Source organism: Macaca thibetana, chromosome 1 (assembly GCF_024542745.1).
Source record: "Macaca thibetana thibetana isolate TM-01 chromosome 1, ASM2454274v1, whole genome shotgun sequence".
NCBI lineage: Eukaryota > Metazoa > Chordata > Mammalia > Primates > Cercopithecidae > Macaca > Macaca thibetana.
Genome location: NC_065578.1, coordinates 133,222,041 through 133,465,833, shown reverse-complemented (window position 1 = coordinate 133,465,833; position 243,793 = coordinate 133,222,041). Strand labels below are relative to the sequence as shown.

Sequence of the window (243,793 nt, the reverse complement as noted above, 5' to 3'; positions counted from 1 at the left end):
TCTCTCAGCTACTCCTCCTCTCCTTCAACACTGTTAGCCGCTGTATCCAGGGTCCTATTTCTCAGCCCACTCCTTCTCCAGCCCCTCTCCACTCCACCTCCACAAAGTCTGTTGGAAAGGAACAGCCAAGGATACTGGCTGTTTGGCCCCCATGTGGGTCTCTCCACATAGGCTTCAGAGAATTGGAACATTTCTTGGGCTGAAGCAGAGAAAGGGATGCAGTTTTGAAACTGGCTTTGTGAGTCACTGTGAACTTCAAGCGCCCTCCCACTTGAGGTAAGCTTCACCAGCTTGGCTTGTGGGAACTGTCAGACCAGCTCCAGGCGCTGGGGCTTTCTCAGTGGCCTTGTCAGCTCACAACAGGTGTTAACAGCCTCTAATTGAGGAAACTGTGGCTGGACAGGCTGCAAGGCAGTTCTGCTCCGCATCGTCCTCTTGCTGACTGGAGACTGCTGAGCCAGTGCGCCGCACAGCGTCTGGTGGGGGTGGAGGGGCTGGCTTGGCCCCTCTGTTCTGTGGAAATGTTGGAGCAAGTGGTCACCTTCACACTCCTCCTACTCCTCAAGGGGTATCAGGGCAAAGGTAAGGAGGTCCTACCTGGCATGGGGCGGGGGACTCACATGATGGACTAGGAGCTGTGCCCCTCAGGGAGATCAGAGCCATATCTCCCTATTGTGCCACATACACATTCATCTGGAACTTGACTCCGAGCAGCTCCTGACAGGTCTGACAGTCTAAATCAGACAGGACAGGCTGGCAGTGCACCGGGGGGTCTGTGAGAGGGGCATCTGGCTCTGCTGCCAGCAATCCAGGAAGTCTTGGGTGAGGAGATTCCTTCCCACTGGCTTCAATTTATCTTTCCATGTCGTGGAGAGAGAAGCCTCCTTCCAGCTGCCTGTAAAGATGAAGAAAATTGCATCCTCCAATTGTGGCATGAGAGAAGAGAAGCAGTCCCAAGGAAGTGGTTGGTTCTGGAGCTCAGAGACAGACGGATGGACCCCTGAGGCAGGAAAACTGAGCCCGAGGAGGGGAGGGCAAGGCCAGCAGCCAGGAAGAGCCTGGATGGCATGGTTCTTCATCTCCCTGGCTTCTTCAGCCACCCAGATGCCACAGGAGCCTGGAAATTATTAGGGACATGTTGGGCTGGGGCAGAAGAAGGAGACAATATGAGGAAGCTCCACAGCAAACCTAAAGCTATCAGCTAGGCATGGAGCCATCTAACATTTACTCCCGGGGATCCCGGTTGAGGGCTGCTCCCCTCTTTCTCCAGTCCTGGGGTCCAGGATGCTCTGAAACCTGGATCCCACATATAATTTAATTAAATTAATTTATTTCATTTATTATTTTTATTTATTTATTTATTTTTTAAGACAGAGTTTCCTTCTGTCACCCAGGCTGGAGTGCAGTGGTGTGATCTCGGCTCACTGCAACCTCTGCGTCCTGGGTCCAAGCGATTCTCATGCCTCAGCCTCCCGAATAGCTGAAATTACAGACGCGTGCCACCACACTTGGCTAATTTTTGTATTTTTATTAGAGACCAGGTTTCACCATGTTGGCCAGGCTGGTCTTGAACTTCTGACCTCAGGTGACCTGCCCACCTTGGTCTCACCCAACCAAAGTGCTGGGATTACAGGTGTGAACCACTGTGCCTCGCCAGGGTTCTGCATTTTAGATCAGTGACTCTGCAGGGGCTTCACAGGGGTGGAGAGCGTGGAGTTAGAGGAGGGTACACTCTGGGCACAAAGAGGGGAAACGGAGGCATAGTGTTGCGTGGGTTCAGGGCCGGGTAGAAGCCCCATATGCAATAAAGTCCCATGCCCAGGTACTCAATTCAGTTACTGAGTCCCTGAGCATTCTTGTGTCCTTCAGGAAGACACAGTCAAAGCTCAGGTGGACTCAACATTTGTAAGGATGCAGGCAGCCTAGGGCAGAGTATGATGAGGAACAGGGAGCAGGGAGGGAGGTGTGGAGCCTGCGGCTCTTGTGGGTGGGTTGGGAGGCCCAGTGACCCAGGATTCTGGTCAGGAGAGCTAGGCTGGAACCTGGTCTAAGGCGCCTTGAAAGCAGCTCAGACAGCTGAAGGAGGACTGATGGGATTGGTGCCTGGCTATGGGGATGAGAGTAACAGAGAAGCTGAGGTTATGACCCTGAGGTCATGAGCCTGTGTGACAGAGGGTGATGCTCCCTCCACTCCCATTCCCAGGGTTTCAGCGCCATAGCTGGGCTTGGCTATGCTGGCCCTTGCAGGGTGAAGCTGGTGAGTGACTCGTTAGGCACAGGGAGGGATGGACTTGGGTCTTCCTGAGCTGCTTCCTTCTCCAACCTGGGTCTGTGGGGCTGGCCTGGCGTAAGTTGACTGAAGCTGCTCTGTTTATGTAATTTTTAAACTTTTTAGTTTGAAATAATTGTGAAGTTCCAGGGAAGTTGCAAGAATAGTTCAAAGGATTCTTGAATTTCTTTCATCTAGATTCACCAGTTAATATTTTATCGTATTTACTTTATTTCTCTTTCTCTAGCTGTATGTATATGTGTGTATAAATGTATAATAATTTTTGCTGAACCACTTGAGAACAAGCTGTGACATTATGTCCCTTTACTCCTAAATATTTTAGCACTTATATCCTATGAACAAAGACATTCTCATGTTAGTACAGCACAATTATCAAATTTAGTAAATTTCACATTAATACCATCAAATATGCTGTCCATATTCACATATTACCAATTGTCCCAAGAATATGCTTTAGTTGTTTATTTTTTGCTGACCCAAGATGCAATCAAGATCATGTATTACATTCAGTTTTTATGTTTCTCATGTTCAGTTTATGACCATACTTTAGCCTTTCTTCATCGTTCATGATATTGCATTCTTGAAGAGGACAAGCCAGTTGTTTTGTGGAGGGTTCCTTAATCTGGGTTTGTCTGATGTTCCCTCATATGATTCAGGTTATCATATGCATTTTTATTTATTTTATATCATCATTATTATTATTTTTTAGAGATGAAGTCTCGCTCTGTTGCCCAGGCTGGAGTACAGTGGTCCTCGCCGTATGTATATGTGTGCATAAATGTATAATAATTTTTGCTGAACCACTGCAACCACTCGGCTCACTGCAACTTCTGCCTCCCCAGGTTCAAGTGATTCTCCTGCCTCAGCCTCCTGAGTAGCTGGGACTACAGGTCCATGCCACCATGCCTGGCTAATTTTTGTATTTTTAGTGGAGACAGTGTTTCACCATGTTGGCCAGGCTGGTCTTAAACTCCTGACCTCAAGTGATCTGTCTACCTCCGCCTCTCAAAGTGCTGGGATTCCAGGTGTGTGCCACTGTGTCCAGCCTATTATTATTTTTTAAGAGAAGATCTTGTTCTGTCGCCCAGACTGGAATGCAGTGGCATGCTCACGGCTCACTGTAGCCTCAACCTCTCAGGCTCAAGCCATCCTCCCACCTCAGCCTCCCTAGTAGCTGGAACTACAGGTTTGAGCCACCATGCCTGGCTATTTTTTTTTTTTTTTTGTAGAGACAGGGTTTCCCCATGTTGCCCAGGGTGGTCTTGAACCTGATTCTCCCAGCCAACTGCTGCCTGCTGCCTCCTTGAGGCTGGAGCCAACCCCAACCAGTCAGACCAGGCAGGGTGCACACCCCTTCATGCTGCTCTGGCTGCTGATGTTCGGGAGGTCTGCCAGGTTAGCACACACTGAGGTTCCTACAGGGAATGGGGCGAGCTTACAAGTAAATGTCCATTCCTCAGAATGGACAACTGAAACCTGAATTTAGGGCCCAAAATGAACTTTAGGGCCCAGGCCTATTCTGCCCCTCTTTCAGACAGAGGGGCAGAATCATGGGGTATGTGTACGTAACTCTAGCAGATGCTGTCAAACTGTTTTCCAAAGTGGTTGGACGAAATAGTGCATGAGAGTTCCATGCTGCTTCAGGGCCACTGGCTTTTGGTTCTGAAGGTCTGCAGATGGAAAATGAAATTGCGGGAATGTGGAGCTTGGCAAGAGGCCAAAGGCAAGGGAATTACAGCTCTGTGATTTCTCTGGTATCCTGCGTGAAATTCTGACAATGGAGTCATTTTTAGGAGTTATGTGAGATGCATTGTTGAATTAACTAATTTAAATGAATTCATGAAGCCCTTGCTTGGGTTGTTCATTTTGCCGTTGTGATGTTTGAATTTCTTGTCTATTCTGGATATTAGTTGCCTGTAGGATTCATAGTTTGCAATTTTTTTTTTCTATTCTATAGGTTGCTTTTTCACTCTGTGGATTGTTTCCTTTACTGTACACGATTTTTTTTAGTTTGCTATAATACCATTTGATTATTTTGCTTTTGTTACCTGTGCTTTTGAGGTCTTATTCATATACTTTTTCCCCAGCCCTTATTATGGTCCAAGAACTATGCAAGGTTTTGTGGGGGAAACAAAGATGAAACAGATGTCTATGCTACCCTTAAGAATCTTTCAGACAGAGGAAAATAGGTATGTATAATTACAACTATAAGGGAAGATGGAAATGCTACATGTCATTAACAGGCAAGATACCTTTAGAATAAAAAAGGAGCTAAGAAGATGAAGATTCCTTCTAGGTAGGAACACTGGGGAACTGGCCTTGAAGAATAAATAAGAGTTTAGGAGGTAGGTACAAAGTAGGAGGACAATTGAAGCAGAGGAAAGAGCTCAGAAAAGCCAGGGATGCATGGGGTTTGGATGGGAAACAGGAAAGGCAGATGCACTTGTTATCATGGAGAAAGAGTATGACATATGAGATGATTTGGTTAACTAATGCAGAGTGGGACTTGGGCTAGGTGAGTTTTGACAGAGGTAAGCAGGTTGTATTACCTGACGAGGGGAGTTAATATGGTCAGTATGAAGCTAAATAGAGAGGAAGAAAGAAATGGGATGTGGGCCCTGTAGGATACTTTATCTATCTTATGATTTTGCCCTGACTAAAGCTGGATTGCCCCAGTACTTTTGGAATCTCACTGGGCTCTATTTGCTCAGTCCCTAGCAGGTACATCTTTTGATGCCTTCACCCCAAGCTTGGTAGCACAAGCCCTAGCTGAGAAAACCTTAACATCTATTTGTTGACTGGTGGAAGTTCCGCTTGCTCTGAGACCCTTCCGTGCTCCTTCTCCCAGGTGCTCAGGCCCCACACTTTCCTCCGACTGGCAAGTCCAGGTTGGAGGAAGCTGAGCTGACTCAGAGCTCTGCACATGGGCTCAGGGCTGAACGAGACTCACTGCTGCTGGATCAGATTGTCTCCTTCACCATCCTCCGTACTTCTGTCCTTGACCATCCTCTGTTCTTCCTGAGGCTGCAGTGGAGTTAACCATCTGCCCTCTACCCTCCCTTTCAGAGTTACTAGTTCACCTCATCCGTTCTTAACCACCGGAAAGAGGCCCCCAAAGCCGCCGAGCAGTAGCAACAGCAGTGGCAGGGGCCCGGGGCCTTCCTGGACTGTGGCCTCTTTCCTCTAAACAATTTTCACTTGTAGCGTCCTCCTCTATGCCTCACTAAATGTGTGAGAACTTGTGTTGAAGTTATGTTTTCATACTAGCATTTCGTCTCCCCTGTCTGGTGTGTGTACACCCCTGGGACAGAAACTGAGGTCTTTTTGTATCAGTCACAATACCCTGGACATAATGACTTGTCTACTTGCCTTTTCACCGTATCTGCTCTGCACCCCTGCTCCGGCACCACCCCTTCCAGGCCGTCCATGGAAACTCATTCCAACCGTCTTCCTTCTTCCCACACTGGACTGTTGGGGGCTACAGGAGAAAATTCAGCAACAAAGAGCGGCTACAGATTCATAATCTCCAACCCCAGCTGGACTCTCAGTGTCCTGGGAATCCTCATTTCTGGCCCATAGCTTCTCCTGTTCCCCAAAAGGTGGGAGAATTCCACACCTTCGTCATCTCTTCAAGACCCTGTTCCACTATATCAGCCTCCACAAACCAACAACCTCCTTCTTTAAGAAAACTGAAGCACAAGTTAGGGATTCTGCCAGCCTTGCCAGCAATTCTCCAGTGTCAATGTACTTCATCTACTCCTGTAAATGAGCACATTTGCCTCTGCTGAGGGCAAGAGTGCTCTTGCCCTGTCCTTGAACATACTTTCCTATGTGCTCAGGGCACCAGAGCTTCTTTCAGAAGTCATCTGGGACCTGCTGTCCATGAAGACATCCCTGATCTTTCTTCAGCTGCTCCTTTTCTGCGGGCTTTCTACCTTTAGTAGTTTCCTTCCAGTTAAAAAATCAAACCAACAAATCAAAACAACACCTGGTGTTCTCTCTAGCTCCTTTTTATCTGCAGACAAACCAGTCTTAAGTGTATAAACTAATATAATATTACATAAAAATAAAATATAATGGCATAATTTTTTAAAAAACCCCAAAGGCAGTGTAGCATGAGGACTGTAGATCACACACTTTGTTCTTTAAGTATTTAGAAGTCTATGGCTGGGAGTGGTGGCTCACGCCAGCACTTTGGGAGGCTGAGGAGGGTGGATTACTTGAGGTCAGGAGTTCAACACCAGCCTGGCCAATACAACAAAACCCTGTCTCTACTTAAAAAAAAAAAAAAAAAATTAGTTGGGGCTGGTGGCAGGTACCTGTAGTACCAGTTACTCATGAAGCTGAGACAGGAGGATCACTTGAACGAGGGAGGCAGAGGTTGCATTGAGCCGAGATTGCGCCACTGCACTCCAGTCTGGGTGACAGAGAGAGACTCCGTCTAAAAACAAACAAACAAACAAACAAACAAAGAAACAAAAAAGAAGTCTAGGCAGTAACTTAACCATTTTCCTGTGTGATTCCTATTCAGTTTTATAATAGCAGAGCACAACCTTCTTCTACGTAGTACTCTACATTCTGATCTACTGGTGGATTATATGGGAGTTTACGTTTTTATTCATTATACAGTACCTTTATATTTAAGTACCTTTTAATATTTGTGCTACCTCTCACAATTTTATAAAAGATACAAATAAAATAAAACCACCACAAAACACCTAAAAATTAAACTCATGTTCCATCACCTCACTCTCCAAACCTGCTCTGTCTTTACCAGACCCATAAGCTACACATGGATTGTGTGTTCCCCTAAACATGCTACTGCTGTGTCCACAATAACCCCCTTCCCTGTTCCTTTCTGCATCCACCAGGCAGGCTTTGGCTTTTTCTTTCAATGGCAGCTCCCACCCACCTCCTCCGGGCAGCCATTCCTAATTCTGCCGGACAGCGGAAAACATGCTTTTCTTATGCTTGCCTTACATCCTGGGCACACATCCATAGCACATTCCATATTGCATTTCAGTTGGCTGTTTTAGGTCCATCTTTCTTTTTCATTGTTTTTTTTTTTTTTTTTTTTTTTTTCGAGACAGGGTCTTTCTCTGTCACCCAGGCTGGAGTGCAGTGGTGTAGTCATGGCTCACTGCAACCCCTGCCTCCCAGGCTTTTCTGATATTTAGCTAAGAGTTGGGTTTAGCTGAGATGAGTGAGGAAACCTACAAATTCACTTGCTATGGTAATGTTTCCACAATGGCAGGTCATACTTTGCTTTTATCAAAGTACATCTTAGTTTAATGGTCAGAACAGTGCAGTGAGAGGTAGTCATTACTCCTTTTCTGTTTTTTTTAATCGAGGTATAACTCACAGCTGTCTGCACAAAGTTTAAATCAACAACCTCATGAACTTTTATATGCTTAAGTACATATTCACACTACCCACATCAAGATGTAACACATTTCTAGCACCCAGTTGTTCCTTTTTGCTCCTTCAAGTTGATAACCGCCCTCCCGCAAGGGTAACCACATTCTAACCTCCCTCACCATAGATTAGTTTTTCCTGATTTTAAACTTTACATCAATGAAATAATTCACTATGTACTCTTTGGAGTCTGGCTTCCTTAATACTCATCATTGTGGTGAGATCCATCCACATTATTGCCAGGAAAATAGCTTTTCTTTTTCGTTGCTGTGTAATATTCCATAAGACTATAACATGATTTATTTGCTCATCCAATTGTGATAGACATTTGGATTTTTTCTCATTTTGAATTATTTGACTGAAGCCATTATTAACACTCTTGTACATATTTTTAGTGGATATAAACATCAGATTTTCTTTTTTTTTTTTTTTTTTTGAGACAGAGTTTCACTCTTGTTGCCTAGGCTGGGGTTCTATGGTGTGATCTTGGCTCACTGCAACCTCCACCTCTCAGATTTAAGTGATTCTTTTGCCTCAGCCTCCCAAGTAGCTGGGATTACAGGTGTGCACTGCCATGCCCAGCTAATTTTTTTTTTTTTTGAGATGGGGTTTCACCATGTTGGCCAGGCTGGCCTCCAACTTCTGGCCTCAAGCGATCCACCCGCCTCGGCCTCTCAAAGTGCTGGGATTACAGGCTTGAGCTGCTTCGCCCAACCTTCAGACCTTTAAATGTTAGCTATTTTGGTGGGAATGCGTAATCTCATTGTTCTCTGGTAACTAATGATGTTGGGCACCCTTTTGCATGCTTATTGGATATTGGATATTCTCTTTCGTAAAATGCCTGCCCAAGTCTGTTGCTTTTTTTGTGGTTATTGTCATCAGTGTATTATTGATTTGCAGTCTATTATTGATTATTGTCATCAGTCTATTATGGATGGAATTCTTTATATATTCTGGATATGAGCCCTTTTTCAGATCTATGTGTTGCAAACATTTTCTCCCAGTCTGTGGCTTGCTTTTTCACTCTCTCAATGTTGTCTTTCACCAAACAGAAGTTCTAAGTTTTAGTGAAGTCCAATTTATCAATATTCTTTCATGGTTAGTGATTTTTTTTTTTTTTTTGTCCTGTTAAAGAAACATTTGTTGGCTGGCTGCAGTGGCTCATGCCTGTAATCTCAGTGCTTTGAGAGACCAAGGTGGGTGGATCACTTGAGCCCAGGAGTTCAAGACAAGCCTTGGCAACATGGTGAAACCCCATCTCTACCAAAAATGCAAAAATTAGCCAGTCTTGTAATCTGGTCTCAAAATAAACACAAAAATAGATTAAAATGTAAAAATAAAAAAGGAAATATTTGTCTATCTCATGATGTAGAAGATATTCTCTTGTGCTTTTTTCTAGAAGCTTTATAGGTTTAGCTTTCATATTTAAATTTATGATTTATTTAAAATTAATTTTTGTATATGATATGAGGGAGATATCAAGGTTTTTTTTTCTTATAGGTATCAATTGGACCCAGCACCATTTGTTGAAAACATCAAATATGTGTTGGTTTGTGTGATATTGTGAAATATATATTTGTTTTTCAACCTCCTTTCCTGACATACAACTCCTAAAACTTTTAGAAATTCCGAAGTGATGTGTTTTTGTAGGCTAATGAAGTGACTGATGGCTGGCAGCCTGTAGGTAGCTTCGGGATAGGGGCCGGTCACCAGAAAGACCAAGGCAGGTTTGGAATAGTGGACTCTGAGCCCATCCCCAACCTCTAGGAAAAAGAGAGGGACTGAAGGTTAAGCTGATCACTGATGGCCAGTGGTCAATCATTCCCACTTATTGAGGCCCCCATAAAAACCCAAAGAATGAGGTTCAGAGAGCTAAACATGTGGAGGTTCCTGGAGGGTGGCACACCCTGGGAGGGCACAGAAACTTTGTATCCCTTCCCCTACACCATGCCCTATGCATCTCTTCATATGTACCCTTTGTAATAATCCGGTAAATGTAAGTGTTTCCCTGAGTTCTGTGAGCCATCTAACAAATTAATTGAACCCAAGGAGGGAGTAATGGGAAACCCAATTTATAACCAGTTGGTCAGAAGCGTGGGTAAAACAATTCTGGAGCTTGCAATTGGCATCTGGTAGATATCTACAGGTAGATAGTGTCAGAACTGAACTGAGTTAGAGGACATCCAGTTGGTGTCCACTGAAGAACTGATTGCTTGCTTGGTGCGTGGGAAAACTCCCCACACATTGGTCACTTCTGTGTTGATTGTTGTGGTGTGAAACCAGAGGAAAAACAGTTAGTGTCTTTTCCCACATACAGGGTCTATTTCTAGACTATTATATTCCATCAACTACTTTTCAATCCTTGCAATACTGAATGCTATCTTAATTTCTGAAGTTTTACAATACATGTCGATATTAGGTAATGAAAACCTAGCTTTGTTCTTCTTCAAGATTGCTTTGGCTATTCTATGTCTTTTACATTTTCACATAAGTTTTAGAATCAACTTGTTAATTTCTATAAAAATAATCTGCAATAATTTTTATTGGAATTCTATTGAATCCATACATTAATTTAGGAAGAATTGACATCTTAGCAATATTAAGTCTTACCATAAAAACCATGCTATATTCTTCCGCTTATTTAGCTCTTTAATTTTTTCTCAGAAATCTTTTGTTGCAATAGGTGTATAGGTCTTAAATATTGCTTGTTGAAATTATTTCTATATATTTTAATTTTTTTGTGCTGCTGTAATTAGTATTGTTTTCAAAATTTCATTTTCTATCTGTTTGTACTAACATATAGAAATAAAAATGATTTTTCTATATTGACCTTATACCTAGCAATTTTGCCAAACTGACTTCTACACTCAAATAGTTTTTCATATATTCCTCTGGGTTTCCTATATACACAGGTATATAGTTTGTGAATAATGACAGTTTCACATATTCATTTTTTTCTTTTTTTCTTTTTTTTTTTTTTTTGAGACAGAGTTTTGCTCTTGTTGCCCAGGCTGGAGTGCAGTGGTGCCATCTTGGCTCACTGCAATCTCTGCTTCCCAGATTCAAGCAATTCTCCTGCATCAGCCTCCTGAGTAGCTGGGATTTCAGGTGCCTGCCACCCACCCACCTAATTTTTGTGTTTTTAGTAGAGGCGGAGTTTCACTAAGTTGGCCAGACTGGTCTCGAACTCCTGACCTCAGGTGAGCCTCCCAAAGTGCTGGGATTACAGGCGTCAACCACTACACCCAGCCTCACATATACATTTCTAATTTTTATTCCCTTTGGCCATTTTCCTTGTTTTGTTGAACTAGCCATGACCTCCAGTACAATGTCGATTAAAAGAGGTAATTATGGAATCCTTTTTTTTGTTCCTGAGTTTGCAGGGACGTGGATGAAGCTGGAAACCATCATTCTCAGCAAACTAACACAGGAACAGAAAACCAAACACCATGTGTTCCCACTCAAAGTGGGAGTTGAACAATGAGAACACATAGGCACAGGGAGGGGAATATCACACACCAGGTCCTGTTAGTGGGTGAGGACCAAGGGGAGAGAGAGCATTAGGACAAATACCTAATGCACGTGGGGCTTAAAACCTAGATGACGGGTTGATAGGTGCAGCAAACCACCATGGCACCTGTATACCTATGTAACAAACCTGCACGTTTTGCACATGTATCCCAGAACTTAAGTAAAATAAAAAAAAAAAGAGATGGGTACAAATGTGAATGTTTGTTGTTTTGAACAAACCTCTCCAACCACATTTTTCCTCTGCTCCCACATCAAAATAACAACAATCATCAACATAGAAGACTTCCGTGACCAAATGCAGGGAGGTGGATTTCTCCTCACAACAAACTGAATAATGGATTCTACAGTGGACACCAGCTGGGTGTTCTCCAATTCAGTTCACACACTAACTGGAGACAGTGTTGGACCACAGAGTTTGGGGGCTCAGTCCCCAACACCGCCCCTCCACCACACCAGTTGTAAGTCTGGGCCTCCAGAACTTCTGACCAACCAGCTTCCACTTGAGGTTCCCATAACCCACTCCTTTGGGTTCAATTAATTTGCTGGTGTGGCTCACATAAACCAGGGAAACATTTATGTTTGCTGATTTATTATAAGAGATATTACAAAGAATACAGATGAAGAGATGACATAGGGCAAGGTATGGGGGAAGGGACATGGAGCTTCCATGCCTTCCCTGGGCACACCGCCTGCCAGGAATCTCCACGTGTTCAGCTATCTGGAGGCTCTCCAAGCCCAGTCCTCTTGGGTTTTTATGGAGACTTCATTTCATAGGCATGACTGACAACCTTGTAGAAATGTGACTGGACAAAAAGGGTATGATTTCATATTAATAGGCTGAGTGGAGAAACTCAGCAAGGCCTGTCTGTTCAGATTCTTCTTGGTCTCTCTGTGCAGCATTTCTTTCTCTAGAATCTGAGGCAGGAACTTCTCTGGAATGAGGGTCTTTTGATTCATATCAGATTAAAGTTGTCTACACTCAGCAATGGTGATCTTCTTGCTGGCCTTGCCATTCCTGGACCCAAAGGGCTCCATGGTGTCTACAATATTCGTGCCCCCTTTCAATTTGCCAAATACCACACTCTTGCCATCCATCCATTCAGTCTCTGCAATGTAGATGAAAAACTGGGAACTCTTTGTGTTGGGTCCAGTATTTGTCATGTAGAAGATGCCAAGACCTGTATGCTTCAGGATGAAGTTCTCATCATCAAATTTCATCCCATAGATGAACTTGCCACCAGTGCCATTATGGTGTGTGATGTCAACATCCTGGCACATAAATTCTACAATAATCCTGTGAGAGCAGGAGCTCTTATAATCACATCATTTCTCTCCAGCGCTCAGAACACAAACATTTTCTTTTCTTTTTTTTTTTTTTTTGAGACGGAGTCTCGCTCTGTCGCCCAGGCTGGAGTACAGTGGCCGGATCTCAGCTCACTGCAAGCTCCGCCTCCCGGGTTCCCGCCATTCTCCTGCCTCAGCCTCCGGAATAGCTGGGACTACAGGCGCCCGCCACCTCGCCCGGCTAGTTTTTTGTATTTTTTAGTAGAGACGGGGTTTCACCCTGTTAGCCAGGATGGTCTTGATCTCCTGACCTCGTGATCCACCCGTCTCGGCCTCCCAAAGTGCTGGGATTACAGGCTTGAGCCACCGCGCCCGGCCAGAACACAAACATTTTCTGCTACCTTTGGAATTTTTTCTGCAAACAGCTCCAAGGAGACAGTCCAAGGGTTCATAGTCAACGGCTATATTAACGAACACGGTGGGGTTAACTATGGCTGATAGCAAGAGACTCTAGGTGGTGTTGGCACCTCCAAAGCACCAGATATATACATTTTAACACTTTTATTTAATGAACTTACTTTTGACTTTGCTAATTTTCTCTATTGTACATTTGCTTTTTATTTTATTGAGGTTAGCTCTTATCTTTATTTTCTCCTTTCTCCTTTCCTTGGGTTATCATCATCATCATCATTATTTGAATTACTATTTCTTTTTCTTTTTGGTCTCTTGAGATTGAATCTTGCATTATTGACTTGCAAACATTCTTTTTTTTCTAACATACAAATTTAAAGCTATAAATTTCCCTCTAAACAGTGCTTTAGCGATATTGCACATTTGATACTCATTATCACTTAGCTCTAAATTTTTCTCCAAATTTCATTTCATTTATTCTTTGACTCATGGGTTTTTAGAAATATGTAGCTTATGTTTTAAACATTCAGAGATTTTCCACTTATTTTTGTTATTGATTTTTTATTTAATTCTACTCATAATTCATATGATTTCAATACTTTGAACTTTGTTGACACTTGTTTTAATACATAGCACATGATAATACTTTGGTAACTTTGTTCTCATTGGTTTCAAAGAACATCTTTATTTCTGCCTTCATTTCGTTATGTACCCAGTAGTCATTCAGGAGCAGGTTGTTCAGTTTCCATGTAGTTGAGCAGTTTTGATTGAGTTTGAAAAAGGGGAAATCCTCCCTAAGTCATTTTATGAGGCCGACATCATCCTGATACCAAAGTCTGGCAGAAACACAAGAAAAAAAGAGAATTTTAGACCAATATCCCTGATGAACATCAATGCAAAAATCCTCAATAAAATACTGGCAAACCGAATCCAGCAGCACATCAAAAAGCTTATCCACCATGATCAAGTGGGCTTCATCCCTGGGATGCAAAGCTGGTTCAACATACGCAAATCAATAAGCATAATCCAGCATATAAACAGAACCAAAGACAAAAAACCACATGATTATCTCAACAGATGCAGAAAAGACCTTTGACAAAATTCAACAGCCTTTCATGCTAAAAACTCTCAATAAATTTGGTATTGATGGAACGTATCTCAAAATAATAAGAGCTATTTATGTCAAACCCACAGCCAATATCATACTGAATGGGGCAAAAACTGGAAACATTCCCTTTGAAAACTGGCACAAGACAGGGATGCACTCCTCTCATCACTCCTATTCAACATAGTGTTGGAAGTTCTGGCCAGGGCAATCAGGCAAGAGAAAGAAATAAAGGGTATTCAATTAGGAAGAGAGGAAGTCAAATTGTCCCTCTTTACAGATGACATGATTGTATATTTAGAAAACCCCATCATCTCAGCCCCAAATCTCCTTAAGCTGATAAGCAACTTCAGCAAAGTCTCAGGATACAACATCAATCTGCAAAAATCACAAGCATTCCTATACACCAATAACAGACAAACAGAGAGCCAAATCATGAGTGAACTCCCATTCACAATTGCTTCAAAGAGAATAAAATAACTAGGAGTCCAACTTACAAGGGATGTGAAGGACCTCTTCAAGGAGAACTATAAGCCACTGCTCAATGAAATAAAAGAGGACACAAACAAATGGAAGAACATTCCATGCTCATGGATAGGAAGAATCAATATCGTGAAAATGGCCATACTGCCCAAGGTAATTTATAGATTCCATGCCATCCCCATCAAGCTACCTAAGTCAAAAGAACAAAGCTGGAGGCATCATGCTACCTGACTTCAAACTATACTACAAGGCTACAGTACTCAAAACAGCATGGTACTGGTACCAAAACAGAGATATAGAGCAATGGAACAGAACAGAGCCCTCAGAAATAATACCACACATCTACAACCATCTGATCTTTGAGAAACCTGACAAAAACAAGAAATAAGGAAAGGATTCCCTGTTCAATAAATGGTGCTGGGAAAACTGGCTAGCAATAAGTAGAAAGCTGAAACTGGATCCCTTCCTTACTCCTTATACAAAAATTAATTCAATATGGATTAGAGACTTAAATTTTAGACCTAAAACCATAAAAACCCTAGAAGAAAGCCTAGGCAATACCATTCAGGACATAGGCATGGGCAAGGACTTCATGTCTGAAACACCAAAAGCAATGACAACAAAAGCCAAAATTGACAAATGGGATCTAATTAAACTAAAGAGCTTCTGCACAGCAAAAGAAACTACCAACAGAGTGAAGACGCAACCTACAGAATGGGAGAAAACTTTTGCAATATACTCATCTGACAAAGGGCTAATTGCCAGAACCTACAAAGAACTCAAACAAATTTACAAGAGAAAAAATAACGCCATCAAAAAGTGGGCAAAGGATATGAACAGACACTTCTCAAAAGAAAACATTTATGCAGCCAACAGACACATAAAAAATGCTCATCATCACTGGTCATCAGAGAAATGCAAATCAAAACCACAATGAGATACCATCTCACACCAGTTAGAATGGCAATCATTAAAAAGTCAGGAAACAACAGGTGCAGGAGAGGATGTGGAGAAATAGGAACACTTTTACACTGTTGGTGGGACTGTAAACTAGTTCAACCACTGTGGAAAACAGTGTGGCGATTCCTCAAGGATCTAGAACTAGAAATACCATTTGACCCAGCCATCCCATTACTGGGTATATATCCAGAGGATTATAAATCATGCTGCTATAAAGACACATGCACATGTATGTTTATTGCCGCACTATTCACAATAGCAAAGACTTGGAATCAACCCAAAAGTCCATCAATGACAGACTAGATTTAGAAAATGTGGCACATATACACCATGGAATACTATGCAGTCATAAAAAAGGATGAGTTCATGTCCTTTGTAGGGACATGGATGATGCTGGAAACCATCATTCTCAACAAACTATTGCAAGAACAGAAAACCAAACATGGCATGTTCTCACTCATAGGTGGGAATTGAACAATGAGAACACTTGGACACAGGAAGGGGAACATCACACACCGGGGCCTGTTGTGGGGTGGGGGGAGTGGGGAGGGATAGCATTAGGAGATATACCTAATGTAAATGACGAGTTAATGGGTACAGCACACCAACATGGCACAGGTATACATATGTAATAAACCTGCACGTTGTGCACATGTACCCTAGAACATAAAGTATAATAATAAAATAAAATAAAATTACAAAAATACTTTGGTAAATATTGCATGTGCACTTGAAAAGAATGTGTATTCTGCAATTGTTAGGATAATTGTTTTATATATAATTAATATATATTGGTTTAATGATCTTCAAATTCTTATAGCCTTATTGTTTTTTTGTTTTCTTCTTATATCAGTTAGAGAGACAATGTAATAAAACTCTGCAACTATGATTGTGGATTTACGTCTCCTTTTAGTTCTTTCAAATATTATTTTATTTATTTTAAACTTGTTATATGCATGGAAACTGAAGATGATTGTTTACTCCTACTTAATTGGTCCTTTTCTAATGATGACATTTCCTTCTATTTCTGTATATTTTATATACATCTTATGTCTTTTTTATCCCTCATTTTCTCCATTACTGCCTTCTTTTGTATTTAATTGATATTTTGTGCTGCATCATTTTGATTCCCTTCTTATTTCTTTTTCTGTACATTTTGTTATTTTCTCAATGGTTACTACAGGTATTACAATGAATAGCTTCAACAATATCTTTTGAATTAATACCAATTTCTTATCAATAGTATAAAAAACTCCTATACAGCTCTATCTCCCAACTTTTATTGTCACAAATTACATCTATTTCTATTGCTCTTCACTTCTTGTGCCCGAGTTTCCATTTTCTTTATATGTAAAGAACATTCTTTGGTATTTCCTTTACTGCAAGCCTTTTTGTGACAAATTCTTTCAGTTTTTTATTTTTTCTAAAAATGTCTTTATTTCAGCTTCATTTAAAAAGATTATGATTTTTTGAGACAGAGTCTCACTCTTTTGCCCAGGCAGGAGGGGAGTGGCACAAGTCTTGGCCTTGACTTCCCGGGTTCAAGTGATTCTCATGCCTCAGCCTCCTGAGTAGCTAGGATTACAGGTGCGTGCCACCACGCCCAGCTAAGTTTTGCATTTTTAGTCAAGATGAGGTTTTGCCATGTTGGCCAGCCTGGTCTCGAACTCCTGACCTCAAGTGATTCACCTGCTTCAACCTCCCAAAGCGCTGGGATTACAGGCATGAGCCACTGTGTCTGCCTTCGTCTTTGAAGTACTTCTTCACCGGTATAAAATTCTAGATAGGCAGTTATTTTCTTTCAGCACTTTAAATATATCATTCCTTGGAAAACCAAACAACGTATGTTCTCACTGATATGTGGGAGTTAAGCTATGAGGATGCAAAGGCATAAGAATGATACAATGGACTTCGGTGACTTGGGGGGAAAAGTGGGAGGCGGTGAGGGATAAAAGGCTATAAGTAGAGTGCAGTGTATACTGCTCGGGTGATGGGTGCACCAAATCTCAGAAATCACTACTAAAGAACTTTCTCTTGTAACCAGACACCACCTGTACCCCAATAACCTATGGAAAAATAAAAAAAAAGATACCATTCCATCATCTTCTGCTTTTTATTATTTTTGCTGAAATGTCAGCTAAGTTGTTTATTTTGTAAAGGGAATTTAGTTTTCCCCCACTCTGGCTATTTTACGATTTTTCTATTTATCTTTGGTTTCCATGTTTTTTTTTTTTTTTGATGTTTTGAGAAGTTGTCTTTTGTTCATTGGTTTGTTTTTTTTTTTCTTCTTCTTTTTTTTTTGAGACAGAGTTTCACTCTTGTCGCCCAGGTTGGAGTGCAATGGCACGATCTCGGGTCACTGAAACCTCCACTCCTGGATTCAAGTGATTCTCCTGCCTCAGCCTCCCAAGTAGCTGGGATTACAGGCGTGCACCACCATGCCTGGCTAATTTTTGCATTTTTAGCAGAGATGGAGTTTTGTCATATTGGCCAGGCTGGTCTCAAATTCCTGACCTCAGGTGATCCATCTGCCTGGGCCTCCCAAAGTGCTGGGATTACAGGCGTGAGCCATCGCGCCCAGCTTGTTGGTTTGTTTTGATCTTGCTTGGGGTTTGTAACACATTTTACAAGTCTATCTTGATGGCTTTTGTCAGTTTTGGGAAATTGTTATCTGTTATCTCTTTTGCTCAGTTCCTCTTTCCTCTCCCGTCTCCTTGCTTTCCAATTACACTTAGTTTAGGGGTTTTGTTTTGCTATATCTCAAATATCTCTTACACTCCTTCTTGTGTATTTTTATCCTTTTGTTTTTCTTTACTTCACTCTGGATATTTTATAACAGTTTTCTAATTCTCTTTTCAATGGCATCTAAATGACTTTTTAAACCCTTCAATTGAGTTTGTTTTACAGTTATTTTACATTTTATTTCTGTAATTTTCATTTAATTCTTTAAAAATCCAATTTCAGGTAACTATTGCTGCATAATGACCCACTCCAAAATCCAGTAGTTTGAAACAACTACCTATTTAGTTAGTGATTCTGCTAGTTGGCAATTTGGGCTGGGCTTAGCTAGGTGGTTCTTTCGGTTCCCTCTTGCAGCAGTCATGCATGTGTGGTCAGCTGCCAGACCACAGATGGCTGATTCATTTATTTATTTTTTATTGTTTTTTGAGATTAAGTCTTGCTCTGTCACGTTGACTAGAGTGCAGTGGCATGATATCTTGGCTCACTGAAACCTCCATCTCCTGGGTTCAAGAGGTTCTCGTGCCTCAGGCTTCCAAGTAGCTGGAGTTACAAGCGTGTGCCACCACGCCTGGCTAATTTTTGTATTGTTAGTAGAGACAAGGTTTTACCATGTTGGCCAGGGTGGTCTCAAACTCCCAACCTCGAGTGATCTGCCCTTCTTGGTCTCCCAAAGTGCTGGAATTATGGGCATGAGCCACCGCACCAGGCCAGGGGTGGCTGATTTAGAATGGCCTTAGCTGTATTGGTTTATCTCTGTATCATGTGATCTCTTATTCTCCAGCAGGCTATTTTAGGCTTGTTCACATGTCAGCCAGATGAGGTTCCAAGAGAACAAGTAGAAATGTGCAATGCCTTTTCAGATCTAGGCTTAGAACTGGCAGACATAATTTTTGCTGCGTTTCATCATGAAGACCAGCCCAGTTCCAAGAGACAGGGAAATGAACCCCATTTCTTGATGATGGAAGGAGTTGCAAAGTCACATTGCAAGGACATGGTTATTTTTGCATTCGATCATGCTAGTTCTCTGCTGAAATTCTTAAACTTACGTCTTATTTCCTTGAACATATTAGACATGATTACTTTAAAGTTTATGACTGACAACTCTATTATGTAGATGCCCTGTTGGTTGGTTTCTATTGTCTCTATTCTTGTTTTGGTTTTTGGACATGTTTCCTTTTCTTATACTTCATTTCATTTCGGATATTGTGCACGAAAAATTCTAGAAATAATTTAATGCTCTGGTTGATGTTATTTTCCTCTAGTCATAACTTATATTTGCTTCTAGTGGGCAGCTAGCTTAGGGCTACTAGAGATTCCAGATCATTAGTTCAATCCAGGGTTGTGATGATTCAAAACTGAGCTTCAGTTCCTGCGAGGGCTGTTCATTTCTCGTTCACTCTTACTCTTAGTGTATAGCCCTCTGTGGTACCAACCTCAACACCGATGGATTTTAGGTATACCCACTTTCTAACAGGAGGGGCCTGAACTCCATGTTCTCTTAGTTCCTTGAGTTTTATTGTGAGCTCTGCTCAGCTTCTCAGCCTTTTAGCTGCCATTTATGGAATCAGAAGATGCCTCCAGGGAACAACCGTCAGAAATGTTGGTCTCACCTCTCTGAGTTTCCTTCTTCCAGATCTTGGCCCCGTAATTTTTCACTGCTTTGTAAACTCTCTGATAACTTTAACAATGTGCTTTTACATGTTGTTCCTTTTTTTTCGAGTTATTTTTAGTGGGAGGATTTGTTAGCAAGTCTTAACCTGGATTTTCATTACATAATTAGAATTCCTCAGATGATTCTTTATATCAACCGTTAAGGAGATGCTGTAGAATGAAAGTGTTCCATTTCCAGATCACAAACTCTCTGGAGTCAGGAATCACGTCTTATACGTGAAGAGGCCCTGCCTCTTCAGGGGCTGGATTAGAGTGGGACTCAGTAAGGACTGAATGATTGATGAGGACAGTTTATGTCCTTCTTGTAAGTTTAGTAATGATTTTTTCCATTCACCTTTGTTCTCAGGGTCTTTGTGCAATATCTGGTAGGTTGACCTGTTCTCATAAATAGTGCTAGGACTGTGGGAGACAGAGACACAGAGATGCACAGCACAGTCTCTACTTTGGAGAAGCTTTTGGTTTGCTAATGGGCAGAGCCAGTACAAGTCATATAAATATAAATGGGAACCTATGTGTTTTAGTCTTAGGAACATCAAGATCAAAGAAACATATTTCATCAAACAAATAGTATTACAAGTCCTTTAATTATTTACTTAGTCTCTTGAGAAAATGCCAGGGTGAAGCTGTGGCTTGGAGAGAGTGCATTCATAGTGCACTGGACATCTAAAAACCCCTCTCTCTCCATTGCTTACTTCTTAATAGCGTCCATTTTAACAGAGCCACTTGTAAAACTCTCTCCATCTCCTATTCTCTCCTCCAAACCCTCCCTGACCCACTCCAACTCACCCAGAGAGACTTTTTAATTTACTGTACCTACTGGGCCATGCCACATAGCTTCGTTGCTAAAACTGGCTGTAGAAACTTCCAGTTTTGTACACTGCTTGCACTGAATTGCTCCAGGTTGTCACACCCCCATATTCATTAGGTCTCATCTGGATTCATTGACAGGGAAGTGCTGGGATCTACCTGGGAAGTGTAGTTTTATTTTAAAAATTGTTTTCTAGGGAGAAATTTTTGTGGAGATTTTCTGATCACTGAAAAACTGGCAAACATCAATGAGTAATGACCAAAATCCAATGTGCCAAGTGCCACGAGAGAGGATTATGTATTCAGCTCTCTGAGAGGACAGTTGAGGGGTCATGAGTCCAGCTTGGAGGGTCATTCTTCCTGGGCCTGACCCTTCAGAATTTCTGACAGTCACTACTTTCCATTAGTAGTTGCCTCAGCACTGCTTGGAGGGAGTCACATTAGATGTGGTGTTTATAACATCATGGTTAAGAATTTATCCTCTGAAGTCAAACTGCTGTCTTTAGAAAGAGTAAACAAATAAGCTGGGTGCAGTGGCATGCACCTGTAGTCCCAGCTACGAGGGAAGTTGAGGTGGGGGGATCACCTCAAGCCTAGGAGTTCAAGGCTGCAGTGGGCTGTGATTGTGCCACTGCACTTCAGCCTGGGTGACAGAGTGAGACCCTGTCTCTGACAAACAAAACAAAAGAAAACAAAAACAACACCAAACTGACTAGGTTTCAGGCTCATCATTCTCACTGTGTAACTTAAGCCAGTTACTTAAGCTCTTTCTAACTCAGTTTCCTCACCTATAAAATGGGGATAAGGGTCATTGTTAAGTTAAATAGTTAAAATGTATAAAACATTTGTACATTTTCACCATTTTATTCCTTTTAACTTAAACGGTTAAAATGTATAAAGTGCGAAACCTGCCTGTCACATAGTAAGTACTCAAGATTTTAGCTATTGGTCTATGGGATCCTTCAGACTAGGGACAAAGAGCTTGGGGACAAGGGGAGGCAGATGGGGGGATACACTTTAAGGTGCTCCTAGGCTCTGGGCTCCTCATACCCATCCCCAACCTATTGGCTTAAGGGAAATCACATCCAGCTGCCCACATTGCTCACTCTTCCCGCTACTTTCAGCTTGGGTTCTCTTTCCTAGGATGCCAGGGATCAGCTGACCATGTGTTTAGCATCTTGGGAATGCCCCTTCAGTTACAACCAAACAGCATACAGACAAAGATTTACAATGTTCAGTGGAAGATGTGGCTGCCCTCACAAAATACATTTCGTCAGATATTGCAGTGGGAGAATGGCTCTTCGCCTTCCAATACCTTCAACAATAGATTCAGTTTTATAATCAAGAACTCGACTCTTCTCATCAAGGCAGCTCAGCAGCAGGACAGTGGCCTCTACTGCCTGGAGGTCACCAATACGATGGGACAAGTTCAGAGAGCCATGTTCCAGGTTTTTGTATTTGGTAAGTCTCCAGGACTGCTCATACTGCCCTCTCTGATTCCTGTAGGCCTCTAATTTCTGTATTTCCATGCCTTTCTGATCAGCATCTCTGCTTCCAGATAAAGTTGAGAAACCCCGCCTACAGGGGCAGGGCAAGATCCTGGACAGAGGGAGGTGCCAAGTGGCTCTGTCCTGCTTGGTCTCCAGGGATGACGATGTGACCTATGCTTGGTACAGAGGCAGCAAGCTGATCCAGACAGCAGGGAACCTCACCTACCTGGAGGAGGAGGTTGACATTAATGGCACGCACACATATACCTGCAACGTCAGCAATCCTGTTAGCTGGGAAAGCCACACCCTGAATCTCACTCAGGACTGTCAGAATGCCCATCACGGTGAGTGGAACACACTGGGCTATAACAAGGGCTGAAGGTTTGGACCCACAACCAGGCTCATGTGTAAGACAGACGTGGTATGAGATAAAATCCCTTGGCTTCCTCTCCCAGTGCCTTGTAGCCCTTCCCAGGGGAGTCCTGGCCTCCAAGCACATAGTTCCTGTAAAGCTATCCTACTCTGGAAAAAAAGTTATCCCTGTTTCCTTCTGGGAGATGCAAGCTTTTCTTCTGCAGAGGGAGGGCACAGTTTTTTGGTGAGTGACAGTCCTGAAATGGCTCCTGAACATTATTTTCTTCCTGAGAGAGGCTGATGGAGAACTGTTCTCTCCTCTTGAGTGATAACTTTCTCCAGGCCACATAGTTTAAGAGGTAACTATACTGTGCAGCAGTAGCCTGGAGCGGGAGCATGAGAATGATCCCAGGGATACCTAGATGAGTTCTTGGGTTGTTGCTTACGCTCATCCTACGAGTTACCTGAGTTCACTTTCCACAACTTTTTATTATATAAACAGAGACTTCATATGCCAGCAGCATGGGCACTATAGGAAAAAAAAAATACAGTTCTCATTAATAAGGAACTTACAGCCAAGTAAGGGCAACTAAAATAAGTACTTTTGCACAAAAAATAAACAAGACTGAGGCAGGCTGGGAGCAGTGGCTCATGCCTGTAATCCCAGCACTTTGGGAGGCCGAGGAGGGTGGATCACAAGGTCAGGAGTTTGAGACCAGCCTGGCCAACATGGTGAAACCCTGTCTTTATTAAAACTACCAAAAATTAGCTGGGCATGTGGCTGGCACCTGTAATCCCAGCTACTCCGGAGGCTGAGGCAGCAGAATCCCTTGAACCCAGGAGGCGGAGGTTGCAGTGAGCCGAGATCGCGCCACTGAACTGGGACACCAGCTTCATCATTCAGAAGCTCTGTGATCTCTTAGAGGTCAGGTGTGGTGACTCACACCTGTAATCCTAGCACTTTGGGAGGCTGAGGCAGGTGGATCACTTGAGTCCAGGTGTTTGAGACCAGCCTGGACAACATGGTGTAATCCCATCCCTAATAAATAAATTAAAAAAAAAACAAAAAAAGCTCTGTGATCTCTGGCAGATTCATTAACCTCTCTGAGTCTCAATTTTTCCCCCCTTGGGTAAAATGGGGATGATAATAAGTACCTCGGAACCCTTAATTCCTTTCCCTTCCTCTCATTGGCTGGATTATGTATCAGGCTACATGTTTGACACAAATGTTTTAAGTAGAAGCTCAAATGAGGAAGAACCATGAAGGCAGGAATAGTGGAAAAGAGAGATGGAAAACTTGCCTGGACAATGAGTATTTTTTGAGTTAAAAACAAATGAAGGGATAAATGTAACATTTGTTGTGCTAGAGGCTTTACATGTCCCTCAGTATCCATGGGGAATTAGTTCCAGGACCCATGCCATAACCACAGATGCCAAAATCCACGAATATTTAAGTCCTTGGTATAAACAGGTGCAGTATTTGCATATAACCTATGCACATCCTTCTGTATACCTTACTTAAATAATCTCAGATTAATTATAATGTCTGATACAATGTAAGTGCTATTTAAATTGTTGTTATACTGTATTGTTTAGGGAATAATGACAAAGAAAGAAGTGTCTACATATTCAATATGGATGCAATTTTTTTCCTCTGAATATTCTGGATCCACAATTCATTAAATCTACAGTTGTGGAACTCAAAACTTTGGAGGGCCAACTGTATTAGATCATGTAATTAACCCCCATAGGTAGATAACGTTATCCCCTTTCACAGGTGAGAAAATCTGAGAGGCTCTGAGGTATCTTCCAAAAAGAAGATGACTTGAGAGGCCCAGAGAGGTTAAATAAATAGTGCAGAGCTCACAGAGTTAGAATTTGAGCCAGGCCTGTCTGCTATTAATATCCATGCTCTTGGCATCACTCAGAGGAGGTTACCCAAATGAGCAAAGAGAAAACCTTGATGGTGAGTTCACAGAGTGTGATCAACCACACCACAGAAAAGAGTGGGTTTTGAGGCAGCCCCTGCAGTAGGCAGATGGGAAGGAAGAAGAGAGTGAGCTGGCAGCTCAGACCTCATGCCTTCTGTATTCCTCAGAATTCAGATTTTGGCCGTTTTTGGTGATCATCGTGATTCTAAGCACACTGTTCCTTGGCACCCTTGTCTGCTTCTGTGTGTGGAGGAGAAAGAGGAAGGGGAAGCAATCAGGTGAGTGGAAGGTCCTTGGGGTGATGCTTCTGCCTGAGGCCTCGGATCCTGTGACTTGGTCCTGCCTCCAGTGGGATGTGTCTGGGAGCACAGCATCTCCTTTTCCTCAGCGAGCTTTGGTATATGCATATGCGTGGTGGCAGGGGGCATGCAGGCCGCCAGGCTTTCTCTCCTCGTTCATGCTTTCTGATCCCCAATGTGCAGATTTCCCTGCAGACAGCTGGTTTGGGAGGAAGCATGAGAGGGGCAGTTTGGTCGCTGCCTCTGTGCTCTTTGGGGTTCCTGGGAAGAGCACTAACCTGCCTCCTTTCTAGAACCTTCTTTAAGGTTTGGCCATTTGGGGTGGAGGTGGGGCCTGTTAGAAGCAAAAGCCCTTCTGAAAGTTTCTGCAGTTCTGCTCTTTGTTTTCTTCCTCCCTCAGAGACCTGTCCCAAGGAATTTTTGACAATTTATGAAGAGGTCAAGGATCTGAAAACCAGGAGAAATAAAGTATGTTGTCCCAGAGGCTGGGGTCGCTCTCAATTGGCTTGGAAAATGCTCTTTCAATGATGGTTATACAGAGAAGAGGGACAAAAAGGACTGAACAACTGTCTTCTTGATGTGACCCTCAGCCCTTCCCCAACTATCTTTTCTCCACTTGCTTCCTAGTTCTGGCAATGGAGGAAAAGAGGAAACAAAAGGAGCAGAGAAGATGAAAGGGAGGCTGAAGGGGCTTCTTGGTGCAATATTGCACCTGCTGAGAAGGGATGGAGCACAACAGAAATCAATGGCAGAGGCAGAGTGCTGCTGTGGTATTTGTTGTCTGACCACAAATTCTTTTTCCCAATGAGTCAGGGCTTGCATTCATGAGTCCCTTAATGGTGACACAGGCTGGGAAGTGTGACCAGCCAAAGCATAACAGTTTTGTAGCTGGCTCAATGGGCTGCATTCACAGCCTTTTGGGAGAAGAGGCCTGAGTGTGGCTGAGGTATTAGAGTAACCAGCCTGGCACAAAGCCCACCAGCCTGAGTGGGTTCCTCCAGGAGCCTCTCGCCTGCTCTCTGTGGCAGGCAGTGGCCAACTCTGCCCGTCATCCAAGAATTAGAAGAGGAGGAAATTGCAGAGGGCCTGCAGATGCCCCTGCTGCTGTGTCCTGCTCAGGGCTAATGTGGTGACAGGCCCAGGGGAAAGCTCTAATGGGGCCTACCAAACTGCTGGCAGGAAGTTGGGGGGTGAAGTGGGGCGGAAATGTCTTCTTTCCACTGCCCCCTGGCGCTTGGCTGTGGAGACCCAGCACCACGCAGCAAGCACATGTGGTGGGGCTCTTCCGCGCTGGCCACATACGTGAGGCCCTGTGCAGCCTCGCAGAGCAGGCAAGCATCCTCTCCTGGGTCTGGTTTCAGAGGCAGTTAGGGCAGTTCCCCATGCCTGTTTTGTTTTGTTTTGGCCCCAGCGGTGGCTATGGGAATGTGAAAAATAAAGCAGTGGCTATTGGAATGTGAAAAATAAAAGGGAACTTTGTTTGTCTCACTGCTACCAGACTCTGGTGCAAATTCCTGAGTGCATGTGAATCTACCCACAGCCAATGATGCGCGGGTGCTGCTTGCTACAAATAATCTGTTTTTCCAAAAAGAAGATGACTTGAGTTTAGGAGACCACAGGGGGAGAAACAACTTAGTGCAAAGGAAACATCTTGGGGATTCAGTCCTATTAGCTTACTTCTGACTCAAGAGCTCCTCCCTGTCTGGCCTCAGCCCTCTCTGGCCTCTCCCTATTGTCTCAGGGTTCCAATTTGAAGGCCTAAATCTCAAGTTTCATGTGGTCTCACTTTGAGACCCAGCTCTAATCTTTCTAGAAACACTTCAGATGAGTCTGGACAGGAGAGAAAAGCAACAAACTCTTGCAGTATTTTAAAACACAAATGAAGTTATTGACATTGTCAGATGCCCATGACTCTTCCAGCCTCTAAGGACAGCTGACAGTTCTCTGCTCCTCTTAGCTTCTTCTTGCTTCCAGGAATTTAGCTTGCACCTTGCCTAATGAAACCTGCTGGCCTCCACTGGCTCCTATCCAACTGGCAATATGCTTTCAGTGGCCAGCAGCATGAAATACCTCCACCACCGATTTCCTAAGGGGCAAGAACAAGAAAAGGGAAGCAGGTAGCGCTGCTCCCTGCTCCCTGCTCCCTGCTTCGGCCCTTGGGTTCAGGGCTGTACCCAGCACTGTAGCTGCCCAGGGGGCTGGCTTGAGGTCACGGGCAAAGTGACACTGAAGATGATCTAGAGAGGGCTTACCTGTGTGTGGTCTTTGAAATGTTTAAACTTTCTGAATTCCAGTGCTCTGACATAAGGCTCAGATAACAGCCCTACTCAGAGCTTTGCAAGGAAGAGTTTCTAAGTCAGTAAAGGAAAGAAAGTGACAGCATTCTCTTTGGGCAGGGTTGCTGGAATCCCTCACACCTGGGTGGTTCTTTGCTCCTGATACGAATGGCTTCACCGGAACTGCTCTTCTTTCTGTCTTTCCCCATCCTGGGAGGATCAATGACTCTCCTCAGTCCTGCCACCTCCCTCCCAGGCTCCTGAAAGCCCCTCTTCTTTGTGCTGTTTTCCCCTGCTCAGTCTAAATCTGGACTGACCTAGCTGTCTGCTCACGTTACCCCATCCCTATTTCTTGTGCAGGAGCAGGAGCAGGAGCAGACTTTTCCTGGAGGGGGGAGCACCATCTACTCTATGATCCAGTCCCAGGTACCTCTCTAGTTTCTCTAGTCCATTCCATACCTATCTCTGGGGTTTCCTAGTGCCCCCCCCGAAACTCACACCCTTGAATGGCAGAATAAGACCTTAGTGCTCTTGGAATCCAGAAGATAGCTTGACTTCAGTTGCATTAACACATGATTTGAAAAGATCCATGTGATTGTGGAGCATCTTAACACAGCTGGGAAGCCTGATGTGGGCATTCCTTCTTCTTCCGCGTCTGGCAGAAGGTCTGGCCCGGATAAAGTCTATAGGAGCAGAAACCTGGTTAGGGGACTCAACTTCTGCTTTCTTGCCCTGCTGCTGCCTCTAGCACTTGGGGCTCTTGCACTTTTTATCCCTATTCCCTATTATATTCATTTTCAGGAAAGAATGAATCTGCATTGGTCTCTTTTATCTTATTATGACTTAGCAATAATGTCCATTTTCTTTTCTTTTTAAAAATTTTATTGTTTAGAAACAGGGTCTCTTTATTGATTTATTTTTTATTTTCATAGGTTTTTTGGGAACAGGTGGTATTTGGTTTCATGAGTAAGTTCTTTAGTGGTGATTTGTGAGATTTTTGGTACACCCATTATGAGACGGGATCTCATTCTGTCTACCAGGCTGAGTGCAGTGGTAGAATCATAGCTTACTGAAGAAGCCTTGAATTTCCAGCCTCAAGTGATCCTCCCACCTCAGCTTCCTCCTGGGTAGCTAGGACTACAGGTGTGCACCACTGCACCCGGCCATATTTGCTTACTAAGTCTCACATAACAGCCTCATGAAACTAGTTCTAATACTTTAGATGTGGTCTACATTCCATATCACAATGAGGAAACTGAGACTCAGGTCAACTGATAACTCAAGGCTACATAGCTAGGTAGTGGCAGAGCTGAGCCAAAGCGTTTTTGAGTCTCCATTGCACCTCCTCATACTCCACCTCTGATATTCTGGGATTAGAGAAATTCACTCATAAACTGGAGAAGTGTCCTTTAATATTGATGGCTAAAATGACATTGATAACCCAGGCTGGGACGTCTCTCCCAAGGGAAACACTGCCTCCTGGTGGCCAGTAATAAAATACTTTCTGATAAAAATGGCTTAAAAAAAATAGAAAAAAAAAAAAAAAAATTGAGACCTGAAACAGCACCATCTTCAGTTTGGTGGCTGAGTTGTGGGGCAAAGAAAATCTGATTATAAGAGTGCTTGATATCTGCCATTTCTCTAGTTTTAGCCACATGAACTCCAACAAGAGGAACTTGTATCAGTGCAAGAAAGGGCTCCTCTCAAACTATGGTGTTGGGTGAGAATGAGAATCCTCCTCTGGAGCATCTTAAAAGGAGGATGGTTACCTGAGTTAGAGGACACCTGATTCAGGTCTAGGGAAGGAAGGCAAGTTGCCAAAGGGAGGCATTGAGATGTTGAGGAAAGAGCCCTGGAGAGTCTTGGGTTTGGATTCTGCTTCTACTGTGTATGCACTGCCTGACTTGGGCTATTTATCCTTTTGGAGCCTCATTTGTGGCATGGGGCAAATTATGATCATTCTTATTTTATAGGAGTGTTAAAAGAGTTAGAGAGGCCGGGCGCGGTGGCTCAAGCCTGTAATCCCAGCACTTTGGGAGGCCGAGACGGGTGGATCACAAGGTCAGGAGATCGAGACCATCCTGGCTAACACAGTGAAACCCCGTCTCTACTAAAAAATACAAAAAAACTAGCCGGGCGAGCTGGCGGGCGCCTGTGGTCCCAGCTACTCGGGAGGCTGAGGCAGGAGAATGGCGTGAACCCGGGAGGCGGAGCTTGCAGTGAGCTGAGATCAGGCCACTGCACTCCAGCCTGGGCGACAGAGCGAGACTCCGTCTCAAAAAAAAAAAAAAAAAAAAAAAAAGAGTTAGAGAAGGGGCCGGGTGCGGTGGCTCATGCCTGTAATCCCAGCACTTTGGGAGGCTGAGGCAGGCAGACCACGAGGTCAGGAGTTTGAGACCAGCCTGACCAACATGGTGAAACCCTGTCTCTAAAAATACAAAAATTAGCTGGGCATGATGGCGAGCACCTGTAATCCCAGCTACTCAGGAGGCTGAAGCAGGAGAATTGCTTGAACCCAGAAGGTAGAGGTTGCAGTGAGCCGAGATCGAGCCATTGCACTCCAGCCCAGGCAATAGAATGAAACTCTGTCTCAAAAACAAACAAACAAACAGAGGAGAATACACATTTAAAATAAATGCTCGACAAATAGTAGCTTTCATTAATGACAGAGCGAGACTAACACTCAGGTTGTCTGACCTCCTGGCTAGTCCAGGGCTCTTTGCACTAACACTTGAAGCTTCCATCTGGGCAGGGTTGAGGTGGAGGGATGGAAGAGATGACCTTCGTAGGGTTGTGCTGGATCTGTGCTTCTGAAATGATTTTATTTCTCTTCTCATTAGTCTTCCGCTCCTACGTCACAAGAACCTGCATATACATTATATTCATTAATTCAGCCTTCCAAGAAGGTGAGCTTCTTCCTGTGGTGATGGTGGGGTGTTGTTGATGCAGATGTGTATTTTGCATGTGTTTGCAGAGACAGTATGTGTGCACATCCTAGCAAGTTGTTCTTCATTGTGTGTATCTGAGTAGCTTCTGTTAAATGACTGTATTTAAATGTCAACGGGCCAGTGAGAAATGCCTTTCTGGTTCTGTCTGGAGAAAAATAACAGCTTCTAGACTAAGAGAACAGTAGATTAGATGAGTTTTTGGGAGTTTCTGTGGGAGGTAAAGGACAATCAGAGACAGAAAGGAGGTGCTTTGCACAGAGAGACTACGGGGTACTTAGGCCAGCTGAGGCTATGGTGAGAGATACTGGAGGGGTTTGCAAGGCAGGGCATATTGCCTGGAGCGGAGGAGTAGACTGTATCTAGAGAGACACAATCTTGACCCTCAGGGACCAGAGAAAGGTCCTGACCAGTCAGTCACCTGCTGGTGGAGGCCTCCAGACTGAGGCAACCCATCGTCATCCACTGAAATCCTTCTCCAAGCTGAGCTCATAGCTCTCTTGTGTACTTGGAAACAGAGTTGGGTATCCTGGTACCCATGGTCATTATTTTTCTCTTGTGTAGAAGGGGATGGGAAGAGTGGTGTTCCCAAGGCTGGAGCCATAGTATGAAGCCAGAAAACCTTACCATGGTAGCATGGGAAGTTGGGAGTCCACATAACTGTGGAAGTCCATGCAAGTCAGGGACCACAGGTTTGAAGGGGTTTAGGACAGATTTTCAGACTTTTCATTCAACCTCCTTCCAATAAGCCATTCAACCTACTTGGATCCCATCATGAGAGAGATTTATTTTTAATTATATGCTACAATATAAGGCCTTATAGATGTTCATAGGCACCACGTTCACATGCTTTGGTATATGAAAACTCTATGTGCTACTGAATGTGCCTCTGAATTCTAGTGTCCTTGGGTTGGCAATTGCTTATATGCCTGAATTGTTTACATTAAGGGTGTATGTACACCATGTGTTGAAGAGTTATATGGTTTGGGGCAGTATTTGCATTAGGATTGCCTTGCGGATATGTGTGTGTGTGTATGTGTATGTGCTCTGGGAAAGTGTATGTGTGCGTGTGTGTGTGTGCGTGTGTGTGTGTATATACACACATACATATATACATACACACACATATATGTATGGGTTTTAGGTGTATGTGGGTATGGAACAGTAAATTCTGATTTTGGTTCAGAAATATCATATTATAGGCAAATACTGTATATATTGTGTCTTCCCTGGAGACCATAAACACCATTGTTTGCTCCTGGGGTGACAGATTCTATTCATTTTCCGGCTGAGAGTGCCTCAGAATTTTTCTGGGCCCTGAGTCTCTTTTGGGACCTCTCACATCACTTAGGAGTGGGAGAGCACTTATCTCGAAGTTAAGCATTCTTTACCTTCTGAATTTCTAGCCTGGATCCAGAAAGAGGAACCACAGCCCTTCCTTCAATAGCACTATCTATGAAGTGGTAAGATTCTGGAACTCCTCAATGGGTTTAGTGTCTGTGGCATAGCCCTGAAATCTAGCCATGAAAGGGTACACTTAGGAAAAGGTCATCCACATGGTCTCAGAGTTGTAGGGAATTTAGAGATCTTCTAATGCAAGCCTCTGTTTTAGAGATGAAGACACTGAAGGCCAAGGAGAGTGAGGGTCTAACCCAAGATCATGTTGCGTGTTTAGATACGATACTTATCGGGCAGCTTGGGTTCTACATTAGGGCTGTCCCCAAGCTAGTTCCCAGGCTGTGGGCCACAAACTGGACATCTCCCCTTTCCAAGAATGGTTGCGGGAGGGGTCAGAGAGGGAAGATAAAGCACTCTAAATGATTTTCTAAAATTAGCAAGTCTTTGGGAGCCATTGCAGGACATAGGTGATCTTAATTTTCTTCAGGAGTGGACACTATTCAAAGATGACCACTGAGCCTGGTGGCTGAATTCCCATCAGAGCTTTTAGAGACTGGGAAGGAGGGACTCAACATTTCTTGGGAGTTTATTATGGATAAGGTAGCCTGCCAGTGTCTTCACATGAATTATTTTATTTAATCTTCACAGAATGCTACAAGATAGGTATAATTATACTTTCCATTTATACTCAGAGAAACTAAGGCATGGAGAGCATCCCTCATCCTCCCCCCCGACCCAGTAGCCTCACACTACACCTGAGCCTCCCCACCTGTGGTCCAATAAAGATGCTGCCATTGGTCACAAGGGAGGGGGTGGATGGCTGCCTGCCGGTATTCCTGGCACTTCAGCTATCACCCAACATTAAAGCCAACTGGACAACCTAGGGTCATAGAGGGCACTGTGTAGACTCAGATAGCTTGTGAGGTCATGAAAAAGCATATATGGTTAAGAGAGCACTGGAATTGGAGCCAGAAGAACTAGATTCAAGTCCCTCCTGCACTTCACCCTAGTCGTGGACCCTGAGTAATTTGTTTTACCACTCTGAGCTTCATTTTTAAAATCTGTAAAATGGGGATGGCAATTCATACCCCACAGGATTGTTATAAGGACCTCCCAGTGGAAGTGCCTGAAGTTTCTCCTTTTCTTTTGCAGATTGAAAAGAGTCAACCTAAAGCCCAGAACCCTGCTCGACTGAGCCGCAAAGAGCTGAAGAACTTTGATGTTTATTCCTAGTTGCTGCAGCAATTCTCACCTTTCCTGCACATCAGCATCTGCTTTGGGAATTGGCACAGTGGATGATGGCACAGGAGTCTCATAGAACAGCTCCTAGTTTGGAGAGGATATGGAAATTTGTTCTTGTTTTATATTTTGTTTTGAAAATGATGTCTAACAGCCATGGTAAGAGCAAGGCTGTTAAATAATATCTTCCAGTTTACAAATCAGACATGAATGGGTGGAGGGGTTAGGTTGTTCACAAAAGGCCACTTTCCAAGTATTTGTAATCTAGGAAGTGTATGTAAGTGATGTTATCAGCATCGAGATTCTGTCCACCTGATTTTCAAGCTGTCCCTTGTCTCCTTTTCTCCTCAATCTGGGTTGACTGCATTTCTAGACTCTCCCTGGGCCCGGGCCCAGGCCCAGGCCCAGGCCCATCTTCCAAAGCAAGAGGAAGGAACGATAATGGTGACTCAGGGGAAGAGGAAGCAGCCCTCCGCTGAGAGCCTGGACTGTCTGGCTGTGAGCTGCCTGGCAGGTTCTGCACCAGGAGCCAGGGCCTGGGCTTCTCAATTGCAGAGAAAAAAACTTTCCCCCTACATCTCACACCTTTACCTCTGGCCAGTTGGCCACCAGGGGGAGTAAGCTGAAGGGAGAGTAGATGGTGCAAAGCAAGCCCATCTCTGAGTAGAAAAATCACCCGAGCACATGCCAACCTGATAACTGGGGGTTGAGACCAGCTTTGTCCACGGTATGATGTTTGATTTATGAAGACACATTGTTAGAAATCCATTTTGGCTTCTTTTTTTTTTTTTTTTTTTTTTTTTTTTTGAGACGGAGTCTCGCTCTGTCTCCCAGGCTGGAGTGCAGTGGCGCGATCTCGGCTCACTGCAAGCTCCGCCTCCCGGGTTCACGCCATTCTCCTGCCTCAGCCTCCCGAGTAGCTGGGACTACAGGCGCCCACAACCGCGCCCGGCTAATTTTTTTTTGTATTTTTAGTAGAGACGGGGTTTCACCGTGGTCTCGATCTCCTGACCTTGTGATCCGCCCGCCTCGGCCTCCCAAAGTGCTGGGATTACAGGCGTGAGCCACCGCGCCCGGCCCATTTTGGCTTCTTCATAGAAGTGGCTTCCCAGAGGAAGAGGCCTCTCAGAAGCCATGTTCTATTTAAGTTCTGAGTCCTGATGAGTGCTCCCTAGGTGCACTGATGAGGGCTCAGGCAGCTGAGAGCTGAGCACGAGGCAGTTGGAATCTAGACACTATGCTGGGTTCCCTGAGTCGTCAGTCCAGACATTTCAACAAGGCTGTGGGGAGCAGGGCGGAGACTCTGGCTGGGCCCAGGAAAGGGACAAGGGTGAACTGGGAGAGGACTTACTCAGAGATCCCAACAGGTGATACTGCACAAAGCCTGGTTCTTCAATTGTCCTACCCTGTATCTAATACAGGAGTTTCATATAAAACTGTGATATCGTGCAGATGCAGTCTGAATTCCTTACCTGAATTAAATTTATGTATCCTCTCCATATCCTGCATTTTTATTCTCTATAGCAGCCAAAGGACACTTGTGGGCCGTCCATAAACATGTCTGTTTGAATACTGCTGTAGAGGGTCTGGCTTTCTGGTGAGCTGGCAGTGTCCTTCAGCCCTGTTCGCACTGGGACAGCACAGAACCAGGCACCAGGGGCTATTCCATCTTGTGAAGGAGAGCCAAGGCATGCACTTGCTCACACCCTGCAGGATCCCTCCCCCCTGAGACTGTGCTGCTGGCCAGGCTGGCTTCCTCCTGGAGAGAAGTGTGAACAGATGACATCTTAAAGCAAGTGTGAAGCTTAAAAACCAGGGAAATATATTCAGAAGGAGTCTGGTACTGGGAGTTGAGTTGCAGAGTCAAGGAGTTCAGTGAGCAGAGGCAGCAGGAAATAACGGGGGTCAGAAACAGTCCAGATGAACACCAAGGACTCTGACCACTAACTGCTGCTGGCCTTTCACGTGTCCTGCATAGATCTTGAACCGGCCAGATTTATTTAAGGAGCAGAAGAGACCCTATGGGGTCAGGGCTTTTGAGGATGCAGTATTATGGAAAGAAAGATGTACAATATCACCATGTTATATGTCTGATTGTTGAGCTTCCCTGATAATGTCTCACAAAGATAATTATCCATGCAACAAGCCAGTCAATGAACAAGCAGTAATTAAGCTCCTGCTGTGTAGGAAGCACTGCTTGAACCCCTGGGAGTACCCACTGCAGGTAACAGAAGCCATACTGATTCCAGGCCCATGTGCAGGAGAGCATGACAGAGGCAGCACACAATTAAAGGACCTAGATGGGCTGCAAGGTGATGGTAATAGAAATGTACGCTAGAGTATCATGAATATAAGTCAAGCATAGTGCATCTTACAGGCAGAAGAGAGGGCTGTAGCCACAGTCTTGGGGAGAGATACTGTGGGCATTCTGTATCCAGACTGGACAATAAGGAGGGAAGTTCTTTTAGGTAAATATGGGAAGCTCATTTGAAACAGGCATTTTAAGCACCTTTACAAAATAGCAAAAGAGTAATACACACATACGGTTTAAAAAACTCCAGCAGTGCAAAAAATTGTGCAGTAAAAAATGTCTCTTTCCCAGCTTGAGATTCCCAGTTCCTTTCCAGAAGCAGCCACTAATGTTTTTTGTATTTCTTTCCAAAGCTTTTCTATGCCTATGTAAGCATGTAGACTTACATTTTTTTCTTTTCTTTCTTTCTTCTTTTTTTCTTGAGATAAAGTTTTGCTCTGTTGCTAAGGGTAGAATGCAGTGGCGCGAACTCTGCTCACTGCAACTTCCACCTCCCAGATTCGAGTGATTCTCCTGCCTCAGCCTCCCAAGTAGCTAGGATTACAGCCATCAGGCCAAGCTAGTTGTTTTTTGTATTTTTATTAGAGACGGGGTTTCACCATGTTGACCAGGCTGGTCTTGAACTCCTGACCTAGAGTGATCTGCCCACCTTGGCCTCCCAAAGTGCTGGGGTTACAGGCATGAGCCACCGCGCCTGACCAACGTACAGTTTTTTAAAAATCCAACTGGTAGCATACAATACACATGGTCCTGAACTTTGTTTTTTCCACTCCATAATGTATCTTAGAGCCCATTCCATATTAGCACCTATTAGTCCTTGCTTGCTTTCCAAGCGGCAGGGTTTGCCGTTGCATGGGTATATAATCGTATATGTAACTGGATTCTCACCAAATGGACATCTAGGTTATTTCCTGCCTTTTATTTTAAATAACACTGCAGTGAGCATGATTTTACGTACATCTTGTGTCATGTGTGACAATTCTCTTGGGTTCATTTCAGCAGTGTTGAGAAGGTGGTGTAAAGGTCAGCTGGTCCAGGTCCCTCAGCAACATTTGACCAGTCGTGGTAGAATTTCGAGAAGGAAACGCTATGAGTGTGGGAGGTGACAAATGGGGCAAAGACATCTGAAGCCCATAGGCTCCAAGGAGGAGCCTGTGTCTGAACTATTAATGGGCTTGGGAGGCCTTGAGTGTGAGAAGGATGGGGAGGGGCCACATCCAGGCATCTCTGAGGCACTGAGGTGCTTCTGTCTGTGAGCCCCAGGCCCCATGAGGTCCAGCTGACTCTCCAACCCCACGGTCCCGGGAGACGGGCAGCAGCTGCTTTTCCTTTCAGGTGAAATTTTCATAGGTAGGACTTTCAGGAATCTCAAGATCATTCTGTTGTGGTGGCAGCACGACCTGTGAGCCAAAAATCCACAAAGAATATGGTTAATAAAGCCCTGGAAGAGTGAGGCTGTTGAAAGAGGACGGCAAGGCCAGGCTATGACCGGTCCATCCTACAGAAGTAGAATCACATGTGCTGGCCCAGGCATGGCACAATTAACCAGCCTGATGCCAAGCATTTATGGAGGATCCTAATGGGAAAGGCTGTGGGCTGGACGCTCTGCAAGGCCAATGCAAGACAGTTTAGTGCAGCAAATCCAGGGGATAAAAAAATGACAGTGAAGGGCCTTGCCCTCAAGAAGGTACTGTCAAATGATTCCTATCTCTGCCCTAGCTGGAGAAACAAAATAAACATTTATGTGAAGATAATTTAGATGGCAGAGATTAAGTTCCAAAGTAATGGTCCAGACCATTAGTCCCCAAGTTATTCCAAGGGTTCTTAGACTCCCCTGTCTGAGAGTGTTCAGGGAAGGCTCTAAAGGGCAGATGACCTCTGCACTGACCCAGAGGAGTGGGAGGCTGGGTACCAGCAACAGCTTGGGGATAGCATAAACCTTTGAGATGTTGTGCAGAGAGGTATATCAGAAATAAGAACTAAAGTAGGTTTGAGAATTTCCGGATCAAGTAGGCAGTAATGGCCTTCAGCGATCCAGAACCAGAATTCCTGGTCCTGACAATTCTGAAGACAAGGGACATATCTGTTAAGATTTTGGTTCAGGAAATGCACTGATTTCCACTTACACTGTAGGAGAGGTGGTTTTAGGGGTCTTAAGTCTCCACGGTAGTGTGGGTGCCTTACAGTACTGACCAGACATGTGGTGGTCATTCTGAAACTCAGAGCAGGGACTGACATTCATGACTTTAAGTTTGACCAATATTGACCAAAACACAAAGGGCCAGGCCGGAGTAGAAAGCAGCTCTGGGAATGCAGTGAACAGCACATATTTGGCCTCAGGTTCCAAGGCAAAGTCTCTAGCTGGCTAAGCATTAGACTACTGTCTAGAAGTCAGCATGAGATGGATGATGGTTGAATCAAACCACACATGCCAACGAGTGTTTACTGAGCAAATTCTATCCATCTTTTAAGGCCCAACCCAAATTCCTTTTTTAGGAAGTGTTTCCTCTTTACCACAGTGCAGTGATATCCCCCACCTTCAGTGTCTGAAAAACCCTTAGGAACTGAGCATACAATTTGTTAAGTAGTCAAGTAACCTTAACCCATTTATGCAGGAGGTTGCAATTTTTTGAATTTGTGTGTGAGTGAGAAATCAGACCTTGGCGATTATCTCGAGCAGTAGGATATAAATAACTCCTACATGCTTAGCGTTCCAATAATGGAACACTAGGCATAAATGCAACATATGTATGACCTGTGTGGCCACTTATATGCGGAGTTTTTTCAATAAACATTACACTGAGTGTGCCTGCCTCTCCTGTCTCCCCTTTTACCTCCTCTATCTCTTTTACCTCTACCACTCTTGAGAGAGCAAGACCAATCCTTCCTCTTCCTCCTCAGCCTACTCAATGTGAAGGGTGAGGATGAAGACCTTTACAATGATCCAAATTCCACTTAATGAATAGTAAATGTATTTTATCTTCCTTATAATTTTCTTAATAATTTCTTTTCTCTAGCTTACTTTATTGTAAGAATACAGTATATAATACACATGACATGCAAAATATGTGTTAATCGAATGTTTATGTTTTTGGTAAGGCTCTGGTCAACAGTAGCCTATTAGAAGTTAAGTTCTGGAGAGTCAAAGTTACATAATGATTTTTGATTGCATGGAATGGGGTGGGGTTGGCACTCCTAAACCCCTGAATTGTTCAAGGGTCAGCTGCAGTCTTTTCTTTTCTTTTTTTTTTGAGATGGAGTTTCGCTCTTGTTGCCCAGGCTGGAGTGCAATGGTGCTATCTCGGCTCACTGCAACCTCCACCTCCTGAGTTCAAGCAATTCTCCTGCTTCAATCTCCTGAGTAGCTGGGATTACAGGTGCCCGCCACCACACTCAGATAATTTTTATATTTTTAGTAGACATGGGATTTCACCATGTTGGCCAGGCTGGTCTTGAACTCCTGACCTCAGGTGATCCACCTGCCTCAGCCTCCCAAAGTGCTGGGATTACAGGCATGAGCCACCAGGCCTGGCCGAGAGTTTTTTAAAACATATTTTTTTGAATATGTTATAGGGAGGGAATTTGGGGGAGATTTGAAAGCAGAAGTATGAATAGACCGGATGTTTTCAGGAAAGTGAAAATGGAGTGGACAGTCAGATCAAGGTGAATTATTTAAGATTACTCAGGATTATCTTAAAACGCCTCATAGTCTTAATACTGGAACTTCCAACTACTGTCTTTGTGACCTTAGGCAAAATTAACTTCCTTGAATCTCAGCTTCTTCGGCTACAAAACATGGATGACAACACTTTTCTAGAGATATTACAAAGATCAGAGAAGAATGTGTATCAATGTATTGTATCTGTAAAACTTCATATAAAAGCAAGTTAGTTATTATTATCATTATGATTATTTAATGATAAATTCTACCTGTAAGGGATTTTTTTTTTTTTTTTTTTTTTTTTTTTTTTTTTTTTTTTGAGACATGGTCTCACTCTGTCACCCAGGCTGGAGTTCAGTAGCATGATCTTGGCTCACTGCAGCCTTGAACTCCCCGGCTTAAGCAATCCTCCCACCTCAGTGTCCTAAGTAGCCGGGACTACAGGTGTGTACCACCATGGGCCTGGGTAATCTTTTTTGCATTTTTTATAAAGACGGAGTTTCACCATGTTGCCCAGGCTGGGATTTGTGTTTTTTTTTTTTTTTTTTTTTTTTGAGATGGAGTCTCGCTCTGTTGCCGAGGCTGGAGTGCAGTGGCGTGATCTTGGCTCACTGCAAGCTCTGCCTCCCGGGTTCACGCCATTCTCCTGCCTCAGCCTCCGAGTAGTTGGGACTACAGGGGCCCGCCCCCAAGCCTGGCTAATTTTTTTGTATTCTTAGTAGAGATGGAGTTTCACCATGTTAGCCAGGATGGTCTTGATCTCCTGACCTCGTGATCCACCCGCCTTGGCCTCCCAAAGTGCTGGGATTACAGGTGTGAGCCACCGCACCCAGCTGGGATTTTTTTAAACACTAGAATAAAACTAACGTACTGTAGGTAGTGGCATATTTTCCAAAAATTCTTGTTGTTAAATTGTGAGCTAATTTTCAATGATTTTGAGAAGCTGCCATTTAGGTAGATTAGGATTAGGGTTGGAGATAGAGTTAGAAAACTATAAAGACCCTACCTTGTTTGAGTTTATAAGCTGTCATTCAGGTCAGTGTTAAAAATAACCAACATAAGATATTAAATCAATTAGAAATGTTCAGCCTTTGGTCATACAGATATCAGGAATGTTTGTTTACACATTTCTGTTGACCATGGAATGTATCTGAGGGGTGCATAGTAGGTAGAATTTAAGATCCTTAGCCGTGGGAATCTAGGATTTTCAGTTCAAAGGGTCTAAGGAATAGTTCCTCACTCTGTGGGCCTTGGGATACAGAGAAAGTTGTTCTCACCGTCTGAGGTTTCTGTATGGAGCAGTAGATTGTGGCTGAGCTCTCTTCCATCTGAGAAACTGGGGTCTTTCCCTGTAACAGACCAACACCAGATGAGCCCTAGTGACCCCACATGAGAGCTTTTCAGTTTTACCCTCAACCCTTGAGGAGAGGGGATACCCCCCAGCTTCCCATCTCACACAGAGGGTGGGAGCTGCCTTAGTGCAGTGGGGACGGTGCCTCTGCTTCTCCAACACCTCCCTTTTTAGTGGCCTAAGAATGAGAGCTGAGGGAGAAGTCCCTCCTTCCACAGGATCCCAAGGTTGGGTAAACATGGACACAGCCATGAGTCCCTGCCCATGTGCCCCTAGTCCTGTTTCCAGGCCCCAGCCCCCAGTTTGGAGGAACTAGTCAACCAGGATCTCAGATGCTGCTAGATGTGGGAGGAGGAGGAAGGTGTATTGATCAGAAGGGCTCACCTGTAAGTTGAAGAACACTTGTGCATACATGGTGTTCTTTCCAACCACAGACTCAACTTCTGTGACATATGGAGTGACGGGATCATAGTCTGCTTGGCCCTTAGGGGCTGGGTCATGTCCAGCACCCTCCTGAGTGACCTGGTCACACACCTCGTCTCTTCCATTGATGGGCTTGTGCACCTTGGGCCTGTCCGCATCCTCCTCAGTTGTGATGTTGCTGTCAGAGCTGCTGTCTGAGGCGGGCCTAGGCCGTTGCCTGGCAGGCCTGAGGGGAGTGTCCAGCTTCTCACACTTTTGAGAGAGCACAGAGTATAGCATGTGGCCAGCTGTGGGTTCTGGAACACCTTGTGCAGGGCTGATAAAAGTATGCCAACCCCACCTCTCTCTTGCTTTGCTGCAAGGCCCCAGCCTGCTCTGACGCTTGCATTGGATGAGGCCTAGAAAACTGAGGGAGATTGTTTTTTTCCTGTCTTCCCTCAGGGAGTCCATTCCACTCTCCCTTCCTCCTTTCAAGCATTCATTTATTCATTCATTTGATAAATATTAAATATGACATGTGATAGACTTTAGCAACTCTCTGGCCCTGTGGGATACACCATGCCAAGCATCATGACAGGTACTCTGGGGAAACACAAAGGTAAACTGGACCCGGTCCTGGAGGAGCACCCTGTCTAGCTGGGGAGTCGCGTGCATGTGTAAACCAGTAATGTAAGGCCAGCTTTGCCAAGTATTCCATGGAACATATGAGGAAAGTGCAGAGTTGAGAGGAGATGACTCTGGTTAGAGAAGCAGAGAGGAACTCATGAAGGTGGCAGAATTGAGGTGGGTCTTGAATAGGGATTCAATATTTCGATGAGTGGAAGGGTATTCTAGGTGGAGGAGGGAGCAGCATGATTAGAGGCAGGTGTAAAGCCTGGAGCAGTCTCCTTTTCCAAAAGGGTGATATTAAAAATACTTAACAATTGCAATGGTCAGGGCTTAGGCAATCAGCATGGGCACCTGTGAACACTGGCATGGTGGACACGCTGTGAGGGCTGGTGTGGCCCACTGGGTGGATATGCTGTGAATGCTGTCACGGCACACTGGGTGGATGTCAACCCTGCCTGTGGGGCACGTGAAGTAGCCCATTTTGATGTAGGAGTTAAGAAGAAATTACTTAGGCAGATAGTAAGGGTATGGGAGTCCTTGGTAAGGCTTTTCTTTCTATTGAAAAGCAGCCCCAAATCATTTTCCAACAAAGAGCAGCCTGCAAGCTGGGAGCTTGCATGGGTGAATGCCAGCAGGGACTAAGGACTAGACATTTTCAAAATGGTGGCTCCATCTTCCCTTCTCTGCCAGCCACTGGTATTGTAAGGAGCATATAAGATGCATATAAGATGGTGGTGATCAACTGGAAAATCTATTTGCATAAGAAGATTAGGGTGGGGGAAGCAGCCTTCCCCAGGCACTATGTAAACGTCATACCTTATTAAACGAATCTGTGAGCCCTACGTAAATCAGACGCCACCTCCTCAAACTGGACTATAGAACTCAGCACATTCACCAGCAGCCGGTCCCCACCCTGAGACCCCTTCCTCCATAGAGGAAGCTGTTTCTCTTTTTCTTCTCTTCTACTTATTAAACCTCCGCTCCTAAACTCCTCGTGTGTGTCTGTGTCCTAAACTTTCCTGGCAAGTGAGGACAAACCCTGCGTTTATATCTCAGACAACATAGCCCTTTCGATTTGCCCTGATGCTCATATTTTTTAGTAAGTGCCTACTATGTGCGAGGCACTGTTCTAAATGCTTTTCATGAATAAGTTTATTTAGTCTGCATAAAACCCCATGAAGCATAAAGAATAACTATCCGTGTTTATTTTTTGTAGATGAGGAAACTCGAGCACATAAAGATTAAGTATTTGCCTGAGTAAGTGGTAGGGCCAGGATTTGAACACAAGTAGTCTTGTCCCTGATGCTCTTAACCGCTGCTCAATCCTGCCCCCTCCCTGCTGACCCCTCTTTCTCTTTCGCTCAATACTGAGTGAAAATAGGTAGACACCTTCATTTTGGAAGGTAAGAAAACTGAGGCTAAGGGATTCATAAGGAGAAGAGCTAGGGTTTGAGCACAGGATTGCCCTACCTCAGAACCCATACACCTGACCACTTGGTTATATTGCCTTTTGAACAGACAAAGGCTATTAGGAGCTATTGAGGGTTTTAGAGAAGTCAGTTGAGCTTGGCAAAGTGATGAGAGGGAATAGTCTGTAAGGAAACTATTAGCATATTTTAGGAAAGAAGTAACAAGGAATGAGAATGACTGTTAATAAGTACTGGCAAAGTAAATTAGTTAAACAAATGTGTAGAATAGAATAAATGGGAGTCAGTTTTAATCTACAAATGTTAATATTGCTGGGATGTACTGGTAAGATCAAAAAGCAAGGTTTAGAAAAGTGTTATAGATTGCTCCCATGTGTGAAGTTAAAGGAACACCCTTCCCACACAAATATGTATGAAACCTGCAAATGAATTAAAAGTTTCTGAAAGGATTCAGGTCTGTAGAAATCTCAGCAGTGGTTGTCTGTTGGGGGAGAGACTTAGAACCTGGAGATTGGAATTTGGAAAGAGAGCTACTTTTAACTGTATGCCATGTGAATATATGTCTTTTTTTTTTTTTGAGACAAAGTTTCACTCTTTTTGCCCAGGTTGGAGTGCAATGGTTTTCAAGCAAGCATTATTCTAGGCAAGAGGTTATAGCAGTACCTGAGGCAGACAGTCCCTCGGTAGAGAGGTTTATGGCTTGCCCAGTGTCACAGAGTTTCAAGTGTCTGACCTGAGGTTCGAGTGCAGATCCTACAGCGCCCTTAATCGCCACGTTACACTGCCCCTCTGTAAATGATATGAGGAGACTTCCAGATTCCTGTTAAGCTGGACTCTAGATCTGTCTGCCAGACACAATCTGACCCAACATTGTCAGATCCTGGGTAGACCGTACCTTTTTTCTACTTCCTTCTATGGAAGAGCAGAAGATACAGCTTAGGGTTCAAATCCAGTTTTTACGGTGTGACCTTGGGCAAGTCCCTTATCTTTTCTGAGCCTCAGTTTCTTTACCCGTATAATGGGGAAAAATGAGAGTATCTATTCTGTAGGATTGTTGCGAAGATTGTGCAAAAATGCATGAAGGCCTAGAATAGTGCTTGGCATTTAGTAAGGGCCACTGGGGCTCCTTTTCTAGCTCCCACTCACACAGCCTTTGTTCCTGGGTGGTCCACATCCCTTTCCACATCAGCTTCATATCAGATTTTCTCTACAAGCCTCTGACTGTGCTGTTCAATATGGTAGCCACAAGCTATGCATAAGCCCTTGAAATGTGGCTAGGATTACTGAGACACCAAACTGCTTCTTTTGTTTAGTTTTAGTTTTAATTTATAAATGGCTACTCAATTCCTTCTTGAAAAACTGATAAGTGTGCTTGGAATAACTTGGGTGCATACATCTATTTTTTCACCTGTAATTTTACAAAGTCTGAATATAGATTAAACACTTTCAGTGAAAATTTAGCATTGGAATAGAGATGTGCTGTAAGTGTAAAATACATACTGGCTCTCAAAGACGTAGTACAAAATAAAATGTAGTGTCTAATGAGTTTTTTTTTTGTATTGAATACACATTGAAATCATGATATTTTGGATATATTCAGTTAAATGAAATATATTATTAAAATAACTTTATTTCTTCTTGCTTTTTCTAACATGGCTATTAGAACATTAAAATCACATGCTTGGCTCTCATATATCTGTGGAAGCATGCCACTCTAAAGAGCTCTCACCCACAGCCTCCCACTGCACTTCATAAAGAATCAGTCAGGATGCAAACTCTTGGATCTGAGGCCCCGAGGCCCCGTGGCCTGAGTAAATAGAGATGGAGAGAAACCTGAACAGATGTTCTCAGAAAGAAACTGGTGGGAACTGTTGCTGACAGGGTTGCTGGCTGTGCATGTGAGGTTGGGGTGATTTTTACCACTTCTCCATGAGACGTTGAGGTGTGATTCCCCTTGGGACACAACAGCTCCCTTCTGCAGCAGGGTCCATGTGTACATGACGGCATTTCCCCCATCCTTCACGGAGCAGGTGAGGCTGACCCTGCAGATGCCATCCTTGCTGTGCCGGAGGCGCCACGTGATTTTGGGCTTCACCAGCCTCCCTGTGAGGAGAGAGGCAGACTCCGTGTGGAATCAGGCCTGGCCCCTGGGCAGTCATCTGTCTTCATTCGTTAAAAATATATTCATGAAGCCAAGTGTTGATACTGCTGGCAGAGTGCCTCCAGGAGCCACAGGAATTTTGGAGTACACCTGGCATTTTCCTCCCTACTTGTGACATCTCAGACACACCTCTTTACCTCTTGATGCTCAGGTGAGAAAAAAGGGAAATGAGGAAAAGTGAAGAAAGAAAGATACAACCTCATTCTATACAGTTAGTTACAGCTGTGAAAGCAAGCAAACCAATCAACACGGATGAGCGCAACACTTCCATGTGCTGTAAAGACCCTTCAAGGCTTGCCTTTGAGGCTGATTTGCTTACTGATGTGAGACAAGGGATGCAGAGAGGCGAGCGCTGTACCTGACAGAGTAAACGCTCAATAAATGTTAGCAACTTTAAAAGAAACAATAAGATTGACTCTATTTGTTTCCTGTTTATTCTTATTTTTACTTAACCTTGTGGGTTTCTTTATATTTGAGGCACTGTGGGCAATAGGCATGGACTTGGCCGACTTGCTGCATATTTTAACAAAACCATGATGGTGACTCTTCACAGATACCTAGACACTGACAAACTCGGGCAGGGGGTAGGCTGACCATGTCTGAATGGCACAGGTGAAGGAACAGGTAAACATAAACCATGCAAATTGCCAAGCCAAGCTCCCGTGAGGCCCAAGGCTGAGGAGGTAGAATGCAAATTCTGTTCCACACGTCCAGGGGAGCTGAGTGGCCCACCTTCTTGGAGGCCACAGTGTCTTTGGACATCAAGGGCTTCTCCCCAGTCTTCTCTGATTTCACCCCAGCCAACTCTGGCCTTATTAAAAATGATAATAGTTTATACAAATGCAGGTTGGGGCCAGGTGCCATGACTCATGCCTGTAATCCCAGCACTTTGGGAGACTGAGGCAGGTGGATCACCTGAGGTCAGGAGTTCGAGAATTGCCTGGCCAACATGGCAAAAACCCATCTGTACTAAAAGTACAAAAAGTAGCTGGGTGTGGTGGTGTGTGCCTGTACTCCCAGCTACTCAGGAGGCTGAGGCAGGAGAATCCCTTGAACCTGGAAGTCAGAGGTTGGAGTGAGCTGAGATCGTGCCACTGTACTCCAGCCTGGGTGACTGACTTTATTTTTGAGATGGAGCATGACTCCATCTCAAAAATAAAAAAATGCAGGTTGGTGAGTTCCCAGCCCCCCCCCTCCTTTTTTTTTTCTTTTTAGACAGAGTCTCGATCTTTCTCCCAGGCTGGAGTGAAGTGGCATGATCTCAGCTCACTGCAACCTCCGCCCCTTGGGGTTCGAGTGATTTTCTTGCCTCAGCCTCCGGAGTAGCTGGGATTACAGGCGCCCACCACCGCACCCTGCTAATTTTTGTATTTTTAGTAGAGACGGGGTTTCACCATGTTGGCCAGGCTAATCTCAAATTCCTGACATCAGGTGATCCACTTGCTTCAGCCTCCCAAAGTACTGGGATTACAGGTGTGAGCTACCGCACCTGGCCTCCTAGTCCCTTCTGAGACTCAATGCAGAAGGACCAGGGCAAGCACCTCAAGTTGGGTGGTAGAGGCCTAACTGGCAGCCTAGAACCAGGGGCACTTTGGCAGGTAGACTTGTCCAGCAGCTAGTCATGAGTTTTCCTCCTGTGAATCAACTGGTGTGAACTGAACAGCTGTCCTAGTGGTCTGAGGCATTTCAGTCTGAGGGAAGACCCTTGGAGAAGGGGGAGGTGGAGAAGGCAGCAGAGGAGAAAGCTTTCAGAGAAGGAATCTAATGATGGGTGCCCTGCCCAGAGACTCACGGTAGATAAGCAGGGTGACATGTGTCATGCTGGTGACTCTGGAGGCCTCTGAGCACACGTAGGCACGGTAGGGGCCGGCGTCCTCTATCTTCAGCTGACTGATCTTCAGGGAGCAGTCCTGACTGGAGACCCACACCCTGTTCTTGTAAGGATCCCTGGATTTAATGAGTGGATCTGCCGTTGCTGCTTCATCCCTCTCTTTGCTGATGACGGATGTGTTAAACAACCAGACAACCTTCTCTGTGTGCCGGCAGGCTGGGAGTGCCAGTGGCAGGGTGACTGGCTCTCCCAGGACCCCTACCACAGTCTCCCCTGTTTTTCCTCCTCTGGAGGCTCCTGGATCTGGGGTCAGAGATGAGACATTGCAGCTTCAGTCACTGTCCCTACTCGCTTGGCCTCCAGGCATTCTAAAGGGGACTGAGGGGACTGAAGTCCCTCCTCCCCCTCCTCTTCCTCCTGGCCTCCTCCTCTGAGGGGCATGCCTGCTACTTCCTCATGACCACCTGTTCCACTGGGCTCTGCCCACTGAATACTTGGACTCTCATTCCCCTTCTCTGCCCCTCTGAGGGTACCCGGAAACACCTCCACCCAAGCAAAGACCCATCAGGACTCCTGTATCCATATTGTCTTCTCCTCCCTTGCTCTAACCTTAGAGTATCACGGTGTTCTGGGCTTTCCAAGTCCTGCCAGCCTCTCTCAGGCCCCTGAGAGTAGAGAGTAAGGGGTTTTGGGGCCTGTCCTCTTGCTTCCCCACCCGCTGCGTGTCCGACCAGAACCCTAGGGTTTAGACTCCACAGTTGCTCACATTGTTTCTGGATTTCCCTCAAGGGCCAAATTGGAGCCAGGTACCTGTACAGAACTGCCCAACATGGACAGGGTGGGAGCTGGTCTGGCTGACGAGGTTCTGGGCTATGCAGGTGTATGGCAGGTCTGGCTCACAGGGCATTCGGGAGATGGTAAGAATGGAGCCTCCATTGGACTCAGAAGCATGGGGGTCCCTTGGGGTCCAGCTGTACGGAACACTTTTCTCTGCTCCCTTCACGGAGCACATTAGAGTGATGTTACAGGAGAAGTTCTCAGACGCCTTCACAGACTTCATGGTGACTTTGGGCTCCTGCAGCTGTTCTGCAGAGACAACAGCATGGGAAGATGCTCAGTTCCCTTTGCCAGCAGAAAAGCACTGAAAGAAGAAAGGAGTGATAATAGTGGAGTTGGGGGCAGCAGAGAGAGGCCAGCATTACCAGTTGCAGGGACATCTTCTCTGCAGGCTGGGTTGACGGCCTCTCCTCTGTGCTCCCATAACATCCTCTACAGGTGTTATCACCATGACTCAGCATGACTAATAGTCTGATTACTTCTCTTTCTCCCAGACCAGTGTAAGAACTCTTTGACGACAGGGCTGATTTCTGTGTCTGAACATCTAACACGCAGCCTGCCTTATGAAAAATACTCAGGAATGTTCGATGAATAAATAGGTGAACGGCCCAGCCCCAAACACTATGGAGTGGGGAACTGTGCCTCTAGAATTTGAGTTGCCCGTGTCTTTTGGTCTGAATTTAGAATTGTGCTTCTAGCTCTTCTTCCTTGTCTTCTCCTTTCCTTTTGCTCCATCTCCACTGTTCACCACGTATGTGCACATGTGTGAATGTTTCATTAAGCTATATTTCTTTCTTTCTTTTTTCTTTTTTGAGACAGAGTCTCACTCTGTTACCCAGGCTGGAGTGCAGTGACGCGATCGCTGCTCACTGCAACCTCTGCCTTCCGGGTTCAAGCAATTCTCCTGCCTCAACCTCCTGAGTAGCTGGGATTACAGGCACACACCACCACACCCGGCTAATTTTTGTATTTTTAGTAGAGACGGAGTTTCACCATGTTGGCCAGGCTAGTCTCAAAGTCCTGGCCTCAGGTGATCTGTCTGTCTTGGCCTCCCAAAGTGCTGGGATTACAGGCATAAGCCACTGCACCTGGCCCAATATTTCTTCTTCGAATAGGTAATACATATAAAAAAATTGAGAAAATACAAAAGGTACATAATGAAAAAGTAAGCTTTCTAGCCTCCAGCCATTTATTTACTCTCCCCAAGAATTACTATTCCTGGAGGCAATTACTGTTATGGGTTTCTTATTGATCTTTCCAGAGATATTCTAGATATAGACAGATATATGCATACTTTACACACTGTTTTGGACCTTAAAAATTAACAGTATAGGCCGGGCGCGGTGGCTCAAGCCTGTAATCCCAGCACTTTGGGAGGCCGAGGCGGGCGGATCACGAGGCCAGGAGATCGAGACCATCCTGGCTAACACGGTGAAACCCCGTCTCTACTAAAAAAAAAAATACAAAAAAACTAGCCGGGCGAGGTGGCGGGCGCCTGTAGTCTCAGCTACTCGGGAGGCTGAAGCAGGAGAATGGCGTGAACCCGGGGGGTCGGAGCTTGCAGTGAGCAGAGATCACGCCACTGCACTCCAGCCTGGGTGACAGAACAAGACTCCGTCTCAAAAAAAAAAAAAAAAAAAAAAAAAAAAAAAAAAAAAAATTAACAGTATATCTTGGAAATTATTGTATGTCGTATGTCAACACATGTTGATTCATTCTAATTTTATTAACTGCATAGAATTCCATTTCCTTAACAGATACAGAATACCATACAAATCAATGAAAACGATCAAACTACCTGAGAGAAAGATGGTGTTATGAGCTAAACTGTGTCTCTGCAAAGTTTAGATATTAAAGTCTTAACCTCCAGCACCTCAGAATGTGACTGCATTTGAAGATGGAATTATATTTGGAGATAAAAGTAATTAAGTTAAAATGAGGCCGTTAGGGTGGGCCCTAGTCAGATATGAGTGGTATCCTTTTAAGAAGGGGAGATTACAGCGTAGACAATACAGACAGAGGGACACCCATGTGAGGACATAGAGAGAAGGTGGCCATCTAGGAGCCAAGGAGAGAGGCCTTAGAAGAAACCAAGCCTGCTGATACCTTCATTGGCCTCCAGAATTGTGTTCTGGGGAAATGTGGAACACATTTCTGTTGTTTAAGCTAGTCAGTCTGTGGTATTTTGTTATGGAAGCCCTAGCAAACTAATACAGATTTTGATACCAGAAGTGGGATGAAGCTCTAACAATATAAAAATGTGAAATGGCTTTGGAACGGGCTGATGGGTAGAGATTGGAAGAATTTTGAGGTATGTGCTAGAAAAATCCTAGATTATCTTCAAGAGACTCTGAGTAGACATATGAATGTTAACGAGAATTCGGGTGAGCACTCAGAAGGAAAATAGGAACACTGCAGGGAAAGCTGCTATTTCCTTAGAGATATACATATGTCATCATGAGCAGAATGTTGGTAAAAATATAAATATTAAACATATTGCTGGTGAGGTCTCAGACAGAAATTAGAAATATGTTACTGGAAACTGGAGGAAAGGGTATACTTGTTATAAAGTGGCAAAGAACTTGGCCACGTTGTATTCTAGTGTTTTGCAGAAAGCAGAATGTTTAAGTGATAAATTTGGGTACTTAGCTGTGGAGATTTCTAATCAAAGAGTTGAAGGCACTGCCTGGTTTCTCCTTGCTGCTTATATAAAATGTGAGAGGAGAGAGAGAGGTTAAATAAGGAATTGTCAAGCAAGATGGAGCCAGAATTTAAAGCTTTGAAAAAATTTCAGCCTATTCATATTGTGAAAAATGAGAAAGTGTGTCTGGAGAGAACACAAAGATTGTGGCTTGGCAATGTTTGCTAGAGAGGTTATGAGATTGGACCACCTCAGCAAAATTGCTGCAAGTGTGGACTGTAAAGGACAGAGACAGGACAAATGAAGGAGTGTGTCAGGCTTCTGGGCTTTTATGAAACAAGTCAATATAGCTCATACAGCTGCAAACATGTATTATCCTTCAAGAAAAGGGAACGGTGACCCCACAGGCAGTTCAGAAGTAGGCAGAGATGCCACTGCCACCATTGGCCTAGAGGGCATAAGCCTTGGGTAGGGTGAGGTGGTTTCCTCCTTGATTCCAGCGGGCAGAATTGCCACCCAGGGCCAAGGAGGTGGGGCTGCTATTCCAGTGGGCTCAGAGGATAGAGCATTGAGCCAAAGAGGATTATGCTTGAGCCTTAACATCTAATAGAATTTACCCTGTTAGGTTTTGGACTTGTTTGGGACCTGTGACTTTTTTCTTCTTCCCAATGTCTCTCTTTTGGAATGGCAATGTCTATTCCATGCCTGTTCTACCATTGAATTTTGGAGGCAGATAACTTGCCTGGTTTCGCAGGTTCACAACTGAAGAAGAATTTTGCCTCAGGATGAATCCTATCGCAAGTCTCACCCATACCCGGTTTAAATAATATTTGGATGGATTTTGGACTTAGAGTTGATGCTGGAATGGGTTAAAACTTCTGGTGTTGTTGGAATGGGGTGAATGTATTTTGCATGTGAGAAGGACATGAATTTTGAGAGGCCAGAGGGTAGAATGTTAGGGCTGAATTCTGTCCCCCCACAACATTCATATGTAGAAGTTCTAATCCCGAGTACCTCAGAATGTGACTGTATTTGGAGACAGGGTATCTAAAGAGGTAATTAAGTTAAAATGGAATTGTTAGGGTGAACCTTAATACAATATGACTGATGTGCTTATAAGAAGAGATTAGGACATGGACAACACAGACAAAGGAATGACTGGGGGCACAGTGAAAAGGTGGCCAACTACAAGCTGAAGAGAGAGGTTCTAGGAAAAACCAAACCTGCCAACACCTTGAACTTGGATTTCTAGTCTCCAGAATTGTGAGAAATAAATTTCTGTTGTTTAAGCCATCTATTCTGGGGTATTCTGTTATAGCATCCCTTTCACACTAATACAGATGAGTAAAGAATATTAATAGAAAGTTACAGAAAAGAGAATACAAATGGCTATTTAATACATGAAAAGATGGCCAGACACAGTGGCTCACGCCTATAATCCCAGCACTTTGGGAGGCTGAGGAGAGTGAATTGCTTGAGGCCAGGAGTTCAAGACCAGCCTGGCCAACATGGCAAAACCCTGTCTTTACTAACAATACAAAAATTAGCCAGGCATGTGGTGCATGCCTGTAATCCCAGCTTCCTGGGGGGCTGAGACATGTGAATTGCTTGGACTCAGAAAGTGGAGGTTGCAGTGAACTGAGATTGCACCACTGCACTCCAGCCTGGGCAACAGAGCAAGACTGTCTCGAAACAAACATAAAACATAAAACATGAAGAAATGCTCAGTTTAAAACATGAAGAGATGCTTCAATTTAAAATATAAATTTAAACTATGAAATACTATTTTAACTACTCAATTTATCAATAAAGAAATGTTTGACAATACATTGTTATTGAGAATATAAGGAAATATTCTCTCAAACATTGCTAGTGGGAGGGTTACTCGGTAACACGGAGGGAAATCCAGCAATATCTAGCAACATTAAAAATGTATATACTAAGCTGGGTGCAGTGGTGCCTGTAATACTAGCTTCTTTGGAGTCTGAGGTGGAAGGATTGCTTGAGGCCAGGAGTTTGAAACCAGCCTGGGCAACATAGTGAGAACCAGTCTCTACAAAATAAAATAATAATAAATAAAAATTTAGGATTTTAAAGCCAGGCACATGGCTTTACAGGTGGCACATGCCTGTAGTCCCAGCTACTTGGGAAGTTGAGGGAAGGGGATAGCTTGAGTCCAGGAGTTTGAGACTAGCCTGGACAACAAAATGAGACTATGTCTCTATGAAATACTGGTAATACTAGTGGTAATAATAATAATAATAAAAATAATAATAATAAAAAATTCAGGATTTAAAAGCTGGGCATGGTGGCAAGTACCTGTAGTGCCAGCTACGTGGGACACTGAGGCACGAGGATCACGTGAGCCCAGGAATTGGAGACAAGCCTAAGTGACATAGTGGGACGATGTCTCAAAAAAAAAAACAAAAACAAAAACGCATATACCATTTGATTCAGCAACTTGACCCCATGTATATATTCTAGATTTATTCATCAGAATATAATCTAGTCACGTAAGCGTGAAAAGATAGGTGCACAAGAATATTCATTGCAGTATTGTTTATAAGAGAAAATATTAGAAACAATATTTCTATAAGCAGAAACAGTATTTCTACAAGTAGGAGACAAGTTACATGAATTATGGCGATTATATATGTCAGGAATTTATGGGTGTGTCTTCTAATCTTGACATCTGTGTATACGGAATTAGGTGAAAAATGATCAATATAGTAGTCATATTTATCCTAGAGAGAGAAATTCCTGGAGAAAAAGAATGTCTGTTTTTAAAAATAAAAGATCAAGAGAAGGGGCTTCAAAATGGCTGACTAGAAGCATTTAATGCCTACTTCCTCTACTTAGAAGAACCAAAGTAGTATACAAACAGTCATATTTCAAATACATTTTCCAAGGGAGAATGCCGGAATTCAACAGAGATGTGACAGGAAACACTAAAAGCAGGGAAGGAGAAGCAACAGAGACAGCCTCCCTGGCTGGGATCTGCTGGGAGCTGGAGGTGATTTCCCAATAGAGGTGAGCGAAAGACCTCCAGTGGCCCACATCCCACTGCAGAATCATGCAATCCTGGCCGCATGAGACCCCTCTGACCCTTCTGATTCCTGAAGCTACCATAGGGAGCTGCTGGGAGACTGTGGGGCAGAACTGCTCCAGGGAGGGAGCTCCTACAGGGTTCCATACTCTTTCTGAGACCTCTGCAGTTATAGTAAGGGACCATTTTCAAACTTAGCCTTTGGCAGACTGCACGCTGTCCTGGGGCCCAAAGTGCTGGATCTGAGGTGTTAGGAAAACTAAAACTGTTGCTGCTGAGACTAGAGTATGAACTGGGAGCACTCTGCGGGTAGAACTAAGTAGCAAGAGAGGTGTGGGCTGTGGTTTCTGCTCCTAGGAAGTGAGTGCTGCTGTGATTGAGACTGGGTAAAGTAGTGGGCTGTGAGTTGCTGCTGCAACTTGGTTGCAAGCTAGGCAAAAGCTCCTGCAGCTAGTGCTGAATTGGGGGAAGCCCTCCTAGGACTGAGGCTGAGAGGGATGCATATTCCCCATCTGCCATCCAAGGCTGTGGACACTGAACCTGGCCTCATCTTTTCCAGAGGCAGGGCCTCACTGTGGCTGCTACTGCCCTCATCTGAGCACTCTGCCTGGGGCCTGAGGATGGCCCTGCTCCCATGTACCATAGCTGGTGTCTGCTTTCACCACTGGGGGGCCTGAGCGCAAGCCCACTCAGCTTGGCTTCCCCTTTCCCCCTTGGAAAGAGAACACATAGGCCAGCATCTTGGGGATAGCCCACCCCAATCCACCGCCTTGGGCACCGTCAACATCAATGCACACTGCTTGGGACCCAGAGAATCATCCCACTACTGTCATTGCCCATGCCACATTGGTTTCCCAGGGGCCTGAGAACCTGCTCACCACCCTCCAGCCCACTGCTGCCATTATCGGTATCTGAGCAAGCCACTGGAGACTTAAAAATCAGCCTGCTGATAAGCATAAACACAAGTTACAGCATACACTGCCTTGAGGCGTAAAGATAGGTATGCTGCCACCATTGTGGCTTGATGACTGGCCCACTTGACATTTCAATCCCCAGCACAGTTTCACCACAGCCTCTGTTAATAACCATACCCTGACCCACTGAGGAAATTACAGATACCACTAATGTTACTTACAGCCAGACAAATCATACAGAGACTATACTACTGCATGCACCCAGAATCAAAGCCAGGGTGCCCTACCCCAACAACACAATGGACACATTTTCAGGAAAAAGACTTCCCTATGAAAGTAAATTAAAAAATAAGAAAAAACTCAGTGAGATACAAGAGAATTCTGAAAAACAATACAAAGAATTCAGAAAAACAATGCTGGATGTGAATGACAAATTAACCAAAGAGATAGATATTTAAAAAACAGAATCAATAGAATTCTGGAATTGAATAATTCACTGAAGGAAATACAAAATATACTTGAAAGCTTCAACAATAGACTAGATTAGGCAGAAGAAAGAATCTCACAACTTGAAGACAGGTCTTTTGAAATAATCCAGCCAAACAAAAAATAAATAAATAAAAAGAATAAAAAAGAATGAGCCAAACCTTTGTTACATTTGGGACAACATAAAGTGATAAAATATTCAAATTATTTCTATCCCTGAGGACAAAGAGACAAAGAACTGATTAGAAAATGTATTTAATGAAATAGTAGAAGAAAACTCCCCAAGTCTAGCAAGAGTTTTAGACACCCAGATATGGGAGGCTCAGTGATTCTCAGGAAAATACAATGCAAAAAGGTCTCCATGGCACATTACAGTCAAACTGTCCAAAGTCAAAGAGTAAATCATAAAAACAGTAAGAGAAAAACATCTAGCCACCTATAAAGGAAAGCCCATCAGACTAATGGTGGATTCCTCAGCAGAAACTTTGCAGGCCAGAAGAGAATGGAATAATATATTCAAAGTGTCAGCCAAAAATACTATATCCGGGAAAATTATTCATAAAAAAGGAGAAATAGCCTTTCTCAGACAAGCAAATGCTGAGAGAATTTGTTACCATTAGATGGGGTCCTACAAGAAATGCTCAATGGTGTCCTAAACCTGTAAGCAAAAGATGAGATTTACCATGATGGAAACACGCAGAAGTATAAAACTCATTTGTAAAGCAATCATACAAAGGGTGAAGAGAAAGACTTGAATGATGTCACTACAGATACCCACCAAACCATAATGACAAACAATAAGAGAGAAAAAAACAAAGAATATATGAGAAAACCAGAAAACAACAGTATATAGGAAAAAGCTTCACATATCAATAATAACTTTGAATGTAAATGGATTAAATTATCCATTTAAAAGATGTAGAATCATTGAATGAATTTAAAAACATGATCCATCTATATGTTAATTACACAAAATTCACCTTAACAGTAAATATATATAGACTGAAAGTAAAGAAATGGAAAAACAATTCCATGCAAATGGAAATCAAAAGCAAGCAGGAGTAGCTAGCTATATTTATATCAGATAAACAGATTTTAAGTCAAAAATAGTGGAAAAAAAAGACAAAGAATGCCATTATATAATGATGAAGGGATCAATCCAGCAAGAGGATATAACAACTCTAAATGAATATACACCCAACACTGGAGCACCCAGATTCATAAAGCAAATATTACGAGAGAGAGTGAGAGTAAGAGAGAGAGAGAGAGAGAGTGTGTGTGTTTGTGTGTGTGTGTGTGTGTGTGTGTGAGGGAGAGAGAGAGAGAGACTGCAATAGAATAATAGTGGAGGACTTCAGCACTCCACTCTCAGCATTAGACAGAGCTTCTAGACAAAAAATCAACAAAGAAACTTTGGATTTAAATTGGAGTTTAGACCAATGGACCTAACAGATATTTACAGAATGTTCTATCCAACAACTGCAGAATATGCATTCTTTTCATTAGTAGATGAAACATTCTCCAGGATAAACTATTTGTTAGTTCACAATACAAGTCTCAACAAATTTTAAAAAATTGAAATCGTATCAAATATCTTTTCAATTCCAATGGAATAAAACTAGAAATCAATATTAACAGGAACTTTGAAATGATACAAATACACGGAAATTAAACAACATGCTCCTGACCATTGGGTCAACAAAGAAATTAAGAAAGAAATTTTAAAAAAGTTCTTGAAACAAATGAAAAAGAAAACACAACATACCAAAACCTATGGGGTACAGCAAAAGCAGTGCTGAGGGAAGTTTATAGGAATAAATGCCTACATGAAAAAAGTATAAAGATCACAAATAAATAATGTAACAATGCACTTAAAGGAACTAGAAAAGCAAGAACAAACCAAACCCGAAATTAGCAGAAGAAAAGAAGTAATAAATATCAGAGCAAAACTCAATGAAGTAGGGACTAAAAAAATGCAAAGGATCAATGAAACAAAAAGTTAGCTCTTTGAAAAGACAGACAAAATTAATAAACTGCTAGCTAGGCTAATTAAGAAAAGAAGAGAGAAGACCCAAATAAACAAAATCAGAAAAAGTGGAGACATTACAACTGATATTACAGAAATACAAAAGATCGTCAGAGACTATTATGAACAACTATACTCTAACAAACTGAAAAACCTAGAGAAAACTGATAAATTTCTAGAAACATACAACCTAACAAGACTGAATAAGTAAAAAATAGAAAACCTGAACAGACCTCAATGACAAGTAGTGAAATTAATCTGTAATAAAAAAGTCTACCAACAGAGAAAAGCCCAAGACTGATGGATTCACAGCCAAATTCTACCAAATATACAAAGAATAACTAATATCAATCCTCCTGAAACTATTCTTAAAAATCAAAGTGGGGGGAATTTTCCTTAACTCATTCTGTGAGGCCAGCATCATGCTGATAGCAAAATCAGACAAGGATGCAACAATAACAAAAAGAAAACTACAGGCCAACATCCCCGATGAACATAGAAGAAACAATCATCAACAAAATACTAGCTAACAGAATCCAACAGCACATCAAAAAGATAATACATGATCAAGTGGGATTTATCCCAGGGATGCAAGGATGGTTTAACATATGTAAATCAATAAATGTGATACATCTCATCAATAGACTGAAGGACAAAAACCATATGATCATCTCAATGGTCATAGAAAGAGCACTTGATACAGTCCAAATCCCTTCACGAAAAAATTTCTCAACACACCAGGCATAGAAGCAATATATCTGAAAATAATAAAGCCCATATATGACAATTCCACAATTAATATTGTACCAAATGGGGAAAAGCTGAAAGCCTTTCTTCTAAGAACTGGAACAAGATAAGGATACCCCATTCACTACTTTTATTCAACATAGTACTGAAAGTTCTAGTCAGAGAAACCAGGCAAAATAAATAAAAAACATTCAAAGTGGAAAAGAGAAAGACAAATTGTTCCTCTTTGCTGATGGTATAATTTTTTTTTTTTTGACAGGGTGTCATTTTGTCACCCAGGCTGTAGTGCAGTGGTATAGTCATGACTCACTGCAGCCTCAACCTCCCGGGATTCAAGCAATCCTCCCACCTCAGCCTCCAGAGTAGCTGGTACTACAGGCACATGCCACCATGCCCAGCTAATTTTTGTATTTTTTTGTAGAGATGGGTTTTTTCCATGTTGTCCAGGCTGGTCTTGAACTTCCGAGCTCAAGCAATCCACCTGCCTTGGTCTCCCAAAATGCTAGGATTACAGGTGTAAGCCACCATGCTCAGCCTGATGATATGATCTTATATCTAGAGAAACCTAAAGACTCCACCAAAAAACTCTTAGATTTGATAAATGAATTCAGTAAAGTTGCAGGACAGAAATCAATGTACAAAAACTAGTAGCATTTCTATACACAAATAATGATTTAATCAAGAAAGAAAGAAAGAAGTCAATCCCATTTACAATAGCTATTAAAAACCCTAGGAATAAATATAACCAAGGAGGTGAAAGATCTCTACAAGGCAAACTACAAAACACTGATGAAAAAATCATAGATGACACAAACAAATGGAGAAATATCCCATGCTCATGGATCAGAAGAATCCATATTGTTAAAATGACCATATTGCCCAAAGAATCTACAGATTCAATGCAATCTGTATCAAAATACCAACCTTATTCTTCTCAGATTACAAAAAACAATCCTTCTTTCTAAAAAAAAATTTTTTTTAGACACGGTTTTCACTCTGTCACTCAGGCTGGCATTCAGTGGCATGATCTTGGCTCACTGCAATCTCTGCTTCCCAGATTAAAGTGATTCTCCTGCCTCAGACTCGCAAGTAGCTGGGATTACAGGTGCCTATCACCACCCCTGGCTAATTTTTGTATTTTTAGTAGAGACGGGGTTTCACCATGCTAGTCAGGCTGGTGTCGAACTTCTAACCTCAAGAGATCTGCCTGCCTCAGCCTCCCAAAGTGTTGGGATTACAGGTATGAACCACTGCACCTGGCCAGAAAAAAAAAAAATCCTAAAATATATACGGAACCACAAAAGAGCCTGAAGAGTCAAAGCAATGCTAAGCAAAAAGAACAAAGCTAGAGGCATCACATTACTTGACTTCAATATATAGCATAAGGCTATAGTAACCAAAACAGCATGGTATTATAAAAATAGACACATAGACCAATGGAACAGAATAGAGAACACAGAAATAAAGCCACAGATTTACAGCCAAGTGATCTTTGACAAATCCAACAAAAACTTACTTTGGGGAGAAAAGACACTTTTTTTTTTTTTTTTTTTTTTAAGAGACCACGTGCAGTTTAATTGTGGGGAGGCTGAGAAGAGCAGCATTTTTACCAAATTGGTGTAAAAATGAAACGGGATCCAGACGTGTACACTGACAGCTACAGTAAATTTAAAAATCCGAGCAGCAATTTGAATCATTTCTTGGAAAAAGAAACACTGACAAACACTGAGTTGGTGCCCTGGGCTGTCCGCAGGGCTGGAGGCCAGCTCCGCATCATGGATGCAGCCCAGCACTGTGGGCCTGCATCCCGGGGGTCCCGGCTCCTCGGGACTGGCTGGTGACCTCCCACACAGTGGGCTGAGCCTGGCCTGGCTGAGAGAGGGCCGCAGCCAGCAGGCCTGGGTGGCCACCCGCGCCTGCAGGGGACATTGGAGAAATGGGTGCAGTGTGCGGGACCCGCATGCTGCCCGAGGAGTCTTTGCAGGGTGGACAGGCCTGGGGGTCTCTACCAGCAATGCAATAAATATGCAAATACAAGCGGAGAAAGACCAAGCGCAAACCCCACAGCACACAAGGCCCAGCCCGGTTCCTGCGGGCGTCGCCAGCTCTTCACAGACCAGAAGTCTCCAAGCTGGGCTCTGGTGTCCCCGAGGTGCCATGGGAGGCAGCGGGTGGGTGGAATACGCCTAACGCCTACGTCTAGCAGCCTTGGGGGGCAGCGGCCCTGGGCAGGGGAGGGTTCCATCGGCAGGACTCTTCCAGTCCCCGCTGCGCCGCGGTGAGGTAGGGATGGCGGAGCGGTCTCCAGTGGCAGTTGGGGGCGCAGGCCTAGCCCTCCCGCACGCTCACACGTGTGTGGCTCAGCCAGGGTGCTGATGATGGACTCCAGGCCGCTGCCCTCCAGGAGCGTGCAGTGGTCACCCTCGATGACGTGGAAGGACACCTTTTCAATAAATGGTGCTGGAAAAATTGAATAGTCACATGCAGAAGAATGAAGTTGAACCCCTATTTCTCATCATATAAAAAAAAAAACTCCTCAAAATCAGTTAAAGACTTAAATGTAAGACCTGAAGCTATAAAAATACTAGAAGAAAACCTAGGGAAAACTCTCCTGGACATTGGTCTGGACAAATAATTTATGACTAAGACCTCAAAAGCACAGGCAACAAAAACAAAAATAGACAAACGGGATTTAAACTAAAAAGCTTTTGCACAGCAAAAGAAATAATCAACAGAGTGAAGAGACAACCTGTTGAATGGCAGAAATATTTGTAAACTATTCATCTGACAGGGAACTAATATCCAGAATATACAAGGAACTCAAATAACTCAACAAGAAAAAACAAATAATTCCATTAAAAAGTGGGCAAAGGATATAAATAGATATTTCTCAAAAGAAGACATACACATGACCAACAGATGTATTAAAAAATGCTCAATATCACCAATTATCAGAGAAATACAAATCAAAATCACAATGAGATATTATCTCACTCCAGTCAGAATGGCTATTATTTAAACACTAACCACATGTTGGCAGGATGTGGAGAAAAGGGGAACTCTTAGACACTCTTGGTGGGGATGGAAACTAGTACAGCCACTATGAAAAACAATATGAAGATTTCTCAAAAAACTAAACATTTAATTAGCACTTGATCCAGTAATACTACTACTGGATATCTACCCAAAGGCAAAGAAAAGAAATTGATATATGCAAGGAATACCGGCATTTGTATGTTTATTGCAGCACTATTCTCAATAGCAAAGATATAGAATTAATCTGTGTCCCTTATGGAAGAATGGATAAAGAAAATGCAGTATACACATACATACATATATTTATACACATCATGGAATGCTAATCAGCCATAAAAGAATGAAGTCATGTCTTTTACAGCACCCTGGATGAAACTGGAGGCCATTATCCAGCTAAAATAACTCAGAAACAGAAAGTGAAATACCACATGTTCTCGCCTGTAAGTGGAAGCAGTGGGTACACATGGACATACAGAGTAGGACACATGGACATACAGAGTAGGACTAATGGATAGTGGAGACTACAAAAGGTGGGAGGGTGGGAGAGCAGTGAGGATTGAAAAATTATCTATTGAGTACAAAGGTCACTCTTTGGGTGATGGGTGCACTAAAAGCCCAGACTTCCTCAGCATGCAATATATGCATGCAATACATCTACACTTGTACCCTCTAAATATATTTAAACAATTTAAAAATCCGTAAAAAAGAATGAATCATGTCTTTTGCAGCAATGTGGCTGAAACTGGAGGTCATTATCTTAAGCGAAATAAGCCAGGCACAAAAAGACACATATCGCCATGTTCCCACTTATATGTGGGTACTAAAAATTTTGATCATGTGGAGGTAGATGGTGGAAAGATAGATAGCAGAGACTGAGAAGGGTGAGTGTAGGGAGTGGGTGGTGGGGGGATGATGAAGAGAAGTGGGTTAAAGGGTACAAACATACAGTAAGATAGAAAGAATCAATTCAATTTTTGATAGCAGAGTAGGGTGATTATACTTAACAAGAATGTATTGTACTCAGGCAGTAGACACACTGAAAACTCTGACTTGATCAGTATGCACTATATACATATAACAAAATTTCACGCATACCCCATAAATTTGCACAAATAAAAAAAAAGAAAAGATCAAAACACAGAAGCTCTCTGGAACTCACAATAGATGAACAGGGTGAATTCCTCCTCAGTGGTGACTTCAAAATTCCTTTGGTTTATCTGGGCTTTGTAGGATCCTGCATCATTCAGAGTCAGATTGCTGATGGACAGGGAGTAACTCCCCCTGGCGATGTTTAGTTGGCCCCAGTAGCTTTTGGCCATAAAGGTTACATTTTCTTTGGGACGTGCAAAAGCAAGAGCCTTTTTGGGACCAATCCAGATGACATGCTCAATAGCTGTGTCTACTGAGATGTTTAGGGGGAGAGTCACAGAACCCCCTAGGATCCCTGACACCATTGTTGGGGCTGAGTCCTTTCCAGAGGCTCTTAGTCCTGCAGAGATAGAAAAGGGACTTGCAGGAGCAGCTAGACTCCTTGAGCTAGCCTTCTTTCTTTCACTCTGTGAATATACATTGGGCATAAATGTCAGATGCTGAGAAATGAAATGAGATTGTTGTCCGCCTTCTTCTAGGTCCATTGCCTAGCAAAGTCATTAATTCCTCCATTCTCCAAACACTGTCTCCCTTAAAAGTAGCCACAACAATCTGTGAAACAGATCTTCTGGGTTTCTGTTCCAGTAGGGGAATTAGCCTTGTGACTTTGGGTACATTTCTGAATTTTTCAGTGAATCAGTTTACTTATCTAAAGGATTTAAATGCTCATACCTGCACCACTTTCTTCAAGGGATATGATAAAAATTAAATGAAAGCAGTTTGCTGCAAATTGTGAAGAGCCAATGAAGTAAAAAGGAGCATATTTTTAAAAATATGGGTGTGTAGAGGGATGGTTAGATGAACAGGTGAATGATAAAGCAAGCAAAGTAAAACATTTGTGTTAGAGCCTAGGTAGTAGGCATATGAATGTTCAGTGTAAATGCTCCAACTTTTCTGAATGTTTGAGAATTCTCATAGCAGTGTCGGGAACTAAAGGAACTTCTCCTAGCTCTACCTCACCCTATCTTTCCCTTCATTGTCCATGGGATCTCAGATTGACTTTGGCTTGGCCAGGTTTGGGGGTGGGAATAGCTGGTGGTACCAATACAGTTCCTGATTTCCTCATCTTAGGCAAGATCATATTCCTGATAAACATTGTTACCAAGACATCTAGGAAGCTGGTATTTGGCCAAGGCAGCTAATTTTCTTGTAGGGACCCTGTGGGTGTCTTCTGGGTGACCCCAGCTTGGATTCCCAGATTCCAGGGCTTCTGAGGCTCTGGAGAGAACTTTGGAAATTCTAGACCAAATCAAATGGGTTTGGGACCCAGACTCCACCAGGAATTCTGGGTGGGAAAATAAGTAGAAAATGTTAGAGACAAAAAAGGAGCATAAGTATAGCCTGGAGGGGTGGAAGAAAGCTGAAGCAAGCTCTGAACACCCAGAAGTTACAGAATATGCAGACACAGGAAGGAGAGAGGCTGCTTGGTGCAGGTCATGGGGGTTCTCTGCTTAGACCTCCATCAGTCAAGCACTTGCACCTTGTGGAGAGGCAGCTATGGAGCATGCAGGGCTAGGGATACTGGACATGAGAAGGTCAGGTCAGGTGGATTCTTTAGGCAGATTCAAGCTGAGTTGATGTGAGGCTGGTTTGAGGTTTTCTGAAAGAGAGCCCTTTTCTTCTGGAAGACACTGCTTACGATTGCTATGTGTGCATTAGGTACTTTATGTAACTTATTTCATTTAATTCTCATAACTATACTGTAATTAGCCCCCTTTTACAGATGAGGAGCTGATATTTAGAGAATTTAAGCCACTTCCCTGAGATTACAGGGTTGATCAGTCACAGAGTCCAGATCCTATGTCCATGACGCCCCTGGAGTAGGGAGGCCAGGAGTACTGTCCATCTGTATCCTGGAAGCCCAGAAGCTGCTGGGTTTTGGCTGGGTGTATATGACTTGTTTTGACTTCAAATTTTCTTACGTCAGACAAAAATCATAAACAAAGCCTCACAGACTGTCAGTGGAGGGGACAGGATGTGGGCCTCACAGGGCAAATCTTGTTGCAGAAAACAGTGCAATGCAGCTCCCAGTACAGTGACAGCTTTCCAGTACCAGCCATTTTATTTGAATTGCACCATAGGATAAATCATAAAAGAGCGTTCAAAGATTGCAATAACTGAATTTGACTCACCTGTTTTTTAATAGTTTCCAAAGAATGCATATAACAGTAATTGATTATTATAATAACAATCATAGCTTCTGCCAACTATGTGCCACTATATATGGGTGTGTGTGTGTGTGTGTGTGTGTGTGTGTATAGATCTTCAATCTGTAAGAGTGTTGCGTGATGCATTCTACTAACTATTACACTTAAGAAATAGAGGCTCACACCACTAATAAATGATGGAGCAATATTTAATTTTAGATGTTCCTGATACTAAAGTGAGAGGGGTCTTTTCACTCGACTGCCTTTTAAGTTCCTGAAACGACTCTTCGGAGATACAAAAGCATCCTCCTTTCAGATCAAAAGAGTGAGATTTGAGGTCATCCTAATCAGTGGAGCCAGACTGAAGGATATGTCTCTTTGCTCCGATCTGTTTGAAATTCACTGCAATGATCATTTGAGGCTTGGATGACCTTGAATGTAGCTTATTTCAGGTTTGCTCAACACAATCAAGGAATATCCCAAAGGTTGCATGTAGACATAAACAGCTTTGCTGCTTTCTGTGTTTTTTTGATGAGCCAAGATAAAATTGAAAGTGAAGAGAGGTCAGACTGGACCTCAGCCCTGAGGTCTAGGCTCCTTGTTCACCCATATCTGCATCTAGGAGTGTTTCTAGAGCTCCCCTCAGGCACCAACAGCCAACTCCCACTGCTCTCAGATCTCTAGTGCTACCTGCACCATCATCCCTGAAGCCCTGGACAAAGTGGGACCACAGAAGGACAGTAGCTGCTACAGTCCCAGGTGGCTGAGATCCTCTCTGGGGTACTAGACTGGCTCTATCTGCTGGACAGTGGAGTTCCGGGCCATGCAGCGGAGAGATGTTTCCCAGGAGTTGGGCCTTGATAGGGAGGAATAAGGTTGAGGACAAAAGGATATCCAGATAGACACCACCTTGCCGAGGGTCACCCAGCCGCCTCCAGGCCCCCAGTGAAGCCTCAGTAATAAAGCCAGCATATGTGATAACCAAGGCAGGATATGTAGAAAGAAGCTCCAGAAGTTATCTCCATCCCTAGGAATTGCTAGGTGGCTTCTCATCAGGGGATTTTCCTGGATCCCTCTGTGAGTTTTATCCACACTATACAAGGAACAAACTCATTACATACTTGGCATTTCTTAGGAAAGTGTGAGGGCGAGAGAGATGTAGTTTGAGCCCAGAGTTATTTGAGACCAGGGCTAGAATGCCACCCCCTTCATGGTACACGAGTATGTACACATGCAGAGTAATTTCTGGCAAGGCGAGGAGTTTCCTGGTTTTACCAACAAGAATTGGGCTCACACCTGTAATCCCAGCACTTTGGGAGGCTGAGGTGGGCGGATCACGAGGTCAAGAGATCAAGACCACCCTGGCCAACACAGTGAAACCTCACCTCTACTAAAAATACAAAGATTAGCTGGGCATGGTGGTGCACGCCTCTAATCCCAGCTACTCGGGAGGCTGAGGTAGGAGAATCGCTTGAACCCAGGAGGCGGAGGTTGCAGTGAGCCAAGATTGCACCACTTCACTCCGGCCTGGCGACAGAGCAAGACTCCGTTAAAAAAAGGAAAAAAAAGAAAGAATCTCCCAGGCAGGGAATGCAACCCGCCTCAGAAGAACACCAGTTGCAAGAAGTGGTGGCCATAAAGTGGACTTACCCATGAGCAGGAAGAGGAGAGAGGTCCATAGAACAGAAGAGAATATTTGCAGCTGACTCCTCTGTGGCTTACTGGAGAAAGGCCCAGGAGCCCAGTCTTGTGTGTGACTCTTTGGTGCCACCATGATGATCTATTTTCAGATCTGAGACTGAAGGAGGATGCACTTACCACAGCTTCCGCATGTGTATATATGTGTGTGTGTGTGTGCATGCGTGTGTATGTGTAAGTGTGTGTGTCTCAGAGGGAGGGTTGTTTATACGAAACACCACAGACTCCTCCCATCTGCACAGGCAGGTGAAGGTCCCAAGTCTATTCAGGGCCTCATTTGTGACTGATGTGGAGCATCACTTGCTTTGACATCAAGGGACTTGGGTTCTAAATTTGGCACCTTAAGGTGACTGCTAAAGATCTCTACCTCCTGGCATTCATGCCTCTGTGTAATCGCCTCTTCTTGAGTGTGGCCTGGATTTAGTGACCTGCTTCAAGTGAATAGAATGTGGCAGAGGTGCTGGGATGTCACTTCTGAGATCAGGTTACAAAAAAGCTGTCACTTCCATCTTAGGTTAGCATGTGTGTGCATATGCTCTCTCTCTTTCTCTTGCCCTCTTTCCTTCTCTTTCTTTCCCACTATCTCTGTCTCCCTACCAGGTATTATTTTGTGAAATACTTTAGGGAGAGGGTTCCAAACAAAGAACAGAGGGAGGCCCCTGGCCAACACCCAGCAAGGAGCTGATTCCTCTGGCCAGCAGTCCATTAGGACTGAGGCCAGCCAAGAATCACATGAGTGAGACTGGAAGTGGATCCTCCCCAGGAGGGCCTTGAAATTACTGCAACCCTGGCTGACACCATGATGTTAGCTGTGTGAGTACCTTAAGCCAGAGGCACCCAGCTAAGCCATGCCCAGATTCCTTATCCAGAGAAACTGTAAGATAATAAATGCTTGGTTTTTAAAATTTTTTTAATTTTTTATTTTTCATCAAAAATGCTTATTGCTTTTAGCTGTGAAGTTTGGAGCAATTTGTTACACAGCAACAGGTAACTAATACAGTGACCCAATACATTTTCTATTTTGCTCAAGACAGTTTGTGCTAACTTTCTGTCACATGCAATGAAGGACTTTTTATATGGACAAAGGCATCAAGGAGACTGCAGTGGGGGTGGACATTGTATGTGACAGTGTAGAGGGGACTGAGTTGAAAAGGTAGGTTGGAGAACGGCATGATTCCCTATATCCTGACTTGGGAAACTGTCTTATTCTCCTCCTTCTTCTTGTCAGTAGTGTAATAGCTGGCTATGCTGTAGTTTGTGTTTCAGGCTTCAGGTCATTGGTTTACTTTGGCTGTAACATTAAGGGGACTTGGTAGGAAAACTTGAGGCTGGCAGAGTGTGTAGTTTTAGCTAATATTCGATGAAAGCTTACAGAGTGCTAGGCCGTCTTCTGACACTTTAACATATTCACTCATTTGATCTTACAATAGTTTTATGATATATCTTTTATCATCTCCATTCTATAAATGAGAAAACAGAGGTGGAGAGGGGTTAAATAGCTTACTATAAGTTTTATAGTTATTAAAGACTTGAACTCAGGAAGTCTGGGATCAAAGGAAGAAGGGAGAGAAAGAGGAACCATTAGGATAATAGGCTTCTGTCCATGGAAAGCATCTTTAGAGGCTGGTCACCATCTGATGTTGCACAATCTTGAAAGTGACAGAATCTCGAAAATCTTTAAATTTTGCGCAATAGGAGCCTGTCTTGTTTCACTCTAGTCTTGGTCCTGTGACCAGAACATGGGCTGTCTAGAGGGGACTGCAGGACATACGGTCAGGAGAGGTTACCAGAGGCCAGATAAAGCATCCTGTTAGCAAGCTAAAGGCAACAAGGGTACAGTATGAGTAGGAAGCTTCCTGGAGTTGCAGAGTGAAGAGAGAATGGGTGGAATGGATGAGCCTGGGGATGAGAAGACAAGTGAGGAATCTATTGAAGGAGTCTGGGTGCAGAGCATGGGAGCAGGAACAGTCTGCGTGGGAGGCAAGGACAAAGGCAGAAGGGAGTTCAGAGAGATTGGTAATACTAAAAATCATCACTAACATTTATTGGGTAATTACTATGAGTAAGGCTTTGTGTTTAGAACTTTACATATGTTTTCTCCTTTAATTCTAAGATAAACCCTATCTGGATTATACTCTTATTATCCCCATTTTGGAGATGAGGGAACTGAGATTTAGGAAAGTAACAACACTGAAATGACCTCCTTTGAAGTTGTGACCATAGGAGGACACAGTCTTGTGATACACAAAATCCAATTTAAGTATTATCATTTAAGTATAGTAAAACCTAAATTAATATAAATTTTGGTATGACGCATTTGTTAAGTGTGCCCTGTCCTCACATGGGGAGGACTAATATTCTCATCAGGACAGGGAGGCAAAGGCACTAGCATTGGGAATCAGGGAGCAACATCCAGTGATGTTGGCCCCAGCATCTCCAGTGTTTTCCTTCTCAGTATCCGTCAACCAGCCCAGCAAATGGGTGTGACTGACTGGAAAATTTTTGAAATCCCTGCTACTGTCCTGGGAGTCCAGCTAGCTACAGGCCCAAAATCACCCCCATCAACTGGGCATTGCCTCCAGGTGGCATCAAACTCCAGCCTGGGTTGAGATTTGGGTCTGGCAGCCACAACCACAAACTCAGCTGTGTTGCTTCACCACCATCCCCCAACCAACCCTTCATTCACTGTGCAATTAAGACAACCTTGCATTTTACACAATTGCATTTTTTTGGACTTTATTTTAAATGTTTTATTGACTTGTAGTATATATATGCTACCACGGATTGGAAGAATATGAAAGACTATAGAATTTTGACAAACTCAAAGCTTTTTACACTTAGATGAGAAGACAAATATATCTTCTCATATATATTTCCTTTTTTCTCTTTTAATAGGAATTGGCTCACATGATTATGGAGGGTGAGTGGTCTCATGACCTGGTGACTGCAAGCTGGAGGACCAGGGAAGCTGATGGTGTAGGTCCCAGCCTGAGTTGGAAGGCCTGAGAACTGGGAGGCTGGAGGCTGGTAGTACAAGTGTCCTGACCCATAACCACAGGCCTGACGTTCAACAGCAAGAGGGAATGGATGTCCTAGCACCACCCTAGCCTGGGGCTTTAGGGAGGCCTTTCCCAAGGTGGTGATGACTTGAGATGGGCAATAGGAGGGTGTTAGGGTGAGGTAGGTGAGGTAGATGGCAGACACTAGGGCAATCCAATCAGTAAGACGGCCTGAGGAAGTAGAGCTGCATTTACAAAAATGAGAAATCCTAAGGGGACTGCTTTAGAAGCAGTCTGTGGTGACTGGAGTCCAAGCTGTGAGACTTGGTGACAGAGAGTGCAGCCAGGTAGGTTGGCAAGACACAAGCCAATCATGAAGGGCCTTCTCCACAAGGATTTTGACCCCCAACTTTAGCCTTGTGGGGGTGGTAGACCCCTGAGGGGTTTAAAGCAAGGCTGTGATGTCACCAGCATTGGCTTTTAAGTAGCTCGTTCAGGTGTTTCTCACCCTTCTTTCTTCTGTGTCCCCTCATCTTCATATCTTGTGACACATAAACCACCCGTGATTAAAGTGGTGACACTAAAAACAGGAACTGGTAGTAAGCTGACATTTACGCATGCATAGTTCATCATCTGCTGCCATGTGACAAGTAGTTCTGCAGGTGCACTTTGTGGCCCATTCTCTACCATGGTGCTTGCTCCTCCTTGGTCTTTTCATAGGTAAGTCCACCCCTCCACTGCCTCCCAGCCTCGTCTATTTGCTGTGTACACAGGTTTACTTTAGGAATGTGCAAGTTTCATTGAGGTGCTGCCTGTATGGGAGCCAGGCTCTGTGTGTGTATGTGTATGTGCGCATGCGTGTGTGTGTGTGTAAGTCTGTGTGCATGTGCTATAATCTCAGGACATGCAGGTCTAGACGGTGTCCTTGTGACCCTCACATCTCTTTGACTAATGTATCACAAGGAGCCTGAGCATTTCCAGAAAGGCTGAATTGTGGAGGCATGAGATGGAGGATCGGCCACAGTCAGTTCCAAGATGCATGTAGTCTGCATCGTGCCATTTCAGTCATGTTTCCAGAGATGTCCAGATTTTTAAGGACCTGTGGGGGTGTAGTGCCCTGGGATTTGTGTTTTGTATCTGGTCCTCTTGCATCTCTTTCCCTTTCCTCCCTCTCCTGCCAGCCCCTGGGAGTCACCCTTCACCTGGAGTTGGGCCTTTCATGTCCCATAAGTGGTTTCAGTGGGGGAGCTCAAGCCTGGCACACAGTGGCAATTCCTGTCCCTGTGGATTCTCACTGCTCACTTCTAAGGATCTGAGAGATGGCACGGGGATGGGCCTGGGGCTTGGAGGCTAGGGGAACACAGATCATGAGATATTCATGGTGAGGGGACAGGTTCTGCTCTTAATCTCTAGAGTTTCAAGCTTTCACTTTTATTCTCCATCAGGGGAAAACCAGCACATTCTCTTCTTACAGTTACCTGCCCTCAGGGTTGTTTTCACCCCAGCCTTTAGGGCTCCCCTTTAACACACTGATGAATCCCCTAGATGTGTTTAAACCTTGATAGTTCATCAAGAACTTTAACTTAAAGCTTTAAAAATGTGATCCCTGGCCGGGCGCAGTGGCTCACACATGTAATCCCAGCACTTCGGGAGGCCGAGGCGGGCGATCACCTGAGGTTGGGAGTTCAAGACCAGCCTGATCAACGTGGAGGAATCCCATCTCTACTAAAAAATACAAAATTGGCTGGACATGGTGGTGTATGCCTGTAATCCCTACTACTGGGGAGGCTGAGGAAGGAGAATTGCTTGAACCCAGGAGGCGGAGATTGTGGTGAGCTGAGATCGCGTCATTGCACTCCAGCCTGGGCAACAAGAGCAAAATTCTGTCTCAAAAAAAAAAAAAAAAAAAAAGTGATCCCTATAACAGTCTTGTGATATGGATAAGGCAGGTAGCATTTCACCCATTTTATAGATGATAGACTGAGGCTTAGAGAGATTACGTGGCATCTTCCAGTGATCTGCGAAACTGAAAGTCAGCACAGCCCAACTGTAGAAACGTAGGAGCAACAAGGAATGTCTCAGAGAACCACAGTGTCCCTAACCAAAGACAGAACTTAAATGAAGAAGCTGGATTACTGCAACGTTTCTCACGCCTGCGCTTTTCCTCTTCCCCTGTGGAGCATGTGTATCGGTGTTTTCCTCCCTCCACAACATCTGAGTCAGGCCCTTGGTAGTCACTGAGCACAGAGGCATCTCTTGGGCCCATGGCAAGAGAATGAGTAAGACAAATGTGGCCTTAAAAATGTTCACAGTTCCTCAGTTCAGTTCTAGAAACATCAGTTAAGGCCTCTTGTGTGCCAGGTCCTATGTCGGGTGTGGCTGGGGAAAAGCTGGTGTCAGTGTGACACAGGAAATAATTTGGCATGGGAAGGCCTGCTGCCAGCAGCATGGTGTAGTAAACAGAGCATTGACTCTGGGGACAGACACACCTGGGTTTTAACCTGTACTCTGCTGTTGCTAGCTGGTGACTTTGGGAAAGTTCCTTAAGCCCTTTGAGTCTCACGGTCTTCCATCTATAAAGTGGAGATAAAAGAATACCTACCTTACAAGTCTGTTGGGAGGGTTAAGGAAAGTAATGTGCATAATATGCTTGGCAAAGTGTCTGGCTTTTGGGATTTGTGCCCTGCATCATCTGATCCTTCTCTGTCTCTTTCCCCTCCTCCCTTGAATCCAGAAACAGGATTCACCGGATGCACCCAACTACACCTAACTATGAGGCTAAACCGCTGGCCTTACTTTACCTTGTTACTCAGATATTAATTCCCTCCCAACTTCTCCTCTCCATGGGTTGCTCATGGGCTCTAGGGAAAGATACACAACACAGCTATTTGTATGAGGCAGAATGAAGTAAATGCTTGAAACAAACCAATCCAACAAAACACAGGCAGAAGGAAACTAAGGGGAAGGCATGGCTGGACCGGAAGTGTGGAGCTCAGATAAGGCTGTAACAAGGAAGCAGAATGGAAACCGGGCTAGTGAGTTACCACACTAGAGGGTGCAAGCTGAGGACAAAGCTGCTTGTTCCAGGTGGAATACCTCCAGCTTAGATTTCAGGCCTGGGCTGTATTTGAGGAGAGGAATATCTATCTGGTGTCAGCAACACCCTGTGTGGGATGCTTCCTGCTGCCCACTCCAGGCAGAGCCAGAATAGTTAGTTCCATGGAAGAACATAACATTGGGCCAGCCAGTGGAGTCTGTGGTGAGTGCACCAGCACACTGCATGTCCCCTGGCTTGGCGCACAAGACAGCAACCACACTCCCACTCCTCGTGACCACAGCTATTGTCACAGGACTTCTCAGTTCAGCTTGGCAAGGAGCCTCATCGCCCAGCCTAAGAAGCAGCTGTGTAGTCAGTGCTTCCAGATTCCAATTTCAAATCAGACCTTAGACCCCATGCTGCCTTTTCTCTCTATACAGCTGTGTATAGAGAGAAAAGTGTGTAGTAGACCTTGGTCAGCTTCAGCGTTTCTGCCTCCTGGGACTGCATGTCAGTGCTGCAGAAATACTCTGACAGAGATAGGTCATGCCACTGAGGAGTGGTTTTCAAAATTACTCTACAAGAGTTCTGACTGGTTTTGGTGAGGATGCAAAACAAGGTGCATTCAGCAATTTATTCCAGTGATGTAAAGTGTCTTTAATAATACTAATAGTGGATTGAAGTGAATTATAATAAATCACAACACTTATAGTGAATAGTAATGGTGAATAGTATTTACTTGCATTATTTCATTTAACCCTCACAAAATGCTAGAAGGTGGCCTTTCCTGTTTCACAGGTAAGAAAACCGAGATTCAGAGAGTTTTAACACCTGCCCAAGATCTCACAGCTGGTATCTGGTAGAGCAAATTTGAACTCGGGCAGTCTGACTGGTGCCCCAGTGCTTACATTCTTCTCTTAAGTATAGGCTGGGATCCCAACGGCTGCCCCCTGAGCACCCTTAAACTGGCTTGGCCAGCACAGCACAAGTTCTCCTGCTCCAGATAAGATGTGTTCCCAGGAATCCTGGCTAGGCCTCAGGGGATGTGACATCTGTTTCAGAAGTGGCTGGATAAAGCCTTCTGGGGATGTGGTCTCGAGCAAGTCACCTAAATTCTTTGTCACTGTTTTCCCATCTATGAAGTGGGGATAATAATCCCTTCCCTGACTCCCTCTCAGGCCTGTTGTGACCTTCTGGCGTAGTCAGGCTATGCCCCTGAAGCCTCTGTTCTGTGTCTGCAGGACCAGGGACTTCCAGAGGGACCACAGCACCCCTGGCGGTCACTGGGACCTAGGATCGTCTGTCATTCTGCACCTGCAGCTGCTGTGGACAGCAGGTGGAGACCATCTCCTGGATATTGTGTTCGGTCCCCATAGAGATCGCCACAGTAACCACGGGAGAAGCTGGGGGCCCAGACACCTTTTACCAAGTGGAAACCTGGTCCTCGGGTCCCTAGAGTGTCATGGGTCCAGGTTTATCCCTGCGTGCAGATCAGCAACCTGAGCTGGGACGATGCAGGGCCCTACCGAGCCCATGTTAATCTGAGGATTTCCCTCAGCACCCTCACCTGGGAGTACCATCTGCAAGTCTATAGTGTCTTGGAGATGGCAGCAGTGGGTGAGGCAGTGTCAGCCTCTCAGTCATTTCTACAGCTTTAGTAACATTCGCAATTAGCAAGACTAATTTATGTGCACTGGTTTTTTTTTTTCTTTTTCTTTTTTTTAAAGATATGTAAGTTAGAGTTTCCTGAGAGAATCTCTTGAAAAACGTCAAGCCTCAGAACCTACCCCAGACCACCTGAAGCAGAGTTCTTGGGACAGTAGAGGTCAGAGAATGGGATTTCAGGCTCTGAGAACTGAGTTTTTCCACAACCTCCTCTTGTGGCTTGGAGCTTCCTCATTACTAAAATGGGAACAACACGTTCTCGTGAGAATGAAAGGCATAAGAAAGTGCTTTGGAAAGGCCTATGCAGATGCAGAGGGATGCTCTTATCAAATTCCTTAAATAAATTAAAAAAAATTTAGCAGGAGAAACTACAAAGGAAGCAATGGAGTGGGTGTCAAGCACACACAGCTCCGAGAAAGGCCTATGAAAGATGCTACGCTGAGCCACTTTGAGATTCAGACAGTAGATTATTCATATAATGAATGGAAGAGTAGCCAAGGGTTCCAGGTCCCTGGGCACTTGTTCCACACCAGAAAAGATGACACTGAAACAAAAGGGGCCGGATGGCTGCAGTGGGAGCAGTGGAATACCCAGACGCGGAGGGGCCAATTCTAGCTTCAGCAAAGAGGACTTAGAGAATGCAGTGCTCTGAGGACAGGAAGTCCCATACTGCATCAGAACCCCAGGGGCCAGGGGAAATGGTCTCATGACAGCCTTCCAGGGGAGATGGCTTCAAGGCCGTGCCTCATAGACCACCTGAACTCTCGTGTCCTGGGTGGATCACAAGGCATTTTGCCAAGACCCAGTTTAGCAGAGGTTGAAACCTTTGCTTGAGAGAGATGTGCAAGGTGTCGGGGTGCCATGGCAGAGCCGTTCCCCTGCAGTGAGCGAGGGGGACAGGTGATGAGTGAGGATGGACATGGGAAGGCCTGCAGAGAACCTTCACAGACATTTTCCTTGGATTCTGTGATAGGAAATCTTCCTATTAGATGAAGGCACTCTTTTAGTGGAGTTGATGGGGCTGCTCTCTGGTCAGGTCCACATGGCTGGGGAGAAGGCGTGTCTGCCATAAATCAGGCCTGGGCTGACTATGGCCTACTCCTCACAACAGGACCAGGGCACAATGGAAGTGGGCTGCTGGGACTTGCGGTTGGGTTGCTCACTGGGGTAGCATGGGCCCAAAACTGGTGGGAGGGGCCCTCTGGCCTTGCTGATAATCACTGTGGTAGCACTTAGTGTGGTATGGTGTCAGGTGGATTCTGGGTAGCAGATAGGGTTGTGTCAGCCCGTCAGGGGTGGGGTCTTCCAGAGAGCCCTTCTCTCTCTGGGCTGACACCCCAATGGCAAGTCGGTGCTAATGGTTAGGCTCCATCCTTCACAGGGTGCTTCCCACCACTGCAGCCTCACAACAGCCCTGCCAGTATGCAGGTCAGGAGTTTCCATTTCTAGGAAGGAAATGGAATTTTAGAGAGGGAAAACAACACACCTATGACATGGAGCTAGAAAGTGGCAGATTTGGGAATAGAACTCAGGTATTCTGATGCTGTACCCTGTGCCTTCGTTCTCTGGGTTTCTGGTATGTCGTCATATTTATTGGATGAGAAAATGGCCAATAGAAGTCAAAAGGCTTGCATTGCAGGGTCTTATCTATAGGAGACACACTGGGGAGAGCCAGCAGCAAAGTATCCACCCATGGGAACATCCAGGCTGCCTTCTCCTAGGGGACAGGCTGGGCCTGTGTGGTCCTACTTTGCACAGTTGAGCTGCCCCCGGGGCTGCAGTCATGTGGGCCTCAGGGCTGAGGCTGAGTAACAGAGCAGCTTTGTTCTATGCAATATGACTCTTTTGAGCCTGTTTCAGGCCTGGTGTCTGCAGCTGCTCTTCTTGCCCCGCCCTCCCCCGCAAATCCTCCTGGGTCTGGCCTGGGGAGGCTGGTGGACAAATAATGGCAATGTAGACACCTCAAGCACTTAAGAATATCTGGGCCATGGCCCTGGGGCAAGAGGAGATGGGGAGCAGGTCCAACGGAGGGCAAAGGAATGAAGAGAAACCTCAAAGGCACACAGCCACCTCCTCTGGGACTCTTGATCAACACCTGGAAGCTCAGTGTATGCTGCAGAGCCCCCTACGGGGAATATATGTAATTACAACGCAGCTCCGTGCTTGCACTCCTTTATCTATTCAGGGGAGGGTTGGGAACCTCAGTTTTGGGGTCAAATTCCCTGGATTTGGGTTTTGGCTTTACCACTTAACTAGATGAGACTTTGGGCAGGTTATCTAAGCATTCTGAGCCTGTGAAATGGAGTTGAATAACATCTTCCCTGTCTACTTCATGGAGTTGTTCTGGAAATCAGCTGAGATATTAAGTGACATGGCCTTACATACCACAAAGTCCTGGAACAGATGTGGGCAGGTCCTGCCTCTGCTGTTCCTTCTGTGTATTCGAGGTGATGCAAGGTTTGGGCACCAATGCTGTGCATTTTTGGTCCTGTGAAGTGGAGGCCCAGAGCAGTTTCCCAGTCCTCAGTTTGTTCCCTTTTGCACGCACAGAGCAGCTGGCCTGGCCTCACGTCACACCGAGCTCCAGGATTTGTGAGGATGGATGCTGCATCATCATTCTCATATGTCATTGACATGTGTGGCAGAGAGCAGAGGAGACAGTGTGACTTACAGCTGGACACCCCCGGGACCCCAGACTGTTGTTGTGTCCTGTGGAGGGTCTGTCCTCAGAGTCTCCTTGAGGCTTGGGGACAGTGCTCTAACTTTTACCTGCGTGGTCAAGAACCCATTCAGTAACAGCAGCTCCCGCCCTATCTCAGTGCCCCACTTCTGCATAGGTACCTGGCTCCTCAGTCTGCCCAGGGGCCTGAGCAGCTCTGGGGTTGACAGAGAGGGTGGAAGAAGTAGTCCTGGTTCCCTTCAGACCCTGGGGCAAGGGGGCTAATGCACTTGGGAGGGTGGGAGTCTGGGGTGGGTGGGTGATGGTCTGTGTGGTCATGGCAGTGGGAGGAGAAGACCCACTGGAGCTGGTGGGGAGGCTGGAGGGACTAACACAGGAGGAGATGGATGGAGCCTGTGGCTTCCCTAACGGGGTGGGGAGACACTGACACTGAGGTTGTGGGTTCTCTTCTTTCTCTACAGGGTCAGGAACACTGGGAGAGGATACAGTGGGGAAGATATCCTTGGGGAGTTGGCCATTCGGCCCCTGGAAGTCCCGGCAGACCAAGAAGTAGGAAGTGTTACATGGCGCTCTCGAGAGCGTGTTGCTCTTTTACAACGAGGACTGACAGGCAAACCAGTTCTGATTCTTGAGACTCAGAGACCCTCCAGTAGATAACTGAGCATTCCCCACCACAGCTACTCTCGTCAGATCAGCCCCCTGAGGCCGCAGGACTATAAGCCTATAAGCCTATAAGCCTGGGTAACTGCGTACTTCCTCAATCATTATCACCAGGGATTTCACCCTGCTTGTCTATGGTAAGGAGGGCTGGAGGGCCCCACATATGAAATTGAGCTTTCCTTTACCCTGCTTGGCCAGACCAGAGCCATCTCATAGCTCAAGCTTTCCCTTCTTGGTTCAGAGAGGCTGCAGGAGCCAAACATCTTTGCCAGCTCCCAGATCATGAAGGATGGGACCTGCTTCATCACCCTGGCCTGCTCCCTGGAACAGGCTGGAGAGAATGTGCAGAACAGCTGGGAGCCTCCCAGTCATGGAGCAGTTGCATCCCATGGGGGGACCACTCTCAGTGTCCCCGGGATATCTGCGGAAAGTGAGAGCTACCACTGCAATGCTAGGAACCCCATCAGCCAGAGCTCCAGCTCTGTCCTTACCAGACCCCTTTGCTTAGGTAAAGCTTTTCCTTTTCTGACTCTCTTCTTCCTGGCAAGCCTTGGTCTAGTTTCTTAGCATCCCTGCCTCTTCCTCTTGGATCCAGGAGCAATTGAAGAAAGGGAGGAGCCAGATTAGTTGGCAGCAGGAAGTGTCTCTGAGGTGGCAGAAGATGAGGGCTCTGGAGCCACCATCCCAGGGCCCGTCCCGGTCCACCTTTTCTCTCTTGGCCTCGTTCCTCTGTGCCTGACCTGCTGCAGACTCAGCAAGGCATTCAGCTCATTCTTGGGACTCCCTGAGGAAAGGTGCTGCCTCACCCACACTCAACCCTGCACAACCCACTGTGGAGACCTTCAAAACTCCTTGTCTGTGTTTTCAGAGAAACTCTACCACCTCCCCTTGCCTAGAGCTGCTCTGAGAGACACTTGAAGCTGTGCTCTTCTGGCAGGCAAAAGGAGGCCTCTCATGGCGTCACTGGTCCCATTTGGCTTCGTCATAGGTCATGGCTGGAAACTGTCTTAGTCCAAACATATCCTGTCTCTCCTCTTCTCAGTTGCCTTCTGAAACAGTTGTCTTTCCTGACTCCAGATCTTCAATTGTTCGTTCTCTACCCGCTTGCTGCTGGTTTGCCCCTCCAGCTAGATAAATTCAGTGGCCACTTTTAAATTCTGTTATCCTTGGCTTCTCCCAGTACTTGACACATTAACTGCTCTTCTTTGTCACCTGGACTGCTCTCTCCTGGAACATCTTCCCTTGGATCAGGATCCTTCTCAGGACTGGTGCCTCAGATCTTTCTCCACTGCCCTAGTTTTCTTTCTGTTGCCCAAGGCAGAAATGCTGGTGTCATTTAGGGCCCCTCCTCTTCCCCACCACATCCTGCCATTGCTCACCCTTTCCCTTTATTCCTTGCCTGGACCACTCCACAGCATCCTAACCACTCCTTCTTTCTTTAATCTCTTCCTTCCCAATCATCTTTCAGATTGTACTGCCAGAGGTCTAATTCTAAGTTAAGAAATGCTTGTGTTACTTTTCAGCTTAAAACCTTATAACATGAGAGGGAATGTGGAAGTGTTGATTAAAGGGTACATAGTTTCAGACAGACAGGAGGAATCGGTTTTGAGATCTATTCCACAGAAGGGTGACCACGGTCAATAATAATGTATTATATAGCTCAAAATAGCTAAGGGAGTATATTTCAAATGTCTCACCATAAAAAATGGTAGGTAAGTGAAGATATGTTAATTAATTTGATTTAATCATGCCACATTGTATACATTATCAAAAATCACATTGCTCACCATAAATGCATGCTACTGTGATTTGTCAATCAAAAATTGTAAGTCTTTTAAAAACTAAAAAAAAAGCCCTATGATGTCTGCCTACTATCTAAGGTATAAGTATTTTAACAACTATTCATTCATTTAAGCCACAGGTATTTACTGAGCATCTTTTATGAACCCTGCGCTGTTCTAACCATTGTAGATACAATGAAGAAGAGGTCCAGATAAATTTCTACCCCTCATGTAAATCACTGTTACAATCATCACAACCTGCACCTGACTAGCTTTTTGGCCATTTCGTCTTCCAGTCAGCCCTGGGAAATGACTTTGGGAGAGTTCTGTATTTTGTTGTACAAAGACAACATTGAATGTGTTCTATAATGGGCTTTTTGTGTCTGTGTTCTCCACTGAACTGTGAAAAAAACACATTCTTACTGTTCTCTGCATCTCTAATACACAAGAAGTAATAGGCATAAAAAATGTGGGTCTGACAAGTATTTAAGAAGCATCTGCACTGGGTGTTATGGGACACATGGAGACATGATAATTGCCTATAGACATTCACAGTCTCCCTCTCTCTCTATGGGGCCTGATGGACATCTCAGCTCCACCCCCACATTCGGCTTCCTGAAGGGGCTTCCAGCCCACCCATTCCTCTGATTTGTCTTCCTTCAAAATCATTTTCCCTGTTTCTCTGTCTTCCTCTCTTCCTTTTCTCCCAATTCCTAACCTATGGTCATTGTTCATTCAGCCTTCTTTCTACCCTGAGGAAAGAATTTCTTCCTTTTTTGATTCTGGGAGTTTTAGGGATTGAATAGATTTCACCTTGACATGTGGAGAAGCCAAGAAGAGAAGTGTGAGAGGGCGGCCGTCCTGTGAGACACAGAGTTAAACAAGTTCGCATGTGGAGTGCTGCCTGAGGCCGGCACTTCCTGGTGTGAGAGAGGGACATTGACACTGATTAAGGCATAAACCCTATCTCATTTGCAAACTGAGTTCAAAATTATCAGGAAACTGCTACATGTCTTCTGTTTAAAATAATCTGTTTATGTTTTGTTGAAGTGTGTTTTTAAGTGTTCAGAAAGAAAAAGGAGCTTATTTGTTTAAGAAAAATTGAATGGTTTGAAACATAAAAACATTGTTATTGTCATACATAGATACTATTACGTTTTTGTTAATGTTTAAATAACTGGATTCAGCCCAGCTTCAGCTTGAATGTCATCTCCTTGGAGCAGCCTTTGGCCACTACACTTAAGTAGATCTTTCCTCTCATTCATAATCAATGTATGTTTAAAACATAATCGGGAGGCTCTTAGGCTGAGACGGCCCTAGCAATCTGGGATTCTACACAAGCAAACAGAAAACTAACTCAGAATAACTTAACCAGTTGGAAACCACCAGTTAATCTCTAAATGGAGAATTCCATTTAAGCAATCGAATATTTTCTTTTCTTCTTTTTATTTTGCATAGAGACAGGATCTAACTCTGTTGCCCAGGCTGGTCTCAAACTCCTGGCCTTAAGTGATCCTCTCACCTCGGCCTCCCAAAGTGTGGAGATTACAGACATAGACTACCATGCCTGGCACACTTATTTGTTGTTTTATTTATTTATTGTTTATTTCCCTCCAAAATATTCAGCTCCATGAGGATAAGAACTATTTCTATATATTTTTTTCACAACTAAAAACCCAAAGGGTAATAGCGTTTGGCTTATGATAGATACTTTAACATTTATTGAATGAATGACAGAATGAATTGGAGTTGAGAATATTTTTTCTTAAGATTTGAAGACTATTAGGAGGTTTTACAAGGATCTGGGGCCTATGCCATTGTTTGTTTTCTCTTTCTGCTTTTGATGGAAAGAAGGAGGAAATTAAATCTTTATCCTAAAAGTTTGCTAGAATGCTCAACAGTTGGCAAAAGAAAAAGTTAAAATAAAAAAAGTCATTTATGTTTTGTTTTGACAGCAAGCTGCTCTGCAGTGCTAGATAGGTTGATCTAGAATTCGAACCATATGCAAGTAATTGAACCAGAAGCAAAATTTAGGTGGGAGAGAAACTTTGAGCTTCTCTTTCTTTTTTCTTGCTCTCAGTTGATTAGCTCATTTCCTATTTCTTTTCTTTTCTTTTTTTTTTTTTTTTGAGATGGAGTCTCACTCTGTTGCTCAGGCTGGAGTGCAGTGGCATGATCTCGGCTCACTGCAAGCTCCGCCTCCTGTGTTCATGCCATTCTCCTGCCTCAACCTCCCAAGTAGCTGGGACTACAGGCGTCCACCACCACGCCTGGCTAATTTTTTTTTTTTTTGGTATTTTTAGTAGAAATGGGGTTTCACCACGTTAGCCAGGATGGTCTCGATCTCCTGACTTCGTGATCCACCCGTCTCGGCCTCCCAAAGTGCTGGGATTACAGGCGTGAGCCACTGTGCCCAGCCTCATTTCCTATTTCATTCACAGAGAGGATTGACAAATCTCACCCATTACACACAAAGCTTCCAATCAAGTAGTTAATGACTTATTTGGAAATATAAGTAGGCAGACAGGATCACAAGATATTTGGGGAAAGCCTCTAACAAGAAAGACAATCTCCAAACCAAATGAATCAGGGGAGAAAAAAGAAACTTGGAAGAAAAGAGATAATACAGGGAGTAGGAGAAAAGTTAAATAAAATCCCTCAAACTTAATATTCTTAGAGACATATAAAAAGATTTTCACTTAAAAACAGAAACAGGGTGCCAGAATAAGAAAAACTGAAAACTCAGAGAATAAGAAAGAGCGCTAGTAACAATAAATAAAAAAATAAAAAGCAGAAATCTTCTAAAATTCAATGGAAGTGTTGGAAAATCAAATGGAGAAACTCTCTCAGAAAGTAGAACTAAAGACAAACAGAAGAAAATAAAACAGAAAAGATAAGGCAATTAAAGAATCAGCCCAGGAGCTCCAACCCCTGAATAACACAGTTCCAGAAAGGGACATGTCTTAGTCTATTCTCTGCTGTTATGCCAGAATCCCACAGACTGGGTAATTTATAAATAGTAGGAGTTTATTTATTTCATGGTTCTGGAGACTGGTAAGTCCAAGATCAAGGGGTTGCATCTGGGGAGGACATTTTTGCTGCATCATACCATGGTGGAAGGCATAACATGATGAGAAAGAGAGAGAGAGTGTGTGTGTGTGTGTGTGTGTGTGTGAGAGAGAGAGAGAGAGAGAGAGAGAAAGAGAGAGAGAGGAGGGGGCTGAACCCATCCTTTGATGGGTTCTCACTCCCACAATAACTAACCCACTCCCAAGATAATGACATTAACCTATTCATGAGGGCTCTTAAAGTTCCCACCTCTCAACTCTTTTGTACTGGGAATTAATGCAGCAGCAGGACCAGAGCACCCAGTGAAAGACATCAACTATAAGGAAAACAAAAAATTGTTAGGAAGGAAATCGAATCATTGTACTCTACATGGCTCAAATGCGAATAATTATTATCATAAACGTTAAGTACAGTTTAGCAAAAAGCTATGTCATACTCTGGCAGGATGGGCAGAAAGGCCTGTGTGTTGCTGAGCGGCTAAAGAGTTTGGAGGACAGTGGATAAGAGAGTCAAATACCTATCTCCATAGCAAGACATCAATAACTAATGTCTAAAATCAAGAAAGGGCAGAACAAATGTATCATTTCTAAACATCAAGGAAGTATCATGAGAAAAACCAAATAATTGACAGTGGTTGCCAGCACAGCAGTTGCCAGAACAGAAGTTCTGGGTGTAGTGTGGCAGATGTCTGCTGTTTATTTATTTATTATGTCTAATGCTATTAGTTGAATTTTAGAACTCTATATATATGTAGTATTTTGAAAAAATTAAAATATTAGAAAGCGCATCAAGAGATGAAGAACAATAACAAAAAAGAGAACTCAAAGGTCTAGGGACTTGACTGGGTGGAAATGGGAGGATTTCAATGGGTCATGGGGTTCTACAGGAAGAGTGAATGGTTTAAACAAACAGGAAGAGATTAATTAGTCAAATTTTAGTTGAAACAAAATTAGAGTTGAATATCTTTTCTCCAAATCTAGCTCCAATGATGCATTCAACAAAATTCAACATTACTAACTAGTTAATATTTATGCTTATTTACAGATATAACAAAATTTCATAGCTAGGGAAGCAGTTCTGGGGCTGTCAGTGATCTTGCTTGTTGTTCCAGACAACTGTCATTCAGGGACTCCAGGTAGCATGATCCTGAGAGCAAATGCACCACTGTTAAAGGCATAGACTTGTCAATACAAACCTCTGCCACAGAGCACTATTCACTCTTTGCGTCTGAAGAGAACCAGAACCCCTTAACTCTTGGGCAGCAGCCTGCCATCTGAATGTGAAGGAGGAGGGAGAATTGGTACAATACCTGTTTTTGAGATCTTGAAGTCACCAGCATTTTGTAGGAGTGGAATGCTTCATCTCCTGGTCCCTAACCTTGGGTTGGCAAAATGAGAAGCTAATGCCTGCTGGAAAACGTCCCAAGATACTGAAAGCTCTGAGATTCCCCTAGAAGAGAAGAGCTCAAATCCTGCCGCTTACCCACAAAAAGCCAGGGAAGTGGGTGTCTACTGGAAATTGTTTTAGGTGTGAAGTATGAACTGTATGTATCTGAAGGCTTCCTGCCTGCTTGGGTGCTGCCAGATGCCCTTGCTGTGTGACAGGAGGAGGTGAGAACAGGTAGAAAGAGGAGGAAATGACTAATGACCCTCAGGAGCAGATAGATTACCACCCTATGAAAGAGTAAGTTGACAATTCAGACTATGCAAAAACAAGTTGTTGGAAAAGCCCCCTTCATTTTCCTTAGCCGAAAAGTAAACAGATTGCTACATTCTGCCATCTTTGTAGTTTTACCCACTGTCTCCACACCCCAAAGTATAGCCATTAAAGCCCCACAGTCACTACACATGTCTCTGTGCTGTCACCTTGCTTTTCTTTCTCCCCAAGGGGACTCACTGACCTTTCTCCATCTGGCTCAATCTGTGTCAAGCTGCTTCTTGACCCGTTTGTGTTTCCATCAGTTGTGAGCTCTTTGAAGTTAGGGGTCATGCTTTATCCATCCCTGCCATAGCACATAGTTGGTGCTCACTAAATACTTGCTGAGACACTTGTCAACTAAAGAAAAGCCAAGTTTTTAAAGAATTAAAGTTAGTTTTATTTACTCTTACTGAGGATGGCAACCCGGGAGAGTCTTTCAGAGAGTTTCTGTTAGACTGCTCCAATGCAGTGTTTAAGCCTACAGCTTATACATAAGGTGACAGACATTCTGCCTGTGCTCAAAAGTTATGTAAGAGCAAAATTTCACCAAAGTTTGGGTGCAAGGGTCCATCTAGTTATAGATTGCAGAGGCATAATGATTAATCCTGTCAGCCTTTGTCTTATGTAAAGAAAAAAGACAAAGGCCAGGATCATTGAATTTATCTTTTCTAAAAATGCAGTGATTTAGGCAAGAGATGTGGTAACCTGGGCTCTGTCTTTATCATCTTCAGGGCATCCTTCCGAAGGGCTGTCCTCTGTCACTGAGTCAGGGGCTTTGTGAAATTCTGCTGGCAGCTGAATGAGCAAACATGGCCTCTTATGTTTGCTACTTTGTCTTACAGAGCAAGTGAGTGTAAAAACAAACAAACAAACAAACAAACAAACAAACAAAACCGAGTGAACGAATGAAAGTCCCTTTGAGAGAAGCAACCTATCCATTTCTGTTTGCCTATCCCACAGTTCTGGGTTTGGCTAGGGAGAGTTCATATCCCTGCTGATGTTTATTTTAAATTTTGAAGCAATAAGGAAATTCAAAAATGGAGACAAAATTCAGGGGTAACTATTTCCTTTCAATTCATACAGCCTTATATTTTGCCTTCTGAGCTATTCTTTTCCTTGTATTCTTTTTAGACTCTCATTCAGATTGTGTTACCTCAATATTCTTCCCTTAGAAGACTTTAAGAAGCAGATTCCATTCAACAGTTTTACTCTACAGAAATACTGTGTATAAGGCCAGGTGTGGTGACTCACACCTGTAATACCAGCACTTTGGGAGGCCGAGGCAGGTGGATCACCTGAGGTCAGAAGTTTGAGACCAGCCTGGCCAACATGGTGAAATCCCATTTCTACTAAAAATATAAAATTTAGCTGTGTGTCATGGTGCACACCTGTAATCCCAGCTACTCAGCTACTCAGGAGGTAAGGGAGGAGAGTTGCTTGAACCTAGGAGACGGAGGTTGCAGTGAGCCAAGATTGCACCACTGCACTCCTGCCTGGGCAACAGAGTGAGACTCCGTCTCAAAAAAGAGGAAGAAGAAGAAGAAGAGGAAATACTATGTGTTTTCCTCAGTGTTCATGAAGCTTAGTGTGCAGGTATTTTCATAAGGTTCTATATTTTATTGGAAAACAGACAACAAAACAAAAAACAGACGAGTAAAACAGCTGAATTTGTGCATGGTTTTCCAGCTGAGCCATGAGGAGGCAGCAGTGAGCTAACCCAGGGCTTGCTGTGTGGCTTGGAGGATCCTGTTACCACCAGCCTTCATTGGGACCTTGCTTTCACTTTCTCTCTCTGAGATGAGGGAGTTGGACTACATGATCCTTAGAGTCTCTTCCAGCTCCAAAATTCTGTGTGTAAGCTTTAAATGGACGTTTGGGACTGATTTAGATCTGGGAAGAGAAAGTGAAGGAAACAGACAAAAATTCCCTACTCTTATGAAGCCTACATTCCCATGGGGCCTTCCAGACCCTACGGTTGTCATAGTGGTGAGGAGGCTGTCCGGATTGGAGGGTATGAGGCTGGGTAAGAAGTCAGACCAGGGCTTGACCAGTAGATATCAGACAGATCCAGGGACCGGGCAAAACAGGAAATGAATGAAATTCACTGGGGCCAAGTGAGATGGGAGCAGGGAACAGGCTCTCAACAGGGCCGGGCAATCAGAGGGATTGTGGTGGGTCCCTAACTGCCCAGGAGGAGACACAGCAGAGTTGCACCCACAGGGCAGTTGGGCCTGCAGCACCTCCAGAACCACAAAGTCCGTTTAGCAGCCTGACTCAGCAGGGCTTGCTTCTGCTCCTGGGGAGATGCACAGGTCCCAGCTTGCAAGTGACTGGGAGGGAACATGGAGAACACAGCGAAGAGGAGGAGCTAGAAAGAGCACCAGAGGAGTGAGGGGAGGAACAGCTTGGAGGCTTATAGCTGACAAGCCTTCTGTAAGGGTGGTGCGAATGAGTGAATGACACAGAAGGGAGTGTTTGCTACTTTGCTTGTTCTGTGAGCACTGGTCAGCTGCCTCTTATCACATGCCTCAACTTTATAATGATATGATTAACTGCTATTCTCAGGTCTTCAGTTACTCTTTATACTTAAAGTTCTAGAGGCTCAGTTCTGAATGGAATCTACATAATTAGCCAGTAGTCTCTTTTTTTTTTTTGAGACGCAGTCTCGCGCCGTCACCCAGGTTGGAGTGCAGTGGCGCCATCTCAGCTCACTGCAAGCTCCGCCTCCTGGGTTCACGCCAGTAGTCTCTTTATGATGAAGTAACTTCTGTCGAAGGACTATGATGTTATACTCTGCTGAACACTTTATGTGTATGATTATCTTTACCTTCAATCTCACTACAACCCTGTGAGGTAGGAAGTATCTTTCACATTTTATAGAAGAGAAAACTGAGGTTCCAAGAAGCTAAGCATTTTGCTCATGGTCATAGGACTAGGAGAAGATATATGATGTTCAGAGTTGCTTTTCTGTTCTCTCTCTCTCTCTGTGTCTCTCTCTCCCTCTCTGTGTCTCTTTCTCTCTCCTCTCCAAGTTTTCAGGGTGGTGAAAGTAAAACAGATTAGTGACTAACCACTGTGGGTAGCATGGGCTTTCTCTTATTTTTCCCCTTTTTAATTAAACATCCTTTCATTTTGTTTTCCTGGTGCCCTAAGCCAGCTCACCCCTGGTTTTTTATTCTGTCTTGTTTGAAATGGAGGTGGTATGCATAGAAGAGCAAATCAAAAACTTTAGGTAGCCTCAGCCCTAAAGTGAGCCATGATCCACACTACTGTCTCCTCTTAACTGCCTCAACCACTCAACCACTTGCCTTGCTGTCTGCCCATCTTTGAAGTTTAGATCTTAGTGGTTAGCCTCCGGGCCTCACTTTCATCTCTCCCTGTCCTCATCTTGTTTGCTTTCTTCCCAGACTAACTCAGCTCCAGGATTGTCCCTTCTGGGGTTGTCCCAGCCTTATACAGGATTTACCTTGGCAGAGGGGAAACAACTGTTGGTCCCTGTCATGGTAAATTTTGTGTGTCAACTTGACTGGGCTAAGGGATGCTCAGATACCAGATACAACATTGTTGCTGGGTGTCTATGAGGGTGTTTTCAGAGGACATTAGCATTGGAACCAGTAGACGGAGTAAAGAAGATTGCCCTCACCAAGGAGGGCAGGCATCATGCATCTATTGAGGACCTGAGTAGAACAAAGAGGTAGAGAGGAGGCATAAGGAAGGACTTGTTAAAAGTTACACAATTATAGCTAGAAAGGAGAAATAAGTTACAGTGTTCTATACCACTCTAGGATGACTATAGTTAACAATAATGTACAGTTTTAGATAACTAGAAGGAGGATATTGAATGTTCCCAACACAAAGAAATGATAAATGTTTGAGATGACAAGTATGTTAATTACCCTTATGTTATCACTACAAATTATATGACTCTAAATATCACTATGTACTCCATGAATATGTAAACTTATTATATGTCAATTAAATACACACACACACACAGACACACACACACACACACCATGGAATACTATGCAGCTAAAAAAAAGAATGGGATTATGTTTTTTGTGGGAACATGGATGGAGCTGGAGGCCATTATCGTTAGCAAACTAACACAGGAACAGAAAACCAAATACTGCATGTTCTCACTTATAAGTGGAAGCTAAGTGATAACTCACGGACACAAAGAAGGGAACAACAGACACTAGGGCCTACTTGAGCGTGGAGGGTGGGAGGAGGGAGAGGAGCAGAAAAAAATAATGATTGAATAGTAGGCTTAGTATCGGGGAGATGAAATAATCTACACAACTCACCCCCATGACAAGAGTTTACCTATATAACAAACCTGCATATATACCCCTGAACCTAAAATAAAAATTAAAAAAATAAAATAAAAACAGAAAGGTGAAGGAGGGAAGGAAATTAGTTTCTTTGCTTGAGCTGAGACATCCATCTTCTCCTCCCCTCAGACATTGACACTCCTGGTTCTTGGACTTTTGGACTGAGACTGAGGCTTATACCACTGGCCTCCTAATTCTAAGGTCTTCAGGCTTAAACGGAATTATATGACTGGCTATCCTGGTTCTCTGGCTTGTAGACAGTAGATCATGGGACCTCCTTGACTTCCATAACTGTATGAGACAACGCCTATAATAAATCTTTATACACGTATATATCTGCATCCTATTGGTTCTGTTTCTCTGGAGAACCCTGGTTAATATAGAGTTTGGTACTGAGAGTGGTTCTACAGGAAACAATTTTAAGAATGATTTTTCTGAATTGGCTCTGGAGTCTCTGGATTTGACTCTCTAATCTGATTAGAAAGATGCTAATGACTCTATTTCTAGTAGTAAGGAAAGCAGTGATAGTCTATGACATACACCATTTATATAGAGATAGGAAAAATATCGGTACTGAATACTTCTAATCAACTTATATCTAATCACTTATATGAAGCAAGGAGCTCATTTACTCTGTACATGATACTTTTAAACATTTTTAGAAAAATGAGAGAATATAATGACATTGGTTCTTTTCTCCTAATACCAATGGACAAAGTGATGAAAGAAAGGGATGAGCTTGGGGATTTAAATTCCCCACTGGAGGCTAGGCCCAGTGGCTCATCCCTGTAATCCCAGCACTTTGGGAGGCCAAGGTGGATGGATCACCTGAGGTCAGGAGTTCGAGACCAGCCTGGCCAACATGGTGAAAGCCCATCTCTACTAAAAATACAAAAATTAGCTGGGCTTGGTGGCAGGCACCTGTAGTCTCAGCTACTTGGGAGGCTGAGACAGGAGAATTGCTTGAACCTGGGAGGTGGAGCTTGCAGTGAGCAGAGTTGGCGCCACTGCACTCCAGCCTGGGTGACAGAGCGAGACTCCATCTCAAAAAAAAAAAAAAAAAAAAAAAATATATATATATATATATTTCCCAACTAGAGCATGGCATAAATGACCTAAAAGCTTGTAGTGTGCCCTGAAGAAGAGACTTATTTCCTACAGCTGAAAGGCTGAAAACCAAATGCAGAACCTCATCCTGTGATTGGCTGAATTCCAATATAAGTTGAACTCTCCAACTTGCAGGATGTCTACTGTTAAAGTGATGGCATTCATTGGGACAGAATGATATCCTGTAAGTTGAGAAAGGGAATTGGGAATACCATGATAGAGCTGGGGATATTCAGCCCCTATATGCTTATGAATCTTCTTTGCCAGTGGAAAAGTCTTCCTTCATCCCCAGTGAAAGTAGCCTCCCCACCCACAGCGGTCTTGGCCTTTCCACCTCCTTCTGAGGTGCTGCATTGCCAAAGAAAAGAGTAATGCCTTCCCCTAAGGCAACTGCCATGCAAAACCCTTCTGATTCAGGACCCACTCTCCCCACCCCTCTTTGCTTTGAGAGCTATAACTAAACTCAAGTCCCAGCAGGCCCCTAAAGATGAGGTACAAAGTGGGACCCATGAGGAGGTACACTGCTCTCCAAAAGGACTACATGAGTTTTCTAACTTATATAAACAAAAGTCTGGGAAACCTGTGGGAATGGATAATAAAGGTGTGGGGTATTGGTAGAAAGAACATAAAGTTGGGTCTCAGTTTATTTACTAGTTAATATGCTGACTAAGCAGAGATTCTACATTTAGTGTTGCAGCTCATGATGTTCGAAAGGGCCCAAGACATTGTCTGGTCGATTGACTGAAATCATGGACCAAAAAGTTACCTACCATAAGAATTGGAAATGCCTGACCTCCCTTGTTTAGTGTAGAGAAAAGGATCAGAGACTTTGAGAAAATCGAATGTTAGAGTGAATATATTATTTCAGACTTACTCACCCACACTGGGAGTATCCAGAAGACACAACTTTTACAAATTCTGAGAAATAAATTTGTGAGGGGAGCCCCAGCATCGTTGGAGAGCTCCACGATCACTCTTCACTTTGATTAGATCTTACAGTGGGAACCATAGCCACTCAGTTGGAAAACCTAAACACAATGGGAATAATTGGACCTTGGGTGGCAGGAGCCAAGTGTGGTATTGAACCGCCAAAGGCAAAGTGGGAGTGGTTACCATAATAGATAGCAGAGTCAAAGCAGCAATCAGAATAGTCTGACTTGTGCAGGCCTGTGGCACTAGTGAGGTAATTATGGTGTTCCTAGAAGAAAAACAGATAGGAAGCCTACTAAACTCTTACATGATCTGTATAAGAAAAAAATTGTTAGATCAAGTGAGCAAAAGTATAACACAGTTCCTAAAAACAGTCACAGCCCCTGAATCAATTCCCTGACTTGAGCCAGTTTACAGATCCAAAGCCTCTTGAATAAGGGGGAGGCCAAGTTCTCTGGAGGAAGGACCCTGATATACAACAGAATATTCATACTGTTAATCTTTCTCCTAGCCTTCTCTAAAAGGACCTACAGCCTTTAACCATGGTAACTGTTCATGGAGGAAAAGGAAATAGTCAGATATTTTGAGAACTATTGGACACGGGCTCTGAACTGACACTGATTTCAGGAGACCAAAACATCACTGTGGCCCTTCGGTCAGAGTAGGGGCTTATGGAGGCCAAGTGTGTTTTAGCTCAGATCCATTTCCCAGTGGGTCCAAGGGGTCCCTGAGCCAATTCTGTTGTTATTTTCCTAGTTCCTGAATGCATAATTGGAATAGACACACTGAGCAGCTGGCAGAGCCCCCACATTGGTTCCCTGACCTATGGAGTGAGGACTGTTACGGTGGGAAAGACAAAGTAGAAGCCATTAGAAACACCTGTGCCTAGGAAAATAGTAAATCAAAAGCAGTACCACATACCTGGAGAGATTGCAGAGATAGGTGCCATCATTGAGGACTTGGAATATGCAGGGGTAATAATTCCCACTACATCCTTGTTGCTCTCCTATTTGGCCTGTGCAAAAAACAGATGAATCTTGGAGAATGACAGTGGATTATCATAGGTTTAACTAGGTGGTCACTCCAGTTGCAGCTGCCATACCAGATATGGTTTTATTGTTTGAGTAATTAACATACTCCTTGGTATCTAGTATGTAGCTTTTGTTTTTAAATTGACAAATACCTTCTTTTATTTTCTTAAGGCAAATGCCTTTTTCTTCATTCTTATCCATAAGACCCGCCAGAAATAGTATGCTTTTAGCTAACAAGGCTAGCAGTACACCTTCACTATCCTACCTTGGGGGAATATCAACTCTTTGGCCCTGTGTCATAATCAAGTTCAAGGGACTCTTGATCACCTTTGCCTTCTGTTATGCGCGTCCGTGTGAAGAGACCACCAAACAGGCTTTGAGTGAGAAATAAAGCTTTTTAGTCACCTGGGTGCAGGCAGGCTGAGTCTGAAAAGAGAGTCAGCAAAGGGAGATAAGGGTGGGGCCGTTTTATAGGATTTGGGTAGGTAAAGGAAAATTACAGTCAAAGGGGGGTTGTTCTCTGGTGGGCAGGAGTGGGGGTCACAAGGTGCTCAGTGGGGGAGCCTTTTGAGCCAGGATGAGCCAGGAAAAGGAATTTCACAAGATAATATCATCGCTTAAGGCAAGGACCAGCCACTTTCACTTCTTTTATGGTGGAATGTCATCAGTTAAGGCGAGGCAGGGCTTTTGCACTTCTTTTGTGATTCTTCAGTTACTTCAGGCCATCTGGGCATCTATGTGCAAGTCACAGGGGATGTGATGGCTTGGCTTGGGCTCAGAGGCCTGACACCTTCCACAAGATATCACACTAATCAGTTACATTCATGACATTATGCTGATTTGACCTAGTGAGTGAGAAGTGGCACCTAGTCTAGACTTATTGGTAAGACCTTTGCATGTCAGAGGGTGGGAGATAAATCTGACTAAAATTCAGGGGCCTTCTACCTCAGTGAAATTTCTAGGGGTTCAGCAATATGGGGCAGACAGAGCTATCGCTTCTAAGGTGAAAGATAACTTGTTACATCTGGACCCTAATGGAACCAAGAAAGAGGCACAATGCTGAGTGATCCACTTCGGATTTTTGAGATAACATATACCTCATTCTGTCCCATTTACCTAGTGATCAAAAAAGCTTCCAGTTTTGGGTGGGGCCCAGAACAAGAGAAGGCTCTGCAACTGGTCTAGGCTGCTGTGTAAGCTGTTTTACCACTTGGGCCACATGCTCCAGCAGATCCCATGGTGATTGAAGTGTCAGCAGCAGACAGGGGTATTGTTTGGAGTCTTTGTTAGGCCTCTATAGGTGAATCACAGCACAGGCCTTTAGGATTTTGGAGCAAGGCCCTGGAGTCAGCTGCAGACAACTACTCTCCTTTTGAGAAAGAACACTTGGCCTATTACTGGGCTTTAGTAGAGACTGAATGTTTGACCAAATTACCGTATGATCCTGAGCTGCCCATCTTAAACTGGGTATTATCTGATCCCCTAAGCCATAAATTTTGGCATACACAGCAATACTCCATCATCAGATGGAAGAGTTATATACATAATTAGGCCAAGCAGGCCCTGAAGGTATGAGTAAATTACATAAAGAAGTGGCCTAAATACGCATGATTCTCATTCCTGCTACACTACTTTCTCTCTCCCCGTCTGAACCTATGGCCTCATGGGTAGTTCCATATGCTCAATTTACATAGGAGAGAAGATTCAGGCTTGGAATACAGATGGTCCTGCATGACATGCAAGCACCATCTGAAAGTGGACAGCTGTGGCACTACAGCCTTTTTCTGGGATATCCCTGAAGGACAGTGGTGAAGGAAGATCCTCTCTAGTGTGCCAAACTTGAACAGTGCACCTGGCTGTGTACTTTGCTTGGAAGAAGATATGGCCAGATATATGATTATACACTGATTCATGGCAGTAGCCAACACTTTGGCTGAGTGGGCAGGAACTTGGAAGGGTCATGACTGGAAAGTTGGTGACAAAGAAATTTGGGGTATAGGTATCTAGATAGATCTCTCTGAATGTGCAAAAGGAGTGAAGATATTTGTGTCTAATGTGAGTACTTACCAAAGAGTGACCTCAGCAGAGGATGATTACAGTAATCAAGTTGATAGGATGACCTATTTTATGGATACCAGTCAGCCTCTTTCCCCAGTCACCCCAACGGGCTCATAAAAAAAGTGGCCATGGTGGCGGGGATGGGGTTTTTCATGAGCTCAGCAACATGGGCTCCCACTTACCAAGGCTTACCTGGCAATGGCCACTGGCTGTGTTCTCTGTCAGTAGCAGAGACCAACACTAGGTCCCCAATATGGCACCATGCTCCAAGGTGATAAGTCTGCTACCTTGTGGCAGATTGAATACATTGGACCACTTCCATCATGGGGCAGTGTCCTTATTTTTTTTTGTCCTTACTGTAATAGATACTTAATCTAGATATGGATTTGCCTTCCTTGAATGCAATGCTTCTGCCAAAATTACCATCTATGAACTTACAGAATGTCTTATCCACCATTATAATATTCCACACAACATTGCTGCTGATCAAGGAACTCATTACACAGCAGAGGACTGCAGCAATGGGCCCATGTTCTTCGAATTCGCTGGTCTTGCCATGCTCATCATCATTCTGAAGCAGTTGGCCTAATAGAACAGAGGAATGGGCTTTGGAAGACTCAGTTACAGCATGAGCTAGGTGGCAATACTGTTTTAGTTTGTTCTTGATGCTATAACAAAATGTCTTAGACTGAGTAATTTATTAACAACAGAAATTTCTTGCTCATTGTTTTAGAGGCTGGGAAGTCCAAGATCAATATACCAGTAGATTCAGTGTATGATGAGAGCTCTCTGCTTCATAGATGGCCCCTTGTTGCTGTGTTCTTACATGGTGAAAGGGACAAACTGGCCCTCTCAAGCCTCTTTTCTACAGCCACTAATCCCATTCATGAGGCTAGATGCCTGGTGACCTAATCACTTCCTAAAAGTTCTACCACTTAATACTATCATATTGGGCATTAGGTCCCAAGTATGAATTTCGTTGAACTAGCAACGTTTAGACCATCACATACCTTGCAGGACTAGGGCGAGGTTCTCCAGAAGGTTGTGTCTAGGCTTGGAATCAGTGTTCAACATATAGTACTCTTTCTTGCAATCGCCAGTATTCATCGGTTGTGGAATCAAGGAGATGGCAACAGGAGTGGCACCACCCACTATTACCCCCTAGTGACCCACTAGCAAAAACTTTCCTTCCTGTTCTTGCAACTTTGTGTTTTGCTGGCCTCAATGTCTTAGTTGCAGAGGGAGGAATGCTTCCATTAGGAGACACAACAGTGATTCCATTGAACTGGAAGTCAAGACTGCCACCTGAGCACTTTGGCCTCCTTATGCCTCTGAATCAACAGACAAAGAAGGGAATTTTGGTGTTGACTGGGATACTGATCCTGACTGCCAAGGGAGAAATTAGACTAGTATTTCACAAAAGCGGGTAAGGGTTTGGAATACAAAGAGCTCCCTTAGGAACATCTCTTAGTATTATCATGCCCTGTGATTAAAGTCAACTATGACAATCCAGTGCAAGCAGAACTGCTAATGGCCCAGGCCCTTCAGGAATGAAGGTTTAGGTCACCCTACCAGGTAAAGAACAAAACCCAGTTGAGGCGCTTGCTGAAGTTAAAGGAAATACAGAATGCGTAGTAGAAAAAGATAATTGTAAATTTCTGCTACAGCCATATGACCAGTTACAGAAATAAGGACTGTAATTGTCGTGGATATTTCCTCCTTATTTTGTTACGAATACAATTATGTGTATGTATGTTAGGCAAATATATTTTCTTTCTTTCCTGTCTTATTTTCTTATCATGTAACACAAGATGTATTAAATTTATATCAGTATTTAAGTATTGTTAATTTTACATCATAATATTTAAGTTACAGCTATCAGGAGAAGAGTAAATATTACTCAAAGACTTTATCTCTTCTTCTGGGGAAGAGGCTAGTGTGTTTTCAGTTGTATGCAAGATTGTTGTATCATGCTAGATTGAATTATGGCCGTGTTATTCTCTTTATTTGGAGATTAAGTATGAGTTTTAGGAGATTGCTATGGGTGCTAAATTGACAAGGGGTGGACTTGTGATGATGAATTTCATGTGTCAACTTGACTGGGTTAAGGGATGCTCAGATAATTGGTAAAATGTTATTTCCGGGTGTGTCTGTGATGATGTTTCCAGAAGAGATTCATTTTTGAATCAGTAGACTGAGTAAAGATCCACCCTTACCAATGTGGATGAGCACCACCCAATCAGTTGAGGACCTGAACAGAACACAAAAGGCAGAGGAAGGCCAGATGCAGTGGTGCACACTTGTACTCCCAGCCACTTGGGAGGCTGAGGCAGGAGGATCACCTGAGATCAGAAATTTGAGGCCAGCCTGGGCAACATACAACTCTAGGTCAAACAAAACAAAACAAAAATGTAAAACAAACAAACAAAAACAACTCTCCCCCCCAAAAAAACAGAGAAAGAGCAAATCTGGTCTCTCTACTTGAGCTGAGACATGCATTTTCTTCTGCCCTTGGGCATTGGTGGTCTTAGTACTCTGACTTTCTGGGTCATACTGAGAGTTACACCTTTGGCTCCCCTATTCTCAGGACTTCCAAGTCATAAACTCAATTACTCCTCAGGCGTTCTTTGTTCTCCAGCCGCAGACGGAAGATCATGAGACCTCTTGGCCTTCCTAATGCATGAGCCAATTCCTATAATATGTCTCCTTTTATATATATTTACAAATATCCTATTGGTTCTATTTCTCTGGAGAACCATGAGTAATACAACCCCCTATATGTCTTATATATGCCTTTATTTTCTTACCTACCATTTTAACTAGTAATGTCTGTTGATATCCCTGTCTCCCACTTGATTGTGAGCTCCTAGAAGTATGGGGAGCACATTGTAGACACATAATAAGTTTTAATTGAAAGAAAAAATAACTTTTATAATTAGTAAAGATAAGCAGTACCAGTATTTATTTTAAAATGATAAATTTTAAATAAATTAATCAATTAATTAATACTGCCTAGAACAGTAATACATACTAGCCAAACAAAACAAAACAAGCCACAAAACTCAGCTAGACAAAAGACAGTCTTGGTCTCAACTATCTCATCTATAAAACGGTTATGTTTGTTATGAAGATTAAATAAAGGTACATATGTCTATACATATACACATATACATATATATTGTTTAGAACAATGATTGGCATATTGTGACTGCTCTAAATATTAAATATTATAAATGGTCATTTTATGGTTTATCAACTCTTCTCTGTTGTTGGCTATATTCTTGACAGATTGCAATAAAGAGTATGCTTAGGACTATAGTCAGATAGAACTCCAAACATCTTTTTTTTTTTTTGGAGATGGAGTCTCGCTCTGTTGCCCAGGCTGGAGTGCAGTGGCTGGACCTCAGCTCACTGCAAGCTCCGCCACCCGGGTTTACTCCATTCTCGTGCCTCAGCCTCCCGAGTAGCTGGGACTACAGGCGCCCGCCACCTCACTGGGCTAGTTTTTTGTATTTTTTTTAGTAGAGACAGGGTTTCACCGTGTTAGCCAGGATGGTCTTGATCTCCTGACCTCATGATCCACTCGTCTCGGCCTCCCAAAGTGCTGGGATTACAGGCTTGAGCCACCGCGCCCGGCCCAAACATCTTTTAAGTCTGTCTACAAGTACATGAACTGAGAAGGTTTGAAGTTCCTCCTTCCATCTTCTTGGGATGAAATGAGAGGGGAGTGGGCCAGGCTGCGTCCTGGGCTGCAGTCTGTGATAGGCTGTCCCCACCAAGAGGGTCTTGCTCATGGGCCTGGATATCTCTGAACATATGATGAATGTTGCTTATGAAAAATTATTTGTAGGAAAATGTGAGGTTTAAGAATGCTATTTTCTTTTAGTGATGGTCTTTGTTTGCTTCTGTAAGGTACTTGTGGGCACTTGTAAGCTTGGATCTCTTTAATCTAATAGCAGTTTTGAGATTTTCTTGGCTCCATAGATGAATTAAAACTGGTGTACTTCTTGTTTACAAGAAGGATAAGTCTCCTAGGGTAAGTCTTTTCGGGTCCCAGGTCAAAAAGATGAGTGATTTACCAGTTCTCTAATCTTGGCAGCCCCAGACTCCAAACTTTGTCCGTCTAGTCCCTAGAGGCTATCAGAAGCAAAGGCCCATCTTCCTACCTCCTTTTCCAGATCAGCACACATTCCCAAGACAGTACTGAAAGCAGAAACCTCCTTATCCCTTAGATATCTCTTGAAAGCATCCTTCCCTCTCTCTGCATCCTACCATCCTTGTCCAACCTACCATCACCTCTCTCCTGGATAACTGTAGGAGCCTTCTGACTCAGTTTGCCTACATCCAATCTTGACCCCCTACAATCTGTTTACCATACTGCAACTAATGAAATTTTAAAAGTGCAACTCTCTCTGCTGGCCACACTGACTTTTGTTCTTTTAGGTCCTCTCACCACAAGGCCTTTGCACCTCTGACTAGAAGGGTTTTATTTTCCCTTTCCACTTCTTGTAAGTAGCTCCTACTCATCTTCCGATCTCAGCTCAGTCTTCATCACTTTGGAGATACTGTCTCTGACCAGAGGAAAATTTGCCATTCTTGGCTCCACACAGCTCTCTTTCATAGCAGTCATCATTGCAGCCATGATATTTAAAGGATATTTGAGTGTTGGCCTCTGCCATTAGAATGTAATCACCCTGAAGGCAGAGACCTCTGTCATGGCCCACTGCTGTATTCCCTGAGTTCAGCATAATGCCCAGCACTTAAGTGGTGCTCAATAAGTACTGCTGAATGAATAAGTGAATGAATGCATTCATGATCAAATGAATGAGTGAAAGCCTTACTGAAATGGTACAGATACCTTCTTTACTTTCCACCAAGGTTTCAATGTTTATGAGTTTGTTACTTACACCTCACAAGTTGCAAACCACACAGTTCTGGAGGCTGCATGTAATGGGGCTGTGAGGTGATGTGACTTCTCACCGTAAAGAGCTGGTGGTTTCCTTTGCCTGCTGGTTGAGCTCATGAGGGGAAGCTTCTTTCTGCAGCCAGCTTTGGAGCAGAATTTATTGAGTGTCCAGACTCCAGATCTATTGGTCTCCCTAGGTCCTGTTTCAGTCACTGGTTTAAAAAACCCAAAAGTATGATTAACCCTAATTATTTATCATCTGAATGGGCTCTGAGGAGAGAGGGGAAGGCAGAACAGATGCATCCTCAGGCCCAGCATCCCCCTCTCCACCCCTCTGTCTTCACACTCTGTGAATCTCTCCTCAGCCTCCAGCAGCCCTCTCTGAAGGAAAGTCATCTTTTCCGCTGTCATGTGTAGGGCTTCCTCCTTTCTCCCCACCCATTCTCACTCGAGGAGGTCTTTCCATCGTCCCCCACACCGTCACTATGAGGGTCTCAGACTTTCCCCTCAACCCCACGTAGTGGGTAGCACCTCTTTTTTCTCACTGAACATCTATTTAAAACTTCCTCTACTCTATTATGTAATACATACTTTCTCATTAAGGAATATTCAGAAAATGAATAAAAATTGGAAAAAACCAAGCCACCTAAGCTTTCGCCCTCCCTAAACAACTGGTGTTACTATTTTGATGTTTTCTTCTAAATTTTTCCGTGTAGAGATTTTTTTTTAAAACACAGCTGTAATCATATAGCACATTAAATTTTGCATTCTACTTTTTATATTTGTGATGTCATAACATTTTCTAACTTGAAAACCCATAGTTGTTGTTGCTGTTGTTTTGTGAGACAGAGTCTCACTCTGTTGCCCAGGCTGGAGTGCAGTAGCACGATTATAGCTCACTGCAGCCTCAGCCTACCAGGCTCAAGTGACCCTCCCACCTCAGCTCCTTCTTGAGTAGCTGGGACTACAGGCATGCACCACCATGCCTGGCTAATTCTTGTATTTTTTGTAGAGGTGGGGCTTCGTCAAGTTGCCTAGGCTGGTCTTGAACTCCTGAGCTCAAATGATCCTCCTACTTCAGCCTCCCAAAGTGCTGGGATTACAGACATGAGCCACCTCTCCCAGCCAACCCATAGTTCTTGTTTAAACAATTTTTTTTTTTTTTTGAGACAGAATCTCACTCTATCACCCAGGCTGGAGTACAGTGGTGTGATCTCGGCTCACTGCAACCTCCACCTCTTGGGTTCAAGAGATCCTCTTGCCTCAGCCTCCCGAGTAGCTGGGACTACAGGCAAGTGCTAAAAATTTGTTATTTTTAATTTTATTTTCGATTCAGAAGCTACATGTGTAGGTTACATGGGTATATTTCATGATGCTGAGTATAACCCATAATTCTTTTTTTGAGATGGAGTCTTGCTGTGTCACTTAGGCTGGAGTGCAGTGGCGTGATCTTGGCTCAATGCAGCCTCCCCGTCCCGGGTTCAAGCAATTCTCCTGCCTCCACCTCTCAAGAAGCTGGGATTACAGGGGCTCACCACCATGCCCGACTAATATTTTTTGTGTTTTTAGTAGAGACAGGGTTGCATCATGTTGGCCAGGCTGTTCTTGAACTCCTGACCTCAAGTAATCCACCTGCCTCGGCCTCCCAAAGTGCTGGGATTACAGGCGTGAGCCACTGTGCCTAGCCTAACCCATAATTCTTAATGTCTGTGTGTGAACAGGCCTTCACCTGTGGTGGTCAGGTTCTTAGGCAGTTTCCAGAATTTCACTATTGCAAATAGCAAAATAATGCATCTTTTTGTATGTGAATCTCACAATATCTGTTTTATTAAGATAGTAAAGGACTTTTTTACTACAATACGGTTTTGCAGTAAGAGAAAAAGATCTGGCTCAATTCCTTCAAAATGCCTTTTCGAGAGAAGATAATTCTCAATTTCTCAATCCCATTCTTGCCCAACAAGCATTTGTTTTTAAGTTTTTCAACACTTTCAACACCTGGTGCAGAGGTCTCCATTCAAGATATGTGTCAGGGAACATATCAAAAGCAGCCATCCCCCTTTCCCCTTTCCTATGTTTTTTGCTTAAGTATAAGAGATGGTGAGCTCTGTGTTGGCAGGGATGTGCCAGACTGAGACTGACCTAGCATAGGGTCTTTTTTTTTTTTTTGATGGGGTTTTGCTCTTGTTGCCTAGGCTGGAGTACAGTGGTGCGATCTCAGCTCACTGCAACCTCCACCTCTCGGGTTCAAGTGATTCTCCTGCCTTGGCCTCCCGAGTAGCTGGGATTACAGGTGCGTGCCACCACGCTCAGAAAATTTTTGTATTTTTAGTGGAGATGAGGTTTCGCCATGTTGGCCAGGCTGGTCTTGAACTGCTGACCTCAGATGATCCATCCAGCTTGGCCTCCCAAAGTGCTGGGATTACAGGTGTGAGCCACCGCACCTGGCCACATAGATTCTTAATAAATATTTATTGAATGAATTAACCATCTTTAAAGGTTTGCAAGTACCAACCGCCCCATGTGCCCCACCAGTCTCTACTACCTGACTCCAAGTCTCCTATACTGGCTTTAAAATGTGACTTCAGACTTGATCTCTTTATTGGGATGGGTTCTGGCACAGCCTTAAGACCTAGGCTTTTCTTTTGCAGCACAAGTGCATAAATGAAGCCTGGCTGGAGGTCCTTGTCCTTGGGCCATGCACACTTCTGCATCTTCATTATAGTATCTGCCACACATGGTCAGCTACCCTGATTCTTCATCTTTGTGAACTTTGACCTTCAAGTCCTGTGGATCCGCACTTGGCCCTCTGGGAATTTGTGGTCAGGCCTACTACAACTGCTCATGAAGTAGTTCATTCATTTGGAGCCAATTTCATGAGAGCAGAGAGCATGTCTGACCAATTAGTGTAAGCTCAGCATAGTGCCGGGCACATAGTTCATGCAGCCAATTAATACATCCATTTTTGTAAGGTGCATCTGCTTCTGCTGGACTTTTCTGGGGTCTTCTTGCCCTCCTGGTAATAGGACTCTTGGTATAATCCTGATGTCCAAGCCCTGGGATGGAATGAAACTCCAGACCCTGACCTGGAGCCATCATTAATACAACAGGCTGTCATTAATATGTGTGACCTTGCATTTACTTTTTTTTTTTTTTTTTTGTGAGACAGAGTCTCACTCTGTCGCCCAGGCTGGAGTGCAGTGGGGCGATCTCCGCTCACTACAAGCTCTGCCACCGGGGTTCACGACATTCTCCTGCCTCAGCCTCCTGAGCCGCTGGAACTACCGGCGCCCGCCATCACGCCCGACTAACTTTTTGTATTTTTTTAGTAGAGATGGGGTTTCACCGTGTTAGCCAGGATGGTCTTGATCTCCTAACCTCGTGATCCGCCCGCCTCGGCCTCCCAAAGTGCTGGGATTACAGGCGTGAGCCACCGCGCCCGGCCGTGTTTACATTTTTATAGGAACACTTCTAAGCACTTTTCTTGTGGTTTGCTGACATTCACAATCCCATTTTTGGGATGGGGTAGTTAAACCTTCTGGGTTTGAGGAGATTTCTCAGCAGTGGATGGAATTATGAACTCTTAAATCTAAAGGAACGTCAATGATAGTTTATCCTGGAAAAAAGTCAATGTTCTTCAATCTTCCTTGATGTTTCTAGTCAAATCAGTGAATTCTTTTGATTGTCTTCTTTGGGCCGAGAATTGTTTTTTTTTTTTGAGCAGAGACTTAGGGGAGTGCACTGCTGTCTAGATAACATTCTCATAGGCAAATAGCCTTGGTGTGTCTGGCATCGTGAGCAGTGAGTGGGGATTTTCAATCTGAAGACAGACAAAAAGAAAGCAGAGTGAGGGAGGTGAGCAGGGCTCTGGATCTTCCATGGAGACCCTGACATCCAGGAAACTTTATTTCCAAGGTTACCCAACCCAAATTGGCTGCCATGCTGGCTCCCACTGTTTAATCTTAATCACCCCTAGCTTAGAGAAACTATTCTTTAGGTTTAACCCATATTTATCTTGCTGAATGCTTAACGAACTGAAATTTCCTTGTAATAATCCACTAAACCAACCTTTTCTATAACTAAGCAAACTGCTTTAATGATTCTTATCTTTTTGGATCTGTTTCGGAGAGGAAGAAAAAGGAGACAGAAAGGCACCATTACTGCTGCCAACCATACCCTGTGAAGGAATAAGCGTTAAAGCTACTGCATTAGTAGTTTAACTGAGGGGAGGATGCAAACCAGATGTAACATAGTTGGACCATGGGAGAAAAGTAGAAATCACTCCCTCCTACAGTTTCCTGGTTTCTCAGGAGCAAGCTGGAGTCTCCTCCCCAGTTATTCCTCTCTTCATTCCTTGCGCAACCTAAGCCATGGTCTTTTTCCTTGTCTGTAACTTCAGTCAGAAGCCTTTTGATTTTCTCTGTTATTCCTATCTAGAACCTCTTTCCTACTCTATTTGTTCCAGATTACCCAATTTGACGCCTAAAACACAATTCTCTTCCATCTCCCATGTTCTCATATAACCCTAAGCAAAGGGAATGGGGAACTACTAGGGGACTTTTTAATTCCAGAGAGTATGAGATCCCTGGGTCCAAGAAATTTTGACCTAAACATGAAGCAGGAAAAGAAATGGAACCATTAAGATGAAATTCAGCTCAAAGCTTCTTACCTTTTTTGGTATTTCCACAGTGGAATAAAGTGTATTTGCTGCGTCTTCCATTGGGATAGTTCTCTATTAAAAACAAACAACAAGCAAAAGAAATCATCACCCACATCCTGAATCACATAGACAAGGCCAGAGAGACGTTCAGAATCCAGAGAGAGGAAAGCAGAGATGGGAGGAGATGGTGAGAGGAAAAGGAGGGTTCTGGAACAGAGAAGGGCAGTAGGAAGTTCTCTTGTTGGTGACTGCTATTATAATAATTTTTGATAACTTTTTTCAGGAAGCCATTACATTATTTTTAAACTGTATTGTGTTTACATGAATTTCAAAAATACATAAGATCTCTCTTTCTCTCTCTCTCTCATTAGCTATAAGTCTCCTAAAAGGATTAAAGGATAATTTGAAATAATTTTGCTAATGTTGCAAATAAACTTCCCCAACGGTCAAAGGGCCCTTGGAGAAAATCAGTAAGGATGACTTACGGAACAAAATAAAACAAAACAAGAACAACAATAACCAAAACTCCTTCCCAATCAGAGGTAAATATCCTGGGTTGGCTAAGCCTGTTCTTGAACATCCTGGGCAGCCCTGCAGCTCTCTGGGGATATATCTTAAGCAGGGGAAGAAAGAACATAGTGATAAAGTGATAAATTTTGACTTAAACCAGTTAAATGGAGCATAAAGCAGCCTCTTTTGTGATAAAGGAAAGAGTTCTCACAATACTAATGACTTTGGTAATGTCTCCTCTTTGTAGAGGGTAAACGTAAGTAAATGTTGTAGGTAAATGAGGAAGATGCAACCTGATTGAGAGACACCAAAGTTTTGAGTAAAACTGGGGTTTTGAGGCTTCAAAGTATTTTTATTTCTTCGCTAAACAGGCCGTTGTGGTAAAGGGCTCTATGACCTCTAAAGAGCTAGCCCAGCCTGGGCTGCAGGAATTGGCCCTGAGGAGCCTTTTGAAGTTGTCTACTTATTTCACTTCTCCAAATTGTCTTTTGCTATTTGAGTTTCTTTAAACTTCATTATTATGATTTTCTTTTTGGAGACTTTTCTTTGAATTGCATTTGTGTTCATTCACTTCACTCAGTGACCTACACCTGCAATGCCTTGATTCAGGGCCCAGAGTCACTACAGATGCCCCGATCCTTCTGATGGCTCCTTGAGTCATTTCAGAAGAAGAGGCATCTCTAGAGAAGTCTTCTGATACCATGATTCAAACATCCTGTCAAAGTCACACTCTTCTACCCACTCCCTTATGCAAAAGGAATCTGGCCTTTTGTGTGGCCGTTATGAACTGTGGAAGGGAGCAGGTGATTTCATAGACCACAGCATGAGCATTACGAGTCAGAACCAGGTGCTCCAGAGACCACCAGCTTCTTCTGCACAGAAGAGAATCCATGAAGACTTGGAGGAGGCACAGGTGCATTGAGTTTTAAGGCTATATATCCTCACTCCCCTCTTCCTTCCCATGTTGCCCAAATCCATGGAAAAACCTCACAAGGAGAGCCTCAGAGAGAGGATCAGTCCCCAGGAAAGATTAGAAGGGACTCACATTAGTGTAAGGGATTGTGTCATACTCTGTGTTCTCTCCAGAATAGGGGCGTATGTTAGGAGTTTCCCGACAAATGTCCGCTCTCTTCTTCTCTTCAATGGACTCTAAAAACAAGTTGGGAGAGAATCAAAGATACGTCTCCGACCACTCACCACTTCCACTGGCCCACCATTTCTCCTGGATGACCCACGTAGGGTGACCAACCATCCCAGTTTCCTTGTAACGGAAGGGTTTTTTCCTTGTAACACTGAATAGGACTTTCAGTGTTAAAACTGGGAAAATCTAAACAAAACAGGATGAATTGGCCACCCTCATCATTTCACTTCCTGATCTCTCCATCAAGGTGGTTAAAGTGGGAAGTAGAGAAAGTCAAAGACACTTTCAGAGGGGCTTCCAGGAGGGAAGGGAGATTTCAAAGTCTGCAAGTCATACCCAACTGATGTTATGTCCCTCCCCATCACCCACATGGACAGTGGGAACTCAGAAGACCAATCAGCAGGGTTTAGGAACACAGGATGGGGTGCAACTGGAGAGAGACAGGGAAAGGCTCCCCCAGGAGCCATGTGTCTAGTGGGCAGTAAAGCTAGGTCTTGGGTTGATCCTGTGGAAAGGGTGGGAGTGGTTTGTGGGCTCTGATAGGGATAGGGATAGGAAAGATTGACTAGAGGATGCTGGTCTGTGGGGACCTCAGAGTTGGAGGCCATCACCTCCCAGGTCAGGGGTGCAGAGTCAGCAGTGTGGGGCCTGTATCAACACAAGAGCCATATCAGTATGTCCCTCTGGGAGAAGGAGAGAAACAGGTCCTGGAAAGGGAACTGAGAGAACTGTGTCCTCAGGAAAGACCTCCAGCACTTTCTCTACTCCAGAACTAAGGAGTACAGGCTGACTGTGTGCTTCCTGAGGGCAGAGACTGTGGCTTCTTCATCTCTGCATCTTCAACACCTCATGCCAAGTCTGGCACACAGCTCTATATGTGCTTGTTGAATCAATGAAGGAGAAAACCATGAATGTGGGTGAGGACAAAAATAGTACGTGCTCTACCTTCTTGTGCCTCTCTCTTCAGAAACCAAAGAAATAGCCCCAGTACAAAGAGACTGAGCAGGAGGGGCACCAACAGGAGACACAGGAGGACCATGGAGGAATCTGAGTCATCAGCAGCACCTTCAAAGAGAGAACGGTTGGAGGCACAGGGAAGGGAGAAAAGTCAGTTCAGGAAAACGACCCAGGTCTTGGAGCACCTGCCACCTTCCTCCCAGCCTGGTGACCACCCAGTGGCTTCCAGTTTCCATAAAGTGCCTGTTCCCATGGGGGCTAGGAGCTGAAGAAGGTGTAGGTCCTGGGCAGAGGCTCCTGTGGAGGGAGGAGAGGCAGTCACCTTCACAGAGCTTCCTGGCAAGGATGGGGCTTGAGGAGTTGCTGCTGACAGGGTTCCTGACAGTGCAGATGAAGGTCATATCACTTTCTCCCCATCTCCAGGAGATGGGTAGGATGGACCCATTATGGGACTCATTGACTGCTTGCCCCAGGGCCTTCCAGGTATAAATCACATCCTCTTCCCCATGTTCCATGCGGCATGTCAGATTGGTCACACAGGTGCCATTCTTATTACTCTGTAGACCCATGGTGACTTTAGGCTTTGACAGGTGCTCTGTGAAAGAGGAAGGACAAACAGAGGTGGAAACTCTGCCTATAGCTCTCCATTCTCTAAGTGAACCTTGGATACCTTGGACCTGAATCTCCCTGGGAGCTCCGACTGGAGAGAAAGCAGTAATTCAGAGCAGAATCCTCATTCTCATCTGGAAAAGAGAACTATCTAGGTCTGCTTTACCACAGCTATATAATAACAACAACAATAACAACAATAGAAATAATAATGCAATCGGAATATAACCGCCATTTACTAAGCATAGCCACATGGCAAGCACTGTGCTAGACGCATGTTAGATGTCTGCTAATATTATCTGTTCTAGAGGTTCCCTAGTCTCTGTCCTCAGGCTTCCCTTTACTCTCTAGGAGAGTTTACTTTACTCTCTAGGAGAAAATTGTATTGGAGTAGCCCTTCTGGCCCCCTTCTCTACCCTGTGCTCACTCCCCTGCCTCAGAGAATGAGTAATTGGTTCATTGGTGAGATGGTAAGAGTCTGACATTCATCGTTTACCTTTCTCTACTCATGGGTTTGAGACGTTAAAGATTGCAGTTCAAATGTGGTTTGCCCTTTTCCTTCCTCCCCTGACTAGTTAGCCCGCAGAATACATATCTTCGTTCCCTTCAACCATGTCTATATGGAAGACACACCTGGATCAGGTGTAGGAGGTGTGCCTACCTCTTACAAGCAAGTCTGAAGGCCCATCTCCTAATGTCCCTGATATTGTGGCTCAATGAGTGAGGCAGCTATTCTTCTTGTAGATGTTTGAGTCATTGTTTTGTAATTTTAACTTCCTTGGATGAGTGCCAAGGTCCAGAATTGAAAAGAAGCATTTTTCCTGTCTAGATTTACCAGAAATAATGTTGATATTTTTATCCCCTCCTTCTTGCATCTATTTATCAGTTGGTTGTAATCTGTAGAGAAAGAGGTGTGATCTATACTTTGCCCAAAAATCTTCCTAAGGTAGGCATTGCTTTCCTCCCCACTACAGATATGGAAACTAAGACTTGAAGAAATTAAATAACTTGGCTAAGGTCATGTGACTAAATTAAGAAGCCAGCATTTGATCTTGATCTATGCTATGGCCACTGCACATATCAGCCATCCACTGCACCACGCTGCTTCTTATAGCATCTCTGAGTAGGCAGGGACCTCAGGGGTCAGTTACATCTACTTCATTCATGCAGAAGTCCCCTCTCCCACATTCTTGCCAAGTGTTTATCCAGCCTCTGCTTAAACATCTCTCATGTCAAGGAGCTCACCACCTCACCAAGGCAGCCATCCACCATTGGAACTGATTCTGCTCACCGTAGACACGCAGCACATACTTCCGGGTGAAGGGATCCTGGAGGGATGAGCTGTATATCTCCACATTGTAGATCCCTGAGTCATTCTTCTTCAGTTTGCTGAGCTTCAGGGAATAGCCTCCATCTGGGAAGTGTACTCTCTCCTTATTACGATTTTGGGTCACTATCATAGGGCCCCCTTCTGGCTGTATGGTGACAAGAGTGGTTGTGTTGAAGGTCCAGACAATAGAGTCAACTTGCTTTACTTCAGACTTCAGGGGGAAAGTCACAGCCCCACCAATGGAACCGACCAGCTCTTTCACGGATCCAGAGGCTGTTGACCCTATAAACACAGAGAACCATAAAATAAGCCTGATTCCCTGTCCTTGTCACCAATTACTCATCCCCTTTAGGTCCTGGAGAGATCTGAGACACCCACTCAGTCCGACACAACCAGCTCCTGGAAAAGCCTTTGGAACCTCATATGAAGGTCCCTTACATGTTACCCTGTTACGTGAGTGCTCATATGGAAGCATTGATAGTAGAAATTTATGTATCACAACAATCTTAGTTCACTCCCAGAAAGTATGACTTATAAAAAGTCATCACTGGTTATGTGGTTGTAGGTGAAAAACAGTTAAGAATGTCTGCTGAAGAAACTTCCAGAAGTGGCCAGCTGAGCACTACTAGTAAACAGGTGTGGGGAGTAAGTCATCTTATTCTTACCTATTAAACTGGAGAGACAGCCTCTGGGAATAGCACAGAGCAGTGAGAGAATTTAGTTTGGGACTAGCAGTTTAAAAGCACAAATTATAATCTTGATTAACACTTTTTTTTTTTTTTTTTTTTGAGACAGAGTCTCACTCTGTTGCCCAGGCTGGAGTGTAGTGGCACAATCTCAGCTCACTACAACCTCCGCCTCCTGGGTTCAAGTGATGATCTTGCCTCAGCCTCCTGAGTAGCTGGGACTCCAGGTGTGCACCGTCAGACCTGGCTAATTTTTGTATTTTTAGTAGAGATGAGGTTTCACCATGTTGGCCAGGCTGGTCAGGAACTCCTGACCGCCTCGGCCTCCCAAAGTGCTGGATTGCAGGCATGAGCCACCACACCCAGCCTTGTTTAACTCTTAAAACAACTTTTCGAGGAAACATTCTTTATATCTCTATCTTACAGATCAGGAATGTGAGGCACAGTGTGGGTAAATGACTTACTCAAGCCACATAGTAAGAGGCAGAGTACACACCAAAACCCACAGGGTCAAGACCTTGAAGGGCATATTTTATAGATGAGAAAACTAAATAGCAGAAATGAAAAGAACTTATTCAAGGCCGATAGAAATACAAAAACTAAGACTAAGTCCTTAAAGGTGAAGTAGGGTAGGTAGTGAAGGAAGTAACAGTGTTCGAGGCAGTAACTCTGGTGACCCTACAGTCAATACAATAAGCCACAGCATTCACATTGTAATTGAGCTCATTTAAGCAAAACTATCTTCGGTGAGGACTTTCCTCTGTAGAGAGAATGTGGATTTTGATTTTACTTGTCCTCAAACTGACCCGTTGCTCATTATAATAGTAAAAAAACACACCCATGGGTGGAGATTTAAGATGCTAATGAGATACGAGGTTTATGAAGAAGCATGTATAGCTACCGTGCATGTCCACCCAGAGGACCACCAAGAACATGGTTACTAGTAACACTTCTTTCCACCCTTTTATGAAGAATCATGTAAGATTCCCATAAAGGGAGTCTCCCCAGTGCCAGTCTTTGCTGTCTCATCCTTACAAGCAGCACGCCCTGAATTTTCCCGCTCTCAGGATGTACTGTCTTTTCTGCACTTAACTGTCAAAATATTCTTTTTCTTTTGCGATCAGTTACTCTATGCTGCATTTCCTTTGCTGTGTGTCTCTCATATAAATTCTTTTAAACTAAGTAGACAAGAACTTAGGCCTCACATCAGCTGTCAACAAAGGTGTTCTCCTTAAAAGTGCAAAACCCAAAGTTATTTCCCCTTCTGCCTCTTAACATAAAGTGTCAGGTTGAAATTTTTAAATGGAATTTTTATGAATTCAGCCATGAAAAGCACAAATGAAAGAAGCAAAGCCAACGAAACAGCCAAGCTATAGGATCCTGACAGTTCTAATGATGCTATTGCAAGACTACATAGTGACTTTTGTGGTTTCTATGTGCTTTTGACCTTGTTGGTCCTTCTTCCATAACAAATATTAAAAATCATATTTCATGACTGTGTTGGTATAAAATGAACGTGATCCAGGCTGGATTCATTATATAGTCATTGTTATTGTTATTGCTGTATTCATTTCTCTTCTGATTTTAAAAGAAATTAAAATTAAAACTATTGTGAGCCTTACATACAGTGTCTCCTGTGTCTAATTGGCCCTGTGAGACTGACCAAGCATCTGGGCTCTGTTTCATTTCACAGCCTGCTCTCTTAGACACAGTATTTTCTTCTACTCCAGTACTGATGTAACTCATGTCTTTTCTAGTAAAAAGACAAATTCCTATACGGACATATCCAGATATCAAAAATTGTTTCATTAGAGACATTTCTTTGGTCCCTGTTAAAATCAAATATCTTGGCAAGGGCTTCCAAATAATGAGTTGTCATGTATTAAATGTTTATTCTGGGCCAAACGTTTATTGTAAGGAGCATGCCTAACACTCAAAACAATCCTGCAAATTAGGCATTTTGACCTTTTTACACAAGGATCAGCAACCTATAACCCCCAGGCTAAATCTGGTCCACTGCCTGTTTTTGTAAATACAGTTGTACTGGAACACAGCCATACTCTTTCATTTACATATTGTCTGTGGATCCTTTTTCACTACAAAGACTGAGTTAAATAATTGTGACCATGTTTTATTGTCTGCCAAGCCTAAAATATTTATTCTCTGGCCCTTTTCAGAAAAAAATTGCTAACTCCTGACTTCATAAGAAAACTGAGATTCAAACAACAACAACAAACAACAACAGCTAAGTAACTTATCCAAGGGCACAAAGCTAGCAGGTGATGATTTGAGGATTTAACCCAATGTCTCTCCAGCTCTGGGACCTGTACTCTTTTCACTGTGGCTCAATTTGAAGGCCACCTGGCATTTGTACCAGCTCTAGCCTTCTCCCTCACTCCCCTTCTCCATCCCCCTAAGGGGCTCTAGTGTCAAATTCAAAGCCCTTGGGCGCCATTGAAGCATAATTTCCCTTCTTGTCCTTTGGTGACCTTCCCGCAAGCATAAACTGCTCTACCAGTGCCCCAGGGGGAGGAAATCTGATGCTACCAAAGGGTGACCCACTCCATTGCTTACAGATCTGAAGTCTCTGGCAATGTTTTGCTAAATTTATCTCTTACCCAAGAAGAGGAATCAGTATCTTTTAGGAGCTGATTTCTATTTTCAAACATTTTCCCCCCTATAATGTATCAGTCGGTACGTATATACTTTGGATTACTTAAGCTTTTATCAAATCATCCCATTAAGTAATCTGATTTTTTAAAAAAACTATTCTCTCTGCTTCTTCAATATTAAGGCCGAGATGGTTTTTCGACTGCTCTCTCTGTTCATCTTTAGGAGTGTCAAGTCAAATAGTGCCAGGAAATGTTACAGACAAAATCAATTTTATTCTGAAATTTTGATCAGTGAATGTATTTGTTCTTCTACTTCAACAGCAGAGATGAAAGGGGTGAATATTTTGAAGTCAAATAAAGATTGGGTATCACTGGGCCCCAAATGGATGCAATTTCTACACTTAGGGGAACCTTCAAGTAATTTCATTTTCACATTTCATTTTGGAGCAATATTTAAGGTGAGGAAGTGCCAAAACTACAAGCATGTGGCTTTAGTTGCTAGTATGTGTGCAATTACTCTTTTCACCCTTGCACACACATAGTGCTGTATTCTCAGGGTAAATGCCAAGGGACATGACTTGTGTGGGATATAAGAAAATGCCGCCAAATTAATTGTTTCTTGTTAGAATAAAATTAGAGAGTGACGCAGGGCAAATTACCAACATGAGCCTATAGATGGAGTGTATTGTTCTATCTTAAGTGTATCTTCAGGGTGAGACAAGGAGTAATGAAAGAAAACAGTAGCTCCATGCCATTCTCGGAATGTGGGTCCAGAGGACAGGGGCAGGGTTGGAGAGTCCTAACCAGTTTTGCTTCTACTTCCCAGTTGATTATGAAAAGGGATCCAGAAACAAGACACTTCTTTTTTCAGATATCCAAGGCTGAATTGAAGCTCTTCTTTCTGTGATGGTTTTGCACCTGCAGTGTGTGACCCTATGGAGTTTCGCCATATCTAAGCAGGTCACACTTGTCAGATTCAGTCATTCCTTCTTTTAATAAGAATTTATTTAGTTCCCATTGTTTAGAAGCCGAGGGTATAACTGGGGAGCAAGACAGTCATAAGGTTGTAACTTGCCTCTTTTACATCAATTTTACTCCTTCCTCATTCCGTAGAAGCCAAAAGGTTTGGGTTACCCAGTTCAGGTGGTAGCCCTTCTCCTGTACGGTAATTAGTTCAGGAGTGTCACATGACATGGGTTGATTGTATAAGGCCAGGATGACAATGTATTGCTGTGGAAAGATATGCAGCTGGGACTACCACTCACATGTGGCCACCACACAGGCATCCCGGCCTCCTCCCTCCCCTGATCCTCAGCTCACTTTCTACCTCACACTCTTGTTTGTGCTTTATCCTCCTTTCTGTTCATCTAAATCTTATTCAAACCCCGTAAATTCTAGTTTAAAGCTCTTCCCTGAGGAAGCCTCCAACTCTTCCTCACACATATCCCCTGAAAATTTACCACTAATTTCACTTCACTAACACTTTAAATTCTCCGGAAAGAAATATCCTTCCTGGGTGGTTGTTGGATATATCATTTTGCTGTGGATTAGCTAATGATTGGTCCACAGGATTAGAGGCCAGATCACCCAATGATGGTGTCACCAAGTCCTGCCCAGAGAGGGGGTAGAGGTGGCTTCTCCTCCTCCAGCATGTGGCAGAGGGAGAAAGGGCTCTGGCCTAACTGGGAGTCAGGACCTTGGGTCCATTCCTGTGCCTCAGTAATCATAATTTCAGCAGCAAACGCCTGGTGTCACGCTGCGGTTTGTAAGCTAGATCAGTGGGCATCCTCTCTCCTGATCCTTAGAACAGCCCTGTGAGATAGAGCTTAAGCCCTGCTTTATAAATTAGGATATTGGAGTTTTGAGAAGTGGGGTGACTTTCCTAAAGCCCCACTGAAGAAACATTGGAAGAGGGAAGAGGAGTTAGTTCCTCTGCCTCAGAGGTCTGTGTGGTTTCCACTACTGCTTCAACATTTACCACTTCAAGTTTTGGTTTCGAACCCTCATACGGGAAATAAATAACAACATTTAGTTTCCAGGCATTTAGGGAAGATGAAGTGTGAATACGGATTTGAAAGCATTTTGAGAAGTACAGAGTAGCCTAACAAAAAGGTGGGAGGCAGGTGACAAGGTTGGGAAATGGGAGCATAAGAGTCAGGCCTTGAGAAGACTTCCCATCTTTTGGTTTTATTTCTGCACAGATAGGTAAAAATGAGAAACAGAGATATCCCAAAATGCCTTTGGATGGGTTCTCAGCAAAGTGAGCCACCAGAAAATTAAGATGGCCGTGAGCATTCCCCACTACATCCCCTGCCTGCTTTGGAGGTAGAGGGAGCTGGGGCAGGAGACCCTTTGTCTTTTGCCCCAGCCAAGATTCAGATGTCTTTGCATCGGGGGAGTCAGCTGTAAGATGTCCTCCGTAACAGAAAGGGATAACAGGTCCTGCCCGTTGCCACCTTCCTTTCCTCTTGGTTGTCATCTCCTCCCCTGTCCTGTCCCCTAGAGTCTCACGAGTTGAGTGGAGGGAAGGAACCCAATTATGAGGAACATACATTATCAGTGCAACCAGAACAAAGAGATGGTGATATAGCAGAAAGACTTGGGGGGAGGGGAGAGTAGAAAAGCCTGCCTCCTGCTTGCCAGCCCCGTCCCCAAGCACTTCTCTGAACACTTGGTGCCTCTGTCCAAACGCACCAGTGTGTTGTGGCACTCTCCTCATGAAAACCATGGACCAGAGCATCTCAGAGCTGGGAGGAGTATCAGGGATTACTTAGTCTGATCTCATTTCACAGATGAGAAGGCTGATATTCAGAAGATTATGGTGATGTTTCCCAAACCAGAGGAAGGCCAGGATTAACAGCCAAGGCTCCTAAGGCAGGATTTTACAGACTGTGCCCCCTGCCACCTTTGGAGGCTGTGGCAGTGCCTCAGTGTATTTCTTGGGAGCTCAGGAGGAGGTTTAAGGGGTGAGCATAGGATAGGAGGCTATGGGACTTGCCTCCGTTAGAGAGACTTCAACTCTATACATTGGAGTCATTTATTTGTTTTTTTTTTCCTGTGTAACATTTCATTTCATAAAAGGAAACCATGGATTAAAAAAACAAAAGCAAAAAACCCCAAAGTAGTTTGAAATCTATTGCACTTTACTCAAGTCCTCCTTAACGAATGAAAAAGCAGTGTAATTCAATGCCGCACAAGGCAGCCACAGACAGAGGCTTGAAAATTTCCCACTTCACCACACACCTTTCCCATCACTCTAGCCCTAGCCTACCACACTCACATGTACGTTGCTCACCACTCTGCTCCTCACTCATCACCTGCCCCCTCTTCCTTGTTTATTCGGGTTCTTTTCAACACTCTCCTAATTCCCCTCACTCACTTTTTTGTTTTCTTTTTATTGATTGTCTCCTCAACATTACTGTATCATCGAATCATTGGCAGATTACTGTGCCCATTTTTCAGATGAGAATACTGAGGCCATGAGAGCTGCTCCTTGGACCCTCTGAGTTTAGCCAGGGTGGCCCCCTGTTGGTACACCCATATCCCAGAAACAGAGCTACCTGTTCTTCTGGGGCCTTTCCAGTCTCTACCTCAGATTTATGTACCTGGTGAAGGAAGAAACCCCAACTCGTACTCCCTGAGGAAGATTCAGCTCAAATGCACATGTAGTGAGCATCTCTTTGGTGCCAGGTCCAGTGACCAATGGCTTGTTGTGATTAAAAGGGCACTCGCTTTGAAAACTCAGTCTCTGGCTACCTTTTAAACACTGTGTTATCTTGCCCAAGAAACATGATCTCTCTGCTAAGCCTAAGTTTCCTCATCTATACAACAGGGATAATGACATCTGTCTTACAGACTTATGAGGAGGTGGTATGAAAAACACCTTGGATGTAGTAACTTAATAAATAGTGATTATTTTAATAATTATTTTGCATTTGATATGTCATTTAAAATGTCACAATAATTCTGCAACTTAGATTTCATTCTTTGTTACACACCTGAGAAGAGCAAGGCTCAGAGGGGAAGAGTAATTTGCCCACAATAATGCATCTACTAAGTCAAACCCAGGATGTGCTTGTCCAGGGCCAGGACTTGTTCCACTGCCCTGCAGACCGGAAGTTCCAGGACAATCTCTGTCTCCTTTCAGCCTCAGGAGGGGCACTACACAGGCTGCCCACAGCCTCTGGAGCAGGGCAGAGGGGGACTTGCATGGCAGGTTTTCCATACTTGGCTCTTTCACCGATAGGTTTCAAGTGGACACCTGGGGCTTTCAAAATCTCTGTCATTTTCCCCAACCCCTCCACCTTATCTCCCTCAAGCTCCATTTTTGCTCATCATTTCCGTTCAGGGAGTGCTTTTTTTAAAGTGAGAACCTGTTCCAGAACCACCTGGTTAGACCCAGGTACTTACCAAAAATACAAACTTCTGATGAATTCAAAGCTGGTAAGAGTCTGCTGATGCTGACCACTTAGCGAGGCCAGATGATGCAGGGGAAAGTACTGGGGGCACCAGCCACCTGCGTGGTCTTGGGCAGATCACTTCAAGCAGGCTCAGATACACATAATGAAGCAGTTATGTGAAGTCCTCATAGGGTGATCTCATGGTAGTACTCCATGAGATTGATGACAGAAGATATATTTCTCACTTATGGGGCTCCTGATCCTTTTTGAGAGCCCTTAGGATACAAAAATCTTCAAAGACTAGAATGCCAGTGACAGGTGCAGAACCGACCTCTGTCCTCCATGGGCTTAAACATAAAGTGCCTATGGTATGAGATGGTTCTCTAAGTAGAGACTGATTAGATTGCTTGAGTAAGGAAAGAAAATTCAAGTGATTCTTTCCCTTTATATTACTGTTATGCATAACCGGTTTTATAAATACATTTATAAGTAAATAAATACATACTTGTACAGTACTTTGTTCTTAAAGTTGCCTCAAAAGGAGAGAAGGCTAGAAGATGAAGTTTCTGAGGCCCAGGAAAACTTTAACATTCCTTATCTAACTCATGGCAGAACCTGAATTAGAAAAATGGTCTCTGATACCCAGCACCATTACCTTCAGCTCCTTCATCCCTGGGACAGTCAATAGGGGAGTCAGTTCTCAGAGTCATTTTTTGCCCTCCCTCTAGTCTCTTCCTGACCTGAGATTCAGAGATCAGAGGATGGCGAAAAGCAAATGTTAGATGAGAACACAGAGCCTCCTGAGTTGAGCCAGAGGCCCAGAGTGGAACAAGAAACCTGGAACTATTCAGGATGGGGTAGACAGGAGAGCAGGAGAGTGGAAGAGAATCCGGCTGGACTCACCTGTGAGCTGCCAAAGGATATAGATGAAGGTGAAGCATGTTGGGGAACCAGCCATATTGCTCTCTGGAAGTCAGCCACCGAAATGAACTCACTTCCCTCTCAAGTCTTACTCAGACCTCTTCCCCAGCTGATTTTTAAAGAGTTGGGAGGGGTCACGCCACAGACGTGTGAGACTGAGTAATTGCTAAATTATTTTCAGAGTGAATAAAGTAAAATCTTTGCCACCAGCAATCTATGAGAGATCCATTTGCTCCCCATCTTTATCAGCATTTGGTTTATTCCTATTTTATATTTTAGCTCTTGTAATAAGTGTTGCAGTGATACCTCATTGTGGTTTTAACTTGCATTTCCCTAAAGCCTAATAATGTTGAAAATTTTTTCATGTGCTTATCTGCCATCTATATATCCACATCCTCCTTGGTGAAGTGTCTATTTATGTCTTTTGTCCATTTTATAATCAGATTCTTTCTTTCTTTATTTTTTTACTGTTGAGTTTTGACAATTCTTTGTATGTTCTAGGTATAAGAGTCATTCGTCAGATATGTGGTTTACAAGTATTTTCTCTTAGTCTGTAGCCTGTCTTTTCATCTTTTTTAAGGGGTCTTTTGCAGAGCAAAAATTTTAATTTTGGTGAAATTTGACTTACCAGTTATTTTTCTACCCACCACTAGGGCCCAAAGGTTTTCTCCTGAAAGTTTTATAGTTTTATGTTTTACATTTAAATGTATCATCCAGTTTTAATGTAAGGTGTGAAGTTTAGATTGAGATTCACCTAAATATATTGTCTATATTCATTGAGAACCATATCAGGTAATATGGTTGACAGTTCTTTTTCTTTCAACACTTGAAATTTTCAGATTGAACACTTTCAGATTGGGCATTTTCTATTGTTTATCTTCAAGTACACTGATTCTTTACTTTTTCATCTCCACTTTGAAATTTTTTATTTTTTTATTTTTTCATTTTTTCTGAGACAGAGTCTCGCTGTGTTGCCCAGGCTGGAGTGCAGTGGTGCGATCTCGGGTCACTGCAACCTCTGCCTACTGGGCTCAAGAGAGTCTCCTGCCTCAGCCTCCTGAGTAGCTGGGATTACAGGCACCCAACACCACACCTGGCTAATTTTTATATTTTGGTGACTACAGACTTTTGCCATGTTGGCCAGGCTGGTCTTGAACTCTTGACCTTAGGTGATCCACCGACTTTGGCCTCCCCAAGTGCTGGGATTGCAGGTGTGAGCCACTGACACTGGCCTCCATTTTGCTATTAAGCTCATTAAACTCATTCAATTAGTTTTACGTTTCAATCATCGTATTATTCAATTCTACCCTTTGGTTCTTCTTTATATCTTCTATTCTTTTTTAAAAGACTTTCTAGGTTTTTTTGTTTATTTGTTTTAAATGTGTTCATAATCGCTAGTTGAAGCATTTTTACTATGGTTTCTTAAAAATCCTTGTAAAATAATTCTAACATCTGTGTCATCTTGGTTTTGGTGTCTGTTGCTTGCCTTTTGTTCATTCAAGTCGAGATTGTCCTGGTTCTTGTTATGATGAGTAAAATTTGACACCATGATGATAAGGTAGGGGACCACATTACTGCTGAGCAGTGGTAAAAATCCAGACTCTCCATTTGGCCTTTTCTGACACCACCCAAAGGAAGAACTGGGAGGAGTGCCTCATTGTTCAGGGAGGGAGTGGAGGTTCAGTCTTCCTACTTAGCCTTTTCTGATGTCACCCCAGTGGGGAGTGGGGAGTGGGGAGGGATTATTCCTTATTGCCAAGGGGTGGGGTAGGGGGTTTAAATATAGGTTTTCCACTTGGCCTTTGCTGGTAGGGGTGTGTGTCCGGTATTTCCACCTGGTGTTTGGCTAGAATATGGTGATTATTGTTTAAAGGCTTCTATTCCAGCAGTCCCCTTTCCAGTCTTTTGGCAAGAGAGAACAGAAAATCCTTGGGATTGACATTTCTAGATTATATTCTTATCTAGCACACAGCCTAGAATACACAGGGGTCAAAAAGAAAACACAGGTAACTCATTGTCATGTCATTCCTCATGTCCAGAGGTCCCTTGCCACCACGTCGTCTCTCAACTGTTTAGAATCTTCTTGTGTTTGTGTTTTATACATTATGTCCAGGGTTTTATTAAAATCTGTAATTAGTGGCAAGAATAGAGATAAATTCACTCACTCCATCTTGTCTGTAATTTCTCATGTCTGATCACATGTTTTTATATCCATTCTCTCCACTGACTTGATTGAAATAATGGTGAAATCTTTTAAAAAAGACTTCATGTCAAGTGGCAAAACGAATCAATGTGGACTTGAAAAACACAGTAATGATAGATAAAACATTTTCAAATGTATTAAAATGTATAGCCTTGCTCAAAACTAAGGTGAACATTTCTGTGAGTGAGAAACATTGTAGAAATCCACAGCACATGAAAAGTGAGGGCATATGTGTCTAAAAGAAGCCTTGATACCCAAATCCTGCAAATACAGGAAAAGAAAATTACACACCAGCATCACTCATGAACATAGTTGCAAAGATCCTAAGTGACACTTTAGCAAATCAAAGCCATTGGCATATAAAAACACACCATGACTAAATAGCATTCATCCCATGAATGTGAGAATGGGCCAATATTTCCAAAATTTATCAGCATAGTCCATCACATTGATTAAATGTAAAACAACATATGATCATCTCAGAAGACATAGTAAAAACTTTGATAAAATTAAATATGGATTCATAATTTCAAAAATTTTTAGTAAACTTTAGCAAACATCATACTTAATGCTAAACCTTTAGAAGAAATAGTATCAAAGTCAGGAATAAGATAAGGATTTCTCTAGTCACTGGTAGAATTTATTAATTAACTGGTATCTTGGCCAAAGCAACGAGACAAGAAAAATAAAGAAGATGTAACTATATTAGAAAGAGAGACAAATAATTGTTATTTTCAGACCATATCACTGTGGACATAGAAAATCCAAAGGAATCTGCAAACAATGAGAACTAATAAGAGACTGAGCATAATGTCTGACCATAATTGCAAACAAGACATTTTTCTAACTTGGGTCACAGGTTGACAACTTGTTTACTAATATTGACCTTATTTTATTAAGAACCAGAGAGGTATTTTCCCCAAAATTACACAGCATTTTATTATCACAGCCAAGATATCAACTAAAGTATTATGATGACCTCAAACCCAGTAATACCTCCATTACGAGGTATCACCCATTTGTGCACCATACTAGTACAAATGTGGCAATGGCAGAAATAGTAGTTTTAAAGTGCCATGATTATGAATCCTGAAAATCTTGGCAAACAGAATGAGGATGGAGATGAGATATCCTGTATAAATTGACCTAGAAGTGATTTTGGAGCAGATCTTTCATTCTCATTCAAACAATTTTACTCTTGTTTCATGTCTCAGCTTTCCTTATTCCTGAAAATGACAAGATTTCTGGGAAGATATGGAGAGAAACTATTATGAAATGGAAAGAGACCTGAACTGGGTGGAATGAGATCAGTGAAAAGTCCTGGGGGTATCCCACCAAAAAAACATCTAGAGAAGAACTGAAAATGAAAGTAAAGCCTATGTTGAATTAGAAAGTAACTGCCTTTGTAAAATAAAATTTAATTAAAAGCATTTGGTAGTTAATCATTCCCTCTTTCTTGAGACATTTTGGCCCATGAGACTCTACTCTCTCTTGGTTCTCTCCTTCCCAAGTGTTATGGCTTGGATATTTGTTCCCTCCAAATCTCACATTGAAATGTGATCCCCAGTGTTGGAGATGGGGCCTAGTGGGAGGTGTTTGGGTCATGAGGGTGGATCCCTCATGAATGGCTTGTTGCCCTCCCCATGGTAATAAGTGAGCTTTTGCCCTATTAGTTCATGTGAGACCTGGTTCCTTCCCGCCTCTCTCTTTTTCTCCGTCTCTCACCATGTGACATGCCTGCCCCCGCTTCATTTTCTGCCATGATTGTAAACTTCCTGAAGCCCTCACCAGAAGCTGAGCAGATGTAGGTGCCATTCTTGTACAGCTTGCAGAATCATGAGCCAAATAAACCTCTTTTCTTTATGAATTACCCCATCTTGGGTATTCCTTTGTAGCAATGGAAAATGTCTCTGGGTTCAGTCCTTAGACTTACTCATTTTTTAATCTATCCTGATTCCTTAGGTGATCTCATTCAGTCTCTTGGTTTGAAATACCAAATTTTATTTCCAACTGTAACCTTTTTCTTGAATTCAAGTCTTGTATTCAAGCTACCTACTCAGAATTTCCATTTGGACATTTAACAGGCATCTAAAACTTCACATGTGCCAAATCAAACTCCTGTTTGCCTACCCTCTACCTCCTCCTCTATCTGTCTTCTTCAACTCAGTAAACCGCAGCTCCAATCACTCAGGTTTTTAGGACAGAAAATTATAATTATCCATGACTCCCCTTTCTTATCCCCATATCCATCCATTAGAAAGTTCTATTGACTTTGCCTTGGAAAAAAATGCCTAGAACCCGATAACTTCTCATTGCCTTCACCACCTTTGCCACTACCATCTCTCACCTGCGCTATTGCAGCAGCCACCTAACTAGTCTCCTTGCCTCTATCTTTGTCACCTATAATGTATTTTTCACAGGCTACTAAAGTGATGCTTTAAACACATAAGTCAGATCATGTTATTCCTCTGCTTGCCAATTGTCTCCCATAGTTCTTTGAATAAAATACAAAGTTCTTCCCAGGGCTCCCAAGACCCTATATGATGGTTCTTGGCTACCTTTTTAATGTCATCTCCCATCACTTTCCCCTGGCCTATTCCACACCTGTCACGCTAACCACCTCAAAGTTCTTGAACACTCCAAAGCTTTTGCACTAGAGGAGGGCCCTTCCCCAGATAGCCATATGGCTATCTCTTTCTTGAGATCTACTCAGTGTCACCTATCAGACAGGGGCTCCTGTGCCCCTATGAACATCACTCCCTGATCTTTTACTCTCTATCCCCTTACCCTGCCTTATTATTATTTTTTCCTTCTAGGATCTGCTACCCTAAAATCTAAGAAGCATCAGAAGAAAGACTTTGTCTGCTTTGTTCGCTGCCCTATCCCCAGTAAGTAGAACAGTGCGTGGTATACAGCAGACCTTCAATAAGTACATCAAATGAGTAAATGGGTAGCAATAAAAATTGAGTAATTAAGAATTATATCCAGCATTTCCTTCTTTGTATTTGGAGAAGAAAATTAGGAGCACAAAACAGTCTGATTTCTGAGGCCCTCATGACTCCATCTTTGTGAGATTGGTATGATGGTAGAGCAGAGTGTGGGCGAAAATTTAGAAACTCCAGAAAGTTGAGAGAAAATTTAGAAAGAATGCTTCTGCTTTTCAAGGGGGGGAGTTTGTGTCACCTCAAATTGAGAAACTGTTGTTGCTTATTTAAGCCATCCTTAACAGTGCTGTCAACAACTAGTGTAGTTTAAAAAATGGCATTTCATGCAAATCAAAACCACAGTGAGATACTATCTCATGCCAGTTAGAATGGCGATCATTAAAAAGTCAGGAAACAACAGATGCTGGAGAGGCTGTGGAGAAATAGGAACACTTTTACACTGTTGGTGGGAGTGTAAATTAGTTCAACCATTGTGGAAGCCAGTGTGGCCATTCCTCAAGGATCTAGAACCAGAAACACCATTTGACCCAGCAATCCCATTACTGGGTATATACCCAAAGGATTACAAATCATTCTGCTATAAAGACACATGCACATGTTATGTTTATTGTAGCACTGTTCACAATAGCAAAGACTTGGAACCAACCCAAATGCCCATCAATGATAAGACTGGATAAAGAAAATGTGGCACATGTGCACCATGGAATACTATGCAGCCATAAAAAAGGATGAGTTCATGTCCTTTGCAGGGACATGGATGAAGCTAGAAACCATAATTCTCAGCAAACTAACACAGGAACAGAAAGTCAACACCTTGTGTTCTCACTCATAAGTGGGAGTTGAACAGTGAGAACACATGGTCACAGGGAGGGGAACATCCCACAGTAGGGCTTGTCACGGGTTGGGGGCTAGGGGAGGGATAGCATCAGGAGAAATATCAAATGTAGGTGACAGGTTGATGGGTGCAGTAAACCACCATGCCATGGCAGGTGTATACCTATGTAACAAACCTGCATGTTCTGCACATGCATCCCAGAAATTAGAGTATAATAATAAAAAAATAGCATTTCAATAATCACTTGTTTTTCAAGACACCCATAATTAGAGTATGTTATATAGCAAGCATAGCAGTCACCTTCTTTTTATTTTTTAACTTTTTATTTATTTATTTTTATTTTTTTTTATTATTATACTTTAAGTTCTAGGATACATGTGCACAACGTGCAGGTTTGTTACGTATGTATACTTGTGCCATGTTGGTGTGCAGCACCCATCAACTCGTCATTTACATCAGGCATAACTCCCAAAGCCATCCCTATCCCCTCCTCCCTCCCCATAATAGGCCCCGGTGTGTGATGTTCCCCTTTCTGTGTCCAAGTGATCTCATTGTTCAATTCCCACCTCTGAGTGAGAACATGTGGTGTTTGGTTTTCTCTTCTTGTGATAGTTTGCTGAGAATGATGGTTTCCAGCTGCATCCATGTCCCTACAAAGGACACAAACTCATCCTTTTTTATGGCTGCATAGTATTCCATGGTGTATATGTGCCACATTTTCTTCCTTTTTTTTTTTTTTTTTTTTTTCTGTCAAGCTGTTCTTTATTTCAGGGAGAAGCCGGGGGAGTGGCTCAGTCTTTCTTGGCAGCAGCTTTCCTCGTAGCGGCCAATACGTTGCTCAGCTCCTCCCGCTTCCTCTTGGCGCGGATGTGCATCCCCACCCTTTTCTTGATAAACTTGAGGGCCCGTTTGTCCTTGGAGACCTTCAGTAACTCCATGGCGCGCCGCTGGTACGGGGCAAAGCCACACACCTCCCGAATCATGTCCCACACGAACTTGGTGTGTTTCGTCAGACGCCCGTGGCGGCGGCTGTGCCTGGGCTTGCTCACGTTCTTGGTCACCTTGTGGCCCTTGTTGAGGCCCACGGCCATAGGATAGCGTAGAGCCATGGCTGCTGCTCTCCAGTGGCGGCCCTGGCGGAAGGGGTGCCACATTTTCTTAATCCAGTCTGTCACTGATGGACATTTGGGTTGATTCCAAGTCTTTGCTATTGTGAATAGTGCAGCAATAAACATACTTGTGCATGTATCTTTATAGCAGCATGATTTATAATCCTTTGGGTATATCCCCAGTAATGGGATGGCTGGGTCATATGGTATTTATAGTTCTAGATCCTTGAGGAATCGCCATACTGTTTTCCACAATGGTTGAACTAGTTTACAATCCCACCAACAGTGTAAAAGTGTTCCTATTTCTCCACATCCTCTCCAGTACCTTTTGTTTCCTGACTTTTTAATGATTGCCATTCTAACTGGTGTGAGATGGTATCTCATTGTGGTTTTGATTTGCATTTCTCTGATGGCCAGTGATGACAAGCATTTTTTCATGTGTCTGTTGGCTGTATGAATGTCTTTCGAGAAATGTCTGTTCATATCCTTTGCCCACTTTTTGATGGGGTTGTTTTTTTCTTGTAAATTTGTTTGAGTTCTTTGTAGGTTCTGGATATTAGCCCTTTGTCAGATGAGTAGATTGCAAAAATTTTCTCCCATTCTGTAGGTTGCCTGTTCACTCTGATGGTAATTTCTTTTGCTGTGCAGAAGCTCTTTAGTTTAATTAGATGTCTATTAGGTCTGCTTGGTGCAGAGCTGAGTTGAAGTCCTGGATATCCTTGTTAACTTTCTGTCTTGTGGATCTGTCTAATGTTGACAGTGGGGTGTTGAAGTCTCCTATTATTATTGTATGGGAGTCTAAGTCTCTTTGTAAGTCTCTAAGGACTTGCTTTATGAATCTGGGCGCTCCTGTGTTGGGTGCATATATATTTAGGATAATTAGCTCTTCCTGTTGAATTGATCCCTTTACCAATATGTAATGGCCTTCTTTGTCTCTTTTGATCTTTGATGGTTTAAAGTCTGTTTTATCAGAGACTAGGATGCAACCCCTGCTTTTTTTTTGTTCTCTGTTTGCTTGGTAGATCTTCCTCCATCCCTTTATTTTGAGCCTGTGTGTGTCTCTGAATGTGAGATGGGTCTCCTGAATATAGCAAACTGATGGGTCTTGACTCTTTATCCAATTTGCCAGTCTGTGTCTTTTAATTGGACCATTTAGTCCATTTACATTTAAGGTTAATATTGTTATGTGTGAGCTTGATCCTGTTATTGTGATATTAGCTTGTTATTTTGCTCGTTAGTTGATGCAGTTTCTTCCTAGCATCAATGGTCTTTATATTTTGGCATGTTCTTGCAATGGCTGGTACCGCTTGTTCCTTTCCATGTTTAGTGCTTCCTTCAGGATCTCTTGTAGGGCAGGCCTGGTGGTGACAAAATCTCTAAGCATTTGCTTGTCTGCAAAGGATTTTATTTCTCCTTCACTTAGGAAACTCAGTTTGGCTGGATATGAAATTCTGGGTTGAAATTCTTTTCTTTAAGAATGTTGAATACTGGCCCCTGCTCTCTTCTGGCTTGTAGAGTTTCTGCCAAGAGATCTGCTGTTAGTCTGATGGGCTTCCCTTTGTGGGTAACCCGATCTTTCTCTCTGGCTGCCCTTAACATTTTTTCCTTCATTTCAACTTTGGTGAATCTGACAATTATGTGTCTTGGAGTTGCTCTTCTGGAGGAGTATCTTTGTGGCGTTCTCTGTATTTCCTGAATTTGGATGTTGGCCTGCCTTTCTAGGTTGGGGAAGTTCTCCTGGATGATATCCTGAAGAGTGTTTTTCAACTTGGTTCAATTTTCCCCTCACTTTCAGGCACCTCAATCAGACGTAGATTTGGTCTTTTCACATAATCCCATACTTCTTGAAGGCTTTGTTCATTTCTTTTTCCTCTTTTTTCTCTAGACTTCTCTTCTTGCTTCATTTCATTCATTTGATCTTCAATCGCTGATACTCTTTCTTCCAGTTGATCAAGTCGGTTACTGAAGCTTGTGCATCTGTCACGTATTTCTCGTGTCATGGTTTTTATCTCTGTCAGTTCGTTTATGGCCTTTTCTGCATTGATTATTCTAGTTACCCATTCTTCCATTCATTTTTCAAGATTTTTAGTTTCTTTGCGCTGGGTACATAGTTCCTCCTTTAGCTCTGAGAAGTTTGATGGACTGAAGCCTTCGTCTATCAACTCGTCAAAGTCATTCTCCGTCCAGCTTTGATCCATTGCTGGCAATGAGCTGCGTTCCTTTGGAGGGGGAGATGTGCTCTTATTTTTTGAATTTCCAGCTTTTCTGCCCTGCTTTTTCCCCATCTTTGTGGTTTTATCTGCCTTTGGTTTTTGATGATGGTGACGTACTGATGGGGTTTTGGTGTGGGTGTCCTTTCTGTTTGTTAGTTTTCCTTCTAACAGTCAGGACCCTCAGCTGTAGGTCTGTTGGAGATTGCTTGAGGTCCACCCCAGACCCTGTTTGTCTGGGTATCAGCAGCGGAGGCTGCAGAAGATAGAATATTGCTGAACAGTGAGTGTTCCTGTCTGATTCTTGCTCTGGAAGCTTCATCTCAGGGGTGTACCCTGCCATGTGAGGTGTGGGGTGTTGGTCTGCACCTAGTGGGGGATGTCTCCCAGTTAGGCTACTCAGGAGTCAGGGACCCACTTGAGCAGGCAGTCTGTCCGTTCTCAGATCTCAACCTCTGTGTTGGGAGATCCACTGCTCTCTTCAAAGCTGTCAGACAGGGTCATTTACATCTGCAGAGGTTTCTGCTGCTTTTTGTTTAGCAATGCCCTGTCCCCAGAGGTGGAGTCTACAGAGACAGGCAGGCCTCCTTGAGCTGCTGTGGGCTCCACCCAGGACCCAGTTTGAGCTACCTGGTGGCTTTGTTTACCTACTTAAGCCTCAGCAATGGTGGGCACCCCTCACCCAGCCTTGCTGCTGCCTTGCAGTTAGATCTCTGACTGCTGTGCTAGCAATGAGGGAGGCTCCATGGGCATGGGACCCTCCCGGCCAGGTGTGGGATATAATCTCCTGGTGTGCCGGTTGCTAAGACCCTTGGTAACGTACAGTATTAGGGTGGGAGTTACCCGATTTTCCAGGTGTTGTGTGTCTCAGTTTCCCTTGGCTAGGAAAAGGGATTCCCTTCCCCTTTGCGCTTCCCAAGTGAGGTGATGCCTCGCCCTGCTTCAACTTTCCCTGGTCAGGCTGCAGCAGCTGACCAGCACTGATTGGCTGGCACTCCCCAGTGAGATGAACCCCATACCTCAGTTGAAAATGCAGAAATCACCCGTCTTCTGTGTCGCTTGTGCTGGGAGCTGGAGACTGGAGCTGCTCCTATTCGGCCATCTTGCCCCGGGGATTCTATTTTTTAACTTTTAAGTTCAGGGATGCAAATGCAGATTTGTTACATAGGTAAACTTGTGTAATAGCTGCATGTGTAATAGCTGCACATGTAGTATTCCATGGCGTATGTGTACCACATTTTCTTTACCTATTGATGGGCATTTAGGTTGATTCCATGTCTTTGCTATTGTGAACAGTGTGCAGCCACCTTCTTATGAACGTGATTTTGCACTCAATTATCATCTAAAATTATTCTTTAGGCTAGATGCATCATATCTGTAATCCCAGCACTTTGGAGAGGCTGAGGCAGGAGGATTGCTTGAGGCCAGGAGTTTAAGACCAGCCTGGGCTAATATTTAAATTTTTTTGGGGGGGGGGCGGAGCAAGATGGCCGAATAGGAACAGCTCCAGTCTCCAACTCCCAGCACGAGCGACACAGAAGACTGGTGATTTCTGCATTTTCAACTGAGGTACTGGGTTCATCTCACTAGGGAGTGCTGGACAATCAGTGCTGGTCAGCTGCTGCAGCCCGACCAGCGAGAGCTGAAGCAGGGCGAGGCATCTCCTCACCTGGGAAGCGCAAGGGGGAAGGGAATCCCTTTTCCTAGCCAGGGGAACTGAGACACACAACACCTGGAAAATCGGGTAACTCCCACCCCAATACTACGCTTTAAGGAAACGGGCACACCAGGAGATTATATCCCACACCTGGCTGGGAGGGTCCCACGCCCACGGAGCCTCCCTCATTGCTAGCACAGCAGTCTGTGATCTACCAGCAAGGCAGCAGTGAGGCTGGGGGAGGGGCGCCCGCCATTGCTGAGGCTTAAGTAGGTAAACAAAGCCGCTGGGAAGCTCGAACTGGGTGGAGCTCACAGCAGCTCAAGGAAACCTGCCTGTCTCTGTAGACTCCACCTCTGGGGACAGGGCACAGTAAACAATAACAAAAGTAGCAGAAACCTCTGCAGACGCAAACGACTCTGTCTGACAGCTTTGAAGAGAGCAGTGGATCTCCCAACACGGAGGTTGAGAGCTGAGAAGGGACAGACTGCCTGCTCAAGTGGGTCCCTGACCCCTGAGTAGCCTAACTGGGAGACATCTCCCACTAGGGGCAGTCTGACACCCCACACCTCACAGGGTGGAGTACCCCCCTGAGAGGAAGTTTCCAAAGCAAGAATCAGACAGGTACACTCGCTGTTCAGCAATATTCTATCTTCTGCAGCCTCTGCTGCTGATACCCAGGCAAACAGGGTCTGGAGTGGACCTCAAGCAATCTCCAACAGACCTACAGCTGAGGGTCCTGACTGTTAGAAGGAAAACTATCAAACAGGAAGGACACCTACACCAAAACCCCATCAGTACGTCACCATCATCAAAGACCAGAGGCAGATAAAACCACAAAGATGGGGAAAAAGCAGGGCAGAAAAGCTGGAAATTCAAAAAATAAGAGCACATCTCCCCCGGCAAAGGAGCGCAGCTCATCGCCAGCAACGGATCAAAGCTGGACGGAGAATGACTTTGACGAGATGAGAAAAGAAGGCTTCAGTCCATCAAACTTCTCAGAGCTAAAGGAGGAATTACGTACCCAGCGCAAAGAAACTAAAAATCTTGAAAAAAAATTGGAAGAATTGATGGCTAGAGTAATTAATGCAGAGAAGGTCATAAACGAAATGAAAGAGATGAAAACCATGACACGAGAAATACGTGACAAATGCACAAGCTTCAGTAACCGACTCGAAGACCAGCCTGGGCAACATAACAAGACCCTGTTTCTATAGAAAAATTTTTAAAAATAGCTCATCATGGTGGTGCACACTTGTAATCTTAGCCACTGAGAAGGGTGGGGCAGAAGGATCACTTAAGCCCAGGAGTTTGAGTCTGTCCTGAGCTATGATTGTACCACCCTACTGCAGCCTGGGTGACACAGAGCAAGACTCTGTCTCAAAACAAACAAACAAAATCCAACAACTATCTCTGTAAAATAACTAAGTTTGACATTAAAACACGAAATAGAGAACTTTAAATTTTAAGCTAGAAAAAAAAGCACAGGAATATTTGAATACCTTACGTATATACATACACACACACACACACACATATATATATATAAAATTATATATACACAATTTTTTTTGAGACAGGGCCTTGCTCTGTCACCCAGGCTGGAGTGCAGTGGCATGATCATGGTTCAAGGCAGCCTTGACATCCCAGGCTCAGGTGATCCTCCCACCTTAGCCTCGTGGATAGCTGGGACTACAGGTGTGTGCCACTATGCTGGGCTAAATTTTGTATTTTTTGTAGAGATGAGGGTTTCCCCATGTTGGTCAGGCTGGTTTCAAACTCCTGGGCTCAAGTGATCCACTCACCTTGGCCTCCCAAAGCGCTGAGATTAGGCGTGAGCAACCGTGCCTGGCCATTATTATATTTTCATTACTATTTAACCAACTTTGGACATCTTGAATAGAATACTTCTTCCAATTTTCCGTGAAATATTTATATTTATGTTAAAGCCTTCCTGAGAATGCATGTAACTTTCATAATTTAATACTTGAGACTTCACGGACACCAGCCACAGACCTGACCAACTGTTATTTTCCTTCTTGGCTGGTGGGCTTGCTGCATCATAGCCACAGTCTATACTCCTGTTGGCAGCAGTGCACACTGAAACCTTGAGCTTGCTGCCTGAAGCTGGAGCACACTTCTTTCCTCTGGGGGCTTTGGTTCCCCTCCTACTCACTCACAGGGCTAAACTTTAGTGTCATATGCTGTCTAGCTCAGCAGGCTATGAGTCTACTGTGCTTTTCTTAGGTTTCTCCAGTTTCTACAAGTCACTTCTGAGTGGGCAGAGGGTGTAGAACCATTTTAGATCTCACATCTCTATTGTGCATTCCGGTTTTCACGCTCCTTCACTCACACTCTCTGTCTGGTTTCCATCAATCACTCAGCCTGACCTTTGGGAAGGGAGCTCTAGGAAGGGAGGTTACTCCTTGCTTGTAACCTCCCAGTGGCTGGTGTGACATGCTGACCCCAAGCACCTAAAGATCTATCTCAAGTATGGTGGAGGGCCTTGGGTTGAAACCATAGAACACTGTTTTTAGAAACTCATGCAAAATGGTCTGAAGTAGGATACAGCTGCTGCAAGAACTAAGATATAAGGCATGATGTTAGACCAGCACAAAAGGGAGATGATACGCTTACTAGATCATGTAAGGAATTTATCTCCTGAAAATATAACAGCATAATCAGAGTTATAAAAAGTTCTTCTCAAATAATGGAAACAGTGGAGGGTAACCAAGAGAACAGTGTAATAACGGAATGCAATTTAATCTCTTACAGTACATTGCCACCACTACAGAAAAGTAGAGTTTTAACTTCTTTGTTATGAATCTCCACCTCTGATGATCGAGTGTGCCTGCAATTCTGTAAGATCCAAAAGGGGAGGAGGTGATGGTACCTCTTTCTGTATTCCCTTAACCTCCAGAAAGAATCTTCAAAGTTTAGTCAAATGTGAAATTAGTAGGTATTCCTCAAGAAATCTCTCATTTCTAACATTAATTTGCTAGTTCAGGGATGATATTGTTTGAATGTATGTCCCCTCCAAATGAAATGTGACCCTAGTGTTGGAGATGGGACCTAATGGGAGGTGTTTGGGTCATGGGGTTGGATCCCTCATGAATGATTTGGTGTCCTCCCTGCAGCAATTAGTTCACACAATAGCTAGTTGTTTAAAGAGCCTGGAACCTCCTCCCCTCTCTCTCTTGCTCTTTCTCTTGCATGTGGCATGCCTGTTCCTCCTTCACCTTCTGCCATGATTGGAAGATTCCTGAGGCTCTCACCAGAAGCAGATGCATTTGACCCATTCATCATTTCTTCCACAGAACTTTATGTTATCTGGCTGTCCATGGCACCACTCCTGTTGTCTTTCTCCACTGATTCTATTTCTCATGTTCATTCTTATTACCTCATCAGCCTGGCCTTCACTGTTCATAGTTCTGTCACCTTTTTGGTCATAATCACTTAACAAGTCTCTAAGAAGTTCCAAACTTTCCCTCATCTTCTAGTCTTCTTCTGAGCCCTCCAAACTCTTCCCACCCCTGCCCATTACCAGGTTCCAAAGCCACTTCCACATTTCAGCAATTGCTTTATAGCAATGCCCAACTCCTCAGTTCTATTTTTTTTGTATTAGTTCAATTTGTATTGCTATAAAGTAATACCTGACACTGGTAGAGTCACTGGCTGCTTATGTCCCCAGCCTGTAAAAGCTGCAGGCACTCAACACCATTAACATCTTAATTCTTCAAATTCTTTAATTTCCTTTAAAATGCTCTAATTTCCTCCCTCCCTCCCTCCCTCCCTCCCTCTCTCTCTCTCTCTCTCTCTCTCTCTCTCTCTCTCTCTCTCTTCTCTTTCTCTCTTTCTCTCTTTCTTTCTTTCTTTTGAATCTTGCTCTGTCTGGAGTACACTGGCATGATCTCAGCTCACTGCAACCTCAGTCTCCCAGGTTCAAGCGATTCTCCTGCCTCAACCTCCTGAGTAGCTGGGACTACAGGCACGCGCCAGCACCCCCAGCTACTTTTTGCATTTTTAGAGACTGGGTTTCACCACGTTGGCCAGGATGGTCTTGATCTCTTGACCTCGTGATCCACCCACCTTGGCCTCCCAAAGTGCTGGGACTACAGGCGTGAGCCACTGTGCCTGGCCAAAATGGTCTAATTTTCTTTCTTCTTTTCTAGTAAATCTTTGTCAGTCTCATTTACATATGCCTCATCCTTTGCCATCCCTTAAATGTTGGTATTACCAGGGGATTCCATCCCCAACCTGCTTTCACTTTACATATTCTTTCTGAGTAAGAATTTGTGGCCATAATTACTTGTGTGCTGGTACACAGCACAGGTCTCTCCCCTGAGCCCCAGATACATATATTCATCTGCCTCTTAGACATTTTAATCTTAATATATTCAAAACTGAACTTATCATCTCTCATGTCCCAACTTGTCCCTTATCCTATCCACTGATGTGACCACCCAGGTCAGGAACCAGACTCTTCCTATTCCCACTTCCTTTACCTCCATATGCAACCAGGTATCAAGTTCTGCTCATTCTGACCCCTGCCCTTCACACCACCACCTCTGCTTCAGCCAAGTTGAGTAATAATGAAGGCCAAGGTTTTCATCATTGCTTAGCTGGATCCCTCCAATAGCCTTAAAATGTCCCCCCTTGCTTGTGGTCTCATTCTCCTGTTTACCAGAATATTCTTTTTAACTTGTGAACCACAGTATATCACTAATCTGCTCAAAACCCTTTAATTACCTCCCTTCACGAGTCTTCGGGATAAAATTTAAACCCTTCATCAGGTACACTAAAACATTAGTGATCTGGACCAGTCTGGAAACTGGATCTGCTTTCTGTATCCAGTCTTTATTTCAGCCACACTAATATCCTCATTTTCCTGAACTGGCCAAGTTCTTTGGGTAGTAAAGGTATAAAAATAAACCCTTTGGCTGGGCGCAGTGGCTCACGCCTGTAATCCCAGAACTTTGGGAGGCCAAGGCAGGAGAATCGCTTGAACCCAGGAGGCGGAGACTGCAGTGAGCCGAGATTGCGCCACTATACTCCAGCCTGGCAACCGAGCGAGACCCCGTCTCAAAAACAAACAAACAAAAACCCCTATTGTTATTTGATTTTTTTCGTGTATAAGAAAAAATTTTATTCATGTTCATTACAGCAACCTCCTCTGATCATACACAGTTTGTATTAGGCACCCTTTCTATGTGACACCACAGTTTCCCATTTTGCAACTTCTCAGTGTTTTTCTTCTCTGTTTTCTCCATGAGACTGTGAGTCGCTTAAAAGCAATATTATGACTTTAATTTCTACATCTCCAGGTGCAGCTCAAGAAATATCCAACAGGGAGAAAGGAAGAGAAGTGGGGATCCGAAAAAAGGAGGTGAGAAATGGAGAATCTGTCTTCTGCCTCCACTAAAATGTCTCTCATCATGGCCAAGGTGGCTCATGACCACACAATTGTTAAATGAAATGGAAGCACTTTTTGTTAATCTGGATATAGTCTTGAAATTTTTGCCCTCACATTTTGAGACCACCTTCTCCTTGCTCTCTGACTGATCCTCCTTATTTTCCTCTTCAAGATCCCTTTTTTCTATTGTCTCTTAAATGTTAAATTTACCCTAGGAAATCGTCCTGAGTCCGCGGGTTCTTTTAGTCTCCCTAGGGAATGGCCTCCAAGCTGGCGCCTACTCAGGCAGTGTTGTACTGCCCCCTACTGGTGTAACTGAAAAGCAGGTCAGTCGCACGCCACATGTAGAGTCCAATTTACAAGCACGAGGCCTGGCACAAGAAAAGTGAATGTATTTCCGAAACTAGTTTGGGAGGAGGGCAGGAAGTGTCCTCCTTTAAATGTGCCACGTTGCCTTTGGAGCAAAAAGTGAACACTTTTATAAGGTAAAAGAGAAGTGAGCAAGGCAGGGAGGTCTCCCTGCTACTGGGCAGTTAAACACTGAGCAGTTGAGTAGGTGCCCTACCTAGTCTCCATTGTCTGCATGCTTTATTCCTCTTGATTGCGGGACAAGAATCTGGGACCTGCTGAACTTCAGGTGTCAGGAACAAGCTGTAACATACCCCTATTTGCTGAGCTGTGGGCAGTGGGACCAAATGAGAGCTGTGACACACCCCTATTCACTGAACTGCAGGCAGCAGGATTGAATAAGAGCTGTGACATGTCCCCATTTGCTGAGCTGCAGGCAGTGGGACTGAATGAGAGCTGTGACATGCCCTCATTTGCTGAGTTGCAGGTGGCAGGAACGAGAGAGAGCTATGACATTTCTTGGGGTCTCAGACCTTGGGACTCCCCAGGCAAAGCTGTAACACCTCTTGGGGCTCTGCAGTTGTTGGCGTCTCCGAGTTTGTTAGTGGCACTGTGTTCCCCTCATTTAGACACTGATGCCCAAGGTGGAAGCAGGTCACAGCAGCACACCCAGTCCTGCCACTGGCTGAGTGTGGATCCCATGGCTCAGGAGTTCAAGACAAGCCTGGGCAATATGGTGAGACCTCATCTCTACAAAAAAAAAAAAAAAAAAAAAAAAAAAAAAATAGCCAAGCGTAGTGGTCACTGTACTCCAGACTGGGTGACAGAGTGGGAGCCTCTGCCCCCCTCCCCCCCAAAAAGAGAATGTAACATTAATTTATAATGTCTCTTTTAAAAATTCAACACAATGTTATCTTTTTCTTGCTGAAGGAGCAGGGTTGTGTCCTAAGGTTAAATCAATTCACTGGGAAAAATATAATATCCAGTTCCAAAGTGTAACCAATTTGACCAAGAGGAATTTGATTCGGGTGCTGTTTCAAATTTTGCTTTGCAGGGTTCTTTCTTTTCACTTTTATGTTTTTTCCTTTTATTTTTAGTTGACATAAAATTGTACATATTTATGGGATACAGAGTAATATTTTGATACTTGTATACAACGTGTGATGATCAAATCAAAGCAATTGGGATATCCATCACCTCAAACATTGATCATTTCTTTGTGTTGGGAACATTCGAAATTCTCTCTCCTAGCTTTTTGAAGATATACATAAAATAATTCTTAACTATATTCACCCTATAGTGCTACAGAACGCTGGAACTTATTCCTCTTCTCTAGCTGTAACTTTGTATCCATTAACCAACTTCTCCCCATCCTCCACACCCCTCTACCCTTCCTGTTGTGGGAACTCAGGGACTCCGAATGGAGGGACCGCCTGAAGTCACAGCAGAAGAACATAAATTGTGACTTCCTGGACATTTATTAGTTCCCCAAAATGAATTCTTTTATAATTTCTTACACCTGGCTTTAGTGCGATCTCTGAATATAAGTTGTGAAGATTTCATGGACACTTATCACTTCCGCAATCAATACCCTTGTGATTTCTTATGCCTGTCTTTACTTTAATCTCTTAATCCCGTCATCTTCTTTGTAAGCTGAGGAGGATATACGTCACCTCAGGACCCTGTGATAATTGCATTAACCACACAAATTGTTTGTAGAGCACGTGTGTTTGAACAATATGAAATCTGGGCATCTTGAAAAAAGAACAGGATAACAGCAATGTTCAGGGAACAAGAGAGAGAAGACTTCTGGCCGCTGGTGAGCCAGATGGAACAGAGCCATATTTCTCTTCTTTCAAAGGCAAATAGGAGAAATATTGCTGAATTCTTTTTCTGAGCAAGGAATATCCCTGAGAAAGAGAATGTGCCCTGAGGGTAGGTCTATAGACGGCCCACTTAAGGCGGCCGGCCACCTTTTAGAGTAGAAGCCAAAGTGATGAAATAAGCCCTGGTCTCCCATAGTGCCCCCAGGCTTATTAGGACGAGGAAATTCCCACTTAATAAATTTTGGTCAGACAGGTTGTCTGCTCTCAAACCTTGTTTCCTGATAAGATGTTATCAATGACAATGAGTGCCGGAAACTTCATTAGCAATTTTAATTTTGCCCCATCCGATGGTCCTGTGATCTCACCCTGCCTCCATTTGCTTTGTGATATTTTATTACCTTGTGAAGTACGTGATCTCTGTGACCCACACCCCATTCGAGCACTCCCTCCCCTTTTGAAAATCGCTAATAAAAACTTACTGGTTTTATGGCTCGGGGAACATCATGGAAACTGCCGACATGTGATGTCTCCCCCGGACACCCAGTTTAAAATTTCTCTCTCATGTACTCTTTCCCTTTATTTCTCAAACCAGCCGAGATGCTTAGGGAAATAGAAAAGAACCCATGTTAAATATCAGGGGTGGGGTTTTCCCCCAGTACTTTCCCAGCCTCTGATAACCACAATTTTACTCTCTACTTCTATGAGCTCATTTTTAAGCTTCCATATATGATTGGGAACAGGTGGTATTTATCTTTATGTGCCTGACTTATTTCACTTAACATAATGTCCTTCCAGTGTGAGGATTGAGGAGAGCAGACATTTTATTGTTCATCTCCATGTTGAGAATCAGAAATATCCCCAATTAAAAAAAATGATTACAAATATGTTATATCAGGAACTGTGGCTTGCCTATGGGTCCTGGGTGGGCAAATAACTAATTTAAATTCAATAGGAATGGGCTTGAAATGTCCTAGACCAAGATATGATTTGGCTGTGTCTCCATCCAAATCTCATCTTGAATTGTAGTTCCCATAATCCTCACATGTCTAGGGAGTGACCCAGTGGGAAGTAAGCTAATCACAGGAGCAGTTACCATCGCGAGGTTCTCGTGATAGTGAGTTCTCACTAGATCTGATGGCTCTACAAGGAAGGGGCTTTCCCCATTGTTGCTCAGTTCTTCTCTTTCCTGCTACCATGTGAGGAAGGATGTATTGGCTTCCTCTTGCACCATGATTGTAGGTTTCCTGAGGCTTCCCAAGCTATGCTGAACTATAAGTCAATTTAACCTCTTTCCTGGCCAGGCACAGGCTCATGCCTGTAATCACAGCACTTTGGGAGGCTGAAGCAGGTGGATCACTTGAGTTCAAGACCAGCTGGGCCAACATGGTGAAACCCTACTAAAAATACAAAAATTAGCTGGGCATAGTGGTGCTTGCCTGTAATCCCAGCTGTGTAGGAGGCTGAGGCAGGAGAGTTGCTTGAACCCAGCAGGTGAAGGTTGCAGTGAGCCGAGATTGCACTGCTGCACTCCAGTCTGGGCTACAGAGTGAGGCTGTGTCTCAAAAAAACAAGACAAAACAAACAAAACAAACCCCCTCTTTCCTTTATAAATTACCCAGTCTGGAGTATGTCTTTATTAGCAGTGTGAAAACAGACTAATACAGACCACAGGGGTGGGAAATCCATTCTTTTGGGCCAAGTAATCTTACTTTTCTTCTAATGTTCAGTGGATAGGCTGATGTCAAGCTTCAAATGGTGAATTATCATAAAGGAAGAAGAGTAGAGGGTGGTGCTGGGGGTAAGAGATGCAGCACTAAGGCTATGTGGGTCTGATTTCCCAGACTACCTGCTCTGAGTGACACCTAACCAGGCTTGACTGGGCACCTCCTATGTCTTAGCCCCTGAATTAATCAGAGTGATTCTTTCCTGGGAAAAAAAAGCAGATATTCTCTATCAGGGTCTCTTAATCTTTTCTGAGTACTGTCCCCACTGAGAGTCCAGTAGAAGCTATGAATCTTCTCCCTACAAAAAAGCACTCATGTACATTCAAACAAAATTGTTCTCAGTTTCCGTGATGCTCTTAGATAAAAAAATTTACAAGGCCTCCTGTTTCTGGTTTCTGGGGCCCCACACAAGTGTGCTGGGTGGAGAGAAAAGCTCAGTGTTTTTTTTTCTCTAACCCTATTTGGTAAGTTCCCTTTTTAGCCCTGGCCTCTTTCTAGCCAGGCTCTCAACTGTCTCCTGCATTGCTGGGAAGTTCTGGAAGGAAGCATGGGCTCCAGAGGTTGGAATCGGTGTCTGGCTCTGGAATTGCTACTGCTGTCTCTGTCACTCCTGGCGATCAGCATTCAAGGTACTTTCTACCAACCGTCTGCCTGTGATTGTGCACTGAAGGTATGGTCAGTTGGGAAAGGGGAGATGGGATGTAGTTCAACCCTAGAAGCCGGATCTGGTATCTGGAAAGCAGATATTTCCATTCCAATACCATGGCCATGGCATGGTTGGGGAACCTTTCTTAGCACTGAAGAATTGAGCTTCATCTCCTTTCCCAAGGGGATGTAACCAAAACAGGACCCTGGGGAGAAGGAGAAGTAGGCTTCTCATATTTTGTCCCTTGGCTGGTGGTCCATGAAGTTGTGGAAAAGTGTTTTTTCATTTTGAATAAGAAGAAGCTCTACACTGACAGCTGCCGTATTTTATGCTCTGACACATTGTACTTCATTAGGCATTCTTTGAGACCTCTGTATATGTGAGGTGTTGTGTCCTGAGCCAAGGTAAATGACATTGTCATTTACCCAAAGAAAAGATAGATCAAAATTGTAGGAAGAAAAGCTTGGAAAGGATTGCTGTCTGGGGTCTCCAAATGAGGGTCTGAGAAGAGGCTGGAAGTGCGTCAGCAACAAGGGAACCTTAACGCATCTGATTACTAAGAGTTAAGGTCCATTCTTCTGCCACAGCCTGTTCGGTCCCCGTCATGTGCCCAAGGGCTGAGCTAACTTTCCTTCTTCTGTTAGAGCTGCCTCACCCTCTTTCTTCATCCATCCTTCTTATGCAGCTGAGAAGCAGCAGTGAAGCCTTTGACTTTCTTGCTATTCCCCCAAGTAAATACTCAAGTCTTTTTAATTTAAAGGGCTTTAATGCTCACCACTCCGAGGATAACAGTAAAAAAGAAACAAACATGCGGTAGTTACACCGTGGCATAAAATGATGATAGTTTGTAACTTTTAGGGAGGTGAGGGAGAATGTGTGGAGGATAGGTCTCTCACATGCTCTGCCTCTCAGGTAGAGTCCTTTGGTTCATGACTGTGTGAGTCTACAGCTGTATGGGTTCTGTGGACCTGACTCAATGCATAGGACATTGGTATGGCCTTGGGAGTTGGGACGGACGTGAAGTATTCATCTAACTATTGGGAAAAACAGGGTTGCCAATGAGAACTGGAATATTTCAGGACTTTCTCTTGGCATACTGAAAACATCCTGACAGTTGGTCGTTCTCTGACTTCTTTTCTAGGCTTCATCTTGGTCGTGTATTCTTCTTTGAAACATGCAGACCACACCTGATTGTGTTATCCTTTGAATGGATAATACTGGTTTTGATGAGGTTAGGTTATCTATTTCTTTTTTTTTTTTTTTTGAGACGGAGTCTCGCTCTGTCGCCCAGGCTGGGGTGCAGTGGCCGGATCTCAGCTCACTGCAAGCTCCGCCTCCCGGGTTCACGCCATTCTCCGGCCTCAGCCTCCCGAGTAGCTGGGACTACAGGCGCCCGCCACCTCGCCCGGCTAGTTTTTTGTATTTCTTAATAGAGACGGGGTTTCACCGTGTTAGCCAGGATGGTCTCGATCTCCTGACCTCGTGATCCGCCCGTCTCGGCCTCCCAAAGTGCTGGGATTACAGGCTTGAGCCACCGCGCCCGGCCAGGTTATCTATTTCTATAACCTAGGTTAGGTAAATACACATTAAGCACTTACTGGGTGTCAGACATTGTGCTAGGCATTTTGTATACTTTTTCATTTAACTTTCATTAGAAAATAGTGAGGTGGCTATTATTATCTACATTTTTCAGATGAGAATACTGTCTTTCAGAGAGATTGAGAAATCCTCCTAAGGGCACACAGGTCTAACTTCCAAACCATTTTATTACGATTTTGCCTTTCCTAGACTAAGGCCAGAGAATCTTGATGAAGATCAATGTGCCTAAATCTCTTAATTTTACTGTTTGCCTTAAAAGAGGTGTTTTCTCTTACCTCTGGCTTATGTACATGCCTTCTTTCCACCTAGATTTCCCTCCCTCCTCCCCTCTCCCTGCCTCTCTCTTAGGCATCTGTTTTCATGTGACTTCTTCCTGGACTGTCTGCTTGTGACTGTGTTCTGAAGGCATGGTCAGATTGGAACCTCAGGCTCCAGATTATGGTTTGTGAACTGCTTGATTGATCATCTGTTTCCTTGAACTTTATGAAGACAGAAACCACGTGCAGTGTTGTGCTGCTGCACTTAGCACGGGCCTGGAGTGTGGCATGTGCTTGATAAATAATTGTTACACAAATGCATGAACAACTTCAAAAAGTTTCCTTTTGAATGATACATCCATATCTTCCTGAAAGTGCAAGTAGTTCTCTCCTCTGCAGTAAGGGATGCTTCTGTGGAACAGTTTGAGAAGCACTCTTAGCTCTCTTCTTCCTTCTCTCCTCAGACTTGGGTTTCTCAGCTCTTTGGTTTCAAGGCAATGATTCAGGGTACGCTCCACAACTAGCCAATTCCCCATCTGTCCACAACACTTAGCAGGGTGAAGTAGAAAGAGTATTGTACTAGAAATGAGATGACCTGTGTTCTATCTGGTTCCATGCTGTGGGATTTTCAACAAATCATTAAAGCTTCCTGAGGCTCAGCTTCCTCAGCTCTATAATGGGTATAATAATCTGTTCCTCTTTTCTTCAAGGGGTTGCTATTAAGATCAAATAAAATAAAAAATGTGCAATTGCTTTGCATTTGTGACACACACACAATCTGATACAGGTGAAAGCCTGGAAAGAGCATCAGTAAATTCCTAAGCCGCAAGCACTCACCTGAGCCCAAGACCAGAACTTCTGTCTCTTAAACATCTTCTCTAGACTTTCCAGACACATGTCTAAAACTTAACTCATCATCTCTATTCCTGCTATGTATTGCTATTTAACAAGCTGCCACAATACTGTGGCTTAAAATAATAATGATTTACTTTGCCCACAGATCTGGGGGAAGACTGTTCATCCTGTCTCATTCGGTGCTTTTCATGTGCTTGCAATCACATTATGGTGTGGCCTAGAGTCATGCAAGGCTCTTCACTCACAGGGCTACTGCCTGAACTGAGGGAGGCTCAAAGAGCTGGGTGGCTGGTACCACCCAGCGGAAACCTCCCAGAGTTGGTGTCCCAAGAGAAACAGGCAAATGCTGCATGGTCTTTTCTAAGCTAGCTTTGCAATTCACACTTCAGTTGTATTCCATTCATTAAAGCCATCACCAAGCCTACTCAAGTTCAAGGGGAAGGGGCACAAAGTCCATCACTTGATGAGAGGACTGTCAAAAAATTTACAGACTTAAAAAAAACCAAAAAACAAAAAACTACTACAATCCTTCTTCCCCCAAAACCTACTGCTCTTCCACTGTTCCCCACCTCTATAAATGACATCTCCACTTGTCCGGTTGCTCAGGCCAGAATTCTAGAAGTCATCCTTGATTCTTTCCCCTGCTTCTCATGCCCAGTGAGTAAGTCCTGTTAATTCTACTTTCAAAAATATCTCTCAAATATGTACAATTCCATCCACCCCCATGCTATCTATCTTAGATCGAGCCACCATTTTCTCTTATCACCAATTTCCACAATGATGCGCTATCCTAACTTCTCTATTTACTGTACTCTCTTCTAGATAACCTGTTCTCCACCCTGCTGTTGGTATACATTTTCTAAAATGGTTCTCTGTTTACTTCACTCTTCTGCTTAAAATCTTCAGTAGCCACTGTGGTAAATGAGAAAGCAGAAGCTGTGAGTGTAAAGTTCACATTTCATAATAAGCTCACTTCCTGGCCTCCTTAGTCTATGTTTTGCCAGTGAGCTACTTCCTGTTCCATAAACAAATCTCATTTTGGTGTTTCTGGGCTTTTGATTCTTTTCCCGTTTTGTTGGACTATTCACTACCCCCAGTCCTTATCTTTCCCTTGTTTCATCCCACTTAGACTAATTCCTTTTACAGAAGCCATTCTCAACCCCCAAATTCAAGTGATGTGCTCCCTTTTATATGCTTTCTAAGCATTCCATATTTTCCTTTTCCTAACACTTATCATCAGTAGTGAAAGCATCTGATTAATTGTGTGGATTCACTGGAATGAAGCTCAAGGGAAGGAGCTGCATCTATCTATTGTATGCATACAGAGTCAAGTACATAGTAACTGCTTACTGCATAGTTATTAGATGAGTGAATACATGAGGAAGTTCATGTATGCATGTATGCATGGAGGGATGGGTGGATGGAGGGAGGAAAGAAGCAAAGGAAAGAGGGAAGGAATAAATTTTGTCATTGTTTCAGTCAACCTGGGATCTCAGAGTAGCTCTTACTGGCCCTGATAAATTCTTTCTCGCATTTCCCACAGTGGCTATTTCAAACTTTCACCCTATCCTCAAGGCCCCTTACCTCAGTCCTCTGCCCTCTCAGCAAGGTATGTGCCTCCTTCTTTGCAGAAGAAATGGAAACTAGAGACCATTAGGCAGGAGGCCCTTCAACTTCCTGCCCACTATCTTCAAACTAGTAACTTTTCTCCACCACCAACTGTCTTTCCTCCTCCTCTTTTCCTTCAGAGGATGAAGTATCCCTCATCGCAGCCAAGACCTGTGCCATCAACTCTGCTCTGAGACCCCCTAGCCCAGGCTCATCAATTACCTCCCTTCTCTTCATGTCTTTCCTCCACTGAATCCTTTCCTTGGCTTACCATAGATTAGGTCTTTCCTTCTTTGAATAACACTAAGAACAAAAACAAAATACTCTCTACTTTTTCATGACCCTTTACATAATGCCCTACCATTCTTTTTCCCATTCAAATTGCAATGTCTGAAGAGAAGAGTCTATTTTTATTGTTTCTCCTTCCTCACCTTCAAATTGCATTGCAATGTTGCCCACTGAACTCATTATAGTTCCCATCTCAAAAAATAGTAGCCTACTCAGCTTCTCACCAAGACACAAACCTGGGGTCTTAGTAGCTATTGCAAAATTACTTCCTAAAAAGGTTTGTACAGGCTTGTTAAATATTTAATCTTATGAGAGAGCTCCAGGTAACTCTGTCTCCACATCTTTAATGCTCATCTTCTTTTCTTCCTTAAGAATTTTACTAGAAGCCATGTGTTTTGTTTTTATTATTTTTATTTTTCTCAATATACAAGAAAACCAAAGAAGTCAACCATGTGTCTTGTTTTTTTTTTTTTTTGAGTAACCAGAACTTACTCTTTAAAACCTTTCTCTTTCCTGGGGAGACTCTTTGGTATGGGATTATGACTTCCTTTGACCTGAATTTTTTCCCTTTACAATTCTGTTTTTCTACAGACAAGAAACATGGGTGGGCACAGGCAGGATCTGGTTCTATTTGTTCTTTTTTTTTAAAAGCGAAAGTGAGTTTATTAAGAAAGTAAAGGTATAAGATCCAACTTTGTTACTTTATCCCAACCATCCAGACATATCACCAAATACTTCCTGTTAGAATTAAATCAAAATAGTGATTTTTTAAAAGGTTGCTTCACCTACTTCCTAAAAGATGGAATTGTTAAGAAGGCAAATCAAGATTTTATCAGCAGTTAATCACTTCTTTATTTCTCAGTAAGAAGTTACAGCCAACCATCAGGACAGCCTTTTTGGAATTGTTACACATGGGTGGTTAAGGAGGGAGGGAGGAAAGATACAATATTGTATGCGTACCTGTCATCAGCACTCATAATATACCGAAATGGGCTGGGCATGGTGGCTCACGCCTGTAATCCCAGCACTTTGAGAGGCCGAGGCTGAGGTCAGGAGTTTGAGACCAGCCTGACCAACATGGTGAAACCCCGTATCTAATAAATACAAATAATTAGCCAGGCATGGTGGTGGTGTATGCCTGTAATCCTAGCTACTTGGGAGGCTGAGGCGGGAGAATTGCTTGAACCTGGGGGATGGAGGTTGCAGTGAGCCAAGATTGCACCACTGCACTCCAGCATGGGTGACAAGAGCAAAACTCCATCAAAAAATTACATATACAAATGATCTGTCTGGTGTTACTACCTGCCTCTGTCATCAGACAGTGGATTGTGTTATCTTCCTGAGTGTATGAGACATGCTGGGGAGTCTGCCAAGGATGACCTAGCTCAGTACTTCTCAACCAGGGTGAACATGGGAGAATTTTGTCCCTCAAGGGACATTTGGCAATATATAGATACATTTTTGGCTGTCACAACTGGACAAGTGTTACTGGCACCTAGTGGGCAGATACCAGGGATTCTGGCAAACATCTTACAATGCACAGAACAGCTCCCTACAAAACTGAATTATATGGCCCAAAATGTCAATAATGTCAAGACTGAAAAACATTGATCTAGACTGCCTATTGTGACCACTTCTATTAATTCATGTGGAAACAAGTAACAGAAGGAGAACAAGTCTGGAATATGTCTAGTGATTTTAAAATCCTGGAAAGAATGTCCTCCTAGGCTGTATGCTCCAAGAGGCCAGATACTCTATCCACCTTGCTGACAGCAGAGTCTAGCACAGTGTCAAGCATGTTGTGGTTGTGTGATGACTGTTGCTGGCTTGAACTGATTTTGTCAGAGGGATTATAGGGCATGGGCTGGACCAATCAGAAGCACTGTAGAAATGAATGCCTAGGTATTTCTGAGTACAAACAAGGACAGGGTAAGCACTCAATAAACATTTGTTGAATACATAGATGAATGGTTGGAAAGCTGAATGAACAGGAACTTGAAAGTCCTGGGGATACAGATAAAAATCTTTTAGTGGTTGAGAATGTTTTGGAAATGATGGATATGTGGAAAGTGAACAGCTAGTATACATCATGTTGAAGAGCACAATTGAGTTTTTGTGTGGCAGCATATGACACCAGAGTGATATAGGACATATTTCCTCTTCTTCTACCTTTAGCTTTTTTTATACTGCTCTTTTTTAGGCTTGGTATACATATTCTAAGTTCTCTCTCCACAAAAAAAAGCCAACAGACCTCACTTCATCTTGTACCTTGTCCTTATCATCTTTTCTTTCTCCTTACCTTAACCAAACCAGGTTTTTAAAAATACCCCGAGGCTTATACAATTTGGAGTATTGTCAAGAAAAAGAAAAAGAAAAGAACAAAACTAAATACAAATAGGAACAAAAATAAATTCAATTAGAACAAAAAAAGAAATCCCAGGGAATTAGTACAAGTTTAAAAAATACAAATACTACTCAGATCATGAGAGCAGAAAAAATAGCACCATATTTTTAATTAATGAAATGCCTGCATGCTTCCATAATACTTTGCTACTGAATAGCTCTGGCTGTTGTTCACTTCCAACCTGCTTTCTCCTCTGCATCCCACCTGCAGCCCGATTGCAACGTGTCCACGGCCATTGCCGGTGAGTCAGCGCGGAGGGCAGCAGGAATATTCCTGGATGCAGTTGCTTCACTGAAGTGGCTAGCAGGAACTTCCAAGAGTTTGCAACCCTCATACATGTATCCCACTAATCCCAACTAAGTAATTCCCATTTCTACTTCCCCTTAGCCAGATCTCAAAATGCCCATAACTGAGATGCCAACCAACAAAAGTGGAAATGTGATGAAGGGGATGTTGTAGTAGACAGAGGCCGTGGTCTAATTATTTGTGTTTAAGATATGTTTTGTAAAATGGATTACATGAATACACTGCTAGGGCTCCTCCAGGGCCATCCAAGAAGGCCTGAAGCTTCAGCTTCATCACTTTCACAGGGAATCTGCCTCTGATCCAAACTTTGTGAAATAATAGTTTAAACAGTCTCCACTTTCTTACCTTCTAATAACTTGCTTCTAAATATATTGTAAATGCACACACAAGACATGAGCCGTTTTTACAGGAACACTTTTTTTTTTTTAACAGGACAAAACATTATTAAAGCTAAAATGTCACCATCTACTCTCCCCAATCCCACTCCCTCTCTGACTGTGTCTCTCAACATCCAATCCCCTTGCTCACTCCACACTACCCACTCACCGCCTCCTTGCTGTTGTTTACGTATGGCAGGCAAACCCCTGCCCCAGGGCCTTTGCTCTGGCTCTTTCCTCTGTCTGGGTCCCTCTTACGCCAGATATCCTCTTGGCCACCTCTCTCCTCCAAGTCTTTGCTCAGATGTGACCTACTTATCACCTTATAAATGAAGTTCACCCTTTTACCCCTACCAGTACTTGTGACTCCCCTTACCCTATTCTAGGTTTTCTCCTCTGTCATGGCAATTATCACCTCCTTACATACTATATAGTGTGTTCGGTTAGCGTGTTCATTGCTTACGTCTTTTCACCCCACTCTAACGCAAGCTCGGTTAAGGTAGGGATCTTTGCTGCTTAGTTCACTGATGTATCCCAAGTGTCTCAAATCGTGCCTGACAGATAGTTCTCAACAAATATTAGCTTTTAATCATCCTTTGGCTTACCTTAGTGGTCATCTCCTCCGAAGAGATTTTTCTTAGTATTTTCTCAATTTTCTATCCCTACCCTCCAGATAGGAATACATTCCCATAGCCCACTGTGTTTATTGTCAGGACTCAGAAAACAATGCCCCAAACTCATGGCCTCAGAAGCAGCCTTGGAAGGGAAAGTTTTTCTCTGACCTTCTCCTGCTCTCCTGTCTATCAGTCCCATTTTCCCCTAGGCTAGCCACAGACACTGGAATCCCTCTTTCCTAAGGCGGGCCATAGAAGCCAAAACCCCTTTTCCCCAAAGCCAGCTGTAAAACTTAAATATACCACCCTAACTTTCCTTGAGCCTTTCTATGTAAAAAAAAAAAAAAAAAAAAAAAAGCCGTAAAGAAATTATCTGACCTATCTTGTTTAATTGTGAATCATAAGACCCCCATTCTAGAGAGGGCCTGCCCCACACGCAGGAGGAAGGAAGGAATCCGGCACAGAAAGACCAAGCAGAATCTAGACAGACAGGCCTTGCTGGGTTTCCCCCAAACAGTCTATTGGCATTCGATCATACCCTTTTTGTCCAATCATATTTCTCCATGACTGTTTTGTTTCAACAAAGCAACTCCATATGCTTTGTTGAACCTAAGCATAAAAACGAACAATTTGCCCTGGACTGTTTAGTTTTCATTGGAAGTCCATTCATTCCCCAGGCTCTGCTTACACGTTAATCTGTATGCCTTTCTTCCTTAATCTGCCTCTTGTCAGTGATTTTTGGCAAACTTTCAGAAGGGGAAGGGGAAGCTTTCCCTTGGTCCCCACATTACCTTTATAACAGTCACCAATATAACACATTAGGATTATTAGTTTGTGTGTCTGTCCTCCCACATTGTTGTATTAAATATTTTTAAATAGAATAATGTACTTTTTATGTCTATGCCTCTAGGGACTAACAAAATGCTTACTGAGCTAGGAATAGACAGGAAACACAAGACCAGAGAGGAGATGTGACTTGTCATCAGTTTACTTGAAATCCTACTGGTATGAGAGTAAGGGAGAGAGCCAGGCCCAACCTCAGTTGGCCTTACTCAATTCTTTTATTTTCTGGGGATAGTACTAGATGAATTATAAGCAACAACCCCTTCCCCCATGCCCACTTTTCAAGCTCCAACTTTTCTTGAGTTCCTGAGCAGGAGACCTGGACTTCCAATGAAAACCATACTCACTTCTCCTAAGCAGAAATCCCTTCCTTCTCGCCTGTTCCACCAGCCCAGGCTATACCCTAGGCCTCTCAGCAACACTGCCTTCTCTATGTCAGGTCTGACTCTGACTCTCATTGGCAGGTCGCTTGGTACATATGACCGTGGTCTCCAGCAGCAATGTTACTCTGAACATCTCTGAGAGCCTGCCTGAGAACTACAAACAACTAACCTGGTTTTATACTTTCGACCAGAAGATTGTAGAATGGGATTCCGGAAAATCTAAGTACTTTGAATCCAAATTTAAAGGCAGGGTCAGACTTGATCCTCAAAGTGGTGCACTGTACATCTCTAAGGTCCAGAAAGAGGACAACAGCACCTACGTCATGAGGGTGTTGAAAAAGGATGGGTATGAGCAAGAATGGAAGATCAAGCTGCAGGTGCTTGGTGAGTCAGGGGAGCCAAAGGGCAAATCCCCACTCCAGTGGCCCCGGATGGACCACTGTGGCTTCCTGGGAGGCATGGGGCATTCTCGGGGAGGAGGAGAGGAAAACCTCAGGACAGGTTTGATTCATTTTTCCTTGATGCAATTCTATTTGGGAGTAAGCCTAGGTCAACAGACCCCCAAATTAACAATCTTAGGACATTTAACACCTCTTCTGAAGTTAGTGAGTCTAAGCTTTGAAGAGAAGGAAAACTAGAGGTTTCCTATTTCCTTCATTTTGTCCTGTGATCATCCTAAATCAGCTCAGCTCATCTTAATTATATCTCTGAAATTAGGTTTCACTGGACTTAAGATAAAAGAGAATGTATTAATATAAAGAATGGGGCAGGAGTTATTAGGAGAATTTTTCAACTTTCATAATGGGCAGGACAAAAAAACTTCCACTCATAGCTCCAGTCTAACCAGTTTATATTGAATAAGGACCAGGACATTATACTTGGAGCCAGACAGACTTGGGTTCAAAACTCTGGTCAGTTGCTGACTAGCCATGCAACCTTGAAAAAAGATCTTCACATCTCCATGCCCATATTAGGTAAGACTCTTTCGATAGCAAGTAACAGAAACTAATCCAATGTACCTTTACCAAAAAAGAAGAATTTAGTTTAAGAAACTGGGGCTATTTAAAGCAATTAAAAGAGCTAGGAAGGGCTGAAGGGGAGAAGATTGAAAACCAGGGTCAAGCTAGAACCCCTAGCTTCAGGAATCTGTGGACTGTGCCTATGGATTTGGATTCCTGCCATTTTACACATGTTATCTCTCAAAGCTTAGACTTTTGCTCCTCTGAGTTTCAATTCTCAGGGCAATTTAAAGACAGAGAAACTGATAGTCCCAATTTAGTTCAAGTATGTGTACCTGATATAAACAATTATGGTGAAAGGGTCAGATTATAAGGCAGAAACATGGATATGGGGAGAGCTCCAGCGGTTGGGGTATGCAATTCTTGTAGAAGAGTGGGGCTAAGTGTCCAAGAGTGGTGCTCCCTTGAGAGCCTTAGGTTCTTCATCATATTATGAGAATAATTCTACTTACCTTTTAGGATGTTATTAGTATCAAAGTAGATAAGGAAAGTGAAAACATTTTTTAAAATGTCAAAACGTGCAAATGAAGAGTGTTGTATACATTCAAGTTCCACCAGCCAGACAGTCCCTGATCCAAGCAGATTCCCTTCTCACTCTTCTTCCATGTCATATGGGCTGAAAATTCAGAAAGTCCTGGGAACAAAAATATTCAAGGTCTCTTACAGTGGTTTTCTGGTTAACACGCTCTACAAGATTTTTTTTTTTTTAAAGCCCTCATGTGTATCATTTACCAACTTTGCAATTTCTGTGGTTTAAATACCACTACCACAGTTGATTTCAGTAAACTAATGGTTTCACAAAAAGCTTGCAAAATTTCTGAGTACTTAAAAATCCACAAACTGTCTTGGGCTTCAGCATACCCTGCCTGAGGGTAAGATTTCCAGGATGTGGTTAGCAGAAAAAAAATGGTCCTCTGGTCCAGCCCAAGTATTTCTGACAGCTCATAGCGAGCATCTTGGAGCTGGACAGCCCAAGCTGGCTCAATTAATTCCATCAGCAAAGTGTCCAGTGCTATGCTGATCACCATGGGAAATGCAGAAGGAATGTAAGATATGAGGCCAGAACACAGGAAATGATGAAAACCAGGATAAAAATTGCTCAATTAAAGCATGTAGGGGAAGTCCAGTCAACTTTTGTCTCCTCTGTAGTCTGAGCAATCTTTTAGCAATCTGAGATTGGCTTCACAGAGGAGACAAAACTAGAGTTCTAGAGACTAGATTGGTAGAGCTTCTAGAGCCGCTCCACACATACAACCAAGAGACAAGCTCTGATCTGGTCAATTCTCTGCCATATTTTAATCTTACGGGGTTTGAACTGCATTGATTCTGCAGATGTTTTGCCCTTGACCAGAATGAAAAGATCTCAGAGGACTGCAGGTAAACCAGCCTTAGCCAAGGAAAGACCAGATGCAGGGACTATCTCTCATTCTCTCTGGCAGCAGTACAACAATAATAATGGTAAAATGACCTCTAGAATGTATGCAATACTTACATTCTGCAAAAAGCAATTATCCATGACAGGTGACATTTTATCTTTACTAGCATTGTGTAATGAGGTAGAGTCAGTTTACAGATGACAGCAAGGGGTTTAACTACCTTGCCTAATGTCACTCCACTAGAGTCAAGTCCAGGACCCAGACTGGTCTCACTCCAAAACTAGTGTTTCTGTGCCTGCTTGCCTCCCTTCCCTTCCTTTCCCTTCCCTTCCCTTCCCTTCCCTTCCCTTCCCTTCCCTTCCCTTCCCTTCCCTTCCTTCCTTTCTCTCTTTCTCTTTCTTCCTTTCTTTCTTCTTCTTCTTCTTTTTTTTTTTTTTGAAGGTCTTCTCCTTCTCCTTTTTGAAGGTCTGCTGGAATGCAGGGGTACAATCATAGTTTATTGCAGCCTCGAACTCCTGGGCTACAGCAATCCTCCTACCTCAGCCTCCTGAGTATCAGGGACTACAAGTGCACACCACCACAGCTGGCTACTTTTATTTTCTATTTCTTTGTGAAAACTGAGTCTCTCTATGTTGCCCAGGCTGGTCTCTAACTCCTGGCTGCAAGCAATCCTCCTGCCTCAGCCTCCCAAAGTGCTGGGATTACAGGTGTCAGCCACTGCACCTGGTTGTGTTTTATCCTTTCTATCTCATAACTACTTCATTCATTCTTTCACAAGATACTTATAGAATACCTGCCATGTGGCAGGGATTGTGCCAGACATGGAGATACCAAAGTTAGCAGACCAATCTGTTTGTCACAATTGACGTGGCTGGAAGTTACATGAAGTTCTCTGTAGCTCTGCCAGAGTCTACAAGGCTGGCACCTGCACTGGATAGTTGTGCAAAGGACTTTGCCACGCACAGGCAGGTACCTCTTACCTTAGGACTCTTGCCGAATCTGAACCCGATCATTCTTGAGAGACAGACCAGTCAAGGTGCCTGCCATGAACCATTGCTAGAGAAGGGTCCCTGAGCATCTCAGACAGTTGGTATACTAAGTCTGACCCCAGCAAGTCTCTGGGCTATTCGTTCAAACTCACACATGATCATAACCCCATTTTGTTCCCAGAGCATATAATGGACTCTGGCGCCCCCTCCAGGACCCAGCTTAGCTTCACTGCCTAGGAGCAGCGCTTGCAGTCTGTGAGGCCTCAGGAGGTCAAGGCTGCTCACTGGCTCCCTCTGTAGAACTTCTTCTTCATGACTCTGCCTCCTGGGGCACTCAGGCCCCTTCCCTGGGTCCCTTCGTTCTTTGTTAGCTAAACCTTCATAGCACGAATGCCTCACTGTCTCATCTTATAACATCCTCCTCACTTTCAGACCCTGTACCCAAGCCTGTCATCAAAATTGAGAAGAGAGAAGATGTGGATGACAACTGTTATCTGAAACTGTCATGTGTCATACCTGGCGAGTCTGTAAACTACACCTGGTATGGGGAACTCCCGAAGGAGATCCAGAACAGTGTTCTTGAAACCACCCTTAAGCCACACAAACACTCCAGGTGTTATACTTGCCAAGTCAGCAATTCCGTGAGCAGCAAGAATGGCACGTTCTGCTTCAGTCCACCCTGTACCGCGGGTAAGAAGGATCCCTGGGAGCTGAGGGGGGCACAGGGTAACTGGAGTTCTGTTGAACGAAGAAAGGCTGGGGATTCTATGCAGCCTCCTTGCACGGTGTTGTGGTCAATCCCTAAGGTGTCTGGGAGAGCTGGGAGATGTGGGTTCTGCCGCCAGCTCTACGACCAACTCCCAGCCAGCTCACCTCACCTTCGTGGGACTCAGTGTTCTCACCTGCAAAGGACGTTTGACAGAGATCTCTGATGCTTCTCTTCCCTCTCCCGGTATAACAAAGCATAGTCCTGACACCTGAGGCCAGGGTCATCGTAGAGCAGTCTGAAACATCAGGGTGAGCAGGGAGAAGGAAGGGCAAGTGGGCAAGCAGCTGTCTAGAGGAGCTTCGTTCGACAGCCAAAGTCAGCCAAAGAAAGAGGGACCGAGGTCGTTAGATAGCCAAAGTCAGCTAAGGAAAGAGGGACTGAGGAGATGGGCCTGAGAGAGGCCATCGAACAGGCGTGAGAGCCTGAGCTTCAGGCGAAGCTTCTCCTCCTCAGGCTGATGTTCCTAGGTGAAGTTAGGAAGCCAAATTCCCCTGTCTCCTGGGAGGATCCACTCATTGGAGTGTCACACCTGCTCCAGATCAGGCCTACACTGGTGCTAGCATGGGACAGCTAAGGCCGTGGGTTTTAGAGTCGGTCACAGCTGAGATCACTTCTAGGACTGTCACTTACTAGCTAAACAAGTTTCTTAGCTTCCCCAAGTCATGTTCTTCCTAAATAAAGGACAAAATAACAGTTCTTATCTCGTACTAAGGATTCAATGAGACAAGACATGGAACCTGCCTATCACAGTGCTTGACAAGTCCTTAGTAAGCGGGAGCTAAATGAGATGCAGTCTCTTAGAGTTTCAGGGACCCCTTAATAAACTTGGATCAGTATCTCCAGCACTCTGGGCCCTGTACCCTCCACAATCCTGAAATCAGATCCCTGAGCCCTGGCGTACACATTCTTCTAGAATAACTCAGACCTGAGGTGCTCACCTTCACCTGTGACCCCTGTCATGCCCAGTCAGCAGGGATTCTGGCCTCTGAGAACGTTGCTGTTTCATGGTCTTCCTGGGCTCTGTCTATGCTCCTCATCTGCACTGATTTCTTTATCTCTACTCTCACATGTGGACTACGGAGCCTGCATGCTCTTCCTTATTCTTCCTGACTCATTGGAGTTAGGAGCAGCCTCTCCTGATATGCCCTGTTCTTCTGCCACCACAGAGCCACTGTGACAGTTTGGTGTTTGACCATGAGAACACAATTTAGCTGGTGGTTCCAATACCACCTTCATATCAATATCACATCCTGAGATCCAGAAAAAGGCAGAAGCACATTCCTTGTCCTCTATAAAATGGGTGTGACTGTTCATCCGAAGAGTGGATTAAAACAATAATAAATCCATTTTCTTTTTGGAAGGGTAAACCCATCTATCAGTTTTTAGTCACCCAAATTATCCTAGAAAGCGCCCTCAAACTCCCTTCCCTATTGTATCACTCATTCCTTTTTTGTTTTGATTTTCTCCAGCTCAGCCCTGCCCCACCCCAGCATCTAAGTTTTCCTTCCATCCTCTTTCTTTTTCTTTCCTTTTCTGTCTTCCTTTCCCTTCCCTTCTTCTTTCTAGCTAGTGCAGATACTTAGTGGGGTGGAGAAACAAGGAAAGGAAGTGATCCTTTTCTCTCTAAAGTCAGTTGTGCATTGTATTATGTGGTCATCTGTCTGTACCTGAAGAGCTACCCTACCTCATTGATGTCCAGAGTAGGGCAGTGATGCTTTCCCAGGCCACAGATATGTCAAGATAACCTTTGAGCACAGGACCCAGCTAAGCCAGTGATATTTAAGGAATTTCTGCACTTTTTATACTTTATGTTTGGGGAGATTGAGGAAGAGAATGTCCCAGGCAAATAGGATGGGATTCGGGGAAGAAATTCATTCCACTGTTCTGTGAGCTCCCACACCAGTGTCCAGTAACCCTGCCCCTTCTCAATACATTAGTCAAGATACCTAAGTGTATAGGATTTTCTTGCTCTTTCAGCCCGGTCCTTTGGAGTAGAATGGATTGCAAGTTGGTTGGTGGTCACAGTGCCCATCATTCTTGGCCTGTTACTTATCTGAGATGAGCTCTTTTAACTCAAGTGAAACTTCAAGGCCAGAGGATCTTGCCTGTTGGTAACCATGCTCCTCACCAGGACAGAAACTGTATAGGATGAATGGAAGCATGCTGCTGAATTATCAACGAGGATTTTCAAGTTAACTTTTAAGAACTGGCTATTATTTAATTTTATATCTCTTGGTGGTTTTCTAGTAAACATATAGACATAGAGATACACACATGTTTTTCCCACCAAAAATTGTGACAACACTGTGAATGTTTTATTATTTTTTAAAAAATAAACATTTGATATAATTGTCAACTAACTGAATTCCTGAAGTTGTCCCAAATCTGTCAGACAGTGCCTGCTCCATCAGCCGGGAGAAACTGGAATCTGGAAACACAGAGGGGAGAATCTGGGGCCACTGGCTTCTGTGTGTCAACACAGCTGAGGAGCCAATTTGTGCTACCTCTGACTCTTATTCCAACATCCATGCCAAGCCTCCTGGGGTGCCAGCTCCCCTGCCAAGCCTTTGCCTCCTTTCCAATGGCTTGCCTTGCTCTGGCCCCTCTGAGGACCACTCTCCTTAAGTCTGCTGCAAATATAGGTTCAGACTTGCTCCCTCAGAAGGAAGGATGCAGCTCTATCTCATAAGAAGCCTTCCTGCCCCACAGGCCTTGCACAGGGAGCTGAGTTCTCTCTCCTCTTTTCCATTGACGCTGTGTGGGCAACTTCTCAACTCCCAGTTGTTTCATGGGATCCCAAAAAACCATCAGATCGACACAGTGGTCTCACCAGAGTTGTCCACTATGTGCAGGTAGGAGTCCCCAGGCCCACCAATGACATAACACCTGGGATTTTTGCTTAATGTCCCCTCCTCTAAGTCTCCTCATGTGCCTGGAGCTGAGAGAGTCACAACAGAATGCAATTCCCCTTCAGAAAAATCTGCCCGCCACAGACTGCTCGCCTTTAAAACCAGACCAGCCTCCCTAACCGCATTTGTGGCCCTTCCCTCCTCACCCCATCTCCTTGGTGATAGAGACGGTGCTGTGTGTGTTTGCCGCACCTTCTCATTTTCCCCTGGGTGAGTGAAAAAACTCCTTTCCCAGCTACTTTTGTGTTTAGCTGGAGCCATGTCATGAAATCTGCCCAAAAGAAAGTGGGTGGAATGGATATGGCAGGACTGAAGGACTTCAGAAAGTGGGGCTACATGATACAAGGAACTGCAACGGAGCCATTGCTTGGAAGGCAGCTGCCTGCCCTGCATTGCACAAGCATGATAAGAAAGGTAGGCTTTTGTCTTTTCCACAAGTCAACCTGGGCTCCCGAAGAAACCCACCACCCCAAGACCAGCCTGTAGTCCCATCCAAAATAACTTCTGAGCAGCCTGCATCCCCACCGGAACTCACTTCTGAGCAGCCTGCATCCCCATCGGAACTCACTTCTGAGCAGCTTGCATCCCCATCGGAACTCACTTCTGAGCAGCTTGCATCCCCATCGGAACTCACTTCTGAGCAGCCTGCATCCCATCCAAACTAAGCCCTGAGCAACCTGTCTCCTCATACGAACTCACCCCCAAACAGCCTGCATCCCATCCGAACTCACCCCTGAGCAGCCTGAAGCCCCATCCGAACTCACCCCTGAGAAGCCTGCATCCCCATCCCAGCTCACCCCTGAGCAGCCTGCATCCCCATCCCAGCTCACCCCTGAGCAGCCTGCATCCCACCAGAACTCACCCCTGAGCAGCCTGCATCCCCATCCCAGCTCACCCCTGAGCAGCCTGCATCCCACCAGAACTCACCCCTGAGCAGCCTGCATCCCACCAGAACTCACCCCTGAGCAGCCTGCATCCCATCCGAGCTCACCCCTGAGCAGCCTGCATCCCCATCCCAACTCACCCCTGAGCAGCCTGCATCCCATCCGAACTCACCCCTGAGCAGCCTGCATCCCCATCCCAACTCACCCCTGAGCAGCCTGCATCCCATCCGAGCTGACCCCTGAGCAGCCTGCATCCCATCCGAACTCACCCCTGAGCAGCCTGCATCCCATCCGAACTCACCCCTGAGCAGCCTGCATCCCATCCGAACTCACCCCTGAGCAGCCTGCATCCCATCCGAGCTGACCCCTGAGCAGCCTGCATCCCCATCCCAACTCACCCCTGAGCAGCCTGCATCCCATCTGAGCTGACCCCTGAGCAGCCTGCATCCCATCCGAACTCACCCCTGAGCAGCCTGCATCCCATCCGAGCTGACCCCTGAGCAGCCTGCATCCCATCCGAACTCACCCCTGAGCAGCCTGCATCCCATCCGAGCTGACCCCTGAGCAGTCTGCATCCCATCCGAGCTCACCCCTGAGCAGTCTGCATCCCATCCGAGCTCACCCCTGAGCAGCCTGAAGCCCATCCCAACTCACCTCTGAGTAGTCTGCATCCCTATCCCAACTCACCCCTGAGCAGCCTGCATTCCCATCCGAACTCATCCCTCAGCAGCCTGCATCCCCATCCGAACTCATCTCTGGGCAGCCTGTATTCCCATTCAAACTCACCTCTGAGCAGCCTGCAGCCCCATCCGAACTTATGGTTGAGTAGTCTGCAGTCCCACTCGAACTCACCTCTGAGCAGCCTGCATTCCCATCCGAACTCACCTCTGAGCATCCTGCATCCTGCACATGGACCATTTCCATTACCTTTCTGCATCTTGCACATGGACCAAATCCACCCTTCTCCTTCCCCTCACTTTTCTCAGTGAAAGAAGAGGTTTTCTTTTCGGGAATGTCATGCCCGCACGCGCGCGCACACACACACGCACACACACGCGAGCGCGAATGGCATAAACAAGCAGTAAGAAGGAAACAAATGCCACTTTCTGTCACAAATACGCACATTGCTCAGCTGCTAAGGAACCAGCGCACCTCTGCGGACATTGTATTTGTATTATTTCCTTGGAAATAATACAAGTTACTTGGAAACCTGAGGTAAATCTCACCTTAGATGGCTCAGGTCACAGGCACCAATGGTTCCCTGCTCCTCCCATCCCTCAAGGCAGTGCCAGACACATAATTTGTGGGGCTCAGTGCAAAATGAAAATGGTGGCCCCCCTTGTTTAAAAAGCAAGGAAAATGTGCCAGTAACAGTACTGAAATATTAAGCTTTTTCCTTTCTTCCACAGTCTCTCTACTTGAATTGGCATTTTTTTATTTGCTTGCTATTTAATGCTGTTCTAAGTAAAGGCAAATTAAAAATTTAAATTTTCATGAATTTTACTTTTTATATTTTGAAATGTCAGTTTTAAATGAAAATAAAATATTTAATTCATATTTGGAATCATTGCAATTACTCAGTTCATATTTCATGGCTTGTGCATGCATATATATTTTGTTCTTATTGGAAGTGTGCAAACGCTGCAAAAATCCAACTTAACTTTTTTATTTTACTTCTTGTTGCATACATGTTCTTCCAACACTCTGTGACAGCCAGTGGCTCCCATAACGTGACTACTTTGCACTTGCTTTAAGTTTCACTGAACTCCCACACATTTTAGGTAGGTCCGCTGGAGTGCCGTGCTCATAGGATATGAAAAAAGAATGGTGGCAGATATGCAGATTCCACGTATCTTCCCTTCTCATCTGCATGCTCCATTGTCCCAATGGACTTCAGTGAAAAAGCAGAAGCTGAAAGAGAAAATTATCAAGAATTTCCAGATAGTGATAGCAACAGCAGAGCACTAACCCAGGTACAGGACCCTTCTGACCTGGGGCCCCGTGTCACTGCACAGATCACAAGCTCGTTAAGCCAAATTTACCTCAGAGACAACTAATATCTTACACCAAGGCAACAGCCTTCTCTAGAAGTCACAAGGCCTGGTTCTTACGTTCCCCAGCCCCTGATATGTTTCTATGCATTAAAAGTTAGTAGAAACTAGGCACAATGGCATACATTGTAGTCCCAGCTACTCCCAGGGCTGCGGTAGGAAGATTGCTTGAGACCAGGAGTTGGAGGTTTCAGTGTGCTGTGATCGCACCTGGGAAAAGCCACTGCCAGTCCTGCCTGAGAAACAAAGCAAGACTCTGTATCTTAAAAAAAAAAAAAAAAAGGGTTAGTGTGTTCCCTTCTCAGTATACACAAGCCCATTTGTCTTTGTGCAAAGAGGATACTCCAGAATTTGCCTCAAGTTCAAGTCATGAGTAGCCTCTAGTGAACTGAGGTCTCAGAATAAGTTGCTTCCCCTTGTCCTTCAGGCAGCTCAGGCAAGCTCCGGCACTGCCCTCTGCTGGCTCCACCGCAGCAAGTTTAAGTAAAACTTAAAGCCTTGGATTAGGTCAGTGCTTCTCAAACCCTAACTTGCCAGCAAATCACCGGGAGAGCTTGTGAAAATGCACACTCTGAATCAGTAGGTCTGGGGTGGGAACCAGCTTGTCTCAACAGCCAGCATGAGGTTGCACATGGAAGGCTGGCAAGGCCAGGAGCTCCTGTGGACTAAGAGAATGTAACCCTCATATCTGGCTTTGCACAAATAAGCAGCTTGGATTGGGCCCTTGTGTTGGGACCAGGTAGGGGTACATATAAATAGACCTGGCCCCTCATTTACAGCCTATATTTACCAAGTGCTTACCTATGCTAGGGGTCTCATGCTGGAAGCCGCTTACTAATAAGGAACACTGACTAAGCCCATGTATGTTCCAGGCTCTGTGCCGAGCTTTCATTACCTGAATGGCTCTTTTCTTTTCTTTTCTTTTCTTTTCTTCTCTTTTGAGACGGAGAGTCGCTCTGTCACCCAGGCTGGAGTGCAGTGCTGTGATCTCTGCTCATTGCAAGCTTTGCCTCCCAGGTTCACGCCATTCTCCTGCCTCAGCCTCCTGAGTAGCTGGGACTACAGGCGCCTGCCACCACGCCCGGCAAATTTTTTTTGTATTTTTTTAGTAGAGACGGAGTTTCACCATGTTAGCCAGGATGGTCTCGATCTCCCCACCTCATGATCTGCCGGCCTCGGCCTCACAAAGTGCTGGGATTACAGGCGTGAGCCACCGTGCCCGGCCGTGGCTTTCTTTAAGGAACAGGGCTGCAGGTTGTTTGGAGTGGAATTGTTTCCGAAAGTCTTCATTGAGGATTTGAACTTTAAATGGTTTCCTTGGCCAGAATAATTTTACACAACTGTTGGTATGATCAAAGCAGTCTTAGAAAGCTTTAGAAAGAGAGAGAAAGGACATCTCTCATTGTCCCTTCTTGTCCAGGAATAAAAGGATCAAGCTCCTCCGCAGTGTTCTTGCGCTATCTTCAAGTGCATTTGTTAAAGTGGCAGCTCCTGCACCTGGAGAGTGTGCTCTCTCTTCCCCACAATTCCTTCCACTCCTCCTCCCCCACCTCTAACCTCCTTAGAAGACTGCATGGTGGGGCAGAGGATGGATTTAGCCCAGAGCCACCTGCACCAGCTGGCAAATGCTAACCACAGGCTCTATTTTCTTTCACCAGCTGCTCTGCCCAGCCCTTTGCTCCAGTTCGGTGAGAGCCCACTCCTTTTGCCTGGTCCCCTCCCCCAACTCCACCCTGTCTGTCTTTCCTCCTCTCTCCTCCACCATCTTCTTCTCCTACAAATTTTTGTTGCCATCATGTTCTATTCCCATCATCTTTCCATCTCTCATTTTTCTGTTCCTCTGTCTCACCCTATCCGGCTGATTATTTTTTTTCATAACTCCCGCTTTTCACCCAGACCTCACCATGCCAATTCTGCCTCTGAAGTTCCAGCTGCCCATAAGGGTCTGCACATCCCCTGACAGGCAGTGCCTTGGTTTATTTCCTTCCTCCTCTACTGACATAGGAAACATAGTTCTCTCAAGAAGTGCCTCCTATCCCCGTGACTAACTTGGTCAGAGACTCCCTAAGGAGCCAACAACGCAGCAAACACGTTGGTTGGTTCTCTCAACAGATATTTGCAATAGGATTCCCAGAGGCACTTTTCCTAATGCCTCATATTAAGGGCTAGGACAAAAAGACTTCACATTCTAGAAAGCTGCAAATAAATTGCGGCAGCACCACCTCTAGGGCTTAGGAAGGGGTGACTGAACTGGTTTTACTACCCCAGTGCTCTTCACCCCCACTCTATATAAACAGAGCTGACTAGGGAGAGAAGAGAGAAAGAGGATCATCAACATCAAAAGTGTTGGAGTTTGGGGAGACCTGCAGCCTTCCCCTTCCCTTCCTATGGGTAAGTTTCTCCACCCATAGCGCCAAATGAAAGAGAACTCCAAGAGTGCCCCGTGAGAAGTTCAAGGTATGCAAAAGAAAGGGAGACTAAGGTCTCAATTCTAGGTTGGGTAGTGGATCTGTTGATTTTCTTCATGGTAGAAACATGACATTGCAGCAATATCTGGAGCAGCCTGTACACCCACTGTTTGGCATGGCAAAGATGTAGTAGTTTCCACAGTGGACGCTGCAGGCATAGTCAAGCTTCACCTGTCTTGCCACCCTGGCCACCACGTAAGCAGATCCCAGCAGCAAGAGGTTTTATTGATACATCATTGATGAGAGCTGAGTGGGAGGAAGGCCGGAAGAGGCCAAGCCAGAGATCTTCCACATCAGCACACTACTCAGTGGAGAGTCCCCCACCCCCACCCTGAAAGCCGTTACACCTGTGCTCTACAAAAAACAGAGACAACCACCAGCAGCCAGGTAACTAAGACACAATACGGTCCTCTCCTCCTGGCCCTATATCATTTGAGAAGCTGGAACTAGATGAGGTAAAATAGAAGGGGAAAGATCAGACCACACCCTCTTCCCTATTACAGATTTTTAGATCATGAGACAAGCTTGGGCTGAAGTGACAGGAACAAGTAAAAGGGGAGTTTTACATCTGAGCCGTACTGTTAAGTTACTGGAAGTGATAGAAACGAAACTGAATGATTTTCCCAAAACATCCTTAAGTGATGGGAGGCAGATTTGACACAGTCCTTATGTGAATGGGGGAAAATAGTTCTTTGATGTTAGCTCCCAACACACCAAGTTCAGACTGTTCAAGAAACTGGTTAGATGTGTTCATTGAGCAGCTGCTATGAGTCAAACACCTTTGCAGATTTAACACTGAGAATGAGAATGGCAGGCATAGTTCTTATCTTCCTACATATTTCGTTCTAGTCTGGAAGATAGTCATAAGGAAAATTAGTAATTTAATCCCAATGATGTCAATGGCTGCATGTGTCATGACAATTGCTAGATGGAAGAACTATTTCAGACTGAGATAAGTTAGAAAGATTGAATCTTCTTTTGAGGGTCAGAGAGAGCTTCCTTTTGGAACCGAGACTGAAAAATGAAAGGTGTTAGGTAGGTCAGGAGAGTATGTGTGGAAAAGCTTTCAAGGAGGAAGAAGTAGGAGAATGCAAGGATGGCAGAGAAGGACAAAACAATCTGGTTGCCGGAAAGATTTGCACAAAAAGGTGCCTAAATAAAGCTGTTGCCTACTTTCTAGACAGTAAATAGCTATCTTGACTGGTGGCTCTGGAATAGTAAACCAGTTCTCAAAGTATGAAATATTATTTGTCATAATAATTCTGAGGTTATGATTTCACAAAATCAGAGTCCTATTAATGAAAGAAATCTCTTTTCCTAACGTGACTGAGGCCTGCTTATTTATTTAGAAAACTAGTGAGAAAATCTCACCGGTAGGGAGATTCAGCTGGGATGCAGTGGACCCATCTTCTGCCTAATCCCTTACACCCGTGTTTACCTTTCCCCAGTTTAAAATCACCTTTGAGTGAGCAAAGGAGAATTTCACTTAGCATCTGGCCAAAGATGAGGCATTTGCATTTGTAAAAGATGAGAAAGGATGAAAAGGACAGAAACTGTACCTCCTATATCAGCTGATTGTATGCAGGATACCCAAATAAATAAAGGTGGGGAAGAATTTTGTGGGAAAGGTTTTGTAGTAACTTGAAGAATCAAGAGAAAAGCTAAATATTAGCATCTAGATAGCAAGATTTAATGTGCAAAATTTTAGAATTCTTGATCAAGATGAATCAGCCCCAATTGTTTTCCAGACTTGTGACACTATGCTTCATTATGCAAATTTGTATAACCTTTGTTCTTTCTCAAGTTCCTTGAGATCTACTGAACAATTCAGTAAAGAACCTTATATATATATTCACGGTAAAGTGTGGTGTATTTTTTTCTAAGGAAAAACTAGTAAGGCAAGAGACACTGAAAAGCGTCAGTGATCCCTCCCCAGTCTCTTGCAGGGGCTTTGGAGGGGTAAGACTGGAGAATAATCAGCTCTATTCTTTTGTGAATTTCCAGGTAGAGTCAAAGATAGTTACTGGTAGCACCGGCCAGGTCCTCAGGCCAGATATACCCCTACACAACATAGCCGCTTCATTATTATTATTATTGTGTGTATACATTCAGTTTTATTGTTAACAAAGCAATTTGTACACTTCTAACCTTTAAAACTGAGCATCGTCCTTCCTTTCTAGTGACACAAAAAGAAAATTTAAAAATAAACAGGAACAAAATTACAAGAGAGAATGTGAATTCCAAATAAGATCCTACAGGTTCTGCTGATTCTCTCATTGAGTGGCAGGGCTCATTATCATTAGGAGAGATTTTATTTTTAAAGTGTCACCTTAAACTGCAAGGATGTCTGTCAGACATCACAATTAAACATGCCAAAAGAGAAGCCATGGTGTTAAAATGCCCACTTAACCCACCAAATACCTCATATCCACCCTTTGATGACTTTTTATAACCTCATTTTTAAAAGGTTTTTTCTTCCTTTTTTTAAATAAAAGAAAGTAGACAGATACATGTTGGTAAATGACTGTCCATATTCACATAGAGACATGCTGTACTCTCTGACCCAATATACAGAGAAAGGAGGAAAGAAGCTAGAATTCTATGCACTGCTACACAGGGGTCTGGCACTCTCCAGCTTCCAGTAGAGCGAAGGGAGAAGGTTTTTCTTTTCTCTCACAGAGCTTGGTGGTGTTGATTCCATACAGCTTTTGTTCAGACAGGAAGAGATAAGAATGAATTCTGAACAGAAAGAGGTAGAGAATCTTTTCCCATTGTGTTATGCTCAAGGTATTGCCCCCCAAATAAGTTGAAAACCATGGTGCAGAGAAAAGAGACCTCAAGAACAGGGTGACTGAGCACAAGAGGGGAAATAAAGAAAAAAGACTGCAACTTGTTCCCAGGGATTGGAGAAAATTTTTTTAAAAAGTGTTCAGAACGTCAGTGTTCTGTTAGTCATCTTCTCCTTCATCCTCCTCTCCTTCCTCACCTTCATCATCATCTTCCTCTTCTTCGCCTTCATCCTCATCCCTTTCTTCATCAGTATCTTCTAATCCTTCCTCCTCTTCATCATCGTCATCTTCTTCTTTCTCTTCTTCTTCTTCATCATTCACATTGAGAACCAAGGAGCATTGTTATGCGTTTGGCCAAGTAGTACCTGTGATGACCTCTCCTAACTCACCAGCACCTTCATCAGAAAGTAAAGCAGGTCAAGAATCTCTCTGGTGCCTCAGGCTGCCTCTTCCTACTGGTTTTATTCTTCATTCGACTTGAACGTTTCGTCACATCCTTTCAAGATTTCCATTTGATTTCAATGGACTTTGAAGATGGATCACCATTCTCATTTAGATGAAATTCTTTGGAGATAACTTTTCAAAGTAAGGATGTTCATCAGAATAAAAATCTATTCTGTAACCTGATTTAGTATCTTCAAATTATGTCACTTCAACTCTGGTCAAATAATGCAGTTCCTCTTAGTCCTCCTCCACAAGCAGAGCAGACACTCGTGCATGGTTGACAAATGATATTACCCAAAAATAAGGGGTTTGGGCAATCAATGATCAATTCTGACCTCTTCTGAAAAAATGGTTGGCAGAGTTTGTTCTATTTCTGTTCTACTTTCAAATTCTCCTCACTGGCTTGTTCACGAAGTCTGTTTCATTTTGTACTTCACCAATATGTTCAATTGCTTCTTGCTATTCTTTTTCTGAGGTTTCGTCTGCCCGGTTGCAATTGGAGTTGAGCTCCTTTTTACCGACTTGGGCCATTGTCGCAGACTTGGTGCCGCTCGGAGTCGGGGGCGGGGTTGCGGGGGGCGGTGTGGTGGCGGGGAGAAACGGGGACTGGGAGAGAAGGAACAGGGAAGCCGGTCGGGGGTAGGCGGCTTCCCCACACTTCACACGCACTGGCCGCTGGCGCTCGCTCCCTGGGTCAGGTCGCCTCCGCTCCTCGTTCCCTCGCTCTCCCCGCACTTGCTCGCTCTCCCGGCACTTGCTCGCTCGCGCGGGCTGCCCTGATATACGATATGTAAAATGTATATAAAAGACAGTACAAGTGTAGTTTTTGTTTGTAATTTTTTCTCTTATCTGATTTAAAAGACAATTTTATAGAACAATAATTATAAATCTGTGTTAATAACACACATGTATGAAGATGTAATTTGTATGACAATAACAGCAAAAAATGGGGGCAAGAGAAAAAGCTATGTGAGAACAAAGTGTTATATTATTGCAGTTAAGATCATTGTAATCTCCAAAGCAACTATGAAGAAAATAACTTAAATACAGTAAAAAAAAAAAAAAAAAAAAAAAAAAAAAAAAAAAAATGACAAGGGAACTTAAGTGTACAGTAGAAAAGATATATTTAATACAAAAGAGGGCACTAATAAAGAAAGAGAAGAACACACAAAAAATAAAACCCACAGGAAACTAATAGGAAAATGGCAAACATAAATCCTACCTTATCAGAAATTACATGAAATATAAATGGATTAAACATTATAAATAAAAGGCTGAGGTTATAAGACTGGATTAAAAAAAATGGGCCCACTATATGCTGTGTACAAAGGACACAGTTTGATTCAAATACACCTACAGGTTGAAAGTAAAAGGTGGAAAAAGATATATTATATTATGGAAGCAGTACCAAAAGAGAGCTGGGTTTAGAAACTAAGATCAGTCAAAATGTGATTTAAGACAAAAACTGTTGTAAAGACAAAGACGGACATTTTATAATAATAAAAGAGTTAATGCATCAAGAAGATGTAACAATTATTAATGTATATGCACAGAGCCCCAAAATACATAAAGCAAAAACTTACTGAATTGAAGGGATAAATAGACAATTCAATAATAATCACTGGAGAGTTCAATATCCCTTTTCAATAATGGATTGAACAACTAGACATAAAATCAACAAGGAAGTAGAAGACTTAAACAACATTGTAAACCAACTAAACTTAACCAAAGTCTATAGAACACTTTACCCAACAACAGCAGAATATGCGTTTGTTGTTCTTAAATGCACATGGAACATTCTCCAGTATAGACTATATGTTAGTCCCTAAAACAAGTCTCAACAACTATGATATGACTAAAATTACAGAAATGTCAAAAGTATGTTTTTAATGGAGTGAAATTATAGATCAATCACGGAAGGATATTTGGAAAATTCACCATTAGGTGCAAATCAAACTACATACTTCTAAAACTAATAGGTCAAAGAATAAATCATAGGGGAAATTACAAAATACTTTGAGATGAATAAAACTAAAAATATTACATATCAAAAACTTATGAGATGCAGGAAATCAATGCTTAGAGAAACTTTTATAGCTGTAAATGTCTAAATTAAAAAAGAAAGATCTCAAATCAATAATCTAACCTTCTACCTTAAGAAACTATAGGCTGGGATTAGTGGCTCATTCCTGTAACACTAACACTTTGAGAGACTGAGGCAAGAGAATCACTTGAGCTCAGGAGTTCAAGACCAGCAACATAGACTTTGTTTCTACAAAAAATATTTAAAAAATTAGCCGGGTTGGGGGACTCATACCTGTAGTCCCAGCTACTTGGGTGGCTGAGGTAGGAGGATTGCTTGAACCTAGGAGATCAAGGCTGCAGTGAGCTGTGATTGTGCCACTGTACTCCAGCCTGAGTGACACAGTGAGAGTGAGACCCTGTCTAAAATAAATACATAAATAAAATAAAATAAAAATAAAAAAAGAACGAAAGAAAATAAACTATAAAAAAACCAAAGTTCATTAAGAAACTATAAAAAGAAGAATAAACTAAGCTCAAAGAAAGCAAGAAGGAGAAAATAATAAAGATAAAAGTGGAAAGAAATGAAAGAGAGAATACAAAAATAAGAGAAAAACAAATTTAAAGGTTGGTTATTTGAAAAGATCAGCAAAACTGACAAATGTTTAGCTAGACTGATAAAGTGAAAAATGGAGAAGACTCAAAGGACCAAAATCAAAATTAAAAGGAGATATTACTATTGACTTTAAAGAAATAAAAATGATTATAAGGGGGATAGTATGAAGAATTGTACGGAAATAAATTAGACGAAATGGAAAAATTTCAAGAATCACACAGACTACCAAAACTGCCTGGAGAAGACAGATGTGATAGATCGGATAGATGAAAGGAGGGTTCTTGCTTACAACAGAATGCCAAATATGGAGTGAGGTGCTAAAGTGAAGAAAGTTATTATTTTGCAACTATCACAATTAAGACAGGCTCAGGCAAAAATTATCAATGGATGCTAAATCTCAGAGGAAATTTTGATGAGGAGTAAGATGTTTGCATGGCCTTCCACTGTATGCCAACATATAGTTATTAGTTAAAATGAAAAAAGAAAAAGTAACTATACAATACAGAAATCTGGCAATGTGTTGGCCAAGTGATCAAAATTAACATTATCAATGAGAAGACATCAAGGGTCTCTAGATGTGATACCTTGAGAGTACAACATCACTTGTGTAATACCTAGTCTGGGAATGCATAATGTGAATCTAGTTGTAAGGAAATACCAAAAAACCCCAAGTGAGGAATTTGCTATTAAAAAAGAGAGACTGTAATCCCAGGACTTTGGGAGGCTGAGGCAGGCGAATCAAGAGGTCAGGAGTTTGAGACTAGCCTGACCAACATGGTGAAACCCCGTCTCTACAAAAATACAAAAAAGTTAGCCGGGTGTGGTGGTGCATGCCTGTAATCCCAGCTACTCAGGAGGCTGAGGCAGAAAAATCGCTTGAACCCGGGAGGCAGAGGTTGCAGTGAGCCGAGACTGCAACACAGCACTCCAGCCTGGGTGACAGAGCGAGACTCCATCTCAAAAAAAAAAAAAAAAAAAAAAAAAAAAAAAAAAGGAAGGGTGGGAAAATTGCATTCTTCAAATATATCCATGTCATAAAGGAGAAGATATAGCTATGGAAATGTTCCAGTTGAAGGATACTAAAGAGATACAACAGCTAAATGGAATACCTGATACTGGACTGGATCCTGACCTGGAGGGAAAAATATGGCTACAAAGGACACTATAGGGTCAACTAACAAAACTGAAGTACAAACAGTAGGTTAGACAAGAATATTGTTATCAATGTAAAATTTACTTAAGTGATAACTATATTGTGGTTGCATAAGAAAGTATCCTAATTCTTCATACTGATGTATTTAAGATAAAAAGCCAAGACATATGTAACCTACCCTATAATAGTTCAAATAGAGACAGAGAAAGAGAGAGAGACAGAGATAGCTAATATTAAAGCAAAATGGGCGAAACATTACAGAGAGGTATTCACAGTCACAGCCAACTTGTAGCTCCCTCCCTGCAAGATATTTATAAGGGTGTTCTTTGTACTATTATTAATAATAATTGTTTCTTGCAACTCTTTTGACATTATTTTCAAACAAAAAGTTAAAAATACAGATTAATGAAAGGTCTGCAATACTTATTTCCCCTTGGTGGTCCTTCAAGATGCTGAGAGTCTGTTCTGCATTTACTATGTCCTCTTCTTTCCTTGTATAGGCCTCTCCTTTTGTAGACCTGTGAGTTCTCAGAGTATATTATCATTTTCAACCTTGAATTCCCATTGAATCATCTGCCAAAGATGACAGTTTATTTTTCTGTTGATCCAATCAAGAAAAGGAGAAAGCTTCCATGAATAGCAAATAGATGAGGACTACAAGTTCCTGTGACTCTGCCAGGCTCTGCCCAATGTGTCTCTCCATTCTGGCTCCCAGGCTACAGGCGCAGAGTCTCTGTCAGTCTTGCTATCTCTGGCAGAGGGCAGGAACACAGAGCAGAAGGATCTCTTTAAAGTCTATAACATTTTCATGCTTAAATCCTTCAAGGATAGGCTCTTTGAAGAGCCTACAGGGTTCTACTGATCCTTATGTGGCTTGGTTTCTGTGAATTTCTCCTGTCCAATTTCTAGTTTGGCCCCTCCTTTGCACTGAATGCTGCAACCTTCCTGAACTGCTAGCAATTTCCCGAATTTACTCAACGCCTTTGCTCAAACTTTTACACTTCCTGGAATCCCCTCCCACTCCTCTTGGCCTAACAAACTCCCACTCATTTGTTAAGATTCAAACCAATTGTTGCCTCTCCAAAGTCCAAGACCCACTTCTTAGGAATAAGACTCTCTCACTGGTCCATAATCACCTTTTCCCACCCTCTCTGTGAAAAGAATGATTACTACAAAGAAAACTTGGAAATCGTCAGCAGGAAAGCCCATAAAATTTGCATTTCCTAATTTTCTTTAATCTTGGAGGAGGACAAGAAGGAAGTGACCAGCCCAAGGCCATCTGGCAAGTTACCAGCAGGGCTGAGGCTGGAAGGCAAATACACATTCTCCTTTCTTTGTTGATACTACTACTGGGTACTCCCTGGGGCTTGACCCACTGCCCATCTTATGTTCGTAAGTGTCTTCTGGACTCTGTCAAACCCTAGACCACTCAATTTTGCAGGACCTTCTAGGGTGGCAATGTTGGAGGACTTGTTGGTTCCTAGAGAGAGCACTGGAATGAGCATGTTTGGTTGGTCTTCAAGCTTATACCTAGTACCCAGAACCACATTTCAAGCTTCTGGGAGGCTGTGTGGTGTAGGGGAAGGAGCATGACCTTTGGAGGCAGACAGCCTTGAGTTTGAGTTCCAGAACCATCATTTACCCAGCTTCAGAACCTCAGGAAAAGTAAACTTTCTAAACCTCAGTTTCCATATGTGGATGATTTTTAAAATCAGAATTAAATGAGATAACCTAAATAAATCATCCCACATAAAGTCTGCCATACAGTAAGTGCTCAATAAGTATTAGTTGCCTTCTTCTGTCCCAAATGCTCCTTCCTCTCTTCTGGGCTGTCAACTTTAATTTGAATGAATTAAGACAAGATCTCTTAGCCTAAGTTTCCCCAAGTGTAAAATAAGAGGGAATTGATTATATAACTCATATGACCCAGATCACGGCTTCTTTCTATTTTGCTTTTATCAATCTTCCCAATCAGGTCTGTGCACCGAGCACAAAGGCTGCCCATGGGTGTGACATGAACAACGGAGGTTTTGCTCTCAGAGGAAGTGGAGAGGGGTTGGGAGGTACCTGGGGAAATGCAAATTTCATGGCTAAGTAGGACTTCCCTAGGTCTGCTGACTTCCAAGATGCTTCTGAGGTGTAATTCCAGTGATGATGTGAAGACGTGGGGCCAGCTCTACCCCCACCAAAGAAGGCGGCAATCAGTATATTCATTCCACAAACATTTTTAGCACTTGCTTTATATCAGGCATTGTTAGATTGGGGAACCACGAAGGTAAATAGAACATAATGAAACTCAATCAGGATATGGGTGCATTCACCTAAACCCAAGAGATTTGGTTTTTGGTCATGGCTTTTCAAAAACTAGCCGTATGGTAATTCCCTTAGAAGTTTTAGTCTCTAAGTCTTAGCTTTCTGGGGGTGAAATGAAGGAGTTGAAAATATGACTTCTAAATTTGTTTGCTTTCCTTCAGATTATACTTCTCCTCTCAAAGTCGGCTCTGTGTTTTCAAATAGCCCCTGGAACTCTCCATATGCATGAACTGTAAACACTTCAACTGACCATATCCTAAGCCAAAAAATAATCTTATACCCCTTGCTCTCAATTTTGCCCCAAAGTTATCTCCACCTCTTATACTTCCTTTCCTAGAGAATGGCATTGCCATCTACTGGGAAACTAAGCTGGAAGTTTAAAGGCCATAGTATATAGGCCACTATCCTTCACAGCCCACATTCAATTAGTCACCAAACCCTAATAAATCCACCTATGAGATAACTCTCCAATGGACCTCCTTCTCTCCCACCTCATTGCCACTTCTCCAGTTAAGACCAATCATTTCTTCAAATCTGTTCCTAGCCTGTAGGTCTACCTAAATCTCTCTCACACTAAGGCCAAAGTAATCTTTTCTTTTCTTTTTTTGAGACAGATTTTCGCTCATGTTGCCCAGGCTGGAGTGCAATGGTGCAATCTTGGCTCGCTGCAACCTCCGTCTCCCGGGTTCAAGTGATTCTCCTGTCTCAGGCTCCCAAGTAGCTGGGATTACAGGCACCTGCCACCAGGCCTGGCTAATTTTTGTATGTTTAGTAGAGACGGGGCTGCATCATATTGGTCAGGCTGGTCTCAAACTCCTGACCTCAGGTGATCTGCCTGCCTCAGCCTCCCAAAGTGCTGGGATTACAGGTGTGTAATCCCACCACGCCTGGGCAAGGTAATCTTTCTAAAGCAAAAATATGAACAGGTCACTCAGCTGCTTAAAACTTTTGGTGGCTTCCATCAAAGAATAAATGGCTTTCCAAGAAAGTGTATAATTATTTGTGTGCAAAAAGGAGTTTTGATTAGGTGAAAGGGGAGACACTGCCTCCTATGGGAAGTCCTGGGTTGTGTATCCTTGCAGGAATGAAAGAAAAACAGATCAAAACAATGAAGAAGAGAAGAGAATACCAAATATTGAGTGTTCACAATGTAGCAAATACTGTACTTTAAATACACTGTTGTTTTAACACTCAGCAAACATATTAGGTATCTTTGCTCAGGTTTTCAAAAATCAGACTCTGAGATGGAGATTTGTGTATGAAAAGTTGACGGAGGAGTGCCCATGATATAATTAATACCTGTGAGAGAGTGAGGGAAGTAAGAGTGAGCAGAGGGAGAAGTTGAGCTGTGGATGCAGTTGCAACGAAGTCCTCAGCTGACTCAGTGAGGAGCCTTTGAGCTGGAATGACCCTCAGAGCTGTTGCAAATTGAGGCAAAAGGGGACTGGACTTTTATATCCTTTCATCAACCAATTGGCCCAGTTGTTTGATGTGGGTTCTGGCTAAGGAACTGGCTAAGGGCAGTTCCTGGGAAGGAACTCAGCTGAGAGCTGTCAGCCACCAATACTTCCTGCATGGAAATGACTGCTTTGGTCTTGAGGGGGAGATCTGAACAGCACATCATAGCATCCACTATGTGGGATAACTTGTAGTGCATTATTTTATAGATAAGAAAACTGGTTTTCGCCAACACCATGACTTATCCTAGGTCATACAAGTAATGAGCGAAATCCCTGTGGCTCTAATTCATATTTGTCTTCATGTTCCTTTAGCTATATACATACAACCATGCAATGATAACCTTTTTTGATGAAGCTAGCAGAAGAAAAGAAATAACTAAAATCAGAGCAAAAATAAATGAACCTGAGACCAAAAAAAAAAAAAAAAAAAAAAAAAAAAAAGCCTCACACAGAGGATCAAAAAAATAAAGTTGGTTGTTTGAAACGATAAGATTGATAGACTGCTAGCTAGAATAACCAAGAAAAAACAAGAAAAGATCCCGAATAAGCACAATCAGAAATGACAAAGGTGACATTACAATTAATATTGCAGAAATACGAAAGATCCTCAGAGACCACTATGAACAGTTCTACGCACACAAACTAGAAAATCTAGAGGAAATGGATAAATTCATGGAAATCCATAATCTCCTGATTGATCCAGGAAGCAATTGAAATTATGAACAGACCAATAATGAATTGCAAAACTGAATCAGTAATAAAAAGAAATAACTACCAACCAAAAAATGCCCAAAATCAGAGGGACTCACAGTGGAAATCTACCAGAGGTACAAAGAACAGCTGGTACCAATCTTACTAAAACTATTCCAAGAAATTGAGGAAGAGGGCTTCTTTCTCAATTCATTCTATAAAGCCAGTATCATCCCGATATCAAAATCTGGTAAGGGCATGACAAAAAAAGAAAACTACAAGTTAATACTCCTGATGAACACAGATGCAAAAACTCTCAACAAAATACTAGCAAACTGAATTCAGCAGCACATCAAAAAGACAATTCATCAGGATAAAGTGGGCTTTACTTCTGGGATGCAGACATGATTCAGCAGACACAAATCAATAAATGTGATTCACCACATAAACAATTAAAAACAAAAACCGTATAATCATCTCAATAAATGCAGAAAAAGCATTCAATAAAATTCAACATCTCTTTACGAGAAAAGCCCTCAACAAACTAGGCACTAAAGGAACATACCTCAAAATAATAAGAACAATCCATGACAAACTCACAGCTAACATCCTATAGAATGGGCAAAATTTGTAAGCATTTCCCTTAAGAACTGGAACAAGACAAGGATGTCCACTGTCACCACTCGTATTCAGTAGAGTGCCTGGAAACCCTAGTCAGAACAATCAGGCAAGAAAAAGAAATAAAAGGCATTCAAATAGGAAAAAATAAAGTCAAATTATCTCTGTTCACTGACAACATGTTCCTGTACCTAGAAGGCCCTAAAGATTACTCCAAAAGGCTCCTAGGCCTGATAAAGAATCTCAACTAAGGTTCAGGATACAAAATCAACATACAAAAATCAGTAGCATTTCTATACACCAATCACATTCAAGCTGAGAATCAAATCAATAACTCAATCCCATTTACAATAGCCACAAAATATAAAATACCTAAGAATACATTTGACTAATGAGGTGAAAGATCTCTGTGAGGAGAGCTACAATACATGGATGACAGAAATCACAGATGAGACAGCAAATGGAAAAACATTCCATGCTCATGGATTGGAAGAGTCAATACCATTTAAATGACCATGCTTCTCAAAACAATCTATGAATTAACAGAATTATTATCAAATTACTATCATTTTTCACAGAATTAGAAAAAAACAATTCTAAAATTCACATGGAACCAAAAAGAGCCTGGCTAGCCAAAGCAATCCTAAGCAAAAGAACAAAGCCATAGGTACCACATTACCCAACTTCAAACTATAGTACAAGGCCACGGTAACCCAAACAGCATGGTACTGGTACAAAAATGAACACATAGATCAATAGAACAGAACATGGAACCCAGAAATAAAGCCATAAACCTATAACCAACTGATCTTTGACAAAGTCGGCAAAAGTGAACAATGGGGCAAGGACACTCTATTCAATAAATGGTTCTGGGAAAACAGTCTAGTCATGTGCAGAAGAATGAAAGTGAACCCTTACCCCTCCCCTTATACAAAAATTAACTTGAGATGAATTAAAGACTTAAATGTTAGACTTCAAACTATAAAAATCCTAGAAGAAAACCTGGGAAAAACTCTTGCAGACATTAATCTAGGAAAGAATTTATGACTAATATCTCACACACAAATATAGCAAAAACAAAAATTGACAAATGGGAGTTAATTAAACTAAAGAGCTCCTGGACAGCAAAAGAAAAAAAATCAGCAGAGTAAATACAACCTACAGAATGGGGGAAAATATTTGCAAACTATGCATCCAACAAAGGACTAATAGCCAGAATCTATCAGGAACTTAAGCAAATCAACAAGAAAGAAACAACCCCATTGTGTTAGTCCATTTTGCATTGCTGTGAAAGAATGCCTAAGACTGGGTAATTTATAAAGAAAAGAGGGTTTTTTGGCTCATAGTTCTGCAGGCCATACAAACATGGCACCAGTATCTGGTGAGGCCTCAGGAAGCTTACGGTCATAGTGGAAGGTGATGGGGAGCAGGCATGTCACATGGCAGGAGAGGGAGTGAGAGAGATGCCATGCTCTTTTACACAACCAGTTCTTTCATGAACTCATTATTGTGGGGCGGACACCAAGCCATTCATGAGTGATATGCCTCTGTGACCCAAACACCTCCCACTAGGCTCCACCTCCAACACTGGGAATTACATTTCAACATTTGGAGGTGAGAAACATCCATTTATATCAACCATTAAGAAGTGGGCAAAGGACACGAAGCGACACTTCTCAAAAGAAGACAACAAGTGGCCAACAAACATATGAAAAAGGCTCAGTATCACTAATAATCAGAGAAATGCAAATTAAAACCACAATGAAATACCATCTCACACCGGCTAGAATGGCTATTCCTAAAAAGTGAAAAAATAACAAATGTTGGCAAAGATGTGGAGAAAAAAGAACACTTATACACTGTTGGTGGGAATGTAAATAAGTTCAACACCTATGGAAAACAGTATAGAGATTTCTCAAAGTTATTTTAGAACTACCATTTGATCCAGCAATCTCACTACTGGGAATCTACTGAAAGGAAAAGGAATAGTTTTATCAAAAAGACACCTGCACTCATATGTTTATTACAGCACTATTCACAATAGCAAAGTCATGGAATCAACTTAGGTGCCCATCGATAGTGGGTTGGATAAAGAAAATGTGGTATATGTACACAATGGAATACTATGCAGCTGTAAGAAAGAATGAAATCATGTCTTCTGCAGCAACATGGATGCAGTTGGAGGCCACTATCCTAAATAAATTACACAAAAACAGAAAATTAATGATCACATGTCCTCACTTGCAAGTGGGAGCTAAATAATGGGTACGTACATACAGACATAAAGACGGAAACAATAGACAGACACTGGGGACCCCAAGAGTGGGGAGCAAGGGAGTGGGGTAATGGTTGGAAACTACCTATTGGGTATTATATTCACTATGTGAGTGATGGGTTCAGTAGAAGTCCAAACCCCAGCATTGCACAATAACAAATCTATACCTGCACCCCTTGAATCTAAAATGTAAAAAAAAAAGAAACTTACTTGGCATAAAAATTTTATTAGCATAAGGTCAAACTTGAACCCTCGGATTCTTTGGGTGGCAGTATAAATTGTTCAAACATTAATCATTCAAGGAAGAGCAGAGCTGGGCAATAGTGGGGCCAAATATCTAAGATCCCAAATAGAGAACCATGAGTCTGTCAAACAGTGGAAGTAAAGTTAAGAGGTGGGACTTGACTGTGGAAGCAGGGTTCAGACACAGGACCAAGTTGAGGATTAGCTGAAACAGGGCTGAAGTGGAAGCAGTTTTCCATAAGACACACCTACCAGTGTAACATGTCAGTTTACCACTGCTATGGCAACACTCAGAAATTACTGCCCCTTTCCATGGCAATGACCTGACAACCAGGAAGTTACCACCCTTTTCCTAAAAATTTCTGTATAAATTGCCCCTTAATTTGCATATAATTAAAAGTGGGTATAAATGTGAGTGCAAAACTGCCTCTGATCTGCTACTTTGGGCACACAGCCTACTGGGGTAGCCTTGCTCTGCGAGTCGTTGTTTACCACCACCAGCTCACCCTTGAATTCTTCCTTGGGCAAAGTCAAGAGCCCTCCTGGGCTAAGCCCCAATTTTGGATCTCACCTGTCTTATGTCAGAAATATCAGGGCCTGTGGAGCCTCAGTGTATAACTCAGGATAAGGAGAGCAGAATCATGCTTATGGCAGGACCCTGATGAGTCTGTTTGTTGACCTAGGCCAGTGGCAAGAAATCTCCTGGGAGCGAGACAACTCAAAGGGCAGAAAGAAGTGGGGAGAAAGAGAAAGCCCTAGGTCAAGGCTGGAGCAGTTTCTGAGAAGACGGGAAAGACTAAGGGAAGTCAAGAGTCAAAAATCCTTAATGATAAGTAGATTAGGATATGGGGCAAGAGCTTAGAAAAAATGTCATAAAAGGAGGGCATAGGACCACCGCTATTCTCTTTCCCTGGTCTCTCCTTATCTGGCCTTCTTGCCCCTAGATATGAAGGGCTGTGATAATGGCTTTGCTCAATAGCATGTATCCTGGGTCAGTGTGGTAAGAGGCAGTAGACATTATATCCAAGTGCTGTGTCTGCTATTTATTTACTGCATGACCTCAAGCAAGTTATTTAACTCTCTAAGCTTCAGTTTCCTCATCTGTGAATCACCTGTGGATAATAGTAAGGTTAAACCTGGTGCTGAGCTCATGGAAAAGTTCAGCTGTACTGCTGTAGAATTCTCATCTTCTTGTAGTCCCATGACATACCACACCTCTGTGAGCAAGCCAGATTAAGGACCCATGTTCTTAAAGTAGATTCTTGTATTTTAAAGAGTTCAGTAAACAATATAGGAAGCAACAGTAATTGCTTGTCTTTCTCCCAGCCCTCTGTTCCAGGGAAGGGTTTTTTGGTGGAGTGGGAGTCTCCTCCAGGAGAAATAGTAGATGTTCTAAGCTGCAGGGAAATGTCTCCACAGAAACTTTTGCTGGAGGTTCTGGCTGGAAGAAAATCCAAGAAGGACAGCTGGGTCTCAGAATGCCATCTGAGCATGCAGGACAATATCCCAGCCAGTTGGGGCCCAAGACAAGACCAGAGTTCATTTTAATGGTGTTTATCCAGGTTCTGTTATCAGAACTGGGCACCATGAGCCGTCCTTCTTAAAGACAAATACAACAGAAAAAGAGGCTGCCTCTTAACTGACTTATTCACCCCTTGGAAAATTTGTTAAGATAAAACATACTCCTTGTTGTTTTAACTCTATTATCCTGTTCAACAAAGCAAAATTTAGAAACAATAAAACTAAAGAAGGAAGTATCTATCTCTGAGTATGATCTTTACTTCTTTTACTCCATAGAACGCTTTCTAAATTTGACATTTTAAACAATCTCTTGATCTTCATTTGTTCTTTTTTCAAGGAGAGATATGAACACAATGTTCTTTAAGAAATTGTTCTTCATTAAACTAGGCAACAACATGTGAGTCATTGTAACGTATTATGTTAAATTTAAAAAAATACAAAACTAGGTGCAACCCAGTGACTGTAGTTACAAATGTGCTTCTGGAATGAGTAGCCCACTGAGGCAAGAAAAAACTTCACTTAAGCCGCTGCTTAGTAAAAGGCACGTGGTGTCTATCCCAGGCACCAGCATCTTGACTGTAATTATTATTTGAGATTAGCCTAATTATCAGATGTTTACTTACGATGATACCCAGAGGCATTTTTTTACTTGAAATTTTATAATAAAGCAAAAAGATAAATTGAAGTGACCAAGCCCACCATACAGAATGAGAACCTCAGAGGTGTTGTATACAATGAAAATAAACACTAACTGCATTTACTGTACTGTGTGATTTTGGTATTGTCTTCCAATCCTGCCACATGTGGATTCTGCGAAACTGCATCAGGTGTGGCCAAGGGTTCAGTTCACATTTTCATTCTGTTTCACATTTTCTGTTCTGATTCATGGTTTACATATACAACTCTTCCTGTTCTCTATTATACACTGATATTTTCTTTATGAAATGTGATAGTCTATGCTGAGAAATTTCAATTCTTTTACAACAGGGCTTTAAAACACTTATTACATAAAGTCCATCTCTCTGTCTTCAATTGCTAAAAGGTCTTAATAGTCTATAGTGTGCTTTTGTCCCTAATTTATGTTGCCAAGTTATTGTTGCCTCCAGTAGAGATGCCCAGGAATGACATTCATTTGTAGGGTGCCTGAAACATTCTGCTCCATGTCTCTGAGGAGTGTCCTTGATCTTGACCACACAACAGAACTTCCTGTGCATCCCCAGCTGCAGCTTTATGGGGTTCGCCATTTAATTAATCATGACCACCTGCAGGAAACAATAAAAAGTGATAGACACCAGTGCAAAATGGCTTTCACATGTCAGGTGCTGCAGCGAGCATCTTACTTGTATTTATGCCATTTACTTCTCCCAACAATCCTACGAGATTGTTCTTCGTCTCAACTCTGTTACTGATGAGGAAAGCGTGGCTTAGAGAGATTAAATAACTTGTCTAAGGTGGGATGATTTATAAATAACAGAATGGGGGCGTGGGCCCAGAACTATCTGACCATGTGGCCAGGGTTCTGAACCAGTCTGCTGCCTGCTGCCTTCTAAAGAAAGGTTTGGAAAACTGCAAACTTCAAAGCAGTTGTGATGGTTAAAAAATGATGGCAGATTTTCCTTTCTTTCTTTTTCTTTTTTTTTTTTTACAGGGTCTCACTATGTCACCCAGGCTGGAGTGCGTGGTACAAACATAACTCACTGTAATCTTGAACTTCTGGGCTCAAGCAATCTTCCCATCTCAGCCTCCTAAGTAGCTGGGACTACAGGCATGCGCCACCATGCTTGGCTAATTAAAATTTTTTTTTTTTTTTTTTTTTTTTTTTTTTTTTTTTGTAGAGCTGGGGTCTCATTAGGTTGCCCAGGCTGATCTTAAACTCTTGGCCTCAAATAATCCTCCTGCGTTGGCCTCCCAAAGTGTTAGGATTACAGGCGTAAGCCACTATACCTGGATCACATTTTATTTTCTTTCTTTTATAGACATTTTCTTCAGTGCTATATTACGTTTGTGATTTTTAAAAGAAGAGATGAATATTAGTTAGGGTTCTCCAGAGAAGCAGAATCAATAGGATACGTATACATAAAAAGATTTATTATGAGGAATTGGCTCGTGTGATTATGGAGACTGAGAAGTTTCATGGCCTGCTGTCTGCAAGCTGGAGATCCAGGAAAGCCAGTGGTGTAATTCCAGTTCAAGTTTGAAGGCCTGAGAACCAGGGGAGCTGACGGTGTCAATCCCAGCACAAGGGCTCACTAGGCAGGCGGGAAGCAAAAGGGACAAATTCCTCCTTCTGCCTTTTTGTTCTAGTCAGGCCCTCAATGAATTGGATGGAGGGCAATCTGCTTTCCTGAGACACGATTCAAATGCTGATCTCATCCACAACACCCTCACAGACACATTCAGAAATAATGTTTAATCTGGCCACTTCATAATGCCATCTAGTTGACACATAAAATTAACCATTGGAGGATGGAACCCCAATGTTAAAAAAAGACCACAATTCCTAAATATTTTTCTCTTAACTAGCAGTGTTAGCTGATAAAGTCATTAAGTGGTTGACAATTAGATTTGTTATTCTTGGTAAGTATGAATATATCATTAAAGGATGTTTAGAGTCACTATATTTTAAACCAATGGAATGGTTTTCTCATAGTTAGTGCTGGGGCGGGCAGGTAGATGGAGAAGAGGTGAGTGGATGGAGAAGAGGCAAGTGGATGGAGAAGCAGGTGGATTGGGATTCCATCACAGGGCTTCATCTGGAGTTACTCTCCACTATTCACCTCTCTCTCCAGTGGTTGCAGTTAGAATTGTTCACTGAAGATTTCTACCCTATAGCTAGCTTTTCCAAGCAGCTCAAGTGTCCTAGCTCTCCCCTCTTTCCTGGACTCACTTCAGGTCAGCCCACCTCATTGGTGTGACAGTGCAGGAATCACTGCTTTGGACTGTATAAATGGCCCATGAGTATCTCAGAGGGTCATTAAATGACTTCATGGAGCACACAGCGCCCATTCCCCAGCTGTCTCTGTTTCTCAGGGAGGTGACTGGCTAGTTAAGGACCAGAACTATTCAGAGACAGAAATGAATTCTGCTTCTGATAGTGGTTATACAGGGTTTCCAGGTACTTTGCAAATTATTCTCCTATCTACCACTCTGTCTAAGAAGGCAGACCAGGGTTATGGGAGGCAGTTTTTGGAGCACAGAAAAGATCTGAGGCTGGTGACTCAATAACCACTGTCACCAGTTCCTGAAGTCTATTTCTGCCTAGAAGGAGTAGAGTGGCATGGGCATTTCCCTTTCTTTAACAATGTATGCCAGTAAAAAGCAGGCTAGCAAATTACATGACTGCCACATGAGGTCATTTGAAAGGTAGTAGGAAGCACCCCAGTCCTACCAAGAATGCTTCTAAAAATGCTGTGGAGGGAGTCTGTGAAGCAGTGACTCTTTCTTGGTCACAGTCACCCCTTAAGGGACATGAAGAATTCCAAGTCAGTTCAGCGCAGGCCCCAGGAAGGGAGGGATCCCACATATTGGGTCTGGGGTCTGGAAGGATGGAGGAACATCAGTGGAAATGACAGCAGTTTGGAGAGGAAGTCCTCAGATGGCAAAGACCCTCAGATGTCTCTCCACTTCCAGACTCCAGTGCCCTGAAGCAGGTCTAAATTTCTCACTGATGTGAGAAACCTGGTGAGGGCCTTGCAGTGGGCAATCCCAGAACCACAGACAGGATACAGGGAAGAAGGCACTGCCAGTGGGATTTTCATCTCTCCTAGCCAGGCCTGGTCACTCAGGTCATCCATCTGGCTAGGGAGCTGATGGCAGGCATGAACATTCAGCAAAAAGGAGTTGAGTAGAGCCTGAGCCTGCATCTGGGCTAGAGTCACTTCAAAGCCCAGTTTTCTCTCCACTCTCCCCTCAACCCTGACAGCCCCAGCACCACAACAAGGCTATCTGGTTGACTAGTCTGCTCAGCCTCCATATCAGCCATCTGCCCTGTGGGCTTCCTCATCTCACCCAGCAGGGCGGACCCCAGGGTGTTTTTTCCCAGTGCTTTCCCCAGGCCAGTTTTAAACTCTTCAATCAGGTCTACTAGGAGAGATTTCAGAGTTTGGGGGAATTCTGTATTTTCATTTTGGTTTTGCAGGTTTTTTTTTTTTTTTCTTTTCCAGATAAATATGCTCATCATGAGCTCCATGTGGCCAGGTGATCTGGTCTTAGTGGCCCTTCTCTGTGGGGCCAGTTCCTTTTATAGGGGACCTCTGGTCAGAGGCTATGATGATGATGACCATTGGCTGGGAAGCCAAGACACTCAGGAACAGTCCAGCCCAGACACTGTCAGGCAGGTGATATTGGCACCTATAGCCATAGTGTCAGGAGAGAGAGTGGCAAGTCTTAGGGACACATTTAAGAGTATAAGAGGTAGGAGATGTCTTTGATGGATAACCCATTTGAGGTTTTTTGGGGAAGGCTATTTTCCACAGAAATGTAGTCCTCCTCACTCTCAGGGTGGGGCTCTGCATTGCCAAAGGGAAAGAATGGTGCTGAGCCACAGACATGGGAGGCTAGGACAGGAAACAGTGCTCACCTAGGATTCTCCTATTGCCCACGCTGTGGCCTGTGCCAGAAGGAATGTTTCACAGATAATGAGCCATTAGCCTACCCGAGCCTGAAGACTGGCTAAGATTCTTGCTCAGTATAATGCAAGTGGTATGGTGAATGGATAGAACACAGACTCTGGAGTCAGATAATCCAGGGTTTGAATCCAACTCTTGCTTTTTTTTGGCTCTGAGCCATTGAACAAGTTATTTAGCCGCACTATACTTCAATTTGTAAAATGGGGATAATTATTCCTGCTTCTTACTGCTACCAAGATTAATGAAATAACACATGTGGAAACCCCAGGCATCCAGGGAGTTCAATTAGCAAGATTTCCTTCCTCCTTATCCTCTTGAGTATTCATGGTGATATATACTCACCAGGAAAAAGGAAAGAGCTCTGACCAGTGTCAGGATTCCCAAGTTTGGTCCAGATCCTGCCTTACAAATGCCACCAGCTCTTCCATAGGGCTGTTAGGAGGATCAAATAAGGCCATGAATGTGAAGGCTTTTGAAAACAACTTTGTAACTACAAGACACTATCATCTGTGTATCTTCTGTTGTTGGTCTATTGACATCTGCTCTTAATAGCTGAAGGAAGCAGCTCAGTATACTAGATGTACTAACTGCAAATCTCTGGTCAGTCACATTGTCCCTCAGGTCCTGTATTAGTTTCCTATGACTGCTGTAACAAATTATCACAAACATGATGACTTAAAACAACAGAAATTCATTCTCCTACCATTCTGTAGGCCCAAGGTCTAAAACTAACATATTGGCAGGGCATGGCTCCTTCTGAAAGCTCCAGGGGAGAATCTTTCTGTGCCTTTTCCAGCGTCTGGTTGTCTCTGGTGTTCCTTGGATTGTGGCTGCATAGCTCTAGTCTCCGTTCTGTCTTTTCACATGGCCATCTTCTTTGTGTCTCTGTGTGTCCTTTTTCTATTTCTTATAAAGATGCACTACTCTCATTGGATTTGGGGATCACTCTAATTCACCCAATATAATCTCATCTCAATTCTTTCCTTAATTACATCTGAAAGATCCTTATTCCAAATAAGGCCACATTCAGACGTTCCAGGTGAAGAAGAATTTGGGGGCAGGGAGGACTCTATAGAATCCACTCTAGAACCTCAGAACCTTCATCTAAACCATTTCTGACCCTCATTCAATGTATGTTTTTGTTGAGTTCTAGATTGCACCAAACAGGAAAACTCTTCAGATAGTGCTTACCATTAGCTCAGTTTTCTGTGCAGAGGGGATGCAGGAGGTCAGAGTGGAGATGCCTCATGGTGAGGCTGGAGAAGGGCTAATTCTGGAAATGAGAGGAAGGGCAAAGCAAACAAGAGAATAAGTGTCTGTCTTTGAGAGAGAATGGTTTGAAATGAATAGACAGCATGCCTTCCAGGAGCCGTGCAGCTTGAAGAGAGAACACCAGTCTTGAAATCAGACCTGGATCATTGGTTTCCCATTTTTACAGGATCCCGGTATTCTCACATCATTTAGTTATTTCAACTGACATTTTATGAATATGTAGACAGTATGCCATTCACTATTTGGATTCTCAGTTATTGTAACAGTGGTGCGTTGGTAAATGGTTAACCATAATGAAAAATAATGTATGCATATATGTAAATGAGTTTGTTATAAATTTTGCTTACATGAAGAATGTGTAACATGCAATTTATAAAATACAATTTATTGCATTTTAGTAAAATGTACAATCCCCTTTATTGTAAATTCCATATAGCCACTGATCTCACAGGCTGCTTGCTTTCATATTGGCTTAATGCATATCCACAGCCAAACTGTGGTTACAATTGACAAAGGAATGTAGTTCCAAGATGAATGTTGGTTAATGTCTTTTTTGAAGTTAAAGAAATGTGAAACAACAAAAACGTGTGTTGGAACATCATTTGCTCATCAGTGACACTAGTGACTTTTTGCTGAATCAGATGATAGTTTTTGAGCACTGGAAAAATGTTTCCTCAATTTTTTATGCTAATCCCAAAGTAAGGGCCACAGTCATGGCACACGTTTAAGTGTACTCTGCATCATTATGTTTTCTCTATTACTTTCTTACATTTAGACAATCAACAAAACAATAAAGTTCTGATTTATATTGCTTGCTGATTTCCATGACATAAACTCTCATCATGGCCAGTTTCAAGTTCCCAACATAATGCCATTGAATGCAGAGTGGGGAAGACAGGTCCAGAAGCACCAATGATCCAGTATTTAATTTCCACTGTAGACACATAAGAGATGTCAATTACCTCAAGAACATAGATATCAGTAATGTCATAAAATAATTAAGAAACAATGAGCTTTGAGATTTTATTCCCTCTGTTTAGTATAATTTATTTAGTTGTAAAGTTTCTTTTAAAGGCAGGGTTTTGCTCTGTTGCCCAGGCTGGAGTGCAGTGGCTATTCACAGGTGTGTTAGTCCATTCTCACACTGCTATAAAGATACTACCCAAGACTGGGTAATTTATAAAGGATAAAGGTTTAATTGACTCACAGTTCCACATGGCTAAGGAGGTCCCATGAAACTTACAATCATGGCAGAAGGCAAAGGAGAAGCAAGGACCTTCTTCACATCACAGTAGGAGAGAGAAGTGCAGCCAAGAGCAGAAAATATTGCCTTCTAAAACCATCCGATCTTGTGAGAACTCACTCACTGTCTTAAGACCAGCATGGAGAGGAAACTGCCCCCATGATCCAATCACCTCCCACCTTGTCCCTTTCTCAACACTTGGGGATTATAGGGATTACAATTCGAGATAAGATTTGGGTGGGGATACAGTGGCAAACCACACCAACAGGCATGATCATGATAGTCCATTCTCACACTGCTATAAAGATGCTACAGCCCCGGGGCCTATCATGGGGAGGGGGGAGGGGGGAGGGATTGCATTGGGAGTTATACTTGATGTAAATGACGAGTTGATGGGTGCAGCACAGCAACATGGCACAAGTATACATATGTAACAAACCTGCACGTTATGCACATGTACCCTAGAACTTAAAGTATAATAATAATAAAAAATAAAAAATAAAAAAAATTTAAAAAAAAGATGCTACAGCCTCAAACTCTTGGACTCAAGGGATCCTCATGCTTCAGTCTCCCAACTAGCTGGGACTACAGGCATGTACCACCACACCCAGCTTAACTGTAAGTTTATATAATTTAATTTAATTTTATATGTTTAATAATGGCCATGTTCATCAAGCACCTCACAAGCTTTCTGAAAATCTATTTTTTATTTTTATTTAAAAAATATTTTTGTAGACATGAGGTCTCGCTATATTGCCCAGACTGTTTTCAAACTCTTGGCCTCAAAGGTTCTCCCACCTAGGCCTCCACAAGTGGTAGGGTTACAGGCGTGCCACTGTGCCCATCCAGATTCCTGAAAATTTAACAGTTTTATTAATTGGTACATGCTGGTTCAAGCACACACCACTGGGAATAGTTGTGAGGAGGACAGTTGAGTGCTGGGGAAAGGAAGGAAGAAAACAGTGAGGATAAAGAACAAACTCACATATCCCACCAACTTTTATTACCTGATCCCCATGGGGAGGCCCATCAGAGAGTGCCTATGACCTGTTACAATGAACTCTAAAAACACTTCCCTACTCTTTCAAGTCTCCCTGTGAACATTGGTTACATTTCCAGTGTCCCATTCTTATAGTTTAACTCATGAAAGAGGGCGGGATCTTCCTTCTGCCAATACTAGTTCCTTCTCCTCAATGAAAAGTTAGACACAAACTCTAAAATAAAGGCAACTCCCAGAATACAACACAGCCCCAGTTAAATTAAAAAGTCTTTTATCCAAGAGACAGGCAATAACAAATGCTGACAAGGATGTGGAGACAAGGGAACCCTTGTACACTGTTGGTGGGACTATAAGTTAGTACAACCACTGTGGAGAATGGTTTGAAGGTTCCTCACAAAACTAAAAATAGAGCTACCATATGATCCACAATCTCACTGCTCGGTGTACACCTAAAAGAAAAGAAATCAGTATATTGAAGAGATATCTGTATTCTCATGTTTATTACAGCACTATTCACAATAGCCAAGGTTGGAAGCAACGTAAGTGTCTATCACAGATGAGTGAATAAAGAAAATGTGTTACATATACACAATGGAGTACTATTCAGCTAAAAAAGAATTAGATCCTGTCATTTGCAACGATGTGGATGGAACTGAAGATCATTATGTTAAGTGAAATAAGCCAGGCACAGGCAGACAAACTTCACACGTTCTCACTTGTGGGAGGTAAAAAGTAAAACAATTGAACTTGTGGACAGAGAGTAGAAGGATGGTTACCAGAGGCTGAAGGGTAGTGGGGGTTGGGGAAGAAGTGGGGATGGTTCATGGGTACAAAAAATAGAAAGAATGAATAAGAACTAGTATTTGATAACACGACAGCGTGACTATAGTCAATAATAATTTAATTGCACATTTAAAAATAACTAAAAGTATAATTGCATTGTTTGTAACACAAAGGATAAATGTTTGAGGTGATGGATACCCCGTTTACCCTGTGTGATTATTACACATTGCATGCCTCTATCAACATATCTCATATACCCCATACATCTATATATATATATACTGACTATGTACACACAGACGTTAAAAATTAGGAAAAAACAAACACAACAAGGAGACTGAGCTGGAAGGATGGAGCTCTGGGATAGATTTGTCCTACATCCCTGCCTGGGAGGGAATCCACACACATGTGAGAAGACAAACTAGGAGCATGGGACACTAAATTATACCACATTGCACTCATTGGGGTCACAGGGTTTCTTCCAAGTGACCCGCACTTGCCCATCCCATCTCTCTGTGACAGTGGCACCCGCACCAGACTACATGTTGAAGTGTTATCTGAAATTATGAAATAAAACAGAAGTAAGAGGTCTATGAGCTCATCAAAATGCAGTCATCTAAATTCAGCTGTGAACTGCCAAATTTGAGGAGTGATCTGACAAAACATCTTTTCTTTGCAATCCAAGAAGACTTACCGGAGAGAACTGCTCAGATAATCTGCAACATCCGGTTCCTGGAGGCAGCTAAGGAAAGAAGCAGGGGTGCATGTTTCTGCCCAAAGCCGGGGTTTGGCCGAGGTGACTACACACCCCCTTTCCTGGCTCCCATAGGCTAAGTGCCTGGCTTCTTGAGAAGCCTGCTTCTTGAGAAGAAAAAAGTGATTTAAAGCCTCATGGGAGATGAGCAATCCTCAAGACACAAGCAGAAAAAGTCCCGGTGATACAGGAAGCGGGTTCAGGAACCTGCTGGTTCCTGATACATAAATTAGACAGCAGAGGCAGCACTGCATGACACGAAGCTCGCTCTGCCTAGCGTCTGTGAGCAGCTGCCAGGCTCTGACCAGGACCCCTTCCTTCTCCTCACTGGCTGATGGATCCCAAGGGGCTCCTCTCCTTGACCTTTGTGTTATTTCTCTCCCTGGCTTTTGGGGCAAGCTATGGAACAGGTGAGTGTTCATCTGCCTGATGGTTTGAGTCCCACGTTAGCTGCCTGGAATCAGCATATCTTCGTGGATGGAGAGAAGGTGCAGGGCTGGGGATTGTGTTTGGTCACTCTTCCTTAGGGACTGGCTGTCAGTTTCAACTGCCTCTTTCAAAGAGGAAGGAACATTATGAGTTCCTGGGCCCTTGGGTTTCCAAGACTCAAGCCCACCAGCCCCTTTTCCAAGGAAATGAGGAGCTCTAAGCCAAAGGCTCCAGTCACTTCTCTGACCAGTCTTAGGGTGACAGGCTCTGGTAGAAGTCCTGGTTGAGTGGTTGGTTTTACATGGGCATTTTTCTGGCAAAGATCCAGCCTAGAGAGACTGAGCTGGATGGAGTGAGCTCTGGGAGATGATTTGCCCTACATCCCTGCCCTAGGAGGGAATCTGTGCCCATGCAGCCTGACAAACCAGGAGCATGGGTCAACAGAAAGCATTGGCTAGAATGGGAAGAGAGAGTAGAAGTGAAAACTCCAGGCTTTTGGCTAATAACCAGCAGTGACCACAGTGTGGTCATACTGGTGTGTATTTTCTTGGAAGAGAAGGTCCAAGAAAGCAAGAGGGAAGAAGTTGGGATTTCTGGAGCCTAGGGCTGGTTACAGTATGTGGGAAATGCAAATTGGGGACCCTCAGAGAGTAGCTCCAGCAGGAAGGCCAGACAAGGGCTACCTTTGGATCTGGACTCTGTTCCTGTCTTTCTGGATATCTTCTTCCCAAGGCAAGCTCTTGCTTTCTGTTTAGAAGTATCAGGGCTATGAGAAAAGGTATTTGAGAAAGAAAAAGCCAAGCAAGAAGTGGACTTTGGACTGCCTGTGTGAGTGGGGTGAGAATCTCTTTCTGCTTATTTGTTTAGACTGTGGGAGGTAGCCTGGAGTAGAAGAGGTGGCATTACGGACAGGGGGGGAAATCCTGAGGCCCAGGGTGTTTTAAGCTTGGGGTTTTCAAGACCGCAAATCCAATATGGACTTTTCCAGGAAAAGCACCGAGATATACCAGGGATGTGGGGGTGCTGCACAATGGATGTGTCTTTTACCAGACAGCCAGATGAACAGGGCTTGCTCAGCCACTTCCTTTTGGAATCTGCAGACCCATGGGTCATACTTCCCAAGGTCTAGGAGAGACAGAACTGAGCTCAGGGCTCAGAAAACCAAACTGAACCACTTTAAGTGGTCACAGGGAAAGCCACGCTTCCCTCGTTGCAACCAATTTGTGACTGCACCATTTTTGGAGCACTTCTTGGTGACTGTAAGGAGTGATGGTGCTGAACTGTGAGCTGGACTTTTCCATCTCTGTGCTTGCTAGCCTCTTGGCCAGCCTGGCCCATAGCATCTTAGGCACTGCTGACCAATAGCTGGTCCTACTGAGGCTTTGGAAGTCACCGGTCAGGGAGAAGCAGCCCAGCCCCACAAGGCAAGTCTATCCAATCGGAGGCTGCTCACTTCATTGCATGTTTTCTTCTTTGAATCTTCACAAAAGCTTTTCAGTGTTTTTATTTTTAAATACACACCCTTTTGTGAAGCCCCAATAAAACCCAGGCAGAAATGCTTTGCAAATGCGGCAGGTTAGTCATGACAGATTTGCCCAAGCAAGAAGCTTGATACTTGTAAAACTGGCACCCACTCCCATTCTCATTTCTACTCAGCTCAACTTCTAATTCCCAGTCAGAATTGTAAAAATCAAAAAGTCCACATGTCCCTTCCCCAAGTAAAGTGAATTTTTCATTTCCCCAATGAGATTTGTTTTAATAGACTTTATTTTTTAGAGCAGTTTTAGGTTCACAGCAAAGTTGGGCAGAAAGAACAGAGATTTCCCATATACCCTCTGCCCCATATATGCATAGCCTCCCCTGTTATCAATATCCCCCACCAGGGTGGTACATTTGTTATAATTGATGACTTTACCTCAGTGAGTTTTTTTATTCCTCCATGCAGGTCCTCCGCACCCCCTTCACACACTTTGGGGGAAGGTGAGGGACAAGTGCGTGGGTTCTAGACTTGGCCTAACCTTGTATGTTCAGTGGCCCATTCTATCCCAAGATGTCAATCTAGGCACTTCTATTTCTCAAAAATGTTAATACTGTGATGTCATGTGATGCTGTCACTTTCATTGTCTCCCTCACTGGACTGGAAATCAGAGTATCAGGGCTAATTGTTTTTATCCATAGATTGACTTTGAATGATCCCATTCAGCAGCTATTAAGGACAAATGATGTGGCAGCCACATCATTTGTCAAGGGTGCAAGGGTGCAAGGTGTGGGGAAAACAAAATGAACAACAGCCACTGCGCAGCACCTGACACTGTTTCTGTACTGAAAGCCTGTACACAAATGTTTGTTGAGTGAATAATATTAGTATATACTGCATACTTGCTTTATACCAGGCACTGTTCTAAATGCTTTATGTGTGTCAGTCATTTCATTTTCACACCAAGCCTATAAGATATGTATGTATTATTGGTACCATTAAAACTTTATAAATGGGGAAAGGGGCACAGAGTAGTTTAGCAATTTCTCTGTGCTCACATAGCCATCTGACTCCAGAGGCCTCAATGAGTGAAACTGGACAAGCCCATGTTTGGGAAGCAGGGGTGGGGAGAATGCCACAATTTGTATCCAGATTCCATGGTAAAAATTAGAATGTGCTATCTATAATTGAAAAATATGAGTGGAATTGAATTAAGATAAATTGAAGTATAGAAATGTTCAAAAGGTGAGAGACTGATAAAAATTATAGAAGAATGGAGAGGGCATATAAGAAGTATTTGACCTGTAATTTGGAAAATGAAAACGTTTTTTCATCATGCAAACATTCATTTAATTTTTTTTGTTAACTAGTTTGTTTATTGATTATCACATCTGTAAAACATGCCATGTCTATGAAACTTCACCAGTACACAAGAGTATTTAGTGAAGACTAATCTGCCCTCCATACCTCATGCTGGAGGCAACCACTGTGTACACTTTCTTGTGTGTCTTTCCAAATGTATAGGTCTTCGTGTTTGATAGATCAGTAGGGTGACTATAGTTAACAATAATCTATTGTACATATCAAAATAGCTGGAAGAGAATAATTCAAATGTTCTTAGCATAAAGGAAAGAGAAATACTCAAGGTGATACATATCCCAATTACCCCGATTTGATCTTTACACAACATGTGAATGTATCAGATAGTGCTATGTGCCCTGAAAATATGTACATCTATTATGTATCAATTTTTTAACATGGCAGAGAAGAAATCAGAGACTTAAGGATAAAGAGGGCGGGGAAATAAAACTTTTCTGGACTTTTCAGTGTCTGGTGAAGAACACTAGCTTCCTGACACTTTTTTCATACCATGAGAATTAAATCTGTAGTCATTTGTATAGGTAATTGCTCTGATCCAAATGAATAATAAAACTTTTCCCGAGAGGACCAAATGGTTACAGCCTGAACAAGGTCCCTAGGTAGAGCGCCCAAGGTGCCGTGAAGCCTGGAGTCACTATCTTCCTAAGCAGGCCAGCACAAGCTTGTGCCTTCATTTTGCAACATGCAAGAAGGAATGAGCCCCAGAACTTGAGACAAGTCCCAGGACTTGCCATAAAAGCCAAGACATGTAAGGGACTATCTGGCTCCTGGAGAGATTTATTTACCTATCAAAGTGTTGGAATAAGGAGCAGACCTTTAAGAAGGGCAGGGGGGATTGCTGCCTCCTTCCCCTTTTATAGGTAGAGAAAATAATTTGTCCGTATTTCTTACCTATGGAGTGTCTGGTTACTCACATAAAACAATTGACCTTGCTCTTATCACATCATCCTAGGGGGAAGCGGGGGCCAAAGAATTTACTATTTACTGTGAGTTATTTAATAAGAAATTTGAATCTAATGCAGAATATCTCATGTGCACATTTGGGATAAAGTTAATAAAAATGAATATTAAAAACTTAGCCCCAAATAAATAGGTCTGATGGGTTTGATTTTTATGGAACTTGAGAAGGAGTATTCCAGGAGGAGGCACAAATGCAGAGGTAAAGGGTTTCAAGTGTTCAGGGGAAATGGCAAGTTGTCTGTTGTACCTGAAACCTAGGGTTTATATTTAAGGCACTTCCATGTCCTCAGCTGGCAAGTGGGGAAAAGGGTCCCCACCACTTGCCTCCATAACATACCTCTTAGGGATGTTATAAAGGCAAATCAGAGTACATTCCAATTTTGGTGGGAGGAGAACTTGGACTCTGGGTTGTCATTTGCTCATTCGTTCATTCATCCATTCCTTTTTATTAATTCACTTGGGTAACAAGGACTTACTGAGCTCCTACTATGTCCCAGGTGGGTGTTAGGGATACTGCAATGAATAAAACAGACACAGTCCGTACTCTTGGAAGCTTATAAGAGTAAGGGATTACAGGCATTGAACCAGAGTTGAACACATGATGAATGATATGAAGGAGTGCATTCATCGTCCGTTAGAAGCCTGTGGCTGGACAACCCAACCTAAGTCAGGAGTCAGGAAAGTCTTCCCTACGAAAGACATGTCAAAATGGAGACCAGAAAGATGGAAGTTGTTAGCTAGGCAAATAAAGAGTGGTTCTAGGCTCTAAGGCTAGGGAAGGTACATGCTAATAGTATAAGATAGAATGACCCAGAAGTGCCAAAGAATAAAAATAGGACTTTGACTGATGGGGATACAGTTTAAAAAGCAAACACAGACAAGTTGTCTTTTTTTTCTGAGCCTAAATTTACCAAAACAACTGTGGAGTCCGTAAGTTCTGTTCCTTCTGTTCCTGAAAGAATGCTGTAGCAAGGTGCTAAAAGCACATATGAAAGTATCAGGGCTAGGCAAAAAAATATGATACAATAAAACAAAAAGGGTTATCATTAGGTAGAAGCCCATGTTGTGAGAGGGTTGGCTAAATCATACTATTAATAATTTTTGACCAAACTCCATAGGCCCATGTGAATCACTCATTTTTCGAAGTAGAATTGCCCGTGAAGGAAAGTGAGTTGGTGTTAACAGCTACAAATGTTTCCTCCCAGACTCTTTTAGCAAACAAGGGCTGGCTGAATCACAGACACACTGGAAAACACTCATCAGGCAGCAGGATGTTTCAGGAGCAGGGACGCCACTTGAGGGGTTTTACGAACCACTTTAAAGCCCCCACTTATTTTTCCACCTTATGCTTAGGTGAGGGTGATCTCAAGTACCCCCTCCAGACCCCGACACACACACACACTCAGGTGTTGCGTCATCATTCTTTATGTGGGTTGTGGGGTATAAGGGTCTCTTCCTGATGAAGTTTTGGTTCCATTCCTCATGACTGAGTGTGCATAAGCCACTCAGTCTCTCTCATCTACCCCTTCCCCTTTCCTCTTCCTCTTTCTCCTTCGATTTTCTTTCTTTGATTTTTTTCTTTGATTTCTTTTATTTTTTTGGTTATTCACTACCTCTCTTATATCCCTCTTTCTCCTCCCCCAACCAACTCCAAGTTCTGAAAGCAATCATGGTGCAAAGGGTGTGCAGGGTTAGGGGGGAAGGGGTGCATGGGAGCCATTTTGGGGAGTGGTGGCGATGGGTTATGGTCTGAAAATGGAATTTTTTAATTCTTTTTTTCTCCCCTATCAAAGTTGGTCTTTAAAAATCAACACTATGCTAGCAATTCTTAATCTTGTTTTGAATCTCAGATCCCTTTAAGAGATGGCATTTATGGATGAGCTCCCAGAAAAATATACATATGCTCATCTATACAACTTTTTATACAGAAGTTTGGAAGTTCATTCTTGCACATATGGCTGTAAATTTTTTCCCATTTCTTTATACTTAGAAGTTTAGGTTCAGGACTCAAGTTACTCTCTTAAGTACTGTGCCTACAATTCAGGTATGCGGCCACCAAAGGGGTCACATTATCTAGACAGTCAGGCATCCACAAGTGTGGTTGGAAGAAAATCCAACATGCTTCCCAGTTTATTGATGTAAAAACAACCACCACCACATTAACTATAATGTTCCTCATGTCATCAAGCAGCAGGGGAGAGCACTCTGTTTTAAGCTTAATATATTAGCAATATTTTAAAAAACAAGTGCCTAATTGCCTTTCTCACTTTTCCTCAACAATTATGAATTTCAATCACTCTAATCCAGATTTTAGCCCAGATAGACTACTTTTTCTTCTTCCCCAGTCATTGAATCTCCAGTCTACTACTAGCTGAGCCCTTTACTGAACGACATTGGGATTTCAGGGTATTTTGGTAACAAGAATATTTGGGCCAGTGTGTCCAATTTTCCAATATCTCATCTTAGTCACAAGTCAGTTGTGAAAGAGTGTCTTCTAGGTAGCTGCATTACTTAAGCTGATGGTTCTATTTTACTCTCTGACTTTCTTATCAGCTAGAACAATCTATGCTCTCTTTGAGTCATGGACTCCTTCTTTTATGAACACTAACTTATGGTTAAGTTCAGATATATATATAAACTTATATGTATCTGAACCTAAATAAGAGGCTTTGGTCAGGTAATACGGTTTTCAGCATTCATAAATTGAACAGATATTTATTAAATGCCTCCTATGTGCTAAGCATATAGCACCTCTTTGTAGGTCCTGGGGTCAAAATAATGAACAAAATGAAGTTCTTCCTCTTGAGGCTTTTGCATTTTAGTGGGAGAGACAAAAATAAAACAAAAAAAATATATACAGTATAATATAAGGCAGTGATAAGTGCAGAAAGAAACAGAAAGTTATTTTAGATACATGGTCAGAGGAGGCCTCTTGGAGGAGATACTGTTTGGAGCAGATACCTAAAATAAAGTGAAAGAATGAGCTATCCAGGTATGGAAGGGAAGAAATTCTCCAGCGAGAGGAACAGCAAAAGCAAAAGTTCTGACACAGGAATGTTCTTGGTGGGTTTAAGAAGCAGCCAGGAGCCAGTGTGACTGTAGCGCAGTGAGCAAAGAGGAGGGCAGGAAATGGAGTTGGAACAGTGCCAGGGACTGGGTATGCAGGGCCTTTGAAGCCATATCAATAGTGGACTATGGTTTTATTCTATCAGTGCTAGAAAGCCACAGAAATTTAAAAGCAGGAGAGAGACAAAATAGGACATAGTTTTTAAAAATTACTCTATCAGGGAGATCAGCTGGAAGAAGACGGCAGTACCAGGCCTGGGATGATGTGGTGGAAATGCAGGAGGTGCGAAGGGTTCAGATACCAGACATATTTTGAAGTCAGAGCCAGGAGGATTTGCTGTTAAAATGAGTGTGGAGTATGGCTGGGCACAGTGGCTCATGCCTGTAATCCCAGCACTTTGGGAGACGGAGGCGGGCAGATCACTTGAGGTCAGGAGTTTGAAGTCAGCCTGGCCAACATGGTGAAACCCCATCTCTACTAAAAATACAAAAAATTAGCCGGGCGTGGTGGCAGGCGCCTGTAATCCTAGCTACGCAGGAGGCTGAGGCAAGAGACTTGCTTGAGCCTGGGAGGCAGAGGTTGCAGTGAGCCAAGATTGCAACATTGTACTCCAGCCTGGGTGACAAAGCAAGACTTGGACTCAAAGAAAAAAAAAATTGAGTTTGGAGTATGCAAGAACGAAAGGAGTCAAGGATGTTTCCAATGTTTTGGCCTGAGAAATTGGCTGAATTATAATGTTTGCAGAAGGTGTTTTGGAACCAAGAGTTTGTTTGCTGAGTTTGAAATGCCCTTTAGACCTCCAAGTCCTATCTTGTGTAGGCAGTTGGGAGTGCAGTGAAGGGTTTGGTTGGGAGATATAACTCTGTAGCATCCCAGAAATATGTCAGACTGTGCAGTTGGGTGAGAAACTGGATTGGTGTGGATGAGAATGAGAACTCTGAGAACTGGGATGCTCCAGTATTTAGAGGTCCGGAAGAACAGAAGGCTCCTGCCAAGAAGACTGAGCAGAGGCAGCTTATAGGATAGGTGAAAAACCGGGAGAGTATGGTGTTCCCTGATCCAAATGATGACAGCGTTTCAAGGAGGGATGGATGAACTATGTCAAGTACCCCTGAGAAAGCAAGTAAGATAGGAACTTTGACTTGGCTTCGTGGAGTAGACAGTGACCTTGACAAAGGTGGGTCCAGCGAGCAGTAGGAAAGAACACCTGTTTATAGTGGGTCCAAGGGAAAATGGGTCTGGAAATGGGAAAATAAGCTATAAACACACATTAAAGCACTTTACTGAAAAGGAAAACAGAGAAATGGAGAGGTAGCTGGGGATGGACCTGGGATTAGGGGAGATATTTTTAATATAAAGGAAACTACAAGTTTATATGTTGTGTATTGATGGAAATAACCTAGTAAAAAAAACCTGATAATGTGAGGGATGGAGGCAATTGCCGAAACAAAGCTTTGAAGTAGGTGAGTGCTCCATGGGGGAAGAGGCTCCACTTGCGTGGGAATGTAGACCATCTATCCAAGTAGGTAAGTTGAGTTAGTGGTGGCAATAAATGGAAGTTCTCTTTTCGTTTCTTCATTTTATTTTTCGGTGAAACAAAAAGCAAAGTCGTCACATGAGAGAGGAGGGGGAAAGGCAGGTTGTGGGTTTGAGGAGAGAGGAGGTGTGAAATAATCAGCAGTAGGATCCCTTATAGTGGTTTGAAAGGCTCTTTTTTTTTTTTTTTTTTTAATCTTGTTGGCTCAGCTTTTTTGAAAGAGAAAAATACAGTAATATCTCACTGTCGACATTATTAACTATCTCAGGGTGTTTTAGAGAGAGAGAATTCTACAGTTTGAACACTGGGCTTACCCTTTCTTGACTCCACATTCCTCAGATTTTTCTGTTTTCCTCATGATCTGAAATGGTTCCTGGGCTCATGAGCTCAGATTCACTTTCATTTGCTCTCCGTCCTTCATCCTGTATATTCAATGGTGGAATAAAACCCTGGTAGAGGAATTAACAGACCTGAATTCTAGTCCTGACTCCCACTGACTAGTCAGGGAAGCCATTTAACTTCTCTGTGCTTTTTAAATGCCTGAACCTTAAATCTGAGTTGATAAAGACCCAGTGCTCTAGTTACTCTATACAACTCTATCCTAAGTAATTTTAAGCTGTCTACTGACAGTTTTGAAATATTGAGAATATAGTAGGGATCCTCATGGCAGTCTTCATAGACCATGAAGGACTTGGCAGCCCCAGGGATAGCCCAAGAGGAAGGGGGAGAGCCTCCAGTCTGTCCTTCTGTTCTGCTGACACGATGTTATCTAAAGACCTTAATAATAAGGGACTCTCTTCTCCTCCCTCCCACAGGTGGGCACATGATGAACTGCCCAAAGATTCTCCGGCAGTTGGGAAGCAAAGTGCTGCTGCCCCTGACACATGAAAGGATAAATAAGAGCATGAACAAAAGCATCCACATTGTCGTCACAATGGCAAAATCACTGGAGAACAGTGTCGAGAACAAAATAGTGTCTCTTGATCCATCCGAAGCAGGCCCTCCACGTTACCTAGGAGATCGCTACAAGTTTTATCTGGAGAATCTCACCCTGGGGATCCGGGAAAGCAGGAAGGAAGATGAGGGATGGTACCTTATGACCCTGGAGAAAAATGTTTCAGTTCAGCGCTTTTGCCTGCAGTTGAGGCTTTATGGTAATAATGGCGGCTTCCCCAGTCCACACTAAAGGGCCAAGGTGCTCCTTTGACCAAGAATTCAGGTCTCTCTTAAAAGCAAAGGTATTCAGAGTTGGAAGTAACTATAATGATCTTCTAGTTTGACGGTATTTAAACCTGCTGCATGGAAGACGTTTTAAAGGTTGAAATTGTTTTTTTTTTCCAAATTGCACATTGATGATAGCTGATTAAGCATTAGTTACTCTTACTCCCATTTCCCAAAGGAAAGGGGCCCAGCTACCTGTGGGCTGGAGGGCCTATAGCCCCAAGAATCTTGATTTGCAAGTAATATTTTATTTGAAAACAGAATTTTTTTTCTGATTAAAAGAAATTGAATATCACAGATCAAACCCAGTCTCTCATACGTGAAGACGGTGAAATCTAACTAGAAGTGGTTAGCCCATTTACACACATTTGTGTAGGTGTTTCACTGCAATGGGGGTTCTGAATAAAGAAGGCTAAAATTCAGCCCACATACCACTTGTTAAGCCCTACATTCTGGCACCAGATCACACCTACCTGGTGGAAGAAGTGCCTTTTGGCATTTAAACAAAGGCTTTGGTTATAAAGTCTCTTAGTTGCTGTACTTAAATTAGGAACCAAGTCCACCTGAATCCAAGGCCAGTGCTTTTTTGAGCCTCTTTAACTACCAGTCCCTCTTGAGTGCACCCAGGGATTGCATCTCTTAGGCCCAGAGGCTCATCTGAATTCCCAGGGATCCTGATAGCCACGTGAGGCTTTCCTGCTTCTTCAAAATGACTTCCTTATCTCTGGGGATGGGACAGTAATTCCCAGCTAACCAACATTTCTTTGAAATTCTCAAATTTCTAGAGGGAAGGCAGCAATACTTTCACCAGTCCTCCCTCGCGCCAGCATTCCCTTTCCTTCAAACAGTGCCTGCGGAATTCCCATGGCCCTCCCCCAGGTACCTGAGAGTCACTTCCAGCAGTGACTGCAGGGCAAGACTGCCGTGAGCATGGAGGCTGCACAGGATGCATTTTCCAAAGCGGTGTGGATTCCAGACATTCCATCCTTTGGTTCCTATGTTACCTGTTTTTGTCACAGTTTGTGATCAAATTCTTACTTTGGAAAATGTGGTCTCTGCAACCATGGCATTGTTTTCAAGCCAAAGGAAGAGTTTGGATTTTGAAGTCAGATAGACCTAGGTTCAGATCTTAACTTGGCCACTTAGAAGCTGTGAGATGTAAGACATTCCACCTCCCTGGGACTTGGCTTTCTCATCTATAAAATGGGAATAATTACAACTAGAATTATAATTGTTGGGAAGACTAAAAAAGATGATGAATGTGAAACACCAGCACTGCTCTTGTCCTATAATAGTTGCTAAATAAGCAAGAGTTTACCTTTCATCTGGCCTATTTCATGGCCTTAGAGTGGGATAGATTGATGAGGCCTATGGTTATACTTGAGGACCTATCCCTATCTCAGACACACAAAAGCACTTATTACACACCCACCCACTCACCCATGCGCATGTGTGTGCGCGCACGCGCGCACACACACACCCTCCCACACACATCTGTATAGATGAAATCTCACCGCTAAAAAGTCATTCTTTTAGGTCTAGGAAGTAACAACGTAAGCCAACTAAAAACTATGGTGGCTTAGTTGACAGCAAACTCCATTGATAGGAGACAGGAGAATAGCAACCTAGGTCAAGAACAGCAGGAAAGGTGAGTGAAGCCCTAACAATATTGGTAGAAGGGGCCTAAAAAGCAGATTCTTATTTTATCCCAAGGTGGTCTTAGAAAGGATATAGTGGTGCATGATGGACAGTGTGAAGCAGTAGATTTCCCACTAGAAATAAATTACACTGAGGGGGAGGGAAAATGCCATTAGGCTGTACTTTGTTCTAACAAAAAGGTCAAGTGAGAATTCCCAGGGGTTCATTTCGGTGATGGCTCCTTTCCTCCCACTCCTGACAGAGCAGGTCTCCACTCCAGAAATTAAAGTGTTAAACAAGACCCAGGAGAACGGGACCTGCACCTTGATACTGGGCTGCACAGTGGAGAAGGGGGACAATGTGGCTTACAGCTGGAGTGAAAAGGCGGGCACCCACCCACTGCACCCAGCCAACAGCTCCCACCTCCTGTCCCTCACCCTCGGCCCCCAGCATGCTGACAATATCTATATCTGCACTGTGAGCAACGCCATCAGCAACAATTCCCAGACCTTCAGCCCGTGGCCCAGATGCAGGACAGACCACTCAGGTGAGTACACTGGTGGCAGCCTGTGTGCCACCTTAATGAGCATGGGCTCAGTCTTCACCTGACCCAATTGCTCCCCAGTCATGGCATTCACCTTAGTAACAATTTTCTTTAAAGTTTGCAAAAGTTTACCATGTGCATTTAGTGAGCTCACTCTCATATTGACTAGGGTGGCATTATTATGCTCATTTCACAGTTGATGAAACCAACAGGAGGTGATAGAGCCAGAGCCAGAGCCTAAGTCTCCAAGGCGTAGCCTTCTCTGCCTCTTGCTTTGGCTCCAACCTGCAAGGTTGGCTGGGTGAGGGAGTGCAGGTGGGTGGGCCTGGCTCCCAAGTCTATGTTCCACTAATGCTGGGGCAGTTCTACACCATCAATTAGTATTTATTGATCACCTACCTGGTTAGAAATTGTGAATAAATATGATATGTGATCTCTCCTCTCTAACAATTCATTGTAAAGATAAGATGTAAAACATATGCTTAATAATGAAACACAGGATATAGTTAAGGGCCTCGTTTTATGGAATGGACTGTGAATCCCATAGCAGGACCAGGGGAGTCAGAAAGAGAGACTAAGACCTGGACTGTGAAGTTTGAAGAATAATGATAAGTTGCATAGCGCTTCATCATTAGCAAAACACTCTCAACTGCATAATCTCTTTTGATCCTCACAATAACCTTGCCAGATAGGTGTTATTCTACTTTCATTTTACAGATAAGGAAAGTGACATTCATAGCATTTAAGTACCCTCCTCAAGTTTCTTTGGCTTGTAAATAGTGCAGTTAACCCCTAAACCTACATCTTCTGACTGTTCTTCCTCTAGAAAGAAAAGCATCATTATTCTGTCAGCAAAAGGAAGACAGAACTTATTAAGTAAGCCCATTTAACCACTTGGATACAGAATAGAACACAGGCCCTTTTTACTAACAGATCTTGTGTCCCTGCCTCAGGCAGGTTCAGGGACAGTAGGACCAGGGTGCTTGCTCTGCAAGGCATTTCTTAAACCCTGACATTCTCCTCTCTGCATCCACTGGGGGGTACATAGGAATCGTTCCAATGGGTCTTCTGTCTACAGTAGCCATGGCGTCCATGTGGAGGGCTTTCCCAGGTGGTCGTGGTTGAGGGACAGGGGAATTCAGCCAAGTAATGCCCTTCCACATAGCACTGCCTGTCACAGAGACTCCCCCGGAGTATTCCCAGATGGACTGCTGGGAAAATCCCACCTGGCCTCCAGTGTGCCCCTGGGAGTTCTTGAATGAGTCTAACCCCCTGCATGTTTCCTCCCCAGACATTTCATAGCCAGAGTCCCCCGTCTGCTCACTTACTGGCTATGTCTGGCTGCTTGCCCACCTTGCATACAAACCACATTCAGAGGCTACCCCCCAGTTCAGAGCGCTCAGCCTACCCATAGTCATTTAGAAGGTGCTGGCAGGACAAGCAAGCAGTGCAGCATAGTGGGTGACTTACAGAATGTGGGCCTGGAAGTCCTAGGGCCAATGCTGCCCTTTCTACTTACAAGATCAAGTCCCTCTGCCCTTCTGAGATTTAGATTCTTCATCTCTAAATAACAACAACTGGTGGGTCATTGCGGTTTACTATGTGCCAGTTATGTGGCATTTCAGTTAATCCTCACAGCAACAAAATAATATAGATAGTATTAGTATCCCCATTTCACAGATGAGGAAACAAAGCTATAACATCGTTATAAGTAAGGTCACACACAGAGCAAGTGATGGAGCTAGACCTTCCGATTCTGGAAGCCTCATAGGCATTAGTGAAAGAGATAATGCACTTAAAATGCCTTATAAACCATAATGAAATGTAATTTTTATTTTAAAAACTACATAAATACAAAGTATTTTTTAATGTTAAATGAGGAAGCAGTAACCCTTACCTCAGCACAGCCATCTCTGGGTATAGCTGCCCTATTAGAGTACAAAGATAGGGCACTGAGTATTTTACCCTGGCCTATCCCAAAAAAGGGGCAGAACTTTCTTCATGCTCCTCAATGTAGTTTAAAAAGAATTTATTAGTGCATACCAAAGTGTTGGTGGACCATAAAGCTTACACTAAGGGCACTCAGCTCAGAACGTTCTAAGAAAACACGTGAAGATGGACTTACCCATCTAAGCCACTCTGAGGACCAAGAATGCACCAGCAGGAACCAGATTTACTGAGTAGGAAGCAGGTTCTTGTCAGGAGTGGAGGGACAGGAAGCAGTAGAAACCTGGCACCATAGGAAGGGCCCTGTCAGGATCTTGGCTCGGTTTGTAAGAGAACTATCTAGCCGTTTCCCTCTCTTGGGTCTCTGTTTCATCCTCAGTAAAATGAAAAGGGCGAACAAGTGAAGTCCCTCCCAGAGTCAACAGTCCTTGATTCAGTGTGTGTGTCAATAAGAACTGCAAATAGAGGCTTGCCACTGTGTATGAGTTTGCTAAGGCTGCTGTAACAAAGGACCACACACTGAGTGACTTAAACAATCAAAATGTGTTGGCTCTCAGTTCTGGAGGCTAGAAATCTAAAGTCAAGGTGTCAGCAGGATTGTTTTTCTCTGAGGGCTGTGAGAGAAAGATCTCTCCCAGGCCCCTCTCCCTCCCTGGCTTGTAAATGACTGTCTTCCCTTGTCTTTTCATATCATCTTCCCTCTACGTGTATTTCTGTGTCCAAATTTTCTCTTCTTATAAGGACACCAGTCATATTGGATTAGGGCCCACCTCTCTCAGTTTGCTAGGGCTGCCATAATAAAGTACAACAGATTGGGTGGTTTAAATAACAGAAATTTATTTTTCTCCCAGTTCTGGAGGCTGGAAGTTTGAGGTCAAGGTGTTGGTAGGTTTGGGGTCTTCTGAGGCCTCTCTCCTAAGCTTGCGTATGGCTACCTTCTCACTGTGTCCTCACCTGGTCTTTCCTTTGTGTGCTCACACCCCGGTCTCTCTCTCTTTTTCCTGGTGTCTGTGTGTCCAGATTTCCTCTTCTTATAAGGACACCAGTCAGGTTAGATTAGGGACCACCCTAATGACCTCATTTTAACTTAATAACCTTTAAAGACCCTGCCTCTGAGGTCTTTGGCGTTAGAGCTTCAACATAGAAATTTGGGGGAGGGGAGATGCAATTCAACCCATAGCATCACCCTAATGACCTCAGTTTTACTCAATTAACTCTGTGAAGACCCTATGTCCAAATAAGGCCGTAGTTTAAGGAAATCAACATATGAATTTGGGGAAACACAATTCAACATGTAATACAAGTAGAGATGCCTCCTCCCCGCCCTGCCAGCCTGCAGGGATAGGTGACCAGACCTTCCCTGCCTCGGAACCAGATCACACAGCTGGTTTGTGGCCTGCCCTTCGCAGTATACCAGGTTGCCTAAATACTGAAAACAGAATTTTATTAGTACGTTGATTTGTGTGTGCAAATGAATAATGCATACTACCAATTCTTAAAACACGGCACTTAATTTGACAAAACATTTACTGAAGCTCTACTATATTCCAGCATTGTGCTAGGGGCCAAGTACACAAAGATAAAAAAGACATGATCCTTTATTAACACTGTCTCGGGGGATTAGAGAGAGCATCCCAGAGGATGTGACATAAACTAGGTTTTAAAAATAAGTAGAAATTACCCAAGCTGATGAAAGACATTCCAGGCAGAGGCAGGAGCAGATACAGCTGGGTCTTGCTCTGTATTATCTTGTAAGTGATAGGAACTAATAAAGAGTTTTAGATAGAGGAGTGACACCATCAGTCTTGCTTTTCAAAGAGAAACTCCAGTAGTATTGAGAACAGACGGGGGCAGGGAAGAAGGGGAAGAAAGAGAAACTAGTTCCTGGGGGCCATTATTGCAGTCATCCATCAAAATGATGAGACCCGAGCCAAAGCAGCAACTGTCAGTTAACAAAGACTTTTTTCCTAGGGCATACAAAGGGAAACCCCAGTCCTGGGATGAAAGGGTGGGGTCTGAGGGTTTATCAGAGGTTGCTTCGCCATCTGTCAACAGGACAGTGATATTAAGACATTTTTCATTTTCATTAATGAAAATCTCACAGCGGTTAATGATGTGATGAGACAGAATGCAATGTGATGTGAGCACTGTCTCTTGACAGGACTCACTTAAGTGAAACCATGCAAAAAGTTGTATGTTCCATGAAATCTTTTTCTTTAAGTGACATTTGTTCAGGTCATGCATTCATCCTTGTTCCAATTGCCATTCCAGTGTTTTAATGTCTATCATGATGAAGCATCTTTATTGCAAAGTCCAAATCCTAGGGTGCTATGAAGTACTCTGGCTAGGTCATGTGAAGCCAGTGGATGTGGGTCAGCTCTGGACAGTGTGTGACTTGCTGCCGTCCTCAATGACTGTATTCAGAAATAGATATGGCTGTGCTAGAATGAAGGAATCTAAAAAGGAATGCCCCTGGAAGCTCATCTTGAAGAGAGGATCTTTTTCAGTAGATCAGCAAAACGCTGGCTCAGCACCTCTGAGTTAGCTCGGTAAAAGAAAAGGCTGACGCCTGCCAGTGAGCTCGGAGGCTTCCCCTTTCTAACAAGGTCATTTCTTCAAATAGGGAGTTCCCATTGTTTCCGAGTCACGTAGATGTTCCAAGCACAAAGACAGGTCTCTCTCTAGGGTCTTCCCAATTTAGCGAGCGAAGCAACAATGGTGGAAAGAAAAAACCGGAAAACTTCACACAGCCCGGAGCCTGGTAATGGGGCCACACCCGCTACAAGGGAAGCTGAGACACATAGCTCCTAGCTGAGCAGCTACACGCCCAGAAAAGACTCATATTACCACGAAAGCATGAGCGAAATCGCACTGGAGCTAGTAGCCTCTGCAATACTGGTTATGAGGGATTTTTCTGGAAGCTGTGAACTCTGTAAAATGTTCACTTGGATGGCCCCAGAACTTAAATTAGTATATGGTTCACGAGCGTCCTTCCCCACCCCCAGTTCTGAATGGAAACTGCCACGAACAAGAATGTATCTCTTGAAGATGGCAGCCTTTGCTGACAGAACCACATGAAAGGCAGGAAGGAGATCCGGCATGCTCCCACCGTTAGGCTAACATCGCAGTATCTCTTGGGTGAACTACATTTGTTTCTCAGATTCTTTTTAGTTTTCTTCTTCATCTTCCCTAAAAAAACACAAAAAATAAGATTTGGGGACTTGAGAAGAGAGAGAGAGAGGGAGACGCTTTTGTGTTTCTGTGACAACAGACTTAAAGAGACAAGAAAAAAAAAAGCCCTCTGGCTTTTTCCTTGGAGGTGTGACTGTCTGCCAAGTTATCACGTTTAAACCACAGCCAATAGGTGGGGAGGGCCCAGGGTGGAGACTCCAGCAAAGTACTCTTTCCAAATGGCATGTGAGTTCTTGACCAACCTGCTCAGTTGCCTCTAAGAGCCTTGGGAGTAGGGGGAGTTCCAAACCTCTGGTTCAGAAATGTTCAGGTAGCATTTCTTTGTGAATGAAGGAGACAGGAGCTTGTGGACCCCAGGACAACTTTGATTTCTCAGCATCACCATCCAGAGAGGCCTCCCCACATGACTGAGCAAAGAGAAGAAGAGCTGGAGCTTCTGCCACAGGAAATGGTGGTTTGAAAATGGGAGCACAGGTGAAGCGCCGATGGCACAGACACACACTTGCCTCCTGGCTCCATCTTGTCACTGTAAAGTATAAGCCAAGTGGGTCACTGCTCCTTCCCTTTGATTCCTGCCTTGGGCCATTCAGCAGGTGACCCTGCATTCCTTCTGGTAATTTTTAAACAGAAAGGCACATGACAGTCTTTTTCCAGATCCATTTTTGTGGACTCTAATTTAATCTAACTTAGTTCATCGAGTGCATATTGAGTTCCTTCCTGCCCTATATTGTTTCAGGTGGAATGGAGGATACAAATAAAGAATAAGGTACAGGGCCTACCTTCATGGAATTTGCAATCAAAGTGGGACTTCTACATCTTACTAGGTAGAAAAATATAATATTTAAAGAAACACATTATAATCAAGGAACTGCTACTAGAATTCCTCTTCGAAAAGGAATCATATTTGTTTAGGATAGTACCTTAATAAATGCTAGAAGGCAGGTGGAGACCCCCGAGGAATCTGGGTGTGGGTTGGATGGCTCTGTATGAGAATGGAGGAAGATGATGCTTGTGCAGAAATGGGAAGAGAAAGAGAGGGTCTGAGCCTGCTGGGTGGTGAAAGCTGCCTGGTTCACAATGGAATTTGCTTCCTGGGAGCCTTCAATCTTCAGTAGAGAGCTTAAGCCCACAAAATTACTGGTGTAGGTTTTTTAAAAAAAGTTTTTTGGTTTGTTTGTGGAAATGGATCGTATTAGTCTGTTCTCATCCTGCCAATAAAGACATATTTGAGACTGGAGGATTTATAAATGAAAGAAGTTTAATTGGCTCACAGTTCCACATGACTGGGGAGTCCTCACAATCGTAGTTGAAGGTGAATGAGGAGCAAAATCACGTCTTACATGGCAGCAGGCAAGATAACTTGTGCAGGGGAGCTCCATTTATAAAACCATCAGATCGTGTGAGACTTATTCACTACCGTGAGAACAACACAGGAGAACCACCCCATGTTTCAATTATCTCCACCTGGCCCCACCCTTGACACATGGGGATTATTACAATTCAAGGTGAGATTTGGGTGGGGGCATGGCCAAACCGTATCACTGACGAAAGGACTAAACTTTGCACCCAAGGAAGCACAGAGTAGAGCTAGCAGAGTTATACGAGCAAAGACTTAGAGAACCACAAGGAAATTACTTCCAGAAATTATAGAAATCACGTGCAGCTTGACCTGAACAAACTGTAATAGTAGCACTTTTTTCATATTTATCCAAATTCCTAAGAGCATGGAGTCTCTGACATTTGATTTCCATGTAAATATAATTAGAAAATAGCAACAAATGGATGAGCATCAAGTGTAAAAATACTTGGGCCTACTATACAGATAGGGAAACTAAGTCATAAGTAAAGAACAGATGGGACTGAATCATCTCTGGACACCGGTGAAGAGACTCCTTTGGACTTGAGATCAAACTCATTTTCTTGTCTTTCCAATCAATCAACAAGAATTTACTGAGACTCTATTATGTACTGAGTACTAAGAGAGCTGTTAAAGTAGTGTAAGAGATGTTCTCTGGCCTCCTAGAACCTAGCAACTATTTGGAGAATTGAGGCTAGCAGAAGTAATCGACACTTACTGACCACATGATGGATTCCAGACATTGCTCTGGGCATTTTCCATACATTACTGCATGGGTTTCTCAGAACAACACTGTGAACTTATTGTTATGCTCATTTTACAGATGAGGAAGTTGAAGCCACAGAGGGTATGAGTAGCTCATCTGTAGTCACAGAGCTATCAAGTGGTAGACCCACAATATGAACCTATCTATCTGGCTCCAAATAACATCACTGAAAATGGTCTCCATGGTAAAGATGATGTTGCCAAAACTCAGGTTCTAGGATACATGACGTAAACCACTGGTGCTGCAGCAGTCCAAGGGAGAGGGAAGAACAAGAGCTGGGATGGTCAGGAAAGGTGACAGAAAGAAAGGAAGATTGGCCTGGGCATCAAGGCTGGGCAGGCATGGTGGACAGCTTAGGGTGCAGCAGGAAGGAGAGTATGGGGTGTAGCCTAGGGCCAGGAATGAGCATGCACTGGATGGAGGATGATAAAGGATGGGTTGGCTGCTCAGAGGGCTTTTGACTGAAAAGGTTTGAGTCAAAAGAGCTTTGACATGACATCACTACTGCCTTCTTTATGGGGACCCCATCTCCAGAGGCTAAAGCACAAACCACAAAATCTGTAGTTCCCATCTTATTCAGCTCTGCTACTGACTTTTTCTATGATTCTAGATACTCCTGTCTGAGTCTCAGTGTCCTCAAAATAAAATTAGTGCATTGGGTGAAATAAGCACTATATTATAATTCCCTTAAGGTTAAAAAGTCTATTGTTTTTATTTGTATCCAAAGATTAGAAAAAAAACTAGAATTTATAAAATATTTTTCAGGACCATGGCCAACTTGTCTCTCAGATCTAGATGGACTGGCAGATGCTTGTCATAGGACAAAGGTAGCAGATTGCTTTCATCCTCTTAAGACCCTAGAAAAGATAGAGAGGGCTGGCGTTCTCATCCTGAAGCCTTGGTGCCGCGCCCAGTCATCGTTAGTTCCTGTGAGTTGGTGGGCAGCAGAGCAACCAACATCAGGCGCGAGGGACAGGAGGCTGACTCGCCAGGCATTACTGATGCAGTTTTGTCATATTATTTTCCAGTTCAGAGGTACTACTTTGTCTGTTGGTTTTATTTTTTTAATCTCAAGTGAAATTGGAGAGAAATATTATCTTTTAAAATGATATAAATGGTGGTGGTGTTTCTTCTCAAATCAACTGTTCTATTGGAAGTTCCCAAAGTATCTATGATAGAAGAAGAAAGAGGAACTAGTCAAAATAGTAAGTGCTACTATAATGGTTTGCTGAATCAGTTCCATAGGCTGATGAAACACAAAGTTCAGGCTATTGGCTTTCCTTCTTATCCTAGTATTAGAGTGAGTTCTCCAGTGGTTCCTGGTGTCAATATCATAAACCTTGAATGGATCAATCTCTCTCAAACACACACACACACGCACACACACACACTCCTGTGCAGAGGGTTCTCAGTGACCATAAGTCACTCAGAGTGGAGCTGCTCCTTCCTCCAGCATCAACAATGATTCCAAATGTCATGCTTTATACAAATTCAGAACTCTCTGCCTGTCCCTTAACTTTTTTTTTAATCAGAGCATATGACTGTTGAAGTTGGTATCTGGCAAAATTAAAACATTTAATTTAGGGGACAGAACCTATAACCAAGGTGTTTGCAAAGTCAGTTCAGTAAGATTCCTTGGGCTAACTTGATGTATGAAAGGCCCAAGGAAAAAAAGAATCTTTTCAAACCCAGAAGACAACTTCTGGTCAGCTATCAGGCTGGACACCCCTTTGGATCTTGTGGGATGCATTTTATGAATTCATTGAGACTGTCTATATCTTTGGTCGACTCTGTAAACATCTGATTGTGTTTGACACTTACTGACCACATGATGGATTCCAGACATTGCTCTGGGCATTTTCCATACATTACTGCATGGGTTTCTCAGAACAACACTGTGAACTTATTGTTATGCTCATTTTACAGATGAGGAAGTTGAAGCCACAGAGGGTATGAGTAGCTCATCTGTAGTCACAGAGCTATCAAGTGGTAGACCCACAATATGAACCTATCTATCTGGCTCCAAATAACATCACTGAAAATGGTCTCCATGGTAAAGATGATGTTGCCAAAACTCAGGTTCTAGGATACATGACATAAACCACTGGTGCTGCAGCAGTCCAAGGGAGAGGGAAGAACAAGAGCTGGGATGGTCAGGAAAGGTGACAGAAAGAAAGGAAGATTGGCCTGGGCATCAAGGCTGGGCAGGCATGGTGGACAGCTTAGGGTGCAGCAGGAAGGAGAGTATGGAGTGTAGCCTGGGGCCACCATGAATCAGTTCCATAGGCTGATGAAACACAAAGTTCAGGCTATTGGCCACCATGATTCTGTTCCTTTGGAACCCAACGATTTTTCTTTCAATTTCTGCCCCACAAATTCATCACAGGTTCAACAACAAGCAGGCTTATTCCACAATCATCCTCATAAGTTTCCCTTACACATTAATGTTAGCATCTGGTGTTACTCTATTTAGAACCTTAGTGCGAATATTCTACTTAGAACTCTAGTGCTTCAGCTTGGTCCCCACTGTTTCATTACCCTGGTGTAACTTTTCCCAAGCCCATAAGTCTCTCTGACTCTCCAAGAATTCTGTCTTTAGTATTCACCCACATTTCTACTCCTAAATCAAGCTCTAGTTCTCGAGGTTCTCCAGGCTGTTTTCCTTCTCCATAAAATGGGAGTAATGAGTGTACCTACCTTGTAAGATTATTGTGAGGATTAAATATGTCAGTATACGTGATGCACTAAAAATATGTGGCCCGTTGCAAATGTTCAATAATTGTTCATTATTATCTTATTGAGCTACATGTCTTGTTTACTGGGGGCAATAGTTCTCATTCACTGTTTTTCAAAGTGTTGCTCCTAGTTCAAAAGAATTTGATAAAGTGGGTAAAGGAGAGAAAGCAATACAAGTTTTCTTTCTGATTTTGAGCCTTGATGATTAGTTCTCAGGCTAATTTTAAACATGAAGATGATTTAGAGGAAAGACTAAATACTTTCCATTCAGTTCAGGTCTGCTGGGTTCAACACAGTTATTTTCATGAAAGGACAGCAATAGCACTATTGTGTTTATTTTTAAAATAGATAAGTAAATCTTTCTTCCTCCCAGGGTCTCATGAGAATAGTGTGAATTCACAGGGACGGCACATGGAACCATTATGTTCTCTTTACCCAAAATGGATACAGGACACATTAGCAATCTTAAGATGGAGAAACTGGGCAGAGAGATTGACTTAGGAGAGATGAAGATAATTTAATTTTAGATATGTGGTAGTTGAGTTAAAAATAAAGCATTTGGATAGAAAAATCTTTATGAAATTAAGAATGTGAAAGTATAGTGAAAGAAATTAGAATAAGAAAACAGACACAAAAATTTTCAGTGGTCTAAAGCTGATCTCTAAAACCATGAAAACAAACATCTCCCTTGGGAGAGAATGCAGAAATAGAACATGAGGCTCCGTTATCCCACTTTCATGTAGGATGTTTTTAAGCTCAGAATACTTTTGAGATTGCTCTTTGACTTCTTTTTTTTTTCCAGAAACAAAGCCATGGGCAATGTATGCTGGGCTGTTAGGGGGTGCCATCATGATTCTCATCATGGTGGTAATACTACAGTTGAGAAAAAGAGGTAGGTGTCTGGCAATAAAGAGATTCTTATCACACTCTCTGTGGTAAGCAGGGGACCTCTCCCCACAGGCTCGGACTTGCTCTCACCACTTTGGTTTTCTGCATGGGGCCACCTTTGCAAAAATAGTAGATAAACATATCCTGGGACCTTGCTTATTTCAGTCTAATTCAACATGCCTTGATCCCCTCTACTAGGCTATGGAGAGAAATAGAAGAGCCACAGGTTTCTAATGTGAGAGACATTATTCATATAATTTCAGTTTAGTGTGACTAGCACTGCTGTCAAGGTAATGCTGAAGAAATGTACAAGAGGTTTAAGAGTATTCACTGGGAACAGAATTCAGAAAATTCTTGGATCTCATCCAAAAAGTCACCAAGGTTAGAATGAAACCAATAAGGCACAATTATTCCCCTGCAGTTTAAGTGCCTAGAGGTACCATCCCCTGTCCTCTCTTCCAAATGTCCCTATGATTCAATATCTCAGGGCATTGTGCTCCCCTCAGCCACCTTGACTACTACCAACTAATACTGGAGTCAAAATGTCCTGACCCAAGACCAGGACAGATGCCCTGGCTGCCTTCCGATGGTAAAATAGAACTTGGTCCTCAGAACACTGAGCTGATGACTGATTTCATTCTCAAGTAGATCAATGTCATCTACATGCAACCTTCTTAGAAAAGCCCTTACCTCAGCACTCTGATGTTGGTTTTGCTTATATAAAAAAATCTAGATCATAGCACAGCGACCTACTTGTGTCTCATTTCCTCCATCTAAGAGTTAGCCAGGCAGGAGGGATGCATGATTCAGATAGAAATTAGGTTGACAGCCTATCGGGCTGGGGGTAGGGCAATTACATTTAGCTTGTACTATAAGGAAATAGTGAGATTTTTGGATGTTCAGGATGAGAAAACTGAACTGAACTTATCCACATTACCTACCTAGCAAAATTGCTGGGATCCTACGCCATACTCTTTCCTCAACTACACTTGGCTTATCACATGGTTATGCTCTAAGGGAATAGTTCTCCCCATCCCACACTTCCCCACTACCTTTCCCAACACACATACCCATCCTCACCTCATCCCCATTTACCATTTGTCCCTCGTAAGTTAGCAACACACAAAACTCTGCCTCCAACTTGTGGTAAAATTTATATTTAGTTGCTGTACCTTTCACAAAACCTTGCTAAAGAAATTTTATTGGCAGCTTCTAATGATATAATCATCAGAATGCAGCCTGATGCTGAAGGCTTTTCAATGGACTCTTTGGCAATTTCATGTCCAGGAGAATACATTGATTAAGAATATGGGTATAGGCATTAAATAAACTTACATTCAGATGTAGATTTTGCTACTGACAAGCTGTGTGATCAAATGACTTAACTTCTCATCTGCAAAATGGGGGTAATATTAAGTATTTCATGGTATTGTGGTGAAGATTGGTATCAATACACGGAAAACACTGAACACAGTGGTTCCCATTGATGGGTGATAGATAGATAGATAGATAGATAGATAGATAGATAGATAGATAGATAGATAGACAGACAAATCTCTTAGTGTAGATGAGTTAAAATGGCAATGTTTAAGTGCTATGACCAGGAGAGGCTGCACTAGAAGCATCTGGAAACAATACCTAGAACAGATTTAAAATATTTTAAATCATGGTAACATAAGACTTATGCTTCAGGTAAGAACTGAAAAGGATATTAGATACTCTACACCCTCATGTTTCAGTTATGGTAAGAGAAAAGACCCACTGAGATGATGTGATTTGTCCAATGCCATGCAGCTTATGATGGCTACAATGTAGATGTTCTAATTTTAAGGCCAAGACTTATTCATTAGAGCCTAAGACCTTGGTGACTTGTAGTTGAGTTGAGCTTACTCCTAAAAACCTGTTCTTGCACTGGGGAAAATAATCTGAGACTAAATTATCTTGGTCCAATGATCCTTTTAAGCAGCAACAATCAACCTCACCTCTTCCATCTGTCTGACCATTTAGGACTGTCCTCCCAGTTCTACATTTGAGTCTGAGCTGACCTGCAATACTGAAAGTCTTTGAGGACTGTAGTCTGTTCTCTACTCTGTTTGTAGCCACTACAGCACCTAGGAGAGTGCTGGGCAGGCATGTCTTACTTTGCAAACACTTGAAAGGACTAACTTGCACCTCCTCTGCTACCTCCAACTGCTTCTTGAGTCCTCCCCTCCATTTTACACACACACACACACACACACACACACACACACACACACATACTCCTCAGTCAGAATCAACTCTGACCAAAAAGTGAAGTTGAAACCACTAGGGACACCGTACTCATACCCATGCAAAAAAAATCCCATGTTGACTTTCCTTGAATTCCTGGAACTTCATCAGTGGCTGCCCCACATTTCCTCCCCAAGACTCCCCACACCCTCACGCAGCACATTCCACCATGCTCACCACATACACACTGGGCCTTTCCCTTCCAAAGAAAAATGTGCCTCTCCTAAAAATGCTATTTCCTCAGATACGTGCCTTTTTTTTTTCCTTTTTTTTTTTTTTTTTTTGAGACAGATTCTTGCTCTGTCACTCAGGCTGGAGTGCAATGGCATGATCTCGGCTCACTGCAGCCTCCGTCTCCTGGGCTCAATCAGTTCTTCTGTGTCAGCCTCCTGAGTAGCTGGAATTATAGGTGCGTGCCACACGCCTGGCTAATTTTTGTATTTTTAGTAGAGACAGGGTTTCCCCATGTTGGCCAGGCTGGTCTTGAACTCCTGACCTCGTGATCTGCCCACCTCAGCCTCCCATAGTGCTGGGATTACAGGCATGAGCCACTGTGCCCAGCCCAGTTTTTTAAGAGAATAAATTAACTGGTGTTAAAATAAGTCTATCCTAAAGGCTGTGATTTCCTCTGGGTCTAGCCTCCATTGCTTCTGCTTGGACTTTGCCCATAATAAACCTCCATGGTTCAGTTTGCCACTTTCTCACCATCCTTACTGCCGCATGATGTATACAAAGGATACTGTGCAACTTTAGAAAGAATGAGATAGGTCTACTGTGCCAGCATGAAAAGTGTCAAGACATTTTTGTTTGTTCGTTTTGTGTTTTTGTTTTTTGAGACGGAGTCTCACTGTTGCCCAGGCTGGAGTGCAGTGGCGCGATCTTGGCTCACTGCAAGCTCCACCTCCCGGGTTCATGCCATTCTCCTGCCTCAGCCTCCCGAGTAGCTGGGACTACAGGCACCCGCCACCACACCCGGCTAATTTTTTATATTTTTAGTAAAGACGGGGTTTCACCATGTTAGCCAGGATGGTCTCGATCTCCTGACCTCGTGATCCGCCCGCCTCGGCCTCCCAAAGTGCTGGGATTACAGGCGTGAGCCACTGCGCCTGGCCTAGCGTCAAGACATTTTAAGTGCAAAGATCAAGTTACAGAGAAGTGTGTGCAGAATGACACCATTTGTGTGAAAAAAAAAAAAAGCCTATATAAGTATAGCAAATATCCAGAACTGCATTGTCTAATATGGTAGTCACTCGCCACATGTGGCTTTTTAAATTTAAATTAATTTGAATTAAATAAAATTTAAAATTCAGTGGCATTAGTCACAGTTAAGGTGCTCCATAGCCCTGTGTCTGTAAGCTGTATTAGACATTGCAGATATGGAACATTTCCATCATCTCAGAAAGTTCTGTTGCACAGAGCTGATCTACAGGGATATACATCAAATGTTTAAAAATGGTTTCTTCTCTTTTTTCCCCACTTCTTTTCACAGGTATTGAGAAATATGGTTTCTTTTGGGAATGAAATTGGGTTGGTTAATGGGGGAAGGGGATTTATACTTTTTATATATTTCTTCGCAATTTTTATTTTATGATGAGAATAAATTACTCCTATAATTTAAAAAGAAAGCTTTTTAAAATTGGCTAACAATTAAAATGTTCTGCAACTTATTAATTTCCAGAGACCCTAGGCCCTGAGCAAAATTTCCAGAGGCTGGGCAACAGAATGACATTGTTGCTTTATTTTCTAAACAGTCCCAGTTGGAACATCCCTCTTACATGTCCCCCCACCCTTACCTCCCACACATCAATTCCCCCAGAAATAGGGAGGTGAGAAAGCTGCGAGTGAAGCAACATACTACCAGCTGGAAAATATAAAACAGGTATAAACAACTAGCCCTGCCCTCAAAGAACTTGGAATCCTATTAGGAGACCAGATATGCACATTGAACAACAGAGATTAAAGTAATTGAATGGGACACCAATGAGAAAAACACCTAATGCATATTGGGCATTTGTTATGCATCAAGCAATATTCTAAACACTTTACAAGTGGTATCTCATTTAATTATCACAACAGCCCCACAAGGCAGGTATTTCAAATCCCATTTCACAGATAGGCCGAGAGTGATCAAGTAACTAACCTAAGACAATACGACAAATATGCAGGCAGGTTGGGACTCAGGGCTTTGTTTCTATTGTACCCTTGGGGAAACTGGGTATGCAAAGGACAGTAAAGACCAGACAGGTCTGAGTAAGGAGCTCCTGCTGGGGACCAGAGGGAGATAACCATTATGGTTTCTTTTCACCAGGTAAAACGGACCATTACCAGACAACAGTGGAAAAAAAAAGCCTTACAATCTATGCCCAAGTCCAGAAACCAGGTGTAAGTTCTATATTTTGTTTGAGATGAACCTGTCCTCTTTCCTATAGGATTCCTGGCCAGTCTACCTTGCTTGTTGAACATTCACAGTTTTCCATCCAGAGCAGAGGAAAGTAGGGAACAGGAGTCAAGAACAAGAGTTCTTGTAAAGGTCACTAATAATGGGTAACACTGGATAATTTTCTGGTCATGTTTCTTCATAGCAAAAAAATGAAGAAGCTGGAAATAAATACTGTATGTATGTATCTTTCCAGCTCTGGCATTCTAGGAGCCTAGGGTTCCATGTTACTCAATTATTTCCTTTTCTAGGGAAAACAGTGCAGGCTTGAGGAGAGAGGAGAAGGTTTGGAAAAGCTATTGTGTGACATGTTGTACTGATCCAAGTTTAGGCATTTACAAAGTGCAAAGGTGACAAGGAAGGTGGGATCTTCAAAATTCTAGCTAGAGTGTGGTTAAAGAGATGAAAGATGATATATAGACTGGAGATGGAAGAAAGCATTGTTGATAGAGTGATCATCGGACTAAGAAGTGAAGGATGGAAAAACTGGATACATGGTGAAGTTGAAAAGCAGATATGGTAGAAGGAAGGGATAGAGACACTAAAAGCATCATGGTTAGATGTAGAGACACTGTTGTTTTTCAACATGAAGGCAATTCTTGGTATTGTATAGGCCAGAATCTGGCCATTTGGGGTGTAGGAAGAGGCAAATTCTTGAGTAAAGGATGTGAAGGTAAACACGGTTTTGATTAGTACCTTAGAAAATTGCATCAAAAGATAGCATACGCACTTCTGAGAACCAGGAGATGGACTCCTGGACAAAGTTCTTATTTCTGCTGTCCCCTAGTGGCCTGGAGGGTTTATTACACAACCCAGCTCCATCCTTCCCTCAACTAAACTCCATTTACATAGATGAGAATCCCAAGAGTAACCCTTTCCCCCCATGCTCTCATCTGCATATTTAGGTAACCAGGTTCATCTTTACCATAGTGTCTTCCCTCACTACTCTATCCTATGCTGCTAGCATCCCTCTTTTTTACTGTGAAGCATGACATATGGTAGTCACTAGCCACATGTAGGTTTCTAAATTTAAATTAATTTGAATTAAATAAAATTTAAAATTCAGTGGCATTCATCAGTTCAGGACTGTCCTCCAGTTCTACATTTGAGCCTGAGCTGACCTGCAAGACTAAAAGTCTTTGAGGACTGGAGTCTGTTCTCTACTCTATTTGTAGCCACTACAGCACCTAGGAGAGCACTGGGCAGGCATGTCTTACTTTGCAAACACTTGAGGGGACTAACTTGCACCTCCTCTGCTACCTCCAACTGCTTCTAATCACACTTTGAGGCCTCTTCTCCATTTTACACACACACACACTCACACACACACATACTCACGCATATGCACTCCTCAGTCAGGATCAACTCTGACCAAAAAAGTACAAAACACATTAATGTCAGCTCACTGAATTACCCTTAAGTGCATATCTCAATATTTGATAAAGCAAGTCTTCCTAATTTGTTTTTCTGCAAAAAGTTTTGGCTATTCTTGTTCCTTTGTACTTTCATATGTATTTTAGAATCAACTTATTAAGTACCATAAAAAGAAAAAAATTTATTAGAATTGTATTGAGTCTACAGATCTATATGAGGAGAAATTACATTTTTCAGTATTGCCCGTTTTTTTGTTTTGTTTTGTTTTGTGTGTTTGTTTGTTTGTTTTACAGAGTCTTGCTTTATCGGCCAGGCTGGAGTGCGGTGGTGTGATTTGGGCTCACTGCAACCTCCGCCTCCTGGGTTCAAGTAATTCTCCTGCCTCAGCCTCCTGAGCAGCTGAGATTACAGGCACCTGCCACCACACCCAGCTCATTTTTGTATCTTTAGTAGAGATGGGGTTTCCCCATGTTGGCCAGGCTGGTCTCAAACTCCTGACCTCAAGTGATCCGCCCACCTTAGCCTCCCAAAGTGCTGGGATTACCGATGTGAGCCACTGTGCCTGGCCTCAGTATTGAGTCTTCTAATACCATAAAACTACCACTCAGATCAAAGACTAGAACATTGCCCATACTTCCTGAAGGCCTCCTGTGCCACTTCCCAGTCATTACTTCCTCTCTCCTCCCCAAAGATAACCACTATCCTGACTTCTAGAAATATAGTTTAGCTTTTTCCTTTTTTATCTTCGACCTTTATAAAAATTGAATTCTTTATTCTTTTTTCTCTCATGTCTGATTTATTTTGCTCAATATTATCTTTATGAGATTCACACATGTCTTTGAATTTAGATATAATGCATGCTTTTTCATTGCTTCATAGAATATAAATGTATGAGTATACTAGAGTTCATTTATCCAATTGACTGTTGATGGACATGTGGGTTATTTCCAGGTTGAAGCTATTATGAAAGTTGCAGCTGTGAACAGTCATATGCAAGCCGTTAAGTGGATATGTGCAAATATTTTTGTTGAATATATACCTAGATATACCTAAAAGTCGAATTACTGAATCATAGAGTATGCATATCTCCAAATTGACTAGATAAGGCCGAGCTGTTTTTCAAAGTGGGTGTATCCATTTACTTCTCTATCAGCTACATATGAGAGTCTCAACTGCTATGCTTTATTTATTTATTTATTTATTTATTTATTTATTTATTTATTTTTGAAACAGAGTTTCACTCTGTTGCCTAGGCTGGAGCAGCAGTGGCAGGATCTTAGCTCACTGCAACCTCTGCCTCCTGGGTTCAAGCCATTCTCCTGTCTCAGCCTCCCAAGTCGCTGGGATTACAGGTGCGTGCCACCACACCCGGCTCATTTTTGTATTTTTAGTAGAGACAGGGTTTCACCATGTTGGCCAGGGTGGTCTGGACCTCCTGATCTCAGGCGATCTGACTGCCTCGGCCTCCCAAAGTGCTGGGATTACAGGCATGAGCCCCTGCTCTCGGCCTCAATCGCTCTGCATTCTAATGAAAACTTGGTATTAACAGTCTAATTTTAGTCCTACTGTTGGATGTCTTATTATACTTTTATTCCACATCTCTCTAATTATTAAGGAAGTTGAGCAACTTTTCATATGTTTATTGGCCATATTAAACTTTTTTCTTAAAGTGCACATTTAATCTCTTGCCCATTTTCCTTTGAAGTTTAGTCTTTCTTCTATGGACTAGCATATGCTTTTCATATATTTTGGATATGCTCCCTTTGGCAGATATGTCAGCAAATACCTTCACCTATCTGTGGCTTGCCTTTGAAATTTCTCAGAGATACCTATTGGTAAAGAGAAGGTCTTAATTTTGTTGCAGACCAATTTAGTCTAGTCCTTTTCAAGCATTACTGGATTTGACTTGCTAGTATTTTGTGAAGAGTTTTGTTTTCCACTTATGTTTCTGAGTGAAATTGGCCTGTAATTCTCTTGTGTAATGCCTTTTTTTTTAAGAAGGCACTGCAGTGGCTGGTATATAGCATTCTTGTGAATATATCTAACTGGGATACAAGTTGAGGTAGAAATATAAGTAAAATAAGTAACAGAGTTCTTCCTGGGCTCTTCTTTAATCACAAGCCTCAGATGGATCCCAAAATGACAAAGAGCTACTCTACCTAATACCCACATCATGGTAAAGTTGGTCACTCTCCTGTTAAAAATTCAGACTTTAAGAACTGGAAGGGACCTGGGGAGTCATGCCTAACGAGTGGGGTTTTGATATAAAGATTTGTGCTAATTCACATGATGAGTTGGGGTATGTGTTAGTTTCCTAGGCCGTAACAAATTACTAGAAACTTGGTGGCTTAAAACAACAGAAATTTATACTCTAACAGTTCTGGAGATCAGAAGTCCAAAATAAGGAGCCACATCCTCAGGGCCACACTCCCTCTGGAGGCTTTAGGAGAAAATCCTCTGCCTTTTCCAGCATCTGGTGGCTCCAGGCTATCCGTGGCATTTGTTGGCTTATAGTTGTTTATCTGCAATTTTTGCCTTCATCTTCACATAACCTCCTTCTCTGTGTCTTCTTTTTTTCCATCGCTTGTAAGGACACTCATCGTCAGACTTAGGATCTATTCTAATCCAGGATGACCTCATTTTGAAATCCTTATCTTGACATCTGTGAAGACCTTTATTCAAACAGTCACATTTTGAGATTCTGGGTGGACATATCTTTTGGGGCCACAGTTCAACCCACTACAGGGTGCATTTCCTTTCTATCATTCTTTGGGATTTGGGGGTAGAATTGGTCTTATTTCTCCCCTTAAATATTTGGTAGAAATTGCTAGTAAAGCTATCTGAGACTGGGGTTTCTTTGGTGGAAATTTTTTTAAGTTACATTTTTATTATTCAATTTTCTCCTCTACGTATTAGTGAATAAGTTTTTTCTGTCTTTTTAGTGGCTACCCTAGAAATTGTAAAATATGTCTTTGACTTACCAAAGTCTAATGTTTACTTCTCTCCTGCGTATTATGTTAAGTCCACAATAATTTCACCTCTTGATTTATGTGGCTGTTTTGTCATTATTTGAATTTCATATATATTTTAGACATAAAAGACATAATTATTATTGTTTTATATACAAAATACATAATTAGACTTACCCACATTCTCACAATTTTCTTTGTTCATATTTGCAATGTCTTTATTATGTCATTATAAAGACTGTAAGAATGTAGACAATTATTTAAAAACTAACAATGCCTTTAGTCTTTTTGGAATGGTTATAAAATAATCTTATAAAGAATATAATAACATGAAAATCACTTAACAAATGTTTACTGTGGGCTAGGAACTCTTCTAGGACTTATCAGAGCTACTGTCTTGCAGAATTAATTCCAGGGGCCACCATTCACAAAAGTTATGAGAAAATAATGCCCCTGGAGTTGCCTGTAAATGATGTTCCCTAAAGATGTACAAATCAGTGATCCTAACAGAAGACGACAAGATACAAAAACATACTAACTTATTATAATTATGTTTAAAATAATCCCCTATGCCTGGATAAAGATCCTGAAGCCAACATTTAAGCACACACATAGTCTTAATAGGACGATGGGCGATTTCTTTTACATATTTTTGTCTTTTCTAAAACTTCTGAATTAATGTTTAAAATGTAAATTTATTTGCCTTCTTCCTTCTGCCTCTAGGTCAGGTCATGCTAAAGTTCTCCCAAACAGGAAGACCAGCAGAGGTTGCATGTGTTGTTCATAGCCTCTTAATCTATCTCATTACTGCAAGAAATTCTTCCTTAAACTCAAAATTTCTTCAAAATGTATTTAAGAATTATATGGGATCTTGAAAGTCATCTATTTGAACCACCCAATCACTGCTTGAATTATCTGCTACAACATTACTTCCAAAGTGTTGCCTAGCTCCTTTTTACTGAAATATAGTTTGTGAACAAGCAGCATTTGCATCACCTGGGACTTCATTAGAAATGCAGAATCAGGCCCTGCCCCAGATCTTCTGAAGTAGAATCAACCCTTTAGCAAGATCCCCAAGTAATTAATATGCATAATAAAAGTTAGCAGCACTGGTTTAGACCATGCCCAAGCACTTAAAACTATAGGAGTTCATTGCCTGTCAAGGCAATTTATCCCTCATTTGAGCATCTTTTACTATCAGAAAGATCTTCATTATATTGAACCAAAGTATTTCCCCCAAATCCTAATCTTTGTTTAAACCTGAAACACTTTACAGGCAAATCAAATTCCTTTTCTGTATGGCAATTCATCAAATATATGAAGAGAAAAATTATGTCCCATCCCTTTTTCCTCCAATAAACTTTCCTAATTCTTTAACCCTTCCATCACATAACAAAATTCCAAGCTTTCTCGCATCAAAACACAAGTGGTGTGGTTTCAAGTCTGGCTCTATACCCAGGGAAGGTGGACAGCAGCATTATCCCATAACCAGTGTCCCCGAAAAGTGTTGAATTAATGACTTCCCTATTATAAGTGATGGCATCCACATCTTACAAGGATGTGGTCTCAATTTACTTTGAAGTCTTTGTCCAGGTATTGTGGGTTTTAATTTTTTCAAAGTAACATCAACAAATATCAACTGAAGGGTTTATTTTTATGCGTCCCACACTGTTCTGTGGGGAATACAAAACTATATAGCTTATTTCTCAAGGAATGTGTAGACTGGAGAAACAACACATAAATATATCAGAATGTTTTAAATATAGCATAGAGTACCATAATGTATAAATTAGACTTTAAATACCTGAGGAATTTAGGTAAGGGATAGGTCATTATAAGTTGAGGTGACCAAAGAAGAATAGTGATAGGACATGTACCTTAAGTTAAAAGAGCTTAAGGTAGGGGACTCCTGGCTTTGACACTTCTTGCATGTACACATTAGGAAAACATTTGATCTTTCTGAGCTGTAGCTTCATCCTCGGTGAAGTGTGAGTAACAGTATTTAACACATAGAGTGGTTGTGAGACAAATGAGAAGACATATGTGAGGAGGAGGAAGAGTAGGAATGGCAGTGTGGGATGCAAGAACTCCGCATGTAGCCGGTGATATGAGTGAGATGGACTAAATGCTGTTGCTATTCTGTCCCCTCCAGCTGCTCCTGTAAGAGCCACACCAATTTCAGTTTCTTTTGAGGAAGACATTTAAAACATCTGGGAAGCATTAACAATGGATGAGGCTGCCTTGGGAGGTTGTGCACTCCAAGACACCACTTGGGGAGTCCAAGCAAAGCCTGGGGAATTGAGTTCCAGAGAATTTGAGGGAGAATTCCCACCTGAGAAGGAGGTTGAACCAAATGACTCAAAGGAATGTTCTGCCTCAAGGCTTCTTGAGTCTGTGCTTCTCCATCAGAGAGATGGATGAGAACTAGCTCTCTCTGTTCAGCTAATCTGCTTTCTTTGCTTCTCTCGTAGCCTCTTCAGAAGAAACTTGACCCCTTCCCAGCTCAGGACCCTTGCACCACCATATATGTTGCTGCCACAGAGCCTGTCCCAGAGTCTGTCCAGGTGAGGCATCTCTCTGCCTACTCTCTGTAGAGGGGGAATATATGGAGGAGGGGAAAAGGAGGAAGTTTTGTTTTGTTTGTTTGTTTGTTTTTTTTTTTAAGATGGGAGGAGGGAGAGGATCAGGAAAAAATAGCTATTGGGCAATAGGCTTAATACCTGGGTGACAAAATAATGTGTACGACAAATCCCCATGACACAAGTTTACCTGTGTAACAAACCTGCACATGTACGCCTGAACTTAAAAGTAAAGAAAAAAATTTAAAAACTAAAACAAAAACAAATTAAATGAAACACATTGATGAGTCCTGGACCGGGGAAGGTAGGCCACAGCATGCAGGCAAAAATGAGTCTCTGTGGCCTTGGTTTTCCATTTCCATGAAACCCCCAACACCTGCTCACATGGGGCCACTGCTCACTCCCTGCTGGCCAGTGTTTCTCTGAGAGTTGTCCAAGGACCACATTAGAATCAGCTGGCGTACTTGTTAAAAATAAAGATTCCTAGGGCCTTCCATCTAGGATTCTGTTAAATGAAAATGTCTATGGAGAGTGGCCAGGGACCTACATATTAAAAAACCCACACACCAGGTAATTCTGATACACACTCAAGTTTAGGAACAGCAGCTGGAGTCCAGGAGTTCTCAACTCCAGCTACAAAGTGGAATCACCAGGGAAGCGCTGTAAAAATGCTCATGCCTAGACTCTGTCCAGCCCCACTTAATCAGAATATTTAGGGGTGGAGCTCTGCATAGGTGTTAAACCTAGAAGAGAATATGAGGTGCAGCTCAAAATGAGACTTGCCTGTTCTACCCTATCGCAAGATCAGCAGGGACTAAGTTTACTTGTGACAGGAATCTTTCCTTTGCCGAATGAACAGAAATAAATTCTGGGCTGAAAGCTTTGGTCCACTTGGGCTGTTTCAGAAGAGAGCCCAGGGTTATAGAGGCACAAAGGTCACACAAATGCCTGCATCCACCTTATTTTTCAAAGCTCTTACCACCCACACACCTACCCAGAAGTGCCTGGGCAGATGCCCTATTTCAAGATGAAATCCATCTTCAACTTGAGATCCATTCTCAGTACACTGTCATATCTAAGAGGGAAGTAAAAATATAAACCTGACTTCAAAAGCTTCAAAAAATATATAGATTTTTAATGAAATTTACTTAAGGACAAAACCAATATGCTATAGTTAACACTTTATGGAAAAACCCCTTAAATTCCCATTCTCTTTTATTTGTTTCTTTGACATGAGAGATCTTTGCGCATAACCCTCTTCTCCCCTTCCTCTCCCCTACCAATACCACTTTTCTCTTCTCCCTTTGAGTCCCGCTAGACTTTTTAAAAACTCAATAATTTACAGCTCTCTTGGCTTCCCCAGATTGTGATCCATGCCTAACAGCAAAACAAATGGTTTGCCTTACAAGGGGATGGAAGGGGAGAGGGCAAAGGGGGAGACAGGGCATTGAGTGCTGGTCCTCAGATCATGCTCCCCATAATGACATGCTTATGCTTGGAAGGGAGCTGTGGCCCTTGTTGCAGGTGGAGAAGCAGTGTGGGTACCCAAGTGCTGCCCCAACAAGGCCCTGTCTGTGACAGACCCTGCACAAGCCGTGATCTCTAAGACCCTTTCCTTTTCCTCAGCAGCGCTGTTTTCATTTGCATCCTATGAAGTGAGTATCCAGTCCCTCCCCTCACAGACTTCTGCTTTGTCCCCAGGAAACAAATTCCATCACAGTCTATGCTAGTGTGACACTTCCAGAGAGCTGATACCAAAGACCCAACAAAGGGACTTTCTGAAGGAAAATGGAAAAAACAAAATGAACACTGAACTTGGCCCCAGGCCCCAGGTTTCCTCTGACAGACATGCTACACATCTGTACCCTTCTTGGATCAACTGCCTGGTGATGTTTCTTCCACATACATCTGTGAAATGAACAAGGAAGTGAGGCTTCCCAAGAATTTAGCTTGCTCTGCCGTGGCTGCAGGCGCAGGACAGAGCGTTACTTGATAACAGCGTTCCATCTTTGTGTTGTGGCAGATGAAATGGATAGTAATGTGAGTTCAGACTTTGGGCATCTTGCTCTTGGCTGGAACTGGATAATAAAAACCAAAGACTGAAAGCCAGGACATCTGAGTACCTATCTCACACAGTGGACCACCAGTCACAAAGTCTGGAAAAGTTTACATTTTGGCCGTCTTTACTTTGTTCTGGGAGCTGATCATGATAACCTGCAGACCTGATCAAGCCTCTGTGCCTCAGTTTCTCTCTCAGGATAAAGATTGAATAGAGGCTGAAGGGTGAATTTCTTATTATACATAAAACACTCTGATATTATTGTATAAAAGAAGCTCAGAATATCATTATTTTATTTGCAAAACCCAGAAGCTAAACAGTCAATAAACAGAAAGAACAATTTTGAGATCTCTGAGTTTTGAACAGTGGACTGGAAACCATGTAAGAGTCTTAAAAGTCCACTTCTGTGCAAATGGCATTCAGTTTTAAAGAAAAAAGTAGCAAATGTTTGATGGTGCTGTTACAAAGGAGCTTGGAATACTAAGAGGAACTTGTCCCATGGTGATTTTTCACTTCTCAAAATGATGTTTAAATCCCAGTTCTCTGTTGATTCCCTTGAACAAACCTGGAACCTCAGCTAAGACTCTCTGTGACCAGATTCTGAACGTATTTTATATCCAGGGCTTCAAGGGGGTATTGCAGGTCAAGGTCTTTCCTTGGCACTTTCTACTCCCTGCATACCTCTCCTCACACTAAATTTATCTTCTAGTAGAAAATTAAGTTATTTTGGTCTAACAACTTCAAATCATTGAATGCTCAATAACTTATTTTGCAAGCTGCAGGCAGAAAGAGCCTTTTTTTTGGTAAAGTCCTATGTTTTTTCCTATTCTTTGCTTTCAGACAAGCTGTCTTCAATTTAAGCTCTTCTTGTTCTTATTGGTTCTTATATAAACTTGGCAAGTACTGTAAGAAACAGCTACTATCATACAATTGCATAATAAGGGGCACCAACTTCCCAGCTCAAAACTCAGGTCCTTATTGCCTTGTATCTTTCCTCCTTTATGTGGTCAATTCACATTGTAAGCCTGTTGCTTAGTGCATCTCGTTTCTTGGTATCAACTTCTTTAATAGAGTTCTTGGTTACAATCAACAGAAGCTGGCTTTGGCTTTTTAATGTAGAAAAGGAACCTATTGAAAAGATACTGATCGGTTCCAATAACTGCTAGAAGGTTCTGCAAAACCATGCTTTGAAAGTGAGCAGGAAAAGAGGAGACTAGGCTTTGGGGGCACAGCCAAAATTACAAAACTAGCCCAGGGATGGCCATCCTGTTCATGCACAGCCACTGTCCCCAGCACTAGGCACAGACTCTACCACTGCCTCACTGTCTCTGCTGGACTTGGAAACTTGATATTACTGTTACTGCTGCACTGTCTGCCATGAAAGTGAATTCTCCAGGATGCTTCTTCATCCTTTCATCTCTAGCTTATAATTCAAAGTCTGGAATTGAGTGGTCAATCCTAGGTCACATGTCCATGTCCTATCTCCGAGGGAGGCTGGTAATTGAATATCTGGCATTTTCCATTTTCACTTCTTATGAATTAAGGAATTCTACAAATAATAGAAGTGGGATTCAGGTGGTAGGCAGACAAAAATTCCTCACAATTATACACTATGCCACCCTTGTATAACCTTACCCTCATTTACTGTCTACTCTCAAAACTGTGGAGCTACTAATGAAGATTTGTAAATGCTAGGCTTATGAGCACCCATTCCTTTACTACAACTCAGATTGTTCTAGAAGCTCAGTTCCCAGCACTTGGGTTTTACCAGTAGCTGAATTCTAACTGATGGAAGGACAGAAACAAAGGGTGAAGAAGAGGCTTTCACTTCCAAGTATCCTAAACCCCTGCGCTCAAGACCTCACTGGGGAGGGAGTCTTTTGGGCCACCCACCAAACATCACTGGCATTATGCCTCTCACCCTAGACCATGTTTACAAGTGGGAAAACAACCCCTTCTGGTGATACATTCACCACTCTCTAGTTTCCCCCAGATGGGAAACTATGGGGAGCAGGAGCTTGCGTTTTCCTCAGGCTTAAAACAATAAGTTTTCCCCGTGTTTCCCCTCTAATGCTGTTTTCTTTTGACCAAGCATGTCTGAATTCTAGAGAAGTCAGGAGGAAAACACACCCATTCTCAGTTTGAAGGGACTGATGTTCTGAAGTACAACTGGGCATAGTCCCAGGCTCTTCAGGACGCTTCCTCCATTCACACAGCAGAGATGTAATTATTACAGGGGGTGGTGTGTGCTGGCTGAGAAGCCACTGTGAATTGATTCTTCTTCCAAAGTTTATGTTTCTACTTTTCGGAAATGAATAAATTACAACCAGTCCATCAAGGAAATTGCACTTTTGTCTTGTGTTTCCTAAAGGATTTATAACACAGTAGCATGGCATGATGTGTTTCCTGGCCTTATGTCTCCATGCCATAGTTATGAAATGCTGAAGGAGGCAGATTTGATCAGATAGGATGTGAGGTTGTCCTTTTCCTGGAGGTGGACAAGGGTTAGCTTGGCATCCCTTTCACTAAAGGTCAGGAAGCACCCTCCACGTGGAGAACTATGTTGAAAGGATTGTTTAATTTTTGTCACTGCCAGAGTAATTCCCTTCCCTGAACTCTTCCAAATTCCCCTTGTGGACAAAATCTAGAGCAAGGTTTCTCAACTGCCACACTAATGACATTTGGGGCTGGATAACTGTTTTGTCATGGGGCTGTCCTGTGCACTGTAGGGTGTTTAACAGCATCCTTGGCCTCTGCCCACTGGGTTTATAGCACATGCCCTGTCCTTGATTGTGACAATCAAGTGTCTCCAAACACTACCGAATGTCCCCTGCTTGGCAAAATCTCCCCAAGTTGAGAGCCACTGATCTGGAGATATGCTGGCCCCCTGGTGAGCTTTGAGAAAACTAAATACATTTCTATATACCAAGAAGTAGTCTGTCAAAGGTGGCCACCTGGTCACTTAAGCATGGCCCAAACCTGCCAATAACAACAAAAGCTACCTAAATATTAGAATTACCTGGGTAACTTTTAAAAAATAGTGATGACCAAATCTAACCTGAAACCAAAATGAGATCTGGGTTGAGGTCTATAGAACTACCACCTTAGAGATTATACCACAGAAAGGATTTTGTGATGAGTTTCACACACCAGCCACAAGAGGGTGATATAGCAACACGACCTACCCAACCTTAGCATCCCCACCACTTCCTTGTATCTAAAGGATGTGGACTTAGTCACAGACTGGCTGAAACTGCGGCTGGTTTCTCAGTTCTTACAGGCTGCAAGGAGATAAGGAGGCCAATGTGGATTAACGACAGGCTCTAAAAGGTTAACTGTACTAAGTTTATTTCACAGAAGACTTCTAGTTCTACTCAATGCTTCACTCATTCAACAAAGTTATTAAGTTCTTACTAAGTGTTTGAGCTTGTCATCCAGCAGGAGATACAGAGAACACAGGCAATTGAAATATTATGACAGGTAGATCACTATGTGATCTATTGAGACCCATTGGAAAATAAAAGAAGATGCTATTAATAATTACCCTGGGGCAGGAGATGGCAGCTAGGAGGCAGGACTAACTTGCAACTCTCACTCAGAAGAACATGTGTGAAGACTCACATCATGAACTTTTGCTCCAAGAACCGTTGCAGGAATATAGCAGGAAAACTGAGAGAATTCACAGACCCTTTCAAAGAAGTGGCTTGCCACCGTGAACTCAGTGAAATAGCTGAAAAACTGTGAGTGCCTAAAGTGTGAGAGGGGGAAAGTCCACCTCTGAACACACATCTTCACTGGGGAAACCTGAAAATCCAAATAACAGGAAAAGGATTTAACTTTACCTAGAGCTGAAATGAATTTAGAGAACCAAGCAAAATATAGAAGTTGAAGAAGCAGTGGGAAGAGCCCTGCAGGCACTCCTGGTCCCCTGGGAAGTCCAGGAAAGTCATTTCTAACTTTATCTCACAGGGGTCCTTGGGGACGGCTGCCAGTGGAATTGGGGAAGGGCCACAGGGAGAAGGAAACTTCCAGCTGAACTTTGTAATAACTTTGACTGAGTATGAATTGTCCTGGCAGGATCTGTGGAGATGAACAGTAAGTGCAGATACGAGCACAGAAGCCACAGTACGCAGGGAGGGGTGAGACCTGAAAGCCCTGCCTGCCTTCTCAGCAGAGAGGATAGTATCCCAGGGCAACATCCCAGCCCTGCTTACCAGAGGCCTGAATATAAATTTGACTCTGTTGGTTACTGGGGGAGCATGGCGGGAGTGAGACTGGCCTTGCTGGCTCTGTGGGAGTGGGGTGAGGCCTATCACCGCTGGCTTTCCCCCACTTCCCTGGCTACCTGTACAAAGCAGCAGAGGCAGCCATAATCCCCCTGGGGAACATAACTCCATTGGCCTGAGAACCACACCCCCATACTCCACAGTTGCCATGTTAAGCCCTGCCCAAGGATAGTCTGAGCTCAGACATGCCCAACTCTGCCCCTACCTGATGGTTTTTCTCTGCCCACCCTGGTAGCTGAAGACAAAAGACATAATCTTGTGGGAGTTCTGTGGCCCTGCCCATCACCTGAGAAACCCAAATACTTATCCAGGTGACCTTAGAGCAAGTTTGTATTCCCCCTATACTGCTGCAGCTGATGCTGTCTTGAAATTGCCACCTTCTGCCTGGAGGCCAATCAAGTCAAGCCATTACAGCAACTCATAACAAAGCAGCCCTGCTCCAAGGAAGGAGAAAACAACAGCTAATTCCACCACTTGTAACATCCTGGCTAACCAGAGGTCCTGAGTCTGTCCACATGACAACTTCACTGTGAGTATAACCAGCATTTGAGAAAACCCACACACTAAACAAAACTACAACCAAGGACTCTCACAAAATCTGCTTCACTCCCCTGCTACCTCCACTGGAGTAGGTGCTGCTATCCATGATTGAGAAGCCTGAAAATAGATCACAACACAGGACTTTTTGCAGACACTCCCCAGTACCAGCCTGGAGCCTGGTAGGTCCACTAGGTGGCTAGACCCAGAAAAGCAATAACAATCACTGCAGTTCAGCTCTCAGGAAGCCCTATCTCTAGGGGAAAGGGGAGAGCACCACATCAAAGGATCACTCTGTGGGACAAAAGAATCTGAACAGCAGCCCTTGAGTCCCAGAACTTTCCTCTGACGTAATTGACCCAAATGAGAAAGAACCAGAAAAACAATTCTGGCAATATAATAAAACAGAGTTCTATAACACCACCGAAAGATTACACTAGTTCACCAGTAATAGATCCAAACCAAGAAGAAATCTCTGAATTGCCAGAAAAAGAATTCAGAAGGTTGATTATTAAGCTACTCAAGTAGGCACCAGAGAAAGGTGAAAACCAACTTAAAGAAATTTCTAAAATAACACAAGATATGGACAAAAATACTTCAGAGAAATACATATTATAAATAAAAAACAATAAGAACTTCTGGAAATAAAAGACATGCTTAGAGAAATGCAAAATATACTGAAAAGGTTTAACAATAGAATTGAACAAGTAGAAGAAAGAACCTCAGAGCTCAAAGACAATGCTATTGTCTTGACCCAATCCAACACAGACAAAGAAAAAAATTTTTTTTTAATGAACAAAGCCTCCAACCAATTTGGGATTATGTTAAACGACCAAACATTAGAATAATTTGTGTTCCTGAGGAAGAAGAGAAATCTAAATTTTGGAAAACTAATTTGAGGAAATAATTGAGGAAAACTTCTCTGGCTTTGCTAGAGATCTAGACATCCAAATACAAGAAACTCAAAGAACACCCAGGTAATTCATTGCAAAAAGATAATTACCTAAACACACAGTCATCAGGTTATCTAAAGTCAAGATGAAGGAATGAATCTTAAGAGCTGTGAGGCAAAAGCATCAGCTAACCTATAAAGGAAAACCTACAAGATTAACAGCAGATTCCTCAGCAGAAACCCTACAAGTTAGAGGGGATTGGAGTCCTATCTTTCTGTGGGGAAAAGGAAGAGAGATCAGCCTGTTACTGTGTTTATATAGAAAGAAGTAGACATAAGAGACTCCATTTTGTTCTGTATTTGTGATGCTGTTAATCTGTGACCCTACCCCCAACCTTCTCCTTTGCAAGAGACATGTGTTGCAGTGACTCAAGGTTTAATGGATTTTGGGCTGTGCAGGATGTGTCTTTGTTAAACAAATGCCTGAAGGTAGCTTGCTGGTTAAAAGTTATGACCATTCTCTTAATTTCAACTACCCAGAGACACGTACACGGCCAAAGGTCGCAGGGACCTCTGCCTAGGAAAGCTAGGTATTGTCTAAGGTTTCTCCCCATGTGATAGACTGAAACTATGCTGCTAAAAGGTTTATGGAGATGTTTGCGTATGCATCTCAAGGCACAGCATTTTCCTTTGAACTTATTCATGTCACAGAGGTTTTTGTTCATATGTCTTTTTTTTTTTTAAATTAATTTATTATTATTGTACTTTAAGTTGTAGGGTACATGTGCATAACGTGCAGGTTTGTTACATATGTATACTTGTGCCATGTTGGTGTGCTGCACCCATCAACTCATCATTTACATCAGGTATAACTCCCAATGCAATCCCTCCCCCCTCCCTCATCCCCATGATAGGTCCCTGTGTGTGATGTTCCCCTTCCTGAGTCCAAGTGATCTCATTGTTCAGTTCCCACCTATGAGTGAGAACATGCGGTGTTTGGTTTTCTGTTCTTGTGATAGTTTGCTAAGAATGATGGTTTCTAGCTGCATCCATGTCCCTACAAAGGACACAAACTCATCCTTTTTGATGGCTGCATAGTATTCCATGGTGTATATATGCCACATTTTCTTAATCCAATCTGTCACTGATGGACATTTGGGTTGATTCCAAGTCTTTGCTATTGTGAATAGAGCTGCAATAAACATACGTGTGCATGTGTCTTTATAGCAGCATAATTTATAATCCTTTGGGTATATACCCAGTAATGGGATGGCTGGGTCATATGGTACATCTAGTTCTAGATCCTTGAGGAATCGCCATACTGTTTTCCATAATGGTTGAACTAGTGTACAATCCCACCAACAGTGTAAAAGTGTTCCTATTTCTCCACATCCTCTCCAGCACCTGTTGTTTCCTGACTTTTTAATGATCGCCATTCTAACTGGTGTGAGATGGTATCTCATTGTGGTTTTGATTTGCATTTCTCTGATGGCCAGTGATGCTGAGCATTTTTTCATGTGTCTGTTGGCTGTATGAATGTCTTCTTTTGAGAAATGTCTGTTCATATCCTTTGCCCACTTTTTGATGGGGTTGTTTGTTTTTTTCTTGTAAATTTGTTTGAGTTCTTTGTAGGTTCTGGATATTAGCCCTTTGTCAGATGAGTAGATTGCAAAAATTTTCTCCCATTCTGTAGGTTGCCTGTTCACTCTGATGGTAGTGTCTTTTGCTGTGCAGAAGCTCTTTAATTTAATGAGTTCCCATTTGTCAATTTTGGCTTTTCCTGCCATTGCTTTTGGTGTTTTAGACATGAAGTCTTTGCCCATGCCGATGTCCTGAATGGTACTACCTAGGTTTTCCTCTAGGATTTTTATGGTATTAGGTCTAACAATTAAGTCTCTAATCCATCTTGAATTAATTTTCGTATAAGGAGTAAGGAAAGGATCCAGTTTCAGCTTTCTACTTATGGCTAGCCAATTTTCCCAGCACCATTTATTAAATAGGGAATCCTTTCCCCATTTCTTGTTTCTCTCAGGTTTGTCAAAGATCAAATGGCTGTAGATGTGTGGTATTATTTCTGAGGACTCTGTTCTGTTCCATTGGTCTATATCTCTGTTTTGGTACCAGTACCATGCTGTTTTGGTGACTGTAGCCTTGTAGTATAGTTTGAAGTCAGGTAGCGTGATGCCTCCAGCTTTGTTCTTTTGACTTAGGATTGTCTTGGAGATGCGGGCTCTTTTTTGGTTCCATATGAACTTTAAAGAAGTTTTTTCCAATTCTGTGAAGAAACTCATTGGTAGCTTGATGGGGATGGCACTGAATCTATAAATTACCTTGGGCAGTATGGCCATTTTCACGATATTGATTCTTCCTATCCATGAGCATGGTATGTTCTTCCATTTGTTTGTGTCCTCTTTGATTTCACTGAGCAGTGGTTTGTAGTTCTCCTTGAAGAGGTCCTTTACATCCCTTGTAAATTGGATTCCTAGGTATTTTATTCTCTTTGAAGCAATTGTGAATGGAAGTTCATTCCTGATTTGGCTCTCTGTTTGTCTGTTACTGGTGTATAAGAATGCTTGTGATTTTTGCACATTAATTTTGTATCCTGAGACTTTGCTGAAGTTGCTTATCAGCTTAAGGAGATTTTGGGCTGAGACAATGGGGTTTTCTAAATATACAATCATGTCATCTGCAAACAGGGACAGTTTGACTTCTTCTTTTCCTAACTGAATACCCTTTATTTCTTTCTCCTACCTGATTGCCCTGGCCAGAACTTCCAACACTATGTTGAATAGGAGTGGTGAGAGAGGGCATCCCTGTCTTGTGCCAGTTTTCAAAGGGAATTTTTCCAGTTTTTGCCCATTCAGTATGATATTGGCTGTGGGTTTGTCATAAATAGCTCTTATTATTTTGAGGTACGTTCCATCAATACCGAATTTATTGAGCGTTTTTAGCATGAAGGGCTGTTGAATTTTGTCAAAAGCCTTTTCTGCATCAATTGAGATAATCATGTAGTTCTTGTCTTTGGTTCTGTTTATATGCTGGATTATGTTTATTGATTTGCGAATGTTGAACCAGCCTTGCATCCCAGGGATGAAGCCCACTTGATCATGGTGGATAAGCTTTTTGATGTGTTGCTGAATGCGGTTTGCCAGTATTTTATTGAGGATTTTTGCATCGATGTTCATCAGGGATATTGGTCTAAAATTCTCTTTTTTTGTTGTGTCTCTGCCAGGCTTTGGTATCAGGATGATGTTGGCCTCATAAAATGAGTTAGGGAGGATTCCCTCTTTTTCTATTGATTGGAATAGTTTCAGAAGGAATGGTACCAACTCCTCCTTGTACCTCTGGTAGAATTCAGCTGTGAATCCATCTGGTCCTGGACTTTTTTTGGTTGGTAGGCTATTAATTATTGCCTCAATTTCAGAGCCTGCTATTGGTCTATTCAGGGATTCAACTTCTTCCTGGTTTAGTCTTGGAAGAGTGTAAGTGTCCAGGAAATTATCCATTTCTTCTACATTTTCCAGTTTATTTGCGTAGAGGTGTTTATAGTATTCTCTGATGGTATTTCTGTGGGGTCGGTGGTGATATCCCCTTTATCATTTTTAATTGCGTCGATTTGATTCTTCTCTCTTTTCTTCTTTATTAGTTTTGCTAGTGGTCTGTCAATTTTGTTGATCTTTTCAAAAAACCAACTCCTGGATTCATTGATTTTTTGGAGATTTTTTTGTGTCTCTAACTCCTTCAGTTCTGCTGTGATCTTAGTTATTTCTAGCCTTCTGCTAGCTTTCGAATGTGTTTGCTCTTGCTTCTCTAGTTCTTTTAATTGTGATGTTAGAGTGTCAATTTTAGATCTTTCCTGCTTTCTCTTGTGGGCATTTAGTGCTATAAATTTCCCTCTACACACTGCTTTAAATGTGTCCCAGAGATTCTGGTATGTTGTATCTTTGTTCTCATTGGTTTCAAAGAACATCTTTATTTCTGCCTTCATTTCGTTCTGTACCCAGTAGTCATTCAGGAGCAGGTTGTTCAGTTTCCATGTAGTTGAGCGGTTTTGATTGAGTTTCTTAGTCCTGAGTTCTAGTTTGATTGCACTGTGGTCTGAGAGACAATTTGTTATAATTTCTGTTCTTGTACATTTGCTGAGGAGTGCTTTACTTCTAATTATGTGGTGAATTTTGGAGTAAGTACAATGTGGTGCTGAGAAGAATGTATATTCTGTTGATTTAGGGTGGAGAGTTCTATAGATGTCTATTAGGTCTGCTTGCTGCAGAGATGAGTTCAATTCCTGGATATCCTTGTTAACTTTCTGTCTCGTTGATCTGTCTAATGTTGACAGTGGAGTGTTGAAGTCTCCCATTATTATTGTATGGGAGTCTAAGTCTCTTTATAAGTCTCTAAGGACTTGCTTGATGAATCTGGGTGCTCCTGTATTGGGTGCATATATATTTAGGATAGTTAGCTCTTCCTGTTGAATTGATCCCTTTACCATTATATAATGGCCTTCTTTGTCTCTTTTGATCTTTGATGGTTTAAAGTCTGTTTTATCAGAGACTAGTATTGCAACCCCCGCTTTTTTTTGTTCTCCATTTGCTTGGTAAATCTTCCTCCATCCCTTTATTTTGAGCCTATGTATGTCTCTGCGTGTGAGATGGGTCTCCTGAATACAGCAGACTGATGGGTCTTGACTCTTTATCCAGTTTGCCAGTCTGTGTCTTTTAAATGGAGCATTTAGTCCATTTACATTTAAGGTTAAGATTGTTATGTGTGAACTTGATCCTGCCATTATGATATTAACTGGTTATTTTGCTCGTTAGTTGATGCAGTTTCTTTCTAGCCTCGATGGTCTTTACATTTTGGCATGTTTTTGCAATGGCTGGTACCGGTTGTTCCTTTCCATGTTTAGTGCTTCCTTCAGGGTGTCTTGTAAGGCAGGCCTAGTGGTGACAAAATCTCTAAGCATTTGCTTATCGTAAAGGATTTTATTTCTCCTTCACTTATGAAACTTAGTTTGGCTGGATATGAAATTCTGGGTTTAAAATTCTTTTCTTTAAGAATGTTGAATATTGGCCCCCACTCTCTTCTGGCTTGGAGAGTTTCTGCCGAGAGATCTGCTGTTAGTCTGATGGGCTTCCCTTTGTGGGTAACCCGACCTTTCTCTCTGGCTGCCCTTAAGATTTTTTCCTTCATTTCAACTTTGGTGAATCTGGCAATTATGTGTCTTGGAGTTGCTCTTCTCGAGGAGTATCTTTGTGGCGTTCTCTGTATTTCCTGGATTTGAATGTTGGCCTGCCCTACTAGGTTGGGGAAGTTCTCCTGGATGATATCCTGAAGAGTGTTTTCCAACTTGGTTCCATTTTCCCCCTGACTTTCAGGCACCCCAATCAGACGTAGATTTGGTCTTTTTACATAATCCCATACTTCTTGCAGGCTTTGTTCATTTCTTTTTCTTCTTTCTTCTTTTGGTTTCTCTTCTCACTTCATTTCATTCATTTGATCCTCAATCGCAGATACTCTTTTCTTCCAGTTGATCGAGTCGGTTACTGAAGCTTGTGCATTTGTCACGTATTTCTCGTGTCATGGTTTTCATCTCTTTCATTTCGTTTATGACCTTCTCTGCATTAATTACTCTAGCCATCAATTCTTCCACTTTTTTTTCAAGATTTTTAGTTTCTTTGCGCTGGGTACGTAATTCCTCCTTTAGCTCTGAGAAATTTGATGGACTGAAGCCTTCTTCTCTCATCTCGTCAAAGTCATTCTCCGTCCAGCTTTGATCCGTTGCTGGCGATGAGCTGCGCTCCTTTGCTGGGGGAGATGCGCTCTTATTTTTTGAATTTCCAGCTTGTCTGCCCTGCTTTTTCCCCATCTTTGTGGTTTTATCTGCCTCTGGTCTTTGATGATGGTGATGTACTGATGGGGTTTTGGTGGAGGTGTCCTTCCTGTTTGATAGTTTTCCTTCTAACAGTCAGGACCCTCAGCTGTAGGTCTGTTGGAGATTGCTTGAGGTCCACTCCAGACCCTGTTTGCCTGGGTATCAGCAGCAGAGGCAGCAGAAGATAGAATATTTCTGAACAGCGAGTGTACCTGTCTGATTCTTGCTTTGGAAGCTTCCTCTCAGGGGTGTACTCCACCCTGTGAGGTGTGGGGTGTCAGACTGCCCCTAGTGGGAGATGTCTCCCAGTTAGGCTACTCAGGGGTCAGGGACCCACTTGAGCAGGGAGTCTGTCCCTTCTCAGATCTCAACCTCCGTGTTGGGAGATCCACTGCTCTCTTCAAAGCTGTCAGACAGAGTCATTTGCGTCAGCAGAGGTTTCTGCTACGTTTGTTATTGTTGACTGTGCCCTGTCCCCAGAGGTGGAGTCTACAGAGACAGGCAGGTTTCCTTGAGCTGCTCTGGGCTCCACCCAGTTCGAGCTTCCCAGCAGCTTTGTTTACCTACTTAAGCCTCAGCAATGGCGGGTGCCCCTCCCCCAGCCTCACTGCTGCCTTGCCGGTAGATCACAGACTGCTGTGCTAGCAATGAGGGAGGCTCCGTGGGTGTGGGACCCTCCCGGCCAGGTGTGGGATATGATCTCCTGGTGTGCCTGTTTGCTTAAAGCGAAGTATTGGGGTGGGAGTTACCCGATTTTCCAGGTGTTGTGTGTCTCAGTTCCCCTGGCTAGGAAAAGGAATTCCCTTCCCCCTTGCACTTCCCAGGTGAGGCAATGCCTCGCCCTGCTTCAGCTCTCGCTGGTCGGGCTGCAGCAGCTGACCAGCACCGATCGTCCAGCACTCCCCAGTGAGATGAACCCAGTACCTCAGTTGAAAATGCAGAAATCACCGGTCTTCTGTGTCACTCGCGCTGGGAGTTGCAGAGTGGAGCTGTTCCTATTCGGCCATCTTGCTCCGCCCTCCTTGTTCATATGTCTTACTGCCGATTTCCTCTTTTTTCTTTGATCCTATTGTCCTGCCACTCCCCTGTCTTTAAGATGGTAAAGATAATTATCAATAAATACTAAGGGAACTCAGAGACCGGGGCCGGCGTGGGTCCTCTGTAAGCTGAGCGCCGGTCCCCTGGGCCCCCGCTTTTCTTTCTCTATACTTTGTCTCTGTGTCTTATTTCTTTTCTCAAGTCTCTCGTTCCACCTAACGAGAAACACCCACATGTGTGGAGGGGCAGGCCACCCCTTCATCTTTCACCTCCTTAAATGAAGTAATTATCCTTACTTTAGCCTCCTTAAAAGAATAATTATCAGCCAAGAATTTTGTACCCAGGAAAACTAAGCTTCATATACAAAGGGAAGATAAAGTCTTTTTCCGGCAAGCAAATGCTGAATTTATCACTACCAAGAGAATTTGCCACTACAAAGTCAGCACTACAAGAAATGCTAAAAGGAGTTCTAAATCTTGAAACAAAACCTCAAAATACACCAAAATGGAACCTTCTTAAAACATAAATCTCACAGGACCTGTGAAATAATACCACAATGAAAAACAAACAAACAAACAAACAAGAAATTCAGGCAACAACTAGCACAATGAATACAATAGTACATCATAGCTCAACACTAACAGTAAATGTAAATGGCCTAACTGCTCCACTTCCAAGATCCAGAATGTCAGAATGAATAAGAATTCACCAGCCAAGTATCTGCTGTCTTCAAGAGACTTGCCTAACACATAAGGACTAACATAAACTTAAGGTAAAGGGGTGGAAAAATATACTGCATGTAAATGGACATGGAATTGAGCAGGAGTAACTATTCTTATATCAGACAAATCAGACTTTAAAGCAAGAATAGTTTTAAAAGACAAAGAGGGACATTACATAACAATAAAAGGACTAGTCCAGCAGGAAAATATTACAATCCTAAAAATATATGCACCTAACACTGGAGTTTCCAAATTTATAAAACAATCACTACTAGATGTAAGAAATGATACAGACAGGCAGTGGTGGTTCCAAGATGGCCGATAAGGAACAGCTCCAGGCTACAGTTCCCAGTGTGAGTGACACAGAAGATGGGTGATTTCTGCATTTCCAACTGGGGTACCAGGTTCATCTCACTGGGGTATGTCGGACAGTGGGTGCAGCCCACCGAGCGAGAGCCAAAGCAGAGCGAGGCATTGCATCACCCAGGAAGCGCAAGGGGTAAGGGAATTCCCTTTCCTAGCCAAGGGAAACCGTGACACACAGCACCTGGAAAATCTTGTCATTCCCACCCTAACACTGTGCTTTTCCAAGGGTCTTAGCAAATGGCACACCAGGATATTATATCCCATGACAGACTCAGAGGGTGCCACACCCACGGAGCCTCACTCACTGCTAGCACAGCAGTCTGAGATCTAACTGCAAGGTGGCAGTGAGGCTGGGGGAGGGGTGCCCGCCATTGTTGAGGCTTGAGTAGGTAAACAAAGCAGCCGGGAAGCTCGAACTGGGTGCAGCCCACCACGGCTCAAGGAGGCCTGCCTGCCTTTGTAGATTCCACCTCTGGGGACAGGGCATAGCCAAATAAAAGGCAGCAGAAACCTCTGCAGATTTAAATGTCCCTGTCTGACAGCTTTGAAGGGAGTAGTGGTTCTCCCAGTATGGAGGTTGAGATCTGAGAACAGACAGACTGCCTCCTCAAGTGGGTCCCTGACCCCTGAGTAGCCTAACTGGGAGCCACCCCCAAGTAGGAGCAGACGGACAACTCACACAGCCAGGTACCCCTCTGAGACAAAGCTTCCAGAGGAACAATCAGGCAGCAACATTTGCTGTTCAGTAATATCCACTCTTCTGCAGCCTCTACTGCTGATACCCAGGCAAACAGGCTCTGGAGTGGACCTCGAGCAAACTCCAACAGACCTGCAGCTGAGGGTCCTGACTGTTAGAAGGAAAACTAACAAGCAGAAAGGACATCCACACCAAAACCCCATCTGTACGTCACCATCGTCAAAGACCAATGGTAGATAAAACCACAAAGATGAGGGAAAAACAGAGCAGAAAAGCTGAAAATTCTAAAAATCAGAGCACCTCTCCCCCTCCAAAGTAATGCAGCTCCTCACCAGCAATGGAACAAAACAGGACAGAGAATGACTTTGACAAGTTAAGAGAAGGCTTCAGATGATCAAACTTCTCCAAGCTAAAGGAGGAAGTTCGAATCCACTGCAAAGAAGCTAAAAACCTTGAAAAAAGATTAGATGAATGGCTAACTAGAATAACCAATGTAGAGAGTCCTTAAATGACCTGATAGAGATGAAAACCATGGCACGAGAACTACGTGACAACTGCACAAGCTTCGGTAACCGATTCGATCAACTGGAAGAAAAGAGTAAAAAGAAATGAACAAAGCCTCCAAGAAGTATAGGACTATGTGGAAAGACCAAATCTACATCTGATTGGTGTACCTGAAAGTGACAGGGAGAATGGAAACAAGTTAGAAAACACTCTGCAGGATATTATCCAGGATAACTTCCCCAACCTGGCAAGGCAGGCCGACATTCAAATTCAGGAAATACAGAGAATGCCACAGAGATACTCCTTGAGAAGAGCAACTTGAAGACACATAATTGTCAGATTCACCAAAGTTGAAATGGAGGAAAAAATGTTATGGGCAGCCAGAGGGAAAGGTCAGGTTACTCACAAAGGGAAGCCCATCAGACTAACAGCAGATCTCTCAGCAGAAACTCTACAAGCCAGAGGAGAGTGGGGGCCAGTATTCAACATTCTTAAAGAAAAGAATTTTCAACCCAGAATTTCATATCCAGCCAAACTAAGTTTCCTAAGTGAAGGAGAAATAAAATCCTTTACAGAAAAGCAAATTCTGAGAGATTTTTGTCACCACCAGGCCTGCCCTACAAGAGCTCCTGAAGGAAGCACAAAACTTGGAAAGAAACAAGCAGTACCAGCCACTGCAAAAAAATGCCAAAATGTAAAGACCATCGGTGCTAGGAAGAAACTGCATCAACTAATGAGCAAACTAACCAGCTAACATCATGATGACAGGATCAAATTCACACATAACAATATTAACCTTAAATGTAAATGGGCTAAATGCTCCAATTAAAAGACACAGACTCACAAATTGGATAAAGAGTCAAGACCCATCAGTGTGCTGTATTCAGGAGACCCATCTCATGTGCAGAGACACACATAGGCTCAAAATAAAGGGATGGAGAAAGATCTACCAGGCAATTGGAAAACAAAAAAAAAAGGCAGGGGTTGCAATCCTAGTCTCTGATAAAACAGACTTTAAGCCAATAAAGATCAAAACAGACAAAGAAGACCATTACATAATGGTAAAGGGATCAATTCAACAAGAAGAGCTAACTATCCTAAATATATATGCACTCAATACAGGAGTACCCAGATTCATAAAGCAAGTCCTTAGAGACTTACAAACAGACTTAGACTCCCACAAAATAATAATGGGAGTCTTTAAAACCCTACTGTCAACATTAGACAGATCCACAAGACAGAAAGTTAAGAAGGATATACAGGACTTGAACTCAGCTCTGCACTAAGCAGACCTAATAAACATCTACAGAACTCTCCACCCCAAATCAAGAGAATATGCATTTTTCTCAGCACCTCATCACACTTATTCAAAATTGAGCACATAGTTGGAAGTAAAGCACTCCTCAGCAAATGTAAAAGAACAGAAATTATAACAAACTGTCTCTCAGACCACAGTGCAATCAAGCTAGAGCTGAGGATTAAGAAACTCTCTCAAAACTGCTCAACTACATGGAAACTGAACAACCTGCTCCTGAATGACTACTGGATACATAACAAAATGAAGGCAGAAATAAAGATGTTCTTTGAGACCAATGAGAACAAAGATACAACATACCAGAATCTCTGAGACACATCTAAAGCAGTGTGTAGAGGGAAATTTATAGCACTAAATGCCCACAAGAGAAAGCAGGAAAGATCTAAAATGGACATCCTAACATCACAGTTAAAAAAACTAGAGAAGCAAGAGCAAACACATTCAAAAGCTAGCAGAAGGCAAGAAATAACTAAGATCAGAGCAGAACTGAAGGAGATAGAGACACACAAAACCGTTCAAAAAATCAATGAATGCAGGAGCTGGTTTTTTGAAAAGATAACAAAATTGATAGACCACTAGCAAGACTAATAAAGACGAAAAGAGAGAAGAATCAAATAAATGCAATAAAAAATGGTAAAGGGGTTATCACCATCAACCCCACAGAAATGCAAATTACCATCAGAGAGTACTAGAAACACTTCTCCACAAATAAACTAGAAAACCTAGAAGAAAGGGATAAATTCCCAGACACATACACTCTCCCAAGACTAAACCAGGAAGAAGTTGAATCTCTGAATAGACCAATAATAGTCTCTGAAAGTGAGGCAATAATTAATAGCCTACCAATCAAAAAAAGTCCAGGACCAGACGGATTCACAGCTGAATTCTACCAGAGGTACAAGGAGGAGTTGGTACCATTCCTTCTGAAACTATTCCAATCAATAGAAAAAGAGGGAATCCTCCCTAACTCATTTTATGAGGCCAACATCATCCTGATACCAAAGCCTGGCAGAGACACAACAAAAAAAGAGAATTTTAGACCAATATCCCTGATGAACATTGATGCAAAAATCCTCAATGAAATACTGGCAAACCGGATCCAGCAGCACATCAAAAAGCTTATCCACCATGATCAAGTGGGCTTCATCCCTGGGATGCAAGGCTGGTTCAACATACACAAATCAATAAACATAATCCAGCATATAAACAGAACCAAAGACAAAAACCACATGATTATCTCAATAGATGCAGAAAAGGCCTTTGACAAAATTCAACAGCCCTTCATGCTAAAAACTCTCAATAAATTTGGTATTGATGGAATGCACCTCAAAATAATAAGAGCTATTTATGACAAACCCATAGCCAATATCATACTGAACGGGTAAAAACTGTAAGCATTCCCTTTGAAAACTGGCACGAAAGAGGGATGCCCTCTCTCACAATTCCTATTCAACATAGTATTGGAAGTTCTGGCCAGGGCAATCAGGCAGGAAAAAGAAATAAAGGTATTCAATTAGGAAAAGAAGAAGTCAAACCGTCCTTTGCAGATGACCTGATTGTGTATTTATCATCTCAGCCCATCATCTCAGCCCAAATTCTCTTTAAGCTGCTAAGCAACTTCAGCAAAGTCTCAGGATACAAAATCAATGTGCAAAAATCACAGACATTCTTATACACCAATAACAGACAAACAGAGAGCCAAATCATGAGTGAACTCCCATTCACAACTACTTCAAAGAGAATGAAATACCTAGGAATCCAACTTACAAGGGATGTGAAGGACCTCTTCAAGGAGAACTACAAACCACTGCTCAATGAAATAAAAGAGGATACAAACAAATGGAAGAACATTCCACCCTCGTGGATAGGAGGAACCAATATCGTGAAAATGGTCATACTGCCCAAGGTAATTTATAGATTCAATGCCTTCCCCATTAAGCTACAAATGACTTTCTTCACAGAATTGGAAAAAACTACTTTAAAGTTCATATGAAAATAAAAAAAGAGCCCGCATTGTCAAGACAATCCTAAGCAAAAAGAACAAAGCTGGAGGCATCACGTTATCTGACTTCAAACTATACTACACGGCTACAGTAATCAAAACAGCACGGTACTGGTACCAAAACAGAGATATAGACCAATGGAACAGAACAAAGCCCTCAGAAATAATACCACACATCTACAGCCATCTGATCTTTGACAAGCCTGACAAAAACAAGAAATGAGGAAAGGATTCCCTATTTAATAAATGCTGCTGGGAAAGCTGGCTAGCCCTACGTAGAAAGCTGAAACTGGATCCCTTCCTTACACCTTACACAAAAATTAATTCAAGATGAATTAGAGACTTAAATGTTAGACCTAAAACCATAAAAACCCTAGAAGAAAACCTAGGTAATACCATTCAGGACATAGGCACGGGCAAGGACTTCATGTCTAAAAGACAAAAAGCAAAGGCAACAAAAGCCAAAATTGACAAATGGGATCTAATTAAACTAAAGAGCTTCTGCACAGCAAAAGAAACTACCGTCAGAGTGAACAGGCAACCTACAGAATGGGAGAAAATTTTTGCAATCCACTCATCTGACATCCAGAACCAACAAAGAACTCAAACAAATTTACAAATTTACAAGAAAAAAACAAACAACCCCATCAAAAAGTGGGCAAAGGATATGAACAGACACTTCTTAAAAGAAGACTTTTATGCAGCCAACAGACACATAAAAAATGCTCATCATCACTAGCCATCAGAGAAATGCAAATCAAAACCACAATGAGATACCATCTCACACTAGTTAGAATGGTGATCACTAAAAAGTGAGGAAACAACAGGTCCTGGAGAGGATGTGGACAAATAGGAACACTTTTACACTGTTGGTGGGACTATAAACTACTTCAACCATTGTGGAAGATGGTGTGGCAATTCCTCAAGGATCTAGAACTAAAAATACCATTTGATCCAGCCATCCCATTACTGGGTATATGCCCAAAGAATAATAAATCTTGCTCCTACAAAGATGCATGCACATGTATGTTTGTTGCAGCACTATTCACAATAGCAAAGACTTGGAACCAACCCAAATGTCCATCAGTGACAGACTGGATTAAGAAAATGTGGCACATATACACTATGGAATACTATGCAGTCACAAAAAAGGATGAGTTCATGTCCTTTGTAGGGACATGGATGCAGCTGGAAACCATCATTCTCAGCAAACTATCGCAAGAACAGAAAATCAAACACGGCATGTTCTCACTCATAGGTGGGAACTGAACAATGAGAACACTTGGACATAGGAAAGGGAACATCACACACTGGGACCTTTTGGGGGATGAGGGGAGGGGGGAGGGATAGCATTAGGAGATATACCTCATGTAAATGATGAGTTAATGGGTGCAGCACACCAACGTGGCACATGTATACATATGTAACAAACCTGCATGTTGTGCACATGTACCCTAGAACTTAAAGTATGATAAAAAATAAATAAATAAATAAAAAGAAATGAGATGGACAGAATACAATAATAGTGGGGGGCTTCAATACTCCACTGACAGAACTAGAAAGTATCAAGACAGAAAATAAACAAAGAAACTATACCCTAGAATAAATGGACTTAACAAATATTTACAGCACTCTCAACAACTGTAAAATATATATTCTACTCATCAGAACGTGGAACATAGGCCGAAAAACAAGTCTCAATAAATTAAAGAAAATCAAAGTTATATCAAGTACTCTGTCAGACCACAGTGGAATAAAATTGGAAATCAACTCCAAAAGGAACCCTCAAAACTATGCAAATACATGGAAATTAAATAATCTGCTCCTGAATGATCTTTGCATCAGCAATGGAATCAAGATAGAAATTTAAAACTTCTTTGAAATGAACAATAATAGTGACACAACCTATCAAAACTTCTGAGATACAGCAAAAGCAGTGCAAAGAGAAAATTTCATAGCATTAAATCCCTACATCAAAAAATCTGAAGGAGTACAAATAGACAATCTAAGGTCACCTCTCAAGGAACTAGAGAAACGTGAATAAACCAAACTCAAACCCAGCAAAATAAAACAAACAACCAAGATGACAGCAGAACTAAATGAAATTAAAACAAACAGAAAACAATACCAAAGATAAATGAAACGAAAACCTGGTCTGTTGAAAGAGAAAGAAAAGGGATAGACCATTAGTGAGATTAACCAAGAAGAGAGAAGATCCAAATAAGCTCAGTTAGAAACAACATGGGAGATATTACAACCAATACAACAGAAATACAAAAGACCATTCAAGGTTTTTATGAACACCTTTATGTGCACAAACTAGAAAACTGAGAGGAGTTGGATAAATTTCTGAAAACGTACAGAACTCCTAGATTAAACCAGGAAGAAATAGAAATTTTGAACAGACCAATAACAAGCAGCGAGATAAAAATAATGGTAATTTAAAAATTGCCGACAACAAGAAAGTCCAGGACCAGATAGATTCACAGCTGAATTTTATCAGGAATTCAAAGAAGAATTGATATCAATCTTATTGAAACTATCCAAAAAGACAGAGAAAGAGGGAATCCTTCCTAAATCATTCTACGAAGCCAATATCACCCTAATACCAAAGCCAGGAAAGGACATAACAAAAAAAGAAAACTACAGAGACTAATATCCCTGATGAACATAGATGCAAAAATCCTCAACAAAATACTAGCTAACCGAATCCAACAGCATATCAGAAAGATAATCCACCATGATCAAGTGGGTTTCATATCAGGAATGCAGGGATAATTTAATATACACAAGTCAATAAATGTGACACACCACATAAACAGAGTTAAAAACAAAAATCATATACTCATCTCATTAGACACAGAGAAAGCATTTGACAAAATCCAGCATTCTTTCATGTTTAAAACCCTTGGCAAAATTGGCATAGATGGGACATAACTTAAGGTAATAAAAACCATCTATGACAAACTCACAGCCAACATTATACTGAACAGGGAAAAGTTGAAAGCATTCCCCCCTGAGAACTGGAAGAATGCAAGGATGCCCACTTTCACTACTTCCATTCAACATAGCACTGGAAGTCCTAGTCAAAGCAATCAGACAGGAGAAAGAAATCAAGGGCATCAAAATTGGTAAAAAGGAAGTCAAACTGTCGCTTTTCACTGGTGGTATAATTGTAGAAGGTATCAAACCCTACTCATCAAAAAAAACTCCTAGATGTGATAAATGAATTCAGTAAAGTTTCAAGACAAAAAATCAATATACACAAACCAATAGCACTGCTATACACCAATGGTGACCAAGCTGAGAATCAAATCAAGAATTCTACCCCTTTTACAATAGCTGCAAAAAAATTAAAATACTTAGAAATACACCTAACCAAGGAGGTGAAAGACCTCTATAAGGAAAACTACAAAACACTGCTGAAAGAAATCATAGATGACACAAACAAATGGAAATATATCCCATGCTCATGGATGGGTAGACTCAATATTGTGAAAATGACCATACTGCCAAAAGCAATCTGCAAATTCAATGCAATTCCCATGAAAATACCATCATAATTCTTCATAGAACTAGAGAAAACAATCCTAAAATTAATATGGAACCCAAAAAGAGCCTACATAGCCAAAGCAAGACTAAGCAAAAAGAACAAATCTAGAGGCATCACATTACCTGACTTTAAACTATACTACAAGGCTATAGTCATTAAAACAGCATGGTACTAGTATAAAAATGGGCACACAGACCAATGAAGTAGAACAGAGAACCCAGAAATAAAGCCAAATACTTACAACAAACTGATCTTTGACAAAGCAACAAAAACATAAAGTGGGGAAACGACACCCTATTCAACAAATGGGGCTGGGATAATTGGCAAGCCACATGTAGAAGAATGAAGCTGGATCCTCATCTCTCACCTTATACAAAAATCAACTCAAGATGGATCAAAGACTTAAATCTAAGAACTGAAACCATAAAAATTCTAGAAGGTAACATCACAAAAACCCCTTCTAGACATTGGTTTAAGCAAAGACTTCATGACCATGAACCCAAAAGCAAGTGCAACAAAAAGAAATAGAGAGGACTTAACTAAACTAAAAAGCTTCTGCACAACAAAATAAATAATTAGCAGAGTAAACAGGCAATGCACAGAGTGGGAGAAAATCTTCAAAAACTGCATCTGACAAAGGACTAAAGTCACATCTCAAGGAATCTACAAGAAACTCAAACAAATCAGGAAAAAACAAAACAACACAAAACAGATAACCCCATCCAAAAGTGGACTAAGGATGTGAATAGACAGTTCTCAAAAGAAGATATACAAATGGCCAATAAATATGAAAAAAATGCTCAACATCACTAATAATCAGGGAAATGCAAATCAAAATGACAGTGCGATACCAGCTTACACCTTCAAGAATGGCCAAAAATAAAAAATAATAGAAGTTAGTGTGGATGTGGTGAAAAGGGAACAGTTTTACACTGCTGGTGGGAATGTAAACTAATACAACCACTATGTAAAAGAGTATGGATGTTCCTTAAATAACTAAAAGTAGATCTACCATTTGATCTAGCAATCTCACTACTAGGTATCTACCCAGAAGAAAAGAAGTCATTGTATGAAAAAGACACTTGTACATGCATGTTTATAGCAGCACAATTCACAATTGCAAAAACATGGAACCCACCCAAATGCCCATCAATCAATTAGTGGATAAAGAAAATGTGGTATATATATATATATACACCATGGAATACCACTCAGCCATAAAAAGGAACAAAATAATGGCATTTGCAGTAACCTAGATGGAGTTGAAGACCATTATTGTAAGTGAAGTAACTCAGGAATGAAAAACCAAACATCGTATGTTCTCACTTATAATTCGGTGCTAAGCTGTGAGGACAAAAAGGCATAAGAATGATACAATGGACTTTGAGGACTCAGTGGGAATGGTGGGAGAGGGGTGAGAGATAAAAGAATACACATTGGGTACAGTGTATACTGCTCAGGTGATGAGTGCACCAAAATCTCAGAAGTCACCACTAAAGAACTTATACATGTAACCAAACACCACCTGTACCCCA

At 42.9% G+C, this 243,793-nt stretch overlaps 6 protein-coding genes, 1 long non-coding RNA gene and 1 pseudogene across 12 annotated transcripts; 4 read left to right on the top strand and 4 right to left on the bottom strand.

Annotated features, from left to right (window-relative positions):
* Positions 1–310: 310 nt before the first annotated feature.
* On the top strand, positions 311–35,743 carry CD244 (CD244 molecule). Of its 3 annotated transcripts, XM_050758235.1 has the most exons (9): positions 311–582; positions 21,843–22,160; positions 22,258–22,533; positions 24,642–24,752; positions 25,174–25,241; positions 27,410–27,475; positions 29,890–29,955; positions 31,401–31,457; positions 32,545–35,743. In XM_050758235.1, the coding sequence occupies exons 1-9, from the start codon at positions 522–524 to the stop codon at positions 32,623–32,625; spliced, it is 1,104 nt and encodes a 367-aa protein (XP_050614192.1). In that variant the 5' UTR covers positions 311–521; the 3' UTR covers positions 32,626–35,743. The 3 variants fall into 3 exon arrangements, with proteins under 3 accessions (XP_050614192.1, XP_050614199.1, XP_050614197.1); XM_050758242.1 differs by lacking the exon at positions 25,174–25,241; XM_050758240.1 differs by lacking the exon at positions 27,410–27,475.
* Positions 35,744–35,846: 103 nt separating this feature from the next.
* Positions 35,847–65,285, bottom strand: LY9 (lymphocyte antigen 9). The gene is given in 8 exon segments (XM_050789526.1): positions 35,847–36,342; positions 39,881–39,952; positions 40,339–40,857; positions 44,176–44,516; positions 46,367–46,708; positions 47,216–47,491; positions 61,298–61,627; positions 65,085–65,285. Coding segments are annotated over 8 exon segments (2,073 nt in total). The 5' UTR covers positions 65,209–65,285; the 3' UTR covers positions 35,847–36,273.
* Positions 65,286–68,793: 3,508 nt separating this feature from the next.
* Positions 68,794–118,509, top strand: LOC126936984 (uncharacterized). Its single transcript, XR_007719619.1, has 4 exons — positions 68,794–68,851; positions 106,644–106,744; positions 109,155–109,256; positions 118,328–118,509. It is a non-coding gene; the product is annotated as an uncharacterized LOC126936984 (long non-coding RNA).
* Positions 98,883–115,173, bottom strand: SLAMF7 (SLAM family member 7). Its single transcript, XM_050758912.1, has 7 exons — positions 114,893–115,173; positions 106,253–106,573; positions 104,675–104,947; positions 104,341–104,460; positions 103,300–103,403; positions 101,754–101,816; positions 98,883–100,904 (listed from the first exon to the last, which is right to left on the bottom strand). The coding sequence occupies exons 1-7, from the start codon at positions 114,945–114,947 to the stop codon at positions 100,833–100,835; spliced, it is 1,008 nt and encodes a 335-aa protein (XP_050614869.1). The 5' UTR covers positions 114,948–115,173; the 3' UTR covers positions 98,883–100,832.
* A 3,109-nt stretch (positions 118,510–121,618) lies between the features above and the next one.
* On the bottom strand, positions 121,619–122,035 carry LOC126936937 (60S ribosomal protein L36-like). The gene has a single exon (XM_050759934.1). It carries the CDS (start codon positions 122,000–122,002, stop codon positions 121,685–121,687), a length of 318 nt encoding a protein of 105 aa, XP_050615891.1. The 5' UTR covers positions 122,003–122,035; the 3' UTR covers positions 121,619–121,684.
* Positions 122,036–135,630: 13,595 nt separating this feature from the next.
* CD48 (CD48 molecule) lies at positions 135,631–151,878 on the top strand. Of its 3 annotated transcripts, none has more exons than XM_050759232.1 (4): positions 135,639–135,809; positions 145,442–145,744; positions 149,177–149,434; positions 151,491–151,878. In XM_050759232.1, the coding sequence occupies exons 1-4, from the start codon at positions 135,728–135,730 to the stop codon at positions 151,568–151,570; spliced, it is 723 nt and encodes a 240-aa protein (XP_050615189.1). In that variant the 5' UTR covers positions 135,639–135,727; the 3' UTR covers positions 151,571–151,878. The 3 variants fall into 3 exon arrangements, with proteins under 3 accessions (XP_050615183.1, XP_050615189.1, XP_050615192.1); XM_050759235.1 differs by having other exon boundaries at positions 135,655–135,850; XM_050759226.1 differs by lacking the exon at positions 151,491–151,878 and having other exon boundaries at positions 135,631–135,809; positions 149,177–150,214.
* Positions 151,879–157,437: 5,559 nt separating this feature from the next.
* On the bottom strand, positions 157,438–161,665 carry LOC126936495 (protein SET-like; annotated as a pseudogene).
* Positions 161,666–183,864: 22,199 nt separating this feature from the next.
* Positions 183,865–222,825, top strand: SLAMF1 (signaling lymphocytic activation molecule family member 1). Of its 2 annotated transcripts, XM_050758887.1 has the most exons (7): positions 183,865–184,059; positions 193,315–193,653; positions 195,621–195,905; positions 206,703–206,792; positions 211,368–211,441; positions 218,311–218,403; positions 220,120–222,825. In XM_050758887.1, exons 1-7 carry the CDS (start codon positions 183,984–183,986, stop codon positions 220,168–220,170), a joined length of 1,008 nt encoding a protein of 335 aa, XP_050614844.1. In that variant the 5' UTR covers positions 183,865–183,983; the 3' UTR covers positions 220,171–222,825. The 2 variants fall into 2 exon arrangements, with proteins under 2 accessions (XP_050614844.1, XP_050614854.1); XM_050758897.1 differs by lacking the exon at positions 206,703–206,792.
* The last annotated feature ends 20,968 nt before the right edge of the window (positions 222,826–243,793 follow it).

Coding starts and splice junctions, on each gene's coding strand:
- CD244 (XM_050758235.1), top strand. CDS start 522: ATGTTGGAGCAAGTGGTCACCTTCACACTCCTCCTACTCCTCAAGGGG. Junction 24,753..25,173: donor GAGGAAGGGGAAGCAATCAG/GTGAGTGGAAGG, acceptor TTCCTCCCTCAG/AGACCTGTCCCAAGGAATTT. Junction 27,476..29,889: donor ACTCTATGATCCAGTCCCAG/GTACCTCTCTAG, acceptor TCTTCTCATTAG/TCTTCCGCTCCTACGTCACA.
- SLAMF7 (XM_050758912.1), bottom strand. CDS start 114,947: ATGGCTGGTTCCCCAACATGCTTCACCTTCATCTATATCCTTTGGCAG. Junction 101,817..103,299: donor ACACAATCCCTTACACTAAT/GTGAGTCCCTTC, acceptor TGTTTTTAATAG/AGAACTATCCCAATGGAAGA. Junction 100,905..101,753: donor CTGTGGAAATACCAAAAAAG/GTAAGAAGCTTT, acceptor GTCTGTCTTCAG/ATTGAAAATCCCCACTCACT.
- LOC126936937 (XM_050759934.1), bottom strand. CDS start 122,002: ATGGCTCTACGCTATCCTATGGCCGTGGGCCTCAACAAGGGCCACAAG.
- CD48 (XM_050759226.1), top strand. CDS start 135,728: ATGGGCTCCAGAGGTTGGAATCGGTGTCTGGCTCTGGAATTGCTACTG. Junction 135,810..145,441: donor CCTGGCGATCAGCATTCAAG/GTACTTTCTACC, acceptor TCTCATTGGCAG/GTCGCTTGGTACATATGACC. Junction 145,745..149,176: donor GATCAAGCTGCAGGTGCTTG/GTGAGTCAGGGG, acceptor CCTCACTTTCAG/ACCCTGTACCCAAGCCTGTC.
- SLAMF1 (XM_050758887.1), top strand. CDS start 183,984: ATGGATCCCAAGGGGCTCCTCTCCTTGACCTTTGTGTTATTTCTCTCC. Junction 195,906..206,702: donor ATGCAGGACAGACCACTCAG/GTGAGTACACTG, acceptor TTTTTTTTCCAG/AAACAAAGCCATGGGCAATG. Junction 206,793..211,367: donor ACTACAGTTGAGAAAAAGAG/GTAGGTGTCTGG, acceptor TCTTTTCACCAG/GTAAAACGGACCATTACCAG.